The sequence below is a fragment of the Corythoichthys intestinalis genome, chromosome 16, assembly GCF_030265065.1.
Source record: "Corythoichthys intestinalis isolate RoL2023-P3 chromosome 16, ASM3026506v1, whole genome shotgun sequence".
NCBI classification, from domain to species: Eukaryota; Metazoa; Chordata; class Actinopteri; order Syngnathiformes; family Syngnathidae; genus Corythoichthys; species Corythoichthys intestinalis.
This window is the reverse complement of record NC_080410.1, coordinates 26,374,772-26,663,129: the sequence shown is the minus strand read 5'-3', so window position 1 is coordinate 26,663,129 and position 288,358 is coordinate 26,374,772. Positions and strand designations below refer to the sequence as shown.

Genomic DNA, 288,358 nt, shown 5'->3' with positions numbered 1-288,358 from the left:
CCTGATAAGCTTTTGAATTTATTCTTACATTAATTATTGCAAGTTGTCCAGGCCCTGGGGTAGCGAAACAGCCCCAAATCATGAGGCTCCCTCCACCATGCTTCACGGTGGGGATGAGGTGTTAATGTTGGTGAGCTGTTCCATTTTTCCTCCACACATGACGTTGTGTGTTACTCCCAAACAATTCAGCTTTGGTTTCATCAGTCCACAAAATATTTTGCCAAAATTTCTGTGGAGTGTCCCTTTGCCTTTTTCTGAACATTAAACGAGCAACAATGTTTGTTTTAGACAGTAGTGGCTTCCTCTGTGGAGTCCTCCCATGAACACCATTCTTGGCCATAATTTTACATATAGTTGATGTGTGCACAAAGATATTGGACTGTGCCAGGGATTTCTTGGACTTTTACATCATCCAGCTCCATACTGTTGATAAGCTAGCAGCCTAGCTTTTTGCTCTTGTTTGGTGCTTAATTTTTACAGTCTGTTTAGCAACAACACACGCTATTATTTTATCAATCTTACACTATTTCTTCAACATATGATTCCACCTAGGTCAGGGATCAGCAACCCAAAAATTTTAAAGAGCCATGTTAGAGCAAATAAATAAATAAATAAAATAAAATAAATATGTCTGGAGCCGCGAAAAAATGAAAGCCTTATAATGAACTCATTCACTCCCAGCCATTTTCCCAAGAGCAACCCCCTTCGTGGGATTTTTACTGGATTTTGACTGATTTTGCAAGGCCCACAGAAAATTCTGTTCTATCGATATAAAAACATGGAGCCCACCAAAAGAAAGATTAGACTCTCTTCTTTCAGCAGGAAAAAAAGTAAGTCTAATAATTCTCAAGTCTCATATCTTTTTCCGTTCTTTAGATATCAGCATGAGAAAATAGTTCAGTTTGAGCAATTTTCCAGTTTCTGATGAAAAAACTGAGAAATGTAGCTTTTTGTGAAAGCATACTTTCAAACATAACTTTGACTTTAACACAGCTATTTTTTTGCTTTTGTGACATACCATACATCCGAACAAAATAACATAAACAACAAGACAAATAGAGCTTTTGATTGCAACGTAACAATTTTTTTTACACATAACTAAACTATTGAACTGAGTGATGACGCTCTTGTGGCCGCGGCTGTATAGGCAGAATACAGAATGTATTCTCTCATCACCACCTGTCTGTCTCATCAAGATAGATTTTTTAAAATCTTTCTTTTGTAGTGACCACTACCTCATAACAGAATTCACCTAGGGAACTTGTGTGGGGCATGTGCCTTGTGTTTACATCGCTCTCCACATTTTTCTCACTTTCTTATATCTTCCAACTTCCGTTTCCTGACTATTTCTCTTCATTCATTTCCTTTCATGGTCCGATATGAGTTCTTACCAAACGCGCTACTGCCCTCCAGTGGACAGTTTTATTGCTTTAAAATGGATTTTGAGCTTTGTACTTTGGAGCGAGCTTGCATCAGAACCTAGAGAAGTCTCTTGTGAAAAACAAACGTAAAAGACGTGTAAATACATTTTTGGGACACTGACATAATTAAAAATAGAACGTATTTATACGTTTTTGAGAGCAAATGAGATAATGAAGGCAACACATGCTGTATGTATCTATCTTAGCTATATTAGCCTACTATCAAAATGACTAAGTTGGCTACAAATACATAATGAGCCTTCATGATTACCGTATTTTCCGCACTATAAGGCACGCCTGAAAGCCTTCAATTTTCTCAAAAGCCGACAGTGCGCCTATTATCCGATGTGCCTCATATATGGGGCAATATTGGTTAATTATGGCATGACATTCCATTTTGCTTAGCTCCATCTTGTGGATGCATAAGGCAATGCCATACAATACTACTACTACTACTTCGACTACTACTGTGCCTTATAATGCAGTGTGCCCTATTCATGAAAATTATTTCATACTAGGCCATTAATTGAAGGTGCGCCTTATACTTCGATGCGCCTTATAGTGTGGAAAATATGGTAAATGTTTATTTTCCCCGCAGTGTACCCTATAGAGAAAGATGCACCACGTGACTACGATGTTGTACGATGCCACCACAAGTTTTTCATTACAATACTAATGAATTAGAAGAATGTTTGTGTCATGTTTGTCCTCCTACAGAAACCATATTAAAAGTAAAAATTAGGGCTGTCAAAATTATCACGTTAACGGGCGGTAATTAATTTTTTAAAATTATCACGTTAAAATATTTGACGCATTTAACGCACATGCCCTGCTCAAACAGATTAAAATGACAGCACAGTGTCATGTGCACTTGTTACTTGTGTTTTTTTGTGTTTTGTCGTCCTCTGCTGGCGCTTGGGTGCCACTGATTTTATGGGTTTCAGCACCATGAGCATTGTATAATTATTGACATCAACTATGGTGAGCTACTAGTTTAATTTTTTATTGAAAATTTTACAAATTTTGGTAACACTTTATAATAACTATCCGTTTTACTAGTTAATAGATCATTAGTAAACTGTTGATAAATGATTTATTGTTGATTTGTGAAGTATTTGTTAACAGTTTGTTAAGCATTTACAGGGTGTCCCAATATGATTGACCCCATTCTAAATGCCCATGCTAGTTGATGGATCTTAATAAAACTATATACACTTTATGTTGAAGGTCATAAGTTTTATTGGTTAAATATACAAAGAAAAGTACAAAAAATGGTTGGTTCTATGGCAGATTTTCATAAATGTGCAACATGAGCGCTGCCTGCAAAATGCCTTATCAAAATGCCTTTTCTTTTGAAGTGAACAGCATTTCTTACCCTGAAAAGATAGAAATGCCAAACGTTACACACAAAAACTTGAAACGTTTCTACACAAACTGTGTTTCAGGTTGAGAACACCGGGCCGGACTTTGGTCATGTCTGCTCTAGAGCCACAGATTGCTGACCCCGACTTAGGTGGAATAAAACGTCAATTCCAAGCGTTTTATCTAACTCTTCTTTGTGCCCGTGAAGATCATGTGTGAAACTGCCATGTCTGACCTAAAAATAGCCACCGGTTGTCAAAACGCTGTAAACTCTGACACGCCCAAAGATCTAGAGACAAAACCAAAGAATGATATTATTAACAATATTTTATTTTGGCGTAATGCTAAAAATGTTCATCTTCAATATGAATTCCAACATTTTATATTCAAAGTTGACGGCCTTTGAATTCGTTGCTGTCAATGTCCTCCGTGAGCTCTTTGTTCAAACACTGAATAGAATCTATTCTAAGAGTTTTATTACAATTAGCTACAAAGAGCACGGATAAAGCAGTATTTACTCTCCATTATCAATCATTAACAATGACATGATTTACCCTCTGATCACCAACACACCCCAGTGCACCTGCTGAGCTCAACAAAGTCCACAGATACAATGACGGAATGTCGGGCTGATCGCTACGGCTTATCGACGACTGTACTCCCTATCAAACAATTTGTCAATCAAACCAATGCTGTAAAATAATTAAAATGTGCAGAAACATCGAGGTTAAAATGGTGTTCAGTAGTATATGTTGGGAGGGTCTGTGGAGTGTTTTATAACAGTTCATGTGAGGTTTTGTTTGTTTTGCAAAATGAGAGTAGGTTGCCCAACCCTTGTCTCGAGATATGTGGCGGGGCATCACGTGAAAGTCAAAAGTAAGATTTTTTTTGTTCGAGGCTGTGACAGTAAACAAGACACAGTAATAGTCTGATATGCTTGAGTCAACAAATGATAAGACGTTGATAATAAAACTGACAGACAGAGGCAGCAAGTTCATGAAACAACTAAACTAAATGGAATCCTTGTCAGTGAGGCCTCAATAATCTATACTTATATATAAATGGAACTTTGTCTACGTGTGTGTCTGTGTGTGTTCGTTCCCTATGGACTCCGAAACGGCTAGGTCAGGGGTCGGCAGCCCAAAATTGGACCAAAAAAAAAAAAAACCAACAACAATCAAATATGTCTGGAGCTGCAAAATATTAAAAGCCTGATAATGGCCTTATACTGAAGGTAACACATGCTGTATGCATCCATATTAGCTTTATTAGCCTACTATCAAAATGACTAAGTTGGCTTCAAATACATAATGAGCCTTCATGATCAAATGTTTATTTTCCATGCAGTGCATCCTATAGAGAATGACGCACCACGTGACTACTCTCTTGTACGATGCCGCCTCAAGTTCATTAAAATATTAATGAATTAGAAGAATGTTTGTCCGCCTTCAGAAACCACATGAAAACAAATTATATATTTACCTCCCCCATCTTTTTCCATTTTCAAAAAATTTTGAAAAAGTTCCAGGGAGCCACTGGGGGAGCACTAAAGGGCCGCATGCAGCTCTAAAGCCGCGGGTGCAAGGTGGATTTTCACAAAATTTTACCCAGTTGTATTTTGTGTCTCTGGTAGTTGATAGGTTGATAATTTAGATGGGTTTGAACATCCATTTAGTGCAGAAAATGAATTTGAAACTCCAAAAATTAGCTAAGAAAATCCCTGATTGTGGACACGACAGCGCCATCTTTTGGACAAAAGATGCATCTCTTGCGATTGCAATGTCGCAATTGGCTTTCAAACAGTTTCCTGAACAAATTTAGATGTGCTGTGGTGATACGTTGTGGCTTTAAGTACTCCACAACAAGACACAGGGTTGAATAAACAAAATAATAATATACAAAATAATAAACAAAATACAATTTTCTTATTACTAAGAGATTCATTTCGGCTGGATATTCATACTGCAGCAACTGCTATTTGTTATGTGTTGCACCCGCAATGATTCATAGGTAGTTGTGGCAACCTTGGCCTTAGCAAGTGTGAAACATAAAAACTGTTTATTTCATTCTTCTGCACGTCGCTCACCACAATACGGTACACAGTGATGGAAAAGCGATTGCGCATTCACACCTTTATGGTGTCCTTGTACTACATTACAGCTGCATCTCGAAGGAAAGTATGTTTTATCAGCCATTCTGTTGTATTGCGTTCATGTTACACAAACCCAGTACTTCTCAAATAGTGGGGCGTTTGGATGTGACTTTTTTAAAATTCAGGCAAATTGATGCGCATTACGTCTTTTCTGTGACAAACAAAATAATTTTAATAAAGTTATACTTTACTATAAGTTGATCTATATTTTTTTTCTTTATTACAAAAAAAGGACACAATGTTAGGCAGATGAGTATAATAGTAATTTTATAGACAAATGATACTATTTACAGTGGCGGCAGAGAGTTTAGTGGGGCGCGAAACATTTACATCTTCCTTGGGGGGGCGTAACAGAAAATCATTGAGAAGCACTGCACAAACCCAAGCAACGCCGGGCCATACTGCTAGTTCCGGAGGTGGGTAATAGCACGTTAAATGGACTCCGTTACATTTACTTGTGTAACTTTTTGAGAAAAATGTACTTCTAAGAGTAGTTTTACCAACCCCTACTCTTTACTTTTACTTAAGGAGATTTGTGAAGAAAAAAACGTTATACTCTTACTCCGCTACTTTGGGCTGCACAAGAGTCGTAACATTTTTCCTCTTTATTCTATATTTGATTTTTTTTTTTTTGCTAGCGATGCCATTGCCAAGAGTAGCGTTACTAATTTCACCAATAAGACATCGCAACAATAATCACATGACTCCATGACACCAATCAGACAGAAGCTTGCCGTTCTATGATCACCCCAACCTGTTCAATCCCGTGGCGTTGTAAAAAATAAAGTACCGTATTGGCCCGAATATAAGACGGCCCTGATTATAAAACGACCCCCTCTTTTTCAAGACTCAAGTTTGAAAAAAGACTCTTTGAACACCAAGTTAATTTTTATACAGAAAATAATTACAGTACATCCAAAACAAATGATTATAACAATATATTTGAGAGAAAAGCATGTTATTTTGCCTCATTCAAATCTTAATATCTGAACATTTAAATATGTAAACTAAAGCGCAATCACATTTGTAAATGAATGGCTTCTGGTTTTTGAAATGTAAATAAACCAATCTATTGTGATAAAACAACAAAATTGCAATAACTGCATTAACCATCAAAGTGAAGTCTAACTGTAACTGTAGTGTTGAAACAAATCTGAATAAGGAAAAACATTGCAATGAAATAATGCAAACTGGTTAAACTAAAAAGAGTAGCTGAGATCTATCATGACAGAACATCGCTTCAATGATATCTGGCGCCATCTAGCGTTGTGAATGGGTATAATGTCGAGACCGCGAATATAAGACGACCCCCTCTCTTTCAGTGTTATTTCAATGCAAAAAACACCATCTTATATTCGGGCCAATACGGTATTAGACAGAGAGCGCTGCACTGAACATGACTCAAAAGCACGGATTTAAACCTCTCTCCCAGTTTTTATTTGGCACCGAGTGACCACGGAAAACCAGAGATATGATCATTTTAATTTCATAATAGTAACTATGAAGGAACTACAGTATTTACTATTCAAACTAGGAAAAAAAATTTCCACTAGAAGGCAAGGTACTCATGCTCTTTGGACAAATAATGCTTTATTTCTGTCTTTTTTTTCTCTCTTGCCGGGATTCAATTATTATTATGTTTTTAATTTCTTTGGCTTAATGTAATGGGTTATTGTACAGTATAATTATAACAACAGTTCATATACGGTAGATATGTGTGTGCTGAGAGAAAAAACAAATATATGCAGTTACTCATAATGTTACTCATTAATTGAGTAGTCTTTTCACTTGATACTTTTTTACTTGTACTTAGTACATTTTTGGATGACTACTTTTACTCTTACTTGAGTAATATTATTTTGAAGTAATGCTACTCTTACTTGAGTAATATTTTTGGCTACCCTACCCACCTCTGGCTAGATCTACCTACTTGGGAGGCTTAACTCATTGACTGCTATTGACGGGGATAGAAGTCCAATCCATTTGAACTGGGAAAGGTTAGCAGCCGTCATTCACTCATTTTACTGAAACCTTTTTTGTAAATTTTATGGCAGGCTTACATAAAAAGACGGCAAATAGAGTATTGCAAGATAGCAACTGAAATATCACAAACATGCCATTGAAACAGGGGTGTGTAGACTTTTCCTTTCATTTTTAAATGCAAGTACTATTATAGTCAATAAAATGCGAGTATCTCAGATTTTTCCAACTAATCGTTTCGTCTCGTATTAGAGAATAAACAAGGTTTAATGGACCTAATCAGTGAAGAGGAAATAATACTACAAAACTACAGTACATGAAAGAATTGAATTAAACTCAAAGAAAACACCTAGTTAAATGACTTTCATATAAAAGACAGATGCTCAAAATATGCAAATTGTGAATTTCTTTGATCTCTGATAATGAAGGAAAAAATGTTGAAACACACCGAAAAAATTACACTGCTTGCCAGCACAGCTATTTTGAGTTCAGTTACAGTGGTATGAAAAAGTATCTGAAACGTTTGGAATTTCTCACTTTTCTGCATGAAATCACCATCAAATGTGATCTGATATTTGTCAAAACCACACAGATGAAAAAACAGTGTCTGCTTTAACTAAAACCACCCTAACATTTAGAGGTTTTCATATTTTAATGAGGATAGTATGCAAAAAAGGACAGAAGGGGGAAAATAAGTAAGTGAACAGTCACATTTAATATTTTGTGGCTCCCCCTTTGGCAGCAATAACTTCAACTATACGCTTCCTGTAGATGCAGATCAGTCTGGCACATTGATCACGACTAATATTGGCCCATTCTTTTTCGACAAAATGCTATAGTTCAGTCAGATTCATGCGATGTCTGGCATGAATCACTGTCTGTAGGTCAGGCCACAGAATCTCAATGGGGTTCAAGTCTGAACTTTGACTTGGCCACTGTAGAACATGTATTTTGTTCTTCAGAAAACATTCTGAAGTTGATTTACTTCTGTGTTTGGATCATTGTTTTGTTACAGCATCCATTCTCTTTTTAGCTTCAACTGTCTGACAGACGGCCTCAGGTCTTCCTGCAAAACATCCTGATAAACTTTTGAATTCATTCTTCCATTAATGATTGCAAGTTGTCCAGGCTCTGAGGCCGGAAAACAGCCCCAAATCATAATGCTTCCTCCACCATGCTTCACGGTTGGGATGAGGTGTTGATGTTGGTGAGCTGTTCCATTTTCCCCCCGTACATGGAGTTGTGTGTTACTCCCAAACAATTCAACTTTGGTTTCATCAGTCCACAGAATATTTTGCCAAAACTTCTGTGGAGTGTCCAAGTGCCTTTTTGCGAACATTAAACGAGCAACAATGGGTTTTTTTGGACAGCAGTGGCTTCCTCCGTGGAGTCCTCCCATGAACACCATTCTTGGCCCTAGTTTTACAGATAGTTGATTTGTGCTCAGAGATATTAGACTGTGCCAGTGATTTCGGTAAGTCTTTATCAGACACTCTAGGGTTCTTTTTTACGTATCCGAGTATTCTGCGCTGAAATCTTGGCATCATCTTTGGTGGACGGCCACTCCTTGGGAGAGAAGCAACAGTGACAAACTCTCTCCATTTGTAGACAACTTCTCTGACTGTCGACTGATGAACATCCAGACTTATAGAGATGGTTTTGTATCTTTTCGCATCTTTATACAAATCAGCAGTCCTTGATCGCAGGTCTTCAGACAACTCTTTTGACCGAGCCATGATGCACATCAGACAATCCTTCTCATCAAGACATTTCTTACCAGGTGTGAGTTTTTTGTGGGCGGGGCAGCTTTAAACCACTGATCAGTGATTGGGCACACACACCTGACTTAAAATGTTTGTTAAAAATTTGTTTCAATTGCTCTTTAAGTCTCCTTAAGCAGTGGGTTCACTTACTTATCCCCCCCCCCTCTGTCATTGTTTGCATGGTACCCTCATTGAAATATGAAAACGTATAAATGTTTGGGTGATTTTAGTTAAGGCAGATGCTGTTTTTTCAACTGTTTGATTTTGACAAAGATCGGATCACATTTGATGGGGATTTTATGCAGAAATGTCAGAAATTCCAAAAGGTTCAGATACTTTTTCATACTACTGTATACTGTACCGATGCACTTACACACTGATACTCAAGCCCAGCCTAGGTGAATGTGAGAATGGTATTAATGACATTGCAAAAGGGCGAATAATTTTAAATTCTCATATTTAATATACTACTGGCCCCATGTCCATGTCACTTTTTAGAAAAACAACACAATCCTGTTTTGTTTTTCCATTTGTTAAGCAAGACTCGTTCCGCTGGGGTGCACATGATAAAGGATAGAGGTGTAGACTTTCCCTTTTTTGTAATACAACACCCTGTAAACGGCTGTCTGTGCAAAACCGGTTTACTGACCCCTAGAAAGTCTATTGATTTGACACCTGCTTTGCATAACGTCCATCAACATTTGAGTGCAAACACCTTGTTTACCTATAGCGCGCATGCAAACGTGCACCACATTTGAATTCAGTTTATTTGAATTTTCCTCACATTTGTCACGATTTTGCATCAAGTCAATCCGTGCACGTGATTCTTTTGGTAAGCATGTCTGATTTATTAGTTGACTAAGCAGTATATTGTTCCCTATTTTTTCTTTTGGCAAGCAAGCACGTTTGCAGGAAGAGGGCGTGCCCAGGCGGGGTTGTTGGCAAAAGATACAAATATGGACGCGCTGCGGAGCGTCTTTTCGTCAGCTCCAGCAGCGTCTCAAGGCAATAAGATGGCATCCAAGCCGATTAACGTACTCATCACCGGGACAAACCGGGGCATTGGCCTGGAAATGGTGAAGCAAATGGTGGCGGACAAGGGCCGAGTGAAAACGCTTTTTGCCTGTTGCAGGGACCCAAACGGCCCCAGAGCTGAGGTGGGTGGAATCACGTGAACACTTAACGCCAATTTAGTGAACTTCGACGTTTCACGAGTTTCGCGTTTTAAGTCAGTCAGCAGCAAACGTTTGATAGGCGCCTCGCACATGCGCATACGAACTAGTCGTTGTTGTATGGACGTGTTATTTTTTTGTTTATTTAGAAAAACTTACTTACTCACTAATTACTTCTCAGCATACCTCCAATACAAAAAAAAAAAAAAAAACTGAAAATCGTATTGTTTTGAAGCACCAAGCGCATGCGCACAAACTACTCAGCGTTCAAGTCTAAAAATCATGTAGCTGTTTTATAAACATCACCTCTGCCGTCCTAAAATACTCTCGAAAATTATTTTGAAATGTTTCTCATGTTTTTTTTTTCTCTCCAAACATTTTAAAGCACAATTAAAGTGTGACGAATTTTAATCCGACTGCAAACAGCTGGTACGAAAAGTCATCCCAGAATGCACCTGGAACACTGCACCTTGACCTACAAGAAATTGATTTAATGGTGTTCATGAGACGATTATTTCCTACATGTAAGAATGGAATTTTGGTTGGTTCAGCCTCACTTTTGATTTCGCCACTAACGTTCACGTTTGCGCTAAAATCACCCTAAAAAAATAGATAAAATTCATTAAATCGCAAAAACATATTTCGACCTTTCAAAATGCTTCTTGTCCTACAGCTTGTCTCATTCACATGATTCACAGAAAGAAAAATTCACAAAATCAAGATGCACAAAGGTCATAAACTGTGTGTGTGCGTGTGTGTATTATTTATTTTCATAAATAAACTATTCTGCCAAAATTTGCTAAAACCTTCCCTGTACATTTTCAAAAAGGTCCATTTAATGGGACATTCAACTCCCACTAAAACATGTCCATTCACTCCAATAGACAAGTTTCCTGAGCGATGGGCAGCGCCATCTTGGAAAATTTCTGCTTCGAACTTCTGGTTTAGAAAAAATTTCATGAGTTGTGGTTGAAGTTAGCAGTGTGTTGACGAAGTTAAAACTGCAAAATCAAGCCAGAGGAACCCACGGAATCTCCAATAATGGATTCGGCACGGCGTAGATGAGACATAGATGAGATTGTACTGTGTGGTTGTTTTTATCACGTCGTTGATCATTCGTGGACAAAATTATAACAACCTGTCCGCCTGTGTTGACGTGAGGTATAGAATGATACGCCGGCCACTTAAATGACCAAAATGAGATGAAATTACAAATTATATTACATTTGCCGAATGCAGAAGGGCTGACACTGATTTTGTTGTTACAAGGAAATACTACAAATTATGTATGTGTGTATATATATATATATATATATATAAATGGTATGTCCATAGACTTCATGGTATGTCATTCTTTTTTTATTGCAGATATTGATCGCAATAAAACATTTGGACAACATGATTCCTTGTTTTATTTAAAACGATTGGTGCATGTGCAAAACAGGTCAATAAATCACAATTTATAAAATTATTGGAAAAATGGCATACGAGAATGTGATATCAGAGCTCTGCAGCCTCGCCAACCTTTCACCAGACGGGCGTTCTCCCGCTGTCCTCGGCAATTCCAGCTCCAATAGCGTATCTTAAAGTTGCTGCAGTTAAAAAGTTCGTAGTTGGATCTCGGGATAGTGCTGACAGTCCGTCGCGAGGCGATTCACCACCTCCAGCCTCTCGGCCTCCCCGGGTAGAACGACGTCTTGATATATGTCCATCAACGTACAACAAGTGTTACTGTGAGGCACATTAACTTATCTTCCCTTGCCTAATGTGTTTTCCACCCGAACAAACACACGAACAAAAAACTTCTAACATTTGCGTTCATGCGTTGACATCTACATATACTGATTGGCAACAAGCTAGTGGCAGATACAGTAGTTGTAGTAAATAATATTAAAAATCATCGTAAGTACAATCATCGTAATAACAATATCAAAGGCAACAAGTCGTTTCATGCGCAATATTTTAGCTTTAGTATTTTTTTGAGCACCGGAAACATTAAAATGCAGGGATAGGAAGAACATTCCATAATACAGCGGCAACATGGCTACAAAAACACCTGGTCGTTGTGGTGGCACGAGCTTGGTTCCACATCTGCCTTCATGAACATCTTGTCCTCCTCTGTCGTGATGCTGGCAGATGGATGTGGTATTTCCAAATTGTCTTTTCTAAGGGATTTTGATGAGTAATGTTACTCCAGTTCCATTATTGATTTGGATGGAGAAATTCTAAAACGGAAGTTGCGAGCAGACATAGGGAAGTAAAGCCGAAGTACCTCGGAAACTTGTCTATTGATTTCCAACTTGGACCTGCAAAAAATATCTCTGTTGGTGGTCATTATTTTTGACACCAACAATAAAACGTACTCAAATTGCCCCAAAATGAACAGGAAGTGACCCGGAAATGCCCCAAAATCTACAGGAAGGGACCCCAAAATTGACAACAATAGACATTCATTTAAAATGGGAGGACCCATTCTTGATCTTTCAGTGCCATGGCCAATAAGTTAACAAGGAAGTGGCTTGAAACTGCTCCAAAATGAATAAGAAATGACTGAAAGCGCAAAGCATTCCTATACAATTTGTCCAGAACTTGTAGTTCAGATTTAGACTTTTATACAACTTTTTATAAGTGAATTTTAAATTAAAAAAAAAAAAAAAAAAAAAAAAGTATGGTGGCCTTGAAGCGTCAAGACTTGTGGTCAGATGGCAAAAGTCAAAATGTCCTTACCTAAACTAAGTGAATTGACTTTTCTGTTTACAGGCCTTGCAGGAGTTGGCAAAGAAGCACCCTGACATCATCACCATCGTCACTATGGGCAAGAATACTTTTCATATTAGAATAAGCTTGCCATTTTTAAATTATTTAGCATTACCCCGTGGTATCGTGACTCATCGTACATACAGTGGGGCAAATAAGTAGTCAACCACTAATTGTGCAAGTTCTCCCACTTGAAAATATTAGAGGCCTGTAATTGTCAACATGGGTAAACCTCAACCACGAGAGACAGAATATGGGGGGGGGGGGGGATCACATTGTTTTATTTTTAAAGAATTTATTTGCAAATCATGGTGGAAAATAGGTATTTGGTCAATACCAAAAGTTCATATCAATACTTTGTTATGCACCTTTGTTGGCAATAACGGAGGCCAAACGTTTTCTGTAACTCTTCACAAGCTTTTCACACACTGTTGCTGGTATTTTGGCCCATTCCTCCATGCAGATCTCCTCTAGAACAGTGATGTTTTGGGGCTGTCGTTGGGCAACACGGACTTTCAACTCCTTCCACAGATTTTCTATGTGGTTGAGATCTGGAGACTGGTTAGGCCACTCCAGGACCTTGAAATGCTTCTTACGAAGCCACTCCTTTGTTGCCCTGGCTGTGTGTTTGGGATCATTGTCATGCTGAAAGACCCAGCCACGTCTCATCTTCAATGCCCTTGCTGATGGAAGGAGATTTTCACTCAAAATCTCTCAGTACATGGTCCCATTCATTCTTTCCTTTAGACAGATCAGTCGTCCTGGTCCCTTTGCAGAAAAATAGCCCCAAAGCATGTTTCCACCCCCATGCTTCACAGTGGGTATGGTGTTCTTCGGCTGCAATTCAGTATTCTTTCTCCTCCAAACACGAGAACCTGTGTTTCTACCAAGAAGTTCTATTTTTGTTTCATCTGACCATAACCCATTCTCACAGTCCTCTTCTGGATCATCCAAATGCTCTCTAGCGAACCGCAGACGGGCCTGGGCGTGTACTTTCTTCAGCAAGGGGACACGTCTGGCAGTGCAGGATTTGAGTCCCTGGCGGCGCATTGTGTTACTGATAGAAGCCTTTGTTACGGTGGTCCCAGCTCTCTGTAGGTCATTCACTAGGTCCCCCCGTGTGGTTCTGGGATTTTTGCTCACTGTTCTTATCATTTTGACGTCACGGGGTGAGATCTTGCATGGAGTCCCAGATCGAGGGAGATTATCAGTGATCTTGTATGTCTTCCATTTTCTAATAATTGCTCCCACAGTTGATTTCTTTACACCAAGCGTTTTACCTATTGCAGATTCAGTCTTCCCAGCCTGGTGCAGGTCTACAATTTTGTCTCTGGTGTCCTTCTACAGCTCTTTGGTCTTGGCCATAGTGGAGTTTGGAGTGTGACTGACTGAGGTTGTGGACAGATGTCTTTTATACCGATAATGAATTTAAAACAGGTGCCATTAATACAGGTAACGAGTGGAGCCTCTTTAGAACTCGTTAGAAGTTAGACCTCTTTGACAGCCAGAAATCTTGCTTGTTTGCAGGTGACCAAATACTTATTTTCCACTCTGATTTTGGAAATAAGTTTTTTTAAAATCAAACAATGTGATTTTCTGGGTTTTTCCCCCACATTCTGTCTCTCATGGTTGAGGTTTACCCATGATGACAATTACAGGCCTCTCTAATCTTTTCAAGTAGAACTTGCACAATTGGTGGTTGACTAAATACTTATTTGCCCCACTGTATGTGCATTCATTATTTTGTGTGTTAAAATACAGTTGCAGTCATTTAAAAATGGATTTTGTGTAGGAGCTAGAACTTTGGAAACTGATCTAAGTGGTCATTTTTCTTCCGCATCAGATGTGAAGTGCCTTGATAGCATCAAAGAGGCGGCCAAGCTGATTGGCCCCAAAGTGGGCGAGGACGGCCTCAATCTCCTGGTCAATAATGCCGGGATCTCTCTGGAAGGGAATCTTCAGGAAACCACCCCTGAGCAAATGCGAGATAGCTTTGAAACCAACGTCATGGGGCCAATGAACATCATGAGAGTAAGTGGCCAGCTCGTGCCTATCAACACAAAAACGAGTCTTCCAAATTCCGGTCGTTTTGTAGGAGTTCCTGCCACTTCTCCGGGTGGCGGCGAAGGCCAGCAAGATTTCAGGAATGTCCTGTAATAAGGCGGCCGTGATTAACATCTCAACCATGGAGGCTTCCATGGACATCACAAAGTATTCGTACACAGAAGCGGCTGTTCTGCCATTCCGTGTCAGCAAGGTAAATATCTTCAGTGTAGGTGTACGGCTTTGCTAGGCCTGACCATTCAACAAGTTGCTTTTCTCATTTTCAGGCAGCTCTGAATATGTTGACTGTGTGCGCTTCAGAGGAGTTTAAGAAGGAAAAAATCCTGTTCACTTTAATGCATCCAGGCTGGGTGCGCACGGATTCGGGTGGGGAATATGTGAGTTGACATACAACACCGACACACACAATGGGTGCCACAAAATGCTTTGTGATTAGTTAAAGCCATTTTGCTTTGTGTACACACACACACACTGCCCACACAAGGCCCAACCCATGATATCAAATTAGTAGCTCATACAAATGCAATATGAAAGAAATCTCTTTAAATATAACAAAGAGGCAAGCCAATGTATACACTGAGAAACTGTAATACAAAACTGGTCTCGAAACAAACATTGTTTGCAGCATAATGCATGAGAACACACCTCTTACTGCCCTGACTCTGGGGATTTTCCATTACGCCACTACAATGGCATATGGCCACACTATACAATTTATGAAGGCTTATTAGGGCTACACTCCAAAGTCTAAACTTACAAAGATAAAGTTGTACATTTAAGAAGTTCATTTTTTAAGAAAGCCACATTTTGATAGTTAGTTTTTGGATTTATATGTGCAATAATCTTTAGTGACAGTGTTGAATTAAGCACACCCACTGATTGGTAATTAGAGGGATTCCACACCTTAAAAAGAAATGAAGCCGTTTGTTTAAACGTTGAAATGCTGAACGAGAAAGTCCTGTTATCTTCAAACCCAAATTCAATGGTAATTCATTTTAATTTATCATACTAGAGCAAGGGAAAATGGCATCACCTGATCACAGCGACACACAAAAAAAATCCCCTTGTCTAATGTTATGTTCAAACTTTGTGAATACTTTTGTTTTAATAGGGAATAATATTTTTATGTCCTGGATCAGGGGTCGGGAACCTTTTTGGCCGAGAGAGCCATGAACACCACATATTTTTAAAAGCAATTCTGTGAGAGCCATACAATATGTTTAAAATTAAAAATACAAGTAATATGTGCATTTTATGTAATTTCAACACTTTCAAAGTACAATAAGTCTCTGAATTCTTTTTAAATAATAGATAATATTACAATAGTTATTTTGTTGTGCCCACAGAAAGATTCAACCTATGTTTAAAATGTTTAATCTTATTTCGTTGTGTTTGTGCAAAATACAGTCTAAAAAGACTGCTGTACTAACGGTTTTAAACCAGTAGGAGGCAGTGTTGGCTTCTTGGCACGCATGGGCAATAACTGTCCGCATTTGAGAGCGAATAAGAGCCGTCTGTGCAGCAATGCGAGATGTACGTTGTTAAGTTTTTTTTTTGTTTTTTTTTTTTCTTGTTTCAGGTGAGAAAAAGAGTATAATTTGACTGTGTATATTAGCGGATAGCTTTATTTTAGGATGGTTGTGATATGTATTGTGTGTTAATATAGTTCAGAAATATATTGATCTTTAAGTATGTTTATGTATGACTGCAGATGTGTTCGTAATGGCGCGCGGATGACGAGTGAATGCTAGTAGTGTCTGAAATGCAGAAGTTAAATGACACAAAAAAATGTGTTAATATAATTATATAAGAATTAGCATTTTAGAGTGAATAAGAAATGAGCCGTCTGTGTGCAGCAATGCGAGACGGACGTTGTTTTTTTTTAATCTTGTTTCAGCTGTACAAGAAAAATGGAAATAAAACAAAATTAAATGTGTAGCAACGGACTGAAGCATTTCATCTCTGTCTGCACCACGCTACGGATGCATAGCTATTATTTAAACCAAATGCCAGACGCCTCATCAGACTTTTGCGTTCTCCACTGCCGCACCTGTCCCGAATGTCGCCTGATCACTGGCTTGCCAAAGGAAAAAATGTGAGCGCCCCTCAATGGTTTCTAATTTAAACGCTTCCCCTGTGGCCCATACGCCCCCCCGTTTTCCCCGAGGTTCTAGCGCCCTCTCATTACATAACAAAACTTTTTTTTAATAATTGAAGATTTGTCTGCGAGCCAGATGCAGCCGTCAAAAGAGCCATATCTGGCTCGCGAGCCATAGGTTCCTGAAACCTGTCCTAGATTAACTGATTTCTTGATCTAGACTTTTTTCCCCTCTCCAAATTTTACTTTAACATTGTGTTCTCAGAGAACTGTATTTTCAAACCAGATTTTTTTTTTTAACCCTAATTTACAGCTTCCATAAAGAAAAACCTACAATATTCCTTTATGATTACTTGCTATATGGCATTGCCATTTCAAGTCTGTTTTACCTACGTTCAAACCAAAGATCTTAATACAATTTTTTTAGTCATATCTTTTATTTTTACTATGACTGTGGCCGTTCAGACCGCCTTTGCTCTGATTAATAGGAATCCCGGTCGATATCCAAAGCGCTACTGAGCATGCGCAACCAGTCCAGGGGTGATCACAAGTCAAATGTCCTTCAAATTCCTCTATCATTTTGACTACGATGTCATTGCTGTAGTTGTTGCTGCAAGTAGTATATATGGCGGAAAACAGACAAAACTGAAAAAGCAGTTTCTGCTCTTGCACCCCTCTTTAAAATAAACTGCTGTATTTTAAGCCAAAAGAACTGTTGCGTTTGATAGAACAATATCTTTATGTGCTGCCATAGCAGATTCATGGCGCATTAAGCCCCCGAACTATTTTTAATTTGTCCGTTTTACCCTGGAAACCCCCGTTTACAGACGTCGCGCAATCGCTTTTGTTTCAACCCAGCCATAAAAAGAAGGGAAGTAATTAGGGTTGTTCCGATCATGCTTTTTTGCTCCCGATCGTTTTAGTTTGAGTGTCTGCCGATCCCGATATTTCCCAATCCGATTGTTTTTTTTGTTTTTTTTGCTCCCGATTCAATTCCAATCATTCCCGATAATTTTTCCCGATCATATACATTTTGGCAATGCATTAAGAAAAAAAATGAATAAAACTCGGACGAATATATACATTCAACATACAGTACATAAGTGCTGTATTTGTTTATTATGACAATAAATCCTCAAGATGGCATTTACATTATTAACATTCTTTCTGTGAGAGGGATCCACGGATAGAAAGACATGTGGCTTTGTATATTGTGACTAAATATTGCCATCTAGTGTATTTGTTGAGCTTTCAGTAAATGATACTGTCGCCATGCCCAAATGCATGATGGGAAGTGGAACCATGACTGTGCGCAGTGCTACCAATTGATATATCTTCTCTGCGTTGGGAAATAACATGAGGTGTTAAGAAAAAGATCAATTGCTACCTTGCTTCCCCACATTGCTTCTCATAATATTTCTAATCATAGGGAGAGGAATTGTAAGGCTTTAGCCAATTAAAAAAAGGCTCCAAAGGCTGCCAAAATTCACTCTACTCATTTTACGCTGCCTTTTATCTCTCTATATAGGTAAGACAGTGCCATTACAGATTGAGCGCGACAATGTGTGGGTGGGTCGTGCAGCGCATGCATTAATTGCGTTAAATATTTTAACGTGATACATTTTTTAAAAAATTAATTACCACCGTTATCGGGATAAATTTGATAACCCTACCTTAAGCCGAAACTAAAGACTCTGGATGAGTGTAACGTATTATGTTTGTAACGTTAAATACTATTAGAAAACGATTTAATTAAAAAAAAAAAAATATATATATATATATATATATATATATTTCAAAAAAGGCATGGCCGATATTTTTTTGCCGATTCCGATACTTTGAAAATGACGTGATCGGACGCGATCGATCGGGACATCTCTAGAAGTAATTATATTTATTATTCAAAATGTCTGTCATTTTTAGCTTAGAATCATTCATTGATGTTTAATATTTCGTTTAGAGAAAAAAAAAACACTTAAAAAAAAAATATTCACTCGCATGTTTTAAACTTTTAAACAAATTATCTCACAATGAAAATAAATGACTTCCGTAAAAAAGTAACTGATATCCACCTCATAACTTTCGATTAATTGTATTTTTTTAGGGCTGTCAAAATTATTGCATTAACGGGCGGTAATTTTAATTAATCATGTTAAAATTTTGACGCATTTAACTCACATGCCCCGCTCAAACAGGTTAAAATGACAGCACAGTGTCATGTCCACTGGTTACTTGTGTTTTTTTTTGTTTTGTCGCACTCTGCTGGCGCTTCGGTGCGACTGATTTTATGGTTTTCAGCAGCATGAGCATTGTGTAATTATTGACATCAACAATGGCAAGCTACTAGTTTATTTTTTTGATTGAAATTTTACAAATTTTATGAAAACGAAAACATTAAGAGGGGTTTTAATATAAACTTTCTGTAACTTGTACTAAAATTTATCTTTTAAGAACTACAAGTCTTTCTATCCATGATCGCTTTAACAGAATGTTAATAATGTTGATACCATCTTGATTTATTTTTATAATAAACAAATACAGTACTTGTGTACCGTATGTTGAATAAATATATCAGTCTTGTCTTCTTTCCATTCCAACAATAATTTACAGAAAAATATGGCACATTTTATAGGTGGTTTGAATTGTGATTAATTACGATTAATTAATATTTAAGCTGTAATTAACTCGATTAAAAATTATAATCGTTTGACAGCCCTAATTTTTTTGTTAGTGTCGCATTTTCCCAGATATGTTATATGATAAATAATCGATCCAAACAAAGAAAAATTGAAGAAAAAAAACAAAACATTTAAAAGGGTAAATATATGAAAAAGAACATCTCGACCACTACTTGATGTCTGCGATTTCTGCATCGCAACCCTTGTTTTATTAACCATGTTTCACCCGTAAAATCCTCCAAAAATCCGGCTGTGGCTATTAACATCTGTGTCTTGACACTTGATGATACATGCTACATGGAGTTTTGGGATCGGAAGAATGTAAGTACGCGATAATATCTCGTTAAAATCATGGAGTCTTTAATTCTGCTCTCACGTGCTCTCGCCTCCAGTTAGGGTTTTGCTGTTTAAAAAAAAATATATATATATATATATATATTTTTTTTGAATGCCCTCCTGTTCAAAATGTTTCTTCTTCCAGAAAATAGAGATTTTAAGCTTTCCAATGATGTATCACACATGCATATAGGACAATTTTGAAATTTGGTCAAATTGGGGGTCTCAGAGCAGAACTTCAAGTCACCTGAGTGTTTTCCGCCATATATATTTTTTAATATATCCATTTTATAGTGCCGTTTGACCAATAACTCTGTAAGCAATTGCGTATATGCGCGAAAGACTACAATTGAACATTGATGATATTGCGAGATAAGGTGAGTAGCGTTAGGACGTTAATATCTGATAAGCAGTAAACGTGGGTCGCCTAGGCATAGACTTCATAATGTATTGATGGGGTGCGGGGCTGATAAATAGGGGGCCTGCATTGTTAGCGAGGCCATCAAAGCTGACAAAGTGGAATCACAGATTTTTTTCATTGAAAATTCTTGTGAATAAATGCTTAAATCCCCGAATTCTTTATAGATATGGACATAAAACAATCTCGATTCTTGGTTAAAAGCAAAAAAAAAACCAAACAAAAAAAAACGTGCAGGTAGCATTTATTTTATGTAAATATGTTGAAGTACTATGCTAGTCTGTTAGTGAATGTAGCTAGCAGCCGCCGTACGTAAACAGAACTTTTCCGGTGAAAATTCTTTTGAATAAATGCTTAAATCCCCGAATTCTTTAGAGATATGGGCGTAAAACAGTCACGATTCTTGATTAAAAGTAAAAAAAAAACGTGCAGTTAGCATTTATTTTACGTAAATATTGCGAACTATGATGCCAATGCAGTAGCGGCTAATTTCTCCCATTGATTTTTTTCACGTTTCAAAACGCATGCATAATATAAAAAATATAATGATTACCTTGAGTCCTCGAACAAATCACTCCTGAGACAATCCTTCCTGTTTGTATACGGATCAGCTTTCGTACTTTTTCAACAGAAATCTGGCATTCGACGGCTACATGCACGTTTGTGAATAGCTCCTCTTGATGAGGGAGGCCCCCTACTTGAATGTGAGGCGCAGTGCATGACCAATCTGACCCGCCAATACCATTATGAAGTCTATGGCGTGGGTTTCAATTAGAGATGCACGATAATATCGGTCACCGATAATTATCGACCGATAATGGCAACTATGACGTCACACAGATAATCCAGATAAAACTAAATTCAACCGATAATGCTATTCGATAATTATATACTTGATTTAGCCTCCAAATGTGCGCAATCAACAGTTTTGTCCAATTCTGCTAGTTTTAAGGAGGTGTTTTTGCAGTGTAGTAATGTGATATATGTTAGGAATGGCTTACTTTTTAAAGGCATTTTTGTGCAACTTGGGTGTTTACTCTCTAAATAATTTTTGCCAAAAGCTTACCATTACACAACGTCATTGCAATTGTTTAGTTGTTGGAATTTACTACTTGTTCACATTTGATGTGGAAAAAAATAGCACTAAATTACATTTTTGCACAGTAACATTTGATCTTTGTATACTTTAAAATTTTACTTACATATTTGAATAGATTTATCGGCGTGACATTATCGGTTATCGGGTGGAAGGGGCAGGAAATTATCGGTTTTTGATATCGGTTGAAAAATGTATTATCGTGCATCACTAGTTTCAATAGTGTTTATTGTTCAAGATAGAATATTGATATTATACCGGGAGTATCTAAATATTTAATATTTCTAAATAGACGTGTCAAAACGTTGATTTGTTCAACATTAAGCTGCTATCAACAACTGGGAGATTACTAAATCGACAAAGCACAGTTCTCCGTAGTAGCCATTAAAGAGTAGTGTAGAAATGTCACTCGCAACTCAAGGTAAAAGAAACATCAGCAGTCCTTTGCTAATTGGAGTCATTCACCTCTTTAAATATAGCTTTAAGGCTCTTTATTTTTCTTCATTTTTACAACTGTAGTCTGGCCAGCCAACAATCGGAAAGATGAAGCAAGCCGTCATGGTAGGATTTCTTAAATTGCTTTTGGATTGTTTCGGGTCACTGGACTGTTCAGACCGCAGTCACATTCCGAAAAATCCAACCTACATATGTCTGATTTAAAACTATACAAAAGTGACCCAGATCGGATTTTGGGGGGGAATCAGATTCAGTGTGACTTGGGCTGTACAGACCGGCATGAAATACACTTGATTCAATCAAAAGCAAAAAGATACCATTTGGGTCACTTCAAGCTGCGGTCTGAACGTAGCCTTGGATTTGGAAGTCCCTCTCCCTGAAAACTGAATCTTAAAGGCTCAAAAAAATGCAAGCCTTTCTTAATCCTTTTTTTTTTTTTTCCTCATCCAACCTGCAGGCAGAGATTGATGTCGACAAGAGCGTGAAGGGGATACTGAAAGTGATGAGCACCATGGGTGAAAAACAGTGTGCCTTGCTCCTGGATTATCAAGGCAAAACCCAACCTTGGTAGCTTCTTGACAAAATCCTTGTGAATTTAAAAACATCTAATAAAAAGGTCTGATTTTCCACTGTTGAACTGCTTTTGTCTTTTCAGTGACTCTCATAGCGTGTGTTGTTGTACACTAGCGCTCCCTAGAGGTAGGCAGGGGAAACAACCCATTGACGGCAATATACTATGGTTGGGAATCTCTGGCATTAGGCCGATTCGATATGTATCTAGATACACAGGTTACGATTCGATTAAAAAAACGATACATTTTTAAGGCCGAGCGATTCGATAAGATTCGATACAGTTTAAGAACGATACGGTTCGATACAGAGTGAAAACGATACGATAGTAAACATTTGTTGTATGTGTTCGTACAGTATTTTAAACGTATAAAAAAGACCACATTTCTAATAGCAAAATTAAACAACAAAATTTCATACCAATGTTATGTTTTATTTTTTTATGAAAAAATAAATAAGGCTTACTATATGACCGTCATTTTGTTGGATGGGATTGATAATAAACTAAAACTTCAGTGACAGACAACAATAAAATGCAGTAATTCAATTACTATATTTCCTGGTGTTTTGAACAAAAGAGGTAAGTGATTTAAGTGCAAACTTTCAACGTAAACATCTTACAAACAAAAAATATTATATGCAGCAGCTCTAGAAAAAAATTAAACCTGCTAGTGTTATCATAAATTAATAATAAATTATGCTTTACCACTGGTATAATTGGGGGAATAAAAACATGGCATTTTAGACAGACAGGTCAATAATCATTACTTTAACCTTATACTCAGCAAAGTCATTCACTTATGCCTGTGCTTCCACATTTTTTATTCCTCATCACTGTCCATATCTTTTTTGAAGGGCAGATTTTTCTTGAAGATCAACTAATCCACATGTTCATGTTTAAGTAGACTGCGTTTCATGGAAACAAAATCTCCAGAGGGTCGCGCTGCCCTTTCCACGATTGTAGTGAGTTATTTTTCAGGGTTAAAAACTCACGATCTCTGTACTGCTCCATACTCCACACTAGCTCTGTCCCATGTGAACAGATCTGGCTCCCTTCATCACTTCAAAGTCCGACTTTTGTTTTCCTGGGTGCGTTGAAAATCACTGCATGTCGCTGGCGTCCGTGCTCAAACTGTCCATTGTTTTAGGATGTTGCTTCGTTGCCACTACTAGTTTCGTTTTGGGCTGTGAAGAAAAGACTACGGAGCGTGCGTTACAGTGGTTTTGTTAGCTCTCGCGTTGTTATGACACGCCCGTGACGATCCGGTAATGACGGCTACTGGTAGCGGTTCTGCCGAAATGCATGGGAAGTTGAGGCAACCACGACTGTGAGTGGTGCTTGTCCATATTAGATGCTTGCGGTCTCAATCTAAGTGCGCTGTGTGGTGAATGACACAAGCTCAGCATGTGAAGTAAAAGCTAAAGTGTTATCATATTAGGCAATGCATTGAACTAGGCATTAGAAGCCGATTCTTGTGCTCGCGATAGCCGAATTCTATCTCTACTATCGGTTCATTGAATATTTAATGGATATGTATTGTCGAATGGTAACTTTACTATTGATACAGCTGTATCTCTCACCTGTAAAACCGGATATCCGGTCGTATCGGTTTATCGTTCTCAAGCTTACAATATACGTTACATTATCGTCAGAAAATCCCCAAATTTTTATACTTTTAATAACGTTTTTTTTCCCCAAATTTGTAAAAACGAAAAATCAAAATGAATGCGTCATTAGCGTGTTAATATCTATAACCCTTGCTAAATCAGTTTTTTTTTTTTCTCATGGAACCTGCAGATCCATGTGTGACTTGCATCCATCAATATTTTTGAGAAATTACAAAGTTCTGAATTGGAGTCTCAATCATGAAATTGTATCAAATGGGTTACATTGGCAGTAAAGGGTTAAATATGCAAATTGCGCATTTCTTAAACCTTTAATAATGGAGAAAATGTTTACACACACACACACACACACAAAAAAGGCACAGTTCATTGGCGCAACCATTTTGTGATGTTAGTTATACCCACGCACATATAAACTAATACTCGAGCACAGGTGCATGTGTTAATCGAAAGGAAATTTGGGACACATTTGATTAGCTAAAATAGTACCGGCATTAATCAAATGTTTGCCCCCACTAGGCATGTGCCTGTTACCCGTTTCAAGGTTTACCATGAAAACGTCACTGTTTCAAAACCACTAAAATTTTCCGTCATACTGTCGAATGGTATTGGCTATTTTTTATGTCCCACAAACGCAGCGAGAAATGGCCTCGAGTGGCAGCGTTCACCCTTCCCAGCCTTCCCACTCCGGTTGTTGCTCTGTGCTTTGTGTCGGTGACACTGCAGTTGCTGTCAAAACTACACCTGAGCTTTTTCAAAACCCCCTCAAAAGTCTAGTCTTCGGTATTCGAAATACTTCCATTCAAAAGACTGCTACTGCTTAGAGGAGGAAGGACAACCTACGTGCAGGCAACACCTGCAACATGATTTCATATTTACGTGACCATCAGCCGTCACTTTACACTAAATTTAAGGTAAGTAAACACTATCATGAACGTTTACCACCACCTACGAGTGTTCTCCAGTGTGTCTAGCGATGGTTAAACAAATACTATAACGTGGCTAGTTAGTATGCCAAGATGGCTAACTAGTTTTCTCTCCATTTGAGTGCTTCTGTAAAGTCTTCTGCCATTGTAAACATTTTTATTTTCATAATACAGCCTGTGGTGTTTTTTTCTCTCGGCGAGTTTGTGTTGAGAGAGGGTGGCTGTGTGTGTATAATATGTAAATAATGATACAAGTCATACACATGTGCAGTCTCTTGCTCTCACTCTCCATTAATTTTCAACTAATCAATAGTAGTAGTGGTATATTTACCCAGAAAAGGTGAACTCACATTCCTGCCAGTGGCGCCACCAGGGGGTGTCCAGGGGTGGCCACGGCCACCCCTATAAATTGGTTGGCCACCCCGCTTGCCAGTATATCGTTTGATTGTTGTAGCATCACTTATGCATTTCATCCCAAATTAATGCATTTATTTTGTTTTGTTAAATGTAGGGCTGTCAAATTTATCATGTTAACGGGCGGTAATTAATTTTTTAAAATTAATCGTGAAAATATTTATCGCAATTAACGCATTCGCAGTACAACTCATTCACGCATAGCCGCAAATAGCTTACAATGGCGCCGTTTTACTTCTATACAGAGATAAGAGGCAGTGTCAAGTGAGTGGAGTAGATAAAAGCATTCATTGGGGCTATGCTTTTAATTGGCAAAAGCTTTGTCATCTCACCCACAGCAACTATAAATATTGTGGGAAGCGATGTGGGGAAGAATGTCAGGAGTTAATCTTTTTCTTAACACCCTGTAGTGTATCCAACGCAGAGAAGATATAATATTTGCAGCCACCACACACAGTCATGGTTGAACCACTTCCCATCATGCATTTGGGCAGAACAGTTAAGTCGCTACGGTATCATTTACTGAAAGCTCAACAAATACACTAGATGGCAATATTTAGTCACAATATACAAACTCACATTTATCGTTAAGAATTACAAGTCTTTCTATCAGTGGATCCCATTCACAGAAAGAAGGTTAATAATGTTATGCCATCTTGTGGATTTATTGTTATAATAAATACAGTACTTATGTACAGTATGTTGAATGTATTTATCCGTCTTGTCATCTTTCCATTCCAACAATAATTTACAGAAAAATATGGCATATTTTAGAGATGGTTTGAATTGCGATTAATTACGATTAATTAATTTTAAGCTGTGATTAACTTGATTAAAAAATGTTAATTGTTTGACAGCCCTAGTTAAATGTACACCTTATGCCTAATATATACATATCACAAAAAAAACAGAATTGTTGTGGAACTCAAAATGTTGACTGGACAGTTACAGACTATGCACATTAAATCATTAGTAACATCAATTATTACACAATACACCAAAGTATATCAGTAGCTGTGTCCTTAAGTCTTTCTGATAGTTTTCCCCTGACCTTTTTACTGCAATAATATCATGAAAACCTGAAATTATGGATTTTAGTTTTGGCCACCCCAAGATTTTAAGTGGCCCCATCTGGCCACCCCTGTGAAAAATTTCTGGAGGCGCCACTGATTCCTGCATCATAACTTGGACTGAGATAGAAATATGTAGAAAATGAGCAATTCTCTAAAATTGTTGAGATGAAGCTTTAAAGTCGGTGAAGTGCCTGTTATACAGGCTTAGTTTCTTATTTATAAATTGATACAACCCCTAGCAAAAAGTGTGGAATCACCTGTCTCTGACGAGCACTCACTCAGACATTTTATCATGTAGAACAAACTCCGATAAAAAGCTTGAAAAAAATCCAATGCAGATTCTTGACTCTTGACAGGGTGATGATGCTGGAACTTTGGTTTGGTGCTGTTCCAGTGAGATTTACAAAGATGACTGATAGAAGAAAACATCAAAATTCCCTCAGTCCATGATGATATGGGGCTGCATGTCAGGTAAAGGTACTGGGAGATGGCTGTGGTTATTAAATCTTTAATAAATGCACAAGTTTACATTGAAATTTTAGACCGCTTTCTTATCCCTTCAATTGAAAATATGTCATTTTTCAAGATGACAATGCATCATGCTACAGAGCTAAGACTGTTAAAGCATTCCTTGACGAAAGACTCATCCAGTCAATGTCATGGCCTGCAAATAGTCCAGATCTCAACCCTATTGAAAACCTGTGGTGGAAATTGGAAAAAAAAAAAAAAAAGATCCACAGCAAGGCTCCGACCTGTAAGGATGATCTGGCAACTGCAATCAAAGAGAGTTAGCACCAAATTGATGAATACTCATCGTTCATTCTTCAGAGACTGCAATCTGTCATAAAAGCCAGAGGTGGTGCTAGAGATGTGTTTTGATTGTTATGTTTGTTTCTCATGATTGCATATTTATTTCCCTGCACTTGCTGTATAAAAGTAACATTTACTGACCACCACAGTTTTTTTTTTTCATTTCTTTTAGTGTTTCTGAATGCTAAAGAGTTGCACTTTTGAACTGATTCATTATTTTTCAAGCTTTTTATCCGAGTTTGTTCTACATGATAAAATGTCTGAGTGCTCATCCGAGACTGGTGATTCCATACTTTTTGCTAGGGGTTGTATATCTATACATTTTAAGTGTTTTTACTTTTTTGGGAAAATATTTTTGTTCTAATGTTTAGCAACTTGAGCTGTGGCTGGGGGTTTAGTCTATAAATTCTAATTCAATGATATTTAATTATTTTTATTTTTATTTTAACATTATACAGTATTCATGTTGATGTTCCAATTTGCAAATATGTTGTGAAAACTAATTTTAAAAATCCTTTTCAATGGATTTTTTTTAACCCATACATCTCAAAATAACACATTTAGAGCTATAGTTGCAATACTGTGAAACGGCGGTATATTTGCTTAAGGTTATACCGTCAAAATCTCATACGGGCACATGCCTAGCCCCCATTTTGGGTGGACACTTTCTGGAGATAATGGATTTTATTTGTTTCTCACCACAATTAGGCATTACACAAATGAAATTCAGTGTTTTTTTCAATGTATTAAACATTCTCCTGGGATGGAGATGATGGTGTCTTTTTCTATAAACCTGGAAGACTGGCAGTGAAAGCTCATGGTTAAATGAAATTGATGGCACTAGACGCCCAGTCAATTTGGATCTGATGTTTAGCGGCGTAGTTGAGAAGTTGTCAGTTCCATTACCACGTAGCGCTATTCCACACGGCCACTGTCGCTGGGCAGATCTTGAGAGGGTTGGGATTATTCCCGTTAATGTTAGCTCCAGGGCAGAAAAAGGGAAACATCTTGTCGTCGAAGGAGTCGCTGAAGGTGTAGATAGGCGTCATGCCCACCGGATCGGAGAATATCACTTCACCCGCGTCGTAGTCCAGCTGCACTCGGACTCTGCTCAGTTCGCCTTCCACGTGCAAGGACGTACCGGGCCTGGTCATGGCAGAGTACTCGCCCTCGTAGTGCGAGATCATCCAGAAGCCGCCTTCGGGGCAACCCGAGATGCGGCCTTTGCGGTCGATGGACTCGCGGACCACCCCGAGCATCCAGTCGTCCTTGTCACCCACCTCCACCTCCCACGCGTGACGACCCGACGTGAAGCCTTCGGAGCCCAATGCGAAGACAAAATGGCCGAAACGTTCGGGGTTGTCCGGGAGCTGCTGGAGCGAGCCACTGTTGGCCACGCAGGTCAGGTCTTTGGAGATGGACAACCAGGGGTATGCTGTGTTAGGATCCAGCGTGATGGGTGCTAAAAAGAAAAAGAATAAATGGGATAACAACACTACAGTACATAAGTTTTTGTTTTTTTTAAATTAAAGTTTGGTCTCTTCACAATGCTAAATCGGAATAAATACACACAAATAAAACACACCCCAAAAATTTTTTGGGTGGGGTGGGGTGAAGGGGCGCTACTTCGCGAATTTTCAATTATTGTGGCAGGTTCTGATCCCCATTAAGCGCGAAAAATCAGGGATCACTAAATTTGGATTTTTCTAGACTCACAGTTCATATAATAAGCATTGAAAAGTCTCTTACTGTACTGAACCACCTCCACCATCTTCTCCCAAACGTGATACTTGAGGGAACTGACATGCTTGGCCACATTTATTAGCGCTCCAGACACTTTTTCCGGATCCTTCTGCGGAATCTCAGCTCTTCAAACCCGCACAAAATTAAAACAGTTACACAAAAAGTGCTACAATGTGACGTTAGAAATTATACACTTACCTTTTCTTCGTGTTGGGATAATTCTGAAAAAAAAAAAAAAAAAAAAATTGAGCATTAACAACATGAGTGAACACACATTCATTTTAGGTTAGTTCTTTTCATTCTTCTGCTAATGAATTTAAATTAGTTTGTCGTTTGTAGACTTCCAATCCATTTAAACCGGGGAGGGTTAGCAGCGAATGAACGAATAGTCAAATGGATTGGACGTCTGTTGCTGTCAGTGGCAGCCAATGAGTTGATTATAAATATAATCTACACTTACAGTATAGAAGACAAACATTCATCAACATAATTGTAGATTTGTTTGTTTTTTAATTGTTTTATTAAATTGTTGGTCTATAGTAAATCATTAATTATACATACCCTAAGAACATACATTTGTGTTTTATGTATTAAAACATACTATTTTAAATGGTAAATGGTGTTATACTTATACAAATTATGCTGTTATTGTCAGATAATTGTTGATTTTAAAAATTTGTATAGTTCAAAATTATTAATATTTATAATAGGGCTCGGATAAATGTCACTTTTTTTTTTTGTTAATTACCTTCACAATTTAACCTGAAGTTGTTTTAGGCATCTTGTGAGTAACAATGAAGAAAACAGATGACTATTCCCTTCAAAACTAATAAGTTATTACAGCTTCATGGCTTAACTGTAGTCTACAACTGTACTGTTTTAAGTACATAAAACCTGTTTTTAATAAAAGTTCTGAGTATAAAACATTAAAAGAATTTCTCAGACAAAAGTCCTGTTCTTTCAAATAAAAAAAAAAGTGCTGCTGATTGACATTTTCTTTTTCTTGTGGCCACAGCGCAGATATAAATTGTGTGAATGACCCATTTATTTTCTGTAACCAAAATAAACAGCAAAATCGAATAAGGAGGAGGCAGGCTGTAATGAATCCGTTTTCTGTATCAAATGGTTGTTCATAACATGACAATTTACAGTTTGAATGGGAATTTTTGTTGAAAGGAGATTAACCTGTTATATGAATGCAGTTTCATTATAAAAAGAAATGAAACTACTATCTAACAATAACTCAAGAGCTAATATGATTCTCCAAAACACAATACAAACGAACAATAAAGACAGTAATTAGCATAATTGCTAACTAGCTTAGCGGTCAGTGCTAAGTAGTAACGTATCATCAACAAAGAATACAAACAATACAATTGGCTTCATTTACTCACCTCTGACGGACGCACACTGTATCTAACAACTAAAGATGCACCGATACCTATACTAGTATCGGCAGGGGGCGCCACTCCAGCCCGAAATGGTGGTATCGTTATCGGCGAGTACCAACAAAGACGGCGCCGATACCATTTACCGGTCCATTATTATAACATTTGACCGCAGCCTTTTTTTCCTCCTGGCGCTCACTACACTCCGTCTCTGTGACATGTCTCACTGTTGTGTGATGACACGTGAATATGGGGTTATATACGTGAACACCAAGCAGCTATCACTATTAGCCTGCTCCAGACCAATGAGAGCGGGCCAATAGCCACTCCTAACCAATGACAGGGCCACTTTTTCATATGGAGAAACCAGGAGAAATGGCGGCGGTCGGGAAGTATTTCAAAATAGAAATCCCATCGATTAAAATCAAGGGCTGCATGCAAGATTTGCGGCCTGAAAGTTTGCAGATGTGGAGTTAAATCGGCCAACTTCAATACCTCGCCTGATAAAACATTTGAAGACGAAATGTGAACGAACACAACGAGTTTGAGCCTGCAAGAGCAGGACTGCTATCCAGAGGAAGGGCGCTGGATCGGAGCAACAATCAGTTCACTACGTCTACTTTACTTTTATTGTGCTTTACTGAAAGAAATGCCGCAGTAATTTGGGAACTGTTTCCAAAGTAGGGTTGCCACCTTTCAGAAATATAAATAAGGGACTCCCCCCTCCTCCCTGCGAGATGTCAAATGGCGATCTGAGAGGCAAATATCTTTGAGACCACCCGTGCTTAAATGCTGCGCTGATGAGCCTGCATTGGATTCAGGTGCGACGTCAGGAACGCCCCCACGACCCGCCCAGCAACAAAACACAGTCTAACCAGCAGCAGAATGTGACAATAATTTCATGAAAGTTGCACTGTTTGGCCTTTGAGAGGTTTAAAAAAGTTTATTCAGTTCATTCAGAATGTATTATTATTAATTTATTTTTACTTTCTTACTGTTGGGCTAGCATTATACATGTTTTATTAATTTTACAAATGTAGCACTATTTTGGACTTTGAGAGCCAAAGGTTTATTCGACTATTGTCTACTAGGGTTTAGTAGACTATTCACTTTGTACTAGTCTTTTTCCTATTTTGCAAAGGTAAGCAACAGCCTGACAAAGCCTTGATAGAATGATTTCACATCCAATTATGTAGCTCTTTGGGAAAAAAAAAAAAAAAAAAATATTTATATATATATATATATATATATATATATATATATATATATATATATATATAAAACGGGGTGGTATCGGTATGGTATCGGTATCGGCCGATACTGCACAGCCAGGTATCGGTATCGGGGTCAAAAAATGGTATCCGTGCAACACTACTAACAACACACACGACTCAAGACTAACTCTCAAGTAAATATTATTAATTCAAAAATTAAAACAGTGTAGCAGTGAACTCACTCTCTCTTATATAGGGCGCCGTTTGTAAAGCAGCAGATGCTCAAAATTACGACAACATTTTCTCACATTTGGTGCCACACAGTGTTTAAAATGGTGTGAAATTTTTAGTCACTTTTTTTGCACATTTACAACATTATTCAGCAACTTAAATTTTGAATCCAGAACCAAATATTTAATTTAAATCTTAAACTTATATCCTGTATCCAAAATGTTAAATCAGGAAACGGTCGGAACTAAATATTTAGCTTAATATGCAAATTCACATGAGTGGAGACCGGAAGTAACAAAATAAAAGCTGGAGCACACAAAATACTCTTTAAATAATTTCTCCTAAATATGTATTTTACCTATATATTGTTATTATCACAATGACTCATGTCCAAGAGTAGACTGCCACTGTTGAGTAGGTTTTTTCAAGCAACGTAAACAGACAGTCTGAGCTGCTCCACCACCTTTTATTTTGTTACTTCCGGTCTCCGACCATGTGAATTTGCATAATAAGCTAAATATTTAGTTCCAACAGTTTCCAGATTTAGCATTTAGGATATAGGATATAATTTTAAGATTTAAATTAAATATTTATTTCTGGATTTAAACAATCAGGTCCAAAACGTCTTATTTAAAAATAAATATTTAAGTTGCTAAATCATGTTGTAAATGTGCAACAAAAAAAAAAAGTGACTGAAAATTTCACACCATGTTTTAAACACTGTGTGGTGGTAAAAATGTGAGAAAATGTTATTGTAATTTTGAGCATCTGCTGCTTTACAAACGACGCCCCATACTCTTAGCACTTGTGCAGCCTCACATTACACGTAAACAAAGACTCAAACGGGACTGCTCATAGCTGCCAACAAAAAAATCAATTATCAAATTTGTTAACAACTAATTTATTAATCGATTTAATGATAATAAATGAAGAACTATTTGTTACGAACGCAGTTGCTACAATAAAAAAAACTATCACCTGTGTTTTATCTAAGAATTATGATATTTTACAAAAATATAAATATTGTTAAAATAAACAATTTGGCTTCCTGATCAATTAAATAATTACTCTGAATTAAACATTATTGGAATTATTTTGTTATCAATAGGACATTACATATTTTACATGAGCTATGTTTTTTAATTTGATCTTCCAAAATTGACTTAAAAAATCCAACATGTTAGCTACAGTGCCTTGCAAAAGTATTCGGCCCCCTTGAATCTTGCAACCTTTCGCCACATTTCAGGATTCAAACATAAATATATGAAATTTCATTTTTTTGTCAAGAATCAACAACAAGTGGGACACAATCGTGAAGTGGAACAACATTTATTGGATAATTTAAACTTTTTTAACAAATAAAAAACTGAAAAGTGGGGCGTGCAATATTATTCGGCCCCTTTACTTTCAGTGCGGCAAACTCACTCCAGAAGTTCAGTGAGGATCTCTGAATGATCCAATGTTGTCCTAAATGACCGATGATGATAAATAGAATCCACCTGTGTGTAATCAAGTCTCCGTATAAATGCACCTGCTCTGTGATAGTCTCAGGGTTCTGTTTAAAGTGCAGAGAGCATTATGAAAACCAAGGAACACACCAGGCAGGTCCGAGATACTGTTGTGGAGAAGTTTAAAGCCGGATTTGGATACAAAAAGATTTCCCAAGCTTTAAACATCTCAAGGAGCACTGTGCAAGCCATCATATTGAAATGGAAGGAGCATCAGACCACTGCAAATCTACCAAGACCCGGCCGTCCTTCCAAACTTTCTTCTCAAACAAGGAGAAAACTGATCAGAGATGCAGCCAAGAGGCCCATGATCACTCTGGATGAACTGCAGAGATCTACAGCTGAGGTGGGAGAGTCTGTCCATAGGACAACAATCAGTCGTACACTGCACAAATCAGGCCTTTATGGAAGAGTGGCAAGAAGAAAGCCATTTCTCAAAGATATCCATAAAAAGTCTCGTTTAAAGTTTGCCACAAGCCACCTGGGAGACACACTAAACATGTGGAAGAAGGTGCTCTGGTCAGATGAAACCAAAATTGAACTTTTTGGCCACAATGCAAAACGATATGCTTGGCGTAAAAGCGACACAGCTCATCACCCTGAACACACCATCCCCACTGTCAAACATCGTGGTGGCAGTATCATGGTTTGGGCTTGCTTTTCTTCAGCAGGGACAGGGAAGATGGTTAAAATTGACGGGAAGATGGATGCAGCCAAATACAGGAACATTCTGGAAGAAAACCTGTTGGTATCTGCACAAGAACTGAGACTGGGACGGAGATTTATCTTCCAACAGGACAATGATCCAAAACATAAAGCCAAATCTACAATTGAATGGTTCAAAAATAAACGTATCCAGGTGTTAGAATGGCCAAGTCAAAGTCCAGACCTGAATCCAATCGAGAATCTGTGGAAAGAGCTGAAGACTGCTGTTCACAAACACTCTCCATCCAACCTCACTGAGCTCGAGCTGTTTTGCAAGGAAGAATGGGCAAGAATGTCAGTCTCTCGATGTGCAAAACTGATAGAAACATACCCCAAGCGACTTGCAGCTGTAATTGGAGCAAAAGGTGGCGCTACAAAGTATTAACGCAAGGGGGCCGAATAATATTGCACGCCCCACTTTTCAGTTTATTTGTTAAAAAAGTTTAAATTATCCAATAAATTTTGTTCCACTTCACGATTGTGTCCCACTTGTTGTTGATTCTTGACAAAAAAATTAAAATTTTATATCTTTATGTTCTGAAGCCTGAAATGTGGCGAAAGGTTGCAAGGTTCAAGGGGGCCGAATACTTTTGCAAGGCACTGTATATAAACCCTGCTTTTAACAGTTTAGTAGTTTTGTTAAAATTTAAATTTTCCAAGCAGATTGGAGAAGAGCCTCACCTGCAGAAAGAGCGCATCGCCGCCCGCAATCTCATTCTCGACGGCGATGACTGTGTGCGAGAAGGTCAGGATGTCCCTTGTGATGCTCTCGGCCTTCTTCCTCACCAGCTCGTGCTTCTCCTCCGCCTCTCGCTGGACAGCAGCCAACCGGGCCGTTTCCTCCTTTTGCAGGAAGTCACGCAGCTGCTCAAACTCCTCTTTGACCTGCTGCTCCGTGGCCTGGGTTTGATTCTGAGAAAAACAAAACCCTTGGCTGACGCTCAGTGTGGTCATGCGGGGCCCTTTGGCGCACCCTCGCCTGCTTGTTTATTGATACCTTGATATGCACAGTTGTGTCATCACACTCTTGCTTAGCCTCATACAGGCGCCGCAGGTTCTTCTTAAGGGGGATCAGATCTTTCTTCAGCCCCTCCTAATTTAAGACAATATTATTTTTGCAACTGAACACTGCTCTAGAGTAAATGAGATGATTTAAAATGAATCCTTTATTATTACCAGTAAAAATGTAACAAGTGCGAAAGAGCGGGATTGAGTTTTTCTATATTTTCATTGCCTCAAAACTTAATAGAATTATTCCAAATTCACTCACATTTTTTTTGCATTCGCATCATAACTGAATTAAAAATATAATTTAATGAAAATATAATTTGGTATACTTTTATATTTTAATATTGATTAAAACAAGCAAAAAAAAAAAAAAAAAAACAATACTTGTTTTGATTTTTTTTTTCAGTAGGAAAAGGAATATTAACTTTTTGCAATTCAATCACTGGTCTGCATTTTATGTAGAATGCAAAAGCACCAAACTTATATTTTCTTGCAAAAAGAAAAAAAAAACACACAAAAATTTTTTGTTGTTGTTGTTACTAGGCACAGTATAAAAGGGTAGAATAATAACTGCCTGGAAACCAAATGAAACAAATGTGAAATTATCAGCGGGAACGATTAATATATATTTTTAAAGGTCTGAATTATAACTACCCCAAAGGCTCCAAAAAATTACAAACTGCATTAATTTATATTCTTATCACTTATATTTTCTTGCCAAAAAAATACAGGATGAAACCAATAACACACTTTACATTTTCAATTAAAGTACCCCTTTGTATCAATATCCTTGGGGCTGCACAATGGCAATTTTCATATTATAGCACTAAAATTACTTAATTCACTGACATTTGGAAGCAGTTGGAATATTAACCTTCGGTACAATTGATGATGATAGACGGCCGGCAGCTCCAGAGCCACACATGGCTCTTTTCAATGTTTTTGCTGTGAATTTAAATTAGTTTTGTCGCAAGAAAAAACGTGGCTGACGCTAGCCTTACCTTGAGATCGTGCGCCCCTTCTTCTAGTGGGCAGACTTTGTGACCCTGATGCTTCTTGGAGGTGTGGCACACACAGCAGAGGACCTCCAAGTCATCCAGGCAGAAGAGCTTGAGCTCTTCCCCGTGGGCGACACAGCTCAGTTCCTCCCGTGCCTCCACCCTGTCCCCCCCGGGGGTCTCCTCGTTATCCGCCTGGCGCCGCCGCTCCCGCAGGAATGTGTCGGCCACATTCTTGAGGGCCAGGCTGACCGTGGGCTCGGTCAGGGAGCACTTCCTGCGGCAGATGGGGCACTCGCGGCGGGCCTTCTTCTTGTTCCAGAACTGCTGCAGGCAGGCCCGACAAAAGCTGTGGCTGCACTTGAGCACCACGGGCTCCTTGAAGATCTCGCAGCACACCGGGCACGATAATTCTTCCTCCAGCACAGAGCTAGAGCGCGATGACACGGCCCTCGGGCGTAAGGCGCTGCTCGCTTTAGAGGTCTGGAGGAAGGAAAGCATCCCAGGCTGGGAGGATGCACGTGGGCGTGACGCCATGGCTTTTGGAAATGTGTGTTCCTCAACTGTGGTGGGTGGACTATGCTCAGTTTATATGCAACGGGGGTTTTTGGTCAACAAAGACTTGAAAGACAGGTTCAGGAAAGGCCACATTGGCCACTTTCTGGTGCATTTTTTTCACCAACATGCAATCATGTGATGCATACTGTTAGCCCGTTTTAAAAATCCGTCTGCCATCGAAGGTTGGAAAAGGACAGCTAAGTCAGAGCGCAACAATTTGGTGAACTTTATCTGAATCTGAACCACACAACAATGGCATTTAGGCAGCAGCACTTGGGGAGTAATTGTCACGAACTGGGAAGATTGAACTCTGAGGGTTGTTGGAATTAAATGTAAATTAGGGCTAGGCAATCAAAACATTTCCATATCACCCGCTCCCAATTATTATCAAGTTGTACTGAAAAGTTGAGGAGCTACAGAGTAGTTTAGCTATTTATAAACTTCAAACTTAAACAAGAAGCACTCAATGATCTCAAATAAACAGCAATTTTCATTAATGTGTAAAAGGATTCTTCTATTGTGTATTAGGACTAAGCTAAATGGTTTTGAAAAATAGGCCGGTTATGTCATAAACAGCTCGAAACTATCAACACTGGACTCATTTCAAGGGACATTTTGCACTCGGCCAAACTAATAAGGCTACATTTCTTTGATTTAATGTCAGTTATCACCAAAATCAACCTCAGTTTGTTCACAATTAATGATCAATATCATATAATAGGCCCAGCCCTAACCTGAATAGACAAATGTAAAACGGTAAGAAGCACAAGTTTTTAAGAACATAATGGAAAAACAAGCAGTGTTTTGATTAGAACTGCATTATAATTGGACATGAACAGTGTCAAAGTCACATTGGTTGTCAGTGTTCAGTAACATCATCTCCAAAGGGTAAATGACAAAATAGCTGCAGAATTCTGCTTCAGCGTTCAAATATGCTGCCCACAATGAACAACATCTTTTGCTCCAAACAGTAAGAAGCAATGGCAGGAATAGTTTCTAGCGACAGTACATCATTTATTTTGACAGGGAGGCAGCCTCTCCCAATCAAAATGGAATGAACATCTATCACTGTCAATGGCAAATATGGATGGAAAAAAAAAAAAAAAAATCCTTTACCTCCACAACATTGGTTCATGTTTAGACAACACACCACCTCCTTCCAAACATAACACTTTTAAGAAAACGCTAGCATAAAAAGAAAAAAAATGCATGGGAACTTAACTGCATCCATCCCCAAAAAACAAATTAGAAAACCTAACACTACCTCTTTTTAACATGTAGTGTCTATATAAGTTAGCTACCGAAACTAAAACTGCAGTCACCTTGATGACAGCATGGAATGTGCTAATATAACACTACTAGGCAAGCTATAATTTACACAACGACCTTTTTGACACTTCACTTGTTTCCTCTGCAAGTAAAATACAGCAGACAGCAGCTTTGAAGAAAAAAAAAAACATGCTTGCAAGACAGCGAGTGGAGAGGCTTGGTACAAAACAACAATGCAGATACAACAGAGCCTCTGTAGTCTTGGATCAAGGAAAACGTCACCACGACTATGTAACATCGACTTCTGTGTTAGCCTTTAAGTGCAGGTGTGTGCCATGCAAGTTGAAATACAAAACATCAGAGGAACCGTTACCCAAAGAAAAAACATTTAAGACAAGTTTGGCCCTTGAAGGACTGAAATGGCGCTGATAGGGGAGAAAAAAAAAAAAAAAAGATTCCTCACCCCTGTAGGATTAACTTTGCTGCTGAACCTCAACAGCATGCATGTTCACCAGGCTCATCCACCCACAAAAATGTTCATACCCGTAAAGGAATATTAGTGGCACGCGGAACTATTACCATAACAGATCCTAAAAAATTGTTTTTTAAATTTGGTTTTATTTTTGAGGATAAAGTATTCAAGGTTTACAGTGGACCCTCACAACGAGTGGGATGGCTCTCTATTATGCACCATCAAATCCAAACCAATCCATTGTATTCAGGATTAAGGTGAAAATATATATATGGCGGAAAACACAGACAAAACAGAAAAAGCAGTTTCTGCTCTTTAAAATAAACTGCTGTATTTTAAGCGAAAAGAACTGATGTGTTTGATAGAACAATATGTCTATATGCTGCCAAAAGATTCATGGCGCAATAAGTCCCCAAACTATTTTTAATTGATCACTTTTACCCTGGAAACCCCAGTTTAAAGACATCGCGCAACCGCTTTTGTTTCAACCCAGCCATAAAACGAATTATATTTTTCAAAATGTCCGTCATTTTTAGCTTAGAATCGTTAATTGATGTAAAATGTTTCGTTTAAAAAAAAAAAAAAAAAAAAAGACGTTAAAAATTATTCACGCACATATTTTAAACTTTTAATTACGTCACAATGAAAAAAATGGTGTCTGCAAAAAAGTCACGGATATCTACTTCAAAAACTATCGCTTGATTGTTTTTTTTTGTTACGGTCGCATTTTCTCTGATATGTTAGATGATAAATAATCCATCCAAACAAAGAAAAATGGAAAAACAACGTTTAAGAGGGTAAATATATGAAAAAGAAAATTTCGACCACTCCTTGATGTCTGCTATTTCTGTATCGCGACCCTCGTTATATTACCGTGTATCACCCATAAAATCCCAGCTGTGGCCATTCACAGCTGTGTCTTGACGCTCAGTGGTACATGCTAAATGGAGTTTTTGGTTCAAAACAAGTACGCAATAATATCTCGTTAAAGTCATGGCGTCTTTAATTCTGCTCTTTCATGCTCTCAACTCCAGATAGGTTTTCGCTGTTTTTTTATTTTTTTTAAAAAATGCCCTCCTGTTCTTCCCCCAGAGAGTTGAGATTTTAAGCTTTCCAATGATGTATCACACATGCATATCGGACAATTTTGAAAGTTGGCCAAATTGGGGGTGTCAGAGCGGAACTTCAAGTCACCTGAGTGTTTTCCGCCATATAAACACAATATTTAAAAAAGGGTAACACTACGAGGATAACACATCTTAAGAGAATACACTTTTTAGATGAAATTATCCTCTGGTCAAACCACAGAGGTTGTGACTAAGTATTCCTTCACATGCTAACATATTCCAGCATCTTAGGAAGCGTTCTTGTCACGCTTGTATTAGGAGTCCTTATTATCCGATTTATGAACTTTTTAAGATACAAAACATCCTCCGGCTTGCTTTTTATCAGCAGCTGCTTGCAAATATTTGCCTAACGAGCACTAGCTATAGTGGCAGTGAAGTTCACAAGCAGCAGCAGTTTGGCACATCGTCAACAATTCCTGAAATGACTGAATTGCTTGAAATGAAGTAGTGTTCAATATAAAATTTGTTTAGCCACTAGCTAAACTGCCGTTAATAGGGCAAAAAAAAGGCATCAATGTCAGAATATCACCTATCTGAACACAATTGGCAGCAAGACACGTAGTGCATTCAACAATACAGAGTCATGTACTCTTTATCCTCTGTGAAAAATGACTTGTATCTTAAGAGATGTCTACTTCTGTTTTCTATAGTACATTAGTGTAGAACGCTTTTTGAAAATTGTTAAATTCAGGGTACCACTGTATACTTCGACTAAAAATGTATGACATTTTAATCATGTAACATTAGCACTTTAATTTAAAATCCTGAATAATGTTAAAGTTTTCTCAAGATTTTTTCTCTCTTGCCAAGGTGTATTTAAAATTCCTTCACGGGTGGGAAGCAAAGGAAGACAAGATTAAAGAAAAAAAAAGGAAAATAAACACTTCATTGCTTGTTTTCACCACTGAGAATATTTGTCAGGAAAGTCTCTCCCAATGACAAAATAACAAACAGCATGAGTATACAGTATCGTGAATTAAAAAAAAAAAAAAATGTGCAGAGTTTCCAAGTAGTGAATACACACATACAAGTCCATCGTGTTCGGTTTGTCCCGTGCAGCTCACACACGTCCGACCTTGGCGTCCCCGATGGCGCCCCACACGTCGAAGACGAACTCGTCTGGGAAGGCGAAGTCACCCAGCGTCTCATCTAGAGCCTCGGCAAACTCGTCGGGGTTCTTTTTGTCTTTTCCCAGCTCCACCATGGTAGCCGCTGGATGGAATAGATGAGAAGGGAATAAACAAGTCAGTCCATTTTTAACTGGGGCCCACTGTCAAAAATGGATAGGACTTCAAATATCCAAAGAAATTCTGGCTTGTTACATACCCAGCTCACTGTCTCGGATGCCCATGTAGCTTTCCAACAAGTCATCAACCTTTTCAATGGCTTTTTCCTCAAAAGCAGAGGGCTGAGGTGGGTGACAAAACAAAACATGACAAACTATAGATTCGTCATTTAGACATGAATCCGCTGAATCCACAAGCTCACCACTTCCTCTACGGTAGCTGGACCCTTGGAGCGTAGCCGCAATGTTCCCCTGCCGGTGCCCAGCTGGACACCTGACGATGACCTGGAACCCCCGGACCGCTGACTTATCATATCTGCACACAGCCAGGGGACAGTCATGGATAGAAGACACCAATGCTACGCATTATGACAATGTACATAGCTAAAACAATAGTAAAAATATGTATCATCATAAATTCCTTCTAACATTATTCATTATCGTCAATTTTAATCATATTACGAAGATACGCTGTACTGAACTCTACAGTGCTGATATTTCTATGATGCAGAACCACCACTAGATGTCCCTATACCAGCAAGTCGTGGGTGTGATAAATCAACACAAAACAAACATGTGGTGCCTAAATCAAACGCAGTTAACTCACTGGCACCAATTGAAGGCGATAAAAATCCAGTCAATTTGAACAGGAATAGCTGGCAGTGAATGATGTTTCAGTGCCATTGACAGTGGCAGACGTACAATACATACTGGTCCTTCTAAAAAAAAAAAAATTTGCGTATTGTGATAAAGTTTATTATTTTCTGTAACGTACTGATAAACATTAGACTTTCATATGTTTTGGATTCATTACACACAAATGAAGTAGTTCAAGTTTTTTATTGTTTTAATATTGATGATTTTGGCAAAAAAGTCAAGAAAAACCAAAAATCCCTATCTCAGAAAATTAGCATATCATGAAAAGGTACTCTAAAGAAGCTACTAACCTAATCATCTGAATCAACGAATTAACTCAAAACACCTGCGAAAGATTCCTGAGGCTTTTAAAAACTCCCAGCCTGGTTCGTTACTCAAAACCGCAATCATAGGCAAGACTGCCGACCTGACTGCTGTCCAGAAGGCCATCATTGACACCCTCAAGCAAGAGGAGAGGACACAGAAAGAAATTTCTGAGCAAATAGGCTGTTCCCAGAGTACTGTATCAAGGCACCTCAGTGGGAAGTCTGTGGGAAGGAAAAAGTGTGGCAGGAAACGCTGCACAACCAGAAGAGGTGTCCGCACCCTGAAAAAGATAGTGGAGAAGGGCCTATTCCAGACCTTGGGGGACCTGCAGAAACAGTGGACTGAGTCTGGAGTAGAAACATCCAGAGCCACCGTGCACAGGCGTGTGCTGGAAATGGGCTACAGGTGCTGCATTCCCCAGGTCAAGCCACTTTTGAACCTGAAACAGCGGCAGAAGCGCCTGACCTGGGCTACAGAGAAGCAGCACTGGACTGTTGCTCAGTGGCCGAAAGTACTTTTTTCAGATGAAAGCAACTTTTGCATGTGATTCGGAACTCAAGGTGCCAGAGTTTGTAGGAAGAGTGGGGAGAAAGAAATTCCAAAATGCCTGAAGTCCACAGGCTGATTGCCTCCATGCCACGCCGCATTGAAGCAGTCATTTCTGCAAAAGGATTCCCGACCAAGTATTGAGTGCATAACTGATATAATTGAAGGTTGACTTTTTTTGTATTAAAAAACACTTTTTTGTATTAGTCGGATGAAATATGCCAATTTTCTTAGATAGGGATTTTTAGTTTTTCTAGTTTTTCTTGACTTTTTTGCCAAAAATCAATATTACGACAATAAAAGGCTTGAACTACTTCAGTTGTGTAAAGAATCTACTATATATGAAAGTCTAATGTTTATCAGTACATTACATACAATAATGAACTTTATCACAATATGCTAATTTTTTTAGAAGGACTAGTATAGACTAGGGCAGTGGTCCCCAACCTTTTTTTCCACGGAACAGCAATGTGTGACAGAAAATGCCGGTAAATATAAAATAACACGTCGAGGCTAAAAACGAATCTTAAGTGCAGGGAAAATGTCACTCACCATACACTAAATCAACATTTTTTTAACAGCAGCCGTTCCTCAAAGTTGTCGGCAAATACCCGTGGTCAAAAGCATAATGAGTCCTTCTCCAATCGTGAAAGGTTTCTTAGCTTTAGCAATACGGTTCGCCATTAGTTATGATGCTCTCAGTGCACCCGCGTTCGTTGCCTCGTTTGATAGCTTTTAGCCACATATTACACAGAATGGACTTGGTTGCAGGCTCCTCTTCTGGCTCAACAGGTGGCCTTTTCTCTGTGAAAAAGCTGTCCAAAGACATCGCCGCCCACAGCAAACAGCCATCAGCAGCTAAAGTTACTGTTTAAACTGACTGGCGCTGGGCTGCTATAGGTGTGCAAACACCCTAGTAATTGCGGCCAACCACTAGATGGCGACCTATACAAATCTTTACTCAGATTAATCTATAGAGTAGACAGGGATATTGATGTGTCACCCACAGGCCAGATTGAAGTCATTAATAAATCATTTACGTATTTCTCTGCGGCCCGGTAGCAAATGCGCCACGGTCCCCGGTCCGCGGCCCCTTGGTTGGGGACCACTGGACTAAGAGTCTCCCAGTCCAAATGGAGTGGACATCCGTCGCTGTCAATGCGTGTGTTCAATGAAAATATCTTCCTTTCACGAACTACCACAACGCATACTCAGAATAATATACTAACACTGGTGCTAATTTTTTTTTTTTTTTAAATGTAATAAATTGAAAAAATAAAGTGAATTTTTTGTCTCCATCTCAGTCACCAGCAGTTAATGAAAAATTCTAGTACTACATTAGAAAATACTCAGCAACCCAGTTTTTTTAAACGTTTTTTTTTTTACCTCCATCAAATACTTAAATATACCAAATCGAGATAAAATTATCCTTATCGGGATTCCCCCTCCATCTCCCAGCACTAGAGACACATCAAAGACAAATGGGATGACAGGGCACCCTACCAAAGGCTTTGAGCGGCTCCACCAGCTTGATGGTAAAATCCTTCCCCTTGGGCAGCTCCTTGAGCATCTTGGCCACCTCGTAGTGTCTACAGCCAATCAGGCGATGGCCGTTGATAGACTCAATCATGTCGCCCACGTTGATCACCTGGATCTGATGGATGATGCTGCCCTCGCGGATTCGCTGGAGGGGAAAAAAAGTTAACTTGGTGGTTTGTTAAGTCTGCTTCACCGCAACTTTTCCAAAGTGACTCACTTTAATGAAAGCATAACCGGCTCCGTTGTCAGTAATTGTGAGGCCAAGCGCATCTTCCCCTTTGAACACTTCAATTTCCTTCTTTTGGCCTTTAACATGGGCAAATATAAAGTCTTCTAAGCCAATCTGGCCTCCCAGCAGTTTGTCCATGTCCACCTTGTGAGTGTTCAATGTGCAAAACATCACCTGTGGGGAAAGGGGTGGTTTACGTCGCACAGGTCTTGAAAGCGTCCTCCGTATGGAAACTCACCTCAGCCGACGGGATCCCGAAGGCTTCACCAATCTTGGCGTAGAGCTCCCGCACGTTGCTGAAGCCCTCGATGCGTCCGGTGGGGCTTCCGTGTGCCAGTTGCGTATGGAAGATGAGTCGTGGCCGCATGCTGCTTGGCGGGGGAGGCAACCCCTCTGAGGCGGCGCCCTCACCGAGGCCCACCACGACCCCTCCGTCCAAACCCTCCACGTTTAGCCCGGTGCGGATGGGTTCAGCTTCCTCATTCTCCACCAATGGCGAAGCCTTCTTCCTTCTTCCCAAACCCAGCGGCATAGTAGTCTTTCTGGGGGGCGTATTGTCCAAACAGCGGTGGTCCTAGGAGCAGATGTGTTGGGGGTCTATGTCACAGTGAGACTTAAGTGCTTCAGACGAGCTCGAGAGCTGTCTTAAAAGTCCAGGGTGTGGATCCACAAATCCACACATCAGAGAAGTAGAACAGTCCAGTCCAGTAGGGGTGCCGTGTGTCGTCGTCAGCTACAGAAAAAAAAAATGGAAGTAACGCGGAACAAGTTCACTTTGGTGCATAAACACTCCAAAGGCACCTTAGGCTGCTGTGCGAGTATTATATTTTCCTTTTTTGGAGTCACAATTAGCTGCGAGTTTCACACCTGTCTTGTCAGTTAGCACGCTAACTAGCAGGCGTAGCGAAAATTCCCGAAAAAACGCCAAAACAGACTTGTGATTTAAATAAAACGACGTGTGTTAAAACTGAAGTCCTTATTAAACTAAGCAATTTAATGTTTAATTGTGAGCTCAAGCTGGACACACACGACACGGCAGTCAAGTCTTACCCGAGTTTTTAGCCAAATGCTATTAGCCAGTCACCTTAACAGGAAGTTCCTGTTATGAAGTTGTCCACAAAATAAGAGTTTAACAACCCTCCGGTCACTCTTAGTTGTGCCCAATGGGGTTTAAAAGCGACGAATAGGCAAAAAATATGTAGTTTTTGTGTTGGTATGCCGCAGTGAATAGCTAGCCTTTTAGCTTTCCAGCCCTGTCAGGGGTGGAGCCATGACGCGTTCAAGTTCACTTTGGAAATACGATGCATGACTAATTTCAATATTTTTACGAGGGTCACGACTCACGACACGTCAAAGTTTTAATAATGATTCGTGTAGTTAAGCAAGCATAAATACTTGAGTGCACCAGGTTTAACATAGGGTATGTCCTTCCGGAAACACTTTTTTAAAGCAACAAAAAAAAAAACAAAAACAAAAAAAAAAAAAAAGCCCACACCAATCAACTGTTTATGTTTTGCCGGCGTAAATTTTGCTACACTGGCAAAGTCATTATTCTTCATCTGAGGTTGTTTTTGTGTGGGTGGAATCAAAGGAGCCAAGGGTGCCACTGCATCTGCTCCAGAGTGGCTCGCTGATCCATGTCTGATGTCAAGCAGATCCATAAGAAGTCTTTGCAATCTGAGAGGAAACACAGTTTTCTGTTAGCTGCAATGGCGGGGACAAAACATACAGCAGTAGGCATTTTGAAATATTTTAGGTGCCAGTGTACTTCAAGGTGGCAGAAAGTGATTGACTACCACTGACAAAAGCAATGGTGTCATTGGACAAAGCTCCATCTGTGCCATGAAGAATTACAGTGAGGCAAATAAGTATATAGTCAACTACTAATTGTGCAAGTTCTCCCACTTGAAAATATTAGCGAGGCCTGTAATTGTCAACGTGGGTAAACCTCAACCATGAGAGACAGAATGTGGGGGGAGAAAACAGAAAATCACATTGTTTGATTTTTAAAGAATTTATTTGCAAATCATGGTGGAAAATAGGTATTTGGTCAATATCAAAAGTTCATATCAATACTTTGTTATGCACCCTTTGTTGGCAATAACGGAGGCCAAACGTTTTCTGTAACTCTTCACAAGCTTTTCACACACTGTTGCTGGTATTTTGGCCCATTCCTCCATGCATGTCTCCTCTAGAGCAGTGATGTTTTGGGGCTGTCGTTGGGCAACATGGACTTTCAACTCCCTCCACAGTTTTTCTATGGGGTTGAGATCTGGAGACTGGCTAGGCCACTCCAGGAACTTGAAATGCTTCTTACGAAGCCACTCCTTTGTTGCCCTGGCTGTGTGTTTGGGATCATTGTCATGCTGAAAAACCCAGCCACGTCTCATCTTCAATGTCCTTGCTGATGAAAGGAGATTTTCACTCAAAATCTCTCGATACATGGCCCCATTCATTCTTTCTTTTACACAGATCAGTCGTCCTGGTCCCTTTGCTGAAAAAAAGCCCCAAAGCATAATGTTTCTATCCCCATGCTTCACAGTGGGTATGGTGTTCTTCGGATGCAATTCAGTATTCTTTCTCCTCCAAACACGAGAACCTGTGTTTCTACCAAAAAGTTCTATTTTGGTTTCATCTGACCATAACACATTCGCCCTGTCCTCTTCTGGATCATCCAAATGCTCTCTAGCGAACCGCAGACGGGCCTGGACGTGTACTGGCTTCAGCAGGGGGACATGTCTGCCAGTGCAGGATTTGAGTCCCTGGCGGCGCATTGTGTTACTGATAGTAGCCTTTGTTACTGTGGTCCCAGCTCTCTGTAGGTCATTCACTAGGTCCCCCCTGTGTGGTTTTTGCTCACCGTTTTTGTTATCATTTTGACACCACGGGGTGAGATCTTGCATGGAGCCCCAGATCGAGGGAGATTATCAGTGGTCTTGTATGTCTTCCATTTTCTAATAATTGCTCCCACAGTTGATTTCTTGACACCAAGCGTTTTACCTATTGCAGATTCAGTCTTCCCAGCCTAGTGCAGGTCTACAATTTTGTCTCTGGTGTCCTTCGACAGCTCTTTGGTCTTGCCCATAGTGGAGTTCAGCGTGTGACTGACTGTGGTTGTGGACAGGTGTCTTTTATACCGATAATGAGTTAAAACAGGTGCCATTAACACAGGTAACGAGTGGACCCTTGTTAGACCTCTTTAGACCTCGTTTGAAGAAGTTAGACCTTTTTGACAGCCAGAAATCTTGCTTGTTTTTAGGCGACCAAATACTTATTTTCCATTCTAATTTGGAAATAAATTCTTTAAAAATCAAATAATGTCATTTTCTGTTGTTTTTTTTCCACATTCTGTCTCTCATGGTTGAGTTTTACCCATGTTGACAATTACAGGCCTCTCTAATCTTTTCAAGTCGGAGAACTTGCACGATTGGTGGTTGACTAAATACTCATTTGCCCCACTGTACATATACAGTTGTGGTCAAAAGTTTACATGCACTTGTGAAGAACATAATGTCATGGCTCTCTTGAGTTTCCAGTTATTTCTACAACTCTGATTTTTCTCCGATAGAGTGATTGGAACAGATACTTCTTTGTCACAAAAAACATTCATGAAGTTTGGTTCTTTTATGACTTTATCATGGGTTAACAGAAAAAGTGATCAAATCTGCTGGGTCAAAAATATACATACATGGATCTGAAAATGCGAATTATTGACTTGAACAAATCAGGAAAGTCACTTGAAGCCATTTCAAAGCAGCTGCAGGTCCCAAGAGCAACAGTGCAAACAATTGTTTGTAAGTATAAAGTGCATGGGACTGTTTTGTCACTGCCACGATCAGGAAGAAAACGCAAGCTATCACCTGCTGCTAAGAGAAAATTGGTCAGGAGGGTGAAGATTCAACCGAGAATCACCAAAAAGCAGATCTGCCAAGAATTAGAAGCTGCTGGAACACAGGTGTCAGTGTCCACAGTCAAGCGTGTTTTGCATCTCCATGCACTGGCTGCCGTGCAAGAAGGAAGCCCTTGCTCCAAAAGTGGCACCTTAAGGCTCGACTGAAGTTTGCTGCTGATCACATGGACAAAGATAAGACCTTCTGGAGGAAAGTTCTGTGGTCGGACGAAACAAAAATCGAGCTGTTTGGCCACAATGCCCAGCAATATGTTTGGAGGAGAAAAGGTGAGGCCTTTAACCCCAAGTACACCATGCCTACCGTCAAGCACGGTGGTGGTAGTATTATGCTGTGGGGCTGTTTTGCTGCCAATGGAACTGGTGCTTTACAGAGAGTAAATGGGATAATGAAGAAGGAGGATTACCTTCAAATTCTTCAAGATAACCTAACGTCATCAGCCCGAAGATTGGGTCTTGGGCGCAGTTGGGTGTTCCAACACGACAATGACCCCAAACACACATCAAAAGTGGTAATGGAATGGCTAAATCAGGCTAGAATTGAGGTTTTCGAATGGCCTTCCCAAACCCCATTGAAAACTTGTGGACAATGCTGATGAAACAAGTCCATGTCAGAAAGCCATCAAATTTAACTGAACTGCACCAATTCTGTCAAGAGGAGTGGTCAAAGATTCTACCAAAAGCGCCTAATTGAAGTGAAAATGGCCAAGGGACATGTTACCAAATATTAGCGTTGCTGTATGTATATTTTTGACCCAGCAGATTTGATCACTTTTTTCTGTTCACCCATAATAAAGTCATAAAAGAACCAAACTTCATGAATGTTTTTTGTGATAAAGAAGTATCTGTTCCAATCACTCTATCAGAGAAAAATCAGAGTTGTAGAAATAACTGGAAACTCAAGAGAGCCATGACATTATGTTCTTCACAAGTGTATGTAAACTTTTGACCACAACTGTATGTAACATGAGGGTGAAAATAGTTTTTACCTTGTGACAGCACCCGGTTCAACGTGAGCCCCTTGAAAAGGAACATTAGGGTGTCAAACCGTTCGGTTCCATCCAACAACTCAAAGAGCAGTGCCCCCAGTTGCCATACAGTGGCCGGGCCGGCCTTGTACGGCCGCTTGAAGACGTATTCTGGTGGGGCGTACCGTAAGGTTCCTAAACACAAAACATTTAAGAATGGCAGGAGCGATACGATCATTTTTCCACACCATTTGAACAAGAAACCATCTTTACCGGCATATTCTCGATACGGCTCTTCGTTTACGAAGCAGCTGCAGCCGAAATCTATCAGGCGCACTCTGGGGAGACTAAAGGTGGCCTCCAGAAGGATGTTCCTCTGCTTCAGGTCCCGATGGAAGACGTTGACGGCGTGCATTTTGATGGCAGCGTCCACCAGCTGCTTCATTATGTTCTGGAAAACACAAAGACACATTTGGGAACTGAGTTTCCTTTGTTGAATTCTTGGATCTAATTGACTGCGATGGACGTCCAATCCATTTTGATATTTTGCTAGTCAAAATGGATTGGACGTCTATCACCATCAATGGTTGACTGCTAAAGTTAGGATTTCAAAATTCTTTACCCTTGCTTCATACTCCTCCAAGGGCCCAAGTTTGTATTTCGTTCTGAACGTGAAGAGGTCCACAGATGGTACCGGTCTCTCCATGACTAGAACCAGCTCCTTTTCCATGTCATACGTGTCCAACAGGAGGACTACTGCCGAGGACCCATCCGCGTTCTTTAATGAGGACGCTTGGAGCATGAGCCAAGCTTCTAAGGGAACCTTCTGGATCTTTCCATTTATGTACTATAGAATGGGAAACACAAAGTAGTCGACTATCTAAACATATGCATTAACCCCCCAAACATACACAGAGATTAAGGGGAGCCGGAAATGTCATTGCTTGTAATTGACTTTCCAATATGAGTTTAAAATTAAGACTTTGCCGGTAAAATGTAAAATATTTTTATAATGGGTCGAAAATAATTTTCAAACAGATCATGTGACAAGCACCTTAGAGGTGGTCATTTGCTTTGCTTAGCCAAAACCACCTGAGGACAGAAGAAACAAGATGGATGTACGTACGTATTTTTTTTTACTACTAAGCGAGAGCCAAGAATTGAAGATGTGGACCGTGAAACGCAAAACGGTGAGCAGAGTTTAGGTTTGTCCCACCAAAGATGCTAATTGTACAACAAAGCCACAACAATATTCAATGGCAGCCTGATTTAGAATTCCCCTAAAAAGTGACGGGAAACAAAAAATGCTCATTTTCAATGTATGATTACAAATACTCCTAGCTGGAATATTAAGTCAAAAAGGATGCCGTCTCCTGTCTTGCCTGCCGCCATTTTCAAACTTATCATGGTGAGGATTCCTTTTGCAAGGGTGTGAGCAACTAGAAAAACTTGGCATTAAATTGGATATCTCCGCGGAACGCAAAAATCAGCGTCTACGTCTCCACAGAAAAACACACTCACAGAGCTGGGATGCCCGTATTTACGAGCATGGGCTAAGCTACTAACCGGGATATATATTGTAATTTTATTGCTGACACCGCATTTCGGGGTCATCAACATGTTTAGCCCCCTACCCCCAACCACCCCCCACACCCCCACAAAAGTCAAACTCTGCCTATGCACCCAAAGGCCAAAATGAGATGTCCACATACGTGGATGCCAGGTCTATGTGAACATACTCACCAAAAAGACGCTCTCCACTTTTTCAATGGGGATGTATTTTATAGCCACCTAAAAATAGAATAGTATGTTAAATATATGCATTTACATTTGTGTTTGCTTGACATTGTGGTTAAGACTTACAGGAAAACAGTCACTTTTCCTGTAACCAGCATAGACGGATCCAAAGCCCCCTTCCCCGAGCTTCTCCAGCTGCTGATACTTCTGCGCGAACAAGGCTAGGAACAAATATCAGGTTTGGCAATTTGATTTAGGAGAAATTGGACAAGGACAAGAGAAAGACTTTTGGGAGTAGGGACTTGATCACAGTCAACCACAGTCAAGTTTCATCCAGACATTGAATTTAATAAGGTTAAGAACGTACACGAACTTCAACAGCCCGATCTTACCTCTGGTAGTGTCAGGCTGTTGTAAGGCAGCCGGGCAGCATGGGCATGCGGTCGGGAGGGCGACAGGGGCTTTCTGGGGGGTGGTCTTAATGGTCTGTTTGCTTTGCTTCTGGGCTTCTGCTTTGGTGCTGGACTTTCTCTTGGTGGTCAGTTTGGTTAGCAGAGCTTTAACGGACACTTCGGTCACTTCCACCTGCGGCTTCTTGGGCCCAACGGCCACTTCGGGTTTAGCGCTGTATTTGGTGTTCAGAACTTTAGCTAGCAGGGCCTTGACGGATAATTCGGTGGTGGGTTCTTTGGCCAGGGGATCCTGTTTGGTGTTGGACTTGCGTCTGGGCCTTTTGGCCGGCGTCGGCTGGGCTGAGACCTCAACCTTGTCCACGCGTTGCTCCTTAGCAAGCGGGGGCGACTCTTGTTTAATTGCCGCTTTACGTTTACTAGTCCTTTTAACCTGCGGTACATTCGCCGGCGCAGCAGCGGCTTCCACTTTGGGCACCTTGGAGACCGTCTCCTGTTTCGGGGTGGGTTGGCACTTGGTTCTTTTGACCGGCGCCACCTTCTGGGACGTCCCGGCGGTCTGCGCCACTTCCAACGCTGGCTGTTTGGATTCACCAACAATGGAAAGGGTCCCGCAAAACTTTCTCACGGGCGTGGCTCGGTTTCTGACGGTCTTTTTGTCAGGTTTCAACAGCACGCAGCCTTCCATAAAGGGGGTGAAGTTTCTTTTATCCGTCACTAATTGGAGAGAAATCGTAAACACAATGGCGCTTTAAGAAAACAAATGAATTTCTTTTTGTGGCCATCCTCATGACTCAATTTTTTTTTTCTTTTTTTTTTTTTAAATCACGTTTTGTGAAGTGTATTTATTTTAATCGTGGTAATAACCAGCAATGAGCAAATTACCTAATGCGGTTGTGGTTACTAATTGTGACACAAAAACATCAAAGCAGAACAATAAGGTGCTTCGAAAATAAAATCAAAACTGCTAGGTCACAGACTACTGTAGTCCACACTTCATATTGAAGTTTTTACCTTTTAATGACATTCACGTATTTTTTTTAAAAATGAAAATGTCAGTTTGCAAAATAAAAATAACACTCTCGCCTACCTGAACTGTAACTTATTGGTGTACCATGAAGTGTGCAGCTATGTTAATGTCCTATTGTCTGTGATAGACATCAAATCCATTTCAATTAAATAGCAGTGGGTGAGTTAGTAATATAACTTTTTTTGCATAACTCACAAAACATCATTTCAAGACTTGGTTTTACTCAGTGTGACCAATTAACCAAAAAATATTTATATTCTGTTATACTTCGATATTACTTGACTGTACACCCTAAATTGCTTCATGTCCTTAACCCTTTCAGGAATTAATTGTGATTTTTTTTTTCTTACGTTTTTAATTCATTTATATAGGACAGGGGTCTCGAACCACCAGCTCAGGGGCCAATTGTGGCCCACAGCACAATATTTTGCAGCCCCCATTTGACATCGAATTGTAGTATTAGCGTGTATTAAAAACATATATAGTGGTGCCTCTACTTAAGAATGTCTCTACGTACAGAATTTTCAGGTTACAACACACCTCAACGGGAAAATATTGCCTCTTGTTAAGAAAGAAATTTCAGGATACAAAAGGCAAAAATACAATATGGCTGGTACTTGCAGCTCCCAGAGTTTACTGAACGTAACATAGCTGCTCTACAATTGGCTATTGCCTAGCATTCCTGACATCCATTTGGCTAAGACGGACCTCCACTGTGTGTGTATGTGTGTATCCCAGCGTCCTCTTCATTTGCTCCTCGTGTTCCGACAGCTTTGCATGAGTGTATTAACTTATATTCTTTATTCTTGGTTTTTTACATTATGCACAGCTCAGATTTTATGTTTATTGTGAAATAAATAATTGTAACATGTACTTGTTACATTTTTTGATGCTTTTTTATGCATTATAAAAGATTGATGTCTAAATTTGTGGGGGAAAACACATTATAAAAGATTGATGTCTAGATTTAAGGGGAAAACACATCTCTGCTTACAGAATTTTCAAGTGAAGAAACCACTTCCAGAGTCAATTAGTTCCGTAAGTAGATGTATCACTGTATATAACAAATTTATAAATAGTAATAAATAAAAAGTTTTTTTTTTTTAAATTTTTTTTTTAAGTTAATTAGGAAAAGGCCACGAGTAATTAAAAAAATCTAATAAATTGGAACAAACTGTCCATCTGTATTTTGCTCTGGGAATTTAATGTATTTATTTATGTATTTATTGTTTTATAAATCTCTTGTGACTTCACATGGCTTAACCCTTTAGCTGCCATTGACAGAAATAGACGTCCAATCCATGTTAACTGAGAGGGGCTGGAAGGGATCGAATGATGATCGAAGAGGTGTTTTCAATATTAATTTCCCTCTTTTCCTAACAACCTCAACACGTATTCTGTGACCTAGGCTGGCAGTGAATGAGTTAAACTACGTAATAACTTAAATAGCTATCCACTGATATGACCACTGTCCCTGAAAGGGTTAAAATTAGGTTGCATTTTGCTCCATGCTTCATTTGCACAAGCAGATGAAGTTAAATGCATTCAGCGTACATTTTAACTATTTGTAATTAAAATATATATATTATTAAAAATTATTATGTCTAGAATGATGTTCTCGATTTTTCCAAACGTGATGGAATCCCTTATCGATGCAATTTTGACGGTCTCGATTTGTGGTCCATTTTTCATATGTGCAACTCACCGGTTTGGATTTTAGCTGGCACGAATTGAAAAGGCTGAAAGTTGTCCACGTTCATGTCGCCGTTGTCGCCTGCGGATTGTGCTCATTTCCCGAGTGTAAACAAGCAACCCTTTGCACATAATGCAGAGACTGTGTTTTAGAGGCTTGTACTTTGCGCGTGCTGGAGTTTAGTCATAAAGGGGCTGCGATCACAAACACGTCAAAGGCACCTATGCGGCCCCGCCTGGACTCGAACAAGGGCCCGACGGCCGTGACACAAGCTGGCGACTAAACGGTGGAAATTAAACCGGTCTGGACAAAGGCCATGAGCGCCGTCACCTTTTTCCTCGTCGTGATGGCGCTTAGGAGCTTGGCCCGATGCCGAATTGTTGACGTTCCAATCAAAGCGATCAAGTAGCAACCTGGCGCTCTATCAGAGACTCTTTTGCTCAAACGTGGGGGCTGTTGTTACAGGATGTCACCTGGCTGTCTGTTTGGGACTGGACGCGTTGTTAGATACACCTGCGCAGCAATGGAAGTCATCCACTGTCGTTGACGGCGATAAACGTCCAATCCATTTTGCCTGGGGGAGTCTTGAGTCTGGGAACTGAAACACCCAGTGATTTTTGTATGTGTTTGACAGCTATTTTAGATTAATTTTTGGGTGAAGAATGAACCAAAACTGATTTCAGTTTTTCTCAATCATGTCAAGGTTTTTTTAACTACACTGCTGGCCAAAAGTATTGGTATCCCTGCAATTCTGTCAGAAAATGCTCAGTTTCTCCCAGAAATTGATTGCAATTACAAATGCTTTGGTAGTAATATCTTCATTGATTTTGCTTGCAATGAAAAAACACAAAAAAGAATCATGTGATGCTTCTCTAATTTGTGTAATTAACAGCACCTTTTACTTACCTGTGGCACATAACAGGCGGTGGCAATAACTAAATCACACCTGCAGCCAGTTAAAATGGATTAAAGTTGACTCAACGTCTGTCCTGTGTCCTTGTGTGTACCACATTGAGCATGGAGAAAAGAAAGAAGACCAAATAATTGTCTGAGGACTTGAGAAGCAAAATTCTGAGGAAGCATGGGCAATCTCAAGGCTATAAGTCTGTCTCCAAAGACCTGAATGTTCCTGTGTCTACCATGCGCAGTGTCATCAATAAGTGTAAAGCCCATAGCACTGTAGCTAACCTCCCTAGATGTTGACGGTCTACCATGTGCAGTGTCATCAATAAGTGTAAAGCCCATAGCACTGTGGCTAACCTCCCTAGATGTGAAAAGAAAAATTGACGAGGGATTTCAACGAAGGATTGTGCGGATGGTGGATGAAGAACATCGACTAACATCCAAACAAGTTCAAGCTGTCCTGCAGTCCGAGGGTACAACAGTACCAACCCGTACTATCTGTCGGTGTCTGAATGAAAATGGACTCTATGGTAGGATACCCAGGAAGACCCCACTTCTGACCCAGAGACATAAAAAAGCCAGGCTGGACTTTGCCAAAACTTACCTGGGAAAGCCCAAAACGTTTTGGAAGAATCTTCTCTGGTCAGATAAGACAAAAGTAGAGCTTTTTGGGAAAAGGCATCAACATAGAGTTTACAGGGGAAAAAACTAGGCTTTCAAAGAAAAGAACATTGTCTCCACAGTCAAACGTGGCGGAGGTTCCCTGATGTTTTGGGGTTGCTTTGCTATCTCTGGCACTGGACTGTTTGAACGTGTGCATGGCATTATGAAGTCTGAAGACTACCAACAAATTTTGCAGCATAATGTAGGGCCCAGTGCCCCAAGCTGGGTCTCCCTCAGAGGTCATGGGTCTTCCAGCAGGACAATGACCCAAAAAACACTTCAAAAAGCACTAAAAAATGGTTTGAGAGAAAGCACTGGAGACTTCTGAAGTGGCCAGCAATGGGTCCAGACCTGAATCCAGAAGAACATGTGTGGAGAGATCTGAAATGGCAGTTTAGAGAAGGTACCCTTCAAATCGCAGAGACCTGGAGCAGTTGGCCAAAGACGACTGGTCTAAAATTCGAGCAGAGCATTGTAAGAAACTAATTGATGGATACCGGAAGCGGTTGTTCGCAGTTATTTTGTCTAAAGGTTGCGCTACCAAGTATTAGGCTGAGGGTGCCAATACTTTTGTCCGGCCCATTTTTGGAGTATTGTGTAAAATGATATTGCTTTCATTTTTTTTCATTCTGTTTTGTGTTTTTTCATTGCAATCAAAATCAATGAAGATATTACTACCAAAGCATTTGTAATTGCACTCATTTTCTGGGAGAAATTGAGCATTATCTGACAGAATTGCAGGGGTGCCAATACTTTTGGCCAGCAGTGTGTAGGAACTGTTTTCTTAAATATATAAAGGAAAAAAATGTAATAATTGTGTGCTGCATTGGCGTCATTAGGCCTTTTTACCCTTTTTCAGCTCCCTCTAAATATTCTCAAGAATATAAGTTAATATAACAAGAATATTAGTTTAAATCAATAATGATATAACCTATCATTATTAACTTAAATATGACCACAAATCTGTCAGTTTCCCCTCACTTCTTAGAGTAAGGTAGAGAGCCCCTTCAGTGGGTCATTACTCAATCCATTCCACTTGTTAATATAGAACGCCCACATTTCTGTAAATCTACTCCGCATTTTCCCTGTGACCTTGCTCGCGGTCGGTACCGGCCAGCAGCGTATGCGTGTACGTCTGACGCACACAGAGCATAGGGTGAATAGATTGATGAAGGATGGACATCAGGTTTTTCAAGAAAGTGAGTATTTATCACTGTTGGTAGTAATAACTCAAGCCCCCAGCTTATTGCAGAAAGTCCCGTGTAATTAATAAACCAATTGCTCCGTGTTTGACAAATAAAAACCTGGCTTGAACACTACGTACAATCTCTGCGCACGTCTTACCTTTCAACTTCTAATATATATTCTTGTAAGTTAATTTTATTGCTGACACTGCGTTTCGGGGTCATAAACAAGTTGTGCCCCCCTGCCCCAACAGTCAAACTCCGCCTATGACTCTTGCAAAAAGCCAGTCTTGACAAACAAAAATACAATGAATGCTGGCTATATCAACTATAAGATGTTGTAAATGCGCTTTCAAACCTGATGTGTAGTATGTATATGTATGTTTTAGCTAAAGTTTTGGGGAAACTGATTAAATATGAAACTCATGAATGCAATGTTTATTCAACACTATTATATTTATAGCCTTGGCCAGTCTTGTGCAAGTAGTAAAAACGTTGGGAAGCTGTGGAGAAAAAGTTTTGTGCTGGGGAAAAAACAGAGCAATTTTGGATCCAACATGGTAATTTTAGCTTCAAGCAGCACAAAATTACTCCAAATTTTCAAATTGTCATGTGTGCAGTTGGCCACTCAGGGCAGTAAGATATGTAGGGTTGTTCCAATCATGTTTTTTTGCTCCCGATCATTTTAGTTTGAGTATATGCCGATCCAGATATTTCCCGATCCGATTGCTTTTTTTTTGCTCCCGATTCAAATCCAGTCATTCCCGATAATTTTTCCCGATCATATAGCAATGCATTAAGAAAAAAATGAATAAAACTCGGACTAATATATATACATTCTACATACAGTACATAAGTACTGTATTTGTTTATTACGACAATAAATCCTCAAGATGGCATTTACATTATTAACATTCTTTCTATGAGAGGGATCCACGGATAGAAAGACTTGTGACTTTGTATATTGTGACTAAATATTACCATCTCGTGTATTTGTTGAGCTTTCAGTAAATTATACTGTGGCCATCCCAAATGCATGATGGGAAGTGGAACCATGACTGTGCGTCGTGCTAGCAATTGATATATCTTCTCTGCGTTGGAAAATAACTTAAGGCGCTAAGACAAAGATCAATTGCCACCTTGCTTCCCCACATTGCTTCCACTGATATTTCTATTCATAGGGAGAGGGGTTGCAAGGCTTTAGTCAATTACAAAAAGGCTCCAAAGGCTGCCAAAATTCACTCTACTCATATAGCGCTGCCTTTTATCTCTCTATATAGGTAAAACGGCGTCATTACAGATTGAGCGCGACAATGAGTGAGAGGGTCGTGCAGCAAAAACATTAATTGCATTAAATATTTTAACGTTTTTTAATTAATTACCGCCGGTATCGGGATATTTTTGATAACCCTACCTTAAGCCTAAACTAAAGACTCTGGATGACTGTGACATATTATGTCAGTAGCATTAAATAAAATTAGAAAACGATTTAATTTTTTAAAAAAATTATATATATATATATATATATATACTGTGTATTAAAAAAAAGGCATGGCCGATATTTCTTTGCCGATTCCGATACTTTGAAAATAACGTGATCGGACCCGATCTGGATAACATATGGTTTATCAACTACTATGACAGCTGGTTAGTGTTCATATTTATTCAAAATACTCTGTATTTTTTTATTTGATCCATGCAAATATTTCACTTTATTCACTTCTGTAAACATATTTATTCATGTTCACTTGTCACAAGAACTGTTGTCTAATAAAAGTGAATTCTAATTTTTAACTCTTGCATTATGTCAAATAGTGCTGTACGGAACCTACTGTAATGGAACTAATAATTGGACTCCAAGCGATTTAGGTTTTACAGTGTGTTCCCTTGGCAAAATAATGTATTATTAAGCAAAAAAGACGCACCAGTGCACTTGATAACGTTGTCAATTACATCACGAGGATGAAGAAGCAATCAGAGATACTTGCATTTGATTGGCTAAAACAGTACCAGCATTCTAAAACATCAGCTGCCCATGTCATGCAGCCACTTCCTTGAAGTACAGGCTAATATTTCTCCACTATTAAACATTAGAAAAATCAAATAGAATCAAATAGGATCCTTTCCACTGGGATGCTGGGTGTTGCTGTCCCTTTAAGACATCACTTTTTGAAGAAACACTTTATTCGAGTTTCTTTTACTCCACGTTGAAACTATGACAAATACGACATCATTAAAAACAATACTCTCCTGAAAACTGCACCCGCGATCATTTAGAGTGCTTTGTCTGGGCTGCTGAGTGCCAGACTATACATCCCACAAAGTCTGGGACTGTTACAGTGATAATCCAAATCAAGTTGAGTTTAGGTGAAATGTCAAATGAGCCACGGGTGCTGGTGGATCTGCACTAGGGTGGCACGCTGCTCCGGGTCGCATTTCAAGCACATCTGCAAGAAATCTTTGCAATCTGGTGGGAGAGAAACATGGAAAACCTGAGCTGCAGTGTTTTAAGGTCTGGGGTGTGATACAATACCTTGAGACAGAACCCGATTGAGTTGGAGCATTTGGGAGATGAAGAGAACAGTGTCAAACTGCTTGCTTCCGGCCAGCAACTCGAAAAGCATGGCCCCCAAGTGCCACACTGTTGTGGGGCCCGCCCTGTACGTTCCCCTCAGGACGAACTCCGGAGGAGCGTAGGAAAGGGTTCCGGTGTAGATGTGATAAGGCTCCTCGTTTACAAAGCAGCTGCAGCCAAAGTCAATGACGCGCACCCGCGGGACCCCATAGGTGGCCTCCAGGAGAATGTTTCCCGGTTTAAGATCTCGGTGGAAGACGTTGACAGCGTGCATTTTGATGGCGGCGTCAACTAGCTGCCTCATGATGTTCTGTGGAGACAAACACTGTTTATTACCAACACATACAGTGCCTTGCAAAAGTATTCGGCCCCCTTGAACCTTGCAACCTTTCGCCACATTTCAGGCTTCAAACATAAAGATATAAAATTTTAATTTTTTTGTCAAGAATCAACAACAAGTGGGACACAATTGTGAAGTGGAACAAAATTTATTGGATAATTTAAACTTTTTTAACAAATAAAAAACTGAAAAGTGGGGCGTGCAATATTATTCGGCCCCCTTGCGTTAATACTTTGTAGCGCCACCTTTTGCTCCAATTACAGCTGCAAGTCGCTTGGGGTATGTTTCTATCAGTTTTGCACATCGAGAGACTGACATTCTTGTCCATTCTTCCTTGCAAAACAGCTCGAGCTCAGTGAGGTTGGATGGAGAGTGTTTGTGAACAGCAGTCTTCAGCTCTTTCCACAGATTCTCGATTGGATTCAGGTTTGGACTTTGACTTGGCCATTCTAACACCTGGATACGTTTACTTTTGAACCATTCCATTGTAGATTTGGCTTTATGTTTTGGATCATTGTCCTGTTGGAAGATAAATCTCCGTCCCAGTCTCAGGTCTTGTGCAGATACCAACAGGTTTTCTTCCAGAATGTTCCTGTATTTGGCTGCATCCATCTTCCCGTCAATTTTAACCATCTTCCCTGTCCCTGCTGAAGAAAAGCAGGCCCAAACCATGATGCTGCCACCACCATGTTTGACAGTGGGGATGGTGTGTTCAAGTTCAATTTTGGTTTCATCTGACCAGAGCACCTTCTTCCACATGTTTGGTGTGTCTCCCAGGTGGCTTGTGGCAAACTTTAAACGAGACTTTTATGGATATCTTTAAGAAATGGCTTTCTTCTTGCCACTCTTCCATAAAGGCCAGATTTGTGCAGTGTACGACTGATTGTTGTCCTATGGACAGACTCTCCCACCTCAGCTGTAGATCTCTGCAGTTCATCCAGAGTGATCATGGGCCTCTTGGCTGCATCTCTGATCAGTTTTCTCCTTGTTAGAGAAGAAAGTTTGGAAGGACGGCCGGGTCTTGGTGGATTTGCAGTGGTCTGATGCTCCTTCCATTTCAATATGATGGCTTGCACAGTGCTCCTTGAGATGTTTAAAGCTTGGGAAATCTTTTTGTATCCAAATCCGGCTTTAAACTTCTCCACAACAGTATGCTTTAAACTTCTCTACAACAGTATCTCGGACCTGCCTGGTGTGTTCCTTGGTTTTCATAATGCTCTCTGCACTTTAAACAGAACCCTGAGACTATCACAGAGCAGGTGCATTTATACGGAGACTTGATTACACACAGGTGGATTCTATTTATCATCATCGGTCATTTAGGACAACATTGGATCATTCAGAGATTGTCACTGAACTTCTGGAGTGAGTTTGCTGCACTGAAAGTAAAGGGGCCGAATAATATTGCACGCCCCACTTTTCAGTTTTTTATTTGTTAAAAAAAGTTTAAATTATCCAATAAATGTTGTTCCACTTCACGATTGTGTCCCACTAGTTGTTGAGTTTTGACAAAAAAAATAAATTTCATATCTTTATGTTTGAAGCCTGAAATGTGGCGAAAGGTTGCAAGATTCAAGGGGGCCGAATACTTTTGCAAGGCACTGTATCTGAAGATCACGCAGCACCCTTTGCACTCATACCTTGGCTTCGTTCTCCTTAAAGTGCCTACATCTGGCGATGCACGTGAAGAGGTCGACAGATCGCACTGGCTTCTCCATGACCAGCACCAGCTCTTGATCCAAGTCATATTTGTCCAGCAGAGACACGACGGCTGATTTCCCATCCGCGTTCTTGATGCACGACGCCTGCAGCATGAGCAACGCCTCCAGCGGGATATCGTGTTTCCTCCCTTTTATGTCCTATCGGATTAGAAACGTCAACAGCGAAAAGAACAATGCGAGGCGTCTGCTGACTCTCTTCTCACCAGGGGAATGATCTTGACTTCATCTTTGGGAATGTGTTTGATAGCCACCTAGAAGTCACATTAATTGGTTCGCGCTTCAGAAGAAAACGTCAATACAGAGTACTTACAGGAAAAGAATCAGTTTTCCGGTAACCAGCGTAGACGGATCCAAACCCTCCTTCGCCGATCTTCTCGAGCTGCTGATACTTGTGCTCCAATGAGTCTGCATACACACAGTCAGACTTTGAAAATAGGTCATTAGAACCTGGTCAAGAGTGTCCAGTGTCAGTCTGTTAAGGACTTACCATGAACAGTTGAGGGCAAGAGTCGCTTTTCAGCCTGGTGAACCATGGACATCTGGGTGGCTTTGAGCCACTGACTCCTCGTTAGGCTCTCTGGTATTGTACTAGTTTTCCGTTTGCTACCTCGAGATGCCAGGATGGTTCTGGCTCTTGACTTTAGGATGGTTTTCATAGACTCTGTTTTACCCCTTTGCCTCCTGGTAAGCATCTCCAGTTTTCTTTTAGCCCCTCGATTGTGCATCTGCCAGTCCAGTTGGACATTACCCCCTCGATTCCTAGACAGGGTCTCCATTTTGGCTTTACCCTGTGTTTTCCTAATTAGGATACCTAATTTGGTTTTATCTCTGTGCGACCTCATGTTGTTGACCGGTTTGGTTTTACATCGGTGCTTTCTCATTAGGGTCTGTGATTTCGTTTTACCTTGGTGCTTCTTCAAGAGGGTCTGTAGTCTCGGTCTAGCCTTCGAGGATTGACTTGCTGGAACAATCTTTACAGACACCTTGGTGGTTTCAAACCTCTGCTTCTTCAAAAGCGTTTCCGATTTGTTGGCGGCTTTCCTTTTAGTCCCTTTAGTGGGTCTACACTTCATTGAAACCTTAGTGGGCTTAACCCTTCGCTTCATAAAGAGAGTTTCTGTTTTGGTGGGGGTATTCTGCTTTGGTCTTCTGGTCGGCCCAGTCTTAATAGACAACTTGGTGGATTTGACCGTGCAATGCGGTTTGAGGGTCTCCAGTTTGGAGCTGGTCTTGCATTTAATCCTCTTAGCCAATGAAGACTTTGCGGAGATCTTGGTAGCTCTGACCAGAGTTTGGAGGCTTAAATGTTTGGTCCTTTTGAGCGGCACGGCCTCTTCAGCTGCTACCTCTCGGCATCCACCGGCATTGAAGACGGGGTTATAGTGTCTTTTAGCGGGAAGTCCCTTACGCCCAAAGGACATGTCATCAAGGTCCCTCACCCCATGATTATCCATGAATGAGCTGCATTCTCTGATGCTTGCAACTGGGAGAAGAAATTCATCAACTTTTTTGTGCAATTTTGTCATAAACTGATTTTAATTTGCCCATCAGTCACTGAATGATGCACAATACTATAGTCCCCCCTTTAAATTCCCTCCCATTTCAATTTGTAAATATGATTTCAGGTACAAGTAATGAAAATGTACATTATGCAAAAATCAATTGCAACTAATGCCTGCAACTTGCTGATGAACTCACCTTGGAGGAGTTCAATATCCATGATATTTCTAACTGGTGCCCACTTAAAATAGTGATTTTTGTTTGTTTGTTTGTTTTAAGTTCACGCACACTACTTTAAATCAAATGCATTATCTTTAGAAATAAGTGCAAATCTGATTCGCGTCAGTAATGTGGTCATAAATCTCAACGTTGTCCTCCTTTTAATGACCGACACGACAAAAGCAAAAAAAAAAGTGGTGCTGGAGGTGACGTCAACAACGGTCTTACTAGCTCGTATCTGCGTTTAAAAACCACCAAAGGACATTCATTCAGGTGTCATGCTAACAGTAAAGTCTAGTTTAAGCGGCTTCATAGTAACTTTTTATTTTCCTGCAATATTTAAAACGCAATTTGTGAATGCAAATGACAAAATGTGAGGAAAAGCCCGGAAATGCATTTTAACAGCCGTACACTAGATGGCGTCAAAGCCCCTTACAGCACTTCTGTACTGAATGATTCGTAAACACCACAACCATGACATAGAGGTAACAAGACAATTTATTTCCGTTTTTGCAGTTGTCTGGCCTATGAACTATTCATATATCCCAGAGGCAAACATTTTGTGAGAATGCAATAAAACTAGTGAAATTCATAGTGCATAAAATTTAAGAAAATACATCACAATTGAACCAGGTGGTCCTGTCGATGGCGGCAATGCAAATCCAGCCATGAAATAAATCATACCATTATCATTTCATCAGAAGCCACTTGTACAGCCTATTAAAAGTAAATGAAGAAGTGATGGGACAACAGAAGAGTAACCCCTGGTGTGTGTGTATTGCTTTGAGAAAAAAAAATAATTATGTGGTTCATAAAGGACGTGTGTCATTTTGCTGTGGCGCGCCATTAATAACATTTTTTTTTTTTTTTTTTTTTTTTTTAAATAAGTAAACTATTGACTTGTTACGGATTTGTTGGATGGTAACTAAACTGTTTGCTGTTGCTGTGTCTGTTGGATTACAAAAAACACAAAATTACATTACAAAAGCATTTGAGTCTTAATACCGTTTGTTAACATTTGTCCTTTTGAAAGCTTTAAAACAAAATATTTCAGTTCGGCTTGCAGTTCCTAACAAGCAAGCAGTTGGTGAGGCTGTGGTCAACATGAAACATCAAACACTCATCGAGGACATGGTGAGTGAGAAATATGAGGAAAAAGGAACAAACAAAAAAAGGGGCTTCCAGAGAGTGTTGTTGCTGTGAGTTTGACATCTATTGTGGATGTCCATTGATATTGAGGCATATGTTGATGTTACATGCCACAATGTGCACAAAAAATGTTATGAACTCTGTTCATCAGTCTTGGAGCTTGCAGCATTTTCCTAATGTTCAAGGAGAAATTGCATTATGGAAGACATTACAAAGACTTTAGTTCCTCTCCCAAAAAGGAAAAAATGTACAAATGAATCCATTTTTAGTCTGTTATTTTGTATGATTAAACACTTAGGGATTTTAAGTTAAAAAACAGACTCTGAATTTTATTACCATTTTGCTATATTTCAAAACCAAACTCATTTTAGCATTTACAAAGTTTTTAAGCAAATTCTGAACTTTTAAACAACTCAGCAGACAAATTGAGCAAATGAAATTGTGCAATGAGATCATATTTTCAGTAAAGCACCAGCAATTGAATAAATAAGAATTCACAGGCCAATGCTGGGTTTGCATCTTATGAGATTTTCCATCGTTTTTTCCCCCTCATCTTGTTTACCTGTGACAATTTTCGAACTACTAGCCTACAGTGTCAAGTGTTTATGTAATGCGCCAAAACACTCCTTGAGGTATCACCATCATCCCACCACTAATATGTTTACACACCCCTGTTCAATTTCAAATGTGTGTCATATCGAGAAATCTTGGCCATTAACTTGACCTATTGTTCAGTTTTGGAAGACACACTTATATTTTAGTGTGGGGACACACACATTGCAAATGTGTGCACACCCACTTATAACTTAGGCGGTTTATCATTAACCAAACACAATCAAATTCATTTAAAACGGGAGTCAGCAAGCACCTGCCATTTAAAGTGCCCAACATATCCCCAAGTAAGTTCAGGTCTTCCAGATTTTGCTTTTCTGTAAGTTTTCCTTCGGTTGATAATCAAATACTAAAACATTATTTTAACATTTGAGTTAATTAGAAGCGTACTGACTCCCATTTAACAACAGCTTACATTTAAACGCCAGTCAGTAACCCTTTCATATTCAGAATATTGCCAAGATCTGGTTAAGGGTGGCCTTGTAAACTGCAATAACCTAGTATATTTTTAATTAAATTAATTAAAGTTTTTTTCTAATGGGGTGTGTAGACTTTTCATAGGCAATGTATATGACGTAAACAAAACAAAGGCAAGGAAGCCATGGATGAACTTCAATCACAGTCAATGGCACTAAAACATGATTATTCACTGTCAGCCATCCCACTTAAAAGTCACCAAAAAAGTCAAACAACTACTTTTATGACATGACACAATATATTAAAAATATTCTCAACTTTCTTTCCGCGTCCACACATGCCAAATATTTGGCACATGAAGAAAAATCCTTACGTTTTCTTCTAATCAATACCAAATTATTTGAATGCTACTTACAGAACCACTGCAACGAGAGCGGCGTGTATGAGGTAAGCGACATAGTAAACTTAGTCCACTCGAGGTCAGCGATGTTGAAACTCACAGTGTGATATCGTTCATTAAAGCAGAGCTAGCACCTCAGAGAGCGGAAATGAACCCCCCACCCCGTGTCACTTGAACATCACACGGGTGCTTGAGAAACGCAGAGGGTGAAGAGGGCGATTCTTCTTGAAATACTGTAAGGTGCTTTCCACATAAGAGTGCAAGGGCGCCACTGAAATATCAAAATAGTCCTATTGCAAGTCAAATGGTGAAACCATAGAAAGAATGTGTGAATATTTTTATTCTTGAAAGTTTTCTCTTTCTGAACAACTAATATTCTAACTTTCAATTTTGGTCAAGAAACCAAATGGCAGCTTCACTTTTTGTCTGGTAAGTATTACAATTGGGGCTGGGCGATTTGGTCAAAAAATACCCCCCCCCCTTTCATATCATATAATCATATATTAGTTTTTTCAATTGTTTTTTCTAATAAACTGGTGGTTTTATAGAATCTGCAATGAAAATATAAGAAACTAGAGAGTAGAAACACTTTATTCACACATGATGTGAAAGTAACAGAACTCAATACTCTGCCTCTTACAAACTTAATTGAATTATGGAAAAGTAATAAATACTTCACAGTGAAAGTATGTATAAAAATAACTATGATCACAAATTAGTGCCTTTTTAGGAGGTGTATGTGTATATATTATATACGTACACATGTTAATAATAATAATAAAAAGAGCCACTTTCGGGATAACAAAGACACCCTTGGGAAGTTTTCATTTTCAGATACAGTGGTACCTCTACATACGATCGCTTCGACACACGAACTTTTCGACATCCGACGTAAAATTTGACTCGCCATTTGTTTCTACATCCGACGGCATGCTCGAAATACGACGACAATGGCAGCACCGCAGACGAATGCACGGCGGATTTTCTTGTGTGACAAATCAACACTGGTTTCAGAAAAGGTTGGTACAGGTGGTGAAACAAGGAAAAAGTTGACGCTTACCTTCTAAATGAAGATGCAAATGACAGAAAAATATGAGCGTAGGGTGGGCATCCGTGAAATGGCTCAACAATACATCTCCACGGTCCTCCTCCGACCATCGTTCGCCAGTCTTTATAAGTTAAGCTGACAATTCTTATTGTGGTAACATCTCCAGAGAAATCGCCAACTTCGCCACGTTTTTATCATTTATTTCACAACTTATTCAAAACAAAAACACCTTCTGTCTGCCGCAATTGACGGTGTTAAGAAAACATTCAAAGTGAAAGTGAAACTCAAGCTCACCGGTCTGCCTCTGGCACGTCAGCACCGCGGTGCGTTCAGGGTCAGCAAAAAACGTCCGCCACATTAGAACCCGATTCGTTACATTAATAGAGGAATTATTATTATTATTATTATTCCGATTTTGATTTATAATTTATTTGTTTTGCTATGTGTAATTGCCATTTGTAATAGTACCAGCAGTATTTTTTAAGGATTTAGTGAAGGTTTTTGGGCCGTGGAACGAATTAATGGAATTATAATGTATTCCTATGGGAAAATCCTGCTCGACATACGACCATTTCGACTTACAAACAAGGTCCTGGAACGGATTAACTTCGTATGTAGAGGTAACACTGTATTACTAATTAATTTAAGTATGCATCTTCAATAACTAGTGATTAACATTATATTAACATGCAAATTCAATTATAACAAAAATATCGGAAAAATAAATTACCACATTGCATTTACACTACAGTCATTTATAAAAGAACAGCCTTGAGTGTACACTTTGGCCACAAGGGGGCAGCACTTCACAAACTGGTGGAAGAAGAACGCTTTCTTGCTGTTTTTTTTTTTTGATATATGCTGCAACTTGTTTTAGTCCACGCACAAAACAAATATTTGTCATTTATGACAAGAAATTGTGTGGCCTTTGTGTGTTAATATTTATTCTTTGGAGATTTAAATCAATGCTAATTTTCATTAGCGCCTCAACAGCGAATTCCGTTCCGTACATTAGCATTAAGCTAGCGGGCACTTTTGGAAAACGTAATATTTGATATTTTAGTGGTTAGGAAGTGCAATTTTCCTACATATGTGTGTTTAGGAGTACTGTTTACCTCAATTGAAGTATAATAAACATCTTGAAAACCATCAATATTGGATTCTTTCTGGGCGACTGTTCAGAACATTCCATACTACCCAGTTTCAATCAGCACCATGTTAATATTAAACGGCTGATCGCCGAGATCGAACTTATTTCAATCTACGATTCAGACCGTAAAATCACCCAGCCCTAATTACAACTTTACATAGTAGGAATAAAATCCTATGTTTATATTAAGACCTTGTGTGGCCATTAGCGGGTGAGTGTGTAGGAAGCACAAAGTGGGCAAGTGCTTGCATAGTAAGGCGCAGTGTGACTGTGATGTCACATCGCCACAGAGCGCTCGGACTTTCAAAAGTGATTGTAATCAAATCACAAAACCAAGTCAAACACTCATTTTGACCTATCTTATGCATAAAACAGGAAAAAAATGCCATTTGTCTCGCAATATTAAGACTTTCTGCCATCTATTTGTTGTCAGGGCAACCCTATTACTACACCATTGTTGAGTTTCACTCAGCAGACTGTTAAGTGTCTTTAAAGCAATAAACAGTTCCAAGCTTGAGCAGTGTTGGTTCACTCTAACACATTTTTTTCTTTTTCACTGCTGCATTTTGTCCTTGAATGAGGATTAAAAACTGAAGTCACTTCTCTGGTCTTGCGTTTAAGATGTTTTTGTAGATTTTTGTCTTCAAACTGAAGCCAAAGCAGCCCTGAGTGGTTTCAAGACCACGTTTTAAAGTAAACCAAAGTAACAGCACCCTGAAGAACGACGCCAGAAGAGGGAGCGTTGCGGACGTCACGGCGGGAGAACCTGCCTGAGCGCGTCACGAGTGTTTTGGCCAAGCTTGTCGGGGAACTTGACGCAGAAGTCCAGGATCATGTCGCCCCGCTTGTCAGGCCACTTGGACAGCGGCAGGCCTTCACCCACTATGCGCTTCTTGGTGCCCGGCTTCACCACGTCCCGCGACGTCACTGTGATGGTGCGGCCGTCCAGCGTCGGTGCGCTCACAGTGCACCCGCACAGGGCCTAAACAAACGCATCCGCAAATGAATTAACACCAGGGCTGCAACAAATTTTTTATAGTTGCTTAACCCTTGACAGGGCACGCATTTTACTCATTGGTTGACATTGACGGGGCTAGACGTCCAATCCATTTGACTGGGAGAGGCTAGGAGCGAATGATTGCTGTCAGCCATCCTGGTCAAAATGGGTTGGGCGTCTAGCATCATCAGTGGCACTGAAACACGGCCATTCATAGCATGTCCTCCTCGTTTAAATAAAGTGGACATCTATTGTTCTCAATGAGTTAAATACTATGAAATTAAAAGAATTTTTAAAAAATTGCGTGATATTGGGGTGCCATAACCAGAGCATCTTTTTTTATTCATCTAATTCAATGGATTGTATTTTTGTTGCAATTTGTTCAAAAAGAAAGATTTGTTTGCCTTTCTTAACAAAATAGGTAAAGGTATCAATTTTAATAAAATAAAATAAAAATAAAGTTACCGATATTGCACCGGTTCTGGTACTGTACTTACATCTCTGAGTGATATTTTAGCAGGGTAAATAATATCGGAGCCCTCCCTCCTGAACACAGGGTGAGGTTTGTCTTTCACAACAAACACCACGTCGGCGGGAATGTTCAAGGGGGTCTCGTCGCCCTCGCGGGGGAAAGTGATCTTGGTTCCCTCTTTCCAGCCGCGCTTGATGTCCACCGACAAAATCTTGTCCTCGCTGCGCGTGGTGCGGCCGTCGGGGTTCAGTCTCTTACGGGAGATCTTCATCTTCTTGGTGCAGCCGGCAAAGACCTCCTCCAGGCTCACCTTCAGCTCGTGTACCACCGGCGGGTCCTTCTGCTTTTCCCGGGCGACACGGGGGCCGCCCGGCTGAGACTTGAAGGGCCGGTGAAAACTGCCCATCCCGAAGGTGGCGAAGGGGTCGGCGGGGTCCATCGCGTCATCGTTACCGCCGTTCTGTGAGAAGAAGTGGTCGAAAGGGCTGCGGCCTCCGAAGAACTCGGCAAACATGGCGTGGGGGTCACCGTGGAATGTGTAGTTGTACGTGGAGCCGTTGTGGCCCCCGCCACCTCCGCCACCACCGACAGTTGAACCCTTCAGGCCTAAAATAGGAAACAGGAAGCCGTCGTAATCAGCTTTTCCACCACATTTATTTAAAACACTGAGGAAGTTTGTTTGCCATCGAGGCTAGAAATGCACCCCGCCCCTCAGCATTAGTTGCTATTGACAGCGACAGATATTCAATCCATCTGAACTAAACTGCTTTATGCACATTTTTAAACGCCAGAACTGTTTGAGCCAATCAAATGCGAGTATTTCAGATAGTCTGCCATTGTTAGTGACATCAGTTACACCCACAAATTCCTAGGCTATTGTGATATCGATGTTAAATAGAGCTACCACAATTAATCAACAACTGTTATTATTAAATTAACAACTTTTCTGACAGTCGGTTAAACGTTTAGAGACATTGTTGAGCATGTGATCAGAAATTGGGCCGATCTCGCTATTTTTCAGAGAATCGGAATCCGGTGAAAAGGATCGGCTTTTTAATCAATTTAAAAACAAAAACAAAAAAAAAAACACTAGAGCTGTCCCGACTAGTCGACGTTGTCGACGTCATCGATGACGTAAATACGTCGACGGGCAAAACATACCGTCGACGGGTAATGACGGGTTAAAAAAATATATATATATGCGGATAAAGTTTAGAATGGCGGGCGCTCGCGCTGCAAGCGGTTGTTACTAACACCCCCAAGGGGGCCGCTGTTATTTCAATGTGACCGGCATTGTCAGATTGAGCAAAGAGGAAGAAAGTGGGCGAGCGAGAGGGAGTGAGATCGGTGAGTCGGGAAAGTGCGCGCAATGCGCGCGTAGCGCGGAGTTCAGTGGCTGCAGCCCATACTTTTTGTTTTGGTCAATAAAAGTATACAGAAAGAGCCATCCGACGCCTCTCGGTGTTTTTATGCACGCCGCCGCCTTCCTGAGGAGGAAATGGGCCGAACCGACGACGAGCCAAGTGAATCACCGGTTCACTCCTCACTACAGCAGAGTTGAAAACACCGCCAATTACCAAAAAGGGCACAATTGGTGACACGTGAAAGTGGGATAAAGCCAAAAAAGCGAACCAGAATAGCCAGAGCCTGGAATAATTTCAAGGAAAATATGGAGGGTGCCATTGTGTGTACTTTGCTAAACTGAGCTCGCATATCACGGTAGCACGTCCCCTACGAATGAACACTTGAAGCGCCGTCACCCAAGTATAATTTTCGAAGACAACAAGAAACAACAAGCCAGCGGATTGTAAGTCCACACAACTTTCTAACGATTTTTAAAAATGGAAGTTACCATTATGTGCGTCGTATAAACGTGCATTTTTATTTAAAAACAAAAATAAATAATGTATATGTAATATAATTATATGATTTTTTAAAAATTATTACATTTAATAAGATCATGGAAGCTCCCACTTGGGGAAAATATATACATACATCCTGTATATACATAATATAATAAAAATATATATGGAAACAGCACTGGTCTGCTTACTGGAATCCGTGACTGCACTAATGTTAGTTACTTTATATTATAAAATATCATTGTGTATATACAGTGGGGAGAACAAGTATTTGATACACTGCCAATTGGCAGTGTATCAAATACTTGTTCTCCCCACTGTACATATAGTAGTATACTATAAAATTAATACTATATATTTAATTTTTGTTACTGTGAGTATGTGTGCCCCTCATTCAAAATAGTTGTGGTAATATTTCAGTGTGCCCTCTACTTTATCTATTTTCAGGTTAAAACAAACAAAAGTTGAACAGTTTTTCCCCTCTCCCCAAAATGCGGAATGCACACCAAAAAAAGCATCTGAACTCACACAAAGTATTCTGAAAATGGTTGTCCGGGACATTGCAATTCATTTTAACATTTAGAACAATATAGACAATGACATACCACAAAATGAGTAAGAATTGTTTTGACTCCTGTTAAAGAAGTGAAGTCTCAGTGTTTCCGTTTACATTTTTCTTTGCATTAGTTAATGCCAGCATCATTTGACCTCATTGTTTGTGATTTATTATTGATTATTATTACATTGATTTATGTTATTTACTTATACGTTAATAAATAATTTTGGTGTTCCAAAATGTTTTTTTGTGAATTAATAAGCTTCAACAAAAATTTCATTATTAAAGTAGTAAAAAAAAATTTTTTTTTAATTATTAGATTAGGCGACTAATCGTAAAAATAGTCGGCTGACTAATCGGGAGGAAATTAGTCGTTTGGGACAGCCCTAAAAAACACGCACACACACATACATATGTATATACTCAGGTGGCTTGACGTTCTGCTCTGAGACCCCCAATTGGGCCAAATTTCAAAATTGTCCGAAATGCATAATTGGAAAGCTTAAAATTTCTACTTTCTGGGTGGAAGAAAAATTTTGAGCAGGAGGGCATTAAAAATTTTTTTTTCTAAACTACTATATTTCAAATTCCTAAACCCTAACTCGAGGTGAGAGCATGAGAGAGCATAATTAGATCCAAAAACTCTGTGTCGCAGCATGTATCACCAAGTGTCAAAACACAGCTGTGAATGGCCACAGCCAGACTTTTTGGGGATTTTATGGGTGAAGCACGGGAATATGACAAGGGTCGCTCTGCAGAAATCGCAGACATTAAGGGGTGGTCGAGATTTCTTTTTCGCTTTAAACGTTGTTTTTCAATTTTTCCTTTGTTTGAATCGATTATTTATCATCTAAAATATCGGGGAAAATGCGACAGTAAAAACAAAAAACAATTAAGCGATAGTTATGAGTAGAGCTGGGAATCTTTGGCCACCTAACGATTCGATTACGATTCAGAGGCTCCGATTCGATTATAAAACGATTATTGATGCACCCCCCTCCTTTTTTCCCCTCTTTTTAAAAAAAATGTTTTGTACATTAGTTCCAAAATTGTTCAAAAATACTCTCAGGCTAAACCACACTACTATTTCAGTATCAAGTTAACATATAGCAGTAAACAAATATACAAAAATAAGATTAAATAAAAAACTCCAATCCCCATTCTGTATCAGCAGCTTTAAACTACATTCAATTAATTTAATGTTGTGAATCAACCGTTAAATTTGTTAAAATTGCTCCCGTTATTCCATAATTTCCCTTTTGTCTACTTTCGACATGTGAAAGTTTAAAAACTATTTTAAAGATAGATTCAAGTCAATATTTTACCGATTTAGGAGTATTTTAGATAAAAAGTTGATTAGGTTTGCTTGGAAGGTTCGCTACAACAGCCTTGCAGGGAAGTGTACTGCTTTAAGATGGCGGCCGTTTATAACGCCCGCATCTAGCTTTTTGTAGATGTGCTGCTAACACTACCAAATCTATATTACATCTAGTCCTATATAAATGATATCCACCGTAACATTATATGGATGTACTTTGTAGCAGCTTTTCGGCAGCAGTCAGGTATGTTGTTGTGTTTTTTTATCTCGTTGCATGAGTTGAGCTAGAGCCGTGAGTTGAGCATTGGCATTAAGCATGATGTTTAGCTACTCTCGCTCCGTTCCGTCCCGAAGACCGCGCGGCGCGCTGAGTGTTGTGTACTTCCGCTTTACTTCGCATATTTCAATAATCGGAATTTGGATGTTTGTGAATCGTTCTTGAATCTTCCACGGCCGAATCGCGAATAATCTAAGAATCGGAAATTTTGCACACCTCTAGTTATGAGGGAGATATCCGTGACCTATCTACAGACACTATTTTTTTATTGTGACTTAATTTGTTTAAAAGTTTAAAGTATGTGAGTGAATAATTTTTTAAAGTTTTTTTAAACTAAATATTAGACATTAATTAACGATTGTAAGCTAAAAATGATAGATATTTCAAATAATGGATATAATTACTTACCGTCTTTTTATGTCTGGGTTGAAACAAAAGCGGTTGTCTGTAAACGGGAATCTCCAGGGTAAAACAGACAAATTAAAAATAGTTTGGGGGCTTAACGCGCCATGAAACTGCTATGGCAGCATATAGACGTATTGTTCTATCAAACACAACAGTTCTTTTGGCTTAAAATACAGCAGCTTATTTTGAAGAGGGGTGCAAGAGCAGAAACGGCTTTTTCAGCCTTGTCTGTGTTTTCCGCCATATATATAAGGGCTAAGAAGCAGTGTTGGGCACATTACTTTGAAAAAATAATTAGTTACATTACTCGCTACTTCTTCCAAAAAAGTAACTGAGTTAGTAACTGAATTACTCTTTAGTAAAAGTAACTAGTTACCAGGGAAAGTAACTATTTCCGTTACTTTAAAAAGAACTTGTTGTATGTCAAAGAATTTGAAATTTTCTGAGCATTATTCGAGTCAGTGGACTAGATAAGAACAGACAGGTAGTTCACTTGTTAGGTGCTTCAGCAGATTTGAATTGCTTACCACAGATGTCGACAAAAGCTTTGCCCCGGGACATAAATTACACATTACATGCAGGTTCTTTCCTTTAATTTCGACACACTTGAAATAGTGTCTATCTATAGTATCTCCACCTCTTAAAGGACAATTTTTCTTCCAAATGCTCTGCCATCCCGACCCTGTGCATCTGTTTTGCGTGTGTGTGTTTGCCGCACGCGCTGTTCCGGTTTGCTTGTGAAATCACCGGCTCTGATTGGCTTACCACGACACATGACTAACCCTCAGCCAATCACAATCACTTCCATCGCATCTCTCGAGGGGGTGCATTCAGGCAGGCTCGTTTCCCGACAATTCACGTTACCTACAAAGCGTCTGCCGTCCTCAAGATGGAAGCAGAATTATTGCTGGCTGACAGTGGGAGATGGGAACAAGGCTAGCATCAGGTGTAGCAAACACAGAAATGTTACCAAACTTTGGAAAGCATTGTCTAATTGAATGAGCAGGGACAAACAGCTTAGAGTCAGAAGTACATGCGCTATTCTCGAACCTGAACGCACCCCAAGTCTTGGATGACAAATCAACAGAGCAGAGAGTCGACTCGACACGGCTGGTAGTTTCTTCAATTTATTCAGAGTAAGAAACGCACCGCCTTTGACCGTCAGTAACGGTAACGGCGTTGTAACGGCGGAAAAAGTAATTAGTTAGATTACCCCGTTACTGAAAAAATAACGCCGTTACGTTATAAACGTTATTTATAACAGCGTTACTCCCAACACTGCTAAGAAGTAACGAAATAATCCAGAAATAAAATGAAATTGCTAATAGAATAGTATTTTATTGTCATTGTCAGCAAGAGCGTATTGGATTGGGACTCGGTTTGGGCAGATTCTCAAAACCAGGTGACTCAGACGCAAATATATGCGATCGGGATATTCCGAATTGTTGACCATAGTATTCTCTAATTATTCATTTTTTTACATTTCTATTGATTAAAAAAAAAAAAAAAAAAAAAAAAGTTATTTACAAAAAGGGGCAATAACCTTCCATCTTTTCCATCACCATTGTACATTTTTTTTCCATTAAAAAAACTAAATGGGGGAAAGTAAATATTTTGTGATTGTAGACCTTAATGAGAGACATTTTGTACCTAATCAAGATAAGATATTTGCAAACATCTGCTCTTGCTTTGGAGAAGAACGATGTTACTACATTGTAATACTATGCAATTGCATGTTATGTTAAGTCTCAGCGCATATTTTTATTCCAGATATAAAGTAAATCCCAGTCATAACAATAACAGATTTATATATGAACCAATTAGTCAGCTCGTCACAAAAATAATTGTTTGTGGCAGCTCTAGTTTGAAGCCTCTTTAGAAAAAATAAGATGTTCGCTATTTGCCCATTCATGGCACCCGTCAAATGTTAGCTCGCAAGTCAAAGCAAAAAAACCAAAAGGTCTCTGCGGCGACCCCACTCGTATCTCAAGGCAACTCCGCGTACAGTATAAGCCGCCACATGTGTTCTGAGACACATCTTTTTAACGTTAACAGTGACGTGATAAGGACGCATTAAAAAGTGTAACAAAATGGCGGACTTTTATATTGGCGTTCATTCATTCATGGCCAGCGACGTAGTGATGGCGTCATTACTTGGCTCACGTTGGATTTCTTCTCAGTGAAAAGTGACAATTCATGAGAGCGAAAGAGACAAAAACATGATTGCATAACAATTTAGCATGTTAAACGACAACCTTCGCCAGGCTTCTGGTTCATTCGAGAAAGTTCGGAACAGATGATTCATATCATTGGGCACAGTCGGAGAAAATAATGTACTAATAGTAGTTAATTACCTTCTTCGCCATAGCGGTCATAAATATCTTTCTTCTTGGCGTCGCTGAGGACATCGTAGGCTTCTGCTATCTCCTTAAATTTGTCCTCGGCGCCAGCGGACTTGTTCTTGTCAGGGTGAAAGCGGAGGGCCTGTTTCCTATATGCCTTCTTGATTTCGTCGTCCGACGCGCCCTTGGCTATTCCCAGCACCTTGTAGTAGTCTTTCCCCATCACAGCCACCATTTACTTGTCACCCAACTTTCGCGGAAAAAACGAACATTCCAAGTGGAGCCGCCACCGCCTCCTTCTCTCACGGTACACGGCACTCGATTGACAGCTAGCTATCCGGCTAGCTACAGGGGAGAGGGCCAGCCAAACTGGACATAGGGCGATGCGTGAACGACTTTCACGCCAAAGATGAGGCAACAAGTTTTACTTGGATTGAACGAGTAGCAGACGTCATATCTGAATGTTGACCCGGGGCACAGATCAGCCAAGCTGACGTCCCGGGGCCGCCCAAGTCAGGCAGACAGCCAACCGCAGGAAGGAAACTTCTGGAAGAAGCGGGTGATTCAGACTCTCTTGGATCAGCGCGGAGTGAAATGATGCCCTCATGTTACTTCCGGGTTTGTGTGAGAACCAGGAAGTGGGCTCAACTGCTCTTTCATCGAATATTGTCAGCAAAAATCCTATGGGGTTGCCAACTCCTTGAAAGAAAAAAAAAAGGGACACCTCATTGGTAGAGCCCGATAATATGGGGAGAGATTTGTCTCAAAAATATTCTCACAAATATTTGTGGATCTACATATGTGTGAATTGCGGATGTATTTGTGAGAATATTTTTCAGACAAATCTCTCCCCATACGATAACCGTCACCCTTTATTTTTTTCGTATGTGAAAAGTGATTTTTATAAAAAAATTAAAAATTATAATATTACAATAGCAAACGATCAGGGTGTACCCCACCTACTGCCCATCATTAGCTGGGATTGGCTCCAGCACTCCCGTGACTCTTGTGAGGATAAGCGGCTCTGAAAAGGAATGAATGAATATTACAATAATTTTACTCAAACCTGAATTAATTAGGTACATATCTGAGTGATATAAGAACATGGAAACCAATAATTGTCCGCAATGTACAGTGTTTTTATTTTTAAAAAAAGTAAAAAAAAGAATAAAATTAACATCTGTTTTGCTAAATTTAAAAACCGTAAATTTAACCCTTAAGGTCCTGAACCATTGTGTGTGTGTGTTTTTGGTCTTTTTTTTTAACTTCTTTTTTAAATACTTTTTTAAAAAGCGCAAACATAAACTTTTTTTTTTTTTTTTTTTTTTTAACAACTTAGGTGTAGGCATGTGTCGGTATGAGATTCTGACGGAATAATAACGTTAAGCCAAAATATCTGTGGTTACACGGTATTGCAATTACAGCTATAAAATGTTGCTTTGAGATATCTGGGTTTTAAAAAAATCAAATGAACATGATTTTTATTTTTCAAAACATTAGCAAATTGGAACATAAGTATAATGTGAAGTCATAGACTTCATAATGTAATTGATGGGTACGGGGCACGGGCCAATAAATAGGTGGCCTGCATTGTTGGCGAGGAGTCCAAGCTGACCGACTGGAATTACAGACAAAGACCTTTTTTGTTGAAAATTCTTGTGAATAAATGATTAATGAATATATTCTTCATAACTATGGATGTAAAACAGTCTCAATTCTTGGTTAAAAGCAAAAGAGACCGTGCAGGTAGAATTTATTTTACGTAAATATGTCGAATGTGCGCCTCGTCTTTAAGTTCACTGTGGCGCCGCCTTACCGCAACAAAAAGCTTTCTACTTTGAAATTCTTGTGAATAATTGCTTAAATCCCTGAATTCTTTGTAGATATGGTTGTAAAAGAGTCTCGATTGTTGGTTAAAGGCAAAAAAACGTGCAGGTAGCATTTATTTTACATAAATATTGCGAACTATGATGCCCATGCCTTAGCGGCTAATTTCTCCATTTTTTTTTTCACGTTTCAAAATGCATGCATGGTACGAAAAATATAATAACTACCTTGAATCCTCGAACAAATCACTCCGGAGACAATCCTTCCTGTTTGTATTTTGTAAAGCTTTTGTACTTTTTGAACTGAAATCCACCATTAGTTTCCTGTATGCATGTGTTTTATGTGGGCGGCCTCCTGAAGACCAACCAACGTTTTGATAAAGGGTACAATGATGAGTGCAGAAATTGTCATTGGTGATGAAACGTAGTAGTTGCGCAGTGCATGGCCAAGCTGACCCGTCAATAATGATGATGTATATGGTTAAGTTAAAATAAATTGAAAAATAAATATATAAATAAATTACTGAAATATTCTAAATAAAATTAAAATAAATGCAGTCCTTTAGGTGAGCCTAAACCCACAGCCAAAGCTCAACATTACCATCAGATCAGAACAAAAATATTTGGAATTGTTTTCCATAAAAAGCACGTGGGTATGACTTGTATTATGTTTACATTATACACACACTCTGTTTCTCGACACAGTCAGTTGCCAGAGAGAAAAAAAACACATGTTTTACCACCGCGAGACACTCTAAACACACTGGACTTAACTGTCGTAGCTGGTGGGAAACGTTCATGACAGTGTTTATTAACCTTTAATTTTGTATAAATGGGAAATCATATTGGAGGTATTGCCTCCTCGGCAGCCACCCTCAGCAAACTTGTTTTACATGTCGGTTGGCCCTCATCCTCTAAGCCACGGCTGTAACTTTTCTGTAGCTGAAGTATTCCCATACCAGCGATTTAGTTTTCCTCGATGGGATTTGGGGGGGAGTTCAGGCGTTTCACCTCCTCCAGCCATCGTGTAGCACAGCCGACTCACTGACACTGACCTGGCCCAGTAGTATGCACACCCTCTACAGGTAGTCCCCGGGTTACGAATGAGTTCCGTTCCAACACTAGCGACGTAACCCAAATTTCCGCATAAGTCAGAATTAACCTTTTAACTACCCCCAAATACCCTATAAATCTTAAAATAACTATCCCAAAACATCTATAATTTGTCATATTAATCAAATTAAGCAAAAAATAAGATACTATACTTACTAAGGGTGTAACAGTACATGTATTTGTATTGAACCGTTTCGGTACGTGGGGCTAGGTTCCGAACGGAGGCGCACCGAACGAGTTTCTGACGTAATGTAACCCTTACTTTTCGAGGCTCTGTGTCGATCGGGTTACAGTTTCTTTGTGTAGATTATATTTACTCCGTCTTCTCTACTATAATGAGGCCCAACACGGTAGGACAGTATAACCCAGAAACGTCAACGGCGCGACAATGTGGCCGCCGCGAGAACGCACTGCGGCTGCGTGTAGACGCGTCCCAGAAGCGGCTCAACACGACACACGCGTAAAGAATGGCAGAGTTTATTATTTGAGGCGAGGCGTGAGCCTCCTGCATCAATACTACTACCGGTAGCTAGGATCGGGCAGAGTGGAAGTCACTCGTGTAAAAATACGGTGGATCCGGTCGATTTTCAAACTAATATGCAATCGTAACGCACTTTTTGAGTCCATCAGATTACTTGAGTGGTTGATCGGGGCACAGTTGACTTGTCTTTGTTGATTTACTGCTGTCTTCTCTGCTATAATAATAACAACCAACACGGCCCCGTGTTCAGTACAAAACCTTCCTACCACAACAAAACAAGTAGGAACTAATATTCACATAGGAACTAAAGTTAATATACATGAATACTACATCACATTTGTAAAATATAAACACATAATAAAATAAATAATTAGCCCATTTAAATAAAATAAATTGAAATGAGCTAAAACACCTGTAATTAAATAATAAGAATAATACACAGATCCTGCTTACACAATTAAATTGATTTATTTCTGTGTGGCGCTTTAACTTGAGAAAATCCACCAATAAAGCTTTTGAAAACCGTTCATAAAGGAAAAAAAAAAGATTCATTGAGGCATTTCATTTGTAAAATACATGTTAAACTCTTTGTCATTGGGATTGCTTTTCTCTTTAGCACAGGACTTCTTTTTTCTTCTTTCTTTCAGAAAGAAAGCTGACCAATACGTGGGGCAAATTGTTGTTGGATTATCTTTAAATACCCGGTACTTTTTGAGCAGAATTCTAGCTTTGTATAGGCTAATGTTCCTATTGTTGAAAGCACAAAGGTGTGTAATAGACAAATAGCACATTTATATTTTGCATTTTGTTTTCTTACTGTACCAAAAATGAACCGAACCGTGACCTCAAAACTGAGGTACGTACCAAACCGATATTTTTGTGTACCGTTACACCCCTAATACTTACCATCAATGCCGAGAGGTGTTTCTTTTTTGGGGACATGAGCGAAAAAGGATGGTCAAAAAGTTACACTGAGAAAAATACAGAGCTCAAACACACACTCTCCACTGTTATGCGACTGGCGACAAAATGGCAGACGAGACACCGGCATGTTAAAGTCGGAATAACTTAAGTCGGGGTGCATCGTAACCCGGGGACTACCTGTATTGGGACACAGTGTTACCCAAGCTATTCAAACACTCTCCAAGTTAGCAAAAAAAGGGTTAGGGTTCAGACAATGAGGAGTAGTTGGCAGGAATACAATCAGATAAACAATAAAAAGACTGAGATTAATTTAAACACTTCCAACATCTGATGGACATTTTGTCGCTCAGGTTTAGTTGCTTTAAAAGGTAAATACCCGTCTGCATAGAGGACACCATTCATAAAACATTAGAGGTCAGAGGCAGGAAATAATAGGTAAACAGGTGGTCCAGGGGTTACAGGAGGGAGAAAGAAATGAGTGTGGGTGTTGGCATGTCTTCCTTTCACCAGATCATACTTTAAGCAGGCCTGCTAAAGCCAGAATCAGAAGAGGCAGGAGCAGGGTCTTCTAAAGTAGTAGACAGTTGACCCGGGTCCAAGGATCACACGTTGGTATTTGTCACTGGCTCGACTGTGTACTGTATGCGTCATCCCAAGGTTACGGCCGAGCTGCTGTGTGAAGAGCAAATCAGGCGGCTTATATTTAGCCTCGCAAATGGCGCTCTGTGGATTATGTCTTGCAGATCTCCGGTTTCGTCTTCAGCGCCTCTGCCTAGCACAACGGGCGCTTCGGTCCAAGCTACTCAGGTGAGCTCCAGTGTCATGTCCTTCCGTACCGGTTCATCTACCAGACATTTTTTCGCCCCCGCTTTGGTGCACAAACCTCACATCCGAAGGTGAAAGGCAACTACCGAACTACTAGTGCCAGACCCGCGGACCAATAGCTCCGGAGGTTGTTCCACTTGTCGACGCCTGTAAATCATGGACGTCCTGGCTTTAGAAGCAAAGAATGCAAATGGGACAGAGCCCGAGAAGAAGTCTTCATCCAGGCCCAGGCCCAAACCACCAAAAAAGCCCAAGAGAATTGTTTACTTTGAGGTGGAGATCGTGGATGTGAAGACTAAGGAGAAACTGCTTCTGCTTGATAAGGTGAGACCATTGGCCAGGGTCCACTTGTGTTAAATTATTTTAGGATTATTAAATATTTTCAAGTAGTTAGCTTGTGACCACAGATGTTTGAAGTCCTTGACCTAACAGAAATAAAACAGTGGAAGAATGTGGAGCATGTTGTAGGTTCCCTTTAGCACCTTGCAGGGAGGCTTTCATGTTTGTGCTTGGTATGCCGTTTTGAAAAAAGTGCTGTGTGCTAAATATGATGTCATAGTATGAGTATAGCAGGTTGAAAGAATTCAATGAGGTGAATGAAAGAACAACGGAGGACGATAGGCTATAATAGACATCCATTTCTATCAAGAATTCGACAAACTGACCAAGTAAATCCAGACTTTTGCTCAATTAACACATTGCCCCCCATTGAAAATGACATAATCCTTCATGTTAGGTAGAAGTGACCATTTTGAAATTTTTTTTTCTTTTTTAAAGTTCTGAGTTCATGAGGCACTGAAATGATCTTGAGCTTTACGCGGCTGCAGTCACACCACTAAATAGCAGCCAATAAAGTTGAGATAAAGAATTCCGACTAAGTAAAATCAAGCCTTCGTGGTGTTGGTTTTAAGTCAAGCCCAAATGTTTGAGGAGTTAAGACTACCCCTAATAATGTCAAACCTCAATGTACAGAGGTATGAAAAAGTATCTGAACCTTTTGGAATTTCTCACATTTCTGCATAAAATCACCATAAAATGTGATCTGATCTTTGTCAAAACCACACAGATGTAAAAACAGTGTCTGCTTCAACTAACCCCCCCCCCCCCCCCCCAAAAAAAAAATGTATAGGTTTTCATATTTTAATGAGGATAGCATGCAAACAATGACATAGGGGGGAAAATAAGTAAGTGAATCCTCTGCCTAAGGAGACTTAAAGAGCAATTGAAACCAATTTTTACCAAACAGTTTGAAGTAGGGGTGTGCCCAATCAGTTATGAGTAGTTTAAAGTTGCCCTGTCCACTATAAAACACACACCTGGTAAGAATTGTCTTGATGAGAAGCATTGTCTGATGTGCATCATGGCTTGGTCAAAAGAGCTGCCTGAAGACCTGTGATCAAGTATTGTTGATTTGCATAAAGCTGGAAAAGGATACAAAACCATCTTTAAAAGTCTGGATGTTCATCAACCTACAGTCAAAGAAGTTGTCTAGAAATGGAGAGAATTTGGCACTATTGCTTCTCTTCCAAGGAGTGGCTGGCCGCCAAAGATGACTCCAAGAGTTCAGTGCAAAATACTCAGAGAGGTAAAAAAAGAACCCTAGAGTGTCTGCTAAAGACTTACAGAAATCCCTGGCACAGCCAATACAGTATGTCTACGCACACATCAACTATATGTAAAACTATGGCCAAGAATGGTGTTCATGGGAGGACTCCACGGAGGAAGCCACTGCTATCTAAAAAAACATTGTTCCTTGTTTAATGTTCGCAACAAGACACTTGGACCCTCCACAGACATTTTGGCAAAATATTCTGTGGACTGATGAAGCCAAAGCTGAATTGTTTGGGAGTAACCCACAACGTCATGTGCTGAGGAAAAATGGAACAGCTCACCAACATCCACACCTCATCCCCACCGTGAAGCATGGTGAAGAGGGCATCCTGATTTGGGGCTGTTTTGCTGCCTCAGGGCCTGGACAACTTGCAATCATTAATGGAAGAATAAATTCAAAGGTTTATCGGGATGTTTTGCAGGGAAACCTGAGGCTGTCTGTCAGACAGTTGAAGCTAAAAAGATGATAGATACCGCATTAAGACAATGATCCAAAACAGAACTAAATCAACTTCAGAATGGTTTCAGAAGAACAAAATACATGTTTTGGAGTGGCCAAGTCAATGTCCAGACTTGAACCCCATTGAGATGCTGTGGCATGACCTAAAGACAGTGATTCATGCCAGACATCCCAGGAATCTGACTGAACTACAGCAGTTTTGTAGAGAAGAATGGGCCTAGATTAGTCGTGATCTATGTGCAAGACTGATCTGCAGCTACAGGAAGCGTCTGGTTGAAGTTATAGCTGCAAAAAGGGGGTGGGGCGAGGGGGGGGGGTCGCACAAAATATTAAATGTGATGGTTCACTTCCTTATTTTTCCCCCTTCTGTCATTCATTGCATACTATCCTCATTAAAATATGAAAACCTATACAAGCTTGGGTGGTTTTAGTTAAAGCAGACAGTTTTTTCATCTATGCGATTTTGACAAAGATCAGATCACATTTGATGGTGATTTTATGCAGAAATGTGAGAAATTCCAAAAGGTTAGGTACTTTTTCATACCACTGTATAAGGAAATGTTACACTATACACGTTAATGATGTTATTTATACAGAAATAACGTTGGTATTGTGAATCCAGGTGGAGCCAACTGCAACTATACTGGATATTAAGGCTTTGTTCCACAAATCATGTGAGTATCTTTAAAAATAAAGAAAATGACAATACAGCATTCTATTGTTTAACGAGCTATTCATTGCAACAGATAAGAAGTGGTACCCAGCCAGACAGTCACTACGTTTGGATCCAAGTAGGTGTACCAGCTCGTACGATAATAGCCGGTAAGTCATATGAACTCGAGGTAGATCTTAATTGCAGTTTTTTTTCAGAGACAAAATGTCTCAGGGATGACGAAATACTCCAGACACTTCCTGTGGGAACTACAGCGAGCTTCTACTTCAGCGACCTTGGACCACAACTCACGTGGGGGACTGTGAGTTTGTAGCATGCACACTGTATGACACCTAAACGGCCATTTGCGGTCATTTGTTTTCCTCTCAGCTCCTGCAGCGCCTATCTATCCAGGGACATCTAATCTCATGGCCCCATTTATTTCCAAGGTGTTTATCCCCCCAGGGCTCTCGTCTCCCTCACTGTGCCACGTTGTTGCCCACTGTATTGCCCCCACGCTTCCGCTGTCTCCTTACACCTACATCAGCACTATTTTATTTTGTGCAGCAACTACAGAGTTGAGAGATGTTGGCAGGCGCTAAGGTCGTGTCATCCGTGCTTCAACAATGCTTCTGCATTGGGGGAATGAGGAATCACACTCAATATTTCAAGGAGTCGACATAAGCAAATCAAGACTTTCAGGATCTGAGACCAAGTCAAGACCATATTTATATTTTGAAGAGGCACAAACATCAAAACAATGATTTTAAGGAATTATGAAAGAGTCACGACAATGAGCATGGTTAAGTCAAGAATAAAACTTTGACAGGTTCGGACGATCGCAAACCTAGACAATCAAGGCTGAGACTTTGAGACGACATGACCAAATGACTTTGGGGCAAAAAGTCAAAGACATTGACATGATTAGACATAAATTATGAAGGGCTGAGATGACATAAAGCAAAGAACAAAGGCAAAAACAAGGCTTTAATCTATTGAGATAAGTGAAAACCAATGCTTTGAGGTTAAAAGACTGTCTAATGCTGACTAAAAGACTACAGATAGATCAAGCGCAGACCCAGAATTTACCAAGTTTTTAAAGAGCCATGATCAATAATTTAACAATTCCAGACCACTGTTGGAATTTGACATTTTAGCCAGATGACCAGAATCACGCCAGCCGAACCGCCAGAACCACGCTAGTGCAATTCCAACAACCCGGGTCGCGGAAATCACAACGACCCGGGTCGCGGAAAACCCAACAACCCGGCCAAAAGGCCAAACTCTATGCGTTCGCCTTAGGGGCAGTTTACATGGCGACTTTGCGACACAAAGACGCAATGACTGAGTAGCGGACTCGCCTCGCGTACATATGGTGTCGGCGAAGATGGAAGGCGAAGACGAAAAATTCTGAATCCTGCCTCCAAAGTGGAAGAATCCGATTGCCGGGGATTGAGAGGGGCTTCCTCGGCATGCATATGAAAGGCTCCCGCGGCGCAAGACCGCGACGTTAACGTCAGCACTCGTACACGTCACATTGGGCATGCGCAGCGGTGCTACTAAACATTAAAAACAGCAAATATGGTGGAATGTCGGCTTTAATTTACTGTTTTAATAATATTTTTTAAATTAAATATGTTGAATGTTTCAAATTTTTTGCCTTTTTGAACAAAAGAAAAATGCTATTGCTTTGAGTGGGCGGGCATATTTTTTTCCGGGCTGACGGAGCTCGGTGGGGTCAAAGTGTATCATTCTCTGTCGCCCTGTAAATCTGCAATGCCCCTTAGGGCCTGGCATGAATACTACATCGTTTTCTTACGGAATTGCGACATTGTTCAAATGGAGATGCAAATGCAAATGCAAATTTGAAATTTTTCGTATTCTCGGAGAGTCACCATGTAAACGGCCCCTTAGTTTTAACCCCTTCTACTAACTCCATTTTAAAAGCTGAAAGGCTTCAAAAAACAAGTTGACAATTTATTCCAAGTCGACAGCAATCATACAGCAAGGCAAAACAGCAAATAGACCTAGCTGAGGAGGAAAGCTGGCTCCAGGGTCGACAAACAACAAGTACATAAAAATGTTACAGAGAAAAGACAGCGCTAGCTAAAGAATTCAGTCTTTTGAAAGCTCTGGTGAGGCGGGCTGTGGTCCAAAAGAAGGGTGTGTTTGGGCATTGTTTAGGATTATTGTCTGTTGTGGATTGGAAAGGAGAATTCTGGCGTGGATGTTGTCAGGGCTTCAATAGTTGAGGATTTTGCTATCCTCGGCACCGCGTAAGTGCTGTATGTTCACTTCTCAGTCGTGGGTTCCTCCGTTATCAGATGTTCCTTGTGGGAGGAGAGGATGTCCTTTCATTGTTCTGGACTTTCCATTGTTGGTTACCAGAAGAGCTGATGGCGGGATTTGAAAGTCCAGACGTGGGCTTGTAGATGTCTCGGTCATCACCTGCTTGTCTCGATTCGTCAGCATCAATCGCGCTCAGTCAACTGCGTGACGTGCACGTTGGGCTTCCGTAATCAGCAGGCATCCTTATCTGCCCGTTTTCTTGGTGTGACGCGTCTTTATCAGCTGATGGATGAAGGCGTTACTCACCTGTCAGAATGACAGGCGAGTCACGCCCTCTGCTGCCAATTCACTCTTCCAGGATGCTGTTCCAGGTCGTAGAGAGCATGTACGCCCCCTCGTCCCTGTTGATGGTCCTCGGGCCCCGCTTGCGGATCTCAATGGCCTCTCTGATCCAGCGCTGATGTTTGTTTTTTTCGGTGCGGATGACTCTGGCCTTTTCCCAGTCCATGATGTGGTTTTCCCTTTTGCAGTGATCGGTGATGGCTGATTTGTGATGTTCTAGTTGTGATTGTTCTTTTATTGCCCTTGTTTGTCTCATTGTTGTCTCCTTTTCACATTTCTTCTTGTTTTCTGTTTTTCTTTGAAATAAAACTCCTCCCTGTCTCCCCGATGTATGATTTATTGCATGATTTGCATGGAATTTCATAAATTGAGTTGCATTTGTTTTCTGGGTGGATTTTGTCCTTTGGGTGGACCAATATCTGGCGGAGTGTTGTGTGTGTCTTGACCGGTGTGTTTATGTTGTATTTTTTCATGACCCTTTGGATACGTTCCGTGACTCCCCTCACATACGGCAACGTCACCATATCTCTGTGTTCTTGTTTTGTTTGGTTTTTCTTTCCAACCTTTTGTTGTGTTGTTCTTGTTTTTGACCTGTCCTGCACCTTTTTCTATTGCCCACTGTGGATACTGACACATTTTTAATTATGTAAATGTTTTTTAATTAATGTTTTTCTTCCTGTGTTCTGTCTTCTGGGTCCGTTATTATTGCCATATGTTCATGTAGTGTTCTGACTTCTGACAGTTTGTGGATAGTAGGGTGTTCCGATGTCCATAGGAGGTATTGGTCGGTGTGTGTAGGTTTCCTCTGTAGTTTTATTTTGATGTCGCCTTTGTCTGTGTGATGTATGTTTATGTCCAGAAAGGCTATGGATTGATCTATTTCTTCTTCATGGGTGAATTTGATGCTGCCGTTGGTGTCCATGGTGTTGAGGTGGTCCGTGAATCGTTGTGTATGTCCTGTTTTTACTTTTTCCAGAACGTCGTCTACGTAGCATTTCCATAGTGTGGGTCTGTATTCATCCGGAGCTGTCGTGAGTGCTTTCTGTTCCAAATCCTCCATGAAAAAAAACGCACATGAGGGCAGACATGATGGCAGTTTTGACGAATTTATGAGTGTAGGCAAAATTAACTCAATACAGCTATTTATTTTATACTGGGTATGATAGAGTAATACAAACAGTCAAACAACAAATATTGGAGAGGATACTATTCCCTTCACCACCTCAAGACAAAACCTTCAGACCTGGTAAACTTTGTGGAGACGAAACCAAATCAAGCTCAAAATGTTCAGGAGTTTCAAGATGAGGACTGCTAGAAGGCCCTTTTTCTTTGAAAGGTGTTTAGTTTAACTTACATACTATAAAGATTAAGGGTGTAACGGTACATGTAATAGTATTGAACCGTTTCGGTACGTGGTGCTCGGTTCGGAACGGACGCGTACCGTACGAGTTTCTGACGTAATGTAACCCTTACTTTTCGAGGCTGTGAGTCGATTGGGTTACAGTTTCTTTGTGTAGATTATATTTACTCCCTCTTCTCTACTATACTGGACTGTCTCAGAAAATTAGAATACACAATATTCTAATTTTCTGAGACAGTCCTGTACATTAATCCACCATTTAAAGCAGGGGTGTCCAAACTTTTTGCAAAGGGGACCAGATTTGGCGTGGTAAAAATGTGGGGGGCCGACCTTGGCTGACGTCCTTTACATAGAACAATATACAGGACTGTCTCAGAAAATTAGAATATTGTGTATTCTAATTTCCTGAGACAGTCCAGTAATGAGGACCAACACGGTAGGACAGTATAACCCAGAAACGTCAACGGCGCGACAACGTGGCCGTCACGAGAACGCAATGAAATGCGGGCGTTAGAGTCAATCAGCTAATGCACACCAGTCGCAGTGGGGCCGTGTGTTAGATGCGTCCCAGAAGCGGCTCAACGCGACGCACACGAAAAGAACGGCAGAGTTTATTATTTGACGCGAGACGCGGCCCTCCTGCGTCAATACTACAACCGGTTGCTAGGATCGGGCAGGAAGTCACTCGTGCAAAAATACGGTGGATCCGGTCGATTTTCAAACTAACATGCAATCGTAACCTACTTTTTGAATCATCAGATCTCTTGAGTGGTAGATCGGGGCACAGTTGACTTGTCTTTGTTGATTTACTGTTGTCTTCTCTGCTGTAATAATAACCAACACGGCCCCATGTTCAATACAAAACCCTCCTACCACAACAAAACAAGTGGGAACTAATAATCACATAGGAACTAAAGTTATACAACAGAAAATATACAATACTAAAATAAATGAATACTACATCACATTTGTAAAATATAAACACATAATAAAATAAATAATAGCCCATTTAAATAAAATAAATTGAAATGAGCTAAAAAAAAAACAACTAATTAAATAATAAGAATAATGCACACATCCTGCTTACACAATTAAATTTATTAATTTCTGTGTGGCGCTTTAACTTGAGAAAATCCACAAATAAAGCTTTTGAAAACGGTTCATAAGGAAAAAAAAATGTTTCATCGAGGCATTTCTTGCCTGGTACCGCCAGACTATTCTCCCTGTATTTTTCAAACACTGTGAGAATACACGCTAGTTACTTGTCGCTTTAATAACGTCACGTCTGCCCGTCGCTGATTGGTCCACTCCGCTGTCTGTTTGCTGTGGCTTGCTCCGCCCTGGGAATTTGACGGTCGGACTCACCGCTGTTCCAGCGATTGAGTCTGGTATCCCAGGCAAAGGCATTTCATTTGTAAAATACAGGTTAAAATCTTTGTCATTGGGATTGCTTTTCTCTTTAGCACAGGACTTCTTTTTTCTTCTTTCTTTCAGAAAGAAAGCTGACCAATACGCAGGGTCTGAAAGGCAAATTGTTGTTGGATTATCTTTAAATACCCGCTACTTTTTGAGCAGAATTCTACCTTTGTATAGGCTAATGTTCCTATTGTTAAAAGCACAAAAGTGTGTAATAAACAAGTAGCACAGTTACATTTTGCATTTTGTTTTCTTACTGTACCGAAATGAACCGAACCGTGACCTCAAAACCGAGGTACGTACCGAACCGAGATTTTTGTGTACAATTACACTCCTAATAAAGATCCATTTTGCTTGCTTTAGGTGTTCCTAGCCGAGTGTGTGGGTCCTCTGGTCATCTATTTAATGTTCTACTTTCGCCTCCCCTTCATCTACGCTCCTAAATATGACTTCACTGCCAGCAAGAACTGGGTCGTTCAGTCAGTGTCAGTTCTTATAACTTATTCCACATTATTTTCAATATTACACGTTAAATATGAAAATGTCAATTTTTGCAGTTCCGCTAGCATCTGTCACTCTTTACATTACATCAAAAGGATTCTGGAGACGTTATTTGTCCACCGCATCTCGCAAGGGACTATGCCTCTCCGGAACATATTTAAGGTGAATTCCACTACACAGTTGTCAGAAATGTAAGTCCAGGAAAATCTTTTTGTGATGGTAATCTTTGCAGAATTGTGGCTTCTATTGGTGTGCCGCAGCCTGGATGGCATACTACATCAACCACCCGCTCTACACGCCACCACGTAATTCCCGCCTTTCCGTATATTCACTTGCATATCATACTAATAGTTCACAATCACTGCCATCTTTTTTTCAGTATATGGGCAGCAGCAGGTGAATGTCGGGCTTTACACTTTCTTGGTAAGTTTAACATGGAAATAAATGCTGTAAACAACAAAGTGACAATGCTCGGATGTTTGATTTGTATTCATGTAGTTTTGCCAATTTGGGAATTTCTCCATCCACGTCGCGCTTCGTAATCTCAAACAACCAGGTATTCTCACAATTTTATGTTTGTTTAAAAGTTGAGAATATTTTAAGTTTTTTGTCTACTCAGGATCAAAAGTGAAGAAAATTCCTTACCCAACAAAGAACCCTTTCACGTGGATTTTCTGGCTGGTGTCCTGTCCAAACTACACATATGAGGTAAAAGCTGACAAAAAACAATAGGGGACTCAAATAGTGACACTTAAAAAATATATAAAAAAAATAAAAAGGTATTTTAGCAGGGGAATTTAGATTTAAATCCTGCTTATTTCCCTATAAATTTAATGGACTTGATTTCTTATGTTTACTTTTTGTAGGGCGTCTTTTAATTTCCAAAATGTCTTTGCTCGTGGACTCCCCCTACAGTTCCAAAGTGAAACTTACAATGCCATTCAATAATAAATTCAAATTGATTTGAATGGAAAAATCATTACTTTGAGTCAGGTAGCAAAAGTACTAAAGTAAAATTAACAAAGTACCGACTCTGAAATTTCTAAAGTACAAAGCCAAAAATAATATATACAATAGCCAACTTGTTTTTTTTCTAACCTTGCACAAAGAACAAAAAGTCATATTGAAAAAATGTGTTCTTACTTTGCTAACATTGTGTTCCAGCTAACAAAACAAAAAATTAAAAATTATAGTAGCTTACTTGAAACATATATGTATCTTATCCAGTGTTGTTAATCTTACTTTAAAAAAGTAATTAATCATAGTTACAAATTACTTTTCCCAAAAAGTAATTGGGTTAGTAACTCAGTTACCTGAACGTAAGAGTAATTAGTTACTTGGCAAAGTAACTGGTGATAATTTTCATGTTTTTTTTTTTTCTCAAAAAAAAAAAAAAAAAAAAAAAAAAAAAGATCACACAATGTGATATTGCGATAACTAGATAGTAACCTTTGCGATGTGTGAAAGTCATTTAATGTTGTGAATCAACCATTAAAATTGCTCCCACTATTGCATTAGTTCCCTTCTGTCTACTTTTGACATGTGTAAGTTTTAAAACTAGTTCATCATTTAAAGATAGATTTAAGTCAAGATTTTGCTGATTTAGGAGCATTTTAGATTAAAAGTTACTTAGGTTCGCTAGGAAAGTTCTCTACAACAGAGCCTTCCTGAGGAGTTTACTGCTTTAAGATGGCGGCTGTTTACTAACGCATCTGGTTCTTTATTATACATGTTGCCAATGCAACATTGTCTGTCATTTGCATCTAGTTCTGTATATATGAGATATCTACCAAAGCATCAAGTGGGCGTAGTTTGTAGGCTATCGGCTACAGTCAGGTATTATTGGAGCCACCTAGCATAGTAGCATCGCGCTTGCAACGGCGTCACCCTCCTCCCCAATCCTGCTCTGCTCTTTCGTCTCCGTGAGTCCATCTTTTTCAGACTTTTCTCGAGTCAGTCAACCAACATCGTAACGCATAGTAAAGCATGCCTTTCCCGCCTCAGTAACGGTAACGGCGTTGCCAAGATGAGAAAAGTAATTAATTAGAAGAAAATAATGCCATTAGTAACGCCGTTATTAACAACACTGATCTTATCTGTATGTTAGCCACAAGCAGATTTTAAGGGGCGGCCAGGGGCCAGGCCCCCCAACCCCCTGGTGGCCGAAAAGTGTCATTGCATGTAATTAGCTTTCCTATACACTGTATGTATATAAAAGTTGTAAAGGAATAAAACTGCGACAAAAATGAATGAAATGAACAAAAAAATATATTTTTGTAATGGGTCAAAATGATTTTTAGAGCACCTTAGAGGGTCATTTGCTTTGCATATAATTTTCAAAAAAAAAAAAAAAAATAAATAAATAAAAATTTAAACAAATGATTTTTTTCTTTGATTGAAAATAATTTTTTGGGGATTGAAGAACCTTTTTTATGCGATTGAATGATTTAGACACAAATGTCCTCACATAAAACGGATTGCTTCAAAGAAAACTTATTCAATGAAAAATTAAGTGTTCAAATGCAAAATTTTCAATCTCAAATATTTTTTCGCATTCAAAAACTTTTTGTTTGATTGAAATTTTTCATTTTTTGGTTCAAGTGGTTTTCTTTTTGAAAGCTGACTGAGTGGAAAGAAAAATAGCTTTCACATGCCCTTTTTTCTTTAGTTTTTTGAGTTTCAAATTTATTTTTGCATTCAAACACATTTGTTTTTTATTGAAGCAACTTTTTTTAATTGAATATTAAAGACACAAATCTACCTCCATATGGCTCCGCCCAGGGGATACAATTTTTGACTGTGGTAACTACATTGGCACGACATCAGCGGGCGTACCATATTCAATGGATGACGATCTTGGCGAAAAGTATTGCCGAAGCAGCCTGATTTAGAATTCCCCTCAAGAATGATGGGAAACAAAAAACGCTCATTGTCAGCTTGTTATTAAGAATATTCTTGTAAGTTAATTTTTTTGCTGACACTGCACTTCGGGGTCATCAACATGTCCCTGCCCCAAAAGTCAAACTCCGCCTATGATGTTAGCCTACCCTACCATTTTACCCACAAAATAAATTTATCTAACAAGATACATCAATAATCATGCCCAGAGATGTAAACTATGAAATAAAGCTTAGAGTAGTTTTTAGATGCCTAAAATGCAAGACTGGAAAAGATAATGATTCTTCTTCAACACTTATGCGTGAAAATAGCTTAAATATTTTATTTCTTCTTGCATCAAATTTTAGTGTGTTTATTGTCGCCGCCCCCATCTAGCGGTTGATAGTGGAATTAGAACTAAAAGGACCTATGGCGGTAGATTTGTGTCTATTATTCAATTTAAAAAAGTAGCTTCAATCAAAATATATATTTTCAATTTAAAAAAGTCACTTCAAAAAAAAAAAAAAAAACAAGTGAATGCAAAAATAAAATTCATTCAAAAAAAAAAAAGCATTTGGAAACTTTCTTTGAATTATTATTTTTTGATTGAAGTGAAGTTTTTTGGTTTTGTTTTTTTAATCAACTTTTTTGATTAAAGTAATGTTGTTTTGCGTTTAGGGCACATTTTGGCTAGGACATGTGTGTATTTTTTATTTAATCATAAAATAATTTTCTTCAAACTAAATTTAAAAAATAAAATCAAGAAAAATCCCTTCAATCAAAAAAAAAAATGTTTTCATTCATAGAAAAAGAAAAGATTTTGAATACAAAAAAAAATATTTGAGACTCAAAAATTCGCATGTGAACACTTAATTTTTCTTTGAAAATGTTTTCTTTGATTAAAGCAATCCTTTTTGTGTTTGGGTTGTATTATGGGTAGGAGGACATTTGCGTCTAAATCATTCAATCCCCCCAAAAGTTGCTTCAATCAAAAAAAATATTTTCAAAGAAAAAATTAATTTGCAAAAATAATATTGCCCTCCCCTTAAATGATTTATTTTTTGGGGAAAATATAATTTTTATTTGAAATTTTTATTTATTTATTTTTTTTATTGAAGTGTAAAAAGTTTTGAACTTTTTTATTTTATTTTATTTTTTTAATTGAATCATTTTGAGACAAATGTTGCACTTCACTATTGGTCTATTGTCTATTTTTTTGATTGAAGTTATTTTTCTTTTGAATTTTTTTTTTACACATTTTTTTATTGAATCAAAAATGTTGCACTTCGCTATTGGTGTATTTTTTTCTTTCTTTTTTTTTTTTTTTAATTGAAGGGATTTTTCTTTCGTAAATATTTTTTTTTTGTTTGAAGCAGCTTATTTTTAGATTGAATAATAAAGACACAAATATCCTAGCCTAAATGTGCCCCAGACGCAAAACAACATTACTTCAATCAAAAAAGTTGTTTCAATCAAAAAGAAAACTTCAATTAAAAAAAATAATTCAAAGAAATGTAGTTTTCAAATACTTTTTTTTTTTTTTTTTTTTTTGCATCTCAAATTTATTTTTGCATTCAAACATTTTATTTTTATTGACATGACATTTTTTTATTGAAAACATGTTTTGATTGAAGTAACTCTTTTTTTGGATTGAATAATGTAGACACAAATCTACCTCAAACGAACTAAAGAATAGGGAAAAATGTCTGGAAAAAAAACTGCATTGAAAAAAAAATTAAGACAGCAAACCTGGAATCCCATCATGCTCAGGTTAGAGCTTTTACAACCGTATTTCTGTGTGTTTAGGTGGGCTCCTGGCTAGGCTTCAGCGTGATGACACAGTGCCTGCCTGTGGCTCTCTTCACGCTGGCCGCCTTCGTGCAGATGAGCGTGTGGGCCCGAGGCAAACACCGTGGCTACTTGAAGGAGTTCAAGGACTATCCCACCCTGCGCTCTCCCATACTGCCGTTCATCCTTTAGAACGCTACGTCCAGGGGTGGCAGGAACATTTTCCTACTAGGGGCCATTTCTGTTCGAGTCCTCCTGGGACTGTACGAAATGTATGCAAAAAAATAATATATATGAAGCAACAAAACATTTATTATTAAACATGAGCAGTTCATGTCTTTTTTTTTTTTTTTTTTTTTTTTACAACAGTTCAGTTTGTTTTGACATTTGCATGGCCGTCCGTACACTGCCACTGGATGGATTCTCACCATTTGGAGTGAGCAAAGCTTGGCTGCTTAAAGTCTTAATTTGAAAGTTTTTTTTTTGTTATTATTATTATTTTGCTCCGTTACTCTGTCTTGAAAGTGTTTCTAAATGTCATTTGTCTTCTACTGCTGTCAGGGTTTTCCCCAACACATACAGTCATAAGTGTATTCCAGGTTAAAAGGGTTGACGTTCTGATTACTTGTCAGCCCAGTAAGGTATCCAGAGTGCCAAATTAAATTGTTTCGTTATCTTATTGATGAAAATGTGTCCGAGTGAGACTTTTTCGGGGGCATGGCGCCAAAAGTGTAACTTGAATGTTTCTGCTAATAAGAGTTCATGACTGTGTTCATGCAGGAATTAATGAGAAAAGTCCATTTGAGATACGAATGATTAGAAGGGATCCATGGATAGAAAGACTTGTACTCCTTAAAAGGTAAACATTATGAGTTAAAATAATTTGATATTGAAATCCCTTTTGATGTTTTTTCGTTTTATACAATTTGTAAAATTAGTTTAACTAGTAGGTTGCCATTGTTGTTGACGTGCAGGGCGGTGATGTCACATGGTTACACTGCAGGCCTTACAGAGTATGACTCTAGTGACATCAACGTGTCATCTGTTCAACCCTTTCAATTTGAACCCGAGAGGAACATTAATGAGCATGACAGCACTGTGAGTATTTCACAAAATTAGCAGCAAAGGCAAAATGAACAGGAAAGACGGGATGAGACGAGACCCAAAAAAAGTTCTGCCAAAATGTGCTACATCGGGGAAACGTCCCACAAGAGTCGAATTTGACACCCAAAGTTCTACTGTGCGCTATTAGCTTGTTTTGTTTACTTAAACATAGTAATATCAAATAAGGTTGGTGTAAATACAATTCAATTCAATTTTCAATTCAATTTTATTTGTATAGCCCTAGATCACAACAACATTGTCTCAAAGGGCTTTGCAGAGGCAATATGATACACAATCAGAAACAGCAAATGAAGCAACAAAGATGAATAAATAAATTCAAGTCCTGGGTTTCCCCCATCCTTAGACCCTCCATGTCGGCAAGGAAAAACTCCAAAAACTCCAGAGTCTTCAGGAGAAAAATGAGAAACCTTGGGGAGTACCACAGTCAGGAGAGATCCACTCCCAGGACGGATAGACCGGAAGCCCCAGGACCGCTAATAGGAATTAGGAAGATAGGAAGAAGCGGTCCATCTAGCCAGATGAGACGGGGGTAGCAACGAGGACGTCCATCCAGCATGGGGTCTGGAAAGTCAGGAGGCTGCAGCTGAAAAATAGCCCCTCCCCAGTGGGGAGGGGGGAAAGGGGACACCGGGTGACTAGTGATGAAGAGACTAGACAACTAGATATTAACATTGGAAAAAGAAATAAAGTAAGATAAGTGGTAGGTAGAGTGAGAAAAAGGAGATAGAACTCAGTGGCTGTACTTCCCCCAGCTTTATAGCTTCTAGTGCAGCTTAGACTAAACTTTGAGTCTACTCCGACTTCCACTAGCCTGACCATAAGCTTTGTTGAATAGGAACGTCATACAGTATGCTATGTGACTAATGTGGTCAACAGATCAACAATCTGCTTTAAAGCTACCACAACATAATGCTTAAAAGTTTGAGAGGGAAACACATGCAAAAAGGATTTTGAGTCAATGAAAAGGTAATAAAAGCAGTACAGTGGCAGAGGCAGCAAAGCAACCCCAAAACATCAGGGAACCACCGCCATGTTTCAGTGTGGGGACCGTGTTCTTTTCTTTGAAGGCCTCGTTTTTTTCCTGTATATGTTGATGCCTTTCCCAAAAAGCTCTACTTTTTTGCCTCGTCTGACCAGAGAACATTCTTCCAAAACGTTTTTGGCATTCTCAGGTAAGTTTTGGCGAACTCCAGCCTGGCTTTTTTATGTCTCTGGGTCAGAAGTGGGGTCTTCCTGGGTATCCTACCACAGTCCCTTTTCATTCAGATGCCGACGAATAGTACGGGTTGACACTGTAGTACCCTCTAACTGCAGGACAGCTTGAACTTGTTTGGATGTCAGTCGAGGTTCTTTATCGACCATCCACACAATCTTTCGTCGAAATCCCTCGTCGATTTTTCTTTTCCATCCACATCTAGGGAGGTTAGCCACAGTGCAATGGGCTTTACACTTATAGATGACACTGCGCACGGTAGACACAGGAACATTCAGGTCTTTGAAGATGGACTTTTGGTCTTCTTTCTTTTCTCCATGCTCAATGTGGTACATACAAAGATACAGGACAGCTGTTGAGTCAACTTTAATCCATTTTAACTGGTTGCAAGTGTGATTTAATTATTGCCACCACTTTTATGTGCCACAAGTAAGTAACAGGTGCTGTTAATTACACAAATTAAAGAAGCATCACTTGATTTTTCAAAGAGTGCCAATATTTTTGTATTTTTGGGGTTTTCTCTAAAATGATAATGATTGAATTTTTTTCCATTCTCTTTTGTGTTTTTCCATTGCAAGCAAAATAAATGAAGATATTACAACTAAAGCATTTGTAATTGCAATCAATTTCAGTGAGAAATTGAGCATTACCTGACAGAACTGCAGGGGTGCCAATACTTTTGGCCAGCAGTGTATAGGAACTCTGCATTCTTAAATATGTTAAAATATGTTTCTTAAATACGTCATCACCCCAAGCGTCCATAAAACATGGCGCCCTTTTAGGTCAAAACATGTTCTAAATACTGTAGATTTTTAAATCAATGGCAATATTTTATGTGTTTCTAATAACATAATTTATTAAAACTGAACAATTGTGGCATATTAGAGCCTAAAATTCTTTAAGTCCGAGGTCCCTTTGAAGTTAGGAGCATGTCACACAAAAAAACTTGATCCGACTGCTTACAGAAAACTAAACTAAAAACTACAGTGTATCACAAAAGTGAGTACACCCCTCACATTTCTGCAGATATTTAATTATATCTTTTCATGGGACAATGCTGACAAAAGGACACTTTGACACAATGAAAAGTAGTCTGTGTGCAACTTATATAATACAGTTAATTTATTCTCCCCTCAAAATAACTCCAAATATAGCCATTAATATCTAAACCCCTGGCAATTCAATTCAATTTTATTTGTATAGCCCTACAGTGGGGAGAACAAGTATTTGATACACTGCCGATTTTGCTGGTTTTCTCACTTGCAAGCCATGTAGAGGTCTGTAATTTGTATCATAAATTCTCTTCAACTGTGAAGGACGGAATCTAATACAAAAATCCAGAAAATCCCATTGTACAATTTTTAAATAATAAATTTGTATTTACCTGCATGAAATAAGTATTTGATACATTACCAACTAGTAAACATTTTGTCTCTTAGTTCTTTTTTAAGAACCCCTCCTGTTCTCCACTCATTACCGGAAGTAACTGCACCTGTTTGAACTTGTTACCTGTATAAAAGACACCTGTTCACATGCTCAAACAAACAAACTCCAACCTCTCCACAATGGCCAAGACCAAAGAGCTGTGTCAGGACATCAGGGATAAAATAATAGACCTGCACAAGGCTGGGATGGGCTACAGGAAAACAAGCAAGCAGCTTGGTGAGAAGGTAACAACTGTTGGAGCGATTATTAGAAAATGGAAGAAGTTCAAGTTGACGGTCAATCTGCCTCATTCTGGGGCTCCATTCAAGATCTCACCTCGTGGGGCATCACTGATCATGAGGAAGGTGAGGGATCAGCCCAGAACTACACGGCAGGACCTGGTCAATGACCTGAAGAGAGCTGGAACCACAGTCTCGAAGAAAACCATCGGAAACACATTACGCCGTCATGGATTAAAATCCTACAGCGCACGCAAGGTCCCGCTGCTGAAGCCAGTGCATGTCCAGACACGTCTGATGTTTGCCACTGACCATCTGGATGATCCAGAGGAGCAATGGGAGAAGGTCATGTGGTCGGATGAGACCAAAATGGAACTTTTTGGTCTAAACTCTGCTCGTCGTGTTTGGTGGAAAAAGAAGGATGAGTACAACCCCAAGAACACCATCCCAACCGTGAAAGATGGAGGAGGAAACATCATTTTTAGGGGCTGCTTCTCTGCCAAGGGTACAGGACGACTGCACCGTATTGAGGGGAGGATGGATGGAGCTATGTATCGCCAGATCTTGGCTGACAACCTCCTTCCTTCAGTGAGAGCCCTGAAGATGGGTCGTGGCTGGGTCTTCCAGCATGACAACGACCCAAAGCACACAGCCAAGGCAACTAAAGAGTGGCTCCGTAAGAAGAATCTTAAGGTCCTGGAGTGGGCTAGCCAGTCACCAGATCTGAACCCGATAGAAGCTCTATGGAGGGAGCTGAAAGTCCGTGTTGTCCGGCAGCAGCCCCGAAGCCTGAAGGCTCTGGAGAAGATCTGCATGGAGGAGTGGGCCAAAATCCCTGCTGCAGTGTGTGCAAACCTTGTCATGGACTACAGGAAACGTTTGGTATCTGTAATAGCAAACAAAGGTTTCTGTACCAAATATTAAGTTTGATTTTTGTGATGTATCAAATACTTATTTAATGCAATTAAATGCAAATTTATTATTTAAAAATCATACAACGTGATTTTCTGTTTTTTTTTTTTATTAGATTCCGTCCCTCACAGTTGAAGAGAACTTATGATACAAATTACAGACCTCTACATGCTTTGCAAGTGGGAAAACCAGCAAAATCGGCAGTGTATCAAATACTTGTTCTCCCCACTGTATATCACAACGAGGTTGTCTCAGAGGGCTTTGCAGAGTCAATATGATACACAGTCTGAAACAGTAGGTGAATTAGATGAAGTTCATGTCCTGAAGTTCATGTCCTGGGCATCCCCCATCCTTAGACCCTCCATGTCGGCAAGGAAAATCTCCAAAAACCCTTCGGGGAAAATGAGAAACCTTGGGGAGAACCACAGTCGGGAGAAATCCACAACAAATATTAGTACACCGCATGGGAACTACATACATCCCTAAATGTCCAAATTGAGTACTGCTTGTCATTTTCCCTCCAAAATGTCATGGACTCGTTACAGGAGTGCTGTCAGCATTGCTGCAGAGATTGAAAAGGTGAGGGGTCAGCCTGTTAGTGCTCAGACCATACGAGGTACTCTACATCAAATTGGTGTGCGTGGCTGTCACCCCAGGGGGAAGCCTCTTCTGAAGACGGTACACAAGAAAGCCCGCCCGTCCCATCAGACCATAGGACATAAGGACATGACTCCAGTAATCCATGTGCTTTGTTGACATGTCTTCGCAAACTGTTTGCGGGCTTTCTTGTGTACCGTCTTCAGAAGAGGCTTCCTCCTGGGGTGACACCCATGCACACCATTTTGATGTAGATTACGGCGTATGGTCTGAGCACTAACAGGCTGACCCCCCACCTCTTCAATCTCTGCAGCAATGCTGACAACACTCCTGTAACGAGTCAAATGATACTTTGGAGGGAAAATGACAAGCAGTACTCAATTTGGACATTTAGGGATGTGAATTTTTTTCATAGGGGTGTACTCACTTTTGTTGCCAGGGGTTTGGATATTAATGGCTATATTTTGAGTTATTTTGAGAGGAAAATAAATAAACTCTATTATATAAGCTGTACAGACTACTTTTTATTGTGTCAAAGTGTCATTTTTACAGTGTTGTCCCATGAAAAGATATACTTAAATATCTGCAGAAATGCGAGGGGTGTACTCACTTTTGTGATACACTGTAACTCCCTCTTTATACGACTGTCCTGAAAGTGTCCTTTTCCAAACCAAAATTAAACAGGACAAACATAAGTGTGAGCTTTATTCGTGACTCTTGTCCAAAGCATGGACCACTTCATACAAAACAAAACAAAAAAAAAACGGCCCCGTCTAATGGAATGTTATACACTTAAAATGGTTGACAGGTATCACGACACAAAGACAAAGCGGCAGAAGAATTCATACTGTAAATGAGGTCCACCGCATCGACCGAAAGCCTCAGAATTGCTTGTTTTTCGTTCAGTTTTGTTTATCGACCACGTGTGTTGCCGCTCACGACGCAAACAGATGACGTAAAGCACTACAAATGAACACGGGACGTTTGTTTTGTTGAACTTTGGTGGGAATATTCAGAAGAGCGCGCGTCACAGGAAGTCCACAGGAAGTGCACGTGTGGCTTTTCTTAAAGGGCCACTGCTCCTTTTTGCACAGGTGAAATGAGGAGGTAGGATGATTGCTTTTTGCCACCGTCACTGGTCCTTTACTTCCTCCAAGAATCATCAAACGTGATGACGTGTGGCGGGATTTAACTGGATGAGTTCTTTGTTTCCCCCGTTGAATCCATCAGAGGTCGTCACATTCCAGAAAGTGGCTCCTCTGCAGGACCTTGATGTGGCGCTCGTAGATCTTGAGCGCAGGGCCCAGTCGGATGGACAGGCCGGTCAGCACGTCGCTGCGCTGCATGAGCAGCAGCGACTTGCCGTCAATTTCCTGCGGGCGCACACGCAACACGGAATTAGAGACCTTGTGGGGAATGAAAGAAATAATCTTTTCGTGGGTTTAATAGCTTGGGTTTCTATCCCGAAATCAACTAAGTACATAGTAAAAGAATCAAAAGAGCCACATGCGGCTCAGGAGCCCCAGCCTGCGGGTGTCTATAATCAATGGCACTGAAAGACCTAAATTTGATGGCATTTTGTGGTACCAAAGTACCGTATTGGCCCGAATATAAGACAGTGTTTTTTGCATTGAAATTAGACTGAAAAAGAAGGAGTCGTCTTGTATTCGCGGTCTAGACATTATACCCATTCACGACACTAGATGGCGCCACATATCATTGAAGCGATGTTCTGCCATGACTACAGCTGAAACGAATACTCAGCACTTCGAGTTTAAAAACTGATCCGAGTAATTTTATTCACCTCGAGGAATCGTTTAATTTTGCCAGCTCTAAGCATCACGTTTTGCCTGGACTACTTTTAATGCGGGACAACGCACTGACGTCACGTGCGTAGAGGAAGAAGCAATTAAAAAATACCTTACTGCAGCCGACAGCAGTTAAAAACTGCGCCGACGTTGCTAAAAACTAAACGCAAGTTGCTACGGAGGTAGCAGCCTAGGAGGTGCGTGTCAAAGATATCACAAGTACGTAGAACTAGATGCGAAATGACCGACTCGACGGCGTTAATGAAACAGCCGCCATCTTAAAGCAGTACACTTCTGAGCGCTCATAAATAAGATTAACGTTACTGTCCCTCGCTCACTAACGTTATCCCTGCGGAGGGCTAGGTTTCTATTCATTATGACCACTGTCGACGCGTGGCTAACTCTTACATACAGGCTTTATTTAATCTGTGAAAACAGCGCTGTAGAGTGATTAGGGTGTAAAATAAAAACATAATAATGCTAACTGTCAATTTTAGCTCAGTAGTCATTACTGGATAAAACACCAAGAGGCACTGGTGCCTAATGTGCTCCAATACAGCACAGCATTTATTTTGAACACTGCAAAAACTCAAAATTCTATAAAGACTTACAGTTTAGACTAACTTAAAACCTAACTAGAACTTAAAGCTTGACACAAGTGGAAATTCAATTGAAACACGTAGGAAAAACACAGAACTTTTAAGTCATGTGTGTTATCAAGCGTCATGACATTTTTAGGTAAGAAATATATATATTTTTTATAAGATCTAAAAGTTTTTGGAGTGAAAGCAGTGAACTGGTCTTTTCTTTTAGTCACATCTGTTTTCAACAACGTACATTGAAAATAAAGCCATTGATTGACTGAAAATGGTTCAATATTACATGAAATTTCTTGTTTTCTCATCTATAATTGCTCTTTACCTAAAAAAAAAAATGTTTTATCCGATTACTCGATTAATCGATAGAATTTTCAGTCGATTACTAAAATATTCGATAGCTGCAGCCCTAGTCATGACAGATCTCAGCTACTCTCAAGTTTAACCAGTTTGCATTATTTTATTGCAATGTTTTTCCTTTTTTCAAGACTACAGTTACAGTTAGACTTCACTTTGATGGTTAATGCAGTTATTAAAATTTTGTTGTTTTATCACAATAGATTGGTTTATTTACATTTCAAAAACCAGAAGCCATTCATTTACGAATGTGATTGTTCTTTAGTTTACATTTTTAAATCTTCAGATATTAAGATTTGAATGAGGCAAAATAACATGCTTTTTCTCTCAAATATATTGTTATAATCATTTGTTTCGGATGTACTGTAATTATTTCCTGTAAAAAATTAATTTAGTGTTCAAAAAGTCTTTTTTCAAACTTGAGTCTTGAAAAAGAGGGGGTTGTCTTATAATCAGGGCCGTCTTATATTCGGGCCAATACGGTAATTGACGGCAAACCAACTTTAAAAAAAAACAACAACAAAAACTTTTATTGTCACTTATTGTTTTATCATACCAAAAAATTACAACCATAGACTTCCTTACCTATTGATCTGACACTTCGTCATTCTTTACGTCATGCTTTACCATAGGGGGCCGAGCTTGAAGCTTCATTTAGTAATAGTCAGCCGAAAACGGCACAAGGTCATGTCAAAGCCGGGTTTAAGCTAGGATTTTTGAAGAATTACGAAAGCTGTACCGCATACAAACAGGAAGGATTGTCTCAGGAGTGATTTGTTCGAGGTTCAAGGTAAATATTATATCTTTCGTACCATGCATGCATTTTGAAACGTTGTGAAAAAAATCAATGAGAGAATGGGAACCGCTACGGCACTGGCGTCATTCTTCGACATATATATGCAAAATAGATGTGTAACTGCCCGGTTTTTAGCTCATTTAACAAAGAATCGAGACAGTTTTACGTCTATATCTAAAAATAATTCAATGATTGAAGTAAAAAGCTCTTTGCTGTGGACTTGTTGTAAGGCGGCGCCACAGTGAACTTAACTCATTTGCTCCCAAAAACGTATGAATATATTCTATTTTTAATTGTTTCAGTGTCCCAAAGACGTATTTATACGTCTTTTCCTTTTTTTTTTTTTTTTTTTTTTTTTTAAAGAGACATCTCTGATTCAGTTTAGCTCCAAAGCACAAAGCTGAAAATCCATTTTAAAGCAATAAAACCGGCCACTGGAGGGCAGTAGTGCATTTAGTAAGACCCGCAACCCGATTCAACGGCAACGAACGGCCGGGCCGCACGGCCGGGCCGCCGGCGGAAGGTGACCGAATGGTGTCAAGGATGCCAGGCGGCGGATGACCGAGCAGAACAACCTAGAGGACGCCCGGGATGCCAGGCGCTGGACGACTGAGCAGAACGACTGGGACCACCAGTGCAGCGGACGGTGCCGTTGAGTCCGTGCTGCTCTCTGAGCAAACCCCGCAGGGACTCAAAAAAATCCATCTTTATGAGACAGGCGGCGATGAGGGAAAAGTTTACCTGGTTGTCGCGGCCACAACAGCGTCATCACTCAGTTAGTTATGTGTAAATAAATTGTTACCTTCCTATCAAAAGCTCTATTTGTCTTGTTGTTCATGTTATTTTGTAAAAGGAAAACTATTCAGATGTTTGGGATGTAACTAAAGAAAAAAATAGCTGTGTTAAAGTCAAAGTTATGTTTGAAATGTATGCTTTCACAAAAAGCTCAATTTCTCTGTTTTTTCATCAGAAATTGGAAAATTGCTCAAATTAAGCTATTTTCTAATGCCGATTTCTAAAGAAATGTAAAAGATATGAACTTACTTTTTTTCCTGCTGGAAGTAAAGAGTATTTTTTCTTTTAGCGGGTTCCATGTTTATATAGCAATAGAACAGAATTTTCTGTGGGCCTTGCAAAATCAGTCAAAATCCAGTAAAATGGGAGCGAAGGGGGTTGCGCCGGTGAAAATGGTTGGGAGTGAATGAGTTAAAGACGAGCCGCACATTCGCCATATTTACGCAAAATACATGCTAGCTGCACGGTTTCTTTTGCTTTTAACCAAGAATCGACTATCTCATATGCATTTTTATAGCATGTTTATTTAGATACTTTCACGTCACTTTTGAGATTTTAACTTATCCTGCACTGTAAAGGGATGCTCCACAATTTCATTGTATAACTGTATAATGATAATAAAGGGCTATTCTATTCCATAATTAGTTGTGGTTGTATATCGAATTTGTTAATAATCTTTTTACATATTATTTATAATTGATTCTGCATGTTTTCCTCAAGTATTAAGTTTATGATGTTAAATTGAGTGATTTATTAGCTGTTGAAAAATTGCAGTAAATAAAAAAAAAAATTAAGTTGCTATTTTGGTCAAAAATTAAATATTAAATCTTGCTATTGATCCTGAAAATATAGGTGATTATCTCTGCATTTGGTAATCTTTGTGCATCTAGTGTAAAATCTGAGACTTTTATAGTCATTTTAAGTTTTGTTATCCTTATATTAAAAAATGATTAATTGGGATTTTATAAGGGAACAACTTTGATTTTTTTGATGCCGCTGCTCATGGAGACTCATATATGGCTAAAGTAGGTGCCTGTTTTGTTTTTAGGTCGGTAGCAGCTTTGGTTTTGAAAATATTTGAATTTGATGTTTTTGAAACTAGGCCCCTTACGGATCAGCCCCGTTTCCCGTGTCATGTCAATAGGTTATGAAGTCTATGTTACAACAATAAATAGAGGCTAATTTAATATGAATTAATATTGTAATTATTAGACAGGATAATTGATAATTAAGATTGAAATACAATTAAGTAAATGTTTTGTTCCTGTTTTAAAAAATGTATATTTTCCCCCCAAACTGATATTGTAATAAATTACATTTAAATTTCAAAATAATTTAATATATCGTAAGCATCTTAAAAAATGATCAAAATATTGAATTAAAAAAAAACTTTTAAAATTTGAAATACTCTAATAACATTTGAGATATTCCAAAATTAAAATAACATTGTTTTTACTCTTTACAAAATTTTAAAAATACATTGTCACCTACTACATGTATTAAAATATATATAGATATAGAATATTATAAAATGTATTAATTAAATGTTCTTACAAAAAACAATTATACCTATGAAAAAAAATCATTAGATTTTTTTGTATTTAAAATAATAATGAAAATAATTTGGACATACAGTTTGAGAACCCACCTGCGTCCTGAACGCTAGCGCCTGCTCCGGAAAGCCAGCGTCGGCAAAGTAACTGGCAACGTCGGCCACCGTCCAGTGCAGCAAGTTCTGACTCATCTTCTCCTTTTTCACCGAGCTGTGACCACAGGGGGAAGACATTTTTCCCCCCCGCATATTTGGACACATTTCAAGGAAACGCGCTCGATACTTACACGTCGTCGCTTTTATCGTCTCCGTTTATATGAACGCTCTCGACTTGTGCGAAGGAGGAGAGCGTAGCTGCGTTCTTCTTTGAAGCACCTTTTGAGAAAAGACGTTATCCTCAGCAAGGCTGCCACAAACGATTAATTTGATAATTGTCAACACCGATTATTTTTCCATTAAGTCGACTAATCGACTCGTATATAAATCACGTTATCTACAGTTATATTACTTTGGGCTTTACATTTTGACTAGAAATGTGCATTGTAACTAGGGCAGCAGCTATTGATTATTTCAGTAGTCGATAAATCGATGAAGTAGTTAGTTCGAATAATCAAGCAATCGGATAAGGAACATAAAAAAATACCTGAGCTGAGCCTCAAACGGTATAAAAAAATAAATAAATAAATGAATAAATGAGGATGGTTCAAACACATATTCCCATAAAAAACGGCTAAATATACCTAAAAACTAAATTATGAGTGCATAAAAAAAAAAAAAAAAAAAACATTAGCTGAAACAAAAACTTAGCTTAAGTTGGTGTTAACAGGGAGCAGCTGGATTCAGCCATGCGAAATGAGTTATGTTATGTTGCCACTAGAGGACAGTGTATCAACCCAAATCAATAAAACTAAATGCAAACACTTTCAAAACAAACCGTTACAACGCCACTTTAACGAATACTCGTAGCAGCAAAATTAAATTCAAATCTTTTTTCTAATCGAATTACTCCAGTTAATCGATTAATCGTTGCAGCACTAGTTGGTACCAAACACTATGCAATGAGAAAATATTCTGTAACTATGTAACTGCAGAAGTTTGCAGATAACTAATTTTGATTCGTTCCAAATATAATCAGTCTGTTTTCATCAAGGACTAGAGAAATCTCACAATATTTCCTTTTTTTTTTTTTTTTTTAAATTTCAAATATGTATTTTTAATTAATAAAAAACAGTATATAGTATACAGTATATAGTTTATAATTATTGTATTTTATTTATTTTATTGTATTTATTTATTAATATATTTATGTTTTATATATTTTTTTCCCTTGTTTTTATTCTTTAGATAATTGATAAACATTTACTGTTAAGAGGCTTACTTATTAATCAACTAACTATTTGATAATCAATTTATGTAAACACATAGGCATTAAAAATAAATTTTAAAAAACTAAAAAGGAAAACAATTAAGTTTCTCTTTTATGTATTTTTTATATATAAAAATCAATTATATTATATATAGGAGGTAGGCCCCGGGTTACGACGGACCAAATTTATGAGATTTCGACTTTATGACGCCTGCGTCTCGTCGTTTTTTGTTTTTTTTTTCAATGTTGACTTTTGTTTTGTGATGCATGCTTTTATTTTTGCGCAGGAAGCATAGAACAGGAAGCAAAAGCATGTACAGACGCACCCGCCCACCCCACACACTGTAAGCACACACAAAGCAGCCGAGTGACAGGGGTGACAGCCTGCGAGCACATTTGTTGCTTGTGAAGCATCCAGAGGCGACGGCTGTATACTAGTATAACCCCTTTTGTACTGTTTATTGTGTGTTTTCAATTGTGGCTGAATACTTTTAATGTTATGTTTTTTTATGAGTTTCTGTGATTGTTTTTGATGATGTGCGGACGCTAATTGATACATGCTAATCGTTTGTTATTGCTGTATCTGCAGCTACTTGTAAACGTAAATATGAATTCCTGTTATTGAAGATGAGTGATTTAATTTGATTTTATTTTAGTTTCATTCTGTGTTGATGTCATGAGCAGCTGAATGAAGTCAGCGAACCACACGGACGTCTGACATCGTCATTTCGGAGCTTAGCTCACTGTTTAGCTGAGAATTGGCCCCTACGTCTTGGCGAGGAGAGTACAATGAGGTATAATACATATTTTTGGATGTTTTTTTTTTTTTCCCCAGAGGGTGTTTGAGGTATTTAAAAGTTTAATTCTGATTTAGGCAGAAATCAGGGTTACATTGCCAGCACAGGAACGGAACTCGTTCGCAAACCGGGGACTACCTGTACTGTATAATAGAGTTGGATTAATTATATATTTTTTAAAATTCCATCTATCCATCGATTATCTACCGCTTAATCCGGGGGCAGGTCGCGGGGGCAACAGCTTTAGCAGGGAAGCCCAGACTTCCCTCTCTCCAGCCAATTCAACAAACTCCTCCGGCGGGATCCCAAGGCGTTCCCAGGCCAGCCGAGAGAGACATATTATCTCCAGCGTGTCCTGGGTCGTCCCCGGGCCCTCCCGCCGGTGGGACATGCCCGGAACACCTCACCAGGGAGGTGTCCAGGAGGCATCCGAACCAGATGCCCCAGGCACGTCAGCTGGCTCCTCTCAACAAGCTGGAGTAGCGGCTCGACCCCCGAGTCCCTGCCGGATAACAGAGCTTCTCACCCTATCTGTAAAGCAGAGCCTAGACCCCCTGCGGAGGAAACTAATTTCGGCTACTTGTATCCAGAATCTTGTTCTTTCGGTCACGTCCTAGAGTTCGTGACCATAGGTAGGTAGGAACGTACGTAAACCAACTGGTAAATCGAAAGCTTTGCCTTTTGGCTTAGCTCCTTCTTTACCACAACGGACCGGTGCAGAGTCTGCATCACTGCATCACTCCGCCTATTGATCTCCTGCTCCCTCCTGCCCTCACTCGTGAACAAGGCTCCAAGATCCTTGAACTCCTCCACTTGGGGCAGGATCTCATTCCCACCTCATGCAAGAGAGGGCACGCCACCCTTTTCCGACTGAGGACCATGGTCTCGGATTTGGAGGTGCTGATCTTCATCCTAATCGCTTCACACTCGGCTTCGAACCGCTCCTCTGAGAATTGGAGATCACGACTTGATGAAGGCAACAGCACTACATTATCTGCAAAAAGCAGCGATGCAATGCGGATGCCACCAAACCGGACCCCTTCAAGGCTTCGGCTCTGCCTAGAAATTCTGTCCATAAAAGTTAACCATACTAGGAATGGATACGACTTACTGCCGGCAATGCGAACAAAACTCTGACACCGGTCGTACAGGGACAGAACAGCCAAGGGGCTCGGTACCCCGTGCTCCCAAAGCACCCCCCACAGGACTCCCCGAGGGACACGGCCAAACGCCTTCTCCCCAAATACACAAACCATATGTAGACCAGTTGGGCAAACTTCCATGCACTCTCGAGAACCCTACCGAGGGTGTAAAGCTGGTCCACTGTTCTATGGCCGGAATGAAAACCAAACTGCTCCTCCTGAATCCGAGATTCAATTTCCAGACTTTTTTTTAGATTTAGAATTTTAAAAAGATTTAATACAAATAAGGAAGAGAAAAATGTAACTTCGGATTTGATATACATACAGTCCCTGACAAAAGTCTTGTCGCTTATCCATTTTGTAGAAACAATTGCTAATAACCTGACATTTAATTATTCAATTGGTTTCAGAAATGGCTCATATGAAAGCTAAGAACCTCCCAAATAATGTTGAATGTACAAAAATATATTTGTTTCACTGAAAAAAGATTGATCATTTAATGAAGACATAAAGGTCAAATTTTGGCAAGACAAAAGTTTTGTCGCCTACAGAAAGTAGTGTGAAAATTGAACAAAAAATGTACTTCAAATACAATAATAAATTACATAACATAAGCAAATTAAGAAGTGGTGCTGTGAGATCCAAATTTAATATTTTGTATGACTTTGGCAAGGATTCATACAATTTATTGATTAAGTCATCAGGAACATCAAAGAAAGCAGTCTTGCATGCCTCCCAGAGTTCATCAACATTCTTGGGTTTCGTCTTCCATGCTTCCTGTTTCATCCTACACCAGACATGCTCAATGATGTTCATGTCTGGTGACTGGCCTGGCCAGTCCTGGACGATCTTGATCTTCTTTGCCTTGAGGAACTTTGTGGTAAAGATTGAAGTATGTGATGGACCACATTCCTGCTGCAGAATTTGTCCCTTTTTATGGTTAGGAATGTAAGAGGCAGCTAAGAATTGTTGATATTATTATTATTATACAAATCTTAAATCTTATTTGTTGATATTATTTAAGGCTGTCAAAATTAACGCGTTAACGTGCGGTAATTAATTTTTTAAATTAATCACGTTAAAATATTTGACGCAATTAACGCACATGTCCCGCTCAGACAGTATTCTGCCTTTTGTTAAGTGTTACAGCAAGGCTTTTTGTGCTGTCTAACAGCGAACTCTTGTGGTCACTTTGCGACATGGTTTATTCATTTCTTGCCAGTTCAATATGGCTGCACGAGGTCTCTGTTGTGCTTATATGATCCTTGGACAAGATTTGTCCGTAAGTATGGTTGTTGTAAAGAATGTACATATTATGTTAATAAGATAAATGTTATATTTTTTGTATGAGACGCTTTTTGTTTATGTTTAGTTAACCTGTATAGCGTGCTAAGCTAACGTTGTTGCTAATGCAATGCTTGTGTATTTTTTTTTTTGTAGTTTTAGGACGGTCTAAAGAGGACAATGGTTTGAGGCCATTTTATTAATAAATCAGATGAAAAAGGAAGAAGTCTGATTATTAAGGCGTCGTTCACTAGCTGTCTAGCTTTGGAAAAAGTAGACGCTGCGGCGTGAGGACAGCATAGACAGATTTAAATGACAGTAGAGTGAAATGCCCACTACAGTCCTTATGTACCGTTTGGTGAATGTATATATCCATCTTGTGTCTTATCTTTCCATTCCAACAATTTATTTTACAGAATATATATATAATTCACAGAAAAATATGGCATATTTTATAGATGGTTTGAATTGTGATTAATTGCGATTAATTACGATTAATTAATTTTTAAGCTGTAATTAACTCGATTAAAATTTTTAATCGTTTGACAGCCCTAATATTATTATTATTATACAAATCTTAGCTGCTTCTTACATTCCTAACCATAAAAAGGGACAAATTCTGCAGCAGGAAGGTGCTCCATCGCATGTTTCAATCTCTACCTCAAAGTTCCTCAAGGCAGAGAAGATCAAGATCGTCCAGGACTGGCCAGCCCTGTCACCAGACATGAACATCATTGAGCATGTCTGGTGTAGGATGAAACAGGGAGCATGGAAGACGAAACCAAGAATGTTGATGAACTCTGGGAGGCATGCAAGACTGCTTTCTTTGATGTTCCTGATAACTTCATCAATAAATTGTATGAATCATTACCAAAGCCCACGAAAGAAATACAAAATATTAAATTTGGAACTCACAGCACCACTACTTAATTTGCTTATGTTATGTAACATGTTTTTGTATTTGAAGTACATTTTTTGTTCAATTTTCACACTACTTTCTGTAGGCGACAAAACTTATGTCTTGCCAAAATTTGACCTTTATGTCTTCATTAAATTATAAATCTTTTTTCAGTGAAACAAATATATTTTTTGTACATTCAACATCCTTTGGGAGGGTCTTAGATTTCATATGAGCCATTTCTGAAACCAATAGAATAATTAAAAGTCAGGTTATTAGCAATTGTTGCTACAAAATGGGTAAGCTACAAGACTTTTGTCAGGGACTGTAGATTGATTCCTAAGTGGATTTGGACAATTCTTAGGTCAACGATGTCTCTAAACGATTTATCTACGATCAAAAAAGGTGTCGATTAATTTGATAATTGCTTCGTCAATGAATCTCGGCAGCTCTCATTCCTAGCAGTCGCCTGAAGATTGCTCATGACCATGTATGAGAAACTCACCATCTTCTGATGAAGACAGACTCTGTGCTCGAACCTCTACTGAGTCACCGCTTCGTTCCTGCGGGACGGAACAAATGAAACGTTAACGCTGCGTCGGAAGAAACGGTAAACGGAACACTGGGACGAATGCGAGTTACCAGTTGCGCGGCGTAGTCCGGCACCAACTGGTCTGAGAGTGGGCTGCTGTCCTCCATCTTGTCCTCGTCCTTGGCGTTATTCCCTGAGACACTAGGACAGACTGACACGGGGTGGACTGGCGCTGGACACAAGCGAAGAATGACCAATGTTAGCAAATTTTAGTAAAAAAGGTGGTGTTGCTCTCATACCTTTATCTATGGGCATCGTCTGTTCCTGGCGCTCCCCCGGGCAGACGGTAATCCCGTTAGCCCAGTCGTGGTGTGTGAGGATCTTGGGACTCAAAGGGGGCAAAGAGCTGGGCCTGCCAACCGCCGTTTGGAAGGAGGGGACAAATTCTGGACCGGGACCGAGCCCGGGGCGAGCGTGAGAAGGCGAGCAGGGCGCAGATGCCGCTCGGGATAGTGTCGCCGTCGCGCAAGCGGGGGCAAGGGAGGGTCCGTCTTGGCCGTCCCGGCTTTCGTCACCTTCGTCCAGGTTGCTGTCCGTGTCCATGGCCATGGAGGTGTCAGCCTGGAGGAGTTCCATGTGCGTTAAATGGAATAGTTACTCCTTTTCACTCTTTAATTGCAGGAGATGATGTCCAATCAATTTGAACTAGGAGAGCTGGCAAATTCGAAAGAATCTTGTTTAATTAAATGAAAAATGGACGATTTCAATTTTCTGATGTGTAATAGTGGAGGAAGAAAAATCCAGGAAGGGGCCGCGCTATCATATTCGTTCATTCTCTGCCAGGTCTCCCACCTATGATGGATTGGTCGTCAGACGACTCTGACGAAGTCGGAAGTGCTCGCCGAAACATGTCAGGTCAATAAACCACCTACTATTGCCTCGGATAAAAGAAAAGGTTTGACGAATTTCCTGACCAATGTCTCGTTGTATCGCCATATCGTGAGATCATCGTTATCATGAGCGTTGTATTGCAAATCGTATCGTATCATGAGCAACCAAGAGGTTCCCACCACTAGGCTAAAAGGCAGATTAAAAAACTACCGTATTGGCCCGAATATAAGTGCTTTTTTTTTTTGCATTGAAATAAGACTCAAAAAGTTGGAGTCGTCTTATATTCGGGGTCTAGACATTATACCCATACACGACGCTAGATGGCACCAGATATCATTGAAGCGAATGCTGAAATTGAGTCATGTTCTGTCATGACAGATCTCAGCTACTCTCAAGTTTAACCAGTTTGCATTATCTTTAGGCCTGTATAACGCGTTAACGACCATGATTAATCTGGAAATATTAACGCATTAAAAAAAAATAACGCAATTTACCGCTCACACTAAGTTTAGCCACAACTGCCTCCCGTAGTCCCACACGGTGATGTTTACATTCTCCGCGGGGAAATGCAGGACAAAATGCAGCCAGCCACGATGAGTGAGGATGATGACCCAGGACTGCTTCATGGCAAATTCCGTTTTAAAAAGCTGCCTAATGGAAATCTGGATAAAACAAAAGTTGTGTGCACAATGCACATACTGCTGTGATGAACTGTCCTTCCATCAAAGCACAACCAGCCTAAAGTACCACCTTTGGGCAAAGCATATCTTCGTTAGTGTTCGCAATGACGCTAACACAGCAAAAACAAGCCGCAGTCATCAAGCTACACTGGCAGAGTGCGGACTTGGACTTGTCAACAAAAGGACAACAAGTAGGTTGACTACTGCTATCGCTAGATGGGTAACCAGAGACTGTAGACCCATTAACTTAGTCAAAGACAAGGGCCTTGAAAATCTCATCCAGATAGCATCGGGCGATCCAACATACAGAACACCTTCACGGGCAACTATTGCCACAAAAATTTATGAACTTTTTGAAAATGAAAAGGCAACGAAGGTGGAGCAACTAGCCAGAGTTACGTTTGTTGCACTGACAGGAGACCACAGGACAAAAAAAAGGGTATGACTGGCTAACTTAAGCAGTGTTTCTAAACACCTTTACACACATTTTAGTGTAATGTTTTTCAGTTAAGTGTGTGAAAATTGACTTGGCAGTTAATTTTTCGGCAATATGCCAAACGGTACTTGAGCCACATTGTTACTCTGAGGCACTTTAATCTGTTAAACTCTGTTCTTTATAATACTGACAATTTATTTTATTTTATAAGAGCTGAGTTGTTAAATTTTTTTAAAAAACTCTATTTGGTTAAGTATTAATTCATTTATACATCATGCATTTCATCTGAAAACAAATTTTAAGTCAATTATAATATTTTCCTAGATTTTTTTTTTTCCTGAAAAGCAACTTTATTCATCCCGAGGGAAATGTGATTAATCATGATTAATCACACAGTTGACATATGATTAACTAGATTAAATTTTTTAATCATTTGACAGCACTAATTATTTTATTACAATGTTTTATCCTTATTCAGCTTTCTTAAGACTACAGTTACAGTTAGACCTCACTTTGATGGTTAATGCAGTTATTGCATTTTTTTTTTGTTTTATCACAATAGATTGGTTTATTCACATTTCAAAAACCAGACGCCATTCACTTACGAATGTGATTGCACTTTAGTTTACATATTTAAATGTTCAGATATTAATATTTGAATGAGGCAAAATAACATGCTTTTTCTCTCAAATATATTGTTATAATCATTTCTTTCAGATGTAATTATTTTCTGTATAAAAATTAATTTGGTGTTCAAAAAGTCTTTTTTCAAACTTGAGTCTTGAAAAAGAGGGGGGTCGTCTTATAATCAGGGCCGTCTTATATTCCGGCCAATACGGTAATTTCTGGTCATCTGCACTTTGCCAAATTGTTGTATACAGTTGAATCGTCTCAAAATATGATTCTAATTCAAATATTAATGATATTTAAGATTTTTTTTTACGCTGTCACAGGCACTTGAAGTCTGAGGTTCCCTTTAATACTCGCCCATAGCGATTACGGCATTTTAATGCCGCATCGGTACCTATCGGTGCAACACCAATAGATACTTGAAGCAACTATCTTTTATATGAATATAATTTATACTAGGTGTTGTAGCCCTCAGAGGAAACCAGAACTACCATGAGTTTGTCACCCCTACCCCAGAATATAAAAGGGAGACCCTCTGTTCTAGTTTTCCATCTCCGTTTAGTCTATCACTTCCTGTCTCCAAAACATCAGCAATTCCAGCTAAACTTGTCCACGTCCGAGAAGAAAATCCTACCCGTTCTCATCGGTTTTCAACCCGGATTGTTGACACGACTGCAGGGAGGGCTGACTGAACGAGTCTGAAATATGTCGTAATTTGACCTCCTTGGTGGTAAATCATTAGCAGTGACGCGAGAAAAGCACAACTTCGATGAAAAAGGTTAGGGGAAAAAAAGCGTTCGAGAACGATTGTTTTTCGACGGGGCAGTTGCGAGCGTGCTCAACTGCTGCGTGTCCCGGAGCGCGCTACCTTCCTCGCCGCATTTCACACAACTTTCGCGAACCCGCCTTGGAAAGACGAACGGATCGAATCGTGTGGCGTTAAAAGACAAGCTCCGATGTGATCATAATATGAGGATGCATTAATGACTTGTCGTGGTATAACAAGAGAGAACAGAAAAAAGGCCGATGGGAGGTGGTTTCTCTTGTTTTGCGCACATTTCCTTCGAAGTGCGCATGCAGTTCGAACGTCTCGCCATTGTGCGTGCGTGCTTGGTGCGAACGAAGAGGGCGTTTTGAGAGGAGGGCAGTAGTTGAAAGGGAAAAACCGGCTTAAAAGCGAAGTGCAAAGCGGAGCTACTTTGACTTTGGAGGACTCCGTTATCGGACACGTCACGTTTTCACTTCGGGGTGAAGCACACATGTTTTGTGTTGCCTTTTTTTCCTTACGAGGACAAACTCGACGTGATCTCGGCTTAACCCACATCGGACGGCCGCATAAAGCAAGCGGCTTCATGTTGCCGTCGACGTTTACACCACCTTAAATGGTGGCACTTTCCTACAAAAATGTTGCAAAAAATACAAACGCAATCGCGGGGACGTCATTGTAATCGGATGGCGTGTCCGATAATGGATGCATAGGGTGACTTAAAGCGTCGCCTAGTCACGCGTCCCTCGGTTAAAAAAAAAAAAAAAAAAAAGTGACGCAGATGACAGTATCACGGCACACTTGGCAGAAATTGGAGTTAGTTTAAAGTGATGGTTTTGAAGGAAGGGGGAAGATGTTTGCAACCGCGTCATGCTTAAAACATGTCTTAACACATGTCACTTGGAAAACAGTCACCTCGCGTCTGTAATTTTTGTTACACTTTAGAAAAAACAGCAGTCTGCTTAACAAGACAAGCGAAAACATACGTATTTCCGGGTTGTTGTGTCAAATTAAAAGCCGCTTGTACGAATTTGTACTGCAATTACTAGATTGTGAATTCCTACTTCTGGGTTGGAGTCGGATAGCGAGGCTAGCTTGACCGCCGCCCCGCCGAATGCCGAGTTAAGAGCCACGTTTCGAGCTAAAAACGTCGCTTTTCACCGAAAAGCAATCGATTAAACTACTCGAGAGTGTGTTCGGGCGGGTTTGACAGAAGCAGAGTTAGGGAAAAAAAAGACGTTGCTCTGCTCGCACGCGCAGCCCTCCCCCCCCCCCCTCCTCTGTCCTCCACGGTAGCGCTCAACCGCCGCTCCCCGTTTGCGGCATTCCTTTTCTGGGTACACTCGCCAACCACTCCCCGCTCAAGACACATTAAAGACGCTTAGGGTTAGTGTATTTAGAAAAATAACATGAAAAAAGCACGGGGTGCTTTGTTTTGTTCACCACCTGTAAAGGAAACAGTTCATTGGTATTATTATTTTTTGAATAAAAGAAACGTGACTTACCTCGTCGTCATCGTCTTCGTCGTCCGGGTCCGCCGGGCCGAGCGCGCTGTCCCCGTTGCTTAAGTCCGAGTGAGTGGCGTCGTTGACGGCCGCGATAGACGCCGACGCTGACGCCACCGCAGCAGACGCCGTCACCGCGTCGTCCTTCTTGCGGCACCTCCGCTGAACCTTAGCGGCGTTCCGGTATGAAATTGAGCCCTTGTAGTTGACTTTGAGAACCGTCTGCTCGCGTATGAGCTTCTCCAGCTCGCCGCACGTTTGGTCGGGCTCGCACCCGTGGCGACGCCGGACCATTCGGCAGATTCGCTCCAAGTCCGGTCGGGCTTTTCGGGACCGGAGCGAGTCAATAGTGTCCAGTATCCACTCGCGGTACTTGTCGTCGGACATTTTCCTCTTCTTTTTTGTGTTATTATTTTTCAAGGGGGTGTGCGGGGAGAGGGGGGGGGGGTCTCCTTCTCTGGTGCGTTAGTTGCAGCGGCGGAGAAGCGGAAACCTTCGTCCGTACGCTTGCCTGCGTCTGGCTCGTGCGCTTAAGGTGGACCGGCCGAGTTGCAGCTCCCAGAAGTTTCACCCTCCCGTTCTTTCTCGCTCCCCCTTAAGGTGGAGCACACGGCAACGACCGGTTTTACAAAGTGGAGCTACGTTTAGGAAGTAAAAAAGTCAGCTGGTGGCAGAAATACAATCTCGTCAGGCTGAGAACGTGTTTTAACGCATGACGTTCCGAGATGGTCGACAATGTTACGGTTTAGCCTTTTTCACTCCCCCGTCTGTAAGCGTAATTTATTGTGAACACGTACATCCTAAGCGTCGTGTCAAAATAAAACTCGCGACTGTCAATTTAATATCAGTGTTTCTTAACATTAAATAAGACGCGGCCCACTTCCGCGTTATAGTTGGCTCATTTGTCCTTCACAGTAAAAGCCGCTGCTTTCGTCTGTCTCGTGCGCTTAAGGTGGACCAACCGAAGACCAAAAGTTGGCCCAGCCATGTGACGGCACATTTGGGAGTAACGTGTGCCACTGTTGTAATTCCGTTATACTAACAAAGCATATTAAATAGAACATTCCACGACAGAGGTGGCAGGCATGTTAGAATTATGTCCAATTTAAGAGTTGCACCCTCTCGTGAGCCTTCGGTAAAAGTAAAAACGAATATAATTGGGCATTTCCGGCACGTCGTGTTAAAATAAAAGCCGGAAAGACGAGGTCGCCGTATAATGACTAGAACAGTGGTTCTTAACCTGGGTTCGATCGAACCCCAGGGGTTCGGTGATTAGGTCTAAGCGCGGTGAAGGTTACGAGTCTTACGACACGCAAGGCCCTATTTTTGGACACTGACAAAATCTAAGGCAAAGTGGCGTTTTAGACCAGGTTTTGGACTGGTTAGTCCCCAATTTACAGGCTTGATACCGATTCTTTTAACTGCTAATCTTCAATCTGATGGAAGGAGAAACTGTTTGCTCAGTGGAAGGTTGACTCTCACTTGGTTTGAAGAAGTACTACAGACCTATGGGTGGCGTGCACCGCGTTGACATAAAAAACAACATTTGCATCACGTTTTACGCCACGAAAATAGAATGAGAGGCGAAGATGTGATAAATTTAGCATGAAACATGAAAACAAAAATAGAAACAGTGTGAAATGAATCGAGTTTAATTTCACTTTCCAATTTGAAAAGCAAATCAAAAGGCAAAATTATTTGTTGTAAATTAACACTGTTTATTGGACAAGATTCATGTTTTTTTTTGTTTTTTTTTTAACATAATAACTCCGTGTACAAATCTGGCATCATTTTGTGCAAAGTGTTTCATTAAATTTCATATCATTTGAGATGTAAACATGACAGATACTGTACACTCAATTTTAATGCAACTAAGCAGGTTTAATATTGGGCCAGTCTTGGTTTAGTGGTCTGATGATGCTTCACGAATAAAAAAATAAAATAAAATCTGACCTGTTTAAAAACATGCCATCTAAATGAGAAGAAATTTGAATGAAAATTCACATAGCTTTTAGCTTGTTAGCTTAGATATATATCAATTTTGAAGTTGGGGGGGTCAAATTCAATAGGGTTCGGTTCATGCATGTGTGAAACTCATGGAGTTCGGTACCTTTAGCAAGGTTAAGAACCACTGGAATAGAATCATGAAATCAAGTGAGGCCATATATATCACATATATAAGGCTAGATGTGTAAAGGAGTAAGTTACTGACGGCCATTTTGCGTCAGAGGACGCTCTGATTCTGCCCGTACATGAAACAAAATGAAGTAATTATTTAGAAGTCGTTAATTTAGTGCACCTTTGACGTTTATGAAAGTGCACGCTCCATACACAACCCACATTCAGCGAACGGTCATGACGCAAAATTGCCGACAAGTGACGAAACTCGTCCCTATTGACTCACGGAGCGCATCAGACATCTATTACAAACATATATGATTTCTATGAAACCGCTCACTTCCGGGTTTAACGCGCCAGATGCAAAAATACATTTCCTACATTTGATAAGTAATCAAAACAGAAATCCACTTCCGGTATGTAGTGTCAAAATAAGAGATCCTCACATGAGTTTGAATCGAATCAAAGTCAACTGTGGTGTGATAAGCAATGACGTTTCCGGGTTAGCTATGCTACCTTGACTGTCGGCCCTTCTGCGCGAGTAGCGGGCTGGCGGGTCCAGCTCGCGCGTCGAAGGTGGACGGGCCGAGTTTGCAGCCGGTTGCGGCCCAAGTTTATTCCCTCCCCCCGCTGGTGCCCCATGTGAAAGCACGACGAGTGAGGGGGGGCAAACACGCTGACAAAGGGGAGGGCAGACAAAGTCGGGGGTTGCAGCGATTTCTTCATGTCTTTGGAAAAGGCGTAGCAGGATATTTTGCTGAAAAACAAAACCATTTAAAGCTACACACACAAAAAATACGAGGCGGTGCTGGGAAACCGCATTGGGTTTTCTCACGTTATGTTGCACACCCTATGTACGGTTTTGGGGATTGGCATCAATGTGGTCCTGGAGAACAAAAAAAAAAAAAAAAAAAAAAAACGCTTTGAAAAACAATTTCACGTTAAACAATAATCACGTAAGGAAAAAATATATTTAAGAGGAACAATCACTTACATGAACGTCAAGAGTATTTGTGAGAATTCGGGTCTAGATATAAAATACTTGCTCTAAAACATATGTTCAAGGCGTGTCCATCACATCCCTTGATATATAACAAATACACGATCATGATCCTTTGGATTTTTGGCTGGGAGATTTGGGGCTCCATCTAGTGGAAGTAAAGGCGTGAAGCGTATTTGATCTAAAAACTTACCTGCAGGTGTGTAGTGTACTCCAATGTATTTTAATTCATTAAAAACTGTATTTCAGCCCCGCCCTCACCATTTATAGTCTTTTGGATCATTACCTAAATAACTGATGAAAAATTGCACCTGTGGTTCAATGAAGGACTTTTCTATTTGGAGTCATATAAAGTGTTAAAATGGTGGTCAGTTTGAAATATAGACAGAAGGCGGACAGATTCATCATTAACAAGTAAAACTTTATTGGAATGATACATTTTGCAAAATATTATATATATATATATTTTACCATATTCATTGTGTTCTAAGGGTATCTGTCAAGTTCTCCAGAAGGTAAGATAGTTAAGACTGCAAAGGCATAATGTACAGTATCGTCGCCCCCCCCCAAAAGGTACATTAGACTACACAATCACTGTACCCAGGTCATGAAGAGAAAAAAAAATTAGATGCTCTAGCTGCACCGTTTTTTTTTTTTTTTTTTTTAAATTTTTTTTTTTATCTTTAGGTTATTTTTTTGAAAATACAATTACAAAATATGAACCTAAAATATTTCAGATGCAAAAAGTTATGTCTGAACACGGAAACTCGATGTTAATTCATAGGCAAATGATGAGATAAATAATCTTACTTTTTTAGTGTTTATCTGATATAATAACAATATACATGACAAGAGGCATGTGGGACGCAACAATATGAAAGTATCATTGCCCTTTAAGTCTTAACATAACCATAATGTGCTCTATTCAATGCGCACAGTGTCTTGACTTCACATGAGTGGACCCCCAAAGTTCAACGTACAAAAAGAACACCAGTGATGACAAAGAAGAAAAGTCAGAAATGAAACTCGCTTCAGCAAGATTGGACGTTTATTGCTGTCAATGGCAGCCAAGGAGTAATTTTACATTATCAATAAAAATGCTAATTCTATGATTTTTTTAGGGGGTACTTTGGAGTTCCACTGTATGTACGTGATGCTTTTGATTCGTACAGAAGGCTGACAACAATATGTATTGAATGTGTAGGTAAGCTACCTGTAGGGGCTTTACCATGAATGAAACGTTCACTGGATTAATGCTTAAAAAAACAACAACAAAAAGAAAACATTCTCATAAAAGCAAGTTAAACTAACAAGTCGAAGACATTCAAAATGAAATTTCATCCAGCGTTTGATCACCATTACATTATGAGGCTGTCAAATTAATGACTTCAGCCCGCATTGAAATCAATCACATTCGTTTAGGAAAAACAAAACAAAACAAAACAGTCACGTCACAAAAAAGTGCGACGCTAGTCAAAAGCAAAGAAAAAAGTGGACGCACAAGGCTAGCACCTCAACTCTTGTGTGTGGAAAATGTGTGCGCGAGGACGGTAAGCGTACAATATTCATGAATGCATTTGTGGGTCAGCAAACCAGAGATCAGCACTGGTCTGCGATTGTCTTGCATCCAAACTAAAATCAAGATTTGACACAAAGAAATATCGATTTTGAATCAGCGCCCATTTTAGGTGTTGTCAAGTACTCAGTGTTATACTAAATCTAACCAATATTACCAGCATTTGAGTGTTAAATGTTCTTGAGGATTTTAAGCGATAATGCACCCACAAAAAAAAAAAAAAAAAAAACAGGCACAATTTGCTGAACAAGTTTGCTACGCTTTCTCTTTTTGTTTTCATTCCATAAACAAAACCTTGCGATGTTGTCAGGTTTGCCAACTGGGCAGAACGGGTCTTTATTTATACACTCAGGGCTATGAAAGACAACGTTGAAAAAAATGTTCATCATTAACTGTTGCACTCCAAAGCATTGAAAATCTTGTACAGACATCCATCCAGGCGGGTCACATACAAACAACCATTCACACCATACGAACAATTTACAGACTATGAACCCAACATTCATATTTTTTTGGAATGTGGAGTAACCAAAGAAAACCCACACAAAGGAGAGATTTGAGCCCCGAATGTCAGAGCTAACCGCTAACCCACCATGCTGCTTGTTGTAAAGCGCATTCCTAAACTTATTAGATGGTAAATGTTTTGTGAATGTTAACTAATCAAATTTGAAAATTCATTCAAGATTGGGCGTCAAATATTTTTGCGTTTCTCTTTATAATCAGTGGTAGTATAAAAAGTCTACACAACCTGCGTTCAGAATTCACTCACTCACTGCCATTGGCGGTGATAGGCGTCAAGACCATTTTAACCCAAAATGATCGCTGCTGACCCTCCCAGTCAAAATGGTTTGACGTCTGTCGCCGTCAATGGCAGCCTGCGAATAACATCAAATAGTTTAGATGTTCCGTAGGGGTGTGAAGACTTTATGTATCCACTGTTATTTATATGTATCAAGGAATTTATATAATAGAAGTGTTAACTCGAACACCAAAAAAATAAACAATTAAAAAAAAAGATCTCCAGTAGGATTAAAAAAACAAAAAATTAAGCTGCAACAAAAACTGACGTAAAACGCGAACAAAAATATGTAATTGATAATAAATCTATTCCAAGAGCTATACGCAGTAATTCTGCCAATGTTCCAACCAGTTGGCATTGCAATAGGCACATCTGATGGACTCTGTATTGCTTGGAGGTTGACAAGACAATCAAGTCGCCTCTCCGGGAACGAGAGTGCGAAAAGTGGGGAAAGAAGCAGAATGGGTACCTTAACAACATGTGATGACACCCTGGTCAGCGATGACACGCTTATAGGGGAACAGGTAACAGTTGGGATTAGAAAGGAGAAAAAGGCAACACTGCTGGTTCTGTTGGCTCTTTCCTCGCTGCTTGATCCGCCTCTTCTAATTGGAGGCGAGGGATTAAACAAACAAACAAACAAAAAAATAGTACGAATAAGCAGTCCGTCAGACACACACACATAACACCCTCCCGGAACTGTGACTTTGTTGGATCGGAACTTAGAACTCAGCAAACTCCTTCGAGCACTTCTCTGTGATGGACACTCGGATTTCTTCCTCATCGTAGTCGTCAAAGTTGCTGGTGTCGCCGGGGCCTTTGCATTTAGGGATGAAGGGAGCCTCCACCTGGAATGCACCAATACGTTGAGTGAATGATGTTTGACTTGCTGTGAATTTCAGTCTAGAAAACAATTTCATAAATGCACAACAGGGAGCAGATTGCAGCAATGTGCTCTTTTAGACATCAACAAGTGACATTCAAGACTTTTAAGGACCTATTTCGGACCTCTCAGAAAAGAATATCAATTCATAGTTAAATTTCATGACTAACCTCGTGGGAAAAAAAACAATCTACAAATCAGAAAAAAGCTTATTTGCACAAGCAGACCGAAAATTCAGTACTCACATGGCAACTCTTGTGTGAGTTTTTGTGAAATGCAAAATTGATACAGAATTAGTATAATTTAGACCCTGTTGGAACCCTGTAAAAGCTCAGCTGTACACCCTTGTTGTATTGTGTGCTGAGGTCTTTCTTAATTTCATACTGTGCCCAATGTGCCAGTAAGCATCGAGTCTGCCGGAAATCAACAGAAGATAAAGAAAAACCCAATGGAGCATAGTTTGGAAGTTGTGTTTCAGTGACCTTTTTTTTTTTTTGTTCTGCTTTGCCTCTCCGAGCTATTCCGTCCCTACTCTCCTGCCCGGTGCCTCATGTCAGCTCCTCCTGGATGTACACTGCTGACTAAAAGTATTGGCACTCCTGCAATTCTCTCAGACAATGCTGAATTTCTCCCAGAAAATGACTGCAATTACAAATGCTTTGGCAGTAATATCTTCCTGATTTTGCTTGCAATGAAAAAACACAAAAGAGAATGGAATTAAAAAAAAAAAAAAAAAAATCATTAGCATTTTACACAAAACTCCAAAAATGGGCCGGAAAAAAGTATTGGCACCCTTTTCAAAAAAATCATGTGATGGTTCTCTAATTTGTGTAATTAACAGCACCTGTTACTTACCTGTGGCACATAACAGGTGGTGGCAATAACTAAATCAACCTTGCAGTCTGTTAAAATGGATTAAAGTTGACTCAACTTCTTTCCTATGGCCTTGTGTGTACCACATTGAGCATGGAGAAAAGAAGGAAGACAAAAGAACTGTCTGAAGGCTTGAGAAGCAAAATTATGAGGAAGAATGGGCAATCTCAAGGCATCGACAAGTGTAAACAGAAATTGACGAGAGATTTCAACAAAAAAAAATTATGGATGGTGGATAAAGAACCTCAACTGACATCCAAACATGTTCAAGCTGTCCTGCAGACCGAGGGTACAACACTGTCAACCCGTACTATCAGTCGGCGTCTGAATGAAAAGAGACTCTATGGTAGGATACCCAGGAAGACACCACTTCTAACCCAGAGCCATAAAAAAAGCCAGGCTGGAGTTTGCCAAAACTTACCTGAGAAAGCTAAAAACGTTTTGGAAGAATGTTCTCTGGTCAGATGAGACAAAAGTAGAGCTTTTTGGGGAAAGGCATCAACATAGAGTTTGGGAAAAAACGAGGCCTTCCAAGAAAAGAACACGGTCCCCACAGTCAAACATGGCGGAGGTTCCCTGATGTTTTGGGGTTGCTTTGCTACCTCTGGCACTGGACTGCTTGACCGTGTGTATGGTATTATGAAGTCTGAAGACGATTAACAAATTTTGCAGCATAATGTAGGGCCCAGTGTGAGAAAGCAGGACAATGACCCAAAACACACTTCAAAAAGCACTAGAAAATGGTTTGAGAGAAAGCACTGGAGACTTCTAAAGTGGTCAGCAATGAGTCCAGACCTGAATCCCATACGAAACCTGTGGAGAGATCTGAAAATTGCAGTTTGGAGAAGGCACCCTTCAAATCTCAGATACCTGGAGCAGTTGGCCAAAGCAGAATGGTCTAAAGTTCCAGCAGAGCATCGTTAGAAACATAGTGATGGATACCGGAAGCGGCTGTTCGCAGTTATTTTGTCTAAAAGTTGTGCTACCAAGTATTAGGCTAAGGGTGCCCATACTTTTGTACGGTCATTTTTGGAGTTTTGCATAAAATGAAAATGATTCAATTTTGTTTAATTCTCTTTTGTGTTTTTTCATTGCAAGCAAAATAAATGCAGATAGTACTACCAAAGCATTTGTAATTGCAATCATTTTCTGGGAGAAATTGAGCATTATCTGACAGAATTGCAGGGGTGCCAATACTTTTGGCCAGCAGTGTACTCAAGTCTTAACAAGAAGCTCGGGGGAATGTTTTTTTCTGGTTCCAAACTACGAAAATACCTCCATGTGTCAATCAAACAAGCGACTTCAAAGTCCATGTTTAAAACTCATAACAAATCTTTCCCCTTGGCTTTGAACTCAGTATCACTCTGCCCTTGCTTAGGTGATTTGTATTTTTGTGTAGTCAGCTTTTGTTAGTGCACCTTGTTTTAGCTGCAGTTTAACTGGGTGTTATTTGTCCATTTTTTGGCTTTTTTCGTTTTTTTCTGTGTTTAAAAGGAAAAAAAGCATATGAAAAAATACACTAGGGAGCTGATATTTCCTGCAGGATACTAAATCATGTAGAAGTTCGAAATGGCACCATCCGGCAATTTCTAACTTATTGCAAACAGGCTGGGAAGATTTGCACTAAACTCTTGTTATTTTGCCATTTTTTGGCTCATTGACTCCCATTATAAATCATGATTTTTAATATGCTGTAGACCTGATGTTTTATCATGCATTTTCCGTGATTATTGATGCAATCGCTTCTTTGGCGAGTCAAAAACATGCAGATAAAAATTTTTTTGTGTTGACACCCAGAAGTCACTAGATGGAGCCATAGGCCAATACATGAATTTTCTTGCGAAGCTAGCTTCAGATCGGTCAAAAATTAATGCAATAAAGACGGTTGGCTTTACAAAAAAAATGGTGTCAATGTTGTCTGAGCTCACTTTCAGTCTATTTGGGCATGCGTATTTGCAATTTTGCACGTTTGCACAAGACAATAAAAAGGTACTTCCCGGAAATGCAAAAAAACCAAAACAAAAAACCACGTGTTTATTGTTGTCGTTTGAATTTCAACTTTTATTGGTTGGGTGTTTGAATTTCTTTACTCTCATTGGTTCTGGGCATTTTGGGAGTCTCTGTTCTCGCGAGGATCACCATTTTGCATTTCTTCCAACACAACTTATGATCGATGGCGGCGAGAAGTATTTCACCGCAGGACACGATTCGAATGGTGTTAGAAAATCCTGATTCCGACGACGACGACCTTTGTTCGGACGCTTCTTTGGAGAGCCCAGAAGACATTGAACAAATTCTTCCGGACTTTCGATGCCGGAGGAGGACGGCTTTGATGACGAGGATTAGGAAATAGTTGACAACATAACGAGATGAAAGCGGGGAGCAGAAGGCGGGGGCACGGACATGACCACGTTGAGGCGCATGACGAAAATGACGGCGATCGAGGTAATGACGAGAGTGAGTAAGCAAATGTTTTGCATATCAAGGTTTGTCTTGTAAAAGCTGATCAAAGATCAAAGCTGTTATTGTTGCGTGCGCTTGTGCTTTGCAGGCCTGAGGCACATACTCCTGCCGCCGGCGCGCACTCAGGTGGCCAATGTGTGTTTTTTCACATGCCGGACATTTCGTCATGCAGCGCGTTTGTGCTGTTCACGGAGATCTACCCTCGTTTGTGCTGTTCACGGAGATCTACCCTGAGTGGAACGTGAAGAAAAGCTACAAGCGCCGACTATTTCTTGAGGAACTTGGCAAGGCTCTAATTCGGCCAGAAGTCCTAAAACGGGAACCACCGCCTTCTGCCGAAGGCTTGGTTGAGCAGCGAGCTGGACCCCCGTCCAAGCGCAAACAATGTGGCCTTTGCACAAAGCCACTTCGGGCTTCGAACATAATAATAAATAATAATACATTTTATTTATAACGCACTTTACATTTGAACAACAAATCTCAAAGTGCACATCATGAATTGTGTATGTTGTTATTATGTTAACTGTTATATTGTATGTATGTTTTGTAAAATTGTTAACATAAATTCTATCATCAAATCAGTTATTGTCACGTTGTCACAGTCTTGTTCTAAAACAAAAAATCTATTGTTACGACTTTTACTTATCCAATGATGTAATTATGTAATATAAAATATTTTAGTTTGATTTATATATAGCCTATATAGCATAGTTAGTTTTACTATTAGGATAATGCTGCTATTATTGTCCATAGGGGGCCAAAACAAAAAAACTATATGTTTAGATAGGTCTGATGCCACTGAACATTGTGAGTGGTTGAAAATGAAAACATATTCAGAAATAACTTACAGTTATCACACTTCAAAGGAAAAGCCATTTTTTGGACAAAATCACAAGAGTTGAATGTAAATGAGAAAACTGCAATTGTGTAAAAAGTGGGTGTGCATAAAAAAATTGGTTGTTACGACTTGTGGACTTATTCAAGCCTCTAACTATGTGATATGGAATATTCAAATTAGACTTTTGTTTTTTATATATATACAGCATAGTTAGTTTTGCTATTCGGATAATGCTGCTATTATTGTCCATAGGGGGCATTGAAAAATAAAAAAAAAATAAAAAACTTTATATGTGTAGATAGGTCTGACGCCACTGAACATTTTGAGTGGCTGAAAGTGAAAAAATATTCAGAAATGATTTAGTTATCACACTTCAAAGGAAAAGCCATTTTTTGGACAAAATCACAAGAGTTTAGTGTAAATGAGAAAACTGCAAATGTGTAAAAACTGGGCATGCATTAAAAAATCGGTTGTTATGACTTAACGACTTATTCAAGCCTCTAACTATGTGATATGGAATATTCAAATTAGACTTTTGTTTTTTATATATATACAGCATAGTTAGTTTTGCTATTCGGATAATGCTGCTATTATTGTCCATAGGGGGCATTGAAAAATAAAAAAAATAAAAAACTATATATGTGTAGATAGGTCTGATGCCACTGAAGATTTTGAGTGGTTGAAAGTGAAAAAATATTCAGAAATGACTTAGTTATCACACTTCAAAGGAAAAGCCATTTTTTGGACTAAATCACAAGAGTTTAGTGTAAATGACAAAACTGCAAATGTGTAAAAACTGGGCATGCATAAAAAAATCGGTTGTTATGACTTAACGACTCATTCAAGCCTCTAACTATGTGATATGGAATATTCAAATTAGACTTTTGTTTTTTATATATATACAGCATAGTTAGTTTTGCTATTCGGATAATGCTGCTATTATTGTCCATAGGGGGCATTGAAAAATAAAAAAAATAAAAAACTATATATGTGTAGATAGGTCTGATGCCACTGAAGATTTTGAGTGGTTGAAAGTGAAAAAATATTCAGAAATGACTTAGTTATCACACTTCAAAGGAAAAGCCATTTTTTGGACTAAATCACAAGAGTTTAGTGTAAATGAGAAAACTGCAAATGTGTAAAAACTGGGCATGCATAAAAAAATCGGTTGTTATGACTTAACGACTTATTCAAGCCTCTAACTATGTGATATGGAATATTCAAATTAGACTTTTGTTTTTTATATATATACAGCATAGTTAGTTTTGCTATTCGGATAATGCTGCTATTATTGTCCATAGGGGGCATTGAAAAATAAAAAAAAATAAAAAACTTTATATGTGTAGATAGGTCTGACGCCACTGAACATTTTGAGTGGCTGAAAGTGAAAAAATATTCAGAAATGACTTAGTTATCACACTTCAAAGGAAAAGCCATTTTTTGGACAAAATCACAAGAATTTAGTCAAGATAAAATAACGCCCAAGGGTTAAAGAAACACTTGGTAACTTTTCAACCTTTATAAAATATTTTCATAACAGCTGGTTGAATCACAACTGTTTTATATCTTGAGGGGGTCTGTATCACTGTAACCCGCCACACAAAAAAACTACAAATGCGCTGACTGCTTTAGGGCATGCGTCACTTTCCCTTGTTCTCCGTTCGTTATAAAGACGAAAGTTGAGGCGAACGCTTTCGCGCAAACTCCGCAAAGGTGGCAGAGCAACAAAAGACAAAAATTTTTGTCTGAGGAGACAAAAAAGAAAAAAGGGAGGCTACCAGGATAAAAGGACACTCAAGAATAAACATTTGCCCGGCCTTATTCGCTGGTGTGACCTCTAGCCACCCAACCGAACTCGAGTTCGGGTGAGGGAATACGGTAACAAAACCAAATGTTTCTCTTTGTCAACTTCATCATATGCTACTTGCCACATTTACATGGAGCCAAATATTCCAATTACAATCGGAATATTTGTTCAAACCGAATAAATGTGTTCCATATAAACACCTCATTCGGAATGAACAGGCCCAAACCGAATGGAATTTCATTCCGATTCACAGGGGTGGAATATTCCTTTTCCCAAACCGATTAGAAGTAAAATTATATCATGTAAACAGGGAAGCGGAATGGTTTCTGGTTGCGTTCTTTCTGCACATGCTCCGTACTGACGTGGTGACGTCACTTGGTGACGTAAGTAACGTCACTTGCAACATGGCTTCCAAGCACACGCACAGCGCACCCACACAACTTTTTAAATGAACGGCGTGTCATTCTGAAGTTTTGTTTCCACTCGAAAAGTTGAAACAGCAGCTGATCTGACGATCGATCTCCATGTTTTGCAACGTGACGCTTTGTTTTGATTAATCTGTGCATGTCAGACGGCAGTTGTCAAAAGTCCTTTCGGAATAAAGGCAGACACATGTAAACGCTGGATCGGAATGTATGAAGTGACATGTAAACAGCTGATGTGAAATTTCCATTCGGAATGATTTGAATCGGTATGAATAAAAGTCAGCATGTAAACGTGGCTATTGTTTCGTCACAACTCGATTCATTACCTCATAACTGTTCATCCTTCACAAAGAAACAGAAATATCGTTTAATCCATCTATTCTGCAGGCGACCGGGAGATCAGAATTTTACGACACTGTGCGCTGGTCCTCATTGAAAACGCAGTCTTACTTAAGGCAAAACACTACCACTTTTTATCACCTGCGTCGCTAAAATCGAGTAAAACCGAAAAGTTATGTGTTGCTTCAAGTGCTTTGTAAATAATTTTGAGCTGTGTCATCTTTTACTAAAATTAAAAAAAAAAAAGCAACAAGTCTATTTTGATGAATAGACAGTACAGAAATTGTTATGCAAGTTCAGAGCCCTAACACACCATGTACAGTGGTGCCGCGACATACGATCGCTTCGACACATGATCTTTTCGACATCCGACGTAAATTTTGACTCGCCATTTGTTTCTACATCAGACGACGTGCAACAAAATACAACGATTTATGACAGCACCGCAGTTTGTTTTCCCGCAAGACGGACGCACGGCAGATTTTCTTGTGAGAGCAATCACATGGGTTCCAAAAATGTTCGTGCAGGTGGTGAAAAAAAGGAAAAAGGTGAACCTTTCCATTGTAATGAAGATGGAAATGATAGAAAATATGAGTGTGGTGTGCCCGTCTGTGAACTGGCTCGACAATACGGCCGTAGGATGCCTACAATCTCAACAGTCCTTCTCCGACCTCTGTTCGCGAGTCTTTATAAGTTGACAATTATTATGATTGTAAGATCACCCAAAAAATCGCCAACTTCGTCAGATTTTTAATCATTTATTTCATAACTTGTGCAACACAACATGCCAACTGTCCACCGCAGCTGAACATCAAAAGAAAGTAAAAGGTCTCTCTCACTCTCGCGCTGGCACCTCAGCCACGTGGTGCGCTCAGCTACACCACGCAAAACACATCCGCCACATTAGAACCACATTCGTTACATTATTACAGGTATTATTACTATTATTATTACAATTTTTATTCATAATTTATTTGTTTTGCTCTGTGTAATTGCTATTTGCAATAGTGCCAGCAGCATTTAGTGTAGGTTTTCGGGCTGTGGAACCAACTAATGGAATTATAATGTATTCTTATGGAGAATCCTGCTCGACATACAACCATTTCGACTTACAAACAAGGTCCTGGAACGAATTATCTTTGTATGTAGAGGTACCACTGTATTCGTAATGTGGTTTCTTCCCACCAATGGCTCACCTTCCTCTGGTAGATGGCGATCCAGTCGGTGGTAGCGAACCACCTGTGGCCCTTGATGTCATTGACACCATTCCTGAGGTTGCCAAAGCGCTTCGTCAGGTCCACCTGCAGAAGGTTTCTTAACATGTCCTTCAGGTCCGAGCAGAAGTGAGAGGGGAAGCGAACCTGGAAATAGGGAGGTGTGCTGTCAATAAGGGTGAAACGGTACATGTATTTGCATTTAACAGTTTCGGTTCGGGGTGCTCGGTAGAGGCGTGTGAAATTTCCGATTCTTAGATTATCCGCGATTCGGCCGTGGAAGATTAGAGAACGATTCACAAACATCCAAATTCCGATTATTGAATTATACCAGGTAAAACGGAAGTAAAACACAGTCAGCGTGGTCTTTGGGACGCAATGAGGAACGGACCGAGAGTAAATATCCTGTTCAACTCATGCCGCTTGATAAAAAAAACAATCATACCTGACTGCGGCCGACAGCCGCTACAAACAACGCCCAGTTGCTAGTTGCTACAAACATACGGCTACAGTAGACATCATATATATGTAGAAGTAGACGCAAAATGACAGACGACGGCGGTGTTAGAAAATGTATTATTAAACCGAGATGCGAAATGACAGACTTTCCGGCGTTAGTAAACAGCCGCCATCTTAAACCAGTACTAAAGCAGTGACTTTTCTAGAAGGCTCTGTTGTAACGAACCTAATTAACTTTTTATCTAAAATACTCCTAAATCGGCAGAATCTTGTCTTGAATCTATCTTTAAATGATGAAATAGTTTTAAAACTTTGACAAAAGTAGACAGACGGGACATCATGAAATAACGGGAGCAATTTTAAAAACTAACAGTTGATTCACAACATTAAATTAATTGAATGTGGTTTAAAGCTGCTGATAACGAATGGGGACTGGAGTATTTTATTTACTGTTATTTTTGTATTTGTTTACTGTTATATGCTAACTTGATACTGAAATAGTAGTTTGGTTTAGCCTGAGAGGATTTTTGAACAATTTTGGAACTAATGTACAAAACATTAAAAAAAAAAAAAAAAAAAAGGAAGCGGGTGCATCAATAATCGTTTTATAATTGAATCGGAGCCTCTGAATCGTAATCGTGATTGAATTGTTAGGTGCCCAAAGATTCCTAGCTCGAGTGCTCGGTTCGGAACGGAGGCGTACCGAATGTGTTTCTGACGTAACGTAACCCTTACTTTTCGAGGCTGTGAGTCGATCGGGTTACAGTTTCTTTGTGTAGATTATATTTACTCCGTCTTCTCTACTATAATGAGGACCAACACGGTAGGACAGTATAACCCAGAAACGTCAACGGCGCGACAACGTGGCCGCCGCGAGAACGCACTGAAACGCGGGCGTTAAAGTCAATCAGCCAATGCACACTAGTCGCAGTGCGCCCGCATGTTAGACGCGTCCCAGAAGCGGTTCAACGTGACGCACGAGAAAAGAACGGCAGAGTTTATTATTTGACGCGCGACACGGCCCTTCTGCGTCAATACTACTAGCTAGGATCGGGCAGACCGGAAGTCACTCGTGTAAAAATACGGTGGATCCGGTCGATTTTCAAACTAATATACAATCGTAACCCACTTTTTGAGTCCATCAGATCTCTTGAGTGGTAGATCAGGACACAGTTGACTTGTCTTTGTTGATTTACTGCCGTCTTCTCTGCTATAATAATAACCAACACGGCCCCGTGTTCAATACAAAACCCTCCTACCACAACAAAACAAGTAGGAACTAATATTCACATAGGAACTAAAGTTATACAACATAAAATATACAATATAAATGAATACTACATCACATTTGTAAAATATAAACACATAATAAATAATAGCCCATTTAGATAAAATAAATTGAAATGAGCTAAAACGCCTGTAATTAAATAATAAGAATAATACACAGATCCTGCTTACACAATTAAATGTATTAATTTCTGTGTGGCGCTTTAACTTGAGAAAATCCACCAATAAAGCTTTTGAAAACCGTTCATAAGAAAAAAAATGATTCATTGAGGCATTTCATTTGTAAAATACATGTTAAAATCTTTGTCATTAGGATTGCTTTTCTCCTTAGCACAGGACTTCTTTTTTCTTCTTTCTTTCAGAAACAAAGCTGACCAATACGCGGGGTCTGAAAAGCAAATTGTTGTTGGATTATTATCTTTAAATACCCACTACTTTTTGAGCAGAATTCTAGCTTTGTATAGGCTAATGTTCCTATTGTTGAAAGCACAAAAGTGTGTAATAAACAACTAGCACATTTATATTTTGCATTTTGTTTTCTTACTGTACCGAAAATGAACCGAACCGTGACCTCAAAACCGAGGTACGTACCGAACTGAGATTTTTGTGTACCGTTACACCCCTAGCTGTCAAGTATTTTTGGATTCTTTTTTGCTTTTGCTGACAATCTTTTCTCACTAAGCTAGTGCTACTTTCCTATTCTGCAATGATATTTAGAGAGTGCCATCAATTCACACATAGCTCCTATACGTAACGTAACCACATAGAAGCCTCATTTCGATGCTAGGCTGCACACAGGAAAACCGCAATGAACTAACCTTCCCTGATACAATCTTCTCATATATTTGGATGGGTTGGTCTGCAAAGAAGGGCGGGTAGCCAGCAGCCATCTCATATATGAGTACGCCGAGAGCCCACCAGTCCACAGCTTTATTGTAGCCCTAAAAACATTAAATTAAAAGGCGGTGAGGAATTTTCAAATACAGCTTCGAGAATAATGGTCAAACACTTACTTTACTGAGAATGATCTCTGGTGCCAGATACTCTGGAGTCCCACAAAGCGTCCAGGTTCGACCTTTGACTCTTTTTGCAAAGCCAAAGTCCGTAACCTGCGGAAGTGAAAAGTAGTCTCAGTTTACAAAAAAAAAAAAAAAAAAGAAAAAAGAAAAAAAAGATATCTTAGAAGATTAAGCAAAAGTGTCAAATAGGCTTGCCTGTATGTAACCCTGATGATCGATAAGCAGGTTCTCTGGCTTTAGATCTCTGTAAATTAGATCCAATGAATGAAGGTACTCGAAGGTCAGTACAATCTGCGCTGCGTAGAAGCGGGCATGTGGTTCACTGCGAAAAATTACAATCATATAAAGTATACATAGAAAAACAACAACCAGGAGAAATTTTCAGGACAAACCTCACCCTACCTGAATCTACCGATTCTCCTCAAGTGGGAGAACATTTCGCCTCCGGGCACATACTCCATTATCATATAGAGATTACTGTTGTCCTGTTGGTAGACGTGCAAAAGGCTTAACATTGGGGCTGTCCCAAACGACAGCCGACTATTTTTACGATTAGTCGACTAATTTAATAATATGTATACATACCTGTATATTTTCATTCATTTTCCATGCCGCTTTTATATACCAGTATATTATACACACATATATATATATATATATATATATATATATATATATATATTTTTTTTTAAACTAATTTAGAAATGAAATTTTTGTTGACACTTATTAATTCACAAAAACATTTTGGAACACTTAAATTCTTTATTAAAGTAGAAATAAACATGTAAATAACAATAAATCTCAAATAAACAATGAGGTCAAATGCTGATAGCATTAACTAGTGCAAAAGAATTCAATGTAAACAGATTCAGAACACTGACTTCGCCTTTCCAACATGATTCAAAACATTTCTTAAAATAAAATATCTAGCATCAATATTATAGTATACTACTATATATAATAGTATTATAATAATTTTTCATTGACAATCACGTTTTTCATAAAGGGTGTCATTTTAAAGCTATTCTTGGTGTAGAATCTGAATTCTGCAGTATGTGGGATTAACTCCAGAAATCGTTATTCATATGACGAACATGGCATGCTTTTATTTTGAAATGTTCACCGGAAGTACGTTTGCTAAATCGCTAACTGTAAGCTTTACACTCCGCAAAAAAAAAAAAAAAAAAACACTTGTCGTCTTGCATGTCGTGCCAGTAATAGATTTTTTTTCTTTCATTTTTTCCGTTTGCAAATGCTGTTAACCAGCGATTTTTCTTGTTTGAAGTGTCAGTTTTTAACCGCAAGTTTGCATTTTGGAGAAGAATGCCAATATTTTATAGCAGGCTAAAGTAGGTTGTCTTTTTTTCCCATTAGCCTCAATGTAGCAATGCTAACGTTTACAATGTTTAATATACATGTGTTTCCTTATTTTATATGTCTGAACTTTAATTCTACGGCGTGTTGATGACCAATAATTATCTGTGAAAGGAACTGGAAGCTCATATGCCATCAACACGCACGCACAAATGTATGCATTGCATGCACGCACGCGGCGATAGAACACAGCCCTGAAAATTATCGCCCTCAATTTTATTTTACGTGGGATAAATGGACTCATTTCATATCGCGACAGGCTTAGTAACTTCAATAAAACATGTCGTAAGTTAGTTAGATGGACTTACGATCTGCCAGCTTGTTGTCTCCTGTCTTCCAAAATTACAACTGGGTGACTGCGCTTTAGGTGTTCAGCCAAGCTTGGCATTGAAGAGACAGGACACAACAGTGTACCCTCCTGTGTTTCGTTGAAATAAGTCAATGTTTTGGCCACTCTGATGCGCTTTTTTTGCTTTGTGCCGCTTTCCCTGCTTGCATACCGAGCGTCTGACATTCTCAACTTTCCATGCTTATATTTTTTCAACCCTTCATTAACAGTCGACGGGATGTTGTGCTCGTCGACGCATTTATGTCATATATGACGTCGACTGATGTCGACTAGTCGGTACAGCTCTACTTAACATGATGCCAAATAAGTGAAGTAAAACCCAAAGGAGCCCGGACAGTCTACTCAAAAAGATGCAGTGTTATGCAAACCTTGAAAGAGTGCTCTAGTCGCACGAGGAAGGGAAAGTTCACTGCCTGCAGGATGCGTTTCTCATTCAGGGTGTGCTCAATCTGCTTCAGTTTTACCACCTGAAAGATGCCATAAGTTAGGATTTCTTTAAAAATATGATTTCAAAAAAGTCGCCATCAGACAGTACAGTGTTTTGACATGTAAACTTGCTAGTAAACCATATGGGTGTAAATCACCAATTTCTTGACAATACGAGATCAAATTCTTTGGGTGACAATACGATATTTCCGATATTACAAAGTCTTCCATAATTATATTCAAGGGCCTTCGACCAATTTGTCATATGTTATGTAAACATGGGTGTACATAATATATAATCGAAACATTGAAATTGCTTATGTATACATGGGTGTACATAAACAATTTTGATGTTCTTGACAACTTTTTTTAGCTGGAACACTTTGGACAGGGTTTAACAAAAAAGCATATTTAAAAGATGACAATGTTAATTAATATTATGCGTTTCGACGGATATGATTGGATCGTTGTTCAACCAATGCATGTATTGATCCATATTTGTTACACCCCAAGTGAACCACATATAAAAGTTATAGAAAACACCTTTTGGCTAGACACTTCGTGCTACGTACGGCTATTGGAGAAACATACTGTAACGGACCTAGGAAGTGAAGCGGGTTTAGTCTGGGTCTCAGACCGAGAAAAGAAGAAGACAGAGACAGATTTAACGGGTAAAGAAACTATAAAGTGTGTGTGCCTTTTTTCTTCAGTATTTTTTTACCTGTTTCGAGTGTATTAGCGTTTACGTGATGTACGCCGGTGGCAAGACTGACATCACGTTCGTCACACAATGGGTGTGCTTGTAAGTGGTGTAATTTTTGTGTTTAATTTTCTCTGTCATCAAAGGTCTAAGATTTCCACGATTTGCATACTTAAATACTTTAGTGCAACTGTCTTTTACATGAAAATCATTTATACTAGGTCTTGTCTATTGCTTTAACTTACCTTTTGTTTGTCAAGTATCTTCATGGCAAAATGCTGGCCTGACTCTTTGTGCTTGACCAGCATGACTCTGCCAAAGGAGCCGGTGCCTAATGTCTTGATACGCTCAAAGTGGTCCAATCCGGCAGTTTGCTGAGGACACCAAAGAAAATGTCAAGAGGCCAGTATAGGCGAGAGGTGGTTTATACTATGGACTGCAATCACACTCACAATTTCACACATATTTACTCTTCAATGACAGCCAAATCTTGTCTTACCTGTGCTGGATTCTCCCATTTCTTTAGAAAATCTTCTTTGGCTTTGGCAAGAAATTCCTTCACTGTGATGGGAACACAAACAACATTTAACTCAGGAGAACTGGCAAGGAATGATCATGTGCCAATGACGGCGATAGATGTCTGTCATGGCTAATGCCATTCAATGATTTAACACCACTGATGGATTGTTTCCCATCATGCAATGACAAAGCACGGGATCCTTTCAGAGTACATTGATTGACATCAATTACCACTTCTAACGAATTTATCACTGCAGTGCGAACAAAAATCAGACCGGAGCAGTTTAACTGAGCAGTACTAGTTCCTGCCCTTCCACTATGTACACAGCGGCCAAGTTTAATCCCGTCGCACGAGTTTCCCTTTCAATATAATTGTGGGTTGAAGGGCGACTAGTGTACATTAGGGGTGTGACAAAATATCCAAATGGTGATATATCGTGACATTTTGCATCCCAAAAGTTATTGATATGCGCATGCCAAGAATCGAGATATCGTTTTAAAATGGTGTCAATGTTAAAAAAAAAAAATAAATAAAAAAGGAACCAAGTAGTTGTTACCAAAATCTTCCACCATAATAGTGTCTCAGTTAACTCTATGGCGGCAATTGACGCCACTCGATGCCCAATCCGTTTCAGATTTTCGGCGCATTTACAGGTCACTTTCGTTTCACTCAATCAAATACTTTACCTAATTCAGCGTCACTTTAGCTGCCAACTAGCTGCCGTTTCTGGAACCCTGCCTCAACATCCAGTGAACAAAATGCCAAAGAAAAGGAAGATATACTAGTCCTTATAAAAAAATTAGCATATTGTGATAAAGTTCATTATTTTCTGTAAAGTACCGATAAACATTAGACTTTCATATATTTTAGATTCATTACACACAACTGAAGTAGTTCGAGCCTTTCATTGTTTTAATATTGAGGATTTTGGCAAAAAAGTCAAGAAAAAACAAAAATCCCTATCTCAAAAAATTAGCACATCATGAAAAGGTACTCTAAAAAAGCTACTAACCTAATCAGAATCAACGAATTAACTCAAAACCCCTGCGAAAGATTCCTGAGGCTTTTAAAAACTCACAGCCTGGTTTATTACTCAAAACCGCAATCATGGGCAAGACTGCCGACTTGATTGCTGTCCAGAAGGCCATCATTGACACCCTGAAGCAAGAGGCTTAGACACAGAAAGAAATTTCTGAGTGAATAGGCTGTTCCCAGAGTGCTGTATCAAGGCACCTCAGTGGGAAGTCTGTGGGAAGGAAAAAGTGTGGCAGGAAACGCTGCACCACCAGAAGAGGTGACCGCATCCTAAGAAAGATTGTGGAGAAGGGCCGATTACAGACCCTGGAGGGACCGGCAGAAACAGTGGACTGAGTCTGGAGTAGAAACATCTAGAGTCACCGTGCACAGGAGTGTGCTGCAAATGGGCTACAGGTGCTGCATTCCCCAGGTTAAGCCACTTTTGAACCTGAAACAGCGGCAGAAGCACCTGACCTGGGCTACAGAGAAGCAGCACTGGACTGTTGCTCAAATTTCGCATGTCATTCGGAAATAAAGGTGCCAGAGTTTGGAGGAAGACTGTGAAGAAGGAAATGCAAAAATGCCTGAAGTCCAGTGTCAAGTACCCACAGTCAGTGATGGTCTGGGGTGCCATGTCAGCTGCTGGTGTTGGTCTACTGTGTTTTATCAAGGGCGGGGTCAATGCAGCTAGCTATCAGGAGATTTTGCAGCACTTAATGCTTCCATCTGCTGAAAAGCCTTATGGAGATGAAGATTTCATTTTTCAGCAGGACCTGGCACCTGCTCACAGTGCCAAAACCACTGGTAAATGGTTTACTGACCATGGCATTACTGTGCTCAATTGGCCTGTCAACTCTCCTGACCTGAACCCCATAGAAAATCTGTGCAATATTGTGAAGAGAAAGTTGAGAGACACCTAGACCAAACACTGTGGATGAGCTTAAGGCCGCTATCGAAGCATCCTGGGCCTCCATTACACCTCAGCAGAGCCACAGGCTGATTGCCTCCATGCCACGCCGCATTGAAGCAGTCATTTCTGCAAAAGGATTCCCGACCAAGTATTGAGTGCATAGCTGACATAATTAATTGAAGGTTGACTTTTTTTGTATTAAAAAAAAAACAACACTTTTTTGTATTGGTCGGGTGAAATATTTTTTGAGATAGGGATTTTTGATCTTTGTTTTTTCTTGACTTTTTTGCCAAAATCAGCAATATTAAAATGAAAGGCTTGAACAACTTCAGTTGTGTGTAATGAATGTAAAATATGTGAAAGTCTAATGTTTATCAGTACATTACAGAAAATAATGAACTTTATCACAATATGCTAATTTTTTGAGATGGACTAGTAGATAAATAGGTCTACGAGAATACAGTTGTAGCCCATTGTTTTTTTTGGTTTTCAGCAGTTCTCCCGAGGCACGGAGTATGTCGGGTTACAGATAACTTATTATTTTGAGAATTATCGTTTTTCTCACTGCTATGTTCACTTTAAAGAGAGTTCTACATAGGAACTAATATTACTAGGGCTACAACTAACGATTATTTTCACAATCGATTAGTCGGACGATTAATTGGATAAATGTCACTTTTTCAATTACCCTCACAATTGACCTTGAAGTTGTTTTGGGAATGTTGTAAGTAACAATGAAGAAAAAATGGATGACAATTTCCTTCAAAAATATTTTATTACAGCTTCCTGACTTCACTTATTAAGAAGCTAGTTCAGACAGCAAGATGTTCGAAAATTGGCATAAAATTTGAATTGCTGTTTTCCAAAGTAAAACCAGATTCTTGTTCATGTCCTACTTTGACTTGACAAAAATAAGATGAAGAAATCTGATAATATTTACAACCGAGAAGTTATATGTATGTTCGAATTTGAAGAATTTAGACAAGTTTAAGGGGAAGAAGGTCCTAAACGATTAATTGGTTATCAAAATAGTTGCCAATTAATCGATTATGTGTTGCACCTCTAAATATTACACATGTCAAATTTAACAGAATCCTGCATTGTGTTTGTAAATACACAATAACAGTAATGTCCCAGATAAATAAAATAGAAATGAACCATAATGCTTGTAATTAAATCAAAAGAATTGCTACATAACGTTTACAAGTCATAATACATATTACGGTGTAAACATCGTAATATTATGAGAACAATGTCGTACACTGTAACATTACGAGCCTAAGTCGTAATACGATGAGAAAAAAGTCATAATATTACGAGATTAGTTTTACATCATGTCAACTGCTTTTGGCGACTGGTATAGGGCAAGCAAGGCGTTGCAGTGCGACGATTTAATTTTGTTATGAACGCAGCTCTAGAGGACGCATCAGTATGGAAAACACACAAGCAACACTGGGTTCACGCATCATTATCGGCTGGCCCAAGACACGCCTGTGGACATATTCCCACAGCGTGACATCACACAGTATCATATGCAGAAGTACATTTTTCCTCACTCCTTATCTTTATGGGCCGAATCACAGTTCTCGACAGGAATGAACAGGGCGATAACCAGTCCTTCCTCATTCCTTTTTAGCATCCATTTAAAAACTACATTGCAGCGGATGGACTTCTAGTAACAAAGCGTTGGATAAAATCAAGGCATCAAAAGGGCAACTAGACTAACTTTTGCAGGGCACAGTTTGAAAAGTAGCGGAAAGCTACAGCGTATCGAGCCTTTCAAGATCATTTGGGATTGTCGGAATAATCGATGTTGAACAACTGCCTGCGGCCAAATCGGCGCGCACGGCCAGTCAGCTGATGGAGGTGCAGTCTCCAACTTGCATCAACCATTGACAAGCAGTCCCCATTTTGACTCTCAAACTACAATGCTGAAGACAATTTGGACAACGTGTTGAATATAAACACACAAAATTCAGGTAAATCGATGGCAAAAATCTCCAAAAAACAACAAACAATAGTCGCAACATCAGACGAGAGAGAGCAGGGATTACATAAACATCCTAATGAGAGCAAAACAAACTGATGGGGTGGGGAAAAAAATCTTGGGAAGGTTGCTCACTTTCCTGTTAATAATTGAATTATTGAGCTCAACAGTCCAAAAAAGATGTGCTTCCTCTCCGTATTTCTCACCATCAGGGATGGCTACGAGCACCTCCGCCGCCTCCGCTGAACGCGAGCCGGATTCCGAGGAGCGCGAGCCGGATTCCGAGGAGCGCGAGCCAGATTCCGAGGAGCGCGAGCCAGATTCCGAGGAGCGCGAGGACTCCTTTGACGACTCTCTCTTGCTAGCGTGCCTCCTGGAGCTCTTCCGGTCACACATGAGTGCGGCAGTCTCTCCACTTCTTTCAGACTTGGCCTCAAGGCTGGTGACTCATGGCCCACGCATCCCAACGTCTCCAGGCTCCACGTTCAATCCCGTTAAACGCCGTTTGTTATCGTTGCTCACTTGAATCAACTGGACCCTTGTTTGGTTTGTATCAATATTTATTCTGTACACAAAGTTCTCCCCTGCTGTTCCCCCTCACATCAAACGAGCAGGGATCCATATTGATCTACACATGATCATCAAGGGGGAGGGGCCTAGCAGGTATACAGTATCTAGCCACACCAGTATAAAAGCGTAAGAAATGGAAAGAGGTGAAATGAACCAATCAATTGACATGTGAGCAACTTTAAATTGGAGACATTTGGTTTAAAAATTGTCACGAGACAATACAAAATACAGCAGAGTCAGTACAATGCCAGGGCTCAATTGATCACACCCATCAATCCCCAATTGTCCCTTGGGCCTCGTTTGACCGATTCTGACGCAGGAACAGTGGGATGATATTGGGATGAGTCCATTAACATTTAAAGGGTGGAAGTTCACAAAATTGCAGATGGGGTCTGTAGGGAAGCAAATTTTACTTTATTTTTACTAAATTTTTGTTTAGTGTTTATATGCAAATTTGTTCCATAATCTGTCGAGAACCATTTTTAAATTTGGTTGAAGGCAAGGATTTAAGAATATATATTTGACTTGACAATTACTTACAATTAATTCAACTATCTGAACATTCCCTCACAACAAGAGGCCAGATGATACCAAAATTACATTAAAAAAAAAAACATAATTACATATAAATTAGATTTCAATAAAATTCCAAAATATACAGTGAACAAAAGTACACCTCTTGAAATATATTTTAAAATGTTATAAATATGCATGCATAATTGTCACTAAATGACCTCTAGCGGTGTGCCAATACATCGATTATTAAATTCGAGATTCGACACGTGACAATTCGATCACGATTCATAAATTTTCAAAAACTATGATTTTCCCTAATTTAATGACAGCCGTTGCGAGCGGAACAAAATTCAAGACATGTCTGGTGCCCAGACACCTTAAGGCAGTACTTCTCAAATAGTGGGGCGCGCCCCCCTGGGGGGGCGCAGAGCGATGCCAGGGGGGGCGCATGTGACCTCGGGGAACATGTTTTTTTTGTTTTTTTTTTGCCATACTGGAATAAAGTGTACTTGCACATCCACTCAGTAGGTGGCAGTGGCGCTCTCATTTTCAGAGTGCGCGCAGTATTTCTGAACTAAGGAAGAGCACTCAGCAGTCAGCACACACAGACAACAGATATGAAGAGCTGTGTGCCACCGCCGTTTACGAAAGCCGTTTTCCGACCGGACTCACTCACGCAGCGACCCACTGTCTTGTCCGGTTCTCACGTCGAAGCCCGAGAAGTGCCATTTTCGGCTTGGGATCGTCACGACGACCGCCCTCACCTACGGTTCTACCTCGGCCGCCGTGAATGCGCTTTTTTCGTGCCGTTTGCCTTTTAGCTTTGACTTTTAATACAGTGGGTGATGATGAAAGACCACTGTTTACTGTGTCTAAAAATAATTATAGCAGACAGCCAGAAGCCAAATCAATTAAGACGCCACTTAAAGACATTAGACCCCAATCTCATTGTTAAGCCGCTTGATTTTTTTCAGTGAAAACGTGCCGAATATTGCCAACAATCGTCCTGCTTTGTCAGTGTTATATCAGTAAGCCAGTGAGCATAGTTAGCATGCTAATTGCAAAATAACTCCACACCATTGCAAAGGAGGTAAATACTGTGAGCAGCAAAAATAAAAACTCCTGTCCAAGGACACTTTTTTCTTCTTCTTTTATTCAGATTTGTTTTTTTGGTCAAATTTTTTGGCACATTGTCCTCATGAGTGAATGTTTCTAATCAATTTTAATTTGTTATTATTTACTGATTTTATTACATTTTATTTTTCTGTATCAAATGGTCAAAAATGTACCTTGAGTGTATTTTTTAGTTTGGATGTGAATTTTTTTTTTTTTTTAATTCAGGCAAATTGATGCACGTCAAGTCTTCTCTGTTACAAACAAAACAATGTTAATAAAGTTATACTTTATTATAAGTTGATCTATGTTACTTTTTTTCTTTATTAGAAAAAAAGGACACAATGTTAGGCACATGCGTATTTATAATAGTAATTTTGTAGACAAATGATACTATTTACAGTGGCGGCAGAGAGTTTGGGGGGGCGCAAAACATTTACGTCTTCCTTGGGGGGGCGTGACAGAAAATAATTGAGAAGCACTGCCTTAAGGGATGCACAAGGTGAGGATGGCAGCAGCGGAAGTTACTGAGTGAGAGATTTACTTCTGTACAAAAGACTTGAAAATAAATTTGTGTATGAGACAGGCAAGCTCTGGGTGGTCGGGCTTTGGGTCCTCTTCTGCGCGCAAGTTATTTTTTAGACCGAAAGGGAAAGAGATACTTCACTGCTCCTTGCCTTTGAGTTGTCCAGCAGTAGTTTCAAGTCATGTTAATTTAAAAATGTCCTGAGTGTGTTGCTAAGTTCAGTGTGCGTCTATAAGAGGTGAGTACGCGAACCATCCTGTCCTGTTTAGACTTTATAGTTGTTGTTTTTGAGATTTTAACAGTTCGCGCCGAGCGCTAAGCTAATTACCGAACTCACTAACGTGTATTTGCATGTCCATTTATTCGCTGGCGTACAAGATACTCCATATGCAGAACGTGTAAAACCAGGATTAAGTCCATCTGTAACACTACAAACATGCGAAATAGTACAGAAATCTGTTGAAACAAAGTATAATGGTTAAAAGAAGTCTTATTTCTAATGGCACTTTGTTTTGTTTTTTTCATAAAATGTGGAATGCATTCCACCAGTGTAGATTTTATTGTATTGTTGAAAGAAATAAGTACTTCCTTTGAAATAGCTGATGTTTTTTTCACCTTTTTGTGAAAAAGAGCAGCTTAAGGTCAGCTTTGTGTTGTATAGGCATGTTTCCATTGTTCCTGTTGGATCATTAAGTGATCTGAAATAAAACGTAACAGGCATACATTTGTTTGGCTGCTTTAATTAATGAATGCTGGCAAAAATACCTTGCTTAAACGTATTAAGTAGCCACAAAGAAAGAAAATAAATCCTGAAAGGTAGGAGGGAAAGATGCATCAAAAATCGTGATCATCGTTAATACTGTGAAGATAATAGTTCAATAATCGAATCGTAGCACCCTGAATCGTAATTCAATCGAATCGTGGGGTGCCTTAGATGGCACACCACTAATGACCGCTGCAAGGTGCCAAACGTGTGACGGGAAATGTTAATCAAATGATAAATTCAAAATGGTAAGGATACATTTGAAAATCATAAATATCAGATAAACGCTGCCCCTCTCAGCAAGATGATATGCGGGAATGCAAAAGGCCAAAACTGTCGCTCCCCTCCCCAAGGAAGCTTAGGCTTGAACCTTGCTTGCTCTTTCACTTCCTGCACCATATCAGCTTCTTCCTGTGGACCCAGCCTCTATTTTGTACACCGCAGTGCTGCGGCTCGTCTTGTTCAACCATGGAGAATGTGTTTCTGCAAACCTTCACTATGTATTTTGCACTCAAACAAAATGGAACCCTACTCAAACACCCCTGTCCTGTTGTGTAATCAGAAAAAGTGAAGTACCAATAATATCGATATTGTAATATATCCGGATACAATATTTGATTGCAAAAGTATCGATAGTTATTTGTTTTTGCATGACCACAGGTCACCAGAAATTTGTTGTCACGGGGTAAATTTGATTTTCCACTAATCTTGATAGTAATGGAAAATAATTTTGCATTTTCCTTGTTCACTCATTGGTTGCCATTAATGGCGCTAGACGTCCAATACAATGGAACTGGGAAGGTGGCAGTGAATGAATGTTCATTTGCTGCCATCCTCTCAGTTCAAATGGATTGGGCGTCAACTAGTGATAAAGTCATTGAAAGAGTTTTAATTGTATTTAGTTTTTAAGAGCCACATGATATGAAATCTATCATGTGTTTATTCAAATTGCTCCATTACAAAAATATCTGAGTAAAATACTTTATTAGAACATGAGTCTAATAACCCCAAGTAGACAAAAAACACCCATCTCACTCAAACGTTATCATGTTAAAAATGCTAAATCTATTTTTGTCTGGTTACTCAATTGATAGATGGAATACAGTGCCTTGCAAAAGTATTCGGCCCCCTTGAATCTTGCAACCTTTCGCCACATTTCAGGCTTCAAACATAAAGATATGAAATTTAATTTTTTTGTCAAGAATCAGCAACAAGTGGGACACAATCGTGAAGTGGAACAACAGTTATTGGATAATTTAAACTTTTTTAACAAATAAAAAACTGAAAAGTGGGGCGTGCAATATTATTCGGCCCCTTTACTTTCAGTGCAGCAAACTCACTCCAGAAGTTCAGTGAGGATCCCTGAATGATCCAATGTTGTCCTAAATGACCGATGATGATAAATACAATCCACCTGTGTGTAATCAAGTCTCCGTATAAATGCACCTGCTCTGTGATAGTCTCAGGGTTCTGTTTAAAGTGCAGAGAGCATTATGAAAACCAAGGAACACACCAGGCAGGTCCGAGATACTGTTGTGGAGAAGTTTAAAGCCGGATTTGGATACAAAAAGATTTCCCAAGCTTTAAACATCTCAAGGAGCACTGTGCAAGCCATCATATTGAAATGGAAGGAGCATCAGACCACTGCAAATCTACCAAGACCTGGCCGTCCTTCCAAACTTTCTTCTCAAACAAGGAGAAAACTGATCAGAGATGCAGCCAAGAGGCCCATGATCACTCTGGATGAACTGCAGAGATCTACAGCTGAGGTGGGAGAGTCTGTCCATAGGACAACAATCAGTCGTACACTGCACAAATCTGGCCTTTATGGAAGAGTGGCAAGAAGAAAGCCATTTCTCAAAGATATCCATAAAAAGTCTCGTTTAAAGTTTGCCACAAGCCACCTGGGAGACACACCAAACATGTGGAAGAAGGTGCTCTGGTCAGATGAAACCAAAATTAAACTTTTTGGCCACAATGCAAAACGATATGTTTGGCGTAAAAGCAACACAGCTCATCACCCTGAACACAGCATCCCCACTGTCAAACATGGTGGTGGCAGCATCATGGTTTGGGCCTGCTTTTCTTCAGCAGGGACAGGGAAGATGGTTAAAATTGACGGGAAGATGGATGCAGCCAAATACAGGAACATTCTGGAAGAAAACCTGTTGGTATCTGCACAAGACCTGAGACTGGGACGGAGATTTATCTTCCAACAGGACAATGATCCAAAACATAAAGCCAAATCTACAATGGAATGGTTCAAAAATAAACGTATCCAGGTGTTAGAATGGCCAAGTCAAAGTCCAGACCTGAATCCAATCGAGAATCTGTGGAAAGAGCTGAAGACTGCTGTTCACAAACACTCTCCATCCAACCTCACTGAGCTCGAGCTGTTTTGCAAGGAAGAATGGGCAAGAATGTCAGTCTCTCGATGTGCAAAACTGATAGAAACATACCCCGAGCGACTTGCAGCCGTAATTGGAGCAAAAGGTGGCGCTACAAAGTATTAACGCAAGGGGGCCGAATAATATTGCACGCCCCACTTTTCAGTTTTTTGTTAAAAAAGTTTAAATTATCCAATAAATTTTGTTCCACTTCACGATTGTGTCCCACTTGTTGTTGATTCTTGACAAAAAATTAAAATTTTATATCTTTATGTTTGAAGCCTGAAATGTGGCGAAAGGTTGCAAGGTTCAAGGGGGCCGAATACTTTTGCAAGGCACTGTAGTTGAAGCTCAGAAATGTGATTTTAAAAATACTGAAACGTAATTTGGAAAGAACTAAAATAGAACGGAAGGGAAATTTTGTACTTTTGGCAATGTTGTGGAAGAAAAAAAATGCATTTTTCAAAAAGTCAATACTTTGAGGGAAACAAATGTTTAATTTTACAACAGCTAACATTACAAGAAAATTGAGAATTTTGTGGGATAAAAGTTGGAGATTTATAGGTAGAATTGTGTAGTACACCAATATTTTATGGGAATTAACTAGTCATATTCCGAGAAAAACTACTGTAAGATTACAACAGCTACAGAAAGAGAAAGTCGGAAGAATTACAGGAAAAACCCTGAAAATGATGAAAAAATACACCCGAATTTTGTAATGTTTATAGGGCTCATTAGAAAAAAATTACAACTCATTGGTTTTATCAAATGAAAAAATGTGTCTTTTGCGAGAAAAAGAAATGTTATTGGACCTTTATAGGAGCACTGCTAAAATAGTATGAGCAAAAGCATCTAAAATTTCATGAGAAGGGTCATTACTGTGCAAAATAATAATAAAACAAAACATTATTGCAACACATCATTGCAGGTGGCGGTTTTGGTTTAATTTTGTGAAAACGAAGTAATGCTTTAAAAAAAGTGAAAAATAAAACTTCCAACGTATTTGTGACTGTTCTCATTTCTTCTCTGTATGGCCTGAATACAAATTAATCCAAATATCATCAATGGCAATTTGCATGTAATTTGAAAAAGTAAACAAGTGAAGGCACAAAATCCAGCCGGTTGTAAGCGACCAGTTGACGACTGTTTCAGATCTGGAACGGAGGCCGTTCTTTCACACGTACGCTCGAGCAGCAACTTGAAGTCGCTGCTCATTTCACAGCTAGCTGTTCTCACTTGAGCGTCACTCATGGTGTTATGAATAAAAACATAACACCGAGTTCTCTATGGCCTTCGCCGGGGACCCGTGAACCGTGTTGGAAGAAAACAAAAGACCAGTGATAGCAACAAAGAAAAGGGTGATGATAACCATAAAAAATGTGCTATTAACTCATTGGCTGTTATTGACGGTGTTAGACATCCAATCAAATTGAAATGGGAGAGTTGGCAGCTGAGTTAGCCTGACTTTGTTTAGGTAACCTAACTTCAGGGGTCGCGTTAACCGAATATTTTCCGTCGTTGCCCGGTTTTTTAAAACAGTGACGGAAAAAAACTGAAGTCCATCTGTCATTTTGACAGGTTGCAATTCACACCCCAGACCACAGGGTGGCGAGTGAGCATATTAATTAGCTATTGTCTCTCTTGATGCATGACGTCGTTGGCCTTACTCGGAAAAATGTCAAAGCAACTGAGTGTCTGAAGTTTCTTCAAAAAGCCCCAAAAAGACGATGGTGTTGATAAAAGAGGTGAAAAAAGAGGGACTGATGCAGTGGAGGATGAAGGACAAACAAGCAATCAGCCCTCGGCAACTACTGAGCGAGCAAGCGGCAGCAAGGAGGAAGGTGTGAGACTGCGTTCAGGCACAGCAGGTGAACTGTTAATTTCATTGTTCCGTATGTAGCCTACCGACTAGGGATGGGAATCGAAATCCGATTCCAATTCGGAACCGGTTCCGAGTGTTTCGAGGCCTCGACATCACAATGAAAAAGGTTAACGATCCCTTTAACGATTCCTAAAGACACGTATTGCGTCGTGACGTGTCTTGTTGTCCAGACGCATCAAACTAGCATGGCGCCAAGAACCACTCGCTCCAAAGTTTGACTACACTTCACCAGGAAAGAGTGTGAAAATGAAAGGTTACGAAGGGTAAGCACGAGCATTGCAGCCATAAACATAACAATGACAGCACGTAGGTTCAAACGCTCGAAAGTGTGTCTTCACTTCACGAGGAAAAATTACAACAAAGCGACTTGCAGTCATTGCAAGGTGGAGATAACTGCATCAGGAGGGAATACGACTGCGCTGTCCTCACAGAGAGGCTAAGGCTCAGTCCTGGCTATACAGCTAGCTAAACTCCCAAATGACGATGCAGAAGACGTTAGTATAATTTGCTGACTTTATTCAACCATCACTTGAAGAGTGGAACTAAGAAAAGAAATGAAACAAATCAATTTCGTCCCCAATAACAAACAGGTTTGCATCAACGTAAATCAGCGATGATTAGCTGCTAATAACAGTAATAACAAATGGTTAGCATTCGTTCGCTAGCATTAGCACATCGTTCAAACCACTACACAACTGGATTTAAGTGTCCGATCGCGAGTGGAAACACAACAACAACAACACAAACGATGATACATACAGGCGTTGCCTCTGTAGATATTAACATTAACAAAGAACGAAGGCTCGTAGAAGTGTTTCCCTCTCTCACTAACTCGCTTGGATGTGGCATTTCTTCTTCGGGTGTAAGCCACTCTTCTTCACGTGAGCGCGTTCTTCTTCGCGTGAGGAAGCGGCCCCCACTTGAGCATGTAAGCGCCACAAAAACTAAAAGGCATGCATTTCCATGCAATGGTAAATAATACACGTTAACCCACCAGTCCCCAAACTGCGGCCCGCGGCCCAAATACGGCCCGCCTCCACATTTGGTCCGGCCATTTTGAATTTTTTTTTTTTCTCAATCGTGTTATTTATTTCCTGGCCTTTTCCTTAAAGAATTCAGAGAGGGTTATTTGGTTATTATCTATTTAAATAATAGCGTTTTTATTATTAATTATTATTATTATTATTATATTATTTTTATTTTATTTACTTTCATTCCGTGAAGAATCCAGAAAGGGTTATTTGATTGTGGCTTTCTGAAAAACAATTATTTTTTACATTTATGCACTTCTGCAATCGTCACACTTTTTCTGTTACAAACTGACCCGGCCCCTCATCAGAGAAGGGAAAAGTTATGTGGCCCTCACAGGAAAAAATTTGGGGACCCCTGCTTTAACACATATTGCCAAAGGCAGAACAACAACCTATCTGCCAATATATACCAATATTTTTTATTTCTATTAGATAAATGTTTTAGTAAAATGTTACACATTCTTGTGTATTTGCCACTTATTGCCACAGTTAACATTGAGGCTTTGGGCCTCTTTTGATCTCGTTGTGAGTTTGTAAGGTTGTGACTTCTGATTAAACAAACTCAATGCCAATCAAAACGTTTGTTCTTCTTTCCCCCCAAATTAGAATCGATAAGAGAATCGATAAAGAATCGAATCGTTAAGCAATATCGATAATGGAATCGGAATCGTAAAAATCCTATCAATTCCCATCCCTACTACCGACTGGGGCCACAGTCAGCTGTTTTTGTCACTGCGGAGAAAAAGTTACATATTCATCTGCTTGATGTGTGATGGTATGGTGTGGATTCTCTCTTAAGCTTGTTCGGACAGAATATTAATTAAAAATGAATGAAAACTAAATACTATTGGATATGTCATTATTATCATTTTAAAAATTTAAGTGACGGGTAAAAATAGATTATGACCGGATTTTTATGACCCTGTCAGTCAATATGACAGACAATGAAAAAGTCTAGCGCAACCTCTGCCTAACTTGTACGTTTTGTTGAACACTACTATCTTTAATTCTCACCACACCAGTGTGTGGGGGCGGAGGGAGGGTTTAGAGAGAGTGACCAATAACTACTATGGAATTGACGACAGAATTCCCAGCAAACTTTGCGGCTTATGTACGCAGCATAAATTTGGATTAGGAGTGGGAACCTCTTGGTACCTCACGATATGATACAATTTGCGATACAAAGCTCACGATAATGATGATCTGACGATATGACGATACAACGATTATCGATACATTTGTAAAATATCCTAGAATGATTTTCTGACCAACAACTAATAAACAGAAAAACAAGCTTCTGCTGTGAATTGGAATGAGTTTATCACTAGTAGACGTCCAATCCATTTGAAATGGGAGAGCGGCAGCGAATGAACATTCCTTCATTCGCTGCCACCCTCCCATTTCAAACAGCTTGAACGTCTATGGCCATCAGTTGCAGCCAATGCCAGGCAATGAAGTAATTTTGGCCCTTATAAGGTCATTTACCTGTTGATGTTCAGTTACTTCCTGTTGATTTTGGGGTATTTTATAGGTCACTTCCTGTTGATTTTGAATTACAGAACAGGGATCACCCAAATGAATAGGCAGTGACTCGAACTCAACAGGAAATGACCTATAGATGCCCTAATATGAACCGCAAGTGACCTGTAAATGCCCTGAAAACCCAGTCTAAATGGATTAGGCGTCGTGCACCGTCAATTCAGCCTTAGGGGCAGTTTACATGGGTACTCTGCGACACGTAGACGCAATGACTGAGTAGCGGACTCGCCTCGCGTGCATATGGCGTCGGCGAAGACGGAAGGCGAAGATGAAATATTCTGAATCCTGCCTCCAAAGTGGAAGAATCCGATTACCGGTGATTGAGGGGGGGCTTCCTCGGAATCCATATCAAAGGCTCCCGCTGCGCAAGACCGCGCCGTTAACGTCAGCACTTGTACATGTCACATTGGGCGTACGCAGCGGTGCTACTAAACAGTAAAAGCAGCAAATATGGCGGAATGTCGGCTTTAATGTACTGTTTTAATAATATTTTTAAATTAAATATGTTGAATGTTTCAATTTTTGTGCCTTTTGAACAAAAGAAAAATTCCATTGCTTCGAATGGGCGGGCATATTTTTTTCCGGGCTGAGGGAGCTTGGTGTGGTCAAAGTGCACCATTCTCAGTCGCCCTGTAAATCTGTACTGCCCCCAAGGGCCTGGCATGAATACTACATCGCTTTCATGCGGAATTGTGACATTGTTCAAATGGAGACGCAAATGCAAATGAAAATTTGAAAATGTTCATATTCTCGGAGATTCGCCATGTAAACAACCACTTAGAGTTAACTGAGATTTTGGTAGCAACTTGTTGGTTCCTTTTATTTTTTTTAGATATTGACAACTTTTAAAAACAATATCAACAGATTCTTGGCAGGAGCATATCGATGACCTTTTGGGATACAAACTATCACGATATATCACCATTTCGATATTTTGTCACACCCCTAGTTTGGATAGTGTGGTGATTTAAGAGCCTCCTGTTTGTTTTTTGTTTTTTTTTTATTCAAAAAAACCCTTGTGGCTGTTGCTTATTATTGTTATATGTTGAGCATATACTGTATAGTCTTCACATAATAAATGCCAATATTGACAATAAAAGGAAACTCTGACAATAGAAAATTTACTCACGTTATTCAAACTAACTTGGATGGCTATGAATCCACACATAGAAAAAAAACTATAAATTAGAAATGACTTGTGTAACTATGCGTGTAACTATGCAGTTAGACTAACAATTTTATCTAAAGTAGGCCGGATGGCAAATACAAGCAGCCTTGTTCTTGAATGTTTCATCACATGATGTTCAAGACTTCTTAACTCCCAAGTTTTTTGCCCATAGACAATCAGTGCACGAATATCATATGACTTCATTGTCCTGTGCCGGTGGTGGTCTCGTTGCAATCCAATTCCATCGTTTGTACTCAAGTCTTGGCCCTCGAGAAGACGAATGACCCCCATCTCTCCAGATTAGTGGGTTTACTTATTAGCCTGTGCTCGACTTTCACAACAACGCGGAGGCCAAGTCAATGAAGGCTGCCTGTGTTGTCATGAGCGCTACCTCTGGATGCACCTCGGGCCAGTTTTATCACGAGTTTTTGCCACATAAACCCATTGAGAACACGACTAGTTCTGTTCAATTGAAGGTTAGAAATAACAAATGGGTCAGAAGACCAACACAGAGGGATGAAATGACAGATATAAATGTTTTTTGGGGGAAAAATGGACTCACCACTCTCCATCTCATTGCCTTTCTTCGCGGTGGGCGTGTTACCCATGATGGCAGCCTGTCAAGCGGACTCCTGGAGGTTCGGTAGCGACTTTTGGGGGCTTGATAACCCAGAACCGCCGCTTGGCAGGGCTAAAGAAAGCTGTCGGTGGCCCACTAGCTGAAGGTTCTCATTCTCAACGAACGGCTCGTAATATATTTCCCCTTTTCCGTCGTTCACTTTTTTTTTGTTTTTTTACAGGAAAACTAACCTAACCTTATGCTACAGTTGGCGAATGCTAGCAGGCTAGCAGGCGCGGCGGATGGGTGTTATCTAATAAGGTTGCTTGTGAAAAATGGAATATCAGGAAAAAAAAACCTACACGACCGATCGCTTTTTGTTTTTAGATAATCCGTTAAAGTGACGTATTTAAGAAAGTACGGGGGCGTTAAACAGGTTGCTTTTTTCCAGTCTATGTTACAATCTGTTAGCGTCCCCCGTAGTCGTACAGTGGCCTATGAATCCAGGCACTGTGTGTGTGTGTGGGCAGGCCCCTTCTGTGCAGAAAAAAACGATATCCAGGTTAATTCCTCGTCCCGCCCGCCGTCTTCTTTCTCATCCACACTCGTTCAAAAGCCACCCTGGCCGAGTGCGACGGTTCCCCCGGAGCCGACCGTCTCACGGACAATTCCCAAATCAACAGAGCCTTTCCATTAATCTTTCAGACCGCAAGGGAAACTCCAGTCGCCCATCTAGTAAGCACCGCCCCCTAAAGGCTTTCAATTGGCTGGTTTAGATGATTGGCGTAATAAACCAACCGCTGATTGGACAAAACTTGACGGTGGAAGTCTTTGCGGATTTATCATTGGACAATGCGCCACTTTTGTTAAGGCTTGTCTGTAGCCAATAGACGCACCGATTGTAACGGTAACTGTTGTTTTTCCGCCTTTTGTGTTAACTTAGCAAATATCCGAAATACTTATTTACAAGTCAAACATTGGATGAATAAATGTGTACGATCGTAATATAACCCTTCTGTTATTAATGTCGAATTTGTGGAAGCATTTTCGAGTCGAAACAGCAACTGTTGCCCTATCCGTCTGTGACTGGGCGTGACGTTGACACATGCTATTTTTGGCAACATGTGAAAACATACGGGATTACTCATATGTCGTTAAAAATTGTACAACAGAACAATTTTTGGAGTGAAACATTTACAAAAATTTGTGAAAGCCTTTCATACCAAAAGACACGAGTCACAACACTCATAAATACAAATAGTTTTATTCGGAAAACAAAATAGAAAATCAACACATGGAGGAAATGACTTTTTTCCCCACCTGTCAGTGCAAATGCCAACTTGCACGGCAAATATTGCCATTTATATGCATTTTGCTTCAGTTCTGAAATTAACGTGGTCCAAATTCAAAATGTGAGTAGTGGGAGAATTTGAACCACAGCCAATTCTGCAGAATTTTAATGAGCTTGCAGGAACAAAAGAGCAGTTATAAGGCAAATAGTCTGTACAATATGATATTACAACCCCACACCCATTTCACAGAGGAAATAAACACTTGGGACATCTCTACAAGCAGTCCATCGAATTCTCTGGTAGTATTCCCATGGGCGGGGCTTTGCCGGGAAGACAGGACGGCGGGAGCATGGAGTTGGATGACGGGTCCACATTCTCAGAGTCCTCCATACGCTCGGCGCAGCCTTCCCAATTGATGTGGAATCTGGTAACGCGCGGGTTGGATGCCAGGATATTCCTCTGGAGCTGCAAAGACAAGTTTGAACACCAATATTCAACATCAATCTCTGCACTTATTGTGTGAAATTTTAAAATTGCAGAGAATTTTGTTTAAAAGTTGGTACGACCTGCGCGTAGTCTGGTTTGATGGGTGGATTCTCTCGGAGCTCCTGGTCTGTGTACTCGTTGTTGACGTAGTAACCGATGCGGATGAACTCCTGTCCCCGATACGTGCAGGTGATCAGCACGACGGTAACACCCACAGCGTCACTCTCGGGGATCAGTCCTGTGTTTGGCGCATCTGCCTGTCAAGAAGAAAATACCCATAAAAAATGGTGAGGATGGAGATGTTGATCATGACTACTCTCACGAATACATTAATTTTGAGTGTTGTGACTTTAAAGAGCAGGGCCTGGCCTGGTGAGTGACGCAGTCAGGAAATTAGGATTCATGTTAATTGAGGCTAGTTGTAGGAATGACGCAATAGCGTACTGCACGAATGCCATTTTTAAACAGTAACGTCGCCATCGCAGCACTGATGTGGGACATTATAGACACGCCCTCGCATACAATCAATGTTATTTCTGCTTGTCTTCTCCGATCAGCTTTCAAAAAAAGAACATGCCGATAAAACACTGCTGCTATGGAACTTGTAGAAACGACTAGACATTTAAACATATGAAGGATGTTTTCTTCATATGTTCCCCGAAACCAAAAACTCGGAGGAAAAAATGTGAAGAACGGATCAACTTGCACGGATGTCTAAAAGACCAGTTTAACGCCAACAAGGCGAAGTCATTCACATTTCATATGCAGTAACATTTTGTTGGGGGCCATGATCCTACAGAGGACGAAGAGGTAAGCAATTTAGATGTTTTTACTTATTTTTTAGCGTGGCGTTTTGCCGTGCTGCTTCTGTCTGACAATGACCTGAAAAAAATTAAAATTGTATCTAACTGCCATTGTTACCTTTTCTGTTGTTTAGAAAAAACAACTTTAGTAAGGGGGAAGAGTAAATAAATTATAAAAGTAAGATTTGTTATTAATGAAAAAATTAAAAGTGTTCGTTGGCTGTCACTGAGTAACATTTGCGATCGCTACACAAAAATAGCAAAGTAAATTGCCCTCAAGAACAGTCAGAGACGTAAGACAACCAGAGGATATAATATATAAGACACACAGGGCATATGGTGGTAAAGGATAGATTGTTGAAACAGGAGAATGTCATTGTCAGTGGTGTAAGGCAATCCACACAAGAAAAAGGTGTCGATAAAAAAGCCAACTCAGGTCGGCTCTTTTTCCCGTCTTTTTCAGCCCTCGACACTCAAGCCGTCTATTTTACTGAACATGTGTATGTTCTTCAACATCTTTACCTGTGATTTTGGTCCCAGGGACATCATTTTCGGACAGAATTGGTAGGTTTAGCTCAGTAAACATCTCGTTCGTACACTATTTCCATTCATGTACTATTAGGGACAAACGGGAACAACAGCAACAATTGCAAACGTCATGGATATTAATGTGCAAAAGTGTTGCTTGCGATACCCCATTGAGAGTGCACCAGTTGCTGTGTCTCTCCTTGACTCACAGCTGACATAACACGATCTTATTCAGTCATTCTTCCCGTTTCATTGCTTCTCATCCATTTATTTATACACAGAATGTGTTCATGTAATCAAATTGTTTGAACTCAACTCCCTAGACCAGGGGTGTCAAAACTTTTTGCAAAGGGGGCCAGATTTGGTGTGGTAAAAATGTGGGAGGCCGACCTTGGCTGACATCCTTTACATAGAATATATTTAAGCAAATTTTATCTCGCAACTAGCCTTTGTGGTGTTCTCTCTCGACTCTAGGGCTCTTGCAAAATACTGCTGCTGTGAAGTTAAACTAGCTTCAGTTTCTTGCTGCGTATCTTCCCTGTAATCTTGTCGTACATGTCAGCGTGTCTTGTTTGGTAACATCGCCTCACAGCGAACTCTTTAAAAACAGCGAATGTCTCTTTGCAAATGAGGCAGACACATTTGTGTATTTTAGTGAAGAAATAGTCCAATTTCCACCTCTCCTTGAAGCGCTGGCCGTCACAGTCAACTTTTTTGTTGTTGATTGCTGCCATTTTAGAAAATTGGAAGTAAAGGGTCACACTGGGTAATGTTCCTTAGAGTGCTGCTGCCTTTTAGTGGGTAAATGAGGAGCAGCATTTAGTGTGTAAGCTACTTCATACGTATGCTGGTAGCAGTACTGTTGATCAATTTATTAAGTCTGTGTGTGGGCCAGACGTTATTGATTTTATGACAGAGGCTGGGGGCCGGATGAAATTTGACCACGGGCTGCATTTGGCCCCCGGGCCGCACTTTGGACATGTCTGCCCTAGACTAAAATACAAAATTACTGAATAACATCACCTGGAAGACAAACATATGTCGTCCAGCAGGCACAGGTCCCACCAGGACAGAGTCCAGGACTTGATCATATTCTTCACTTTCTGCTGAGCCCACGTAAATGATCTTCCACTCCAGGTCTGGAAAGACATAACCGGTATGATGTTATCAAGAAATTAGCACAGAGCAACATAGTATTGTATGAAAATTCTCAAGAAAAATCACTTAAAGGACTGACATGATTCAAAACACCATAACTCATTGCCGGCCATTGACAGCAATAGCATTTATAGGCAAATAAAAACTTTCAAACACGTTAAAAATGTCTTTTTGGGGAGGCTGGAACGGATTAACGGCATTTCTTTTCGTTTCAATGATGATGAAAGATTTGAGTTAGGGTTATTTATTAGATACGAGCGAATTAAAGTCGTTCGCCGAAACACCACTGAATATATCTATTATTTTAATACTCTCTAGGGGTATCTTTGTTTGTATTCACCACTGGAGACAAAAACAGTGAACTAGTGACCCAGCCGAGAGTAGACGACGGTAGCGGTTAAGTGACAATATGTCCGACAACGACGGTGCTCACCTTCGGGCAGGTCCTCCATGCACTCGAACGTAATCTCGAACTGGAACGGGTTGCCAAAGGGGCTCGGGTTGTCTAGAACGGCCACATTCAAGACCTGTACCTTCGCCATGGTTCTAGTCGCTGGGCTTGTGTTTTAGCACGACGCTGCTAAGCACAAAAACTGGCTCTTCAAAGTGAAGCCCCTTTTCCCGGGGATTCCTTCAAAAGCTCGCTTCGTCGTCAAGCAAACACAGCCACGACTGGATTTAAAAATACTAAACGGTTGTGGTTTACGAGACAGAATATTTGCAATTTGGTCGCATAGTACAAAAGGGAATTTATTTTTCGTAAAAAAAAAAAAAACTAATGTTTTGAGTGTGTTCTTCCCCGCTCTCCCGCCGCTTTGACAACCTAACCCAAGATGCCCTGCGCCTAAACAGGGAAGGAAAAAGAGAAGCTTCCGGTCGCGCGAAACCGAGAGACGCCTCCTTTTGGTCAAATGCGAAAGTGCTCTTAAATAGCATATTGGTGACTATTTAATACAGTCGTTTGTTTGTATTGTTTGTTCTTTTGTCTATCATGTGGTTGTTAATAAAAAAAAGATTGAGCTGCGAAAAAAAAAACAAATCCGAGGTACTTCCGCTTTACTTCCCTATGTCTGCCTACAACTTCCGTTTTCAATTTTTTTACCATTGACTTCAATGGCGCTGAAGTGGCATCACTCACTAAAAACCTTGAAAAACCACAACTTGGAAATACTGCATCCTTCTGCTGTCTCGACATGGGAAGACAACATAAAGAAGTGGCCGAGGGTGACCACAAGGAAAATATTGTATTTTATTGACTCAATGGTAGTGGATTGAAACGCCATCAGGAAGCGCCGAGGCATTCCAGTACATGCAGAGCCACCAAGTTAGATGTGTCCTCATACACAAACACGGGAATTTTGTCTTCATGAAGGTGGATGTAGAACCAAGCCAGTCCTTCAATGCGCCGTACCACAAACCATGGGTGCTGGTAACACAGGACGGAGACGTCGAAACTGCAGGCTGTACATGTATCGTGGGTCCCGGGTGTTCGTGTAGTCATGCTGCTGCTGTGTTATGAAAGGTATGTTCTCCAAAAATAAGAAACCTAAAATCTGGTGCATGAAACTACTTGTTGCCTTTGCTGTTGATATTACGATGATGATTGTAAATGTAATTATGAAGTTTAATAATTTTTACTAAAACTACTTCTGCTGCTAGCCTGTTGCTAATCAGTACATGCTGGATGGCACCGCATATATCCAAGTGTTACAAGTTTTTGTTTGTTTGTTTACAGATAGAAAACGCTGTTAGGCAAGTAAAGACAACTTGACTTGTACGTTGATGGACATATACGTGCGTTGTACTTTGATGATAGACGTCTTGATTCCCGGGGGCGACCGAGAGCCAGGGGCTAGGACAGACGATGGTTCGCCTCACGGCCGTCAGCTTGTTCCCGAGATCCAACTAATAACTTTTTAACTGCAGCAACTTTAAGATGTGCTTTCGGAGCTGGAATTACCGAGGACAGCGGGACGAAGCCACTCTGAATGCCGCCAAAAGTCTCATAATGTCGGGTGAAAATTTGGCTCCCTTAAGGTTTGCTGTATGATAACACATTCCTCGTATGCTCATCCTTCGTTAATATTGTTCTAATCAATTTATAAACTGTGATTTATTGACCTGTTTTGCACATGCACCAATCGTTTTAAATAAAACAAGAAATGGAATCATGTTGTCCAAATGTTTTTTATTGCGATCATTATCTGCAATAAAAAAGCATGACATACTATTTTTGCTTATATGTACATACCTTGTAGTATTTCTTTGTAACAACAAAATCCGTGTCAGCCCTTCTGCATTCGGCAAATGTAATATAATGTGTAATTTCATCTCATTTTGGTCACTCAACTGGCCGGCATATCAACCTCACGTCAACACAGGCTGACAGGTTGTTATAATTTTGTCCTCGAATGATCAACGAAGTGATAAGAACAATCATGCAACCTCATCTACGTCTCATCTACATCGTGCTGAATCCATTTATGGAGATTCTGTGAGTTCCTCTGCTTTAATTTTGCGTTTTAACTTTGTCGAAACATCAACTGTAATCCATGTTGTTTTTTCTGAACCGGAAGTTCGAGGCAGACATTTTCCAAGATGGCGCCGCCCATATTTAGCTCAGGAAACTTGTATACAATAATATTATTAATTAAAATTTTTTTAAAAAATGTATTGCATAGTGTAAATTCAAAAATATAATAATCATTATTAATTTCGGAATTAAATTTAAACATTTAATTTTTAAATAAATTTTGTCACAATTATCAAAAATACCTTTTAGCAAGCGTAGTGAATTAAAAATGTCAACACTTATTTAAATGATATTCATAATGATTAGATTTGATTAGTGTAATAAAACCGAAATCAAAATAAATCCTTTTTTTTTTTTTTTTTAATAACGTTGTCATTACATTTTATTTTAGTCATCATCTGCCTACTGCCCCGAGTTAGCTGGGATAGGCTCCAGCACCTCCGCGACCCTCGTGAGGAAAAGCGGCATGGAAAATGAATGAATGAATTTTAAAGAAAATCATTATCTTGTTTTATGCAGATGACATCATGTTAAATAATGTTTTCATATTTCAAACATTTATTTTATTGCCGTAATATCCATTTACTTGTATGAAATAGGATTAATAACGTTGATAAATACTTGTAATTTGTAGTAGATCCCGAAACAAATACAAAAAGTAAATGTTGGTTTATTTACATTCTTCCCCAATCTTATTTAATTAATTTCCTGTTAAATACTTAATCCGTTTACTTGCATGATTTAGTCCCCTACAGATTATTAGACCTAAAGCTGCCATCTTTTCAATTGTTTTTATTCTCAGAATGGAGATTAAGTGCGGATTAGTGATCCGTGGACTTGCTTGGCTGCAGTTTTTCATCCCAATAAATATTCCAGGAATGTCGCCATCCATTTTTCGTGTTGTAGGACGAAACATCTACCTGTTAGGGGCGCTGTTTCACGAAGCGCAATTATTAAACAGGCAGGTTGCTAGGTGGTGAGGTTCAAAAGCAAAGGGAGTCAAACATTGCGCTCACAGTCAGAGAGAGCAGCAGACACAGCTCAAATCAATATATTAATTTTAATATTTAATTATAATTTTGAGTGTGGGAGTAGTTGTTTTTTATACCCAAAGTAACTGGAAGCTGTGGTGTTTTAAGTGGACTTTGCACAAAGGAGGATTTGTGCTGGTGCACGAAGAAGGAAGGTGCGTTCAGGTAACGTAACACCGATCAGGGTCACGTGATCAGCGCTCCAAACTGCTTTCCCTAAAGAGGAAACCGCTTGTTCCGAAAGCAGGTGCGTCTCATTTCCTTTCTTTTTCTTCTCATTTATCATACCTTGAATGGATTTGACCATTTGACGTTGAGTTTTGGCGGAAGTAGGAGTCTGAAAGCAGTCTGTCAAATTGAGGTTGGTACCCCTTTATAACGGAATAGACGTCTCGAGCAGTCATTGGCAGCCTATGATTTACCTAATTTGTACCGCTTTTGTGTGGGGGAAAAAACTCAGTTCACTCACTGCCAGCTTGGGGTTGCCACAATTAATCGATGAACCATCGACTAATTATTGTAATCCATTTTCTAATAGATTGACAACCATTTTGATAGTCAGTCAATCGTTTAGAAACATTGTTGACCTAAAACGGTCCAAATGCTCTTTACTGAGCCTTTTACTACCAATAATTTCCTTGTACATTTTTATTTTTAAATATGTTAATTTTTTTTAATTTGATATTTTTCATTAAAAAAAATATTTTTATTGTTGAATATCATAAACAGTTCATTTATTAATAATAATAAAAAAAAACAATAAATACTCTCCGACATCTGTAGTCAACTCAATGAAAGCAGATGTTAGTCTTTGTAATGAGCCAAAATAAGATCTTTGCAAAACAATGATACTGTTACATAGTTGCTTAAATATTCACAGTCATTAAAATATTTGTAAACAAGATGATTTATTTATTATTTTCTAGTCGACTCCTCATTTCTAGACATTACCTCCAAAATTTCTTCAATTTCTGTCATTTTCCATCGAAGCAGACTGTTTAAAATTTTGCAAACTTCAGTTTTTGTGAATAATCAACATTTCTTTTGACTTTTTTCTTGTGTGTTACAACCAATCCAGTCATTCACCCAAAACCTGCTGTAGCAGACTGACTTATCTTTGGTGTTTTTGTGGTGATTAAGCTTGACTCACCACTTGTTCCTCGTCTCTGTTTAAAATAGTCAGTGGGAGAACACTGCTCTCTGCTTCTGAAGGGAGAATTTGTCATGAGATGGACCCCGGCTGATGCCAGCTTGACCCGCTCCATGCCCACACACCTAGCCTGGTTCTAGACATGGATTGGTGGCCTCACTACCCTGACACCACACAGTGGAGGGTCTTTTTTCTTCTGCTGGTGCTCAGCACTAATTGCGTATGGGGTGAGTCACTGGCCTTTATCAAAAACTGCATGTATAATAATGATGATAACTAAATGATGCAAATTCTGGTAAAAAAAAAAAAAAAAAGTGAGCACGTAAGAATTCTCTATTGTTTTTGTGATGTATTTAAATATGAATGATGCGAATAGTCAAAAATGTGAACCTTGATCTGAATGTGTTTTTGGGATTTAATGAGACATTTTTGGTCAAATAAATGTTCAATATTGGTGCAAAAATGTAAACTTGAAAAGTGTTGATTGTATTTGCAAAACGTTTAGATTCAGTATATGAATGATGTGAAAAGGTAAAGATTGGAACCTTCTGAATGTGACAATTGGGTTTAAATGTCATTTTTTTGGTCAAAAATGTGATATAATGGGAAATTTGGAATATTTCGCGAATATGTTGAAATGGGAATATGTGAATCGAATATAACATGAATAGGAATGTGTGATGCTAAATGTGTGAATGGGGTTTTTGGTCAAATTTGTTAAAGGGAACCTCGGACTTAAAGACTTATTGGCTCTAATAAGCCACAGTTGTTCTCTTTTACTGAAATATGTTATAAGAAACACATAAAATATTGCCATTGATTTAAAAATCAATAATATTAAGTTCATGTTTTGACCTACAGAGGGAGCCATAATTTATGCACGCAATGGACGCTCAGGGCGACGACGTAGTTTGTCACTGTTACTAGACGAACACTACCGGTGTTCTGCAATTCCTTTATACTTGGTGAGACATCTTACACAATGCTTTTTATTAGCTCTTCATTGCCTCCCAAAAATTTTTTTGCATGTATTTCCCTCTCATACTTTTAACCATTGTGTTTTTTGTGGTAGCTTTAAAGCAGTGTTGATCTGTTGACCACATTAGTCACGTAGCATATTTAAACCGTCCTTATTTGATATAACTACAATAAAGTATTTTCTTAAGGCATTTTTTAGTATGTTCTGCCTGTATGCATCTAAACAAAACAAGTTGAAAGCCCATTTTGGGTTTTAAATTCGCCTGTTGTAGACGTTTCGCTGATGTAGGACATTTTGGCAGAACACAGGCAGCTTAACTATGTGATGTCATCGCCCGGCGACATCAACAACAATGGCTACCTACTAGTTAAACTAATTTTACAAATTGTATAAAAACGAAAACATCAAGAGGGGTTTCAATCTCAAATTATTTTAACTCATAATAACATTTATCTCTTAAGAACTACAAGTCTTTGTATCCGTGGATCCCTTTTAAATAAAGAAATTATCTGAAATGTTTGTGAATTTATTCAAATATGAATGGATGAGTTGAATACTGCATGAAAAGGAAAATATGTGGACCTTGTATTTGACTTTGTTAATTGAGATTTAGTGGTTAGTTTTTGGTCAAAAATGTGAACTGTTGGAAGTATGGGAAATATTTTATGGTATTCAAAAGGGAACATGTGAATAGAATTCAAAATGAATAGGAATTACTTATTTGAATGTGTGATGTTGAATGTGTCAATGGGATTTATCATTAAATTTTTGGTAAAAAAATGTGACAATATTATGTTAATGAATGTATTAATATGTGAATGTGTGATTTGAATGTAACAAGAATAGGAATCACGTGAAAGTACTATGATGTTGAAATAGCCATTGAAAATGAATAGCGATTTTTGGGTGGACCAGGGAGTCGAGAATGTGGACTGTAACAAATCTACAGAAAATACATACAGAAAGCAGATGCATTAAAGCATTTCTACAATATTTGTGTCCATTTGTTTATGTGAACACATTTTGGAGAAAAGATGAAACCTGCATATTTGACTATGAAACAAAGTAGCTTATCAACTCTTAACTAGAAACTGCAATTTCGGGAGAAATTACACACCTTGGTCTTTCCTCTGTGGAGATACAAATCTTAGCCCCACTCAGGTCTATCAATAGAATGGACCATAATGCCAGTCAATGGCACTAAACAAAGTAAAAGCCATTAGAAAAGATTGGGAGAATTGGACGTCCATGGCCGTCAATGGCATCACCCTCCATAAGCGGCAATCCAATCAGGGACATTTGGGGGACACGTCCTAATGATATTTAGTCATTTTCTGTTGATTTGGGAAAAAAAAAAAAAATTCCCATTGAAAATGAATGGGAAAAATTTTGGACGTCCATGGACGTCAATGGTATCAACTTACATAAGCGTCAATGGAATCCAAGTACATTGGCATCAATAGAATGAACAAACATGAAGAAATGCCATTGGAATTAATGGGAAGTTTGGACGTCCATGAACGTCAATGGCATCACCCTCCATAAGCGGCAATGCAATCGGGGACATTTGGGGGACACGTCCTAATGATATCTAGTCATTTTCTGTTGATTTGGGGAAAAAAAAAAAATTCCCATTGAATATGAATGGGAAAAATTTTGGACGTCCATGGACGTCAATGGTATCAACTGACATAAGCGTCAATGGAATCCAAGTACATTGGCATCAATAAAATGAACAAACATGAAGAAATGCCATTGGAAATGAATGGGAAGTTTGGACGTCCATGAACGTCAATGGCATCACCCTCCATAAGCGGCAATGCAATCGGGGACATTTTGGGGACACGTCCTAATGATATCTAGTCATTTTCTGTTGATTTGGGAAAAAAAAAAAAAATCCCATTGAAAATGAATGGGAAAAATTTTTGACGTCCATGGACGTCAATGGTATCAACTTACATAAGCGTCAATGGAATCCAAGTACATTGGCATCAATAGAATGAACAAACATGAAGAAATGCCTTTGGAAATGAATGGGAAGTTTGGACGTCCATGGACGTCAATGGCATCACCCCCCATAAGCGGCAATGCAATCGGGGACATTTGGGGGACACGTCCTAATGATATCTAGTCATTTTCTGTTGATTTGGGGAAAAAAAAAATTTCCCATTGAAAATGAATGGGAAAAATTTTGGACGTCCATGGACGTCAATGGTATCAACTTACATAAGCGTCAATGGAATCCAAGTACATTGGCATCAATAGAATGAACAAACATGAAGAAATGCCATTGGAAATTAATGGGAAGTTTGGACGTCCGTGGACGTCAATGGCATCACCCTCCATAAGCAGCAATGCAATCGGGCACATTTTGGGGGAAACGTCCTATTGATATCTAGTCATTTTCTGTTGATTTGGGGGAAAAAAAAAATTTCCCATTGAAAATGAATGGGAAAAATTTTGGACGTCCATGGACGTCAATGGTGTCAACTTACTTAAGCGTCAATGGAATCCAAGTACATTGGCATCAAAAGAATGAACAAACATGAAGAAATGCCATTGGAAATGAATGGGAAGTTTGGACGTCCCTGGACGTCAATGGCATCACCCTCCATAAGCAGCAATGCAATCGGGGACATTTGGGGGACACGTCCTATTGATATCTAGTCATTTTCTGTTGATATGGGGAAAAAAAATAATTTCCCATTGAAAATGAATGGGAAAAATTTTGGACGTCCATGGACGTCAATGGCAGCACCCTCCATAAGCGTCAATGGAGTTGGGGACGTTTGGGATATACGTCCTATTGATATCTGGTCATTTTCTGTTGATTTGGAGAAATTTAGTTTTTTCCCCATTGAAAATGAATGGGAAAATTTTTGGACGTCCATGGAAGTCAATGGAGGCACCCTTCATAAGCGTCAATGGAATTGGGGAAGTTTGGGGGACACGTCCTATTGATATCTGGTCATTTTCTGTTGATTTGGGGAAATTTTGTTTTTTCCCCATTGAAAATGAATGGGAAAAATTTTGGACGTCCATGGCCGTCAATGGCATCGACATCCATATAGTCAATTGAATCCAAGTACATTGGCATCAGTAGATTCGACATGCATGGCCGTCAATGGCATCAATGCAATGTAAATTCCATTGGAAATCCCATTGGAAGTGAATGGGAACTTTTCCCATTCGAAATGAATGGGATAGTTTTTGGCAAATTTCCGAGGAAGCGTAATTTTTTTCCAAATTCTGTATACAACTTTTATGCCCCTCACCGTCCCGGAATTTTTGATGGCCAAATTATGTGATTTGGTCAAAAATTGTAGGACTAGATACATTTTGAAAGTTTTTTTTTTTTCACGGAAAATTGCCGTTTACGGACGAACGGAAAAATTTTCGGGGCCATTTGTAAAGTTTCCTGTGTCACGCTAAAATTCCGGTCGTGCCGATACTTGAACGGTGCCGATCGGTCTAACGGTTCGGGCTGTGAAGCGCGCGTTTTTTTTCCATTCAAAATGAATAGGAAAGTTTTTGGCAAATTTCCGGGGAACCGTAAATTTTTGCCAAATTCTGTATACAACTTTTATGCCCCTCACCGTCCCGGAATTTTTGATGCCCAAATTATGTGATTTGGTCAAAAATTGTAGGACTAGATACATTTTGAAACTTTTTTTGTTTTTCGGAAAATTGCCGTTTACGGGCGAACGGAAAATTTTTCGTGGCGGTTTGAAAAATTCCCATCGTCACGCGAAAATTCCGGTCGTGCCGATACTTGAACTGTGCCGATCGGTGCTACGGTTTGGGCTGTGCGTTGGCTCAAAAAAACGCGGAGAATAAGATGAATAATAATAAGTACAATAAAGTTGTAGAATATCATTACCTTGTTCTTTCCTTTGGAAAGACCAAGGTAATTAAATTTCATAAGGCCTTGTTCTTCTCCTGCTTGGTTTCTGCACCCTCCCTGCACCCTTATCATGTTGCACTTTTGTCCTTACTAACTTGACTATTTGCCCTGGTGAATTATTGACTCCAGAGTTAGTAGGGTCCGTGTGTTTTTTTTTTATTAGGGTGTCGTTTCCCAAAAGTCCCTATAGTAGCAACTAGTAGCTGCTGACCCCACAAATTAGATACACTTTAGTTGTTTTGTGTTGTTTTCCCCCTCTCATATCTCAGCGTGTGTTGGATTCAGCTGACTGGGTGGTGGTGGAGTACTCCACATTCCTAAGCCGCCTCCTCCTCCTCCTCCTCCTCCTCAGAGAGGTTACCGTGTAGTTTCGTGATGTCACTGAGTCATCACATGGCCGCTCACATGGATAAAAAAAAAAGTTGCAGAAAAAGTGCTGGTGCATGTTTACCACAATGAGCAGAATGTGCAGGACTTTTGGGAGATAAAATCATGTCAACAGTGCACAATGCATTATTTTCACAATTTTGAGGGGAAAATATCAACTATTTTTTTCTAACTTGGCTGTGGTTGCAATCAATTGAGGCTGCCAACAATACTTTACATCGCTCATACTGTACATAAATCACATGATTTTGATTGATTGATTGATTGATTTTTATTTTGAGCAATAACAAGAAAAAACAACAAGTATGAAAAAAAAAACACTAATGATGATTGTAACAAAAATAATAACTATACATACACGTGTAGCTCGAAAAGGAGTGGGAAGAAGCCGAGCTTTTTTGTGTCCCACCCCCATTTCACTCCAAAAATTCCATAGGAATGCAGTCACTTCCCTACAACAGCTGTACTAATCATAATGATTACATCGATAATAATAATAATAGTTGCAGTAATCATAATAACACCAATATATATATATTTATATATACAGTATATATATACAGTATATATATACAGTATATATATACAGTATATATATATATATATATATATATATATATATATATATATATATATATATTTATGTATATATATATACATACAGTATATATACATACAGTGTATATACAGTGCCTTGCAAAAGTTTTCGGCCCCCTTGAACGTTGCAACCTTTCGCCACATTTCAGGCTTCAAACATAAAGATATAAAATTTTAATTTTTTGTCAAGAATCAACAACAAGTGGGACGCAATCGTGAAGTGGAACAAAATTTATTGGATAATTTAAACTTTTTTAACAAATAAAAAACTGAAAAGTGGGGCGTGCAATATTATTCGGCCCCCTTGCGTTAATACTTTGTAGCGCCACCTTTTGCTCCAATTACAGCTGCAAGTCGCTTGGGGTATGTTTCTATCAGTTTTGCACATCGAGAGACTGACATTCTTGCCCATTCTTCCTTGCAAAACAGCTCGTGCTCAGTGAGGTTGGATGGAGAGTGTTTGTGAACAGCAGTCTTCAGCTCTTTCCACAGATTCTCCATTGGATTCAGGTCTGGACTTTGACTTGGCCATTCTAACACCTGGATACGTTTATTTTTGAACCATTCCATTGTAGATTTGGCTTTATGTTTTGGAGCATTGTCCTGTTGGAAGATAAATCTCCGTCCCAGTCTCAGGTCTTGTGCAGATACCAACAGGTTTTCTTCCAGAATGTTCCTGTATTTGGCTGCATCCATCTTCCCGTCAATTTTAACCATCTTCCCTGTCCCTGCTGAAAAAAGCAGGCCCAAACCATGATGCTGCCACCACCATGTTTGACAGTGGGGATGGTGTGTTCAGGGTGATGAGCTGTGTTGCTTTTACGTCAAACATATCGTTTTGCATTGTGGCCAAAAAGTTCAATTTTGGTTTCATCTGACCAGAGCACCTTCTTCCACATGTTTGGTGTGTCTCCCAGGTGGCTTGTGGCAAACTTTAAACGAGACTTTTATGGATATCTTTAAGAAATGGCTTTCTTCTTGCCACTCTTCCATAAAGGCCAGATTTGTGCAGTGTACGACTGATTGTTGTCCTATGGACAGACTCTCCCACCTCAGCTGTAGATCTCTGCAGTTCATCCAGAGTGATCGTGGGCCTCTTGGCTGCATCTCTGATCAGTTTTCTCCTTGTTTGAGAAGAAAGTTTGGAAGGACGGCCGGGTCTTGGTAGTTTTGCAGTGGTCTGATGCTCCTTCCATTTCAATATGATGGCTTGTACAGTGCTCCTTCAGATGTTTAAAGCTTGGGAAATCTTTTTGTATCCAAATCCGGCTTTAAACGTCTCCACAACAGTATCTCGGACCTGCCTGGTGTGTTCCTTGGTTTTCATAATGCTCTCTGCACTTTAAACAGAACCCTGAGACAATCACAGAGCAGGTGCATTTATACGGAGACTTGATTACACACAGGTAGATTCTATTTATCATCATTGGTCATTTAGGACAACATTGGATCATTCAGAGATCCTCACTGAACTTCTGGAGTGAGTTTGCTGCACTGAAAGTAAAGGGGCCGAATAATATTGCACGCCCCACTTTTCAGTTTTTTATTTGTTAAAAAAGTTTAAATTATCCAATAAATGTTGTTCCACTTCACGATTGTGTCCCACTTGTTGTTGATTCTTGACAAAAAAATGAAATTTCATATCTTTATGTTTGAAGCCTGAAATGTGGCGAAAGGTTGCAACGTTCAAGGGGGCCGAATACTTTTGCAAGGCACTGTATATATACAGTATATATATATATATATATATATATATATATATATATATATATATATATATATATATATATATATATATACACACACACACACACATCACTAATAATACATATGAGTAACTATTACATATGTACTAAATATTATACATAAAACATGTAATATTTCTACATATACCCAAGACATTTAAAGACCTCTTTCTGTATATCGTGACCAGACCTGATGTTTATACAGCAATTTGAATTTCTGGATACTTTGACACTGCTTATAATGTAATCCCAAACTGTTCCAGAGTTTCACCCCACATACAGACACGCAGAATCCTTTAAGAGTAGTACGAAATGTTGGTCGTGAAAAGTTGTTAAATCTTCTCAAATTATGAGATTGCTCTTGCACTGTAAAAAGACATTGTAAATTGAGGGGTAATAACTTATGAAATGCTTTAAATAAAAATACTGATGTTGTATTTTACAAGATCATTCAATTTTACCAGTTTTGATTTAGTAAATAAATCATGAGTGTGATCTAAAAACCCACTTTGTGTATGATCCGAATTATTCTCTTCTGTAATGTAACTAATGGATATAATGCACTTTGGTAAGTGTTCCCCCATACTTCGACACAATATGAAAAGTATGGGAGTACCAAAATGCAGTATAAAATCCGAAGTGCATTTACATCAAGTTATTGTTTTGCTTTATTTATGATTGACAGACATTTGGAGATTTTGTTTCTCGTGTATCTGATCTCCATGACAGCTTGTTATCAATTGTAACACTGAGAAATTTAGCTTCATTTACATTTTCAATTGGTAGACCTTCAATTATTATTTTCAACTCAGAATTAGCTATTTGATTACCAAATAATATTGCCTTTGTTTTCTTAATATTTAGGGATAATTTGTTTATATCCATCCACTTCTTTATGGCTTTTAGTTTCTTATTCACGGTAGTTACTAGCTCGCTATAATTATCACTACTATAGAATATGTTGGTGTCCTCAGCAAATAAAATAAGTTTTAATGCATTGGATACCTGGAAGAATTCGTTCATATACACAATGAAAAGTTTTGGTCCCAACACAGACCCTTGAGGGACACCACACCATTTTAACTAATTTATTAATGTGCACTGGATCCAAAAACTGAGCTGAGGAAAGTCGGACTACGTAACTACATATATACGGTGCTCTAATATTGTATTCCAAACATAATATTTTTATCAACTACATAGATAATTGGTCTTCTATAATCGAAGACTACAAAAATCATTGCCTGACACAGCAGACTATTCTCCCTGTATTTTTCAAACACTGTGAGAAATCGCTGGAACAGCGGTGAGTCTGGTACTGTATACCAGGCAACAAAAATCATAGAATTGTCCCTTAGTAACCCTTGGTCATAGTTAGTCAAACGTTACCATACTCAACTTGAATCTCCTTCAACTGGCTTCATATTATTAGTCAACCATGAAGTTTTTAAGTCAATGGACAGCTCCACTGTTCCCAGGCTTGTTTATCAGTGAAAATGTTCCAAAATTAGATAACAGTAGTTTCACTCACTTTTAATTTGATTTTCATTTTTTCTCTACAGGGAATAACACAGTATCAAGTGACTTCAGATCTCACAATGCTACAGTAAGTAAAACCCAATATTTTTAAGGCCGAAGCTACAGGAAAATGTTTCCAAATGTTGTCTAAATTGAGTTGTGCAGATAATAGAGCAAACTACTCCAAAATGGTTTATCATCTGATATTTAATACCACAAAAACCTGGTGTTTGAATAGACATAATTAGACAAGCCCCCTCTTTGTAAATTTAAATTACATACATACTGTATAAAGTATATTTTTTTAAAAATGTTTTTTACTGTTTTTTTCTTCCAATTAATGTTTTTCTCTTTCAAATATTTTTATTCAAATTTTTCATGTATATAGACAAACAGAAATTTACAAACAAGATAACGCAAGACAAACCCACCCCACACACAACCCCAAATGTCCTGAATAATTATAGTATTTAGGCAAACAAATACATATCAATGATGAGTTATTAGCAGTGCATCACACAAAATAAAAGCTGTTGCATTTATGTCCATATCTGTATATATCTTCATCTTTAGAGAGAGGAAAAGAAAATAGAGGGGGGAATGGTTACATTTATTCATACGTCTCAAGGGTTCTCTCCGAACATCTGAGCATATCTAATGGCGTTTGAGCATTGTGAAAATACGTCAGAAAAGGATCCCACGTCGGATGAAACCTTCTCCTTGACCTATTCAAAGAGAAGCGCAGCATTTCTAGTTTGAGACAAGCCATTAAATCCAGACACCACTGGTCAAGCGTGGGCAGGGCAGTCCCCTTCCAATGTAGAAAAATTGTGCGTCTAGCCAAGAGCAGAGCAAAAGTGACCATACGTTGTTCTGTAGATGACAAGTGATCATTATCTTCACGAAAAATACCAAACAAAGCAAGGGTAGGATTGATGCTAATATTCTTATTTAGTACTGTGGATCGAATTTGGAAAATATTAAACCAAAATTTCTGCAATTTGGGGCACAGCCAATGCATATGTATCAATGTAGCGTCCCCTAATTTGCATTTATCACAGGTGGATGTTATGTTCGGTTAAAAACTGGACATATTAGCTTTGGAAATGTGAGCTCTGCGCACCACCTTGAACTGAAGAAGGCAGTGCCTAGTACAGATTGATGATTTATGCATTGAAGACAATATGGATTCCCACAGATGCCCCAAATCCTGCTCCCAAGCTGCCCTTACCTTATCAATCGCTGAACCCAATGATAATGAAATATAGCTATGCATTTAATGTTTTTAAATGAAGATAATTTAAAATATATGCCTGTTTTGCACCTATTTGTTTAAAAAAAAAAAAAATTATTTAAACAAATAAACAATAAAATTAAATACATTTTTCTGGGGTCAAAAATGTTTCGAAACAATTGACTATCAAAAGAGTTTTTGACTCATTTGGCAATCGATTAGTTGTCAATTAATCACTGTAGCCCTATAGCTAGCAAACACAATGGCTCAATTAAGGATAGCATAACTATAAGTGTGGCCTGTGACAAAGATGAGTTTGACACACACCTGCTTTAACTTAGTGGCTGCCATTGCCGTCAATTGCTGTCCAATCCATTTTAGCCTGAGAGGTCAGGCAGATATTGAATGAAATCTCTCCGTTCGAATGCATTGCAAGTTAACCTACGTCAACTGTAGCCAATGACTCAAAAAGGAAAAAAAAAAAGAAAAGTATACTGAAATACAAATATATATGGCGGAAAACACTCAGGTGACATGAAGTTCTCTGAGACCCCCAATTTGGCCAAATTTCAAACTTGTCCTACACGCATGTGTGATACATCATTGGAAAGCTTAAAATCTCAATTTTCTGGGGGAAGAAATTTTTTCAACAGGAGGGCATTTAAAATTATTCTTTTTTTAAATTAAACAGCGAAACCCGAACTGGAGGTGAAGGTATGAGAGGGCATAATTAAAGACACCATGATTTTAATGAGCTATTATCACGTACCTACCTTGTTTCGATCCAAAAACTGAGTGTGACATGTATCACCGAGTGTCAAGACACAGCTGTGAATGGCCACAGCCGGACTTTTTGGGGATTTTATGGGTGAAACATGGTAATATAACAATGGTCGCGGTGCAGAAATCGCAGACATCAAGGAGTGGTTGAGATTTTCATTTTCATGTATTTAACGTTTTAAACTCAAATCCTGCACTGCCAGACGTGTCCCCCTTTCTGAAGCCAGTACATGTCCCGGCCCATCTGCAGTTCGCTAGAGAGCATTTGGATGATCCAGAAGAAGACTGGGAGAATGTGTTATGGTCAAATGAAACCAAAATAGAACTTTTTGGTAGAAACACAGGTTCTTGTGTTTGGAGGAGAAAGAATACTGAATTGCATCCAGAACACCATGCCCACTGTGAAGCAGGGGGGTGGAAACATCATGCTTTGGGGCTGTTTTTCTGCAAAGGGACCAGGACGACTGCTCTGTGTAAAGGAAAGAATGAATGGGGCCATGTATCGAGAGATTTTGAGTGAAAATCTCCTTCCATCAGCAAGGGCATTGAAGATGAGATGTGGCTGGGTCTTTCAGCATGACAATGATCCCAAACACACAGCCAGGGCAACAAAGGAGTGGCTTCGTAAGAAGCATTTGAAGGTGCTGGAGTGGCCTAGCCAGTCTCCAGATCTCAACCCCATAGAAAGCTGTGGAGGGAGTTGAGAGTCCGTGTTGCCCAACGACAGCCCCAAAACATCACTGATCTAGAGGAGATCTGCATGGAGGAATGGGCCAAAATACCAGCAGTAGTGTGTGAAAAGCTTGTGAAGAGTTACAGAAAACGTTTGGCCTCCGTTATTGCCAACAAAGGGTACATAACAAAATATTAAGATGAACTTTTGGTATTGACCAAATACTTATTTTCCACTATGATTTGCATATAAATTCTTTAAAAATCAAACATTGTGATTTTCTGTTTTTTTCCCCACATTCTGTCTCTCATGGTTGAGGTTTACCCATGTTGACAATTACAGGCCTCTCTAATATTTTCAAGTGGGAGAACTTGCACAATTAGTGGTTGACTAAATACTTATTTGCCCCATTGTACACATGTCCAACATAAATATTCTGAAATATTAGTTTTTGCCACTAGGGGCCTGACATCGCTGCCATCGTGGCCCCCACCGTCACGTTGGGCCTCCTGGCCGTGGCGGCGGCCGTGGCAGCCTGGCTACTGTGCGTGGTGAAGAAGAAGCGGCAAACGGAAGGCGCGTACCGGCCGAGCGCCGAGGAGCAGCGCGGCACTCAGGGCATGGCCACCACCGATGTGCTCAAGCTCCCCAAGGAGGAAAGACTTATTTGAAGACCCCTTTTTGGGTAGGGTCCCTGTTGGATTACAACACACAGACGAATGGAGGAGTGCCAGTATTTTTTCATGACCAAAACTTTTCCTGAAGTGTCTTTAATATCTTTTATTGTGCACAATGTAGTCTATCCAAACACTTCCTTTTTTTACACAATGCTCATCACGACTCTTTAGTATGGATCAACAACTTTTAAACACGTTTATGTTATTGAAACATTTCATACGATTACCTGGTGTCATGATATTTTTTAAGTTAATTTATGCTTTTGCTCAATAAATATCCTGTATTTGTACAAGTTGTTTTGTAAGGTTAAGTCTTTTAACATGCCAAATTTAGGACAAGAAGTAAATCCAAGGTGTGTAACAATACAACAATGTGCATCGATTTATCAGTCGGTTGAGCAATCATGTTTCGACAGTGAACAAACGTTCATTCGGCCCTCTCAGTCAAAAATTGATTGGATGTCTGGCGCCGTCAACGGCAGCCAAGGATTCATGTTGAATTTTGTTATAATGTGTTCATGATATGATTAGTTTATTAGTTCGTTGCAACTTGTTTGTAAATAATGTGAAATGATTGATAAAAATACAATTTTACATATTATTTTGTGAAAATTAGAATTCATAGAATCAAAAATGAAAATTCTTATTAAATACATTTTTACAACTCGCTACCCTCAAGCAGAAACTTCCTTTATCCAAATTTGGTAAATTTAAAAAATTTTCTCACCGATCTATACTTTTGATCAGTCCTCGCTCTATGTGTTATTTTTACAAGATGTTTAATCTCAAGAGTTGAAAACAGCTAAGTGGTGAAATATTACAACCATCATATTTGACAAGACCTTACAGGGATTCACAGATAGACTTGTAGTTTCTAAAAGATAAATGTTATTACGAGTTAAAATTAGTGATGCAGGATAATACATTTTTCAACCGATACCGATAATTTCCTCCTCGTTCCAAGCGATAACTGATAACGTCAAGCCGATAATTCTATTAAAAGATTTATGTAAAATTTTAAAGTATACACAAGAGAAAATATTACTGTGCAAAAATATAATTTATTGCTCCTTTTTTCAACACCAAATGTGAACAAGTCGTAAATTCCAACATCTAAATAAAGACAGATTGTCTGACATTGTGTAATAGTAAACTTTTGTCAACAATTACATACAGAGTAAATACCTAAGTTGCACAAAAATGTGTTTAAAAGTAAGCCATTCCTAACATATAACATTACTACACTGCAAAAACACACCTCTTTAAAACTAGTTAAATTCCCTTGTTTTCAGTGTAAATCTATTGGAAATAAGTGAAATTATCTGCCAGCACTTCAAGTATATTTCACTCAGATTTCTTGAAGAAAAATAGCTAGCTGAAAATAAGGTTAACAGCCTAATTTTAAGCAATAAATTATTACACTTAATCCTAAAAATAAGTCAGAAATGTTAAAAAATGTTCAAGAATAGGTGTATGTATCGATGAATAGGCTTAATAAGAATAATACTTACTTCAAGTTAGTGGAAAAATCTGAAGCATTCATCTGTTAATTACCGTAGTCTTTAACACTCAAAACAAGATAGGGAAAATTATTTGACTAGATTTAAGAAGAATGATCTGATTAAGACGTCATGAATTTACAGCATATTGAATGCATTACTGACTGGCTGACTTCTTGTGAGTGGTTTGGTGCATGTTACAATTATCATCTAACCACTGTGCCGAAGCATGCTTACTTGACATCACTTGTCCAAATGTCCGTGATGAAACTCATGTAATCGGCATGTTTTTCACAAAGAATGTTGGTCATATAAACTGCATTATTTTTTTTATCCGGGGCTTGGGCTCTCCGGTCACATCGGTAAAAAAAACGTCTCTCATCCGGCATCCCCTCCCGCCTGTGCCCTTGAGTCCGTCCGGCCGCCGTAGTGCACGATGAGTTGAACGATGAGTGGCGGTGGCAGCTACGTTCCTACCGGTGTTATATCCGCCCATGCCGGCCGTCTCGCCACGGCGTATTCGGGGCATGGCTCTGCTCCGGACGGAGGCGCGCGTCTAGCTTAGTTTATGTGTGTTTAGCTGTAGCATTCACGCTAGCAGCAGTCTCGTATTCATTCCAAAAATCTTTGTAATGCAGTTTTTAAATGGCTGCTGGGTTAGTGGTGTTGAATGAGGACGCTTTCTTTCCGCCTCAAGGACCTTCTGCGGTGCATGTTTTGCAGATGGCGAGAGCAACGTTTGTTTACCACACGATAAACAACCCACGTTAGTAAGATCCGCCATAATATTGCTTCAACTCTGTTGTGTAACTCCGCCTCCTGTATGACGCCATACTCCTCAACCCCTCCTCCTCCAGGGGCTTCAGAGAGAGGAGGGGTTGAGGATGCGGCAGTGGGAAAGTGGACAAAACTGCTTCGTTTGCGCACATTTGGAGGCTAAATCAAGTATATAATTATCGGATTGCATTATCGGTTGAATTTTAAAAAAAATCTGGATTATCTGTGTGATGTCATAATTGCCATTATCGGCCGATAATTATCGGTAACCGATATTATCGTGCATCTTTAGTTAAAATAATTTGATATTGACACCCCGCTTGATGTTTTAATTTTTATACAATTTGTAAAATTAGTTTAACTACTACATCGCCATTGTTGTTGACGTCGCAGGGCGGTGACGTCACATGGTTACGCTGCCGGGCTTCTAGAGTATGACTTAACATACATGACATAAACATGACATCTGTTCAACCCTTTCAATTTGAACCCGATAGGATCATTAATGAGCATGATAGCACTGTCGATATTTCACAAAACGAGGAGCAAAAGCAAAATGAACAGGAAAGATGGGATCAGACGAGACGAGACTAGGGAGGGGGGAAAAAAGTGTTCTGCCAAAATGTGCTACAGCGGCAAAACGTCCTACAACAGGTGAATTTGACACCTAAAGTACTACCGTGCGCTTTCAGCTTGTTTTGTTTAGATGCGTACAGAAAGAACATACACTGCTGACCAAAAGTATTGGCACTCCTGCAATTTTGTCAGTTAATGCTCAATTTCTCCCAGAAAATGATTGCAATTACAAATGCTTTGGTAGCAATACTAGTATCTTCATTTATTTTGCTTGCAATGAAAAAACACAAAAGTGAATGAATAAAAGATTAAATCATTATCATTTTACATAAAACTCCAAAAATGGGCGGGACATTGACAAAGTATTGGCACCCTCAGCCTAATACTTGGAAACACAATCTTCAGACAAAATTACTGCGAACAACCACTTCTGGTATCCATCAATGAGTTTCTTATAATGCTCTGCTGGAATTTTAGACCATTCTTCTTTGGCCAACTGCTCCAGGTTTCTGAGATTTGAACGGTGCCTTCTCCAAACTGCCATTTTCAGATCTCTCCACAGGTATTCTATTGGATTCAGGTCTGGACTCATTGCTGGCCACTTTAGAAGTCTGCAGTGCTTTCTCTCAAACCATTTTCTAGTGCTTTTTGAAGTGTGTTTTGGGTCATTGTCGTGCTGGAAGACCCATGACCTCTGAGGGAGACTCAGCTTTCTCACACTGAGCCCAACATAACGCTGCAAAATCTGTTGGTGGTCTTCAGACTTTATAATGCCATGAACACGGTCAAGCAGTCCAGTGCCAGAGACAGCAAAGCAACCCCAAAACATCATGGAACCTCCACCATGTTTGACTGTTGGGACCGTGTTCTCTTCTTTGAAGGCCTCGTTTTTTTCCCCTGTAAACTCTATGTTGATGCCTTTTCCCAAAAAGCTCTACTTTTGTCGCATCTGACCAGAGAACATTCTTCCCAAACGTTTTTCGCTTTCTCGGGTAAGTTTTGGCAAACTCCAGCTTGGCTTTATATCTCTCTGGAGAAGTCAGAAGTAGGGTCTACCTGGGTATCCTACCATAGAGTTCCTTTTCATTCAGACGCCAACGGATAGTACAGGTTGACACTGTTGTACCTTCGGACTGCAGGACAGCTTGAACTTGTTTGGATGTCAGTCGAGGTTCTTTATCCACCATCCGCAGATGTCGTTGAAATCTCTCGTCAATTCTACATCTAGGGAGGTTAGCCACTGTGCCATGGGCTTTACATTTATTGCTGACACTGCGCACGGTAGACACAGGAACATTCAGGTGTTTGGAGATGGACTTGTAGCCTTGAGATTTCCCATGGTTCTTCACAATTTTGCTTATCAAGTCCTCAGACAGTTATTTGGTCTTCTTTCTTTTCTCCACGCTCAATGGGTACACACAAGGACACAGGACAGAGGTTGAGTCAACTTTAATCCATTTTCACTGGCTGTGAGTGTGATTTAGTTATTGCCACCAGCTGTTCCCAATTTTGGAGTTTTGTGTAAAATGATAATGATTTAATTTTTTCCCCCATTCTCGTTTGTGTTATTTAATTGCAAGCAAAATAAATGAAGAACTAATACCAAAGCATTTGTATTTGCAATCATTTTCTGGGAGAAACTGAGCATTATCTGACAGAATTGCAGTAGTGCCAATACTTTTGGCCAGTGGTGAACTAAAGATGCCTTCAGTATAATACTTAAACGTAGTAATATCAAATAACGGTGCTTCAAATATGCCATGTGACTAATGTGGTCAACAAATCAACAATTTGCTTTAAAGCTACCACAAGAAAACACAATGCTTAAAAGTATTAGAGGGAAACACATGCAAAAAGTATTTTGAGGCAATGAAAAGTTAATGAAATCCTTAGTAAAACACAAATAGTATGTTCTCGCCCCTTTTAACCGATGTGTGAATGTGCTGGATGTCTCGCCGCGTAGAAGGAATTGCAGTGGCCCCCATCGTGTTCGTCTAGTGACAGAGACAAACTACTGTATGTCATCACCCCGAGCGTCCATTGTGCGCATAAAACATGGCACCCTCCGTAGGTCAAAACATACTAAATATTATATTTTTAAATAAATGGCAATATTTTGTTTCTAATAACATATTTTAGTAAAAGAGAAGAAGTGTGTCTTACTAGAGCCTATAAGTCTTTAAGTCCGAGTTTCCCTATAAAATATATTGAATAAATGTGACCGCTTTAGATGAATAACTGATCAAATTTGCTGAAACATTTTCATAGCATGACACAATAAACAACACAAAAAGTGACCTTTGAAACAGATGTTTTATTAATGCTTATCCAATGGAACGGCTTCACAGTTAAACTCTCTTGCTTGGAAACAATGGCAAGGATGAGGGGTCTAAATGTGAGGGTCGATTTAGTGCGTTTACAACCACAAGCAAAACCTTCACTAGTTCGGAATCACTCACTAGCTACTGTAGTAGTGAGTGTGTTGTGAATTTTGTGGTACTAATCAAAATGTGGAGTGAGTACAAGTTACGTCTTCTATAATGTAAAACCAGTGGTTACGAAAAAAATATATTAGTACCGTATTTTCCGGGATATAAGTCGCAGTGTTTTTCCATAGTTTTTTGGGCCTGCGACTTAGACTTTGGTGCTACTCATATTATGATTTTTTTTATTTTACACATTGATAGCCGTGAAATTGTTATGTTGTTTTATTTATCCAAATAACTCACTCTCCGCCCTTTATAATCAGGATTTAAATCAACATTGTCACTGTGGTAGTTCAGCGTGCTGACTACTGAGCCAATAGCCCCATTGATTTGAGCTGCTGGTACCCTCTTATAGATTCTCAGGGAGTATGGTTTTCCCAACGTTTTATACGTGCAGCACTCCCTCCAACCTGCCTTCAGTTGCTCGGTAGTCGGCACCCTTGACTGCCAAAGTAATCGAGTTGTTTTTTAATCCTGGTATAAAATAAATATGAAACAAATTCGTGTTCTTCCATCATTTTCTACAAAAATCTACCGTAATATTTAGAGTTGCTGTTGCACTTTACAATTTTTTTTACGATGAAAGAAATATTCAGGCAACCCCAGCTGCCAGTATTCTATAAATTCACTTTTTTTGGAGTGTATAGTCTGAAAAATACGATATTTGAAATTTTAGTGGACCTTGATAGAAATATTTCTGCAGTGAGAGTTGGAGTGAATGAATAAATGAATGATTCCGAACATAGCTAACGTCTAACAACACATCAGAGCAACGTGGAGCTAGGAGGGCTGAGGTGAGATGGTTTCATTAATCGTTCGCTGACATTGTCGGTCAGTTGCATTCAATCACTTGAACCGGGTTCATGTGGATTGGACGTGAATGGTCGTCATTGTCAGCGAACCGCTGGCGTGTTGGGGAAGGTGATATGGGAGGTTTTTAGTTTCCCTCTTCCTCGCCTTCCTCCTCGAACTCGCCCTCTTCAGCGGTGGCATCCTGGTACTGCTGGTACTCGGAAACCAGGTCGTTCATGTTGCTCTCGGCCTCGGTGAACTCCATCTCGTCCATGCCCTCGCCCGTGTACCAGTGGAGGAAAGCCTTGCGTCGGAACATGGCCGTGAACTGCTCGGAGATGCGCTTGAAGAGCTCCTGGATGGCGGTGCTGTTGCCAATGAAGGTGGCGGCCATCTTCAGGCCGCGCGGCGGGATGTCGCAGACGGCCGTCTTGACGTTGTTGGGGATCCACTCCACGAAGTAGCTGCTGTTTTTGTTCTGCACGTTCAGCATCTGCTCGTCCACCTCCTTCATGGACATGCGGCCGCGGAAGACGGCGGCCACGGTTAGGTAGCGGCCGTGGCGCGGGTCGCATGCCGCCATCATGTTCTTGGCGTCGAACATCTGCTGGGTGAGCTCGGGAACTGAGAGGGCGCGGTACTGTTGGCTCCCCCTGCTGGTGAGAGGGGCGAAACCAGGCATGAAGAAGTGCAGGCGGGGGAAGGGCACCATGTTGACGGCTAGCTTGCGCAGGTCAGCATTCAGCTGACCAGGGAAACGCAGGCATGTGGTGACGCCGCTCATGGTGGCCGACACCAAGTGGTTGAGGTCTCCGTAGGTGGGCGTGGTTAACTTCAGAGTGCGGAAGCAGATGTCGTAGAGCGCCTCGTTGTCGATGCAGTACGTCTCGTCCGTATTCTCAACCAGCTGGTGCACCGACAGGGTGGCGTTGTACGGCTCCACCACTGTGTCGGACACCTTTGGTGAGGGCACCACGCTGAAGGTGTTCATGATGCGGTCCGGGTACTCCTCCCGGATCTTGCTGATGAGCAGCGTGCCCATGCCTGAGCCGGTGCCGCCACCCAGAGAGTGGGTCAGCTGGAAGCCCTGCAGGCAGTCACAGCTCTCAGCCTCCTTCCTCACCACGTCCAGGACAGAATCCACTAGCTCAGCTCCCTCCGTGTAGTGGCCCTTGGCCCAGTTGTTGCCGGCTCCGCTCTGACCTGGAAAACGGTGTTGAGGATCACATGTTGGAGTTAAGTGGAGCGTGACACCATAGACACTGATGATTTTGTGATGGTGACTTACCAAAGACAAAGTTGTCAGGTCTGAAGATCTGACCAAAGGGTCCGGACCTGACGGAGTCCATGGTTCCGGGCTCAAGATCCACCAGGATGGCACGGGGAACATACTTTCCACCTGGAAATGGGAATAGCCATTTGTGCACCGTGTACCACTGACATTAAAATATTGTAACTTAGTTCTTGACTCCTTCACTGCCATTAACGAAAGTAGTCGTCCAATGCATTTGTAATGTTTGAATGGATTTTATGTTTATCACCGCCAATGATAGCCAGTGATTTTTTTAAAAAGTAATAAATATATATATTTATACATAAATTTAAAAATGAGGAAAAGCATGATTCCACATTGATATCAAAATTGAAAAACCATGACAGTATTTTGTAAATTGTAGTGTTTTTTTTTTTTTAAGCGTAATTGCTGTCCATCAGGTCCCCACACCAGCCCTGTGTCCTTAAAGTGGTGTGGTCCTGTAGTCTACTGCAGCTCCATGCAAGTGTTTTGTTTGTTTGGAAATTTTTCCTATTCAATTACCAGCTGTTGTATCGTTGGATGAGTGCCTTTAGGAGGCGTGGCCTAGTGACGGACCTCCTGAGCTGAAGTCGGGAGTAAAACGTTGGAAGTTTCGTGCATGTGAGCTTTGGGATGTCCCGCACTTTTTTTTGTGATTTAATTTTGTTTTAATTAAATTAGAAATTAAGACAAAAAAATAAATATTTTCTAATTAAAAAAATGATTTGGACAATTTTTCGGCACACAATGTCTCTAAAAGGGGAATTTGAAAATTACTTTCCAGATATAATAAGACTACATTTTAAAATAACAGAATTTTACAGGGTTTTTTTTGCATTTTATAATGTATATTTTTAACATAGACTTCATAATGATATTGACGGGGCGCGGGCCAATTAATAGGGGGTCTGCATTGTTGGCGTGGCCGTCAAAGCTGACCGAGTGGGATTACTGAGAAAGAGCTTTTTTCGTTGAAAATTTTTGTGAATAAATGCGTAAATCCCTGAATTCTTTATAGATATCGACATGAAAAAGCCTCCATTCTTGGTTAAAAGCTAAAAAAACGTGCAGTTAGCATTTACATTACGTAAATATGTCGAAGTGCGATGCTAGTCCGTCAGTCAATGTGGCTGCCGCCATATGTAAACAGCTTTTCCGGTGAGAATTCTTGTGAATAAATGCTTAAATCCCTGAATTCTTTATAGATATGGGCGTAAAATAATCTCGATTCTTGGCAAAAAGCAAAAAACCGTGCCGGTAGCATTTATTTTACGTAAATATTGCGAACTATGAGGCCAGTCAGTAAGGAAATTAGCGCCCGCCATATGTAAACAATGACCTTTTTCCGTTGAAAATTCTTGTGAATAGATGGTTAAATCCCTGAATTCTTTATAGATCTGGACATAAAAGAGTCTCCATTCTTGGTTAAAAGCCCCCCCCAAAAAATGTGTAGGTAGCATTTATTTCACGTGATTATTGCGAAGTATAATGCCAGTGCTGCAGCGGCTAATTTCTCCCATTGATTTTTTTCACATTTCAAAATGCATGCATAGTATGAAAAATATATTGATTACCTTGAATCCTCAAACAAATCACTCCTGAGACAATCCTTCCGGTTTGTATGCGGTAAAGCTTTCCTACTTTTTCAACATAAATCCGGCATTAGATCACTGCATGTGGCGCTGCGACCAGGGGTGAAAGTGGCTAGAATTTCTTGCCGGAACTCCCCGACGTGAAGGTCGCCACGGAGCCAGGAATTTGATTTATTTATTTTTCATTCAAAATTGTATTTTTTCAATGATTTGCAAAATAAAAGTTAACAAAAACAGCAATAACCCCAAACTCCATCTCCTAATTTTTATTTTCCCTCATTTCATCACATATTAAATGCCAAATCCCAATTTTAACTACTTAAGATCATAGGATATATATTAAAATTGAAGTTAATGCAGAGTGAAATAGAATATATTTTGAAGAAATGAATAGGTAGCCTAACATACATAAATGAAAAAATGTAAGTCCAAAGTGCACATTGACAGCTAAGATGTTCTGAACCTCCCCATCAGAGAAAATAAAACTAAATATGATAAATTGCTTTTCCAGAAAACATGCACATTCGAACCAATCAGAGTTAACCATCTCTGCTGATCACATGTCAGTATGTCAGCCAATTGAACAGATAAATTAGTCCAGGCGTTTTGCTTTGCTGCGTGCATTCGCACATTGACGTGACTCATCATCGTCAGACTCAGATAACTGCAGCAGCTGGGGAAACCTCCATGACGTCCGTGGAATAAAATCAATAATAAATATTGGTGGAGACGGATTACGCAACACAAGCACTTTATTATGCTTATTGTTAACACATGTGTATGTAAATCTGATGTTAGTAGATTTGTTTTCTTCTTGGAGCTGAAATGCATGTGTGGCAGCTTAGCATTTTTTTTTTTACATACCGTTTTGACAGTTGCTGTCATATTTTCGGAATCAAAGCACCATGTACCGGAACAGCATTCTGGCCCTGAATCTTATACCAGAACTGCGTTCTGGCCCTGAATCTTATACCGGAACTGCGTTCCTGACCGTTTTAGCCTACTTTCACCCCTGGCTGCGACCAACTGCAAATAACTGAAGCTCATTGTGGGATGGCCCCCTACTTAAAGGCGTGGCGCACTGAAGGTCGAATCTGACTCGTCAATATCATTATCAAGTCTATGATTTTCAAAAAGAAATACATGTATTTCTTTTTTTCTATTCTGTATGCATACAGAATGTGACACGTACATAAAAAGAGTATCTAATATTAAGAGGCTGAAAAAAGAGAATTTGGACAATTTTCAGGTCAACATTTTAACCGAAAAATAGTTGACTAATTTGATAACTATTTAGTTGTCATGTAGTTAATTCATTGTGGTCGTCCTAATTGTTCTTTTATGATGAAAATTGAAGACACAAGGGACTAAGGGTGTCTAGACTACCCCCTTATTGATTAATTATTGATCGAGTGGTACATCCCCTGCCTTTTGTCTCCCCGCTTATGATGTACTCAATCATGCCATTTAAAATGCATTGAGTTTACCAGTGGCCTCATTGTAGTAGACGCTGATCCTGTCAAGCTGCAGGTCGCTGTCGCCATGGTATGTCCCGGTGGGATCAATGCCGTGCTCGTCACTGATCACCTCCCAGAACTGGAATGGTTAAAAATAAGATATCAAGGATGAAGATGCATATCAGTAACAAAAAAAAAATATATATATATTTTTCCTGGCATTGCATTGGATCAGTCGCACTTTTTGTGAAAAGAAATTGAATCTCAGGTTTTTTAAATATGGAATCGGGGGGGGGGGGGGGGGGGGGGTGAATTAAATCACGATTAAAATGCAGTATTTTGCATTTTCAGCGTAAAATACACTCTCAGTATGGCAAACTAGGTCGTTGAATAAGAGGGGGAGGGGCTCCATCCTGTGATTGAGTAACATAATGGACTACAGTCACTACACCCCTAAATGCTTTTAAATGAAGAAAATGTTTTATTCAGCGAAATGATGAGAGAAAACATCTCCGTATTGACAGTGATTTTGTGGCAAGATTGACGTGAAAAATGCATGCAAAGCCTTCCTTCTGGAACATTCTGCGAGGATGGGTTCGGCTTCCCTTCTACGAATGAATGAATTCTCGCACGCACTAATCTGTGCATGCCTAAAAATAGCGTTCAAACGTGTGCAGCGTGCAGCTTTACCTTAGCTCCGATCTGGTTCCCGCACTGACCGGCTTGCAGGTGCACAATTTCGCGCATTTTGGGATGCGGATGAGCGACGCGGAAGGTTCGAGAAGATGAAGAAGGAGAAGGAGGAGACGTTGAGAAGCGAGGATAGTTGCAGATTCTCTCTCCTGGTTCGTGGCACCGCCTCCCACTAGGAACGCTTCTACTGGGCTGAATCGGTGGCGCAAGCTGACGTCATCGCCATGGCAACCATAGAGCGGAACAGAGGGGGGCTATGGTAGTGCATGTGATGCTGCCATTGTCTTCTCACGCACTCTGCGAACTCAGTTTTCCCCCTCCCATTTGGAACACTCTCTAAAAAAATAATTCACTTGATCGACCTGTTTAAAAATAGATGCTCACAAAGATCGCTTCTTGTTTTTCAGTTGCTATTTTTGGATTGCATCGCTTCTAGAAAATGGCCACAACATTCATGCATTCAAGCTGCATGAATGAGGTTTTTGGCAGCTATTGATTGTGATAGATGCCCAATCATTTTGACTGGTAGTAATCATTTGCAGCTTTGCTTAGTTTTCCTTTTGGGATGCCATGATTGACTACAGTGATATGAAAATGTATACAAACCTTTTGCAATTTCTCACATTTCTGCATAAAATCACCATCAGATGTGGTCTGATCCTTGTCAAAATCACACAGATGAAAAAACGGTGTCTGCTTTAACTCAAACCACCCAAACATTGATAGGTGTACATTAGGGTTGTCATAATTTTCACTTTAACGGGGGGTAATTATGACAATTTTAAAATCAATCACGTTAAAATATTTGATGCAATTAACGCACATGCCCCGCTCAAACAGATTAAAATGGCAGCACAGTGTCATGTCCACTTGTTACATGTTTTTTTTTGGTGTTTTGTCGTCCTCTGCTGGCGCTTGGGTGCGACTGATTTTATGGGTTTCAGCACCATGAGCATTGTGTAATTATTGACATCAACAATGGCGAGCTACTAGTTTATTTTTTGATTGAAAATTTTACAAATTTTATTAAAACAAATACATTAAGAGGGGTTTTAATATAAAATTTCTATAACTTGTACTAACATTTATCTTTTAAGAACTACAAGTCTTTCCATCCATGGATCACTTTAACAGAATGTTAATGTTAACGCCATTTTGTTGATTTATTGTTATAATAAAGAAATACAGTACTTATGTACAGTATGTTGAATGTATATATCCGTCTTGTGTCTTAACTTTCCATTCCAACAATAATTTACAGAAAAATGTGGCATATTTTATAGACGGTTTGAATTGCGATTAAATACGATTAATTTTTAAGCTGTGATTAACTCAAAAGTTTTAATCGTTTGACAGCCCTATTTTACATATTTTATTGAGGATAGTATGCAAACTACTGATTCGCCAAGAATCGAGACTGTTTTACGTCCATATTTATGAAGAATCCTGGGATTCAAACATTTATTCACAAGAATTTTCACTGGAAAAGCTCTGTTTACATTTGTCGGCCGCCACATTGACTGACAGACTAACATCGTACTTCAACATATGTAAAATAAATGCTAACTGCACATTATTTGCTTTAAACCAAGAATCGAGACTGTTTTACATCCATATCTATAAAGAATTGAGGGATTTAAGCATTTATTCACTAGAATTTTCACCGGAAAGGCTCTGTGTACATATGGTGGCCGCCACATTGACTGACAGACTAGCATAGTACTTCGACATATTTACGTAAAATAAAGGCTAACTGCATGTTTGTTTTTTGTTTTGCTTTTTACCAAGAATCGAGACTGTTTTACGTCCATATCTATAAAGAATTGAGGGATTTAAGCATTTATTCATAAGAATTTTCACCGGAAAAGCTCTGTTTACATAAGGCGGCCGCTAGCTACATTCAGTAACAGACTAGCATCGTACCTCGACATATTTACGTAAAATAAATGCTAGCTGCAGGTTTTGTTTTTTTTTTTTTTTGCTTTCAACCAAGAATCAAGACTGTTTTACGTCCATATCTATAAAGAATTCAGGGATTTAAGCATTAATTCAGAAGAATTTTAAACGAAAAAAGCACTTTGTGATTCCACTCGGTCAGCTTTGACGGCCACGCCAACAATGAAGGCCCCTTATTAATCGGCCCAGCGTCCCGTCAATATCATTATGAAGTCTATGAACAAGCATTATACAATGCTTGTATACAGTGCCTTGCAAAAGTATTCGGCCCCCTTGAACCTTGCAACCTTTCGCCACATTTCAGGCTTCAAACATAAAGATATAAAATTTTAATTTTTTGTCAAGAATCAACAACAAGTGGGACACAATCGTGAAGTGGAACAAAATTTATTGGATAATTTTAACTTTTTTAACAAATAAAAAACTGAAAAGTGGGGTGTGCACTATTATTCGGCCCCCTTGCGTTAATACTTTGTAGCGCCACCTTTTGCTCCAATTACAGCTGCAAGTCGCTTGGGTTATGTTTCTATCAGTTTTGCACATCGAGAGTCTGACATTCTTGCCCATTCTTCCTTGCAAAACAGCTGGAGCTCAGTGAGGTTGGATGGAGAGTGTTTGTGAACAGCAGTCTTCAGCTCTTTCCACAGATTCTTGATTGGATTCAGGTCTGGACTTTGACTTGGCCATTCTAACACCTGGATACGTTTATTTTTGAACCATTCCATTGTAGATTTGGCTTTATGTTTTGGATCATTGTCCTGTTGGAAGATAAATCTCCGTCCCAGTCTCAGGTCTTGTGCAGATACCAACAGGTTTTCTTCCAGAATGTTCCTGTATTTGGCTGCATCCATCTTCCCGTCAATTTTAACCATCTTCCCTGTCCCTGCTGAAAAAAGCAGGCCCAAACCATGATGCTGCCACCACCATGTTTGACAGTGGGGATGGTGTGTTCAGGGTGATGAGCTGTGTTGCTTTTACGCCAAACATATCGTTTTGCATTGTGGCCAAAAAGTTCAATTTTGGTTTCATCTGACCAGAGCACCTTCTTCCACATGTTTGGTGTGTCTCCCAGGAGGCTTGTGGCAAACTTTAAACGAGACTTTTTATGGATGTCTTTGAGAAATGGCTTTCTTCTTGCCACTCTTCCATATAGGCCAGATTTGTGCAGTGTACGACTGATTGTTGTCCTATGGACAGACTCTCCCACCTCAGCTGTAGATCTCTGCAGTTCATCCAGAGTGATCATGGGCCTCTTGGCTGCATCTCTGATCAGTTTTCTCCTTGTTTGAGAAGAAAGTTTGGAAGGACGGCCGGGTCTTGGTAGATTTACAGTGGTCTGATGCTCCTTCCATTTCAATATGATGGCTTGCACAGTGCTCCTTGAGATGTTTAAAGTTTGGGAAATCTTTTTGTATCCAAATCCGGCTTTAAACTTCTCCACAACAGTATCTCGGACCTGCCTGGTGTGTTCCTTGGTTTTCATAATGCTCTCTGCACTTTAAACAGAACCCTGAGACTATCACAGAGCAGGTGCATTTATACGGAGACTTGATTACACACAGGTAGATTCTATTTATCATCATCGGTCATTTAGGACAACATTGGATCATTCAGAGATCCTCACTGAACTTCTGGAGTGAGTTTGCTGCACTGAAAGTAAAGGGGCCGAATAATATTGCACGCCCCCCTTTTCAGTTTTTTATTTGTTAAAAAAGTTTCAATTATCCAATAAATGTTGTTCCACTTCACGATTGTGTCCCACTTGTTGTTGATTCTTGACAAAAAAATTAAATTTCATATCTTTATGTTTGAAGCCTGAAATGTGGCGAAAGGTTGCAAGATTCAAGGGGGCCGAATACTTTTGCAAGGCACTGTAGCTTCATCCGTTTCCACCGATATTCATTATTTATTTATTCCACTGACAGCACCGTTCTCCAGGCGTGTGTCAGATGTGTCATGTTGATGTGTGCATTGCGCTCAGCTAACCACTCTCCCCGACTCCAGTTGCCGATTCAATTGGCTGACATTCTGACATGTGACTAGCATGGATAGTTAGCTCTGATTGGTTCGAATGCACGTTTTCTGGGACAAAAACAAAAAAGAATAAGCTTGTTGAATTAATGTGATTAAAAAAAAGGGCAATGCAACAGAAAATTGATCAGATCTTTACGAGAAAGAGTTGAAGAGACTTATTTTATTTTCTCTGATGGGGAGGTTCAGAACACCAAGTTAACCCTATATTGCATGACCCCAGAAATAATGAACAGAAAATTCCAATTTTGTGGTGGTCCTTGCCCACACTCCCCTTTACTCTGACTTTTATTGTTGGAACACTTCCTGTTTTGACATGTGGTATCAGTTCAAACTTGGCAGGCTGGGTGTGGCAGACCTGGGAGTCCACCTGCAGCTCATCTGCAATAACCACTGCTTCTAAGGAGCGGCCTTGGCAGCAAGAAGGTGCCAGATGATTCTGCCTGTCGACATTGGTACATTGGCCAACTAAGCCTGTAGTTTTTGACGCTTGACTGATTCAGTCTTTGCCTTCAGGGCACCCACTCAGCTAGGCCTCCTGTCAGAATGAAGCCACCTGCCACAGCCATTCACTGGATCTTAACCCCTGTCAGCCACCAAACACCTTGCCTGTCTTTAATAAATACCACTTCACTTTTCATCAGCTTCCGGGTCACACTTTGGTCCGCATCGGCTTTGTCTATCCAGCCATAACAGATTTTTTTCAATTTGAAAGCTTTGTGTGGTCCTTAAACATAATTTTTTTTAAAAAAAATCTATTTTTTTGGTTTTGGATATACTAGTACATGTTCTCTAATTTGTATGCATTAAGCATTACATGCAGTTCTCGCATTAAAATAAAGTGAGATTGAACACAATTAGGTTTTAAACTAATTTTACTGGAATGAGGTCCAGAAAAGCTCATCTCAAATGTGATACATTTGGCAGTATAGTTTATGTCCACGTTGGATTGTTTGTTCATTTACCTATGTTAGGCTACTTTTTTTTTTTTTTTAATAATGTATTTCTTAAAAAGTCAATGTTCGTGTCATCTTAAAAATATATTCAATTTCACTGTGCATAATGTAAGTCATTTGTTCTTTGGTCATGTATGTTACTTTGAAATACTATTTTAAATGAAAATCAGTTTCTCATGAATGCCTTGTTATAGTAAGTGTAATTGAGTAGCCTACTGCATGTGTAAAACTAGTTTCCCCCCCCCATTTCTGTGGTTTTAGGAGGTTTGGGGGAGGGGGAAAAAAAAAAAAAAGCATCCGGCTCCGTGGCGACCTTTTTGTCAGGGAGTTCCAGCGGGAAATTCTAGCCACTTTCACCCCTGACTACACTGTACTGTCAGGGAATGCAGGCGGTGGTGTGGACCCAAATGCAGGGACAGGGAGGTAAGGCAGAAAAGGCAGTGCAATAATGTTTTAATTAAAGCCAACAAAAACGTACAAACCAAAGACTGTGGTGATCCCCCCCCAAAAAACACAGAGGCAAACAAAACTCAGGTTACTAACAAAAGACTGGGTATCAAAAACTTGGAACACAAGGGTTTGGATGGACGAGAATTCATGCTGACCAGAACGTGGACAATGGCGCGAAAAGACACAACAAAAACAGGGAGCTTATATAGACACAGATACAGGGTAACGTGTCAACGAGAGACAGGTGGGTGACACAGGAGGATGCAGGTTGGAGGACACACTAGGAGAAAGTATTACAGGTGAAATCAATGGGCAATCACAGGGACAAGTCACACTAGGAGGAAACAAACACAAAACCTAACACTATACTATACCATATTTTGACAATCAATTATCCCTTTAGAGACTTTTTTGACCTACAAATTGTACAAATCCTATTTTTTAAGTCCTTTAACTCATTCACTGCCATTAAATCAATTTGAACTAGGATGGCTGGGATTGGACGATCTTGTTTCAGTGCCAGTTAGGTGATAGGCGTCCAATCAATTTAGACTGGGACGTCTGACAGTCTGGTCTCCCAGTCCAGATGGATTGAGTGTCTATCACTGTCAATGGCAGCTGATGAGTTAATTTATGAAACACCATTAAAGCTGTTAGAACAGTAGGCAGGTTGTTGCTGTGTTTCCTCTGTTTGAGTCCTGGAAGCGGTACTAGTAATGTGCCAAAGTTACTGTGTCATCCATGAAGAAAAAACAGTTAATTTTTAGAGCGTCTCTGAATGAGTTAATGGTAAATAGTATTTTTGAAAAATATATTTTCAAATTTCTTTGCATTTTTTAAATTCATAAAAGGGGGAAACCCTTTAGTTGTGCTCTTTTAATATTCTCTTTCATTTAATCATTTTTAACTTATTGGAAAAAAAAATCAAAACGTGTTAAAAGCATTAAATACTCTATTTTCATGATATTTTTGTTTATATTTCATTTTTAAAGAAGCCCCATGCTGATAAGTCAACCAATCATAAAATAATCGGTGATTAATTGACTAACCGTAAAAATAATCGGTGAGTAGTCGATTAACAAACTATTTTTGTGGCAATCTACTTGCCACCACTAGCTGATTTAACCAAGTAGACACTTTTTTCACGCGTAATGTATTTAATTTTTGGATAAAAACATGAGTTGATATATTTCTTTCTTTTTCTTTCACTTTTTTCAGATAAACTTCTCTGTTATGTGTTTAGTTAAAAACCTTTCTGTCTCTCGCCCCAAACTTAAAAATGAAGTCAGCTGACGAGTACTTGGCAGTTGATTTAGCAGCAAAACATTTGTTTTTCAAACTGAGTGCATGATAAATTAATGAGTGTGAATAATGGCCACTGTGGTGTGTCGGTTCTGCTGAGAGTAACAGTGCCATGCATGAAAGTGTTGACAATCATCCTGCATGATTGCATTCCAAAGTTGTCCAAAGTAACCAGAAGTTCAGCAGCCAATGACACTTCACTTCCTGCTTCTCAGCACAGCTACATTTTGCATTGTTGTCTAACTCGGCGACACCCACGCCAGCCTCCTTGCGATCCGGCAGGATACAAAGTTCTCACACAATCCTGACCATGGGAGAATCTGGGGGAAGTTTCTAAAGCGGACTATGTCTCTCCCGGAGGAGGACCTGATCTGCCCCGTCTGTTGCGAGATCTTCAAAGACCCGGTGGTGCTCTCGTGCAGCCACAGCTTCTGCAGGGCATGCCAAGAGCGCTGTTGGGACACGGGTCTTCGCGAGTGCCCTGTGTGCCGCAAGAAGACCTCCAAGTCTGGCTGCTTCCCCAACCTGGCGTTGAAGAACATTTGCGAGGCCCGCCGGGAGATGCAAGAGTTGGAGAAGACTCTGCTGTGTCCCCTGCACAGCGAGAAGTTTAAACTCTTCTGCCTGGAGGACATGGAGCCCATCTGCGTGGTGTGCCAGTTCTCCAAGGTGCACAAGGACCACCCGTGCTCACCTGTAGAGGAGGCGGCACTGGACTGCAAGGTCTGTAAAAAGTTTACACACCCCGTAACGAGGTGTGTAGGGTGGTCTACACATCCCTTTTGAAATGACAGCTATTTGTGCTTTGAAATGTTCCAGCTTGGTACAATACTCTGTGCTGACCAAGTGCTGTATCCAGTCCAGTACTGGTTGCTAATGGCTCATACAGTATTATTGGACACATTTTCAAACATTGGAGATTTTTTTAAGGTACAACCAAACAATGATTAAGCTTCTGTTCATTGTTCTGCCATTAAAAAAAAAAAAAAGTCAGAGAAGCCTACTTGAACATCCGAACTTTGCGATGAATCAAAGGCACTAGAAAAGGATCATACCAAGGGCGTAGGTTTATATAGGGATGGTGAGGACATAACACGACCAACTTTTCAGGAATCTCAAATTATCCCCACCCACTTTTAAGCAACCTTATTTGCATTATATAATGACTTCAGTTATAAAGGTCATGTAGATTGTCTTCCTTTATGTTGTAAGGATAGAATTGATCCTACAATTATTCAGTGAATTACAGTATTTTCATTATGTTCAGACTTACACTGACCCCTTTTCACTCGCTGAATGTGCCAGTCCATTCCCCCCCTAAAACGCACGTTTGATTGGCTGATGACTTGACCCCCCCCACACACACACATTCACAGCCCGACAGAAATACAACATGCTGCCTCCCCCGCCCCCTTCAAAGACAAGGGATATTAGAGAATTTTTTCCACCAGCAGCAGCAGCCACTGTAAGTAATGTAAAAAGACGTCAATGTTGTGGAGGTGGGGAACACTCCACTAATTTTGCTACTGCGTTTCGATTTTACTCACTGAGATTTCTTGAAATAAGAAAAACAGCTAGCTGAAAATAAGCTTAACAGACTTATTTTAAGCTAAAAGTTTGTATATTTAATCTTAAAAGAAAAACGTGTCTGTCAGAAATGTTCTTAATTAAAGAATATTGAATTTTTTTCTTGATTTAGGTGTATGTGCTCAATACGAACAAATAGTAATATTAAAGTAAGTGGAAGAATCTGAAACATTAATCTGTTAACTAGCCTTTAACACTCCAAAAAAGATGGGGAAAATTATTTTACTAGATTTAACAAAAATTATCAGATTAAGACGCTATAAATTTGCAGTGTGAATGTTAGTATAGGTCAATACAGATTTATTTTGCATTAATCATTTAGCCTATCAATTAATGAGGTTCATATTGGTGAGAAATGTAGCCCTGAACCCCATTCACCAAATATGTTTGGTCTTATTAATGTCCCGTTCCCAGAAAAAAGTGTACATTCAGGTTATGCTGTTATATCGCCCCCCACCAATATTAAGACCAAACCTACGCCCTTGGATCATACTGTTTGTCTACTTAAATTTAGGGGGGATAAATTAAAATTAATTTTACTTTCATAAAAACGGACAAACGTTAAATCAATAAAAAAGCTGTCATTAGAAATATTTAATAAATTACCTGTGTAAAAATTGCATTTACAAAATGAATAAAATGCATTAAATTTAAAAACCACTTGAAAATAAGATATTAATTAAATCGACCAATAGAGATTTTATTCAATAACCAAAATGTAATTTAATACATAAAAATAAATCATATGCATGGAAATGTTATCTAACAAAATAAAACAACCTATCAAATAATTGGCTATGAACAAAACTCTTATTAGAAATTAGAAAATAAATAAAAAGGCAATTAAATATGCTAGGATTAAAATGTCATTGCACTCATAAAATTTCACCAAATAAATGAACAAAAAGTGAATAAAATAAGTAAAAAGTCATGGGTGAAAATTCATCATAAAAAAGCCATTGATAGAATACGTTTTAAAAATACATTATCCAAAAATACAATGAGGTAGATGAGAACATTTATAAATAAATAGTAGTGCCACTGAATAAATCATTAAACGAAAATTCAAAAAGTAATTAATAAATAAAAAAATTAATTAAAAAGAAATTGAGTCAACTCATCGGCAGCCATTGACAGTGATACATGTCAAGTCCATTTTAACTGTAAGGGCTTAATTGATTTGAAATCAGTTGCAGCGAATGAGTTAAATGGAGAAATTCTTGTGAGAGAATCAGTACACAGTTTAACAGTGCACATTCTGATCAGACAAGGCAGTTAAAAGCCCCCCAAAACATACATTTCTTCAAAAATGAATCCATTTTTAAGCTCATCCTCATCTTGTTTTTAATGCTCTTGAAGGCAGGCAAACACCCGCCGTTAGAATGCAGCTCATCTAGTCTGTCCGTTGTTATGCACGCAGCTTTCAGCAATTCCAAATGCTTGCTTTTGTTTTTTTGGGCGTTTCAGGATCAACTGAACGACTCCCTCAAGAGCCTGCAAGACAAATTGGACAAACTCAAATCCAACCACAAGACTTCCGGCGACATGCTCCAGCACATCAAAGTGAGAGGGTCACTTGTATCTCAAGGTGCCACCGTATTTGAATTGAGGACGTAAGAAAGATCAATGTTTGTCCAGGAACAGGCGATGGAGACGCAACATCTGATCCGGGGTATGTTCGAGGAGCTCCGTCAAATGCTGTGCCGGGAGGAGGAGGCCCGGCTAGCGGCGGTTAAGAAGGAGGAAGAGGAGAAAATGGCGGCCGTCAACCGCAAATTGAAGGAGATGGAGGCCGACGCACTGGTGCTGAGGGAAAACATAGGTGTGATTCGCCAGCTGCTGAAGGAAAATAACATGATTATGTTAAAGGTAAGCTGCACTGTAAAAAAACAAACAAAAAAAACAACAACAAAATTGTTCCATTAAATAAACGGAGAAAGCCTTAAATGTTTACTGTCATTTAAACTGTTTTACACCAGGGGTGTCCAAACTATTCCAGATGGGGCCTCAGTGGGTGTTGAATTTCATTCCAAAAAAACCAGATGACACCTTTTCACCAATCTGGTGTCTTACAAGCGTAAGCAGTTGCTTGCAGCCAGGTGCTGCTTGTTTTAGCAGGAACTTTATTGGTTAAAATGTTTGTGCTGGATTCATTCATTAGTGCTACAGCTAGGGCAGTACTTCTCAAATAGTGGGGCGCGCCCCCCTGGGGGGGCGCAGAGCGATGCCAGGGGGGGGCGCATGTGACCTCGGGGAACATGCTTTTTTTTGTTGTTTTGTTTTGCCGTACTGGAATAAAGTGTACTTGCACAACCACTCACTGTGTGGCAGTGGCGCTCTCAGTTTCAGAGTGCGCGCAGTATTTTTGAATTAAAGAAGAGCACTCAGCAAACAGAAAACAGATATGAGGAGCAATGCGCCGCCGCCGTTTTCGAAAGCCGTTTTCCGACCGGACTCACTCACGCAGCGACCCATTGCCTTGTCCGGTTCTCACTTCGCCGCCCGAGAAGTGCCATTTTCGGCTTGGGATCGTCACGACGACCGCCCTCACCTACGGTTCTACCTCTGCCGCCGAGAATGCGCTTTTTTTTAGCTTTGACTTTTAATACAGTGGGTGTTGAGGAAAGACCACTGTTTACTGTGTCTAAAAATAATTATAGCGGACAGCCAGAAGCCAAATCAATTAAGACGCCACTTAAAGACATTAGACCCCAATCTCATTGATAAGCTGCTTGTTTTTCAGCGAAAACGTGCCGAAATTTTTCCAACAATCGTCCTGCTTTGTCAGTGTTATATCATTAAACCAGTGAGCATTGTTAGCATGCTCATTGCAAAATAACTCCAAACCACAAGGAAGTAAATACTGTGAGCAGCAAAAATAAAAACTGTCCTTCTGTCCAAGGACACTCTTTTTTTCTTTTATTCAGTTTTGTTTTTTCGGTCACATTTTTTGGCATATTGTCCTCATGAGTGAATGTTTCTAATAAATTTTAATTTGTTATTATTTACTGATTTTATTACATTTTATTTTTCTGTATCAAATGGTCAAAAATGTACCTTGAGTGTTAACAGTTTGGATTTTTTTTTTTTTTAATTAAGGCAAATTCGTGCGCCTCAAGTCTTCTCTGTTACAGACAAAACAATGTTAATAAAGTTATACTTTATTATAAGTTGATCTATGTTACTTTTTTTCTTTATTAGAAAAAAAAGGACGCAATGTTAGGCAGATGCGTATTTATAATAGTAATTTTATAGACAAATGATACTATTTACAGTGGCGGCAGAGAGTTTGGGGGGGGGGGGGCGCGAAACATTTACGTCTTCCTTGGGGGGGCGTAACAGAAAATAATTGAGAAGCACTGAGCTAGGGTCAGGGCGTCCCTTCCCTGTGCGTCGAGCTGACCAAATTAACCAGGTTTTTCCAATGTTAGCGATAGTCTGCCAGCTGCTCTGCATCCTCCACAGTAACTCCATGTTGATGGAGGTTGTCCTTGACGACGTCAAGCCATTGGCCTTTGGGCTTCCCTTGTGGTGGTCTGCAGCTTGCGGCCTTTGGGTTAACCTGGAGGACGGCTCATGTCGGATAGTCAGGAGGCAAACGATGGACATGGCCGAACCAAGGTGCCGCACTTTGCGACCAAGGTTAATACTTGGGGCTGTCACGTGCGGGTCCTAAGTACTTCATTGGAAACTCACTGGGGCGACCTGATGTTCTCAAGGGTTTTAAGAGCCCTGTTATCAAAGCCATTGATTCTTGTGGCAACATTGTGGTTTCAGGGGCCATGTTTTTGAGCCATAAAGCAGGATGTAGAGAATGGCGGGGTTGTAAATTCTTCGTTTTGTGTGAGATGGTCTGGTGCCGCCAGAGTGGTTTCCAGAGAGACTGCAGGGGGGATTCTGCCAGGGCTCGTCTGCGAATAATCTCTGGTTTTAGGTCCCCGTTATCTGTCATCATGGACCCCAGATACACAACTCCTTGACCGGCTCTGCGATGTTGCTACTGATACAAATGAGAGGCGGATCTGATCCATCACCGACGTACATGAACTTATTTTTAGTCCAGCTCACTTGGTGGCCGAGCTGTGCTGCCTCCTCAAATACCTCCATCACATGATCCATACCAGTTTGCTTACAGGGAAAATCGCTCAACAGAGGACGCCATCACTACAGTGCTCCACGGACTACTGGAGCATGTGGAGCTTAAAAACACCTATGCACGCCTACTGTTTGTGAATTACAGTTCGGCCTTTAACACCATCTGGCCATACAGCCTACGCCCCAAAGTCCAACAGCTGGGACTTGACACCACCCTGTGCAACTGGATTGTGGACTTCCACACAAATCGCACACGGAGTTTCAGAGTGTGTAATAACATCTCCACCCATGCCATCAACACCGGGGCTCCCCAGAGTTGTGTGCTAAGCCCTCTGCTCTACACTCTGTTCACCCATGACTGCTCTGCCTCCTCCCCCTCCAACCTCATCATCAAGTTCGCGGACGATACCACTGTTCTTGGACTTATCTCCAACAACGATGAGAGGGAATTCAGGAAAGAGGTGCAACATCTGGCGTCATGGTGTAGCGACAACAACCTGGTTCTAAACATTAAAAAGACCAAAGAAATCATTGTGGACTTCCGTAAGTGCAAGCCAAAACACCACAGCTCTCTCACCATTGGCTCGGAGGTGGTGGAGAGGGTCAGCAGTTTTAAGTTCCTGCGGGTGACCATGGTAGAGGACTAGGGTTGTTCCGATCATGTTTTTTTGCTCCCGATCCGATCCCGATCGTTTTAGTTTGAGTATCTGCCGATCCCGATATTTCCCGATCCGATTGCTTTTTTTTTTTTTGCTCCCGACTCAATTCCAATCATTCCCGATAATTTTTCCCGATCATATACATTTTGGCAATGCATTAAGAAAAAAATGAATAAAACTCGGACGAATATATACATTCAACATACAGTACATAAGTACTGTATTTGTTTATTATGACAATAAATCATCAAAATGGCATTTACATTATTAACATTCTTTCTGTGAGAGGGATCCACAGATAGAAAGACTTGCAATTCTTAAAGGACAAATGTGACTTTGTATATTGTGACTAAATATTGCCATCTAGTGGATTTTTATAGTAAATGATAATTCAGCCATTTAACTTCTGCCCAAATGCATGATGGGAAGCGCAACCGTGACTGTGCGTAATGGCACCAATTGCTATATCTTCTCAGCGTTGGGAAATAAAATAGGGTATTAAGGAAAAGATCAACTACTACCTTTCTTCCTCACATTGCTTCCCATGATATTTCTGATCGTTGAGAGAGGGATTGTAAGGCTTTAGCCAATTAAAAAAAGGCTTCAAAGGCTGCCAAAATTTTCTCTACTCATTTTACTTTGCCTTTTAGTTCTATGTACACGTAATACAGTGCCATTATAGATTGAACGCGACATTGCGTGAGTGGGTAGTGCAGCGCATGTGTTAATTGCGATAAATATTTTAATGTTATTACTGCCGTTGACGCGATAAATTTGACAGCCCCACTTTAAGCCAAAACTAAAGACTGTATGAGTGTAAGACATTTTGTCTGTAACGTTAAATACAATTAGAAAACGATTTAATAAAAAAAAAAAAAATATATATATATATATATATATATATATATATATATATTAAAAAAAAAAAATATATATATATATATATACGTATATATATATATATATTAGGGCTGTCAAAATTATCGCGTTAACGCGCGATAATTAATTTTTTAAATTAATCACGTTAAAATATTTGACGCAATTAACGCACATGTCCCGCTCAGACAGTATTCTGCCTTTTGGTAAGTTTTACAGCAAGGTTTTTTGTGCTGTCTAACAGCGAACTCTTGTGGTCGCTTTGCGACATGGTTTATTGCTTTCTTGCCAGTTCATTATGGCTGCACGACGTCTCGGGCTGACGCCTACGTTGTAATGTTGTGCTTATATGATCCTTGGACAAGATTTGTCTGTAAGTATGGTTGTTGTAAAGAATGTACATATTATGTTAGTAAGCGAAATGTTATATTTTTTGTATGAGACGCTTTTTGTTTATGTTTAGAGAACCTGTATAGCGTGCTAGGCTAACGTTGTTTCTAATGCAATGCTTGTGTACTTTTTTTTTTGTAGTTTCACTACAGTCTAAAGAGGACAGTGGTTTGAGGCCATTTTATTAATAAATCAGATGAAAAAGGAAGAAGTCTGATTATTAAGGCGTCGTTCACTAGCTGTCTAGCTTTGGAAAAAGTAGACGCTTCGGAGTGAGGACAGCATAGACAGATTTAAATGACAGTAGAGTGAAATGCCCACTACAGTCCTTATGTACCGTATGTTGAATGTATATATCCATCTTGTGTCTTATCTTTCCATTCCAACAAATTATTTTACAGAATATATATATAATTTACAGAAAAATATGGCATATTTTATAGATGGTTTGAGTTGCGATTAATTGCGATTAATTAATTTTTAAGCTCTAATTAACTCGATTTAGAATTTTAATCGTTTGACAGCCCTAATATATATATATATTTATATATATATATATATATATATATATATATATATATATATATATATATATATATATATATATTAAAATGTCCGATATTTTTTTGCCGATTCCGATACTTTGAAAATGACGTGATAATCGATCGGGACATCTCTACAGAGGACCTATGCTGGAACCATCACATTGCCTCAGTAGTTGGTAGGGCTCAACAGCGCTTCTTCTACCTGAGGAAGATGAGGAGCCAGAACATTTCCAGACCGCTGCTGGTGAACTTTTACAACTGTGCCATCAGCAGCGTTCTGACGTATGCATTTCTGGCTTGGTATACAGGCTCCACCAAAGCAGACCAGCAGGCACTCCAGCGTGTGGTAAAAACAGCTGAGAAAATCACTGGGACCCCCCTCCCAGAGATAAGCAACATCTACAGCACACGCTGTCTTCACAGAGTGCAGAACATCCTGCGGGACAAATACCACCTTGCCTATCGCCTGTTCCACCTTCTACCCTCAGGTAGAAGGTACAGATCAATGGGGATCCGTACTAAAAGGCTTGCTAACAGTATGTACCCTCAGGCGATAAGACTGCTAAATTCACAAGTAAACTGAAATGGTTATGGTTATGCGGTCATTAGTATTGCACTTGACACTGTGGGGAGCTGGGGGGGTGGCATGAATGGTTATGTAAATTTATCAGTATTTATTATTTATTTATGGTGGGGATTGTGGGGGCACTGGGGACACTTTACCTTTATCTTGCTCTGCACCAAGCACTTTTAATGGGTACTAACTCGTAGTATTGTTGGAACTCCAATCTGAATTTTGCTGTTATCTTGACAATGATAAATAAACTCTGAATCTGAATCTAAATGCCCAGAGCGTTCCGCAGCTGACTGTAGCCTCGGATGGGTCTGGCCTTGATGTGGTGAGTGGGCTTGTGTGTTCCAATGAGCGATATCGTCAGGAGCTTGCTCCTGGTAGGATTCACCCAACGCGTGCCGGTCTCTAGGGAAGGTTCCAGACAGCAAAGACCCCCGCGAGTCGGTGCCCAGTGAGGTTGCAGCCCTGCCAAGCGACTATCCTGCAGAGGGCTTGCAACCCACCCAGGAGAAAAACTTTGTTATAAAATTGACCAGAGAAAGAAGTCGGACTGATCAATATGCCCGACCAACGAGTGCGGATTGACCTGTCCTCGATTGGTAGGAGCAAATACCAGGACCCACAGCGGCCCTTGGGGACGGGTTTGGACACCCCTGTTTTAGACTAAAAAAATGTAAAAAAAAAAAAAATACATTGGGGGACATCACTGCACATCTTTCTCACCTCTCTCTTTTCACAACGTCTCCGCATTTATGCCAGCCTGACTTCTCTTGTCAACACACTGTTTAAAGTTCCCAGGGAGTAAGGTTTTCCTGACCTTCTACATGCAAAGCACGTAGCTCAGCAGTCAGCACGCTTAACTGCCAGGATGACGATGTGGGTTTGAATCCCGGTTGAGAGCGGATGAATGAGAAACGGAGTGCAGTGATGTCACCACAATCAAGATCGCAGTGTAAAAATAATTACAATAGTAATATGTAATTGTAATATTTTTTTTCCTACCATATTTCTCAGTTTTTTTAAAATCTGCAGAAAGATACCATAAAATTAACAGCTCCCAAAGGACTACAGCTTCACGTTTACGCTTTTCTGGTTCTTTTCAGTGGGAAATTCTGGCTACCATAGCTTCCAGTATTTAACTGTAAACTTAAAAGGATTTTTTTTTATTGAGTGTGAGGTGATTGCATTTTCAGCTTACGTGTTTAACATTCACCATCTTTTCTTTTCGCAGAAGTTTAAAAATCACCAAGACAGGTACAAAATCATTTTCTCATGTGTTAAACATTACAGTGGGGCAAATAAGTATTTAGTCAACCACTAATTGTGCAAGTTCTCCCACTTGAAAATATTAGAGAGGCCTGTAACATGGGTAAACCTCAACCATGAGAGACAGAATGTGGAAAACCCCCAGAAAATCACATTGTTTGATTTTTAAAGAATTTATTTGCAAATCATGGGGGAAAATAAGTATTTGGTCAATACCAAAAGTTCATCTCAATACTTTGTTATGTACCCTTTGTTGGCAATAACGGAGGCCAAATGTTTTCTGTAACTCTTCACAAGCTTTTCACACACTGTTGCTGGTATTTTGGCCTATTCTTCCATGCAGCTCTCTTCTAGAGCAGTGATGTTTTGGGTCTGTCATTGGGCAACACGGACTTTCAACTCCCTCCACAGATTTTCTATTGGGTTGAGATCTGGAGACTGGCTAGGCCACTCCAGGAGCTTGAAATGCTTCTTACGAAGCCACTCCTTTGTTGCCCTGGCTGTGTGTTTGAGATCATTGTCATGCTGAAAGACCCAGCCACGTTTCATCTTCAATGCCCTTGCTGATGGAAGGAGATTTTCACTCAAAATCTCTCAATACATGGCCCCATTCATTCTTTCCTTTACACAGATCAGTTGTCCTGGTCCCTTTGCAGAAAAACAGCCCAAAAGCATGATGTTTCCACTCCCATGCTTCACAGTGGGTATGTTGTTCTTCGGATGCAATTCAGTGTTCTTTCTCCTCCAAACACGAGAACTTGTGTTTCTACCAAAAAGTTCTATTTTGGTTTCATCTGACCATAACACATTCTCCCAGTCCTCTTCTGGATCATCCAAATGCTCTCTAGCAAACCGCAGACGGGCCTGGACGTGTACTTTCTTCAGCAGGGGGATACGTCTGGCAGTGCAGGATTTGAATCCCTGGCGGCGCATTGTGTTACTTAATAGTAGCCTTTGTTACTGTGGTCCCAGCTCTCTGTAGGTCATTCACTAGGTCCCCCTGTGTGGTTCTGGGATTTTTGCTCACCGTTCTTGTTATCATTTTGACGCCACTGGGTGAGGTCTTGCACGGAGCCCCAGATCGAGGGAGATTATCAGTGGTCTTGTATCGCTTCCATTTTCTAATAATTGCCCCCACAGTCGATTTCTTTACACCAAGCGTTTTATCTATTGCAGATTCAGTCTTCCCAGCCTGGTGCAGGTCTACAATTTTGTCCCTGGTGTCCTTCGACAGCTCTTTGGTCTTGGCCATAGTGGAGTTTGGAGTGTGACTGACTGAGATTGTGGACAGGTGTCTTTTTATACCGATAATGAGTTAAAACAGGTGCCATTAATACAGGTAACGAGTGGAGCCTCTTTAGACCTCGTTAGAAGAAGTTAGACCTCTTTGACAGCCAGAAATCTTGCTTGTTTGTAGGTGACCAAATACTTATTTTCCACTCTAATTTGGAAATAAATTAATTAAAAATCAAACAATTTGTTTTTCTGTTTTTTTCCCCACATTCTGTCTCTCATGGTTGAGGTTTACCCATGTTGACAATTACAGGCCTCTCTAATCTTTTCAAGTATAGGAGAACTTGCACAATTGGTGGTTGACTAAATACTTATTTGCCACACCGTATTGTTGACATGTCATTGAACCGCATGCGTGTGTGGTTGTGGTGACAGTAACCCAGCACTACACTCGGACAACATGTGTGGCATCCTCATCGACGTCAACAACCATCTCTCCAATCTCAAGTATAGAGTGTGGGAGAATATATTGGAACATATTGATTATAGTAAGTGTGTCAGGATTGATGGTATGTGTGGTATGCGTGTTTAAAGAGGCATCCGGCTAATTTCCTGCCTTTCAGCCCCTGTGACCTTGGACCCCAACACGGCGCACCCTTGCCTCTTCCTGTCCAACGACTTGACTTCCTGTCACTACAAAGACCAGATGAAGCGTTGCCCCGACAACCCGGAGCGCTTCCACATGAGCGCCGAGGTGGTGGGTGCTGCCGAGATAAGCTCCGGCAGCCACCTCTGGATTGTGCACACAGGCAGCAATCAGGACTGGCTGCTCGGTGTGGCCTCGTCATCCGTCCCCAAAAACGCTGAGGTCAATGCCAGGCCTGAAAACGGATTCTGGACGCTGTGCTTCAGGGACGGACAGGTCAAGGCCATGACCTCGCCTCCGACTCCACTTGAGACATGCAGGACGCTAGAGCGGGTCAAAGTGCAGGTGGATTATGACCAGGGTGAAGTGACGTTCTGGGACGCCGATGATGACTCACTGCTTCATGCGTACCGGCACAACTTTGAGGAAACGCTGCTTCCATACTTTTACACGCAGAGCAACCAGCCGCTGAGAATCCTGCCAGAAAGGGTTCGGGTCACTGTGCTCAGGCCATAAGATTTTACCTACCTCCACTCAAGAGTCGTAACTTTTTTGGGGAACTAACCTCTGAACCGCTTTGTGGCACTTTATCAACACTCTTTCAAGAATTTTTAAGGGTTTGAAAAAAACTACATATTTTACTTGAGAATGGTTTGAACCAAATGAGTCTTACTATTTTGGGTTCAAACTATCATGCTATCCACCCATAGTTATGCTCATCATTGCAGATACAAAACAAATTTGTTTTCCAGGTTTGGTCATTGCTGTTAAAAGGAAAGACAAAGCTTATAGCGTAAATGACCTTCATGTGAAAGACAGTTACTCAGAGCAAGGGCGTAGGTTTGCATAGGGACGGTGGGGATATAACACTACCAACTTTTCATGATGCTGAAATTATCCCCACCAACTTTCAAGCAACCATATTTGTATTATGACTTCAGTTATATAGGTCGTTTAGATTGTCTTCCTATGTGTTGTGAGGATAGAATTGATCCTACCATTATTAAGTGAATTACAGTACTTTCATTATGTTCAGCCTTACATTGACCCCTTTTCACTCGCTGAATGTGCCAGTCCATTTTTTTCCCCTCACACGCATGTTTGATTGGCTCATGACTTCAGCCCCCCCCCCCCCCCCCCACACACACGCATTCACAGCCCAACAGAAATACAACATGCCGCCTCCCCCGCCCCCTTCGAAGACGAGGGATATTAGAAGTTTTTTTTTCACCAGCAGCAGCCACTGTAAGTAATGTAAAAAGACGTCAATGTTGTGGAGGTGGGGAACACACCACTAATTTTGCATCTGCTTCAGTGCTTCAAGTCAATTTTACTCACTTAGGTTTCTTGACATAATAAAAACAGCTAGCCGAAAATAAGGTTAACAGACTTATTTTAAGCAAAAAGTTTGTATTTTTAATCTTAAAAGAAAAACTTGTTTATCAGAAATGTTCTTAATGCAAGAAGAAAGAATTATTTGAAAGCAATTTTTTTCTTGACCAACTTTCAGATGTATGGGCTCAATACGAATAAATAGTAATATTCACTTAAAGTAAGTGGAAGAATGAGACGCATTAATCTGTTAACTAGCCTTTAATACTCAAAACAAGATGGGAGAAAATTATTTGACTACATTTAACAAAAAAATACCTGATTAAGACGTTATAAATTTGCAGTGTGAAAGTTAGTATAGGTCAGCACAGATTTATTTTGCATTAATCATTTAGCCTATCAATTAATTAGGTTCATATTGGTGAGAAGTGTAGCCCTGACCCCCGTTCACCAAATATATTGGGTCTTATTAATGTCCCGTCCCCAGCAAAAAGTGTACATGCAGGTTATGCTGCTATATCGTCCCTACCAATATTGAGACCAAACCTACGCCCTTGACTCAGAGTATTTAAGTACTATTTGATAATGGTTTAAACAGTAAAAAAATGACACCGCGTACGGCGCAGTCATTTTGTGATGTCACTAATATCCACGCACATACACACACACCAGCGGTCAGGATGGATAATGGCCTTAAACGTGTAATTAGTTAGACTATACGGCATGTCGGCTACACTAATCTGCCTCTTATACGTGCAAGAATTTACACCGATAAGTTAGCCAGCTAATATTACCCGTCGCTTAATATAGACTAGTGTGTCCGTACAACAATCGGATACTAAGGATGTGACGTTATGCCGTCGCCATTTTTAGTGCGGCATGACGGCATCGTAAACAATGGCGGCGGACGATCACGACGTTTTCGACATTAACATTCCTGTTCCACACATTTTTCTTGAACCTTCAAACTACGTCGCAATCATATGCTTCAATTCATTGCCCATTTGTGGTCCGGAGACAACGCGGGAGACAATCTCTGTAAGAATTCGCTTAAGTGTCTGATCAGCCAGCTGCGGGGCCGGCCCCTCTCAACTCAATGCCGACCGAACATGAGTATATAAAAATGCGTAGAGGAAAATTAAACCCCGAAAAGTGAACTGCGTGGTACCCCCAGTCAAAGAGGCGCGCGATCAGTTTTTTTCATGACATTTCCGCCTGTCAAAACTGTCGCCACTTCCAGGATCGCCATTGTTACGCACAAGCAGTCCTGGTTGCGGCTTCTAGGAAATATATGCAGGGCCACAACGTATATTTCTATTTGTTATTTTCAACTGGTGAGAGCGCAACCGAGCATCGACAGTAACATCCGGAGTTATGATGTCAGGCTTTCGTCGTTGTTTTCTAAAGATTTATTTCAATCACAACTCGGCGACTGTTCGTAAAACCCGAGCGTGCCCTCCTTTCACTCTTGCTTCCACGTGAAGCGTTCAATTGCGTTCACCAAAAAAAAAAAAACAGTGATCACAAAACGGAGTTCCCGACCGGAGTTTCCTGCCGGTGAGTAATGAGTTTCCGGTTCAGAGGTAAACCTCGACGGCGATGACGTAACACATGATTGTGCTTCTTTCTACGAAAGCGTAGTTTGCATAAATGCAGGCATACCTTGCAGAAGCGGGGGGGGGGGGGGGCTTAAACTTACCTTAAACCAGTGCTTCTCAATTATTTTCTGTTATGCCCCCCAGAGGAAGACGTAAACGTTTTGCGCCCCCCCAACTCTCTGCCGCCACTATAAATATACTGTATTATCATTTGTATATAAAATTCTTATTATCATATGCACACCTCTGCATAACATTGAGTTCTTTTTAATATTAAAAGAAAAAATTAATATAGATCAACTTACAATAAAGTGTAAAAAAATAACAAACAAAAAAACATAGGTTACTGTAAAAATTACACTCAAGATACATTTTTTGACCGTTTGATAGTGAAAATTAAAATTTAATAAAATCAATAAATAATAATGAATTCAAATTGATTAGCAACATTAACTCATCAGGATAATATGCCAAACAATTAGACTGAAAAAACAAAAATTAATAGAACAAAAACAACAGTGTCAGTGGATGGAGGGACAATTTTTATTTTTGCTGCTGGCAGTATCAGCTCCTTTGTTATGGTGTGGGTTTATTTTGCATTGAGAGACTAGGTATGCCACGTTAAATGATGCTGACAGTCCTTGCTGGTTTACTTATTTAACATTGACTAAGCGGGAGGATTGTTGGCAATATTCCGCACGTTTTCGCTGAAAAAAAAAAATTCCTGCTGTCCTCTGCAAACATTTTTAGACAGAGTAAACAGACTGGTCTTTCCTCGTCTCCCACTGTACTAAAAGTCAGAGCCAAATGCTACATACGCTTCGTCATATTTCCTTGTCTTAGCTTGTCATATCTCCGGTGCTCTTTGCTGTGTGCTCTTGTTTGGTTAAAAAAAATACGGCGCACACGTTGAAAATGAAGGCGGCACTGCAACGGCAAAAAAGTATGTTCCCCAAGGTCACATGTGCCACCCCCAGCATCGCTCTGTGCCCCCCTGGGGGGGCCCGCCCCACTATTTGAGAAGTACTGCCTTAAACATAGTGGGGACAGGTATAAAACTAGTTGGCAAAATACCCTGGAGAAAATTATCCATCCGATTGTAGACGTAGCCTGATAGACTCTAGCACTGGCGCATGTGATAATGGTTATTGATGACATCATGAGGAATGCAATTTGGGATACTTGCGTTTGATTGGCTAAAAAAGTATTGCCGTTATTAAAATTTTTGCCCTCTTTTCTGGGTGGCCACTTCCTGCCTCCATTGACGTTTATCTCCACTATTACACATCAGAAAAAAAAAAATCAATTCTGTGTTTTTTCAATTTATTAACCAATATTCTTTCTGCTGGGATGAATATAATAAAGATGCTGTCCATCCCTTTAATTTCAGTCAAAGGCAGAAGGTGCAACAGGGCAAAATGGAGGAAGGAAAATTGAAGGATTTATCTATTTTTTTGTTGCTCCGCGACTGTAGTATCACTGAAAATGCTGTTTTGACCTGGAGTGCCAATCCTTGAAAACAAATTCCATTTTATGTATGCATTTAATGTAATTTGAGCTTTATGAAATAGCTATGCTCTCTTGGTTTTTTTGTCTGGGCCAAAAACACGATGCAGGAATATAATATTTACATTCCTATGAAAGTTAAGAATGTTAAAATGTTGGCTACAGTTACTATTTCATGATAGCTTTATTTTGTCGAGTGACTCTTTAAATTTTCATCATTCACTGCCATTAGCGGCGATAGCTGTCCAATCAGTTTGAACTGGCAGGGTGGCAGCAAATATTCACTACCAACCTCTCCCACTTCAAATAGATTGGACGTCTATTGCCATCAAATGGCAGCTAATGAGTTAATTTAGTCACTTTACATTATTTCCTAGAGGAAAAATTACTTACCAAGTATGAGTACCTCACCAAAGAAGTTCCACTGTATTAATTAATGTCTTGCATTCAACTTTTGTACAAGTTTGCTTGATGCAAGCCTGCACTATTCTAGCATATACGTATAAAGATGGTCACATAATGCTAATTGTTCAAATGAATTTTATTGATGTACTTCCGTTAACATTGAACAGAATTATAGGAGGTCGAAATTTGCATTTTTGCTTTAGTACACAATACTACACATGAGGGCGTCATGTCAAATGACTATTACCAAAGGAGGTCCTTTTTGTGTTGTATTCTACTATCAATATGGTACAAGGAAATAATAAATTGTCCTTTTGGAAAATATTGTGTTTTTGCAAGATTTGATGGCCAAAAACGATAATTACAAAATTAATGTATGATGAATATAGAAAACTGCTCAATAACCAACAGAGCAGCGTACCTACAACATAGTGTTATGGTAGAAGCATCATGAACAGTCACAAAACCCAGGCATTAAAAAGAGGCGTGCAGACATTTTACACCCAATGTTATTCAAGTTTTTTTCTGGTTAGACGTGTTCTGCGCAGGCTTGGTTTTGACTTTAACCTCAGCAACACAAGAGCACCACTTGCGGACACATGTGTCCGGCAGGAAGGGGACCTTCTCCAGGCGAGACAAGTAGACCAGGGGCTGGATGGTGCTGCTGATGTTGAGAAAAGCAAAACCAACAGGCTGCACGTAGCAGCGGAAGACGTCAGGAGAGTAGTAGTCCTCGAAGGGGAAGAGGGCGACGGGCGGCAGGTAGTTGACCACGATGATGCAAAGGATGGACAGCACGATCTTGAAGGCTTTCCTCTTCATGGGATGCATCTCGTCCTTCCCGACACTGCTCGACTTCTTCAGAGCCCACAGGATGCTGGCATTGCACATCACCATCCAGGTGAAGGTGGCTAAGATCTCGCCGGTGAACACCTTCTCAAAGTCTGGCAAGCCACCCACCACTTTGGCGGCGGAGTAGGCGAAGGTAAGCCCGAAGACAAGAACGGACAGACCCACCCGATATTTGATGTTATTGAGGCGGCCGAACGCCAGCGGGAAGAGGACGGCCACGAAGCGATCCAGGCAGATGCAGGAGAGGAAGAGCGGCCCACTGGTGTCTTTCACCCCGTAAGAGAACTTGAGGGCTGACCACACCTCCTTGCTTTGCCAGTGGTAAAGGTTGAGGAAGCTGATGGGCGTCATGGAGCCGAAGTAGGCATCCATGAAAGCCAACGAACCCAGGTAGATGTCAGAGGTGGCCGGATCTTTGCGGTTGCGCACCAGCACGGCGATAACCAGTATGTTAGCGGGGATACCTACAGCCACGTTGATGCACTGCAACGTCAGGTCGAACAGGATGCCCTCCACTTGTGAGTCACAGCCGTCAAACACGCTGAACGCTTTCACCGTCGCGTTGTCCCATACTGTCGCGTTCGTCCGCCAGGTTGCCATGGCGGTGGACTCTGACAGAAAAAGAGTGCAGTGGTACAGGGGCTATTGAAAACCTGCACACTCCTTTTACCCCGATTTAAAGCCTGACTAGGGAAAATATGAAATATTCAAAATACTGTAGCAGTCAGTGTTGGTACAAACTTTCTGGTTATTTGGAATCGTTCATAATTCATTCCTCGTATAAAGGGTATTAGAATCTTAGTCCAATTGAAGGGAATTATGAGCAGTTCCAAATACTGTGGCAGTCAGTGTTGGTACAAACTTTCTGGTTATTTGGAATGGTTCATAATTAGGGTTGAGCATCGAGCATCGATGGGAACAGGTTCTAACATTCCGATGCTCCTGGAATCGTTCGAACTTTTAAATTCCGATTTCTTGTTTCGATGCCCTGAGTGCCGAGCAGAAAAAAATTGCTCGAGTTCAAAGACTGATATTTCTATAAGAGTTAAAATTAGCCCCGTGAGAAGTTCATTTTATTAAAAAAATCATCGAGAAGTTAAGACTTTAATATAAACAATGCAATTTTTTTACCCTGCATTTTTTTTTTTTACCATAGAATCGGAATCGAGAATCGTTCTGAACCGGAATCGTTCAATTTCAAACGATGCCCAACCCTATTCATAATTCATTCCTAGTATAAAGGGTATTAGAATCTTAGTCCAATCGGAGGGAATTATGAACAGTTCCAAATACTGCAGCAGACAGTGTTGGTACAAACTTTCTGGTTATTTGGAATGGTTCATAATTGATTCCTAGTATAAAGGGTATTAGAATCTTAGTCCAATCGGAGGGTATTATTAACAGTTCCAAATAGCAGTTAATGTAAACACAAAATCTTCAGGTTGTTTTTGCCAAGTGTTCATAATTCCCTCTACCATAGACCATCAGTTGACAAGACAGCTCCGACAAACATTGTGCCACGCATTCCCATTGGGGGCCGACCCAGGCAGAGCGTTTGACTTTCACTGTGATAAACTCAAAATCGCACGCTGCGTTCAAACGCCGGATTTAGGTGGAAAAAGGACGAATGTTTTACTGCATACAAGCAGGCAGGACTGTCTAAAGAGTGATTTGGTCAAGGATTCAAGATAATTATTATCCAAAATATCCCCATGCATGCACTTTGAAACGTGAAAAGAACGCATGGAAAAAATTAGCGTAACTTTAGCTTGAAATATTTATGTAAAATGAATGATAACTGCTCTTTTTTTTTTTTTTCTTTTACCAAGAATCTGGACTGTTCTATGTTCATATCTATAGAATGTACGCATTTATTTACAAGAATTTTTAACTAAAAGTTCTATGATTTGTGATGACCGCCATGTTGTATCCATACACAGTATTGTAACTTTACAGTCAAATGATCAGGTAATTTTTGGCCAACTGCCCGTTTTTGGGCAAAAAAGCAGTAATTTAGACAATTCTGTATCCATACAAAAAAAATTAGCCTTTTACATGTTACATTTTATGTAACATTTCAATCTAAAAACGACGAAGGCCAGATAGCAGGGAAGACATGCTGAGGCAATAGTAACATCGGAATTAAACCTGAATAAGTTGTGATTGTATAGAAAAAGTGCAAATTTTGCTTTTGTTGAGTAAAATTAAGATGATTCTGCATGCTTTTCTTAAGTATTAAGTTTCTGATGTGAAAATTGAGTGATTTATTATCTGTTGAAAATTTGCACTAAAAAGAAAAAAAAAAGTTTATATTTCGGGCAAAAACTTATATGATATGTTAAATATTGCTATTGATCCTGAAAATATGGATGAGTATCTCTGCATTTGGTGATTTTCGTGCATCTAGTGCAAAATCTGAGAATTTTATAGCCATTGAATAAAACTTATTGTTATGCTTGTAAAAAAAAAGTAATTAATTAGGATTTTGTTAGGAAACGACTTTGAATTTTTTATGTCGCTGCTCATGGAGACTCGTATAAGCCCAAGGGAAGTGCCAGTTTTGGTTTTAGGTCGCTAGTGGCTTTAGTTTTGAAAATAATTTTTGAAAATAGGCCCCCTACGGATCAGCCCCATGTCCCGTCAACTGATAGTGAAGTCTATGCCCCTACCTTGTACATGAGGAATTGAGGCTTTAGTCAAGGCTAAGGGAATAGTCAACAGTTACAAATAGCAGTTGGTGTTAGCACATATAAGCTTCCAGGCTATTATTTTGAACTGTTCATAATTCCGTTTAACTGGAATATAGAGAATTGGGACTTTTGTCAAAAATCCAATTAGCAGTCAGTGTTGGCACTAACATTCAGATTGTAGTTTGGAATGGTTAATATTTTCTATTATCTTGTTTAAGGGGGTGCAGGGGGATTCGAAATTTAGTCAAGTTTAAGGGAATTTTGAGCAGTTCCAAATTGCAGTCATTATTAGCGCAAAACCTTCAAGTCATTATTTTTGAACTGTTCATAAATCCCTCTACCTAGGGAATTATGAACAGTTTAAAACAGGAATTAGTGTTATCACAAACCCTACAGGATGTTCTTTGAAACTTTATAATTCTTTCTACCATATACAAGGGAGACAAATACTTCACTGAACCTAAACATCGGCATTGACTGTATTAACACAATTAACTCCTATATCAAATAAAAGTTCTCTACTCAAGCCTTAATTTCTGTCTCGGTAGAGTAAATAATCAGGCCGTGTGTAATAATAAACATGTTTAGGATTGCCTACGGTTACAAACTCTTACAGCTAACATTGAAACCCAATGTACTTTTCTATCAAGCTGTAAATTTGAATTTCCATAAGAAAAAGCCCGCCCAAAAAATCACTGAAATACTTAATGGAAGGATTGTCTCAGGGGTTATTTGTTTGAGGATACAAGGTAATTATTATATTTTTCATATCATGCATGCATTTTGAATCGTTGTGGAAAAAAAAAAAACAATGGGAGAAAATAGCCGCTACTGCATTGGCATCATAGTTCGCAATATTTATGTAAAATAAATGCTAACTGCACGTTTTTTCTTTTTTTGCTTTTAACCAAGAATCGAGACTGTTTTACGTCCATATCTATAAAGAATTTTGGGATTTAAGCATTTATTCTCAAGAATTTTCACTGGAAAAACTCTGTTTACATAAGGTGGCCACTAGCTACATTTAGTAACAGTGCTAGTCTGTTACTTGTACTTGTACTTTGACATATTTACGTAAAGTAAATGCTAACTGCAAATTTTTTTTTTGCTTTTAACCAAGAATCGAGACTGTTTTACGTCCATATCTATAAAGAATTCAGTATTTAAGCATTTATTCACAAGAATTTTCACCGGAAGAGCTCTGTTTACATCAGGCGGCCGCGAGCTACATTTACTAACAGACTAGCATTGTACATCGACATATTTACGTAAAATAAATGCTAACTGCAGGTTTTTTTTTTTGCTTTGACCAAGAATTGAGACTGTTTTACATACATATCTATAAAGAATTCAGGGATTTAAGCATTTATTCACAAGAATTTTCATCGAAAAAAACTTTTTCTGTGATTTCAACCAGTCAGCTTTGACAGCCTCGCCAACAATGCAGGCCACCTATTTATCCTCCCCGTGTCCCGTCAGTACATTATGAAGTCTATGACTAAATGTTATGGCAGACCTAGGTATAAACTGCAATATTTCGCAGGTTCATTCCACAGTGAGGAAATCTTCGGCAAAGAATAAACATGTTGAGGGATTTTGGCCTCAGGCTGTTATCTTGTTATTGTGACTGTGCCGACCTTCCTTGGGGACTCGGAGGCCTGTTTTCAGGGACGCCTCCATCACTCGGGAGGATTGATGCCTCAAGCTACGCCCATTTGGAGAGGAATAAAAGGACCGCCATCAGCACACGGATGACAACTTCACAAGTTTTGAACATGGATTCCAATTGTTCTCATTTTTACATCTGATTATGTTGGATTTTTTGGGTGGGACTATAAAGTACGAAGTGTGATGTCTGTGTTTTTTATTTTACTAAAGAAATGTGAGCTACTGGCTGCCCCCGCCGAAGGCAATGATTGTTCCTCGTATGTTCCCTCAGTGGACCGTTGGCCCTCAGGTTCGCCTATTACTCCTCCTGTGGGACCGATCATGCTGAAAGATGACCCATGAGGAATCAATTTTATTTTTACGACCAAAAAAATCTTGGATTTTAATTGAATGTGAACCTACAATTCCATACTTTGCTTGGTTGTATATTTTATTAAGAAATGTTCTATTTCATACATACTATTTTATATTTGTTCTGTCATTTTTTTCCCAGAATTACTTAATCTCAAAACATTTTACTTCACCTGAATGAGAATCTGAATCCGTCATTTTTGTGTGTTTTTGAAATCAAATAAATTACATTTGTGACACCAACTTTCCACCCAAAAAATTCAAATAAATATACAACGTTTCAAATAATGTATTATACCACTTAGCCTATATTTTAGTGTATATTGTGTCCTATTTCAACAATGAATTCAACTATGATTAAATCATTACTTAAATACATGACATATACTAGTCAGGTATTACTGTTTCACCAACTTAAAAAAAAAGCATGAAAACAAACTATCAAATATCTTATCTTTGATGGAGAAGAGGTCTTATTTGGCAATAAATGCTATCATTGAAAAGTACTAAATTCATATATACGATAACAATGTTACGATCAACCTTTGCAGTAAATGCATGTGTAAAATATTTTATAGCTAAAAAGAAGTACAGTACCTCTGAATTTAAGATAACTGAGTAAGTCCATAATAAAGAATATATTAGAGCAGTATTACTAGCTACCCAGTTCATGAATTAGAAAGATTAAAACAAAATAAAAAATACGATATATAGAACCCACAATGTTACTTAAAAGCAATTTAAAAAATTAGCCATGAGCAACTTTTTTAGGCGTAATAGACATGTTTTATATATATATATATAGACACATATTAATCTGAAAAAGGAAAAAAAACTACAAAACTCTGATGATTTGTAGTTGGTGTTGTTGTGTTTACTCACCGGTTTGTACTGAAGTCGTTTGTGGACTTGCAGGTTGGACGTGGCCGCAGACAAAGTTTTCTTCCAATGTCTCGCGGCTTCCTTTTTATAAAAGGTGGCCATTAGGGGAGGATCTCCTGGAGTTTGCGTCAACTTGATTGTGACCTATTTTAGGAACAGCATTGGATGATCATGTTTCAGTGCCATTGACGGTGACACACGTCCAATCCATATTGACTGGGAGGGCTGGGAACAGTCATTTGCGAAATGAAACATTCTTGTGAAATGAAACTAAATTAAACAGTCTTGTGAAAAGTAAAGGCGTCCACATTAAATACGACCTTGTGAGGATAAGCTGTTCAGGAGATACATGAATGAATGAACACATACATATACAGTAGTATGAAAAACTATCTGAACCTTTTTGGAATTTCTCACATTTCTGCACAAAATCACCATCAAATGTGATCTGATGTTTGTCAAAATCACACAGATGTAAAAACTGTCTGCTTTAACTAAAACCAGCCAAACATTTATTCATTCATTTTCCATGCCGCTTTTCCTCACGAGGGTCGCGGAGGTGCTGGAGCCTATCCCAGCTAACTACGGGCAGTAGGCAGGGTACACCCTGAACTGGTTGCCAGCCAATCACAGGGCACAAGGAGACATACAACCATTCACGCACACACTCATACCTACGGTCAATTTAGAGTGTTCAATCAGCTTACCACGCATGTTTTTGGGATGTGGGAGGAAACCGGAGTTCCTGGAGGAAACCCACGCAAACATTTATAGGTTTTTATATTTTAATGAGGATAGCATACAAACAATGACAGGGGGGGGGGGGGGGGGTGTGAACCCTTTGCATAAGGAGACTTAAAGAGCAATTGAAACCAATTTGTAACAAACAATTCAAGTCAAGTGTGTGCCCAATCACTGATGAGTGGTTTAAAGCTGCCCTGCCCACTATAAAACACACACCTGATAAGAACTGTCTTGCTGAGAAGCGTTGTCTGATGTGCATCATGGCTCAGTCAAAAGACCTGTCTGAAGACCGGTGAACAAGGATTGTTGATTTGTATAAATGTCATGGACTGGGGCATACACGGCTGAACTCAAATGCACAAGACAAGAGATTAACCCTGTCCCATAAACATTTAATTCAGAAAAAGAAATGTGATGACAAGATTAAAGTTCCAACAAAAACAGTCAAAGGCAAAAACATAGCAAGGCAAAAAAAACTTAACTTCAAGGTTGGCGGTGGCGTAGTTTCCAAGTGATCTCTAAAAACTGAAAAACGCACTGGCAAATGACAACAGACAAGAGGGGTATATAAGGAGTGCATCTAATGGGGAAACAGGTGTAGGATGTAAGGTGATTAGGGGAGGATGACAAAGCTGACTGAATTGAACCAAAATAAAACAGGATATGAAATGACTAAATCAGTGCCGCTGACGGCGGCTTGTAACAATAAAGCTGGTAAAGGATACAAAACCAGCTCTAAAAGTCTGGATGTTCATCAATCGACAGTCAGAGAAGTTGTCTACAAATGGAGACGGTTTGGCACTGTTGCTTCTCTCCCAAGGAGTGCCCGTCCACCAAAGATGACGCCAAGAGTTTAGCGCAGAATACTCAGAGAAGTAAAAAAGAACCCTAGAGTGTCTGCTAAAGACTTACAGAACTCACTGGCACAGTCCAATATCTCTGTGCACACATCAACTATATGTAAAACTATGGCCAAGAATGGTGTTCATAGAAGGACTCCACGGAGGAAGCCACTGCTGTCTATAAAAACATTGTTGCTCGTTTAATGTTCGCAAAAAGTCACTTGGACACTCCACATAAGTTTTGGCAAAATATTATGTGGACTGATGAAACCAAAGTTAAATTGTTTGGGGGCAACGCACAACGTCATGTGCGGAGGAAAAATGGAACAGCTCACCAACATCAAAACCTCATCCCCACCGTGAAGCATGGTGGAGGGAGCATCATCATTTGGGGATGTTTTTTTCTGCCTTAGGGCCTGGACAACTTGCAATCATTAATGGAAGAATGAATTCAAAAGTTTATCGGGATGTTTTGCAGGAAAAACTGAGGCTGTCTGTCAGACAGTTGAAGCTTAAAAGAGGATGGATGCTGCAAAAAGACAATGATCCAAAACACAGAAGTAAATCAACTTCAGAATGGTTTCAGAAGAAAAAAAATACACATTCTGGAGTGGCCAAGTCAAAGTCCAGACTCGAACCCCATTGAGATGTTGTGGCATGACCTAAAGACAGCGATTCATTCCAGACATCCCAGGAATCTGACTGAACTACTGCAGTTTTGTTGAGAAGAATGGGCCAGGATTAGTCCTGATGGATGTGCCAGACTGATCTGCAGCTACAGGAAGCGTCTGGTTAAAGTTATTGCTGCCAAGGGGGGAGGGGGGGGGCACAAAATGGTTTATTTACTTATTTTTCCATCTTGTGTCATTGTCTGCATACTATCCTCATTAAAATATGAAAACCTATAAAAGTTTGGGTGGATGTAGTTAAAGCAGACATTATTTTTTATCTATGTGATTTTGACAAAGATCAGATCACATTTGATGGTGATTTTATGCATAAATGTGAGAAATTCCAAAAGTTTCAGATGGTTTTTCATACCACTCAGGGAGGGAGGGAGGGAGAGACAGAACATATAGCAACGTTATTAGTGACTCACTAAATTATTTATTCATTAGTTATATATTCTAATCTTCATGGCACACAGAAGGCAGAATAACTCTCGAGCACAGTCTACAGAGTAGAGGAGAGAAATACACCCAACTGTTTCTTTTCCAGCGAAACAAACATTTTGTTTGCACATGTAGGCTTTTCTGTTCATTCAAATGTGTTGATCTATTGTCATAGACAAGTGTTTTTGGGCCAGCCTGAAGCGGGCTAATTGCAACATAATGGGACGGCTTTAGTCTGGACTTTGCTATTGTTTTATTGCTCTGAGCAGCTGACATGTTGACGCCCTGCATCTGCTCACTCAGTCCACAAGCTCTGTGAAGAATTAGCCTCATACTGAGAAAGGACAGCCATGTCTCGATACCACAAGGCAGCCATCGATGGTTACTTGGACCTTTTGAAGGAGGCCACCAGGAAGGACTTGAACTCCCCGGACGAAGATGGCATGACACCTACCCTGCTGGCTGCTTTTCACGGACATGTGGATGCGCTCCAGCTCATATGCAGCAGAGGGTGAGGGTTTTGAACTGTATGTACTTCATGTCCTAAAGCTGTTTGTCCTTTAGATTTTTACTCAATTCTAGAAACTCCTTTTAATAGTTGCTAAAGTTTCGGAAAAGTTCTAAATGTATGATACCAAATTGCTAAATTAGCAACACTGACTATGTATTTTTAATCAGGGACTACTATTTGCAACATTGTTTTTAGTGCACCTGAGAAAATGCTCAAAAACAAAGAAATGTAATAGACCGATTATATCAATTTATTGTGAGCTAAATAGATCAACTAATCGCACCATAGAATGTTATCATTCCAGGAATGTCTATTGCCGTCAATGATAGATGATGTACAGTATGTCTGCTCTAGTCTTCACAACCAAACAAAACTTTATTCGACTTTAGGGGAAGCTCTCTGATGTTCTGGGACAGCAAAAAAACTTCTCACAAAACAAAAGAACCTTTTATCCAAGCCTGAATTCCCCCATCTCCAACCCTCATTAGACACCACAAAAGAGCCTGGTCACTAACCAGCACATCATTTTTCACTGATAATGTTCCCACTGGAAGGCTAGGCTTGTTGCTGGAATAATTTGGTCATAAATATTTGGCGTTTTCTTTATGACACACACAGCAGTTGCTGCTGTAATGACTTTTATTGCCAAGGTGCACCTGTGGAGGACTTTACATCTTAATGGCTTACCTATTACTTCATTCTGAGTCTGTTTTTTTTTGAATGAATATGTTGGCCTGAAGCAATACAGAAAATTTAATAAAATTAGGAATTTATGCAATTCTTACACTGTAAAATAAATTATTAATAATAAAAATAATAATACATGTATAGAAAATACCGGCAGCTCTGGTTGTCAACATTGTACAATTATTTTTTTTTTAAAAAGTGGAAAACCGTAAAAGGTTTCCTATCAATTTAACAACAAACCACCAGAAAAAGAATTACATTTTAACTGTTGTTTTACAGCAAACGATTGTAAAAAGTTGGTATACTGCAATAGATTTCTTATTCGTCCTTTTCTCCAACTGCAATCCGAATTGTCACTGTGGTAGTTAAACGTACTGACTACTGAGCCAACAGTCCAGTCTAGTTTCAGATGCCAGTATGCTCTTTTTAAGTTCTCAGAGAGTAAGGTTTTCCCTACTATCTATAAATGCACAGCAATTCCTCCAACCATTCTTCTATTTCTCAGTAGTCAGTACACTGGACTGACGCTTGGAGGGGCGAGTGCAATTAACTCATTCACTCCCAGCCATTTTCACCGGAGCAAGGCCCTTCACTCCCGGCCGTTTTACTGGATTTTGACTGATTTTGCAAGGCCCACAGAAAATTCTGTTCTATTGCTCTATAAACATTGAACCCACCAAAAGAAAGATTGGACTCCCTTTTTTCAGCAGAAAAAGTTAGTTCATATCTTTTTCCATTCTTCAGAAATCAGCATTAGAAAATAGCTTAGTTTGAGCAATTTTTCCAATTTCTGATGAAAAAAACTGAGAAATTGAGCTTTTTGTGAAAGCATACATTTCAAACATAACTTTGACTTAACACAGCTATTTTTTGCTTTAGTTACATCCCAAACATCTGAATAATGTTTTCCTTTTACAAAATAAGATAAACAACAAGACAAATGGAGCTTTTGATAGCAAAGTAACAATTTATTTACACATAACTAACTGAAAGATGAAGCTGTTCCGGCCGCGACAGCCGGGTAAACTTTTCCCTCATCGTTGCCTGTCTCATAAAGATTAATTTTTTTGAGTCTCTGCGGGCTCTGCTCGCGAGCAGCACGGACTTAAAGGCATCAGCTGCTGCACTAGTGGTCCCGGTCGTTCTGCTTGGTCATCCAGCGCCTGGCATCTCGGGCGTCCTATCGGTTGTTCTGCTCGGTCGTGCGGCTTGGCCGTTCGTTGCCATTGAATCGGGTTGCGGGTCTTACCAAATGCGCTACTGACCTCACGTGGCCAGTTTTATTGCTTTGAAATGGATTTTCAGCATTGTGCTTTGGAGCTAAATTGAATCAGAACCCAGAGATGTCTTTTTTGGAAAAAAAAAAAAAAAAACATAAAAGATGTATAAATACGTCTTTGGGACACGGAAACAATTAAAAATAGAACGTATTTATACGTTTTTAGGAGCAAATGAGTTAACAATCAACCACCATTAAGACCGGTTACATATGGATCACAGTATAAAATTATAAAATAAAATAAAAAATCTACAATGATTTTCAGTGAAAATGAGCAAAATCTACCATAGAATTTTGCGGCTTTCCTTTTTTTTTTTAAATGACATATTTTATCAAAGTTGATTTTTTTTAAATAGAAGGTTTTAAAATGTATTTTTTTGTAACAGGGGAGATCCCAACAGAAGCGACATTTGGGGAAACACTCCGCTGCACCACGCCGCCGCCAATGGTCACATGCACATCCTCAGCTTTCTGGTCAGCTTTGACGCCAACCTGTTTGCGCTGGACAATGAGCTGCACACGGCCATGGACGTGGCCGCCTCGCGGGACCGCATGGACTGCGTGCGGTTCTTGGACGCCGCCGCATCTCAGCAGACAAACCAGAATCCCAAGAAGGTGGCCAGGTTAAAGAAAGAGGCCGGAAAAGAAGCGGAGAAACGAGTGAAACTTTGCGAGAAGGTGAAGAAGCGACACCAAAGCAAGATGGATAAGATGTACCGCGGGCCGGATACAGCCGGATCTGCTTCGGAGGCTGGCGATTTGTCAGTTTTGTCTGGCGCCAGCACTGTGAGCAGCGTCAACGAGCAGTTCTCCAAGCTCATCGCCTCTGAAAAATCTGGCTCATTGACCGCTAGGGTTAAAGGCACGCTGCAGATGAAGCTCGGGAAGAAAGATAAGGGAACTCTGCAGAAATCTGCTGCCGATGGGAACGTCATTTTCCTCAAGCAAGAGGACGCGGCGTCTGGGAATCCGGAGTTTTTGGATGTTTTCAACGAGCAGGATGAAAGGAGCCTGGAAGAAGAAGCAGAAGCAGACTATGGAGACGAAGATGAATCAGGCCCAGTTAAACAGTCCATCTTCAACAGGCCCGGCCTGGGCGGGCTTACCTTCATGAAACGGATGAGCCTGGAGACGGAGGAGGTCTTGAGCAGGAACAACGAAAACCTCGGCTACCTTGTTCAGAACCAAACTCTGGAGACAGAAGAAGACCTCTCCGGTTTAGTGGAGAATGCCGACGTCCCGTGGGAGCAAGAAGATCTGGGCCTGGATGACGACGAGGAGGAAACGTCTCCTCTGGACGGCTTCTTGGCGTCTATCTCCTTGTCCGAGTTTGCTCTGGCATTCACCAGAGAGCACCTGGACCTGGAGGCGCTTACGCTCTGCTCAGACGAAGACCTGAAAAGCATTCGCATCCAGTTGGGACCCCGGAAGAAGATCTTGGACGCTGTTGCACGTCGCAAGAAAGTACTGGAGAGCCCAGGTGCCATGGGAGAGAGCTGCCTGTAATAACCTCAATAAAAGATGACAGTGTGTTCGTGTCTGCCATTAGGAACCGCACAAATTGAATGTAAACCTGTGTCTTCAAGTTTCAAACAAGAGCACAATTGTTGTTTACAGTATTTAATGATTTGATTAATGTAGACAATTCATACTGGGGAAAAATTTGTATCAATTAAAATGTCACTTATTTGAGTCAAATGATTTTACTTGCTTTGGCTATATGACATCACAGCACTGGCTGCCACTGAAAACAGAAGACGTTTAGTCCATTTAAACTAGATTCAGTTCAAATGGATTGGGTATCTATCACTATCAATATCACTGAAACATATACCCTCACTGCTACCTTTCCCAATTAAAATGGATGTCTATTGCCATCACCTTCCCAGTGGCAGCCAATGAGGTAACTTTAATTTGATGAACACCGAGTAATATCAAACATCGACATTCATTAAAGAAAATATCAATTCAGAATATCAAATAAACAATCAATATTTATACATATAATCAGGGGTGAAAGTGGCAAGAATTTCTTGCTTGAACTCCTCGACGTGAAGGTCGCCACAGAGCCAGAGATTTTATTTATTTATTAATTTTTTCCTTTCATTTTTGGGGGGTCAAACCTCTTAAACTACTGAAATGCAAAGAAAACTTATTTCTATAACACATACAAAAATTGATTTTCATTCAAAATTGTATTTTTTTCAATGATTTGCAAAATAAAAGTTAACAAAAACAGCAATAACCCCAATCTCCATCTCCTATTTTTTATTTTCCTTCATTTCCTCACATACTAAAAGCCATATCTCAATTTTAACTACTTAAGAACATAGGATGTATATTAAAATTGAAGTTAATGTTAACATTTACTTTTTCTTATTTTTCATATACAGTATATAACAAATATATAAGTAACATACATTCAGAAAAATAAGTACAAATGACTTATATTATGCAGAGTGAAATGGAATATATTTTGAAGATTGCGCAAACATTGACTTTTTTAAATCATAAGGAAATGAATAAGTAGGCAAACATAAATGAAAAAATATAAGTCCAAAGCGCACATTGACAGCTAAGATGTTCTGAACCTCCCCATCAGAGCAAATAAAACTAGATATGATAAATGAGCCTCCTAACTCTTTCTTTGCTCTTAAAGATTTGATCCATTTTATGTTGCATTGCCCTTTTTTGTCACATCAATTCAACAACCTTTTTTTTTTTTGCTGTTCCAGAAAACATGCACATTTGAACCAACCAGAGCTAACGATTTCTGCTGATCACATGTCAGTATATCAGCCAATTGAACTGATAAATGAACCCAGGCGTTTTGCTTTGCTGTTTGCATTCGCACATTGATGTGACTCATCATCGTCAGACTCAGATAACTGCAGCAGCTGGGGAAACCTCCATGCCGTCCGTGGAATAAAATAAATAATAAATATGGGCGGAAACGGATTACGCTACACAAGCACTTTGTAATGCTTATTGTTAAGACTTGTGTATGTAAATCTGATGTTGGCAGATTGTTTTATTCTTGGAGATGAAATACATGAGTGGCAACTTAGCATTGTTTTTTTTGGTGTTTTTTTTACATAGCGTTTTGACAGTTGCCGTCATATTTTCGTAACCAAAGCACCGTGTACCGGAACAGCATTCCGGCCCTGAATCTTATAGACCCTACCCACGTGACGTCACAACTCCGCCCTCCTGACTGGTGCCGCCCAATTGTCCGTCAACACATCGTGTTTACCTGTTACGGCTACGTACATTCCTCCTATTTATGGCGTGTTTTTCTGCTCGCTAACATTAATAATCAAAATGGTGAAGGCCTGTGTGGCGGTCGGTTGCAATAACAGAGAAGATAGACGGAGAGACTTGAAGTTCTACCGGATTCCGAGAGACCCAGTGAGGAGAGCGAGATGGGCTGCTGCAATTCCACGAGAAAACTGGGCTCCAAACGATTACCACAGATTATGTAGTTGTCATTTTATATCTTGTAAGATGCATTTAATATATATTTAGAGGGTTTTGGGCTGACAACCACAATTAAGATCATTGCTAGGCTAATCGCCGACAACATACACGTATGTATGTAGTGAGAGTGCTATCGCTAAACCATATAAACATTAAAAGCCCTAGCTCCATTGACAAATGACATGAAATACATTAGACTTGACAGTGGATGTTAGCAAGAACAAAAGATTTTGAATTGAAAATTTCGTAACTCACCTTTCCAAGCACAAGATAGATTCCTGCCGAATTTTCATGGACGAGGACCTGTTTCACCCAACCAGCAACGAAGTATTTATAAGCCTCCAAGCTCTTAAAGTCTTTCAAACTTTCGTGAGAATAGGCTGATTTTGTGTGGACAAGATAGTTGTAAATATCAGGGTAGCTAGCAGATGTCAGGCAAATACGGCGGAGACAGCGGGTCGAAAAACATCAATTTAGGCATCAAATATGGATCTGGCGAATGGATAAACTGAAGCTTTTCCACATAACGCCTTTTATGCAACGCATCCAGTGAGTTTACGGCATCCGAAAGCACCGGGTCTTCCATGAAATGCATTATAAATTGCTCGATCAATTGAGACCATTGATAATACAGACACAAAATGACGGACAATGGGGCGGAACAATACAGCGATCACGTGATTTTGTGACGTCGGTGGGTAGGGTCTATACCAGAACTGCGTTCTGGCCCTGAATCTTAGAACAGAACAGAACAGAACAGAACAGAACAGAACGGTCACTCCTGACCGATCTGGACCACTTTCACCCCTGCAAATAATCCATGAACAATATCAAAATTTAGGCCATATTGCCCAGCACTACTAAAAAGTAAGCTTGAGAACGATAAACCGATACGACCGGATATCCGGTTTTACAGGTGAGAGATACAGCTGTATCGATAGTAAACTTACCATTCAACAGTAATTAGCCATTAAATATTCAATGAACCGATAGTAGAGATAGAATTCGGCTATCGCGAGCACAAGAATTGGCTTCTAATGCCTAGTTCAATGCATTGCTTAATGAGATGATAATTTAGCTTTTACTTCACATGCTGCGCTTGTGTTTTTCACCACACAGCGCACTTAGATTGAGACCGCACGCACAACTTCCCCTGCATTTCGGAAGAACCGCTACTAGTCGCCGTCATTACCCGATCGTCTTGGGCGTGTCATAACAACGCGAGAGCTAACAAAACCACTGTAACGCACGCTGCGTAGCGTTTTTTTCACAGCCCAAAACGAAAACGAAACTAGTAGTGGCAACGAAGCAACCTGCTAAAACAATGGACAGTTTGAGCACCGACGCCAGCGACATGCAGCGATTGATTTTCAACGCATCTAGGAAAAACAAAAGTCGGACTTTGAAGTGAGGAAGGCAGCCAGATCTGTTCGCATGGGACAGAGCTAGTGTGAAGTGTGGACCGGTATAGAGATCGTGAGTTTCTAACCCTGAAAAATAACCTACTACAATGGTGGAAAGGGCAGCACGACCCTCTGGAGATTTTTTCTCCATGAAACGCAGTCTACTTAAACATTAACATGTGGATTAGTTGATCTTCCTCAAGAAAAAATCTGCCCTTCAAAAAAGATATGGACAGTGATGAGGAATAAAAAAAAAAATGTGGAAGCACATGCATAAGTGAAAGACTCTGCTGTGTATAAGGTTAAAGTAATGATTATTGACCTGTCTAAAATGCCATGTTTTTATTCCTTCAATTATACCAGTGGTAAAGCATAATTTATTATTTATTTATGATAACATTGCAGGTTTAATTCTTTTTTTCTAGAGCTGCTGCATATAATTATTTTTTGTTTGTAAGATGTTTGCGTTGAAAGTTTGCACTTAAATTACTTACCTCTTGTGTTCGAAACACCAGGAAATACAGTAATTGAATTACTGCACTTTATTGTTGTCTGTCACTGGAGTTTTATTTTATTATCAATCCCATCCAACAAAATGACGGTCATATAGTAAGCCTTTTTTTTTTTTTTTTTTTTAATGAAAAAATAAAACACAACATTGGTATGAAATTTTGTTGTTTAATTTTGCTATTAGAATTGTGGTCTTTTTTATATGTTTAAAATACTGTACGAACTCAAACAACAAATGTTTACTATCGTATCGTTTTCACTCTGTATCGAACCGTATCGTTCTTAAACTGTATCGAATCGTATCGAATCGGTCGGCCTTAAAAATGTATCGTGTTTGAATCGAATCGTAACCTGTGTATCTAGATACATATCAAATCGGCTTCATGCCAGAGATTCCCAACCCTACTAAAAAGGTGTGTGCATCCACCTGTTAATCATTTTTTAACAGAATAAGATATGGATTCCTGCGTGTAGGTAAGCTATGACTTTAAGTTAAAAAAAAAAATTAAAAAAAAACACAAGCCCAGTTTTCACTCAAGTATTTTTTAATTGAGTTGATAACAATCTTCTTTTCATAACATGATATTTTGTGGCGTTCTGTTGCATCACATTTATCTGCCGCTCAGTGGCAGTAATGAGCCCGAAAAACTGCTCGCTCAGCGCCAATATAAAACAAACAAGAAACAGCACAAGGTTTTGAGTCATGACGTTCACCTGCGAGGATTAACGGTGTGGATTAGCACTGTTGCCTTACTATTATGACAACAGGTAAATTGACTCTTTTGGTTTTAAATTTGTAATACAACCACTCCGTATACTGTTGAAATGACGGGCGAAAGATAACCAATCCGTTAAATCAGCCTTTGAACTAGTACCGTTCAGTTGCTAATTTAAGCCTAATTAGTGAGAGACCCAAGAAGTCACTCTCTGGTCTTCAGCCTCTTAGCTGTTGAAAATGAACACAGGAGTTTTCTTGAATATGTCGAGTTTACTTAACTCACGTTGAGCTTTTCTTCTCTACTTGTTTTGACTCGAATTTTTCCTTGCCAGCGTCGGAAATGTCTGAGTTTGTGGCTGCCAACATCCAGGAGGAGGCCAGCAGTCTCTCTGCGTCACCGGGTGGAGAAGACTTCCTGTTTGTGGAAGCCCGGCACCCCAACACGGTCCTGCAGGGTCTCAACGCCTTGAGGCTCGATAACTCCTTTTGTGATGTCACGCTGTGTTGCGGTGGACAGGAGTTTCCCTGTCACCGCATCGTGCTGGCATCCTTCAGCAATTACTTTCAGGTGCATCGGAGTTCATGTCACCTTGAAATTGTTTGAGACTTGCCTTTTCACTAACCGTGGATTTTGTGTGCCCCCACTCCTAACCAGACCATGTTTAAAACAAATCTAAAGGAGTCCAAACAGGATCGCGTGGCTATCAATGGAGCTGAGCCGCAAATGATTGGCATGCTGGTGAGCTATGCTTACACAGCTGAGGTCTACATTTCCAAAACAAACGTCCAGGTAGGTTTTTACCTTCCAATTAGCTGTTTTTATTACCGTATTGGCCCGAATATAAGATGGCTTTGATTATAAGACGACCCCCTCTTTTTCAAGACTCAAGTTTGAAAAAAGACTTTTTGAACACCAAATTATTTTCTATACAGAAAATAATTGCAGTACATCTGAAACAAATGATTATAACAATTTATTTGAGGGGAAAAAGCATGTTATTTTGCCTCATTCAAATCTTAATATCTGAACATTTAAATATGTAAACTAGAGCTGAAACAAATACTCGAGCAACTCGAGTAACTCGAGTTTAAAAACTGATCCGAGTAATTTTATTCACCTCGAGGAATCGTTTAATTTTGCCAGCTCTAAGCATCATGTTTTGCCCGGACTACTTTTCATGCGGGAAGAAACACAAAAAAGAATACCTTACTGCAGCCAACAGCCGTTACAAACTGCGCCGAAAAAACTAACGCTACGTCCGCATGTTGCTACGGTGGTAGCAACATGGTAGCAGGGAGCGTCTGATGAGTGTCACAGATATCACATGTACGTAGAACTAGATGCGAAAAGACTGACTTGGCGGCGTTAATAAAACAGCCGCCATCTTAAAGCAGTACACTTCTCAGTGCTCACAAATAAGATTAATGTTACTGTCACTCGCTCACGTAATGTTATCCCTGCAGATGGCTGGGTTTCTATTCATTATGACCACTGTCGATGTGTGGCTAACTCTTACATACAGGCTTTATTTAATCAGTGAAAAATGCGCTGTAGAGTGATTAGGGTGTAAAATAAAGACTTAATAATACTAACTGTCAATTTTAGCTCAGTAGTCATTGCTGGATAAAACACCAAGTAGCACTGGTGCCTAATGTGCTCCCAATACAGCACAGCATTTATTTTGAACACTGCAAAACCTAAAAATCGTATCAGAACTTACGGTTTAGACTAACTTAAAACTATAATTTATAGCTTGACACAAGTGGAAATTCAATTGAAACACATGGGAAAAACACCCAACTTTTAAGTGACGTGTGTTATCAAGTGTAATGACATTTTTAGGTAAGAAAATTTTTATAATATCTAAAAAAATTTTGAGTGAAAGCAGTGAATTAGTCTTTTTTTTTTTTTTTTTTTTTCTTTTCTTTTTTTTTTTTTAAGTCACAAGTCACATTTGAGATGCAATTGTTGGACGTTTTCAACAATGTACATCGAAAATAAAGACATTGATTGACTGAAAATGGTTCAATATTAGAAGAAATGTCTTGTTTTCTGATATATATTTATAATTGCTCTTTACCCCCAATTTTTTTTTTATCCGATTACTCGATTACTAAAATATTCGATAGCTGCAGCTCTAATGTAAACTAAAGTGCAATCACATTCATAAATGAATGGCCTCTGGTTTTTGAAATGTAAATACCGTAAACCAATGTATTGTGATAAAACAACAAAATTGCAATTACTGTATTAACCATCAAAGTGAAGTCTAACTGTAACTGTAGTCTTGAAACAAATCTGAATAAGGAAAAACATTGCAATAAAATAATGCAAACTGGTTAAACTTGAGAGTAGCTGAGATCTGTCATGACAGAACATCGCTTCAATGATATCTGGTGCCATCCAGCGTCGTGAATGGGCATAATGTCTAGACCACGAATATAAAACGACCCCCACTTTTTCAGTCTTATTTCAATGCAAAAAAAAAAAAAAAGTCTTCGGGCCAATACGGTAGTACAGTGGTACCTCGACGTACGATCGCTTCGACACATGATCTTTTCGACATCCGACGTAAAATTTGACGCACCGTTTGTTTCAACATCCGACGACATGCTCAAAATACGACATGACAGCACCGCAAAAGAACCCGCGGCGGATTTTGTGTGAGAAATCAACACAGGTTTCAAAAAAAGTTGGTACAGTTGGTGAAACAAGGAAAAAAGTGACGCATACCTTTGAAATGAAGATGCAAATTATAGAAAAATATGAGCGTGGGGTGCGCATCCGTGAACTGGCTCAACAATACATCTCCACGGCCTTCCTCCGATCACCGTTCGCCAGTCTTTATAAGGTAAGGTGACAGTTATTATTGTGGTAACATCGCCAAGGAAATCGCCAGCTTCGTCATGTTTTTATCATTTATTTAAGAACTTATTCAACACAAAACGCCTATTGTCCGCCGCAGTTGACTGTGCTCTCAAGAAAACGAAAGTATTACCTCAACCGCACTGACCTCTCACTGTGACGTCAGCAAAAAAAGGCTGCCTCATTAAAATCCAATTCGTTACATTATTTACAGGAATCATTATTATTATTATATTATTCCTATTTATATTCATAACCTTTTTGGTTTGCTATGTGTAATTGTCATTTGTAATAGTACCAGCAGTATTTATTGAGGATTTAGTGTAGGTTTTTGGGCTGTGGAACGAATTAATGGAATTATAATGTATTCCTATGCGAAAATCCTGCTCGACATACGACCATTTCGACTTACAAGCAAGGTCCTGGAACAAATTAACTTCCTATGTAGAGATGCCACTGTATTTAAGCAAATTTTAGCATGCCATTCTGTGTGTCACATTTGCTTTATTATTTTTTAAAATTAATAATTTCAATCTCGCAACTATCCTTTGGGAGGTTCTCTTTCGACTCTCAGGCTCTCGCGAAATGCTGCTGCTGTGAAATTAAACTAGTTTCAAGTTGCTTCAATTTCTCGCTGCGTATATTCCCTGTAATCTTGTTGTACATGTCAGCGTGTCTTGTTTGGTAATATCGCCTCACATTGAACTCTTTAAAAACAGCGACTGTCTCTTTGTAAATGAGGCACACACAGTTGTTGCGTATTTTAGTGAAGAAATATTCCAATTTCCATCTATTCTTGAAGCGTCGGCAGTCGCAGTCAACTTTCTTTTTTTTGATCGATTTTTGCCATTTTAGGAAATTGGAAGTAAAGGGTCACACGGGGTAATGTTGCTTAGAGTGCTGCTGCCTTTTAGTGGGTACATGAGGAGCAGCTTTTAGTGTGTAAGCTACTTCATATGCTGGTAGCAATACTACTGACCAATTTATTAAGTCTGTGTGTGTGCCAGACGTTATTGATTTTATGACAGAGGCTTGGGGCCGGATGAAATTTGACCACGGGCCGCATTTGGTCCCCAGGCCGGACTTTGGACATGTCTGGCGTAAAGTCTTCAAAACACAGAACCACTGGGAATAAATGTGAAATACGATTATTATTATTATTGTTTTTACTGCTTCCATTGGTTGGAGCATTCTGATGGCCCTGACTGTTTTATAAGTATGTCCAGGACTTTTATATTGTCAACCCTTATATTAGGGTGAAAAACACAGCCCCCTGTTTTCATGAGTCGTTGAATCGGAGCTTCATTGATGAAACTATTTTTGGAAGTTTTAACCCCACTTTGTCCAGGCACTGCTGGCTGCAGCCAACCTGATGGACGTGATGGCCGTGCGAGACGCTTGCTGTCGTTTCATGGAGCGACAGATGGACGAGACCAACTGTGTGGGGATCCACTGCTTCGCTGAGGCCCATTCGTGTAAGCTGCTGGAGAAACAAAGCATGGACTACATCCTGGAGCACTTTAGCAGTGTTTGTCTACAGGTGAGAGGTCGATAAGTATGGGGTTTTGGGTAATTCTAGTTAAATTAATGTTTGAATTCTCTGTCACAGGAGGAGTTCTTGACCTTGTGTGTGGACAAGCTCGTTGAAATCTTGGACAGTGACTTTCTCCATGTAGCCAGAGAGGAGTTAGTATTTGAAGCTGTCATGCTGTGGCTTAATAAATGCCCGACTCGCAAGCAGAGCTTTGAGAAGGTCAGATTTTTAAATGTTGAGATGTTTCAGTGCCATTAACTGAGACGGATACCCAATCTTTTTGCTCTTTTCAGGTCTTTGAGAACATCCGCCTGTCCCTCATTTGCCCCTACTATCTCCATGATGTAATTGAATCTCTGGACGTGGTAAAGGAAAACCCAGGCTGCCAAAAGCTTATTTCTAAAGCCAAAGACTACCTGCTGCTAAAGGACCGCCGAAGGGAGCTTTACTGCTCCCGGGTACGGCCGCGCCGATTCACAGGTCAATATTTCATCATTGACGACACCTGTGGGAGTGATTTTATGCTTTTGAATTAAATAAATCTGTTACCACAGAAACATTGGAAGTTATCATAACAGTTGGTGGGGAGGATGACAAAGTGGTACTGCGAAGTGTGCAGAGCTTCGATCCCTTGACGAATGAGTGGAGGGACCACGCTTGCCTGCCGTTTGCTGTGAGCAAGCATGGTCTGGTGGTGTCAGGTGGGCTGATGAAAATGTCCACAAATCCATAACTGTTTTTAGCATGAATAGTCGGCATGTTCCATTTATGGGGGCATCCTAGCGAAATTGCGATTTACCAAGCCATAGTAAAATGTGTTTTCTTGTCTTGCACGTAGACTCCATTTTGTATTTAGCCGGTGGCGAATTTCCCGATGGCTCGGCCAGCAGGTGGATGTGGCGGTATGACCCGTGTTTCGACACATGGATGGAAATTGCTCCCATGAATGCTCCTCGATCTGAACTCGGTGCGTTTTGAGTTTGGAATGTTATAAATACGCGCTCACAAGCAACATGCATTGCTCTGTATTTGTGACGTGCAATGAAAATAAAAGCTATTTTATATCACGTTCGGCATCTTCCTGATCAGAGTTTGGGTAAGTTCTGTCTAATCAAGCACCTCTTTCTTGCCTGGCAGGCCTGGTGATGCTGGACGGTTTAATTTACGCCGTGGGTGGGTGGGAAGGTGGCTCTCGTCTAGACTCTGTGGAGTGCTACAACCCTCACACCAACTCCTGGCAGTTCACGGGCTCCGTCAAGATGGCAGTCACAAGTCCTGCTGTTGTGGCGCTGGATGGTCTTCTTTATGTTACTGGTAGGAAATTCCACTGGTGGACCAGAAGTTTGTTAATTCTGTTTTTAGTACATCTTAGATGCTCAAATATGTGCGCTTATCTTTCAGGTGGCGCGGTTCTGGAAGACGGCGATGGCTCAGATCTCACACAAGTATACAATCCTAAAACAGAGACGTGGATGGAGGTTGCGCCGATGCAGATTCCTCGTTCTGGTTCGGCAGCTTGTACACTGAAGGGAAAGATTTATGTCATAGGTACAGTATTTCGCTCGAGTATCTCTATTTTTAGCTCATTTGTTTAGGGCTGCAGCTATCGAATATTGTAGTAATTGAGTAATCGACTGAAAATTCTATCAATCGCGTAATCGGATAAAACATTTTTTTAGGTAAAGAGCAATTATACAGTAAATATACATGACAAAAAAATACATTTAATCCAAAATTGAACCATTTTCAGTCAGTGTCTTTATTTTCGATGTACATTGTTGAAAACAGCCAACAATTGCATGTCAGATGTGACTAGAAAAAAAAATTCACTGCTTTCACTCAAAAAACTTCTATATCTCATAAGAAAAAAAAACATTTCTTACCTAAAAATGTAATTACGCTTGATAACACACATCACTTGAAAGCTACGTGTTTTTCCCACGTGTTTCAATTAAATTTCCATTTGTGTCAAGCTATTTTTAAGTTCTAGTTAAGTTTTAAGTTAGTCTAAACTGTAAGTACTGATAGGATTTTGAGTTTTTGCAGTGTTCAAAATAAATGTATGATATATATGTATGATGTATTGGAGCACATTAGGGACCAGTGCTACTTGGTGTTTTATTCAGCAATGACTACTGAGCTAAAACTGAAATTTAACTTTATTATATTTTAATTTTACACCCTCATCACTCTACAGCACTGTGTTTTTACAGATTAAATAAAGCCTGTATGCAAGACACGTTAGGCACGCATCGACAGTGGTCATAATCAATAGAAACCTAGCCCTCCGAAGGGCTAACGTTACTTGAGCGAGTGACAGTAACATTATATTTATTAGCGCTGAGAAGTCTACTGCTTAAAGATGGCGGCTGTTTACTAAAGCTGCCCAGACGCGGCAGAGTCTGTCATTTCGCATCTAGTCCTAAATGCATGCGATATCTATGAGACTCATCGGACACTACCTGCTACCACACTAGCATCATGCGGGCAAGTTTTTAGCAACGTCTGCGTAGTTTGGAGCGGCTGTCGGCTGCAGTAAGTTTTTAAAAATTTTTTATTATGGCTTCTTCCTCTACGCACGTGACGTCAGCGCGTTGTCCCGCATTAAAAGTAGTCCGGGCAAAACGTGATGCATAGAGCTGGCAAAATTAAACGATTGCTCGAGGTGAATAAAATTACAGATCAGTTTTTAAACTCCAGTTGCTCGAGTATTAGTTTCAGCTGTACATTTGTTGCCATCAAACGGTGATCTCCAGGTCATTATGACAGAAAGCGCGGGCAGCTATCGTACACTGGTAGCCTCTCCCGGTTGAAATGGATTGGACATCTATCGCTGTCGAGAGCATTCCAACTGTCCTAGTTCAAATGTTTTTGACTTCAGGTGGATGGCACGCTACGAAGGAAAACACAGACAAGGTGGAGTGCTACGATCCTAAGACCAATCAATGGACCATGTGCGCCCCCATGAAAGAACGACGCTACAGACCTGGTGTTGCCGTAGTGGATGAAAAGATCTACGTTCTGGGAGGAGAGGAAGGCTGGGACAGGTGAGGCCAAAGCAAAAATCTACGGCACAGTCATGCCAGCCTGACACCCGATCACTCTGTTAAGATATCACGACACAATTGAGAGGTTCTGCGACGTGACTGACACGTGGGAGATCGTCGGGGAGATGCCCACCAGTCGCAGCTGGCTCGGCTGCGTGTCCCTACTGCTGAGAAAGGACTTTTTGTCAAAGTCTCGTCTGAATACAACAAAAAGCTGCTAAGGCCTGACCATTGTGAATGACCAAATGACAGAGGATGCTTCAATAGGGAGATGGCATTACTAAAATCAGAGCTGTAATTTTTTAGTATTTGGTGACATATATTTGAAGTGTAATGTTGGAATGACATGCTGAAATTGTAAGTTAGCAATAAGATGCTGTATGAATCCAACTGTAAAAAAAAAAAAAAATCCAACTGTGAATATATTTTCTAATGTGCCCATGCCAATGCTTTGTAATAAAATTGTTTTATAAGTTTTTATATTAACTTCATGTTGACTATATTGCAACATGTCGGTAAATTTAATTAAAAATGACTTTTTTTAATTGCTCTTTGAAAAATAGATCTATTTTGATTTTCTTGTTTAAAAATGTGTAAACCACAACAATATAGTGTTGAAATTCTGTTTTGTCTGGTGCGCAAAACTCTCCAACCTGGATATGCAACAAAAAATATTAACGTTTATTTGGGCTGATCAAAAGCAGAAAAAGCTTGCCTGAATGATTACGCCGGCTAATCAACCTTTGGTCATCTAGCCCTATGTATTTGCTATCTATATACCAACGTCGTGTCTGAGCTGGACGGCCGTAGAGGATTGTGGGAACTGACGTCACCTGTCCGCCATATTTGTTGTACCCTGGCTGGCTGGAGGTGTTTGAAGTCATGAGAGGAATTCGCTCTTTAAACAATATCTCTGTGAGTGATGTTTCCCTCTCAACGTTGATACATCATTCCTGTTAAATCTGACTTTAATTTCTGTTAATTTACAAATAAATAAACGTGACCTTACGTTTTGTTAGTAGTTAGCCCACCGGCTAGTTAGCCCGCCAGGAAGCTGATGAATGCGGAGTTTTTGTAAAGTGTATGTTTATGTATGAAATAAATTATTCGTTGGCGTCCAGTTCAAATTCAATTTTGTCATTATCTGTCCGTGACACATAATATCAGTGATTTTTTACGACATTTCAGGTTGACGCCACCTGAAGGTCACACTACCTTTATTGAACAGTTTTCCACACCATCAAATATATATGTCGCAAAAAGCAGATGTACAGAAATGATAATAGAAACACTGTCTAATCGTACCTTCTGCTATCCGGGAAGAGCATATAATTGTTCTGCCTCTCACTACATGTCACTGGTGAAAATCTCAACTATTTTGCATTTTGTCACCTCATATGTCACCATGATTTGGATTTCGTAGCAATAATGAACTGATGACAACATGTTTTTGTCAATTACAGTTGTATATTTTCTTTGGTCACTCATTCAGAAGCGGTGCTATGCTGCTGCCAGGCCAAATGAAGCACTGACCGAGGCCTATGCAGGACAAAAGTCGCTTGCCGTCTCACTTCCCGCTCCTCAAGATGTCCAGGTGCGTATGCTTTACTTAACATTTGATTTAATCTTCCTGGCCTTCATCGAGTGCAACACATTTTTTGTATTAGGTATCCAAACTCCCAAACGGTTTGGTGATCGCCTCCTTGGACAACTATACCCCGTTGTCCAGCGTGGGTGTGTTTGTGAAAGCTGGGAGTCGTTATGAGACTGTGGAGAACCAGGGTGTAGCTCATGTGCTGCGACTGGCTGCGAATCTGGTAACTTCTCATCCGTTTACCTTGTTATATCATTTTTGTATTCTTGCTTAGAAACTTGACAATAACAGCAAGTAAAAATGAGGTAAAAAAAACAACTTTTAAATGTTTAGTTCCTTTTTATGTTGCAGACTACTAAAGGCGTTTCTGCCTTCAAGCTCTGCCGTGGTGTCGAAGCACTTGGCGCCAGCCTCAGGTCAGTGCCTCTCATGCTCTCCAATTACTTCCCTGACAAGCATATACGTAATGCCAGTTGTGTTGATCTGCAGTGCTTCTTTATCAAGAGAAACCATGGTCTACACTGCAGAATGCTTTAGAGATGGCCTGTAAGTATGAAAGCTTTTAAGTTTGATGAAGTGGCCTATGCTGACACGTTTTTGTGTGTGATCAGAGATAATATTTTGGAGTACTTGGTCAATGTGACCACGGCGCAGGAGTTCCAGCCTTGGGAAGTGAATGACCTAACACCCAGGGTGAATACCGACAAGGCTCGGGCAAAGCTGTCTCCTCGAATAGGTCTGTACTAGGGCTACAGCTATTTTATATTTAGGTAGTCGATTAATCTATCAACTAGTTAGTTTGAAAAATGGAGTAATCGGATTAGGAACATTTAATACATTGCAGAATAAATTTTAGGAGATGTAAAACAAGTGCTTGCCAAGATTGCGCTTTCAAAAGAGCATTAAATGCGGATAAGAAATACATTTCCCAAGTGTTCCCCACTATGGAGAATTGCACTATTATTTAAAAATAAAATACGTGAGCTTAGCCTCCAACGGTATGAATAAAATAAATGAGGATCTGTTATGAAAACGTTAACTTTTTTTACAATGCTCTTAACCAGTAGTCTCCAAACTATTCCACATAGGGCCGCAGTTCGTGCAGGATTTTGTTCCAACAAAACAAGACGACACCTTTGCACCAATCTGGTATTTTACAAGTGTAATCAGTTGATTGCAGTCAGGTGCTACTTGTTTTAGCAGAAACCTCATTGGTTAAACTGTCGGTGCTCGATCAGTATAACAAAAACCAGGACCCACAGCGGCCCTTGAGGACCGGTTTGGAGACCCCTGCTCTCAACAAATCAGTCAAACTAACATTACCACAAAAAACAGCTAAATATACCTATAAACTAAATTACGAATGCATAAAAAAAACATTAACTCAAACAAAAACTTACCTTATGTTGTTCCTAACAGGGAGCAGCTGGATTCAGCCATGTTAAATGAGTTATGTCATATTCACAGTTGCCACTAGAGAGCAGTGTGTCAACCAAAATCAGTAAAACTAACTACAAACACTTTAAAAACAAACCATTACAATGCCACTCTAGCAGCAAGATTTGAATCGAAGCTTTTTTCTAATAGAATTACTCCAGTTAATTGATTAATCGTTGAAGCACTAGTCTGTACTGACCTACCTTTCCAATCAGATTTTTAAAAAGATCTCTAAAAGACTGGAAGTGGGCACATTTGATTTGAAAACTTTATTGGGCACAAATTGTACTGTAAATGACCATAAGTAGCACTGTGAACATTTATTCGAATTTTCAAAACACAAAACAGCCATAAAAGCTGCACCTGACGAAAAGCCAGAGGAATCCACTTTTTAATATGATATATTTAATTAGGAAGAGAAAGATTTGATCGAGCAAAAATCTCTTTAATAAACAAATTACATCAACACACTGAGTTGCCTCGATTCATATGCTGAGTCTTTGTCATTCATATGCAGCTGCCCGCCAGGTAACAAGTTCCACATGTGTGTTCACAGTCAGTCTGAAGCCACAAAAGCACAAAATGAATGAAAGAAGGAAGCACCATGCTAGTTAGCTATTAAAAATCATAAAGTAGACACAGCGTTCAAAGGGCGAACAAAAAGAAATGGAGCATTTTATAGTCCAAAAATGCATGATTAATGCATGAATAACATGATTTTTGACATGTTTTTTTGGTCATCTGAAAAGTAGTGCCTAATGCAGATTCTGACATGTGCCTTTTTGTTTTTTCTCCATCCATTCAGGTGTAATTGAGAAGTTGCATGAAGCGGCTTACAAAAACGCCCTGTCCAACTCATTGTACTGTCCAGACTTCATGGTCGGCAAGGTGTCTCCGCAGCAAGTATGGTTCTTCTTTGTGTTAATAGTAGAGATCGATTATTGCTGCCGATATTTGGAAATTTGACGTATATAGGTATTGGCCTTTTTTTAAACCCGACCGTCTGATAGGAAAAATCCATTTATAACTGGGTTATATATTTGTTATTCCCATGATTATTTTGTCCATTAGGCGGACCTGTTTTTATTTTGGTGGTCATTGGGGCTTAACGATATTGGGGGGGGGGGGGGGGGGGGAACTTACATTGCGACTTAGTGGGGGTTTGCAATATATTGCGATATGTATTGCAATATTAAAACTTGAAGAATTTTCACCAGATGACTTGAATAGCTTTGTTTGGGAAGACTTTGGTTGACTCACCATGACCACATTGTATTCATATAATACAGTTTAGTCCAGGCTAAGGGGATTAATTTGTGAATTATGAAGATTGATGTACATCAAAGGGATCCAGGAGACCATGTCTCTGCCCACTTGCTGCTTTTGCGAAGCAAAACAAAAGTTAACGTGTTGAAAACCAAAACAAAACAAAACAAAAAAATCGCACGCTCTGCGATAGGGCACATATCGCGATGGCGATGTTCAAACGATATAATGTGCAACTTTAGAAGAGATGTTTCTGAGTCTAGGAAATTCAGGCACTTCTGGAGCTATTATTTTCTATTTGTGAGATTCAATAAATTTTAATCAAGTTCAGTGTTTGCAATATTCAATTTTTACACCAGTTTTTACACTTTTACTGCAAATTAATATTTGCTCCAAAAATCTGTTATCGGCCCCTCTAACTACTTATAATCTGTATCGGTCCTGAAAAACCTATAGACCCTACCCACCGATGTCACAAAATCACGTGATCGCTGTATTGTTCCGCCCCCTTGTCCGTCATTTTGTGTCTGTATTATCAATGGTCTCAATTGATCGAGCAATTTATAATGCATTTCATGGAAGACCCGGTGCTTTCGGATGCCGTAAACTCATTTGATGCGTTGCATAAAAGGCGTTATGTGGAAAAGCTTCAGTTTATCCATTCGCCAGATCCATATTTGATGCCTAAATCGATGTTTTTCGACCCGCCTTCTCCGCCGTATTTGCCTGACATCTTCTAGCTACCCTGATATGTACAACTATCTTGTCCACACAAAATCAGCCTATTCTCATGAAAGTTTGAAAAACTTTAAGAGCTTGGAGGCTTATAAATACTTCGTTGCTGGTTGGGTGAAACAGGTCCTCGTCCACGAAAATTCGGCAGGAATCTATCTTGTGCTTGGAAAGGTGAGTTACGAAATTTTCAATTCAAAATCTTTTGTTCTTGCTAACATCCACTGTCAAGTCTAATGTATTTCATGTCATTTGTCAATGGAGCTAGGGCTTTTAGTGTTTATATGGTTTAGCGATAGCACTCTCACTACATACATACGCGTATGTTGTCGGCGATTAGCCTAGCAATGATCTTAATTGTGGTTGTCAGCCCAAAACCCTCTAAATATATATTAAATGCATCTTACCAGATATAAAATGACTACTACATAATCTGTGGTAATCGTTTGGAGCCCAGTTTTCTCGTCGAATTGCAGCAGCACATCTCGCTCTCTCCTCTCCGGGTCTCTCGGAATCCGGTAGAACTTCAAGTCTCTCCGTCTATCTTCTCTGTTATTGCAACCGACCGCAACACACGCCTTCACCATTTTGATTATTAATGTTAAGGAGCAGAAAAACACGCCGTAAATAGGAGGAATGTACGTAGCCGTAACAGGTAAACACGATGTGTTGACGGACAATTGGGCGGCACCAGTCAGGAGGGCGAAGTTGTGACGTCACGTGGGTAGGGTCTATATCGGTCGATCTCTAGTTCATAGTAATAATATGGTTTGTGGATCCATTTTTTGGGATTCTGTATTCACAGTTCTTAACTTGTAAATGTCAAGTCATAATTAGAGTAAAGTGAAGGCTTGCTTACTTTTTATGTTGTCTTCAACATGTAGCTGCACTCATTTGTGGAGGACCATTTCACTACCAGCAGGATGGCGGTTGTTGGCCTGGGTAAGTTTTTGTTTTTATTGATACGTTTGAGTTTTTTTTCCCTTGACGTTTCTTATCCTGCTTCCAATCTGGTTGCTTTCAGGTGTAAAACACTCTGACCTGAAGGAGCTGGGTGAGAGGTTCCTCAGCGTGCGCGGTGGGGCTGGAGCTCCGCAAATAAAAGTGTCTTACCGTGGGGGTAAGCTAAGTGCTACTTAACTCATGGGCAAAATGGATTTGGACATGTGATACTGTCATTGGCAATGAAACAGGATCACTCACTTGTTTCATTCCTTGTAGGTGAGCTCCGTGTTCAGAACAAAAACGACCTGGTTCATGCGATGGTCGTCAGCGAAGGCGCCGTGGCAGGCAGCGCGGAGGCCAACTCTTATGTCGTGCTGCAAAGGATCCTGGGAGCCGGGCCACATGTTAAGCGGGGCTCCAATATCACCAGCAAACTCGGCCAAGGTGTTGCCAAGGCGACCACGCAGGTTTTTGATGTAAGAAAACCCTTCACTTGTTTAGTTGACGGCGCAATGATCAGTCAATATACCGTATTGGCCCAAATATAAGACGATGTTTTTTTGCATTGAAATAAGACAAAAAAATTAGGAGTCGTCTTATATTCGGGGTGTAGACATTATACCCATTCACGACGCTAGATAGCGCCAGATATCATTGAAGTGAATGCTGAACTTGAGGAGTAATGTTCTGTCATGACAGATTTCAGCTACTCTCAAGTTTAACCAGTTTGCATTATTTCATTGCAATGTTTTTCCTTATTCAGATTTGTTTCAAGATTACACTTAGTTAGACCTCACTTTGATGCTTAATGCAGTTATTGCAATTTTGTTGTTTTATCACAAAAGATTGGTTTATTTACATTTCTAAAACCAGAAGCCATTCATTTATGAATGTGATTGCACTTTAGTTTACATATTTAAACGTTCAGATATTAAGATTGGAATGAGGCAAAATAAAATGCTTTTTCTCTCAAATATATTGTTATAATCATTTGTTTCAGATGTACCGGTACTCTAATTGGTGTTCAAAAAGTCTTTTTTTTTTAAACTTTGGTCTTTAAAAAGAGTCTTATAATCAGGGCCGTCTTATTTTCGGGCCAATACGATTATGCCATCTTTGATTTTCTTTCAGGTTTCAGCTTTTAATGCGTTCTACGCCGACTCTGGTTTGTTTGGCGTTTACACCATCTCGCAAGCTAACACAGCTGGGGACGTGAGTATGCACACGCACACACACAATGTCTGGCAAATTTAAGCCTGCAGATCACCAAACAGCCTTTTTGTCACAACCTTACGCAGGTGATCCGAGCATCCATCGCTCAAGTGGGCGCCATAGCCCAGGGCGCCGTGACTGCAGATGACATCGCCAGAGCAAAGTGAGTTTGGTGCAAGATTTTGTGGCTAGGAGCTTCTGTACATGTTGCAACGACTATAAAAATGCACGATTTGGACTATATTATGTTTTCAACATATGGATAAGGTCAATTTTCAGATTATGGTTCGGTGTAGTTGGGATCATCCTGCCACTCAAGAAATGTTTTAGACTATATTAATCCATACCAGCATTCCCCCAAATTTTTAAACAGGAATATGATCATTCTACAGTTTTGAACTTAAAACCAAACATTCATGGTAAATAATTGAATTGCATGTGCGTACTAAAAATACAGTTAGCCACTTGGGGGCAGTATTACACATAAAAACATACTACACAGATTTAACGATGGAGACGTGTCAACTAAGCTGCAATATTTATAAATATTTTTTAAAGTATATAGGATTTGAATATCGTCATGACGTACTTAACCACGCGTCAAATATTTTCTTCATACCCAAGAAAAAAATTGGCCGTGCTCGTTATGGCTTTCATACGTCAACATAGTACTGTATTAGTTTTCTCTTAACAAGATACTAATAAATGAGTGGCTTTCTTTTTATTTTCTTATATTTATCTTTGTTGTTTTTTTAAACTGTTTTGCACAGCTAAAAAATGGGCTACGCTTACAAAATAAAGAGAATTGTATATTTCTTCAATATAAATGGAAAAAATACAATAAAAACATAAAAAAATAAGGGAATACTGTATTTTCAATTAAGAAAAAAAGATTGGTACAATTTCTAGGTGAACAATGTGTCGAAATGATTATTTGACTGTCAAAATATCAGTGAATCAATTTGCTAATCGATGAGTTGTTCTGTAGTAGTTCCAGGTGGGCCACATAACTCATTTGTAGGGGGATTGCCCCCAATGACAGTGACAATGTAAAGACATTAAATGGCAAGATGTAATTTCTGTGCAGGACTCAAGCCAAAGCGGATTATCTGATGTCGATTGAAAGCTCAAGCGGCCTGATGGCGGAGATGGGTGCACAGGCTCTGGCGGCCGGAGCGTATCAGGCACCCGAGACGATTCTCCAGGCCATCGAAGCCGTCACCCAGGACGATGTGGTCAAAGTGAGTCACTTTTAAATCAAAAGAAGAAAGGAAGGTGTGGATCAATGGTATATATTAATATGAATGTTTCAATCCACTTCAAATGTCCTTTTCCAGGCTGCAAGAAAATTTGTGGACGGCAAGAAAACCATGGCAGCTAGCGGACATCTGATCAGTACTCCTTTTGTGGACGAGTTATGAAAAGCATTCATTTTTACAAAATTAAACGGCCCTACCCGTCCAATCTATTTCAACTGGAAGTTAAAATGGATTGGACATTTATCGCTGTCAATGGCAACGATTAAGTAAAGCAACAAGGACTTGATGGTCACAGCTTCCTGCGGCGATATCACCAGTCATATACAGTCTTGAGGGAGGGCTGCCCACTTGATCGCAATGTTGCTTCAATGTTCGTTTTTGTGAAAAGCTCTGTAAATTAAATATTATGACACTTAACCAAGCAGTGTTTTATCTTTTGACTCAATGTGACTCATTCATCAACCACTGTGGGGAGCCAAATGCCTTTGACTTCCATTGAGAGTTGAATCGTGGTAAGATATTTTTTTCCCCCAGAGAGGGGCAAATTCATTGGAGTGCATAATTAAATGCAGTTTTGGTTGACAATGATTCTGTGTGACAGAAAATTTTCCAATGTGCACCAGCATACATTATAAAATAATGAGCTAAAGGTATACTGCTTACACTATTGTTAGTATTATTATTTATATATTTTTGAAATTTAGGGAGTTTGACTTTTGGTGGTTGAAGGCTTAAATGAGGTAAAAGTGTGTATAATAATGTGAATTTTGGTGGTTGAAGGCTTAAATGAGGTAAAAGTGTGTATAATAATGTAAATTTAAAACGTCATTTTATTACATTTATAACGCAATCCTAAATTGCTGTTTAAAACATTTCGATAGAAAAACTGGTTACATTAGAAAGTGCATATTTATAATCTAATCAAAAGAATGTTTATTTCTGAACTAGCATATTTTACAAATATTTTTCTATAATTTACAACGATTAAGATTCTTGAATAATTGTTCAGCGAACAAAAACAATGCTCGCTAACAAATTTGTTTTAAATAATTCCATAAATAGAACAAGACTGAAATCTTGTGTGCACCCCCACATATTGACTTTTGAGCGCTTTGGAAAATGGGGAAAAAAAATACAACTCTCTTAAATTCCAGAGACGGGGCAGCTCAGGACAAGCCCCCAGTCTCATTTGGTGGCGGAGGGGGTATCGCGAGAGTCGTGAAGCCCCCCTGTCGGGCGAGAACACCGCGGGGCAGTGTGTGGAGTGGACCAAGTGGGTGTTCATGTTCGGCCTGATGTCATGAGGCGGAACGGGAGGCACGGCTAGCGGCGGGTGGTTCGCGCAATAACAACTGCGGTGCCATTTTGCTGCTCACCTTCGGACCTTTAACGGCGCATCGTGGACTGAAATACGGCCGTGTCCCCGTTGTCTTCCCTCCTCCACCACCACCACCGGTCCGCGGAAGAAGAACAAGGAGCGGGGAGGAAGGAGTGAGGCTGCTCGGCTAACAAACTGAGGAAGAACCGGGGGGGACGCCACGGTGATGAGCGCTCGTTTTACACAGTGATTTCAGCTTTTTTTTTTTAAAAAAAACAACTAAGTCAAAACCCACTGAAACTATTGCTTCGCGTCTTCCGATTGAAATGCTCGCCCAGTCGGGGTTTCGGCTGTCGAGAAGCCGACGGGCCGCAGCGCAGCTCACGGAGCCCGAGTCTGGGAAGTAGCTAGCCGCCTGCTAGTCGCAGCTGCGCCCGATGCTTCCGAACGCATCCGCGGGATGACGCGAGCGCTTCATCCGCCAGCTATTGTTTGAAGAGCAGGGCGTTTGAGATGTGATGCTTTGGCGTTAAGGAAGGGAGATAAAACATTGTTGCAAAAATGCACAGTGGAAACACAACAGCGGGGCTCCCGCTGAGGAGGTAGAGGGGGGCGAGGTTAGACTGACAACAGCCGGCCCAGCGTCTCTCTTCCCGGGGTCAGATTTTGGACATCGACCGCTACCTTTCTCCCCTGCTTAATCCCTGCCTCCCTCCCCGCCACCATCACCCTCGTCATTGACAGGCTCGTTTGATGAAGGAGAAAACATGGACAAGCTGACCATCATTTCAGGGTGCCTGTTTCTGGCGGCGGATATCTTTGCGATTGCCAGCATTGCCAACCCGGACTGGATCAACACTGGCGAGTCAGCAGGTAAATGGAGCTGCAGTTCCTGCTTGTCTTGTAGCTGGATTTCCGCTCGCAGCAGGTGCATTTATCACCAGGGTTAAGAGTTTAGTCACTACACATAAATGTTTTTTTTTTCCCATTTATGTGCAATTTGATGCTTCTTAGAGTAGTTGCACTTGGAAAAAATAACTTCCACACTATCACCATTATTAGTTAACTTAATTGTTAACTTAATTGCACAACGATGAGCAAAAATGTTAAATATGGTATGACTACAAGCTGCTCTTCACTAATAGCCTGCCATTGATGGCGAGCCCCAAAAATACAGTGAAATGAAAAAGTACCAGAACCTTTTGGAATTTCTCACATTTCTGCATAAAATTACCATCAAATGTGATTTGATCTTTGTTAAAATCACACGGATGTAAAAACTGTCTGCTTTAAAACCAGCCAAACATTTATAGGTTTTTATATTTTAATGAGGATAGCATACAAACAATGACAGAAGGGGGAAAATAAGTGAACCCTCTATTAAAGAGCAATTGAAACCAATTTTGACCAAACAATTCAAGTCAGGTGTGTGCCCAGTCACTGATGAGTGGTTTAAAGCTGCCGTGCCCACTATAAAACACACACCTGGTAAGAATTGTCTTGATGAGAAGCATTGTCTGATGTGCATCATGGCTCAGTCAAAAGAGCTGTCTGAAGACCTGCGATTGTTGATTTGTATAAAGCTGGTAAAGGATACAAAACCATCTCTAAAAGTCTGGATGTTCATCAATCGACAGTCATGGAAGTTGTCTACAAATGGAGAGAGTTTGGCACTGTTGCTTCTCTCCCAAGGAGTGGCCGTTCACCAAAGATGACGCCAAGAGTTCAGCATAGAATACTCAGAGAGGTAAAAAAGAACTCTGGAGTGTCTGCTAAAGACTTACAGAAATCACTGACACAGTCCAATATCTCCGTGCACACATCAAATACATGTAAAACAATGGCCAAGAATGGTGTTCATGGGAGCACTTGGACACTCCACAGAACTTTCGGCAAAATATTTTGTTGACTGATGAAACCGAAGTTGAAATGTTTGGGAGTAACACACAACATCATGTGTGGAGGAAAAATGGAGCAGCTCACCAACATCTACACCTCATCCCCACCGTGAAGCATGGTGCAGGGAGCATCATGATTTGGGGTTGTTTTGCTACCTCAGGGCCTGGACAGCTTGTAATCATTAATGGAAGAATGAATTCAAAAGTTTATCAGGATGTTTTGCTGGAAAACCTGGAGCCATCTGTCAGACAGTTGAAGCTAAAAAGCGGATGGATGCTGCAACAAGACAATGATCCTCCTTCTGTCATTTTTTTGCGTTCTATCCTCATTAACATATGAAAACCTATACATTTTTGTGAGGTTTTAGTTAAAGAAGATGCTGTTTTTTCATCTGTGTGATTATGACAAAGATCAGCTAACATTTGATGGTGATTTTATGCAGAAATGTGAGAAATTCCAAAAGATTCAGATACTTTTAAATACCACTGTAGATTTGACACCCATCGTTATCATTGGCGGCCATGGAGTTAAAAATTAAGTGCAAATGTGTCCAGACTAAAAAAAGAAAAGGTCTCTGTCAACATGGCAACTATGTAAACTTGAAAATCTGCTTTTGTGTTTCCAGTTTATGATAGATCCAATTGTATTTATTTTAACAGTTAAATTGTAAATTTCCAACTATATGGGAACTAGAGGTGTGAATCACCAATTTTAAGACGATTTGGACAACAATATCCTTGGATATTTGCCACTATTATAGTGTCTACCACGATTCAATTTGATTGAAGGGCCTGTGACAGATTTAATATGTTATAGATATTAATATGATATTTAATATGATATGGATGTTACGTTAGTAACGTTGCCCCTAATGTAAATAAACAAAAACAAATACTACAAACCAATTTAGATTTTTGTCCTTGTCTAAAATACGACACTTGAGCAATACATCCAGATCATTGTATTGTTACACCCCTACAATATAACCATGTTGAACATATGGATATTTGCCAGTTGAGAATCCTGAATTGCCTTCTTGATAATGATTTTGTGCTGAAAATAATTGTTCAGGATCTGTAAAAGGTACAATTTCTGAGTCTGAATTTCAGGTCTGGTCACCTTCCTGATTTATGTAAGTCTCTAAATGGTCCAGGTGAGAAGAAATTCAGAATGGTTGATTGGCTGGCGACCTGTCCAGGGTGTGCCCAAATTTGTCTGAGATACTTTCCATCTCACACTTAGTCGGAATGCAATGGATTTCATGTTGACGTCCCTAAATGTATCGCTCAATGAATCTCTTATTTTGTGCATCCTTGCTGCTGCATTTGTTGTTTTGCCATGGAAAATGTATTCCAGCCAAAAGTTAATACGTTCAAGCGCCTGTCCTGGAAACATGTTGGTTCTGTTGATAGACAGCTGCGACTCTTTGTTCCCGCTGCAGGATGACAGCTTAGTAAGTGGGTCAGGGAGGGTTCATCGTCAACAAACACGCTTTCTGCAACGCATTAGTGCCATAGAATTAGCAATTTTGCACGTAATGAATTATGTGATGCGAGTTAATGATGATAGATAAAACCTGGCAGTCATGTTGTTTGCCTTTTTTGTCCCACAGCCAAACTTGACTACAAAGCAGTGTTATTACATTTGTGTCGTTCAACAGTGGGTGTTGAGTAGTGACCAACTTCTTCTGTGTGACGGATTGTCGCAGATGTCACTTCCCTATCGCTGTGCATAATGTGTTGCGCTTTGTGTTTTGGATGGTTGTGTAAAGATGAGTGCAGACAATTTTAACTCATTCACTTCCATTCATGGTGAAAGACGTTCCAATTTATCTGAATTGGGTTGGACTTTACAGCAATTTCACAGGGTGGATGAAAAAAATGTCTATTTTTGGTCGAGTGTTCATTGTCAAATTTCTCAATTTTTCCATCAAAAGTCAATGAAAAAGTAAAACGTCCTTGTGGATTTAATCTGTTCCAGGCTCACTGAACTGAACTGAAGCGAAGAAGTTGTAACGCACTGATGCACACAACCTGTTCTGTACTCATTTGCATACAGTAACACAATTTTAAGATCTGAAGTCTGGCACATGTTAGCATTTGACTTTTGTTTTTGTTTTTTATAATCATTTATATGAATTAATTGGTAAAATGAACTCATTCAGAGCAGTTTATTGGTCTATCAAGACTCACCGAATATTATGTTCCTTAATATTATCAGCAAGGAACTGACAAAAAGAAAGCCATCAGCCTTGAGAAAATAGTTCATGTCTAGATTTTTCTGTAACTTTAGGGTTTCAGCCACAACATAATTTACAGAATGCCAAGCAATGCAATACCGCCATCTACAGTACTGTGAAAAAGTATTTGAACCTTTTGGAATTTCTCACATTTCTGCATAAAATCGCCATCAAATATGATCTGATTTTTGTCAAAATCACACAGATGTAAAAGCAGTTTCTTCTTTAACTAAAAACCAAACATTTATAGGTTTTCATATTTTAATGAGGATAGCATGCAAACAATGACAGAAGGGGGGAAAAATAAGTATGTGAACCCCCTGCCTAAGGAGACTTAAAGAGCAATTGAATTTGAAACCAATTTGTACCAAAAAATTTAAGTCAGGTCTGTGCCCAATCACTTATGAGTGGTTAAAAGCTGTCGTGTCCACTATAAAACACACACCTGATAAGAATTGACTTGATGAGAAGCATTGTCCGATGTGCATCATAGCTCTGTCAAAAGAGCTGTCTGAAGGCCTGCAATCAGGGATTTTTGATTTGTATAAAGCTGGGAAAGGATACAAAACCATCTCTAAAAGTCTGGTTGTTCATCACTCGACAGTCAGAGGAGTTGTCTACAAATGGAGAGAGTTTGGCACTGTTGCATCTCTCCCAAAGAGTGGCCGTCCACTAAAGATGACGCCAAGAGTTCAGCACAGAATACTCAGAGAGGTAAAAAAGAAAGCTAGAGTGTCTGCTAAAGACCTACAGAAATCACTGGCACAGTCCAATATCTCTGTGCACACTGCACACATCAACTATATGTAAAACTATGGCCAAGAATGGTGTTCATGGGAGCACTTGGACACTCCACAGAAGTTTTGGAAAAATGTTTTGTGGACTGATGAAACCAAAGTTGAATTGTTTGTGAGTAACACACAACATCATGTGTGGAGGAAAAATGGAACACCTCACCAAAATCAACACCTCATCCCCACCATGAAGCATGGTGGTGGGAGCATCATGATTTGGGGCTGTTTTCCTGCCTCACTGGGCCTGGCAACTTGCAATCATTAATGGAGGAATGAATTCAAAAGTTTATCAGGATGTTTTGCTGGAAAACCTAAGGCCTTTTGTCAGACAGTTTGAGCTAAAAAGAGGATGGATGGTGCAACAAGACAATGATCCAAAACACAGCGGTAAATCAACTTCAGAATGGTTTCAGAAGAGCAAAATACACATTCTGGAGTGGCCAAGTCAAAGTCCAGACTTGAACCCCATTTAGATGCTGTGGCATTACCTAAAGACAGTGATTCATTCCAGACATCCCAGGAATCTGACTGAACTACAGCAGTTTTGTAGAGAACAATGGGCCAAGATGAGTCCTGATCGATGTGCCAGACTGATCTGCAGCTACAGGAAGTGTCGGGTTGAAGTTATTCCTCCTAAAGGGGTGGCCACAAAATATTAAATGTGATGGTTCACTTACTTATTTTACCCCCTTTTGTCATTGTTTGCATACTATCCTCATTAAAATATGAACATCTATAATTTTTTGGGTGGTTTTAGTTAAAGCAGACACTGTCTTTTTATATGTGTGATTTTGACAAAGATCAGATCACATTTGATGGTGATTTTATGCAGAAATGTGAGAAATTCCAAAAGGTTCAGGTACTTTTTTCATACCACTGTACAAGAATCTGTCAGTCATTACATCATTAACTGCAGTGGCAGTGAACACTCTGACTCCACTTGACCAGAGCCAGGAGAGTTGCGACACTGTCATACTGATCCATTTTATCGTTTTATTTCCGGGTACTCTCAGGTAATGGAGCTTTGAAAAGTTCCAAACATCGCTTTGATTAGGGCGGACCCCAATGAGGTAATCAAACAAGTACTTAGACACGTGATTCTATAAAGTTTTACCAAAAATGTCGCTGTCAGTTCAATCGAAAACTGTTACAGCGGTGCTTGTGCTTGGAACTATTCAGGCCTACGTAGGCTAAGCACCCGCAGTGAGATCAGAGAGTTTCGCAACTCTCTTTCTAGATGGCTCTGCACTTGACTAAACGTCCACAGCAACCAAAGAGTTAAGAATCACTGGATGTTTTCCATACAAGAAGGCGGATTCCCCATTTGCAGTATATTTCAAAGAAGCGAAAGAAAAATTTGATCTAAACCAGATGTTATCTTGTACCACTTTGAGAGATGTTTCTCAGGTAGTACCTGGCAAGTTATATGCCCAAAAGCATCACGCCTAGTAGTTGGAGCCAAATGATTCCATAATTTATTGTAAGAATGGGATTTCAAATCCGACAAAATGCTCACGGTGCAAAATATGTGAAGCTCAAAAATATCTGTGATCCTACAAACGTCATACCGAGAATCAACATGCAACGTAGCAGAAACACCTGAGATCATGAGACTGTGTGACCACCAACACGAGTAGAATCTTGACATTTTCCCCACATCAGCGTGATATCCTAAGGCATGACCCTTGTAGCTGATTTCCTGTGCTGAGCCATTGTTGCTGCAGTCCGCAGACAGAAAGTGTGATTCTTGGCAGCTCTGCTTAACGACTGCCCTCCATACTCACCACTTAAAGGGGATGTCACTCTCCAGAGCTCAATAACCTCTGAATCATTCTGCACGCTCGCTCGTATTTACGCCCGTCTGAAAACTGCTAACTCGTATCCAAGAATAGGCAGACTTTTCCTTTTCAAGTTTCTTTCCTAGACCAGTGACAGATTATAACATAGCGCGTACTACTATGCTTTTTTTATTTTTTTTTATTTAAATGATTCATAGTTTCATTTCATCTTATTGAACCAAATATAGCCTCACTAACAACTTGCTGCTGCTTCATGATGCAATCAATCAACAATGACTTCCACACAATCTAAACCTTAATACTGCTGGCTTTACCTCCGCAAGGAATTCATATAAAAGCACTATATAATAACAGTGGTGCTGAAATTGCTAAGTAAAAACTGAGAATGCAATTAATATGGAAGACAAATGCAGACAAATGTGGAATAATGTGGAATATTAAATGACGTCAAAAAATGTTGATATGCTTAATTTTACTAGGAATATTGCTATTAGCAAGTGTACTTTTCCAAAAGTTACACCGAAGGTCTGATTAACATCAGTATGAAACTCGTCATGCCATGGGGGGTAGATTCAAACTCCCTAATGTGAAAACAAACCATTGAAAATGTACAGTAATGTATAGAGCAATGTTTGGCTGGAACACTTTTCCAAGTGAAATAATTTCTGCAAATAGTAAAAAACAAGTTCCTTCTAAGGAGGCATTTTATTAGTAATGAATTCTGAATTTGAAATAACTAACCACCATGAGCCTGAGAATTTCTATGAACGTCAGGAAAACAAAGACTGGGTCCTTTCTGCACATGTACATGTATACATATACATGCATGTAGTATATAGGTATGTATAGAGATATATGTAATGTGTATGTCTATGTACTATATGTGCATTTATATGTAGATGTGTGTGTGGATAGGGAGGGAGGGCAGATTGTGGGTTTTATATATATATATATTTTTTTCTGTATGCATTTTTGTTGGTGATGTGAGCACTGGTGTAAATATTTTGCAAGGAGCAGGCTGAATTGACTCCAGGAAGAGTAGCTGTTCTTGTTACAACTAATGGAGATCAAAATAAATACAAATACAAATATGCAATAATGTAGAATAGGTCTGTCCCAAACGATTATTTTTGTCCCAATAAGTCTTCAGATATTTTTAACGATTAGTCGACTAGTCTAATCATTTTTTATGAACTTTTTTTTTTTAAATTCTAATTTTGCAACTAATTTTTTATTGTTTTGTTGTTCATTAATTCACACAAACATTTTGAAACACTTAAATTCTTTATTGAAGTACAAATAAACTCATACTGGTAAATAACAATAATAAATCACAAATAAACAATGAGGTCAAATTCTGATGGCATTAAATAGTGGAATGTAAACAGATTCAGAACACAGTGACTTCACTTTTCGAACAGAATTCAAAACAATTCCTACTTTCTCTCTTGTGGTATGTCTATCTCGTTCTCAGCATTAGAGTGAGCACCAGCAGAGAAGATAAATATTTGTCACGTAAAAAAATATTAGGGCCAAATAAATAAATAATTAAAAAAAAAAAGAACGAGATTAAAGTCGTAATATTGCTACAAGAAACAAAGGTCGCATTATTACGTAGAGGTAATGTAACTGTAAGCCGCTACGCACTTTAAATGCATGTACCTTCGCTGGAGCTACGACGAAGCATTAGTATAAATTCTTCTATTGATTATACGTAATTTGATGTAGATGAAGCAAAATAATAAGGGTTTCTTTATTTGTAAAACTAATTCTTTAAAACAAGATGCTTTCAGTATTGTTGATTTTAATGAAGGCGGCAGCATGCTACGTAAAGTACATAGCTGCTTATTCAACTACTTTAGCCCGTCATTAGCCCCTAATACGCTGTCGTATGACCCACATAAAGGTAACTTCAATACAAAATGTCGTCAAATGGATTTATGATCCGCCAGCTTGTTGTCTCCTGTCGTCTTCCAAAATTATACCTGGGTGACGGTGCTTTAGGTGTGGTATGCAAGCTTGGCACATGACAGTGTATCCTTCTTTGTTTCGTTGACATAAGTCCATGATTTCGTCACTCTGGTGTGCTTGAATCCCGAGCGTTCGCATTCTTAACTTTCCACGCATATATTTTTTTTAACCCCCTTGTTAACAGTCGACAGGATGTTGTGCTCATCAACACATTTACAGTACGATATGGATGACATCGACTATGTTGACTAGTCGGGACAGCTCTACTGTAGAATGATATGGATTTGAAATTATGTTGAGTGAATGACGTATGATGTGTAGTTCTGCAACTATTAATCGATTAACTCGAGTATTCGATTAGAAAAAAAAGATTCGAATTAAATTTTGCTGCTTTGAGTATTCAGTTAATTAAAGTGGCGTTGTAATGGTTTATTTTGAAAGTGTTTGCATTAAGTAGTATTGATTTGGGTGGTTACACTGCCCTCTAGTCTGCCTCATTTCACATGGCTGAATCCAGCTGCGCCATGTTAAGATCAACATAAGCTGAAGTTTTTGTTTGAGCTCATGTTTTTTTTAATGCATTTATACTTTAGTTTATAGGTACGTTTCTTCATTTTTGTGGGAATAGGGTGTCTGAACCATTTGTTAAGAGTATTGTTAAAAAAAAAAAAAAGAAAGAAAGAAAAAAAAAAAGCATTTTATAGCATTTAAAGAGCATACGACAGGAGAAAAAATGTATTAAATAGCATTATTATGTGAATTTGAATCATATTTTGAGACGATTCGACTATATACAACAATTTAGTAAAGCGCAGATGACGTGAAATTTGTCTTTTAATCTGCCGCTTAGCCACGCCTACCATTATAGGGCTCTAGCGTCCCCAACAGGTGGATGACATCAGCGGGAGACTGGGCTCATCGGTTTTACTATTCAGCCCATTGAGGGGGAATTATTCAGAACGAGGAACACGCGACAAAGAGAGCCGCAAAATGTCATTGTTTCAGTCTCTCTACTCCAAAATTTTTTACAGGATATTATTTTTATCCAGGTATTTTTCCCCAATAGCTAAATAAATGGCTTGAGAAGGACCAGTCAGCCCGTGAAGGGGGAACTATTCACAACGAGGAAAACGCGACGAAGAGAGTTGCAAAATTTCATTGTTTCTGTCTCTTTACTTCAATATTTTTACAGGATATTCTTCTTATCCAAGTATTTTCCCTTATTGCTAAATAAATGGCATGGTCATGACAAATAACAGTCTTGTGCTAAATGGAATATGAAATAATAAAAATGCACTTATTCAGGACGACATGGCAAAGTTACTCCATAATGGTCAAAACTGTCGACTTCACCTTTACTTTCGCACCTCCCAACCGGTATTTTATGACACCTGAATCGGACATATGTCATTTCCCTTCCCCGGCTTCGGAGAATGTAAACAAACCAAGAGGCGTGACAGCTAGCCGACACGCTAACCCGAACCGAGTGATGTTTCAAAGTCTTCGAAGCGCAAAATCACACATATCTAGCCCGGATTATTTGACACGACGACTGGGTTGTTGATTGTCTTTGCGGATCGGCAAACCGCCCGGCGGAGAACAATTTACAGCTCATTCCCCGGAGGAGGGTGGCTGCAGTTGTTGTCCTGCTAACGTGCAGCTAATTTGCATGAGGAGAGCTTTTTACCTGCTTATCAATGATCAAACGTAAGTAGTCCTTTATTTAAAGAAAGTTTGTAGTGTTTACTTTGTAATCGCTGTATTTGTATTTGACATAATACAAAACAAGATGTGTGCTCACTTCCTCGTAAGTCCAATGGTCCCACAGAGTGGGGCTTGTTTTGGCCAATATCCACGGTGAATGGGAACCTTTTGAAACTCCAAAAAGGTGCACATGCCTCTCCCTCATAGAGCAAGATGTTTCTGCAGCCGTTTGGCTGGCGTGATGCGAAAAATAAACGTAATAATCCGCAAAATCACCTGAATCCTTAGTCCTCATACACAACAGTGCGGCCGTATAGTGAAGAGGATGCCTTCATCCGTACACGTCACAGCGCCCTCCTCCTCAATGCAAGACCGAAGCCGGAAGTCACTCATTTTCATGGCGCGGGATTCAAAAAACTAAATAAATATAGTGATCGCTTCCACACACATCCAAGCGGTCCATATCATTCAGGAGCATAAAATACCACGTGTATTATTAAATAAACATGCTTTTTCATGTCACATGCACTTTAAGCTAGCAGACTTTTGCTATGTAAGTTAGCCAATTGTTCTTTTATTGTAAATAGATCCTTATTTTATTTTTTTTACCATTTGAGGCTCAGCTCAGGTATTTTAATTTTTCATGTTCCTTATCCGATTACTCGATTATTCAAACTAACTAGTTCATCGATTAATCGACAACTAAAATAATCGATAGCCGCAGCCCTAATGATGTGATATATTGTAGAATAAAGTGAACAAATTTTAAATGAAGTGGCATGGTCACCTTGAATTGGCAGGGGATCGAACTGGCAACCTTTTCGATGAACGATGACTATTGTTCCGAATGAGCCTTTCCCCCTATGTGAATGTGATGAAAAAGAATTAGAATGATTTGAATTTGTGAATTTGAATTTCCTGTTGAAATGATCGGACACTTTGTTTGATTGGAAAAATGTAATACCATTATTGAACGATGTTATATGATGTGGGGGGGAAATGTTGAATGACTTTTAATACTGTAGAATTGCAGTATGTCGAATAATGTCTGATTTGAACTGGTGTTGAATGAATTGTCTGGAATAATGTTGGCTGTTGTGAAATAGTTTTACTGTAAATAGTGTTGATTAAAGTGGCCTGATCACCTCTGGTTTGCGAGAGGTTAAATATAGCATTGATATGAAGGATTTTCTTTTCTTTTAGAAGATGTAGATTGTGAGGAAATATAATTTTTTGGAATAAGAAAAATACAACCCTGAATCACGTGAATTTGAGGAACATGAATTTGGAACAATGAGAATCACATGAGGCTTGTGGCAGTAGTATTGTGCTGAGAAACAGGGATAGAATAATAATAAAGACTTTGAAGGGCATACTATATGTATACATGCATTCAGCATTTACACAATTAAAGTGTGTTACTCTCAATGGACAAACTACCTGATGTTACTGCGGTTTTCTATTCCGACTCAAACTTCATCTTGCAAGCAATGCTAGTCATATCACGAACACCAAGTGCCAAATTGAAGCATAGCATATATTAACGGCCATTATGGCTTTACCAAATCCATTTGTGTGTGTGCTTCAAGACACATTTTAAGAGTAACGATGGACAAAAAAGTGCTTCATCTGTACTTCATTTTTAGTGGGCACTGTTAAATTCCCACACGAGTAGCAAGGAAACAGCTGCTGGCTGCTGTTCTTTTTGCCCACCCCGCATTTCTGAAAACACATTTGACTCATCCTTTCAGAGTTTACAAACAGCAGTGCCCTCAATGCCCTGCTAATGACGGCATCGCCATGCCGGGGATGAGCAGTTACTGCAGTCATTTCCTCTCATTTGGACCGACGCATGGCGATAGGCCTGTTGTTATCCGAGCCAGTTAATTTCAGGGCAGCGGGGAACAAGGGAGGCGCGAGAGTTAGCGGCCCTTATCTTTGAATATTGTCTGTAAACGATAGACGGGGAAGTAATGTCTGCTATCTAATTTTGTCAATTTTGGATAGTAATGAGCTTGAGTTCTGTCCATGGCATGCAACACTGAGTGAAAATGGTCTTAATATCAGCGTCTGAAGGTCTTACTAACCTTTTCTAATTTCCTGTGTTTATTTTACTCATTTGCTAGCACTGATGGCGATAGACGTCCAATCCATTTGAACTGGAAGGGCCAACAGTGGTATCACATTTGATCCACAAACTACACAATCTCTTTTGGATTTCGTGTGTGAAATTAAACGCTCAGGATCACAAGTTTTAGAATAAATAAAAAAAGAGAATAAACGAATTACGAGGGTTTATTCTGACATCACAACATCTGACTCAAACTTACTCCTTACAATACAATTTTCTACATTTTAACCATGGTATCATAATACAGTCATACTACGATATGTTGCTCATTCCAAGACAATTTATGTATGATATGTTTGTGACATGATAAAGGTCAATGTGAAACAGAATACTTTTTTGGGGGGTGTGGGGGGCTGACATCATTTGTTTACATTATTTTTAAATTTTTAATGCATCCCTCAAAACATTAGTGACTTTAAGTGTGCAAACTAAATTTCCAGAAAAGTAAATGACTATAAATAATACTGCCGAGTCTAACGTGGTAAGCACTACGCAGCCAATGGCTAGCATGGCAATGCAAACAAAACAACTATTGAATTAAACTCACCAAGTCCCTCAAGTTAACAGTCATGTTGACATTGGAAAATGACTCATCTGTGGCAGTGGTGCCTTCAAATTTACAGAATGTAAGATGTTGAGGTAAAATAACACTTTCCAAATAACGTTGCCTACTTGTAGCTGCTGTCAATGTACGGAGCACGGCGAACACAATGGAGCGTGTTGTGTTCAGGTGCAGACGAGAGCGAGGGGCTCCCTGAGCCCAAGCCGAAAATAGCTCATTTTTGGCGGGCACGTGGAGAGGACCGAGGGGGCTGGAAGTCTGGACACAATCGAGAACCGTACACTAGAGCAGTAGGCTGCTCGGGGCCAAGCCGAGGAAAGCGATCTGTAGGCGGGCATGCGAAGAGGACCAACGGGGGTGGAAGTCTACCCAATCGAGAACCGCAGACGAGAGCGGGGGGCTGCTGGGGCCAAGTCGAGGAAAGCGCTCCGTAGGCGGGCGACCATGGTGTGCGACAAGCCGCCGGTCGTTGGCCGCGTGGCCTTCTCTGTGGACAGGGAGTATTGTCACCCACAAAATGCAAGTAACCTCCTTATTAAAACGTGTGCCATGCTCCCAGGATTTGACATAATAAAAACACGAAGCTTACTCACTTCCTCGTCCGTCCAATGATTCCTCGGTTGTCAGACATGTTTTGCCCATCGCGGTGAACAAGGCCTGACACCACTCTCCCTGGTGTAGCAACAAAAGCCTGCAGCACATTGGGCTGGCGTGACGTAAAAAAATAAATGAATTAATGGCTGTATTGTGAGATGGTTACTCGGCTGACGTCACATTCGCCTTCTTTCTCAACCTGAGCCGGGATCCACTCATTTTCATGGCGCGGGATTCAAAAAATCGAATATATCGTTCGCTTCCACACACATCCAAGCAGTCCATTTCCTTCAGGAGCATAAAATACTCTTAAATACTATTAAATAAACATGCCTTTTTGTGTCACAGGCACTTTAAACAAAGGACTGTCCTGCATGAATCAGAATATATGATGTTCTACCTTAAATATTTACTTTCACTTTCTTCAACATAAATATCACTACTTGTTTTAAGAGCTGAGTGAGTAGTATAACAGAGTAACAACAGTGTTTGTGTGATCATAAATTTTGAAGGAAATTCTTACAATGTTTTGTCTCTGGAGAAGGGAATGCAAGGCTGAGTTGGAATGAATAATCGATTGCCTATCAAGAATTCAGTAGATTAGATGAAAGTGATTGTTGAGTCATGGCATCTCAAAAGAAAATCTTAAATCAACTGAGGAAGAAATGAAGTCCATTGGTTGGTTTTAGTGTATCAATAAAATGTCCTAAAAAAGAAATAGGACTGAGCAATCATGAGAACGTGATCTTTGATCCCGAATAAAAAAAATTAGGGGAAAAAAATTACTATGAACGTGGAGCTTAGTGCTCATCTGACTCAGACTTTCTTCTGTAAATGATCTATCGTTAAAAGAAAATGTGATGCAAATGTGCCTCACAACAGCCAGTCAACCTTTTATGTTGTTTAAAATTTTCGTCGTCATTTACCTAAAAATGGAACTATGCTCTAGTTTCTAAGGTTTTTAGTAAACATTCTTTATCAGTTCAAATACAATATTTAAAAGAAATTGTTAAAATAATTGACACCATGTAATAATAATTTTTTTTCTTGCCAGATGGCCCAGCCCTACAAAATGGCTTAAAAGTCTATTTTTCCCTGACAAAGTTGTAACCACTACAGCCTGCTTGTTTGCCTTGGCATCGTCCGTGTACCGTGTCACGCATTTGCCCTCCGGTTAGCAGACATTCCATTGAGTGCCAATGAAACAGCAGGATCCCTAAAGATTCTGGGGAAGTGGTTGTAAAGCGGTGCCATTAAGTCCGTTATTTTCCTGTTCTTCTCACAATTTGGCCTCTATCACCTCCTGTTCTTCAACATAGCTGAGGTTACTTTGTAATAGAAAGGTGACTTTGGAAATAGCCTGTGAGTCATTTGGTTGCCATTTTTTGTCTTTATCTGTGACCTCCATTTTCTTCCCCTGTGGAGTTATTTCATAAGTGCTCTTCTGAGTGACAAGGGAATTACCATGGCAATGAGACAATATAGGGCAAAACTACCATTTACTGCCGTATTTACCTAAAATTGATCATCACTATCAAACAGAGGTTGTGTTTTGTTCCTGCAGTATAAGCGGAGCTATCACTGAGTTTTATACAAGGGAGAGGATTTCCTCTCCAGCAGCGAAACCCACCACACCCCTGGGTCGACAATGGCTCATTCCAAAATGGGCGTCCTCTTTTTAAAAAATTTTTTTTAACTTGATTGACTCTGCCGGATAGTGTCCAATGCAAGACACTTAGTTTTCTGGAAACGGCGCAGCACCCCATTATTTGTCTATGTTTGGTAATTACGTGTGACGGCTAACCCGCTGATTGAAAGCACTAGCAGGCATCAAGTGCACTGCACTAATCTGCTTTTGCTTAGTCAGGTAGAAATTCCCCTTGAGGCGCAGCCTAATTGAATTCCGCCATCTAGAGTGGCTGCAGCAGTGCCAGTGAGGCATGTTGCTGCTCTGACTGCTGCTGACACTTTGCTGTGACGCCGCTGTTCCTCATTTCTCTACCCGAGGCCAAACATTTTTCCATGTCTGATCTGATATGGTGATATCCGTTACGTCTACGTCAAGTTGGTTTGTGCTTGGTGCTGTTAAATGGAAGATGACGGAATCTTTGCAATGTTTTGGTGTTTTATTGAAAAAGATTATAAATTATTACAATATTTATATTTATAATATTTATTTATGTCGTTATAATTATATGAAAACAGCGGTCTTTTCTCGTCTCCCACCATAGTCACCAAGTGCTTCCTTCATATTTGTCATATTTCGTGGTCTTAGCTTTCGGTAGACTTTATCTCATTAACTCTGTTTTCGCTTTTCTTTTCATACCTCTTACAATTGCTTTATGTTGTCTCAAAGCAACACTTGGCAGGTTTCAGTTTTGGTCGATTTTAGCGACGCCAGTGAACAAAAGTGGTAGTGTTCTGCCTTAAGGAAGACTGCGTTTCCCATGAGGACCAGCGCACACCTGCAAATTGTTGTAAAATCATCAAGCAACCAAAAATCAATCTCCCGGTCGCCTGCAGATGGATTAAAGAGCATTTCTGTTTCCAACGACTGTGCGAAGGTTGACAAGTAATAAGGTAATGACTCCAGTTGTGGCTAAGCAATAGCATATGATGTTTAGCAACCGTGTGGCCAAACACTCCACCCTAACTCGTCAGCGTTAATGAGTATGGTTGGGGGGGCGGTTTAATGCCAGCGAGTAAAAGCCGGGCCAATGTTTAATCTCTATATCCTGGTAGCCTTCTTTTTTTGTCCTTCTCACACAAAACTTTTTGTCTCTTTTGTTGCTCTGCCATCTTTACAGAATTCGCATGAAAGCGTCCGCATCAACGTCTGTCTTTATAAGGAATATAGAAAGGGGGAAGTGACATATGGTGTAAAGCAGTCAGGAAATTTGTAGTTTTTTTTTTTTTTTTGTTCCTGCCATCCTCCTCAAAGTTAATTAGTGTCAGTGAAAGCGATACATATCCCCTCAAGATATAAAAGAGGTGTCATCCATTTCATATCACCTGCTGTGTGCGTGCATAAAAAATTAATAAAAACATTACCCATAGAACTACTCCCTATTTGATAAGGACTGGTATAACGTCAAGTTGTCCAGGATATACGTGTTCACATGTCTCGCGCCATGCATATAGAGTGAATGTTCTTGGCTGTCAAACCGTTAATAATTTTCTCATATTTTGTATGCTGACTGTTCTCAGCGGGCGTGTGAACCTCAGTTTCCATTACAGTAGTTTTGTGTGTCATTCTGCTCTTTTGTTTGTTTAAGTATGTCAGCTAACATAAAGTGATAAGAAAACTGTTGCAGTTTAATTTATTTTTGGATTTACGGTACACTGGGTTCTGTCAAAGTAATATTAAAAAGTTATACAACCTTTCCAGCCTGCCGTAAATACAGGTATAAGAAGTATATGATACATTGCCATTTTATTTACATTTTCCCCAAGTGTCCTGCCTTCCATTAGAGATTGTACAGCCTGTCTTGCGCTGGTTTAATTAACGTGAGGCTTGTAGAGAAGGACATCACCTTAGCAGTCACCGAGAATTGAAGAAACCTTTCCATTCCTGCTTGGCCTGGTCCATGCTTTGTCTAGCTGTCAGTGGGGCAGCAACACTTTGGTCCTCTCTGGAAGGGTCGTATCATTATTTCTGACACAAATTCCCTCAAATTGTCACTGTGCGCCTATAGTGTGATACCGCCATAATTTAACTTGCCTTGGTTATTTTGCACTGGGGTGTATGCAGTCTAGGTGATTTAACAGTATTTCTATATTAAAAAAAAAAAAAAAAAAAAAAAACAAGCATCTGCGCTGATAACTCATTGGCTGCCATTGACGGCGATAGACGTCCAATCAGACCAGGGGATGCCTTCACTGATTGCATGAATTGTTATATATTACACTTGCTTTTTTACTTATACTTACCTACGTATTATAGATTTTTATTTCTATTACCTACTTTGTTGATCAACTATTCATGATTTCTTTGATATTCTAATGTTTACTGGTAACTGATATTTGTCCGTGAAGGCCTTTGGGATCTTTTTTTGATTGATTTGGGGCTAATGTTTATATCAACAATCTTAATGCTTGTCGGTTAATTTACTAAACTGTTAGCTGTGGTTTAGTCAATTAAACGTAGCAGCACTAATGGCGGACATAGTGGCTCTCCAAATGCATCCATAACTATACAGTATAAGGCCCAAGATTAGGGCTGGGCGTTATTGCATTATTTACTTATCACACTAAATTGAGCAGATTTAACTCGATTTGAAAATCAGAATCAATGCATGAAATACAAATAAACCGTTTCTCGATTTTATTTACCATCTTTCAATTTAACATTTTTAACAATTGAACATTCAGTGTAAACATTAAGTGTATAAATATATCTTGTAAACAGTAAGCATTCGAGTATTCACAGTTAAAATGGCTTGTATGACTTGAACAATGTACATTATTGTAAATATTGCTAAGGCCACTGTGCAAAAGTTTCATTGTAACACAAATGACTTACAGCAAGAGGCGCTTGAAAAATGCACTTCAAACAGAGGACTGAGTATCAGACAACTTATTGTTAATGGTTGCTGTGACATTATCACTCAAATGTTTACTTCAGGATTTCAGATTTTTTTTTTTCCAGAGCATTTCATGAAATACATGCACGCACCCCCATGCCCTCTCCGCCCCACATTATGTTATACTGCGCTAACTCTTATGCCAATGAAACAATTAAGATTTTATGATGGCAGTTATGACACAGAATAAAGCAAGCAGATACTGAAAAATAACTGTGGCCATTAAACGGTCATCTTACAGTCATACACTGTTGGATTATACTTTATGTTGAATGCTGAGCTCATTGTAAATGGTAAATTGTACCATAATAAAATCAATCAAGCTATCAGAGAAGTCACACACACACACACACAGAGATAAAAAATAACGTAACATACTGATTGCTAGATTCAGTCCGTGCCCAAATCACTGCTCTCTCATCCACTCATTAGTGGGTTCAGCCACTTTGACAAGGTTAGAGCCGCTGTCCGTGGAGAAGGCGACTTCACGTCCCGCGCAGAGAGCATTTGTTTCTGGGCCTGAGCTATTATCTCACCCATGTTGTCATCCGAGAAGTAGGCTGGGTCCAGCAGCTCCCGTAGCAACTGCGCAGTTCCCACTTGTGGTCTTTGAAATAGACCGTCAAACTGATGTAGGACTCCATGGTTGGTCATCCTTCTCTAATCCAAAATACTTCCATACAACCGACGTTGAGTTCTTTCTTGGCACCAACACCACACTATGAGCGTCGACTAATGCTATACTCGAAATGCCTTTTCACTATTATTTGACTCCATCACACTGACTTGTAGTGTACCGGTTGATAGCAACGTGCCTCTGTTTGTTTGATTTTCTGATAGTCACGTGACTTTACACGTAAGCACACTGGCTGTACTTTCTTAAAGGGGAATGAGCATAGCTGAACAACACATAGTCAGAACAGGCTGAAAAGACTTAAATTTTTTTCATTTCATTGAAAAAATGTATTGACATAGTAAAAATTACATCGGTCATTGTGAACCATCTCGGGGACGTTAAATTGTCGGTAAACCGACCAGCTCTAGTCGAGCCAAAGATGAGTTTGACATCCGCGATTTAGGGCTACAATTAAATTTGACTTGTCTGGACATTGATTTTTAAATTAACTGACAACTATTTTGATAATCGATTTTGATAACTGACCTTGAAATTGTCCAAATCTTCTTCTATGAGCCTCATAAACCTCTGTTATTTCTGGACTCCTCAGTAACAGTAATATCTTGCCCATCTGCGATCAATGATTCAGTTTAACCCGAATGTCATTTCTCCTGTCAGGTGCCCTCACGGTCGGTCTAGTCCGGCAATGCCAGACGATCCACGGACGAGACCGGACGTGCATCCCTCCACGGTTGCCCCCTGAGTGGGTCACTACTCTTTTCTTCATCATCATGGGCATCATCTCTCTCACCGTCACCTGCGGACTCCTCGTGGCATCGCACTGGCGCCGAGAGGCCACCAAATACGCTCGCTGGATTGCCTTCACTGGCAGTAAGTGAGCCTTACAATGAGAGTTCGTTTTGCTTCGCTAGACTCGCTGTCGGCATATTGTCCCCATTTTGCTCCGTCTCACTGAATCCGCCATGACACATCCTTTAAAAAACTGCCCCAGCTACTTTAGTGTATTCCCACACGGTATTTTTAGGCTTTTCATAGTCCCTCATAAGAAGAGAAGAGTGTTATTTATTAGATTTAACCCGGTTGGTCCCTGCAGCTGAATAAGCCAGAAAGCATTTTTTTCATTTCCTTGTGACTGACTCTGTTTTTCTGCATTTGTTTTGTTTGAACATTAGCACTCTTTGTTGCTTTTTCTACAGAATTGTAGAATAGATGAACTTCTCCATCTCAACCGCTGACAGGGCCGCATTCATAAGTCTGCGTGGGAGTTGAATGGTCGTCTATCCGAGAGAATAGTCAGCCACCAGCAGGCTTATACACATGACGCCACAGCATAGCCTTGGATGCAAATTTTGCATTGTTTGACTGTCAGATGAGTTTTATTATGCTGGTTTTCGTGTTTGACTGTTTTGATACCAGGGTTACCGCAGGGTCTTAAACAAACCTTACACATTTTAAATGTTTATCTCTTGAGTGGCTTAAATTTGCATCGACTTTCTTTTGGTAGGTTTTAAATTCCTTAAATTTCAAACTGCGCTGCATTGCATGAAATTGTGTCAGAGACATTTTCTGACATTGTAGGACTTACTGATTTTTTTTTTTGCCAGGTTGGCAGTGAAATTTGCACTGGAAATGGCATAAATTATGTTCAAAGTAATTAGGGATGCAGCTATCGATTAATGAGGTAATCGATTAATCTATCAATTAGTTAGATCAAATAATCGAGTAATCGGGACTACGAACATTTAATGCATTGCAGAATAAATTTTAGGAGATGTAAAACAAAAAAACAAGTCTTTATACCTGCAATAACATTTTTTTGGCTTGCTGAGATTGCATATTCAAAAGAGCATTAAATGCAAATACAAAAAAAAAATAACTGAGTGTTTCTTCAAACTAAGCAGAACTGCACTTTCATTTCACATGAGCAACAAATGCATTTAAAAAATAAATTAAAATACCCGATCTTAGCCTCAAATGGTATAAAAAAAAATAAATAAATGAGGTACAACAAAAGTTAAGAACAATTGGCCAACTTGCATAGCAAAAGTCAGACAGCTAAAATGCTATATAATGCTATAGTGTTTTAAAAAAAATTTTTTTTATAGTGATCTTAATAACGTTCACATAATCCTACAAAAAAATCTAAATATACTTCTAAATTATGAATACATGAACAAATATATTAGCAAAAACTTACAACCTTATGTTGACCTTAACAGGGAGCAGTTGAATTCAGCCATGTAAGACAAGTTATGTCATATTCACTGTTGCCACTAGAGGGGAGTGTACCCACCTAAATCATTAAAACTAAATGCACACACTTTTAAAACAAACCATTAAAACGCCACTCGAATTAAACAAATCCTCGAAGCAGCAAAATTTGATTCAAGGCTTTTTTCTAATCGAATTACTCAAGTTAATCGATTAATCATTGGAGCACTAAAAGTAATCTTCAAAGTCTTAAAATTCACTTAATGAAACCTGTAGCAACCCTCTGATAGGCAAGGACTTTGTACTTCATGATATGATGCACCCGTGCCTGTAATTAGATTATATCAATTGTCTTACAAAAAAAAAAAAAAAAAGTATGTGTTGTGGTAGTTAGTAAAAGAAGGAAACTGATTATGAAAACACCCACGAATGACAATAGACATCTAATCCATTTTGAATGATCGCTCCCATTGCCTCCCAGTCAAAATGGATTGGACCTATTTTGTCGTTAATAGTTCATTTGAATATTGTAGTGCTGCAACGATTACTCGATTAACTCGAGTATTTCATTAGAAAAAAGGATTCGAATTACACATTCTGCTGCTTCGAGTATTCGTTCAGTTAAAGTGGCGTTGTAATTAGAGATGTCCCGATCACGTCATTTTCAAAGTATCGGAATCGGCAAAAAAATATCGGCCATGCATTTTTTAAATATATGTATATATCAGAGGTTGAGCTAGAGTTTTTCGTTGTCTGTCATTTTGACTGACAGGGTCATAAAAATCCGGTCATAATCTATTCTTACCCGTCACTTAAATTTTTAAAATGAGGATAATGACATTGTGGTGACCCTTTGTTTGGCATAATTCACCTTCCGTACTTGTGTGTCCATTTGGCCGAGCGCGTTACCGGTGTAGGTTCAAGCGCCTACACCGGCTACGACAGTCACGTGACAGAGACACTTAAGAGCCGCGCGCGGTCCCCTCACTATCCACTCGCTCTCGCTATATGATTGGCTGAAGAGTCGAAATGCTCTCCCGTGAAATGCCTGTTTAAAAATGTTCCCGTTGTTACTTCTTGCGTTCGCTTATAAGTGCCCATTTAAAAAGGAAAAGCGATGGATGATACGACACACAGAGCGTATTATTAACAAATGTTAAAGTTGTATAATCATATAGCGAGAATAAGAAACGTCACTGAGGCCCCAGTAGGTAGGTAGCCTACCATATGTAGCATATGGAACAATGAAATTAACAGTTCACCTGCTGTGGCCTGAACATAGTCTCACACTTTCCTCCTGGTGCGCATGGACTTGAATTGCGTGCCCGCTTGTGCAGTCCCTGTTTTTTCACCTCTTTTATCAACACCATCGTCGTTTTGGGGCTTTTTGAAGAAACTTCGGACACTCAGTTGCCTTGACATTTTTTCAGAGTAAGGCCAACGACGTCATGCATCAAGAGGGACAATAGCTAATTAATATGCTCACTCGCCACCCTGTGGTCTGGGGTGTGAATTGCAACCGGTCAAAATGACGGATGGACTTCAGTTTTTTCCGTCACCGTTTTAAAAAATCGGTCAACGATGGAAAATATTCAGTTAACGCGACCCCTGGTATATATACATATATATATGTATATATATATTTTTTTTAATTAAATCATTTTCTAATTGTATTTAACGTTACAGACATAATATGTTACACTTATCCAGAGTCTTTAGTTTAGGCTTAAGGTAGGGTTATCAAATTTATCCCTATAACGGCGGTAATTAATTTTTTAAATTATGTATCACGTTGAAATACTTAATGCAGTTAATGCATGCGCTGCATGACCCACTCGCACATTGACGCGCTTCATCTGTTATGGCGCCGATTAACCAATATAGAGAGCTAAAAGGCAGTGTACAATTAGTAGAGTGAATTTTGGCAGCTTTTGGAGCCTTATTTTAATTGGCTAAAACCTTACAGTCCGTCTCCCTACGATTGGAAATATTATGGGAAGCAATGTGGGGCAGCAAGGTAGCAATAGATCTTTTTCTTAACACCTTGAATTATATCCCATCGCAGAGAAGATATATGAATTGGTAGCACTACGCACAGTCGTGGTTTCACTTGTGATGGTTCCACTTCCCATCATGCATTGGGCATGGCCTTCAGTATCATTTACTGAAAGCTCAACAAATCTACTAGATGGCAATATTTAGTCACAATAAACAAAGTCACAAGTCTTTCTATCCGTGGATCCCTCTCACAGAAAGAATGTTAATAATGTAAATGCCATCTTGAGGATTTCTTCTCATAATAAACAAATACAGTACTTATGTACTGTATGTTGAATGTATATATTCGTCCGAGTTTTATTCATTTTTTTCTTAATGCATTGCCAAAATGTATATGATCGGGAAAAATTATCGGGAATGATTGGAATTGAATCGGGAGCAAAAAAAAAAGCAATCGGATCGGGAAATATCGGGATCGGCAGATACTCAAACTAAAACGATCGGGATCGGATCGGGAGCAAAAAAACATGATCGGAACAACCCTAGTTGTAATGGTTTATTTTGGAAGTGTTTGCATTTAGTTTTATTTATTCGGGTGGATACACAGCCCTCTAGTCTGCTTTATTTCAAATGGCTGAATCCAGCTGCTCCCTGTTAAGACAAACATAAGCCAAGTTTTTCTTTGAGCTAATGAGCTAATTAATAGGTATATTTAGCCGTTTTTTTTTTTTTTTTTTTCGGGAATATGTGTCTGAACCATTTGTTAAGAACATTCATTCATTCATTTTCCATGCCGCTTATTCCTCACGAGGGTCACGGAGGTGCTGGAGCCTATCCCAGCTAACTACGGGCAGTAGGCAGGGGACACCCTGAACTGGTTGCCAGCCAATCGCATTGTTAAGAACATTGTAAAAAAAAAAAAAAGAAGAAAAAAAAAAGTAAGCATTTTATAGCATTTAAGCGATCAGACTTTTGCTATGTAAGGTAGCCAATTATTCTTTTGTTGTACATACATCCTTAATTATTTATTTATTTATTTATTTCATTTATTTTTTTTATACAGTTTGAGCGCAGGTATTTAAAATTTTCATGTTCCTTATTCGATTACTCGATTATTCGAACTAACTAGTTTATCAATTAATCGACTCTAAAATAATCGATAGCTTCAGCCCTAGAATATTGGCTGCATGCAAATGTGGCCAATTATGACGATGGACTTCCAATCCATTTGAACTGGGAGAGGCTGGCAGTGAAGGGATCTGTCACTGCCAGTTCAAATAAGTTTAATTGTATGTAAACATGATCTTCACATGATAGTATGCCTCTCAGTTTTTAAACCATTATTTAGCAACTAAACCAAGAGGAAAAAGCAAACTGTTGCCATGGCAATTGCAAGAAATTGCCTACTGTGATGCCACCGGTGGTCAACAGAGACACAAGGTGTATTAATAGCTTACGACAGTTGTTTCCTTGCAGCGTCAAAGCGTGGACATAATCAGTGGTTTCAGTGAGAAAAACAAAATTGGTGCAGTATATGCTTGCGGGGGACAAAAAGTACAGAGGTAGTGTTGTTCGGGCAATATTCTATTTTAGGATTCAGAGGGATGAGGAGGCGAATCTGTTTTGTTTGTCCTTTCAAGGTTGCTGATGATGAGCATCACAGTTTATGAACAGAAGAGAGCAGAATTTCACAGGAATGATGATGAGATTAAATTGCAGTCCTCGCAGCACCAGCAATGTTACTACACCCGAAAGCAGATAAAACAATCACTGCAAATTAGTCTCTATGCAACCTAGGTAGCCTAATGTAATATAACATGACACTTTCTAATTAGTGGAATTTGAGAGCTACAGAGTAAACCCACAAGAGACTCTTTAATCTCTGCACCGGTCTCTCCAATTAAATCACAAGCAAGCAGTCCAGGTCAGGTGAAGGTAAATGTGACAGTCTGCACAAAAAAAAAAAAAAAGTGACAAACATTGAAATTCCCCTTTAGCACGTAACCTACCATAGATTTTGAACTTGAATTTCATTTTCGTAATTGTCTTGCGCCCAGCCCAATCAACTGTGAGCACAGTGTCACGCTTCATCCGTCAGAGTAAACCTGATGGGAACAGTATCTGATTGAAAGAATGCTGAAATGTGGCTCAGCTATTTTTAGAACAATGGCAATAGAACTGAACGAAAGTGATAAGGCGGTAATTCTCAAAATGTGGTAATCCTTCCAGTGGTGCGTAGAGAATCACTGACTTAAATAGCAGAAATACATAGCTACTTGTGGTGTGACAAAATATCAAAATGGTGATATCTCATGACACTCTGTATCCCAAAAGGTTATCGATATGCTGTTGCCAAGAATCGAGATATCTTCTAAAAAGATCATGTCAATATATATAAAAAAAAAAAAAAAAAAGGGGACTAACAAGTTGCTACCAAAATCCTCCACCATAATAGTGTCTCGGTTAACTCAATGGCTGCCATTGATGGTGCTCGACGCCCAATCCATTTAGACTGGAGGAATGAACGTTCATTCATTCGAAACCAGAGCATAGTCACTCTTTACGATTTTGGGAGCATTTACAGGTCACTTTCTGTTCATTTTAGGGCATTTCCAGGTCACTTCCTGTTGAGTTTGAGTCACTGCCTATTCATTTGGGAGATTCCCGGGCCCCTTCCTGTTTTGTAACCCAAAATCAACAGGAAGTGACCCATAAAATGCCCCAAAATCAACAAGAAGTGACCCGTAAAATGCCCCAAAATTAACAGGAAATGATGTTGCCTGGCATTGGCTGCTACTGATGGCCATAGACATTCTATCCGTTTGAAGTGGGATTCGCTGCCATCCTCCCAGTTCAACTGGATTGGACGTCTACTCATGATATCTATCTCTATCTGATATCCTGTTTACTAGTTGTTTTGTAGAATATCCTAGAATGATTTCCTGACCAATGTATCGATAATTGTTGTATCGCCATATCGCAAGTTCATCGTTATTGTGAGCTTTGTATCGCAAATCATATCGTATCGTGAGGTACCAAGAGGTTCCCACCCCTAATAGCTACAGTAATCTTACCGTCGCTTACTTTTTTTTTTTTTTTTTTTTTTTAAACCTTGTTAAGTACATTTATTGTGTACAATTCTGTTTCTTTTTGTAGTTAACGTTGAGCAACATTACTATTCTGTCCTCAAACTACATGGACTATGTGATGCTTGACAGCTCGTGAATTAATGAGGTAAACACTCCATTCAGAAGGGGTACTTTTCCCGTGTTTACGGAGGTGTATTGATCATGCAGAAATTTGATAAGGGACCCAAAACAAGTACAGTGGTACCTCGACATACGATCGCTTCGACGCACTTTTCGACATCCGACGTAAAATTTGACTCGCCATTTGTCGGCGGGTTTTCGAGATTGGAGAGATTGAAACTGTGACATTTTGCTCTTTGTCACATTTCCCCTGTTCTGAAAAATCCCCCCCCCCCCCCCCCCCCCCATGACTGAATTCTAAATCAGATGAAATCGTGACCCTGCCGACGTCATCCACCAGCTGGGGACGCTAGAGCGCTATAATGAAAGGCAGGGGCTAAACGGCCAATTAAAAGACTATTTCTCGTCATCTGCGCTTTGCCAAATTGTTGTATATAGTTGAATTGTCTCAAAATATGATTCTAATTCACATGATAATGCTATTTAAGACTTTTTTTTAATCCTGTCATAAGAGTTACAGAAAACGTTTGGCCTCGGTTTTTGCCAACAAAGGGTACATAACAAAGTATTGAGATGACATTTTGGTATTGACCAAATACTTATTTTCCACCATGATTTGCAAATAAATTCTTTAAAAATCAAACAATGTGATTTTCTGTTTTTTTTTCCCCCCCACATTATGTCTCTCATGGTTGAGGTTTACCCATGTTGACAATTACAGACCTCTCTAATATTTTCAAGTGGGAGAACTTGCGCAATTAGTGGTTGACTAAATACTTATTTGCCCCACTGTATACATTCAACTGAAATAAAGATGAACAATAAATATGAATTTCAAATCTCAATATAAATGTCAAATATGAATATAAATAGTAAATAAAATGTCCCACCGCCCCACAGTATATATATATATATATATATATATATATATATATACACCCCCCCAAAACGGAGTGGTATCGGAATCGGCCGATACTGCACAGACAGGTATCGGTATAGGAGCCAAAAAATGGTATCGGTGCAACACTAATATTCATAACCTTTTGGGATGCAAAGTATCACGATATATCACCATTTCGATATTTTGTACCACCCCAACAGTATGAAGAATTTCCCAATTAAGTATTTCAGTCACTTAGATGTGACGAATACATTTGCATTTAATGAGTATGTTCTGAAGTAGTTTTCCGTTTCCTTAACTTTTACATAGTTACAGTGCCTTGCAAAAGTATTCGGCTTTCGCCACATTTCAGCCTTCAAACATAAAGATATAAAATTTTAATTTTTTGTCAAGAATCAACAACAAGTGGGACACAATCGTGAAGTGGAACAAAATTTATTGGATAATTTAAACTTTTTTAACAAATAAAAAACTGAAAAGTGGGGCGTGCAATATTATTCGCCCCCCTTGCGTTAATACTTTGTAGCGCCACCTTTTGCTCCAATTACAGCTGCAAGTCGCTTGGGGTATGTTTCTATCAGTTTTGCACATCGAGAGACTGACATTCTTGCCCATTCTTCCTTGCAAAACAGCTCGAGCTCAGTGAGGTTGGATGGAGAGTGTTTGTGAACAGCAGTCTTCAGCTCTTTCCACAGATTCTCGATTGGATTCAGGTCTGGACTTTGACTTGGCCATTCTAACACCTGGATACGTTTATTTTTGAACCATTCCATTGTAGATTTGGCTTTATGTTTTGGATCATTGTCCTGTTGGAAGATAAATCTCCGTCCCAGTCTCAGGTCTTGTGCAGATACCAACAGGTTTTCTTCCAGAATGTTCCTGTATTTGGCTGCATCCATCTTCCCGTCAATTTTAACCATCTTCCCTGTCCCTGCTAAAGAAAAGCTGGCCCAAACCATGATGCTGCCACCACCATGTTTGACAGTGGGGATGCTGTGTTCAGGGTGATGAGCTGTGTTGCTTTTACGCCAAACATATCGTTTTGCATTGTGACCAAAAAGTTCAATTTTGGTTTCATCTGACCAGAGCACCTTCTTCCACATGTTTGGTGTGTCTCCCAGGTGGCTTGTGGCAAACTTTAAACGAGACTTTTTATGGATATCTTTGAGAAATGGCTTTCTTCTTGCCACTCTTCCATAAAGGCCAGATTTGTGCAGTGTACGACTGATTGTTGTCCTATGGACAGACTCTCCCACCTCAGCTGTAGATCTCTGCAGTTCATCCAGAGTGATCATGTGCCTCTTGGCTGCATCTCTGATCAGTTTTCTCCTTGTTTGAGAAGAAAGTTTGGAAGGACGGCCGGGCCTTGGTAGATTTGCAGTGGTCTGATGCTCCTTCCATTTCAATATGATGGCTTGCACAGTGCTCCTTGATATGTTTAAAGCTTGGGAAATCTTTTTGTATCCAAATCCGGCTTTAAACTTCTCCACAACAGTATCTCGGACCTGCCTGGTGTGTTCCTTGGTTTTCATAATGCTCTCTGCACTTTAAACAGAACCCTGAGACTATGACAGAGCAGGTGCATTTATACGGAGACTTGATTACACACAGGTGGATTCTATTTATCATCATCGGTCATTTAGGACAACATTGGATCATTCAGAGATCCTCACTGAACCTCTGGAGTGAGTTTGCTGCACTGAAAGTAAAGGGGCCGAATAATATTGCACGCCCCACTTTTCAGTTTTTTATTTGTTAAAAAAGTTTAAATTATCCAATAAATGTTGTTCCACTTCACGATTGTGTCCCACTTGTTGTTGATTCTTTACAAAAAAATAAAATTTCATATCTTTATGTTTTAAGCCTGAAATGTGGCGAAAGGTTGCAAGATTCAAGGGGGCCGAATACTTTTGCAAGGCACTGTATGTGAAATATATTTGGATTAAATTTAAATCTTTTTCTATTTTTAGGATTAATATTCAAAAATTTTAAAACACTTTTAAGGAATAAACACTTAGCCCTATGCTTCTCTAGTTAACGATCCGTCACGATTTTTGTGTTCTGAGCTTGAATTTACAAACTAATCAAATAAAGTGACGCTGGTGAATGTTTGATGAGTTGGCAAAACAGGTGATTAAGGGGGGCGGGGTAGAGGGCGGCCAGTCTGGCTGGTAGAGTAGTTGAATTGGGCTCTGGGCCACCAGTTCTGAATGGAAAGCCTTGTGTGATCCACACAGACTGTTTCAGTGCACACACTCAGGTTTCTTTTGGGTGTGACTACTGGGAGTGGAGTGGCACTAATATTCCGAACAATCAAGAATAAATGCTTCTGCTCGCCCCTCCCAGTTTAAATAGATTGAACATCTTTCGCCATCAATGGAAACAACAGTGTTAACTATTGTTTTCATCAAGCATATACGGGATGTTTTTTGAGTGAAGACACACATCCTCTTCAACCTTAGTGTTACTGCTGCGTCCCTTTAATCATAACCTTCTCCATGAAAACATTGTTTTTCCTCATAAGAAGATCCTTAGGTTCCCGCTGAGGACGCTGGCATGTTTTCCCGCCACTGTTGCTGTGGCTATTTTCAGCTCAGTCTTACCTGCAATGAATAAACAGAGCTGAATCTTCCCCTTTTGAAAGCTTCAAATGTGATTACTCGTTTTCATCTTTTTAGCTTTTCGAGGAATTTAAAGCTGTTATTCTGTTAGGAAGTGCTTTATAGGGCTTATTATTCAGCAACTGTGGAGGAACATTTACTGTGGGAATTCATCTTGAGGATCCAAGGGAGGATTTGGGCTTCATCCAAAACATTAGAAAAAATACTGTATTGTTAAGGGAGATGCCGCCTTCAATTACTTTGCGCAATATAAAAAAATATCAATTGACTTTTTTTGACAGTGATTCATGATAGCTTCCCATCTCGTAGTGAAGACAAATTAGCAATTTTATGCAGTGTTGAGAGCATCAAGTCATATTAGTGTTCACTTTAAGAATAAATTGCATTTAAGGCTACACAAAATGGTGGTTTATGTAAATGTCTAACTGGCCAATCACATGACAGGCGCACAGGAACTCGTCGACACGAAGCAAATTATTTTGTGGTTCCAACTCACCCGTTTTAAAGTTTAAAAATTAAAGAAAATGAATTCATTTGGCTGCTATTGAAGGTGCGAGATGTTCAATCCTTTTTGAACCGCAGGTTTGTTCATATATCTGCCATAAGCCTTTGCCATTATGATTCCAACAATATCACAAAAGACTTTTAAGTTTCCACCACCACTGTTATGTGGTTAAAATATGTATACTTTTTATATTTTCGTTCAAGGCACTGTTTTAACCTGATGTGGGGGGAGATAAGCCCGGTGACCCGCCAGGCTTATAAAGCACAGGGGAAAACCCTGCATCTATTGATCTGTTTCCTGTCTCTTCTCTACCAGTGATCCTGTTCTGCATGGCGGCGCTCATCTTCCCTATAGGCTTCTACATAAACGAGGTTGGAGGCCAACCATACAAGCTACCCAACAACACCGTGGTGGGCTCCTCCTACGTGCTCTTCGTCCTTTCCATCTTCTTTACAATAGTGGGACTGCTGTTCGCCGGCAAGGTCTGCCTCCCGGGCTGAATTCGGAAACGTGCCTGCCCTTGGACAAAAACAAAATTGTTGGGATTTACAGGACACGCAATTTTAAGACGATGGACTATTGCGGGACCTGGTGAAGTGTTGAACTACTTAAAGATGACGTCAGGTGGGCGCAAGTGTGGTTCTATTTTAAATATGGGCCTCTCTGTGGTTCTACTGGGATGGGTGCCGCTGTCATGGCAACTGCAGGGAGAACAGGCAGTTCTCAAGGACCACCAAAGCCCTTGACTCCCCCCACGCCACCCGGCCCGGGCACACATTCGCACCGTCACAGATCTTCCCCCATTGCTATTTTTGGGGCCTCTTTGGTATTTCAGTGTTCTACTTTTTTGTTTTGGTCATTTCTGTTGTTGTACATTTGTGTTGCCTTTCCACAGAAGTATTTTGAGTGTGAATGAGGAGGTGCAGGCTGTTGACCTGGGTCGCCCGTTGTGTTACATGACCCACCAGCAGGAAGGTGGGTGGCAGATGAATTGTAGAGGTGAGCACACGTACCACACAGGAGAATGCCACCGAATGTTATTACTGTATTGGACAAAATGGCGGCCCCCTGAGATAAATGGAAATTAACGAATTAACCCCTTCAGACCTGAGCATGCTGCTGAAGGGCATGACTCGTTCGCGTCTCTAGATCAATAAATACACTGAATTTATTTTCTATTGCCACTTCTGGGGGAGGATGGGATGAAGATGAGGTTTAGCGCGCCTTCTTTGCTATTTTTGGCTCTTTGAAAATGGCTGAGGTGAAACTTCAAAAAAGCAAACGTAAGTTCTCATTTCTCATCAAAAACAATGTAACATTAACATTAAGCATAGACTTCAACATATATTGGCATGACATGGGGCGCAGGGCCGATCCGTAGGGGGCCTATTTTCAAAAATTTCAAATTCAAATATTTTCAAAACCAAAGCTGCTACCGACCTAAAACCAAAACAGGCACCTACCTTAATCATATATGAGTCTCCATGAGAAGCTGCATCAAAAAATTCAAAGTCGTTCCCTTGTAAAATCCCGATTATTTTTTAGTATAAGTATAACAAAACTTAAAACAGCTATAAAATTCTCAGATTTTCCACTAGATGCACAAAAATCCCCAAATCCAGAGATAATCACCTGTATTTTCAGGATGAATAACAATATTTAACCTTTCATATACGTTTTTGCCCAAATTAGCAACACATTTTTTTATTTATTTACCACAAGTTTTCAACAGCTAATAAATAACTCAATTTTCACATAAGAAACTTAATACTTGAGGAAAACATGCAGAATCAATTATAAATAATATATAAATAGATTATTAATAAATTCTATATACAATCACAACTTATTATAGAATAGAATAGCCCTTTGGTGTCATTACACAGTTGTACAATGAAATTGTGGAGCATCTCCCTTTCCAGTGCAGGATAATTTAAAATCTCTAAAGTGACTTGCAAGTACAAAGTATGAAATCTAAATAAACATAAATATAAAATGCATATGAGATAGTCCTATAATTCAGGCAGTGCAAATTAATCGATGTGGTGTTACCAGGATGTGAGCCTCGTTTTTCAACAATCACATAGCCTCTTTCTACGCCTTTCGTTTTCTGGTCTCCTCGACTGTGCTCCTCTTCCTGCCGGGCGGCCACTCCAAGGCCTTGTTCTTCCTCGCTTCTGAAGTCACATCCTTGGAGAAGTTCGCACCAAAACAGTTGAAGAGGGACGGCCAGGAACTCCAGCAGGTGCCTGAAGCCGTCATTGTGGTGCATGGCAAGGGAGAGGAACCTATCCTTCTTGATATTCCTGCACATCAGGGAGTCCCACAGTGAAATTCCGAAGAATGCCACTGCCCGGCCCGTCTCCAGCTCTCCCTTGTCCTCTGGAACATCTCCAGGATGTAGGCCATGTCCCTGTGTTCCTCCTTGCCCTCGGTCATGGCGAGGAGCCTCAGCCCGGCAACCATGACGGGGTTAATGGCCGCCATGATGAGCCCGACGCTCTGCTTCTCGATCCATGAGCGGCCAGCACCTTCTGGGTCAACTTGTAGCCGGCCTTGACAGACTTGTAGTCCTCCCACCTGGCCAGCACCTACAGGCTCAAGAATCGGGCCGTCCTCGTCCTCTCACCTAAAAAAGTTTGTTTGTTTTAGAAAGATAGGTGTTTTGATTCATCTTTTTTATAAAGTGAATGATTAGCGGCAGCCATATGTAAACAAAGAGCTTTTCCCGTTAAAATTTCTTCTGAATAAATGCTTAAATCGCTAAATTCTTTATAGACATGGATGTGAAACAGTCTCGATTCTTGGTTAAAAGAAAAAAAAAAAAAGGGCAGTTAGAATTTATTTTACGTAAATATGCCGAATGTGCTGGTAGTTCAGTCACTGTGGCGGCCCCCTTAGTACAACAAAGAGCTTTTTCCGTGAATTAATTCTTAAATCCCTGAATTCTTTGGTAGATTTGGACGTGAAACAGTCTCGATTCTTGGTTAAAAGCAAAAAACTGGGCAGTTAGCAGTTATTTTACGTAAATATTGCTAACTATAATGCCAATGCTGTAGCGGCTAATTTCTCCCATTGATTTTTTTTCCAACATTTCAAAATGCATGCATGGTACGAAAAATATAATAATTACCTTGAATCCTCGAACAAATCACTCCTGAGATCCTTTTGTTTGTATGGAGTACAGCTTTCGTACTTTTTCAACGTAAATCTGGCGTTACATCGCTGAATGTGACCGACTGCTAATAAATGAAGCGGAGTCTGGGGCGGTCCCCTTCGGAAAGATGCGACGCAGTGAATGGCGGAAGTGTCAGGTCAATCATTATGAAGTCTATGCATTAAGAATAACAAATAAAACATGAAATATCCCTGACCCAAAAATTGCACTTTGTTCTGGTATTTGAGTAGAATAAAAATCAGCACCTAAAGCGCTTTGAGCGCCTTGAAAGGTGGAAAAGCGCTATATAAGTATAACACCATTTACCATTTATTTTTTGCCCAGCAGAAAAAATGCGGGTTTGAAGGGGTAATTTTTTTTATGCCAAGAAAACCATATCAATCCAACCAGATTGTCGTAAAGACTACGATAAAAATGCTTGGTACATAATTCCATAATTTTCAAAGATTGCTTTCTTCCTGGACTTCAGAAATTGGAGAATATAGACGCCCCCCCCCCCCCCCCATTTTTTATTTATTTAAAAAAATATATGAAAATACATCAAAAATAAAAAATGGTTAGTTTTTTCCTTTTTTAAAAAATTTTAAACATATTTTTAGATAAGTAAAATTCAGAAAGAACTATTATTCAATTTATCGTGGCAACCCTAAAGTCATACCTGACTATAAGGCTAGGTTCATACCGCAGGTCTTAATGCACATTTCCGATTTTTTGTCATATCTGTTTTTTGTTGTGCCCGTTCAGACTGCCTTTGTCCATGGAGCCCGTTCAAGTATTACGCGTTTCTAATTTGCAGTCCGAAATGCACTGAGCAAACTGACCCGCATGCGTAGGAGCAGCAAAACAAACGACTACACATGCTGGCTCCACATCATTCTAGGGTGATCATGTTTTGATTTCCAAAAAGAGGACACAAATAACAGACATTAATAATCCCCGTTTAGTGTTATATTCAATATTTGTATGGATTAATAGAACGCATACTTGCGTTTGCCCAGACTCGGCCATGTAAGCAATACAGTGGTACCCCGACATATGATCGCTTTGACATACGACCTTTTCGACATCGCCATTTCTTTCTACATCCGATGACATGCTTGAAATACGACGATTTATGACAGCGTCGCAATTTCGTGGTTTTCCCGCAAGACGCACACATGGCGGATTTTCTTGTAAGAGAAATCAACATGGGTTCCAGCAATGTTAAAGCAGGTGCTGAAAAAGGAAAAAAGGTGAGGCTTACCAATGGAAAAATATGAGCGTCGGTTGCTGTCCGTGAACTGCTTGACAATACTCCTCCGACCTCCGTTTGCCAGTCTTTATAAGTAAAGGTGATAACCATTGCCAAAGAGATAGCCAGCTTCGTAAGGATTTTAATCATTTTTTTCAAAACTTGTCCAACACAACACGCCAACTGTCAGCAAACGAAGGACGTTAAAAGTGAAAGTAATATCACAACTTCACTCTCTGCCATCAGCTCCGCGGTGTGTTCAGGTACATCGCACAAAATACAACTGTCACATTAGAACCCGATTTGTTACATTATTACAGGTATTATTATTTCTATTATTATATTATTATTCCGATTTTTATTCATAATGTATTTGTTTTGCTCTTTTTAATTGCTATTTGCATTATTAACAGGAATATTTATTAAGGATTTAGTGTAGGTTTTCGGGCTGTAGAACGAATTAATGGAATTATAATGTATTCTTATGGAGAAATCCTGCTCGACATACGACCATTTTGACTTACAAACAAGGTCCTGGAACGAATTCACTTCGTATGTATAGGTAGCACTTTACTGAAATAATCCTCATTTGGTTCACAGAAAGAAATGCGAGCATCATCAGGCTTATACTTTTCTTCATTTTATTTTTTATGACTGTGATCCAGCCTGCCTACTGCGTGAAAGCCAAGTTCAAGCTTGGTGCTAACGCTAATGCACAGCTACATCGCTGCCGTTCTGCCTGCCGCGCTCATCTTAGCTGATGCAATTGCTGCATGAATTCCGATTTGGGAGACTTGACAGTTCAGACCACCGCCACATTCTGGAAAAATGTGGCCCAGATCGGATTTAAACCACATACGAAAGTGACCCACATCTGATTTGAAATGGTTCACTTCTATTCGACTTGTCACGTTCAAACCGTCAAGTTAATGCCTCACTCGAGTCGGAACAACCCCCTCCAAAAAATTGGATTCGTCCTTTAAGACCTGCGGTCTGAACCTAGCCTAAGTCACACCATAAAATACAGCACTAGCATCGTCCTGACCAATATTACAGCTCAAGTATTACATTCCCAAGAGTTACAGATTTGTATAAGTAGTTGAATTTTATGAAGCAGTATTTGAATCTCCTCCTCTTCTATTCGTAAGCACGCTTTTTTGTGCAAAGCAAAGCCACAAGGACACACACGGATAAAAGGACTGATGATGCTAAATATAGCTCTGAGTATTGACTCCTTTTGACAAAAAAAAAAATGCCGTTGCATAAGGTGAGAAAATAACTTTTGTAGATGTTGACAGTCAGTGGTATTCTCCTTTAAGGTCAGTGCTGAAACTGAGCGGGTTGCATTTTTTTGGTCCTCTTTTAATATGACGACGAAGGCACTGGGACTGCTGGTCCGGTCTGTTAATGGGGCTGCGCCTCACTGTGCTGCTTTTGAGCTTTGTGAATGGAATACTCACAGAAGTGTGTACTTGTGTGACAACTTTCACTAAGCTCAATTACCAAGTCTTAAGAGTTTTGTATTGGTTTCCCTATTTCATCTGTTTTCTTTCTCTGTTGGTTCAGTATTGTGCCATGGCCTGTTTTTGTTTCATTATGATTTATAGACACAAGGCAGATTTTTCTGTATTAGGAAGGACTGTGCATTCAGCAGTATAGCTAAAAGGAATAGTTGCACCACAAATGTGTTAAAAAAAAATAGGAAAAGCTTACAAAAAAATGGAAAAGAACTTCTTACCTCATTGTTTGTATTATTTTCAAGTGGTGGCAAAGCGTGCCCTCTTAATTTGTCTATTGCCTCAATCGGAAGTCTACACATTAAGCCTATGGTCATAGGAAGTTATTTATCACTGAATTAAAAGAGGAAACTGATTGTGTGTGACTGACTGGCAAACTGTGTGACTCATTTTTTTTTTCTCACTGAGTGAAAGTGTCACATCTGACACCTCTCACAATTTACCGTGGAAGCCCCAGGTTTGAAAATATCGTCTGGAGAAAAAAAATCACTGCGGCTGTGGCTCGTGGGCCGGGTGGGCGGACGGGGTTGGAGGTGGGCGTGGGGTTGGTGGTGAAGGGTGGCCCAGGGGACCACCCTTCACTGCGCTGAAGCCGACCCCCTGTACCCCCCCCCCCCCCCCCCCCCCCCCCGCCCGACCTCCCTCCCCGGGCTGGCTGCGTGGAGGCCGTGGCCCTGGGTTGGCGCCCACGTGGCGTCTCTGCTCATCTGCGTGGCTGTCGCGCGGCTGGTGGGGCTCGCATGTGTCTGGGTGTGATGGTGCGCGCTCGGGTGGGGGGTCCCGGTGCCGGGATTGGCGATGGGGCGGCGTAGAATCGGTCGCCAACGGGCTTACACTCATAAGGGATTCTCACGATTACTGGGTTCTAGATCACAGAGCTGATTTGCGTCCACTCTACCCCTTTCAATCACTTAGCTTATAGACTCCCCCACCCCCGTCCCCATCTTTCCCTGGTCAACAGGCCCCCCACATGGTGTCAACCGGAAATACATCTAGCTGACGATAGCACCAACATATTAGTAGTTAGTGTAGACGTTCAATGTATTTCTTGTTGTAGTTTGTGTTTCTTTTCTTTCTTCTCTTGTGTTTTTCTTCCGTTCCCCCATAACCCCTTCCTGTTCGCTGCTTTGTCGAGGTATGTTGAATGATCACAATGGGAGTATGTCAGACTCTCAATGTGAAACATTAAAACTGTTCAGACCATCCGGGCACTTCGACTTCCATTCTCCGTGTCAAACAGCTGAACAGGACAGGTTTAAAAAAAAAAAAAAAAAATGGAGAAAAAAATCACTCCAAATACAACCCTGAGGGTATTCCGCTCGAAAAATCGACATCCAATAATGGGGATTTTTTTTGTTGTTGTCTTTTTCTAAAAAATTCTCAAATTCATCCTGATTTTAGCCACGTAACGCTCAAAGTGTTTGTGAAAAGTCTCCAATAAAAATCATACAAAAACATAACTCATATTCACACTTCGACCACAGTTCCAAATATTGACATTACCGAACGAGACAAAAGACTATTGGACTGGTCCCGCTTTTCCGAGACGGTTCTCCTCCATCTTGTATGTGACCACGGTGACGATAATGACATTTGCCAGGAAGACTCGGAGAATGCTTGACTAGTTGGGCTTGACAAGCCTTCCTGATAGTCTGCCTAATGCGACATATCAGCACTGACAGATTCCAAAACAGTCCTTGGCATCCAGATGGAGGGGCAATGCGCTTCTAGCCTAAAATAAACACAAAAAACGCATTAGGATAATAAAAATAGAGGATTCAAATCCCATTTTAAACATTAGTCGATTTAATTATTGAATGTCTAAAACATGACTTTTTTATTGCTCAGTATAATTAAAGGGATCCACGTATAGAAAGACTTGTAGTTCCTAAAAGATAAACATTATCACGAGTTAAAAGAATTTGATATTGAAACCCCTCATGATGTTTTCCTTTTTATACAATTAGTAAAATTAATTTAACTAGTAGGTCACCATTGTTGTTGACGTCAGAGGGTGGTGACGTCACATGGCTACGCTACCGGGCTATGATTCTAGCGTCATCCGTTCAACCCTTTCAATTTGAACCTGAGAGGAACATTAATTAGCATGACAGCACTGTCGATATTTCACAAAACGAGCTGCAAAAGCCAAATGAACAGGAAAGATGGGATGAGACTGGACGAGAGTAGGAAAAAAAAAAACGGTGGTCTGGCAAAATGTGCTATGCCGGCGAAACGTCTTACCAGAGGCGAATTTGACACCCAAAATACTACCTTGCTCTTTCAGCCTGTTTTTTTTAGATGCATACAGACAGAACATACTAAAGATGCCTTAAGAAAATAAGCATAGTACAGTGGTATGAAAAAGTATCTGACCCTTTTGGAATTTGTAACATTTCTGCATAAAATCACCATCAAATGTGATCTGATCTTTGTCAAAATCACACAGATGTAAAAACAGTGTCTGCTTTAACTAAAACCATCCCAATATTTATACAGTGCCCTCCATAATTATTGGCACCCCTGAAAAAGATGTTTTTTTAACTTCTAATATATATATTTTTTAATTCAAATAATATAAGACCTTAATAGAAAAAAGAGAAAAAATCCAACCTTCTATACAAGTGCATTCATTCAGTGGTGAAAAAAAATTCACATAATGAAAAAAATATTTGACAAAAAGCCAAAAAGCTCAATCTTGGTCTCATCTGACCAAAGCACACGGTCCCAGTTGAAGCCTGGGACCGTGTGTATTTTAGTGTGGGACCAAGATTGAGCTTTTTGGCAACAAACACTCTAAGTGGGTCTGGCGTGCCACGAAATATGCGCATACTGAAAAGCACCTCATACCCACTTTGAAGTATGGGGGTGGGTGAGTGATGCTGTGGGGCTGTTTCGCTTCCAAAGGCCCTGGGAACCTTGTTAGGGTGCATGGCATCATGAATGCTTTGAAATACCAGGACATTTTAAATCAAAATCTTTTGCCCTCTGCCCGAAAGCTGAAGATTGCTCGTCACTGGGTCTTTCAGCAAGACAATGACCCTAAACATTTGGCCAAATCTACACAGAAATGGTTCACCAGACACAAAATCAAGCTCCTCCCATGGCCATCTCAGTCCCCAGACCTTGTTTTGTTGGCAAAGGCGGGTTGTACAAAGTGTTAACACCAGGGGTGCTAATAATTGTGACACACATTATTTGATGTCAATTAATTTTTTCTTTATGTGGGATTTTTTCCCCACCGATTGAATGCACTTGTATTGAAGGTTGGATTTTTCTCTTTTTTTCCATTAAGGTTCCATATTATTTGAATTTAAAAAATAAATAAATTAGAAGCTAAAAAACACATCTTTTTCAGGGGTGCCAATAATTATGGAGGGCACTGTAGGTTTTCCTATTTTAATGAGGATAGCATGCAACCAGTGGCAGAAGGGGGAAAAGTAAGTAAGTAAACCGTCTTCCTAGGGAGAATTGAATTGAATTGAAACCAATTTTTATCAAACAATTTAAGTCAGGTGTGTTCCCAATCACTGATGAGTGGTTTAAAGCTGCCCTGCCCACTATAAAACACACCTGGTAATAATTGTCTTGATGAGAAACATTGCCTGATGCGCAGCATGGCTCGGACAAAAGAGCTGTCTGAAGACTTTCGATCAAGTATTTTTGATTTGTATAAAGCTGGGAAAGGATACAAAACCATCTCTAAAAGTATGGATGTTCATCAATCGACATTCAAAGAAGTTGTCCACAAATGGAGAGAGTTTGGCACTGTTGCTTGTCTCCCAAGGAGTGGCTATCCACCAAAGATGATGCCAAGACTTCAGCGCAGATAACTCAGAGAGGTAAAAAGGAACCCTAGAGTGTCTGCTAAAGACTTACAGAAATCACTGGCACAGTCCAATATCTCTGTGCACACATTAACTATGTACGTAAAACTATTGCCAAGAATGGTGTTCATGGGAGGACTCCATGGAGGAAGCCACTGCTGTCTAAAAAAACACTGTTGCTCGTTTAATGTTCGCAAAAAGGCACTTGGACACTCCACAGAAGTTTTAGCAAAATATTTCTTGGACTGATGAAACCAAAGTTGAATTGTTTGGGAGTATCACACAATGTCATGTGTGGAGGAAAAATGGAACAGCTCACCAATCAACACCTCATCCCAACCGTGTAGCATGGGGGAGGGAGCATCATTATTTGGGGCTGTTTTGCTGCCTCAGGGCCTGGACAACTTGCAATCATTAACGAAAGAATGAATTCAAAAGTTTATCGGGATGATCTGTGTAAAACCTGAGGCCGTCGGTCAGACAGTTGAAGCTAAATAGAGGATGGATGCTGCAACAAGACAATGATCCAAAACACAGAGGTAAATCAACTTCAAAATTGTTTTGGAAGAACAAGATACACGTTCTGAAGTTACCAAGTCAAAGTCCAGATTGTTTTGGTCTGTTGGATGTCTCGCCGCGGAATTGCAGTCACCCGGTACTATTCGTTGAGTGACAGCAACAAACTACGTCATCACCCCGAGCGTCCATTGCAGTTATAAAAACATGGCGCCCTTCTTAGGTCAAAACATGAAATAAATATTATAGATTTTAAAATCAATAGCAATAGTTTGTGTTTCTAAAAACATTTCAGTAAAAGAGAACAATTGTGGCTTATTAGAGCCTACAAGTCTTTAAGTCCGAGGTTCCCTTTAAAGTAGTTCTGTGCAATGTGGATTGAACGTTAACATTTTTGGACTTGATGAAACAGATTCATATTGAATAACTGTTCTCTATTTAGCAATTGCAATTGGGCTCACAAGTCAAAGCAAAAGATTGACTGCTCAAATTTTGGGGAGGGGAACTCGTAAGTTGGGTCACTCGTATCTCAAAGCAACACTATTAAAAAAATTATTAATTTGTGGGTAAAAAGTTCTGACATTTTAAAGGTCAACTCCCCCAACCGTGCTTTTTTCCCGTTCTCCATTCCACGTTGTCTGACGAGGGCATCCGTCAGCAACAAAGCATGGATTCAAAATGACGGGAAGTGTTTCTTACCAAACGCCGCCTGCAGCGTTCACAAGCCGGGATAAGAGAGACCTTGGAGGAAGTGTTGACGTCTCCTCGCCAGACGAACCTGTAAGGTTGTATACACTGCTAGCCAAAAGTATTAGCACCCCTGCAATTCTTTCAGATAATGCTCAATTTCTCCCAGAAAATGATTGCAATTACAAATGCTTTGGTAGTAATATCTTCATTGATTTTGATGGAAACAAAAAATTAAATCATTATCATTTTACCCAAAACTCCCAAAATGGGCCGGACAAAAGTATTGGCACCCTTTGAAAAATCATGTGATGCTTCTCTAATTTGCGTAATTAACAGCACCTGTTACTTATACCTGTGGTACATAACAGGTGGTGGTGGCAATAACTAAATCACACTTGCAGCCAGTTAAAATGGATTAAAGTTGACTCAACCTCTGTCTTGTGTCCTTGTGCGTACCACATTGAGCATGGAGAAAAGAAAGAAGACCAAAGAAATGTCTAAGGACTTGAGGAGCAAAATTATGAGGAGGCATGGGATATCTCAAGGCTACAAGTCCATCTCCAAAGACCTGAATGTTCCTGTGTCTACAGTGCGCAGTGTCATCAATAATTGTAAAGCCCATGGCACTGTGGCTAAACTCCCTAGATATGGACAGAAAAGAAAAATTGACGAATATTTCAAAGAAAGATTGTGCGGATGGTGGATAAAGAACCTCGACTAACATCCAAACAAGTTAAAGCTGTCCTGCAGTCCGAGGGTACAACAGTGTCAGCCTGTACTATCCGTCGGCGTTTGAATAAAAAAGGAAGTCTATGGTAGGATACCCAGGAAGACCCCACTTCTGACCCAGAGACATAAAAAAGCCAGGCTGGAGTTTGCCAAAACTTACCTGAGAAAGCCAAAAACGTTTTGGGAAGAATGTTCTCTGGTCAGATGAGATAAAAGTAGAGCTTTTTGGGAAAAGGCATCAACATAGTTTACAGAAAAAAAAACGAGGCCTTCAAAAAAAAAAAAAAAAAAAGAACATGGTCCCCACAGTCAACCATGGCGGAGGTTCCCTAATGTTTTGGGGTTGCTTTGCTAACTCTGGCACTGGACTGCTTGACCGTGTGCATGGTATTATGAAGTCTGAAGACTACCAACAAATTTTGCAGCATAATGTAGGGCCCAGTGTGAGAAAGCTGGGTCTCCCTCAGGCCCTCAGAGGTCATGGGTTTTCCAACAGGACAATGACCCAAAACACACTTCAAAAAGCAATAGAAAATGGTTTGAGAGAAAGCATTGGAGACTTCTAAAGTGGCCAGCAATGAGTCCAGACCTAAATCCCATTGACCACCTGTGGAGAGATCTGAAAATGGCGGTTTGGAGAAGGCACCCGACAAATCTCAGAGACCTGGAGCAGTTGGCCAAAGAAGAATGATCTAAAATTCCAGCAGAGCATTGTAAGAAACTCATTGATGGATACCGGAAGCGGTTGTTCGCAGTAATTTTGTCTAAAGGTTGTGCCACCAGGTATTAAGCTGAATGTGCCAATACTTTTGTCCGGCCCATTTTGGGAGTTCTGTGTAAAATTATAATAATTATTTTTTTTTTCACTCTCTTTTGTGTTTTTTCATTGCAAGAAAAATAAATGAAGATATTTAGTAATTATTTTCTGAAGGAAATTGAGCATTATGTGACAGAATTGCAGGGGTGCCAATACTTTTGGCCAGCAGTTTATCTGTATATTAGATTGGACTGTTCTAGTGGACCCATTTCTCCTCCGAGCCACTGCCCACCTTCAATGTTTTTGGTTATGTGTTGTTTCAGTACCAGGATCTGGAGGAGGAGGAGGAAGCGTGGGCAGTCTCACGGCCCCGCAGACCATCCCGGCTGACCGGCCTGTGTTTATTTCTGCTCAACCCCCCCAGTGTTTATTTCCACCAGGGTATGAATGTCTTTTCTGATAGGCCTTCTGTGTTATTTTAGATCTGCCGCTTGGGAAGGGATACATGAGAGAACAGTATGTGCGGCTGCCAGATAGAAGAGAGCTATTTAACTCTTTGGCTGCTGCAGTCTCTGAAAAATAATCGGTGATTAATCGATGATCGAAATAATCGTTAGTGCACTTATAACCTCCTTGTCGTGCTGCTTGTATGCACAAGTACATTTTCCTTTTCTCCTAACATCCAATTTTTCTTGAATTCATTCTTCTCAATCCATAATGGTGGCTCGCCGCCAGTCATCCACAGCCAAGATGATGGCTCGACATCCTTCGTCCGTTCTTTTCATAAAGGTGAGCTGAAGATCATTTCTCCGACATCAATGCTCGACACCCACAAGACTGCTGACAGTTTGATGGCCTGGATGTCTGAGTACTTTTTGTCTGCTTCCCACATAACACATCTGTCATTTACAGCAGGGAGGGAGGGAGAAGTGAATGACACCCAGAGGTTGCGTCACGTTCTGACTCATCGTGATTTGTCGCCATCGTTTGTTTCTTTTTTTTCCCGTCTTCTTGTTTGTTTTACATAACCACAATGGGATTCAAGTGTTTTGCCATTAAAAAAATGGTCACATTTTCGCACTTTGTCATGCAATGACGCAATAAGTCATTAGAGACAACTTAAATCGAGGCAAACTATACACACCTCTCTGATAGTCAACATTACTCGCTGTGAAATATATATTTAAATATTTACGAAGCACGAGCTTTTTGCATTTCCATCCTAGTCATTTAAATTGTTCTGAAGCTTGACATTTAGATTTAGATGAAACATTTTGTTTTCATTTATATTCGTATTTGACATTTATATTGAGATTTGAAAGTCATATTCATTGTTCATTTTTATTTCAGTTGAATGTGTGTATATATAATATATACATATGGCGGAAAACACAGACAAGACTGAAAAAGCAGTTTCTGCTCTTGCACTCCTCTTTAAAAGAAACTGCAGAATTTTAAGCCAAAACAACTGTTGTGTTTGATAGAACAATATGTCTATATGCTGCCACAGCAGATTC

The 288,358-nt window shown here is 39.7% G+C and overlaps 16 protein-coding genes and 3 long non-coding RNA genes across 28 annotated transcripts; 9 read left to right on the top strand and 10 right to left on the bottom strand.

Moving 5' to 3' along the window:
- Positions 1–9,366: 9,366 nt before the first annotated feature.
- Positions 9,367–22,384, top strand: LOC130904605 (C-factor-like). 2 transcript variants are annotated; one of them, XM_057817489.1, is made up of 7 exons: positions 9,367–9,510; positions 9,576–9,835; positions 12,611–12,665; positions 14,451–14,638; positions 14,703–14,864; positions 14,938–15,048; positions 22,211–22,384. In XM_057817489.1, exons 1-7 carry the CDS (start codon positions 9,414–9,416, stop codon positions 22,322–22,324), a joined length of 987 nt encoding a protein of 328 aa, XP_057673472.1. In that variant the 5' UTR covers positions 9,367–9,413; the 3' UTR covers positions 22,325–22,384. The 2 variants fall into 2 exon arrangements, with proteins under 2 accessions (XP_057673472.1, XP_057673473.1); XM_057817490.1 differs by having other exon boundaries at positions 9,368–9,510; positions 9,580–9,835.
- A 2,059-nt stretch (positions 22,385–24,443) lies between these two features.
- Positions 24,444–36,528, bottom strand: trim35-12 (tripartite motif containing 35-12). Its single transcript, XM_057817484.1, has 6 exons — positions 35,971–36,528; positions 34,959–35,054; positions 34,643–34,873; positions 29,114–29,136; positions 28,922–29,040; positions 24,444–28,634 (listed from the first exon to the last, which is right to left on the bottom strand). Exons 1-6 carry the CDS (start codon positions 36,502–36,504, stop codon positions 28,075–28,077), a joined length of 1,563 nt encoding a protein of 520 aa, XP_057673467.1. The 5' UTR covers positions 36,505–36,528; the 3' UTR covers positions 24,444–28,074.
- A 799-nt stretch (positions 36,529–37,327) lies between these two features.
- On the bottom strand, positions 37,328–45,233 carry gipc1 (GIPC PDZ domain containing family, member 1). Of its 2 annotated transcripts, XM_057817487.1 has the most exons (7): positions 45,006–45,233; positions 44,194–44,688; positions 43,944–44,129; positions 43,691–43,871; positions 40,882–40,994; positions 40,720–40,801; positions 37,328–40,605 (listed from the first exon to the last, which is right to left on the bottom strand). In XM_057817487.1, the coding sequence occupies exons 2-7, from the start codon at positions 44,485–44,487 to the stop codon at positions 40,454–40,456; spliced, it is 1,008 nt and encodes a 335-aa protein (XP_057673470.1). In that variant the 5' UTR covers positions 44,488–44,688; positions 45,006–45,233; the 3' UTR covers positions 37,328–40,453. The 2 variants fall into 2 exon arrangements, with proteins under 2 accessions (XP_057673470.1, XP_057673471.1); XM_057817488.1 differs by lacking the exon at positions 45,006–45,233 and having other exon boundaries at positions 44,194–44,996.
- Positions 45,234–45,498: 265 nt separating this feature from the next.
- On the bottom strand, positions 45,499–54,180 carry LOC130904722 (serine/threonine-protein kinase pim-1-like). 2 transcript variants are annotated; one of them, XM_057817669.1, is made up of 8 exons: positions 53,713–54,180; positions 50,960–51,694; positions 50,694–50,788; positions 50,574–50,621; positions 49,453–49,677; positions 49,104–49,281; positions 48,852–49,025; positions 45,499–45,632 (listed from the first exon to the last, which is right to left on the bottom strand). In XM_057817669.1, exons 1-8 carry the CDS (start codon positions 53,765–53,767, stop codon positions 45,541–45,543), a joined length of 1,602 nt encoding a protein of 533 aa, XP_057673652.1. In that variant the 5' UTR covers positions 53,768–54,180; the 3' UTR covers positions 45,499–45,540. The 2 variants fall into 2 exon arrangements, with proteins under 2 accessions (XP_057673652.1, XP_057673653.1); XM_057817670.1 differs by having other exon boundaries at positions 54,031–54,180.
- Positions 54,181–63,285: 9,105 nt separating this feature from the next.
- Positions 63,286–76,382, bottom strand: dnajb1a (DnaJ heat shock protein family (Hsp40) member B1a). Its single transcript, XM_057817400.1, has 3 exons — positions 75,823–76,382; positions 69,076–69,656; positions 63,286–68,563 (listed from the first exon to the last, which is right to left on the bottom strand). The coding sequence occupies exons 1-3, from the start codon at positions 76,043–76,045 to the stop codon at positions 68,333–68,335; spliced, it is 1,035 nt and encodes a 344-aa protein (XP_057673383.1). The 5' UTR covers positions 76,046–76,382; the 3' UTR covers positions 63,286–68,332.
- Positions 76,073–94,924, top strand: LOC130904558 (very-long-chain enoyl-CoA reductase-like). Of its 2 annotated transcripts, XM_057817401.1 has the most exons (13): positions 76,073–76,369; positions 80,898–80,961; positions 81,051–81,303; positions 83,673–83,724; positions 83,797–83,841; positions 83,921–84,024; positions 89,473–89,594; positions 89,667–89,772; positions 89,843–89,915; positions 89,990–90,033; positions 90,109–90,166; positions 90,230–90,318; positions 94,294–94,924. In XM_057817401.1, exons 3-13 carry the CDS (start codon positions 81,136–81,138, stop codon positions 94,465–94,467), a joined length of 1,035 nt encoding a protein of 344 aa, XP_057673384.1. In that variant the 5' UTR covers positions 76,073–76,369; positions 80,898–80,961; positions 81,051–81,135; the 3' UTR covers positions 94,468–94,924. The 2 variants fall into 2 exon arrangements, with proteins under 2 accessions (XP_057673384.1, XP_057673385.1); XM_057817402.1 differs by lacking the exon at positions 76,073–76,369 and having other exon boundaries at positions 80,844–81,303; positions 89,473–89,588.
- A 5,373-nt stretch (positions 94,925–100,297) lies between these two features.
- On the bottom strand, positions 100,298–119,469 carry samd1a (sterile alpha motif domain containing 1a). The gene is made up of 7 exons (XM_057861187.1): positions 116,618–119,469; positions 112,009–112,330; positions 111,820–111,941; positions 111,683–111,740; positions 105,978–106,065; positions 105,787–105,901; positions 100,298–101,159 (listed from the first exon to the last, which is right to left on the bottom strand). The coding sequence occupies exons 1-7, from the start codon at positions 117,002–117,004 to the stop codon at positions 101,013–101,015; spliced, it is 1,239 nt and encodes a 412-aa protein (XP_057717170.1). The 5' UTR covers positions 117,005–119,469; the 3' UTR covers positions 100,298–101,012.
- A 2,029-nt stretch (positions 119,470–121,498) lies between these two features.
- LOC130931941 (cAMP-dependent protein kinase catalytic subunit alpha-like) lies at positions 121,499–153,796 on the bottom strand. Of its 2 annotated transcripts, none has more exons than XM_057861189.1 (10): positions 153,058–153,796; positions 137,066–137,127; positions 136,812–136,940; positions 135,809–135,907; positions 134,120–134,202; positions 133,913–134,039; positions 133,712–133,807; positions 133,517–133,639; positions 130,935–131,099; positions 121,499–122,958 (listed from the first exon to the last, which is right to left on the bottom strand). In XM_057861189.1, the coding sequence occupies exons 1-10, from the start codon at positions 153,101–153,103 to the stop codon at positions 122,833–122,835; spliced, it is 1,056 nt and encodes a 351-aa protein (XP_057717172.1). In that variant the 5' UTR covers positions 153,104–153,796; the 3' UTR covers positions 121,499–122,832. The 2 variants fall into 2 exon arrangements, with proteins under 2 accessions (XP_057717172.1, XP_057717171.1); XM_057861188.1 differs by lacking the exon at positions 153,058–153,796 and adding an exon at positions 141,207–142,192.
- Positions 125,312–126,910, top strand: LOC130931942 (uncharacterized). Its single transcript, XR_009067333.1, has 2 exons — positions 125,312–126,311; positions 126,418–126,910. It is a non-coding gene; the product is annotated as an uncharacterized LOC130931942 (long non-coding RNA).
- Positions 153,797–154,317: 521 nt separating the features above from the next.
- LOC130904400 (histone chaperone asf1b-B) lies at positions 154,318–158,177 on the bottom strand. Its single transcript, XM_057817128.1, has 4 exons — positions 157,755–158,177; positions 157,187–157,302; positions 154,913–155,089; positions 154,318–154,811 (listed from the first exon to the last, which is right to left on the bottom strand). Exons 1-4 carry the CDS (start codon positions 157,861–157,863, stop codon positions 154,620–154,622), a joined length of 594 nt encoding a protein of 197 aa, XP_057673111.1. The 5' UTR covers positions 157,864–158,177; the 3' UTR covers positions 154,318–154,619.
- A 3,984-nt stretch (positions 158,178–162,161) lies between these two features.
- Positions 162,162–174,432, top strand: LOC130932119 (uncharacterized). The gene is made up of 3 exons (XR_009067358.1): positions 162,162–162,262; positions 171,210–171,253; positions 174,301–174,432. It is a non-coding gene; the product is annotated as an uncharacterized LOC130932119 (long non-coding RNA).
- A 5,243-nt stretch (positions 174,433–179,675) lies between these two features.
- On the bottom strand, positions 179,676–185,897 carry tubb4bl (tubulin, beta 4B class IVb-like). Its single transcript, XM_057861529.1, has 4 exons — positions 185,693–185,897; positions 185,033–185,141; positions 181,948–182,058; positions 179,676–181,862 (listed from the first exon to the last, which is right to left on the bottom strand). The coding sequence occupies exons 1-4, from the start codon at positions 185,747–185,749 to the stop codon at positions 180,805–180,807; spliced, it is 1,335 nt and encodes a 444-aa protein (XP_057717512.1). The 5' UTR covers positions 185,750–185,897; the 3' UTR covers positions 179,676–180,804.
- A 6,172-nt stretch (positions 185,898–192,069) lies between these two features.
- On the top strand, positions 192,070–209,408 carry LOC130904781 (zinc-binding protein A33). The gene is made up of 6 exons (XM_057817794.1): positions 192,070–193,113; positions 195,445–195,540; positions 195,616–195,846; positions 202,348–202,370; positions 204,051–204,163; positions 204,239–209,408. Exons 1-6 carry the CDS (start codon positions 192,736–192,738, stop codon positions 204,775–204,777), a joined length of 1,380 nt encoding a protein of 459 aa, XP_057673777.1. The 5' UTR covers positions 192,070–192,735; the 3' UTR covers positions 204,778–209,408.
- On the bottom strand, positions 209,232–215,572 carry LOC130904782 (G-protein coupled receptor 4). Its single transcript, XM_057817795.1, has 2 exons — positions 215,546–215,572; positions 209,232–210,565 (listed from the first exon to the last, which is right to left on the bottom strand). The coding sequence occupies exon 2, from the start codon at positions 210,552–210,554 to the stop codon at positions 209,616–209,618; it is 939 nt and encodes a 312-aa protein (XP_057673778.1). The 5' UTR covers positions 210,555–210,565; positions 215,546–215,572; the 3' UTR covers positions 209,232–209,615.
- A 2,780-nt stretch (positions 215,573–218,352) lies between these two features.
- anks4b (ankyrin repeat and sterile alpha motif domain containing 4B) lies at positions 218,353–222,881 on the top strand. Of its 2 annotated transcripts, none has more exons than XM_057817500.1 (2): positions 218,353–218,754; positions 221,107–222,881. In XM_057817500.1, the coding sequence occupies exons 1-2, from the start codon at positions 218,594–218,596 to the stop codon at positions 222,224–222,226; spliced, it is 1,281 nt and encodes a 426-aa protein (XP_057673483.1). In that variant the 5' UTR covers positions 218,353–218,593; the 3' UTR covers positions 222,227–222,881. The 2 variants fall into 2 exon arrangements, with proteins under 2 accessions (XP_057673483.1, XP_057673485.1); XM_057817502.1 differs by having other exon boundaries at positions 218,584–218,770.
- Positions 221,131–227,511, bottom strand: LOC130904615 (uncharacterized). Its single transcript, XR_009060877.1, has 3 exons — positions 227,112–227,511; positions 221,827–222,115; positions 221,131–221,731 (listed from the first exon to the last, which is right to left on the bottom strand). It is a non-coding gene; the product is annotated as an uncharacterized LOC130904615 (long non-coding RNA).
- Positions 226,759–234,715, top strand: si:ch211-256e16.3 (kelch-like protein 1). Of its 4 annotated transcripts, none has more exons than XM_057817498.1 (13): positions 226,789–226,878; positions 227,161–227,196; positions 227,379–227,396; positions 227,484–227,567; positions 231,043–231,234; positions 231,304–231,447; positions 231,522–231,708; positions 231,783–231,929; positions 232,067–232,195; positions 232,366–232,542; positions 232,630–232,776; positions 234,110–234,275; positions 234,340–234,666. In XM_057817498.1, exons 4-13 carry the CDS (start codon positions 227,487–227,489, stop codon positions 234,494–234,496), a joined length of 1,527 nt encoding a protein of 508 aa, XP_057673481.1. In that variant the 5' UTR covers positions 226,789–226,878; positions 227,161–227,196; positions 227,379–227,396; positions 227,484–227,486; the 3' UTR covers positions 234,497–234,666. The 4 variants fall into 4 exon arrangements, with proteins under 4 accessions (XP_057673479.1, XP_057673478.1, XP_057673481.1 ...); XM_057817497.1 differs by having other exon boundaries at positions 226,790–226,878; positions 227,484–227,618; positions 234,340–234,664; XM_057817496.1 differs by having other exon boundaries at positions 226,759–226,878; positions 227,161–227,396; positions 234,340–234,715.
- Positions 234,716–234,869: 154 nt separating this feature from the next.
- LOC130904613 (cytochrome b-c1 complex subunit 2, mitochondrial) lies at positions 234,870–243,230 on the top strand. The gene is made up of 14 exons (XM_057817499.1): positions 234,870–235,190; positions 235,768–235,869; positions 235,943–236,092; positions 236,221–236,285; positions 236,359–236,415; positions 236,481–236,605; positions 238,112–238,209; positions 240,189–240,246; positions 240,329–240,424; positions 240,526–240,725; positions 241,381–241,461; positions 241,548–241,624; positions 242,549–242,702; positions 242,799–243,230. The coding sequence occupies exons 1-14, from the start codon at positions 235,158–235,160 to the stop codon at positions 242,880–242,882; spliced, it is 1,380 nt and encodes a 459-aa protein (XP_057673482.1). The 5' UTR covers positions 234,870–235,157; the 3' UTR covers positions 242,883–243,230.
- Positions 243,231–243,959: 729 nt separating this feature from the next.
- Positions 243,960–280,849, top strand: mosmoa (modulator of smoothened a). Its single transcript, XM_057861658.1, has 3 exons — positions 243,960–244,911; positions 263,609–263,821; positions 274,712–280,849. The coding sequence occupies exons 1-3, from the start codon at positions 244,806–244,808 to the stop codon at positions 274,894–274,896; spliced, it is 504 nt and encodes a 167-aa protein (XP_057717641.1). The 5' UTR covers positions 243,960–244,805; the 3' UTR covers positions 274,897–280,849.
- The last annotated feature ends 7,509 nt before the right edge of the window (positions 280,850–288,358 follow it).

Bases quoted from the DNA above. Each gene is read 5' to 3' on its own strand.
- LOC130904558 (XM_057817401.1), top strand. From the start codon at position 81,136: ATGGACGTCCTGGCTTTAGAAGCAAAGAATGCAAATGGGACAGAGCCC. The intron at 83,725-83,796 runs GTGAGTATCTTT...TCATTGCAACAG, and splicing joins GGCTTTGTTCCACAAATCAT to ATAAGAAGTGGTACCCAGCC. The intron at 89,916-89,989 runs GTAATTCCCGCC...TCTTTTTTTCAG, and splicing joins CCCGCTCTACACGCCACCAC to TATATGGGCAGCAGCAGGTG.
- LOC130904613 (XM_057817499.1), top strand. From the start codon at position 235,158: ATGAGAGGAATTCGCTCTTTAAACAATATCTCT. The intron at 238,210-240,188 runs GTATGGTTCTTC...TTCAACATGTAG, and splicing joins GCAAGGTGTCTCCGCAGCAA to CTGCACTCATTTGTGGAGGA. The intron at 240,726-241,380 runs GTAAGAAAACCC...ATTTTCTTTCAG, and splicing joins CGACCACGCAGGTTTTTGAT to GTTTCAGCTTTTAATGCGTT.
- LOC130931941 (XM_057861188.1), bottom strand. From the start codon at position 141,396: ATGTGTGACCGGAAGAGCTCCAGGAGGCACGCTAGCAAGAGAGAGTCG. The intron at 134,203-135,808 runs GTTTGCATAACA...GTCTACCAACAG, and splicing joins GACTAGAGCACTCTTTCAAG to GACAACAGTAATCTCTATAT. The intron at 133,640-133,711 runs GTAAGTGTTTGA...TAATGTTTTTAG, and splicing joins CAGAGATCATTCTCAGTAAA to GGCTACAATAAAGCTGTGGA.
- samd1a (XM_057861187.1), bottom strand. From the start codon at position 117,004: ATGTCCGACGACAAGTACCGCGAGTGGATACTGGACACTATTGACTCG. The intron at 111,942-112,008 runs GTATGAGAGCAA...GCTTGTGTCCAG, and splicing joins GACGATGCCCATAGATAAAG to CGCCAGTCCACCCCGTGTCA. The intron at 111,741-111,819 runs GTAACTCGCATT...TCCGTCCCGCAG, and splicing joins CGGACTACGCCGCGCAACTG to GAACGAAGCGGTGACTCAGT.
- LOC130904400 (XM_057817128.1), bottom strand. From the start codon at position 157,863: ATGGCGAAGGTACAGGTCTTGAATGTGGCCGTTCTAGACAACCCGAGC. The intron at 157,303-157,754 runs GTGAGCACCGTC...ATGTCTTTCCAG, and splicing joins CATGGAGGACCTGCCCGAAG to ACCTGGAGTGGAAGATCATT. The intron at 155,090-157,186 runs GTGATGTTATTC...TCTTCTTGACAG, and splicing joins GACATATGTTTGTCTTCCAG to GCAGATGCGCCAAACACAGG.
- LOC130904605 (XM_057817489.1), top strand. From the start codon at position 9,414: ATGCAAACGTGCACCACATTTGAATTCAGTTTATTTGAATTTTCCTCA. The intron at 9,511-9,575 runs GTAAGCATGTCT...TCTTTTGGCAAG, and splicing joins CCGTGCACGTGATTCTTTTG to CAAGCACGTTTGCAGGAAGA. The intron at 12,666-14,450 runs GCAAGAATACTT...CTTCCGCATCAG, and splicing joins CATCACCATCGTCACTATGG to ATGTGAAGTGCCTTGATAGC.
- anks4b (XM_057817500.1), top strand. From the start codon at position 218,594: ATGTCTCGATACCACAAGGCAGCCATCGATGGTTACTTGGACCTTTTG. The intron at 218,755-221,106 runs GTGAGGGTTTTG...TTTTTGTAACAG, and splicing joins CAGCTCATATGCAGCAGAGG to GGGAGATCCCAACAGAAGCG.
- si:ch211-256e16.3 (XM_057817495.1), top strand. The intron at 231,930-232,066 runs GTGGGCTGATGA...TCTTGCACGTAG, and splicing joins GCATGGTCTGGTGGTGTCAG to ACTCCATTTTGTATTTAGCC. The intron at 232,777-234,109 runs GTACAGTATTTC...TTTTGACTTCAG, and splicing joins GGGAAAGATTTATGTCATAG to GTGGATGGCACGCTACGAAG.
- tubb4bl (XM_057861529.1), bottom strand. From the start codon at position 185,749: ATGCGCGAAATTGTGCACCTGCAAGCCGGTCAGTGCGGGAACCAGATC. The intron at 182,059-185,032 runs GTAAACTCAATG...TCCCATTTCCAG, and splicing joins CTACTACAATGAGGCCACTG to GTGGAAAGTATGTTCCCCGT. The intron at 181,863-181,947 runs GTAAGTCACCAT...ACCGTTTTCCAG, and splicing joins ACCTGACAACTTTGTCTTTG to GTCAGAGCGGAGCCGGCAAC.
- LOC130904722 (XM_057817669.1), bottom strand. From the start codon at position 53,767: ATGAACGTGGACAACTTTCAGCCTTTTCAATTCGTGCCAGCTAAAATC. The intron at 50,622-50,693 runs GTAAGTCTTAAC...TTCTATTTTTAG, and splicing joins GGAAAAGTGACTGTTTTCCT to GTGGCTATAAAATACATCCC. The intron at 45,633-48,851 runs GTAAAAACTATT...GTTTCCTCTCAG, and splicing joins GAACCGGGTGCTGTCACAAG to ATTGCAAAGACTTCTTATGG.
- LOC130904781 (XM_057817794.1), top strand. From the start codon at position 192,736: ATGTCTCTCCCGGAGGAGGACCTGATCTGCCCCGTCTGTTGCGAGATC. The intron at 195,847-202,347 runs GTAAGCTGCACT...TTCTTTTCGCAG, and splicing joins ATAACATGATTATGTTAAAG to AAGTTTAAAAATCACCAAGA. The intron at 202,371-204,050 runs GTACAAAATCAT...TTGTGGTGACAG, and splicing joins TTTAAAAATCACCAAGACAG to TAACCCAGCACTACACTCGG.
- LOC130904782 (XM_057817795.1), bottom strand. From the start codon at position 210,554: ATGGCAACCTGGCGGACGAACGCGACAGTATGGGACAACGCGACGGTG.
- trim35-12 (XM_057817484.1), bottom strand. From the start codon at position 36,504: ATGGCGTCACGCCCACGTGCATCCTCCCAGCCTGGGATGCTTTCCTTC. The intron at 34,874-34,958 runs GTATCAATAAAC...TGTTTTTCTCAG, and splicing joins ACACAACTGTGCATATCAAG to AATCAAACCCAGGCCACGGA. The intron at 29,137-34,642 runs GTGAGGCTCTTC...TTTTTTTTTCAG, and splicing joins GCGATGCGCTCTTTCTGCAG to AATTATCCCAACACGAAGAA.
- mosmoa (XM_057861658.1), top strand. From the start codon at position 244,806: ATGGACAAGCTGACCATCATTTCAGGGTGCCTGTTTCTGGCGGCGGAT. The intron at 244,912-263,608 runs GTAAATGGAGCT...TTCTCCTGTCAG, and splicing joins CAACACTGGCGAGTCAGCAG to GTGCCCTCACGGTCGGTCTA. The intron at 263,822-274,711 runs GTAAGTGAGCCT...CTTCTCTACCAG, and splicing joins CTGGATTGCCTTCACTGGCA to TGATCCTGTTCTGCATGGCG.
- dnajb1a (XM_057817400.1), bottom strand. From the start codon at position 76,045: ATGGTGGCTGTGATGGGGAAAGACTACTACAAGGTGCTGGGAATAGCC. The intron at 69,657-75,822 runs GTAATTAACTAC...TTCCTATTTTAG, and splicing joins TGACCGCTATGGCGAAGAAG to GCCTGAAGGGTTCAACTGTC. The intron at 68,564-69,075 runs GTAAGTACAGTA...GCGTTTGTTTAG, and splicing joins CTAAAATATCACTCAGAGAT to GCCCTGTGCGGGTGCACTGT.
- gipc1 (XM_057817487.1), bottom strand. From the start codon at position 44,487: ATGCCGCTGGGTTTGGGAAGAAGGAAGAAGGCTTCGCCATTGGTGGAG. The intron at 43,872-43,943 runs GTGAGTCACTTT...TTTCCCCTCCAG, and splicing joins CCGGTTATGCTTTCATTAAA to CGAATCCGCGAGGGCAGCAT. The intron at 40,606-40,719 runs GTATGTAACAAG...TATTCCATCCAG, and splicing joins CATCCGAGACAGTGAGCTGG to CGGCTACCATGGTGGAGCTG.